General features: G+C 39.2%; 6 protein-coding genes and 2 non-coding genes across 9 annotated transcripts; 3 read left to right on the top strand and 5 right to left on the bottom strand.

Annotated features, from left to right (window-relative positions):
- Positions 1 to 2034: 2034 nt before the first annotated feature.
- On the top strand, positions 2035 to 9464 carry mospd1 (motile sperm domain containing 1). Of its 2 annotated transcripts, none has more exons than XM_059345984.1 (6): positions 2035 to 2155; positions 4365 to 4664; positions 4761 to 4836; positions 5070 to 5302; positions 8760 to 8921; positions 9030 to 9464. In XM_059345984.1, the coding sequence occupies exons 2-6, from the start codon at positions 4511 to 4513 to the stop codon at positions 9059 to 9061; spliced, it is 657 nt and encodes a 218-aa protein (XP_059201967.1). In that variant the 5' UTR covers positions 2035 to 2155; positions 4365 to 4510; the 3' UTR covers positions 9062 to 9464. The 2 variants fall into 2 exon arrangements, with proteins under 2 accessions (XP_059201967.1, XP_059201968.1); XM_059345985.1 differs by having other exon boundaries at positions 2051 to 2559.
- A 1508-nt stretch (positions 9465 to 10972) lies between these two features.
- pabir2 (PABIR family member 2) lies at positions 10973 to 18266 on the bottom strand. The gene is made up of 10 exons (XM_059345983.1): positions 17226 to 18266; positions 16997 to 17075; positions 16847 to 16900; positions 16434 to 16477; positions 15502 to 15556; positions 15054 to 15155; positions 14050 to 14135; positions 13601 to 13665; positions 13345 to 13441; positions 10973 to 12013 (listed from the first exon to the last, which is right to left on the bottom strand). Exons 1-10 carry the CDS (start codon positions 17453 to 17455, stop codon positions 11875 to 11877), a joined length of 951 nt encoding a protein of 316 aa, XP_059201966.1. The 5' UTR covers positions 17456 to 18266; the 3' UTR covers positions 10973 to 11874.
- Positions 15251 to 15406, bottom strand: LOC131982409 (small nucleolar RNA U109). Its single transcript, XR_009395394.1, has one exon. It is a non-coding gene; the product is annotated as a small nucleolar RNA U109 (small nucleolar RNA).
- Positions 16667 to 16806, bottom strand: LOC131982410 (small nucleolar RNA U109). The gene has a single exon (XR_009395396.1). It is a non-coding gene; the product is annotated as a small nucleolar RNA U109 (small nucleolar RNA).
- Positions 18267 to 19602: 1336 nt separating the features above from the next.
- Positions 19603 to 30573, bottom strand: hprt1 (hypoxanthine phosphoribosyltransferase 1). The gene is made up of 9 exons (XM_059346621.1): positions 30380 to 30573; positions 27483 to 27589; positions 26381 to 26564; positions 24047 to 24112; positions 22126 to 22143; positions 21954 to 22036; positions 21755 to 21801; positions 20951 to 21027; positions 19603 to 20812 (listed from the first exon to the last, which is right to left on the bottom strand). Exons 1-9 carry the CDS (start codon positions 30404 to 30406, stop codon positions 20765 to 20767), a joined length of 657 nt encoding a protein of 218 aa, XP_059202604.1. The 5' UTR covers positions 30407 to 30573; the 3' UTR covers positions 19603 to 20764.
- A 3450-nt stretch (positions 30574 to 34023) lies between these two features.
- phf6 (PHD finger protein 6) lies at positions 34024 to 48184 on the bottom strand. The gene is given in 13 exon segments (XM_059347016.1): positions 34024 to 34686; positions 34812 to 34932; positions 36870 to 37003; positions 37094 to 37198; positions 38164 to 38305; positions 38411 to 38457; positions 38459 to 38520; positions 38523 to 38570; positions 40191 to 40237; positions 40339 to 40472; positions 43440 to 43541; positions 45058 to 45215; positions 48042 to 48184. Coding segments are annotated over 11 exon segments (1074 nt in total). The 5' UTR covers positions 45190 to 45215; positions 48042 to 48184; the 3' UTR covers positions 34024 to 34686.
- Positions 48185 to 51928: 3744 nt separating this feature from the next.
- On the top strand, positions 51929 to 61779 carry cab39l1 (calcium binding protein 39, like 1). The gene is made up of 9 exons (XM_059346245.1): positions 51929 to 52233; positions 53523 to 53671; positions 53758 to 53922; positions 54101 to 54219; positions 54978 to 55146; positions 55234 to 55293; positions 55381 to 55446; positions 55581 to 55724; positions 57500 to 61779. The coding sequence occupies exons 2-9, from the start codon at positions 53555 to 53557 to the stop codon at positions 57689 to 57691; spliced, it is 1032 nt and encodes a 343-aa protein (XP_059202228.1). The 5' UTR covers positions 51929 to 52233; positions 53523 to 53554; the 3' UTR covers positions 57692 to 61779.
- Positions 61780 to 71113: 9334 nt separating this feature from the next.
- Positions 71114 to 248538, top strand: gpc3 (glypican 3). The gene is made up of 8 exons (XM_059346024.1): positions 71114 to 71484; positions 87686 to 87847; positions 174197 to 174882; positions 191731 to 191873; positions 192404 to 192529; positions 203033 to 203144; positions 222780 to 222966; positions 244467 to 248538. Exons 1-8 carry the CDS (start codon positions 71328 to 71330, stop codon positions 244640 to 244642), a joined length of 1749 nt encoding a protein of 582 aa, XP_059202007.1. The 5' UTR covers positions 71114 to 71327; the 3' UTR covers positions 244643 to 248538.
- The last annotated feature ends 4096 nt before the right edge of the window (positions 248539 to 252634 follow it).

Genomic DNA, 252634 nt, shown 5'->3' with positions numbered 1-252634 from the left:
TATAATAAACGCTCTAAAACCATAAAAGGCAGTTTCCTGTTCTGCATGTGCTCTCATGATACTAATAAATCCGACATCACTTGAGGGCAGCATCGCTGTTACAAGGGTATTGTTGATCTGTCCTTTTAGCACTTAATCAAAAGCCGTATCATTAAATTACAAATGATCGCAAACTTGTGTTTATTATAAGCACACACTTTGTATCAAAAGAGATCAGAAGAAAATACTTCATAGATGTAAAGGTCAATGCAAAGTCATAGTAGCCAACCCCAGACATAATGTCTTCATGCAGATGATGGCCTTATCTGTCACGGACAGGTCTGTCTGCTTACAGTATACTGCTAGTCTTTTTCATTTGCTGACAATGCAAATCCGGTTGGATGGAGAATACATTCAGTTTTTTTCGGAGTGACAGATAAAGTCTAACATGCAGAGGCGCCATCAAACCAACTCTGCCTGTATATGTAAGGTATGTTTTGTCTGTGCAAGGTGAAATCCAGATAAACAACAATAACTTTTATAATCGTCATGGTGAAACACTTTAAAAAATGAATGCGTTTCAATCTATACTTTAATCCAAAAAGTAGCTGTATTTGTGCACAATGTTGAGCTACTTTATATGATCATCAGTCAATTTAGTGCGTGTAATACGCCAAAGTATTCTGCAAATATCTGACTTTACATCGTTTAGGACATTTACACGCTAATATGCTTCCCACTAGGACCTTTTTTTTTTCAAAACTTTATTGAGAAGTTCCAAATACAGTCAGAACATTCATCTTGGGTCGAACAAAACAAAGTCTGGCATCACAAATCGAGAAAATAAATAAATATGAGACAAAGTGAATGAAGTGCATAAGTCAATACAGGTGTAAATTAAACAGACTAAGAAAATAATTAAAAGGAAGGAGGAAAAAAAGAAAAAGGCATGATATATTACATTTCTCCAAATATTTCTTGAATTATGTTAACAGTATTTTTACATTTGTTATTATCAATTATTTTAATACATTCAAAGTAATTGCTGAATTAAATTTCAAACACAGGAAAGAAAGGTCGACCTTTGAAAAATTTGGCTCTATGTATGTGGAATTTCGCCATTAGAATATTCAAATTAAGTGTTCTTAATGTATCTAAAATGTATCATAAATGTATCTATTTTTCATTATTATTTTAATTTTTTTTTCTTTTTTTCTCTTTTTTCTTATTTTTCAACACTCAATATTGTTGATATGTTTGGTTGGTAGTATTGCCATTGTTATTTATTTATTTATTGTTATGCTACACTACCATTTTATCTTCTTGTTGCTGTTGCTATTATTGCCCAATTGATGCTTGCCACACCTGCTTGTTTGTTTGTTTTAAACTAAATGGAAAAACCAATAAAAAATTGATCACAAAAAATGAAGTAAGTGTTGAATTTTCCTATCTTTATTGCTATAATATAAAAGTATATCTATGGCTTTCAACTTAATTTGTGGGTTGGAATGTGAGGTGATGTAAACTTCTATTTTATTTTATTTTTAAACCTGGAGTTTAAAAATAACTCATTCAACAAAGGTGCCTGATTGTTTCCACTTCAGCATTACAAAATACACAATTAGCATCAATATTGACAAATTTTGACAGACATTTGTTCACTAGGATCATTTTGAAGTTATTGCAATCTTACTCCCTTTTTTGTTTTTTAATCCACAATAACAATTTACAATATATACATATTTGCCAGGGGGGTACAGAAACACAACAAACACACAAAATCAGACAAACATCAATTCCAAAACAGAGATCCAAAATAAACACAGAGTAAGAAACAGAGACAAATCAAACAAAAAAACAACAACAACAAAAAACATGATGTATGATTCATCCATCAATAAAGTATTCGTCCAAAACAAAGTCAGTTTTCAGAGCCTTCTTGCTTTTAAGTCCTTTAATACAATGTTAGTCCCTGCGTGAAGCACGTTACGTCCTCTTTGTTGACGTCCAGCACGCACTGGTTCGCCCTCCGCCATCCCAGCATGCACTGCGAGGTCTGCAGTATATTATTGACAAAGAAAAAAGGCTGGAGAGCAACAACAACAACAGGGTGGATCAGATGCTCAGACCCTGGCCATAGCAGCAACGATTCACCAACCCGTGTGCTGACAACGAGGTAATGTCTCACCCTCGGTTTAGTCTTGATGTGAAACAAATGTGTGTTTTATTTTCTCTAATGACGCTGCGTGTAGTCAGTAGCTATCAGCTAACATCTGGGCTTTTACTAGCCGCTAACGCTAGCCAACGAAAACACTATTGTACAGCGATGTGTTAGGTTATTGCGCTGTTATTACAGCAAGTAAATGCACTCAAACTGTAGTATGAGGGGAGAGCGCAGCCAAATGTATGTTTGAATTATTCACAGTCTCCCTGTTACTAAATATATAACCATTAAAACCCCATTATGTTGTCACGATTACACTGCATTTTAAAGGTACATCTTAGCTTGGACGCTATCTCAATAACAGTTACAAAGATGCCAAGATAACTTTGCCATGGATTAATATAAGAACCCAGACAGTAAGTGAAAAACTACTTGACTATTTCTTTGTTGCATTAATAATGGATAATTGGTAATTTTCTGTGTACACGGAGTCCAAAATGTGTTGCGACACCGCGAGTCTCGTTTCTCCACCGTAACCATGTAAACACACCCGGACACGTGACCAGCCACATGGAGTTCACTTTGTCCTGTTGTTGTTCAACTTTAACACCTTTATTAACTATCCTAATGCCCTGTTATGCATTTTAACCCATTGAGTATATCTTATTTGGAAAAAAAAACCTAACCTAAAAAATATATATATAAGCCGTTATGTAATATATACAGTGGTGGAAGAAGTATTCATATCTCTTACTTAAGTAAAGTACTAATACATCACTGTGAAATTACTCCACTACAGTAAAAGTCCTGCACTCACAACTTACTGAAGTAAAAGTACAAAAGTATCAGCATCAAAATGTACTTAAAGTATCGAAAGTAAAATACCCACTCAGATTGTTTTATATATATATTCTAAATATATTATTACATTATTTTAGGGCTGCAACTAACGATTATTTTCATTATCAATTGATCTGTCGATTATTTAAACAATTAATCGATTAAGTGTCCACAAACCAAAGAGATATTCAGTTTATTGTCATAAAGGAACAAAGAAACCAGAAGTATTCACATTGAAGAAGCTGAAATCAGAGAATTTGGACTTATTGTCTTTAAAAAAAAAACTGCTCAGACCAATCATTTGATTATCAAAATATTTGACTATTAATTTAATAATCAATTATTGTTCGATTAATCGAATAATTGTTGCAGTTATTACAACATTACACTACACTACATTCTTTGTATTAATGCTTTTGTGTAAGCTATCTCCTACTTTTGTAACGACAGGGCTCATTTAACTACCTAATATACTGTTATAATATTTAATTTAAAAAAATGTCTAATCACTTTAAAGTGATCATGTTTTTTATGTTAAATCTCGACCTGAAAAATAACTAAGCTGGTAGCTAAATGTAGTGGAGTAAAAAGTACAATAGTTATCTAAAATGTATTGGAGTCAAAATTATATTTAAGTACAGTACTTGACTAAATGTACTTAGTTACTTTCCACCACTGAATATATGTTTGCTAAGTTGAATAATTCATATCTAAATGTATGAGATGAGAGAAAGGGTATATACTGGTCAGTACATTTTGACATATTTGAGGTTGTTAAGGAGTAGTCTCTGCATTAAATGGTTTATCATAATTAGCATCATCAATATATCGGTATTAGTTGTTGTTTTTCTAACTGTTGAAAGTTGGAAGTTCATATGAGCTATATTGTAGCTGTCAGATGCAGAATTTTAAGGTGCGAAGTAACTATCAGGGTTCCTACTGGTGCTGGAAACAATTGGATTTTAATGTGGTGTTTTTGTTAAGGTTTGGAAAGAGCTTGAAACTTCTTGAAATTTAGGTTATATGGGATGCCAAGTCTACTTTCAAACAGATGAAATATTTTGAAACATTAAACATTGCTGATTGAATGCTGAATTGTGACTGCTGTCACAAAAATACTCAGTAAACTGCATGTTCTGTATCCTATATACACATTTAATTTACCACAGCTGTAAGGGTCTGTAAAATCTTGAAAATGTTTGACATGTGCTTGAATTTAACTTTGGAAACAAACAAACAGTGTATGCGGCCTGAACTACAAACCTTAACTGTAATAATAATTAAATATTTCCTCCTTGGAATTGTTTTCAAAGCATCGCCAAGATGTAAATAAGTGACATGCCAGTGCCTGTTGTTATTCACCGCGTGTCTCTCTTCACAGTACTAAGTCATGGCCTTGAGGCGATGAGAGCGGGAAGTGCCGTTTTCACCTAAAGGGAGTTTACACAGCTTGATCGGTTGTGGAGAGAGGTGTGGGGGGCCCAGGCAGACCGCGGACGGGGAAGGGAAAGAGCTCAGCTGGAGCCAATGCAGCAGCAGCATCGACAGCCTGAGCTGGTGGAAGGAAGCCTTCCCGTGTTCGTGTTCCCCACTGAGCTCGTCTTCTACGCAGATGAGCAGACGTCTCACAAGCAGGTGCTCACCCTCTACAACCCCTATGAGTTCGCCCTCAAGTTTAAAGGTCAGTTGGCAGAGTAAAACACAATCCATCTGGGTTTCCTTCTATGTTTGTTCCAGATTATTTAAATAATCCATGTGTGTTGTTTGGTTTTAACAGTGCTGTGCACAGCGCCAAACAAGTACACTGTGGTGGATGCCACCGGAGCTGTCAAGCCACAGTGTTGTGTTGACATGTGAGTTTATTTTTGTTTATAGGACTCATTATTTTTTCATGCTGCGGTAGAGCACTCAATGGACTACATATCTTATCTACGAGCTTGTTGCTCCCTGTGGATTCCCTTCTGCGTTTCTCTTGTTTATTGCTTACTTGTAGTTTTGCCTTTACATCTAATGGTTGTTTACACAGCCGACTTTTCCATCCGGTAAAGCAGGGAGTCTAACTATCTACCCTTCCATGTCCTCACAGAGTAATCAGACACAGAGATGTGCGTGCATGCCATTATGGGGTGTACGACAAGTTCCGGCTGCAGGTGTCGGAGCAGAGTCAACGGAAAGCTCTGGGTCGCAAAGAGGTGACGGCCACGCTCCGTCCCTCAGCCTCACAGGAGCCGCCCAGCCCCCGGCCCCAAGATGAGGAACGCAGAATCAAAGAGCAGTTTGCAGACAGCGAGTTCTTTGAACAGACTGCATTTCAGACAGGTAGGACCCAGGACTGTTGTGTGGTCTTACCACTAGATGGAGCCAAATGCTCATAAGTCAAATTGAGGAACTTTATACTAATTACTGGACATAGGACATTACATTGCATATTGTGGTCTAACCCAGTGGTTCTCAACCTTTTTTCAGTAATGTACCCCCTATGAAATATTTTTCCAGCCAAGTACACCCTAACCAGGGCAAAGCATTTTTGGTTGAATAAAAAAAAGACTTAAAAACAGAGCACTGTGCCATCAGTATATGATTTATTAAACTTTGGAACCGATAAACACATACAAAATTCAAACATTTGAAAAAAAAAAACTATTTCAAACATTTTAAATGTTGATAATCCATGACTAAATTTATTACAAATATTTCTCATCACTAAAATGTAGTGATTCAAACTAATGTAGTAAAAACAGTGAGCATATAACCATTTAAAACTATAACTGTAGTAGTAATTATTTTTAAAGGATTTTTGCATGGATGCTACTTTTTAAATGTATATTTTAAAATCTCACGTACCCCCTGGAGTGCCTTCACGTACCCCTATTTGAAAACCACTGGTCTAACATACCTCTCTATCCAACTGTTTATCTAATCTAGTATTTAAAGAAGCTATTGGGCTCACAAACATAGTATGGCATTGACTATAATAACATACAAGCTGTAATCATCTTCACATTCAATGTTGTTGCAAGATAGGTAGACAGCTACCATGTGTATTTTTTTACTGATAACAAGTCAACCTGCTTCCTGTTCAAATGATCCTGCACAGTTAAAAAAAATCCTTATAATACATCTGTTAGCTTCAATGTCATACACTCTATATTTTGTTGTTAACTAAATCTTTCTTTGAGCCCTAGCCTCTTTGCTCTCACTTAAATTCTGCGCCATAAAATGTGTGTAAGGATATAAATATGGTGATTCCTAATATATATTGTGAACATTTTTTGTGAAAATAGCAAGCCAACAGTAGACTGATCTTGCCAACATTGTTTGGCTTTATTTCCAATGCCTGATACATGTATATTATTCCTCTTCCTCCTCAAAAACTGCACATCATTGAGCAACACCTAAAACTGGATAACATCCTCCTGCATAATCAAAAACATACACTCATAGTTTATTTTGAGTCAATTGCACATACACATCCTGCAGCTGAAAATAGTAAGTAAAGCACCAAACATGCGCTAACAAATACACTTTTTACTCCTGTTTGAGGATGTTTTTCTAAAACTACACTACCCAGCTGTTTGAGCAAATTATTTAACCTTTTTTTTAAATGACAGTATACTGTATATTCCTGTCCCATTTTTTTTCTTCATTGCTTTTATTGCAGGTTTTGTTTCCATTAACAAAACAAACCGTGTCTACAAAACTAGACACACAACAAAACAAACACAAAACATTACATCCCTTACATAAGAGATGAACATATGGCATTACACACAAGGTGGTGGATCAGTCTTTCATTACACGAATGTCGTTCAAGTGCACATCAGTCCTTTTAATAGAATGGATGAAAGGCCCAGTCCTGTATGGTCCAAAAATGGGAACCACGCTGTGTAGAACTGATCTACACTGTGATGTATGACGTTGTTAAGATATTTTAAAGGGATCAGATCAAAAATGATTTTGCGCCAAACACAGCCAGAAGGAACCTTGTCAACGACCCACTGCAAAAGGATATTTTTCCTAGCTGCAAACGTTAGAATTAGGGCCGGGACTTTAACGCGTTAACCCTATAAAGCCAAGTGTATCATATTTGATACATAAGTTTTTGAGACCTCTACATCATCAGTGTGATATTTTTTTCCTGAAAAACCTAATGAATACATGAATTGACAATTAAAAAAACTGAGTAACAAATTTCACAAAAATACCAGATGTAACAAAAATGATTTGCTGGTTCCACTGGTGGATCTGTCATTGCTGCGTGAAAACTTCATATCAGCAGATGTATGATGTTGTTATATGGAAAAAAATATTTTGTATGTTTGAGGAAAATGTTAAAAGGAAAGTCAAAGTTTTATTTGGTTAAAAATATTAGGTTTTATGTGATTATGTTAGTTCAAGACAAGCAAATTGTGAGCAACAAATTGCACAAAAAGACCTGACGTATCAAATATGATCCAAATTAAATTCATATATGAAAATTGATATTGAATTTAAAAAAAAGGTTAGCCGGTTCAACAAACACTCCAGTTTTGAAAATTTAGAATTTTCTGGCAATTATTTCACGGTTCAGGCTTTATAGGGTTAATTAAGATTAATTAATTACACAAAAATGAACGCGTTAAAAAATTGACACATTTTAATCGCACTTATTTTTGCACCGCGGAACGTTTCTCACTGGATGAGTTTCAGGCGGACCGATTATACTGGAGTACCAACTAGCGTTCATGAGTTCAGACAACAACAAACCACAGTGAACATGAAGGAAGAAGCTGATGAGACGCTTTGGTTGGCCCCGTGGATGATGGGACATTTAGTTACAAAAAACCAACGGATGGAAGCGTCGATAAGAGCATGGTTGTGTTGCTATGCAACAAGGAATTCACACATCACATCACCGCAGCACATCCAGCCTCAAGTATCACCTCAGTGCAAAACATATAGCAGCTAGCGGCTAGTGTGGTTGCTAGCGTGGATTGTGTTTTACTTAAAAAACCAAAGTATTAAAGTTTACAGAAGGTCTACCTACCTATAGGCTACCTGAATTTCTGAAATGTACTATATTTCTAAATATGCTATTGCTACACTTAATGGCAAAAATTGCACTGGTCTGTTGGACTTGAACAAAAATAAATATATATATACAAAATATAAAATATTTTTGTTGCTTAAGCTTATGTATTCAGTCATTATTAAATGGTATACTAAAAATCCATGTGAAAAAAATTACTTCTCACTGTTCTCAGGTCAAATATTTATATGCGATTAAAATGCGATTAATTTCGATTAATTAATTACAAAGCCTCTAATTAATTAGATACATTTTTTAATCGAGTCCCGCCCTAGTTAGAATATTACACAACCTTTAGTTGACTGCTGTTTTCAAATAGTCACTTGGAAGACCTAGAATCAGGGAAATGGGGTTCATTTCTATATTAATATGAAAAATTCTCTCCATTTCACTTTTAATTTCAGCCCAATATCTTTGAAGTTTATGACAAGACCAGAAACAATGAGTTAAAGTTCCCACTTCTTTTACACTTGAGACACAGAGGGGAGAGAGTGCAGTATCCTGTCCCATTATTGCAGATACCAATGTAGTAACCAATGTGCTTGGGGCTTAGAGACACAGACAGGCTATGAATTCAGAAAGTATTACACACTGATGCATTGATTTTTATCTTTTCATGGGATTTGTTCACATCCTTTAAATCACTTGTTTACCTCTCTCAGTGATGCATCTGATAACAGTTTATTTGCATGTGTTTGGGCCTGACAGAGAGCCGTCCTGTCGCTGGAGGCCCCAGTCTGCTGACGGTGCTGCTAGGGCTGGTGTGTATGGCCGCCCTGATGCTCCCGACCCTGGGGGAGCAAGAATCCACTGTGCCTGTCTACCTCCACTTAAGTGTTAACAAGAAACTTGTAGCTGCTTATGTTCTTGGTAAGTTAAACAAACAACAAATAGAAGCACACAAACTCATGCTCTTGGCTCAGACAGAATAAGGTGGTGAGGTTGTATTTTTATAACATATATTTTTATATATTTGAGGTCTTCTTACGATGGTCATCCTACGCACATGAAGTGCAGCGAGCTGAGGAGAAGGGAAGAGAACGTCCTCACACCAGAGGCACTGCTACATTCAACGAGTACAACTGACAGCAGCGGGATGTGGTACTTATTCAGTTCAGCTCGTTCCCTGAAAAATACATTTTAGTACCTTTGTTTTCAAATCCACATATTTGTGTTCATAAATAAACTGACACAATACAGAGCTGGCAGCGGAGATGTCCAGTGTGTCGGTCAAAGGAGTGGTAGTGTGAGAGGAGAGCCTGTGAAGAAATATGAGGCTATTCAAAGTGTTGTTTGACCTCATATTCTCCTTGTCTGTATTTCTATTGCCATTATGTAACAGAATATGGTTAACTTGAGTGTGAAGGAATCTACATGCAAACATTATACATGTATATAAAGCCATTAAAATTTTGTTATGGTATTATTCACCTGTAACCATCATTATATTGATGTTTGAAAGCATTTTTTAGTGTAGACGCTGAGGACTAAATGCAGTTATTTGCATGTGTGGATATCTGGACGAGTTTTTATTTCATGAGCGGGAGGATACTTTTACATGTTACCAAAGGAAAGGACTTCTTTTGAAGACAGTGGTTTGTTCTCAGTAATATATCAATGCTCTATTAAATAAAGTCTCACTGCAGATGTCTGGTATAAAATTCATAGATTAGGTTATTGTTGATGCTTTACAACAGAAGCTAGGCTCATTTGCAATTAGAGCAGATTACTAAAGTGTTGATTTAAAGGCAGATTTGTCAGCTAAGCGGTTATTCTGTAAACTCTACTCCAGCATAATAGGTTTCAAGATTAGTAATGCTCTTTATGCCAAATTCCTGCCCTACCTACGTTATCCCTCCACACAGCAACTTTTATGTTGCCAGCAGACGTAATTAATAAGGAGGCACTTTTATGCAACAAAGTCAACTGTGTCTGTTTAGGACCAAATACCTTGACAATAAGGTAAGGGAGCGACACCTTCCCACTAAAGCCCTGGGTGCAGTGTTAACATTTCTAATTAGGATGTGTTTTTGTGCTCTGAAGAAAAAAAAATCCTCTTGGAATGTTCAAAACAGCCACACACACTTAATAAAGAAATAATTTATTTAATCCTGATGTCGGCTACGATTGCAATCACAAGACACAAGCATAGGCAAATTGTGAGCCAGCTTGGCAGATTACAGCCTTTCCATTGCAGTCATACAGTATAGTATCATTTGCTAAATTCATGCCCTGAACACTTCATACGATGACCGAGGAAAAAAGTCATATTGATAAAAATATCTGGACAGCAGGGAAAGCGGACTGCTTTTCCCATTTTCTTAAAGGGAAAAAGACATTCAGTAAAAAACTGCAACCACACTTTTCTTTAAATTAAAGGGCACACTTCCATAAAAATGATTTACAATCACTTCCTTTTGTATATACACATTAAAGGCTACGGAGCCATGAAGGGGTGCAGATGTACAGGTTACACAGGGGGTTGTGGACACGGGGGTCAGTCATGACAGTTAAAAGCAAATTTGGGTGCAAAAACCACAGTACAGGCTTTAACCTCTACACACTGCATTCTTATATCTTGTTACACGAGAAAGTCAAGTTTCACTTCTGCCCTGCTTATGCACGGACTGAAACATGACGGGAATGACCATCCTGTGCAAAAAGCCATTTTCATAAACCTTAACCACAGCAGAAACAGCAGTTTGTTTACTCAATGTAATGGTGCCATTTTGTTGGTGCTGCATTTTGCAGCAGTCAGTTTATTTGATGTAAATGACACAGGTTGTTCCTTTTTACTGGTGATAGAAACAGATCCCATCTAGGTGTTATAATAAAGTTCTTCATAAATAAGATCATTTCCCCAGTTGAATGAAAACTGTTTCTATACTCTGCTCATCTACAAAAACATCCTGACAAAAACACAGGATACAGAGGATCGTTTAGTGTTGAGAGCACAACAGTGATGACCATCTTACTGCAGGTACATTAATTGCTCAAACAAGGCAATTAAAGTTGCAGCAAGTCACTGGGTAGTGGGTATAAAAGCAAAGCTGAAAAAAAAAGAAAAGAAATAAAAAACAAAACACCACAGTTCAGAGCTCATATCATAAAAATATGAAGAAAATCTGCTGAAAACATAACTTCTCTTACAGTATAACAGTAAGGAAATCTCCATAGGTCTACCCCAGAAGTAGTTCATGTTCCATTACTCTCGCTGTTGAAGACCTGTGCCCACAGTCGTCTCACAGCCAACCACAAACTTAAAACTATGTATGACATCTGACAAGGTTAATATGTACATAATTACAAACAAAGCAGGAAAACAAATAAGTTAAATATTTTCTTACAAAATCATCTGCAGACTGTGTACATACAAAAAGGCCTGTGGACAGAAGTTTTCCAGCACAAAAACAGGGAAAATATACACACATCCAAATAGTCATTTCTTTATGTCCAGTGCTCAATGTCTCTCTCCAGCGAGGGGAACTGGTGGGACAGAAGCAAAGCCTCTGATGAACACGACGTCACTATGAAGCCAAGCACCATCCAAGATCCTCTACTAGCAGCTGGTGCTCACAGTGTCTTCAGTCATTCCCAGTTTCACTAGGCTTACCTCTTCTTCTGCACTTGAACTCATTCATGGCTTTCGTTTCCTTCATTCAAACATATCTAGACCCTCCGAATTGGAGCCATGAAAACAGCCGCTCGGAAAATTCCACTAAATCTAGCCAATGGTGAGATGGAGGGTCTGAGAAGGAAACTTGTTCCCTGGAGAGAGGCTTTCTGGCGCCAGTCCTTTATAGTGTCTCTTGCTATCCCACGCTCACTTTGGGGACAAATCCTGGAGGGAAGCGAAGGGCGAGTTGCTGGACGAGGAGGGCGACACTCCCTCCATTTTGCCTGGTGAGTCTGTGGAGGAGCCGACGCTGCTGAGGCTGCCATCCAGCAAATCTGGAGAGTGACTGGAAGAAAAAAGGACTAGTTCAGGAAGGCTGCAGGCTGTTGTGAATGTGACTGCGGCAAACATCTGCTGTCTGACGGTCAATACTTTGACTTTGGGGGAGAAAATTCAATAGAATCTAACATTTGATAAGGCCATTACTGTGGAATTTTCTCGCTTTTTTTCAAATTACTTTAAAGCAATAAATATAAACAAAACAGTATACTGCAACAGTCAGAGTCCTGACATCGAAAGTCATTTAAACAAAACTAGCAGAGCTGCAACCATTTGTATTCAGACCATGATACAGTATAGTATTTTGATATTTTGTGTGGCAATATATTGATTCATCGCTGCCAAGTATCGATATTTAGCGTTTGGTAGTGGGCAGATTTTTTTAGGAATATACTGGATATACTGGTATCATATGAAACTAAAGAATCTATAGGAATGCCGGTCAGGATATCGTGTTGGAAAGTTGTCGAAATAATGCTGCAAAGTTAAGCTTTTTTTGGATTTCATTCAAAATAATTGCTTAAAGTTTTTGAAAGTTTGATAAAATGCTGCAGTTTTTGTCATCCATACATGTTTGATATCAGTTGAGTTCAGTTTGACTGAATACTTTGTTGGTCAGTCCGTGGGTTTGACTCTCATTGTGGAAAAATAAAAAGACTGAAGTGAGATGAACAGACGGAGAATTTTCTCTTATTTGACAAAACAATTCTTGATTGAAATAAATGTTGTGGACACAAAATCGCAAAATATTGTATCGCAATACCTACCATAACGCAAAATGCTTAAAATCACAATAAAATTGTATCGTGACTCAAGTATCGGGATAAAATCGTATCGAGGGGCCTCTAGGGATTCACACCTCTACTGTATAGGAATATATGATATGTACGTTTGCACATAATGGGAACTTTGGTTTCACAAGCATAAGTTCTGCCTGGCTTCTTTTAGCTGTATGCTGTCAGCAATGTTTGATACGGTTAGCAAAACAAATGGATTGGCATGCAAGTCAGTTTGACTATGGCAAGTGTAAACTTAATGCAGGAGCAGAACATAATGCATGGTAAAAAAATGCATATATTTTAGTGGAGTTGCTCATCAGAAGGTGGAGCATCTGTTTGTAGCTACAGTTCATCTTTGGTATGGTGAAGAGCAAGCTCCATGTTGAGTCAATGGACCGAAGTCTGTACATGTTTTTTTAACAGATTATCATAAACCAGCCACTGCCCTAAAGTTCTTTGGTTTGCTTCAGTCACCTTGGTAAAATAAGACATTGGATCATTATGTAAACAGTGTGCTTTTGAAGAGCTGTTATGTCACTTCTTGATGGACAAGTCTTACCAGGAGCTGAGCTCTGACAGGTTGGAGACATCAGAGGACAGCATGGTGGTGGTTCCCTGGAAGAGCCTCTTAGGCTGGCTCTCTGTCTCCATCTCACCTGCAGAGGAAAGGTCCCCGACATTTAGAAACCTCAATATGTACTTCATTACAAGTGCAGTCTGTAATAGTTAATTAAGTGGCTCTTTGGGTACGAATCAAAACAATAAAAAGATATATTCTCAAAGCATGTAGGGTGTTAACTTGGTGGGTGCCTCACCTTTGCGTTTCATTGGCCCAAGTATGCTGGCTCTGATGCAGTTGATCGGGCTTTGACTCCGTCGGCTGAGGAGCAGAAAAAACACTTTGTCAAACCAGTGAAGTGAAAATTAAATTCAGGCATTATCAGCAGGTTCTGATCCACCTGTAACAAAGTCTGTCATTTTAACAGATTACATTATTAGAGGTTATTTAGAAACATCTAAAAAAGTTATGGCAATAATATAGTTAAGTGCATATAAATAGTCTTTTCTTTCTAGGAAGACTGGCAAAAGGAAACTCTTAATGCTACCAGGGAAAAAATTAAAGTCAAACAGGGGGCAGATGGTGCTGCTGCAGTCTCAGAACAACTGAGATGTTTATCAAGTAGAATTCAAAACAGGAGTAAAGTAACACAAGTAGATTATCAGGGTATAAACTACAGTTGCTACTCAAAGACGAGTTGCTCACCTGAAGCGTCGTGTTGGGCTGGGGATTGGGCTGGGTGTGAGGCCATTACTGCTCACCAGGATTTGTAGTGAAGGAGAGAAACACTGCTGCTCACAAGAGAAAAACACAAGACACAGACAAGGTTAAGACAGATTAAGGCATTACTCTGATTATTGCTCCTATTGTGCAAGTATATTTAAACAATTCTTTGTGAAATTATGACTGAAAATCTGATTTTCACATTTCTGAAGGCCCTCAAAGAATCATGTCTGTCAAAGGATCATGTCAGGAAATGTGCAACATTTTAATCTGTTCAATTAATTCCAAGTCTCATTTGTATTGTTGGCAAAAAAAAAGGAACGAAAAAAATTATTTTGCTCTAACCAGGGCCTATAAAAAAAAACATTTAATTCTGCACTCCTCAGCACAAATGTGAAGCCCTGAGTGACTTGGCTGAGACCAACAGTCACATGACAAATTCATGGAAACTTCGGCTGAAATACAGGCAGTTTACTTCCAACCTCTCTTCTACTCAACTCTCTGCCCTGCGGGGAGGTTGTAAAGATTTAAATAGTTGAAAATGTAGCATGTGGCTCTCCCACTCCCCCTCCCAATATTGGCAACACGTATGGGCACTTGGGAAAATGTTGTATATATAGATTCCTTTTTCCTGTTGACTTGAGTGTTTTTAATGATTTATGGCATTATAACTGTTGTGCTGTTTTCATGGAGGTGCAGTACTTTTCTATTGCAGTAAAAAAACAAGGTAATGGTGAGTAAAATGTGACTAGTATGTAGAAAAGTATGGCCTGAATTGGTTTGGGTTTTAGAGGGTCAAACAGGATAAACTGTGTTTTCAGTCATCTTGTTACTAATACGTTATTTCCCGCAGACTGCCACACAGACTTCCATATAATCTGATTGGAAGTTGTTAGTAAAATCAGGTTAGTGCAAACCGTGAAAAGCTCCAACTACGACCTATAATCAGGTTATGTGCATGTAAACAGATTGGACGTCAGATGTACCTTTTTCCCTATCCCTCTGGTTGGAGATGGTGCAGGCGACACAGGCACAAAGTCGATGCGCTTTGGAGACGAAGAAGCTGACTTCTCTAAATCATTGTCGCTCTAAGAACACACGATTACCAAACACATTAGCAGACATATCATCTCACATCACATCGACAGTACTATATAGTGAGGTCTTAAAATCATTCATACAAGAGTGTCGGAGTATTATACTACCAACTCAGTCTGACCTTGAAAGACTGGTGGCCCTGATAACTCCAAAATGTTTTCAGTGTTAATCTAGCATGTTTGTACTTGTCCACTCTACAGAGAACGAGAGGCCAACAGTGGCTCGGGGCCAAAACATGCAGTGGGAAAGCAAAACAGAGCTGACTTTCAAGGATTCAGCCAGCAGAACATATCAACAAGGGGGCTGGAGGAGCTGTAACGAAGAGTCATTCTTTACCAGACTGAGGCTTTCTTCCCAGGACTGGCTCATTTGCATGGCGGCTTGAACCTCCCTGTGTGAATAAGAAAAGAAAACAAAGGGAATAAGTTGATCCATATCAGCATTTTACCTACAACAAAGCAATAATTTAAACAAACCTCTTATCCCACAACGACATCATAAATAAAAACAGGGTTTGTCCAGCTTTAAAAGTAAAAGCACTTCAAGTATTCCCAATGTACCGAAACCAAAACATCAGACTCTCAAAGTCTTAATCATCACATCTAGATTGCTGCTATAAATGCCTGATGAAAAGTTCAGAATTCCTTTATACCCACAGCAATAAATGGATATTGCCCCTTTATTTTACCAGCAATTCATATTAACGTTTGTGTGTTTTGTTCATGATTCTTTGCTCACTTTCAGAGGACTTATCTGGCTCTAAATGGAAAGTGAACATACCGCTAATAACTTTCCAATTGGTTCAAACAAGGATCAAATGAAAAAAAATGATCAGATTATCCCAAATAAATATTTACATTAGTACCGTATAGGGGTCAACTCATTGTTTCATTTCAAATATTGAGAGATTTACATGAGTGATTGTGGAGATGAAACACTGGGTAAAGTTGAAAATTAGTGGCTGCATAAAAATTACTTATTTCCAAGAAAATCATGAACCCGTCATTGGTAAACAGAAAATAAAAAGTGGAGCTTTTGCATGACTCTTGGTGGAGAAAATATGTTTTACAAATCTGTCTATTAAAGCAACCAATTGATTTGTTGGCAAAACATGTTTAAAAAGTGTATTTAGTTGAAGACAGCCCTATTGAAAATCAAGCACTCATTAATTGGTATACTCAAATTCAAGCAGTCTTAAAACACAATAGTTAAAATTAAGCATTTTTCCAAACTTCCAAGACTAAGTATGAATCCTGTGCATGACTTACCGCTCGTGAGCAGTTTCTCTGTTCATCACATCGACACCCTCCTCCTGCAAGAGCACACGATAGTTAATAGTTATCAAGTCTGAGTTTGTTTCTGGATTAAATATAATAAGACTTGCACATTATTCAAACTCATGCATTACAATAAATTATTCTGACTCAGGTAAAACCTTAAAAAAATCTAGAACTGAACCATTTAATTTATGGACTACATCAGAAATAGAGTAACTATTTCCCTTTGTGGGAGTCCGATACTACCTATTGATCAACTCTGTAAGATCGATGGCCCTGTGGACTCCTGTGTGTCACTCTAGCATGTTTTTAGGACACCGTCACTCCCTATGGCTTGAGAGGGAGACAGCGGTCTGACATGCCCCTTATAACATTTCCATGTCTGAAACAACACTTTTTCTTACTTGTTTTATCTGATGAAGTCTGGTGCTGGGGACGCGAATAGGTGATGAGGGCACCTGTAAAGAAGGATGTGTGTGGAGAAGAGAACATTCAATGCAGAATCATTCAGACACATTACAACTCGAGGACACATGTTTAATAAAGCATCGTACCATATTGGGCCTGTTGACAACTGTAGTGCTATTTCTCCGGCTGCGCAGGACCTCTCTCTGGAACACTTGGGAGTTATCACTGGAATGACAAATTAACAGACCCACCATGTGTCATGTGTCTTCTACCCATGAGGTCACTATAATGTAGTTACTTCAATGGTTATGGGAAAAGAAAAACACATTCATTGAAACATTATACATTAAATTAGTGTAACTATGTGGTAGAAACCTTAAGCCATTAATCATGGGTGCACTGTTGGATCGTCTCAAGTGTCCATCGCTCTGAACTAAGGAAGATGGGATTTCCAGATCCAGTTCCATCTTTTCTTGTGGCAACACTCCTGGATTGTTCATCTTACTAGCTAACGCTGCCCGCCACCAATTCATCAACTTAAAATGGCTAACCAGCTCAGTGGTGTTACATTGTTGCACTACAAACTTTGATAACTTTACATACATACAAGGATCATAATCAATCAGGCAATTAATCTGACAAACTAAATGTAGTTGACCCAGTGCAATCTGCAAGGCCTTTCTGTGTCTGTGACTCCGGTTTGAAGCAACTTAATGTTGGCTATACATCATAACAACGCTATCTCTATAATCATTCATATCACGGCTGTGTGGTCAGTCAGATCTGGTCTGCACTAACGTTGGCTGTAACGTTATAACCAGTCCCCAGGTTCCTGATGGATGGTTAGCATGCCGTGGCTACATACCGCACAATGCCCGGTACCTGCTGCCTGCCGACCCGCTAGTCTGCTGCTGCAGAGCCGCAGCGGCTGACCACTGAAGCGCTACTTTGCTAAACTAGCGCTGCATGTTAGCGCCTTAAATTAGCTCTAGTTAGCCACACTGGCTAGCTGCCTCCTCTTGACTGCACAACAAATGTTCGCCTCGAGTTTATCGTTAGCGACGTTAATAACGACGCTGCAGTTTGGTGATTCTCATAAGTCTACTTTGTAGCCAGTGTAAGCCAATGAGACGTTAAGCTAATAGCCCAGCTATCTAGCCTGCTAGGCTAACTAGCTACGTTAGCATTATAACCGATAGCCACAATGCCATATCCACAGAGAGGCCGGGTCAATGTTTCTCCAACTAAATGTTCCTGTCCGTCAGTCTGGTAGCTTCCACGGCTCACAAAGGATAACTGAACCCCGCCTGTGGCAGATATTCCTCACTCTACACTTTCGTTTTCCCCTTTCTGCAGGACGCCGCCAAGAATGAACCAGATCCAAGATGATGAGCACACAGACACAAGCTAGTTAGCTGCTAGCCGCCAACTTCACGCCCCTTTTAACGCTAGCGACTCGGCCAATGAGACGGCTCCGTTTGCCGGCATGCTCAGGCGGACAGTGGTGACCTGCATCCTCTGGTTCATGGATGAACTGTTACATTCACTTCACCTACATTAAGTCTGGCCAAATTGGCTCACCTTATCTAAGTAGCTTGAACATAGACTGACAGATTAAGCTGCATCTACAATGACAGTTTTACTTGTATCTTTGCTCACATGAGGCCCATGCAGATAACTCCGTGAGGATGCGGGTAATAATGTTGTGGCAGATTTTGTGTTCCTGAGTTATTTGCAGCAGCCAACTATGAGGGGCCGTATGGGCCATAATTTATTCACATACACAATTTAACCTCTCAAATTCACAATTTTACCTCTCACATACAGTATTTTACCTCACATTCACAATTGTACCTCTCACATACACGATTTTAATTCACCTACACAATTTTATCCCTCACATATATAAAATTTTACCTCTTACATTCACAATTTTACTTCTCATATTCATAATTTTACTTCTCACGTACACAATTTTACCTCTCACATTCATCATTTTTACCTTTCACGTTTATAATTTTGCCTCACATACACAAAAAATACCTCTCAAATACACAATTTTGCCATACACAGAAAATACCTTTCACATTCAGTTTTACCGCTCACGTACACAATTTTATCGCACACATATATATAATTTTACCTCTCAAATACACAATTTTACCTCTCACATTCACAAAAAATGTGTGTATGTGAGAGGTATTCCATGTGCATGTGAGAGGGAAGAATGAATTATGGCCCTTACAGCCCCTCAAAGCCAACCACTCTCCGGTTCATATCATACTTGTGGCAAATGTACATGTTCAGTAGTATGCCAAGCTTTGGCCAGCAAATGTTTATTTCATTAACTATATAAAATTAAAATTGAAAGTTCCATTAATTACGTTTCTTGATTTGCAAAACACCCAGACTCTATCAGCATAAAGTAATCATGTCATATGGGGAAGAATTTAAAATAATGTCACATAATTGGATGCATGAAGAGCCCAATGTGAGGAAAAATATGCTCTGCAATTACCATTTACTGAAAAAGAAAAATGGCTTTCTGCAGGCATTTAACTCAGTCAATTGTAACGTTTTTTCTCCCCAGGAAGCTGTTATTGTTGACACACATTTATATTACCTGCATCACCACTACATTGACCATTATTTTTGCCTTTGATTGCCCAATCTTTTTTTTTTTTTAACTGTTCAAGGTATTTGGTATTATATAATACGGAAAACTTTGAAAGTGAAATCCACCAGTCACAGGAGGGGTGTGAACATTTAATGGCTGGTATTGCAAAATTCAGTTGATCCTGGTTTACAGTGATGGCACGATTGAATAAGAGCATTTTACATAGTAGGAATGCAAATAAAATAAAAAAGGTTGCTAAATTATGTCTGATTCAGTGACATACAGATTACCGGTACATGCTAAAAAACAGAATACCTTTTATCTTCAGGTAAAGTATCAAGTGATCATTTACACATCTATACATTTTCCAGCAAGAAAGCTCCCAGTCTGAACAAAGCATATATGCATCAAATTTCTGTGTAACGTAAAAGACAATGATTTCATCAACAATCATAAAAACGAGGTTTCTATGTGTTCAATTAGGGTCAGCAGCCAATATTTGTGTTACATTTCTACACAATCTGAGGAAAATCTTATTCACACCACAGTAACACACGTGTTTTGTCCCAAAATATACATTTTACAAGAAGTTGTAAAATCCTCTTTAAGGGTGCCCATAAAACAGCTATTAATAGCTCAATGCAAAATAATTACAATAAAAAGAAATATTAAAAATCAATGTCAAAATCTGCTGTGGCACAACCGTTTTGATATTGTACTTAAAGCTAGCAGCAGTGCTCTGAATAAATTACTCCATTGCTTAAAAAAATAAGTAATCAGTATGGGGCAGATAATAATTATAGACTACTAAGTTCAGGGGAAGGCGGGCTCCATGCTGTTTTACCCAGATATGGTTCTATCTAAAAGTGGGGACACACTACACAACATCACAGTCTTTTGAAATGCTTTGGAGAACACACTACATGATGGTTTCAACAGACATTTTGTAGTTTTAGCAGATTTTTGTTCCAACGAGCCATGCCAACTGTCCCAAACTAGTGCAGACTGGTGCAGACTTTGCCCAACTAGGAATCATGGGTAAAATCTGGCAAAAAATCTTGTAGTGTGTCCTCAGCTTTAGGCAATCAATCTTCTGTAAAAGCTCAGTCGTGTGTGTGTGTTTGTGTGTGGTGGCTAGAAACAGGCAATGGAACTGTCAGGATTATCACTCCAGCAGTGTGTCTTCAGGGACCCTGAGCAGGCTGAGTATTATCATCACACAAATATGAAGAAGTAAAATATATAAAAATGGACAGCAAAGTGAAAAGTTAAACCATACAGTAAAAATCGATACTCTTCATGCCTTGTACTTCTCCTTCCCGGTTTCACTAATGACGCAGATATGCTGAAACAGAAAAGGATCAATGAGCGTTGCAGCACATTAATGATTCACATGTTTGTTGTCCTACAAAGTACAAACTGTAAAGTACAAACTGTTACTTTAATCACTCACTGGTTTTCTTTATTCATCTGAAATACTTACATTTAGATCTCTAAAGTACTCGTTGTAGTCTAGTGCGTATCCCACCACAAATTTGTCAGGCACCTCGAATCCTACGACTGAAAGAAACAGATGCATAAATAAGTTACATGTGTGTGTGCTAGGCTAAAACACTAACAACACTGAAACAAAGACATGCAAATGTTAAGTAAATGCACACTTTTCCACCAAATTAGCTCTCATTCTTGAACAGTTTCTATTAAGGTTTCTTGAAACCGTGGTGTCATCTAGTGAACCAGCCCACATTCTCTCAACAGAAGGCGTTGCATAATGCAAACTGGAAGTAAACAGTTGTAGCAATATGGCAGATTACATTGATTACTTGAGGTGGGGGAAAAATTGATACAGATAGTATCTTGATATTTTGCGTGGCAATATTATATTGATTTATGGCCAGCACTGGAAGATCTAAGGAATCTATAGGCACCATGTGAGGATATCGTGTCGGGAAGTTGTCGACTTTTTTCATTCAAAAAAATTGAGAGCAGTGAAGTTTAAAGTTTTTGAAAGTTTGACAAAATGCTGCAGTTGTAGACTTCATCCTCTCCAATATGACGCAGCCACTGATGTCGTCACATTTCAAACTTATGGTTGAGGATTTTTTTTGTTTCCAGCTAGGAAACTTTTTCCTTTTCTTTTCTTACAATTAAAAAGTTGGCGTGCAAACCGAACTTGAACCTGTTCCATGCTTGTGAAAAGGGGGTATTTGTAGCAACTATGTATAACATACAGCACATTATGCTGACCGTAAATGTCAGAAGTATTCTAAAACTGTCTTCAACTTACAGTCTGGTCGATAGCCAACACTTCTTGGTGTTCTCTTCACCAACAAACTGAGGACAAAAAAAGAAAATTGATCATCAATCATAACACTTCACAGCTGCACGTAAGACTGATAAGAAACACTTGAGACGTGTCACCACTATCTGTTGTTGTGAAGTAGAAAAGATAGACATGATCACATGACTCAAAGGGGTCATATTACCTTGCTACTTTAACCATTTTGGGATTGTACTGCTTGAGGAGTTGCAATAATGTCTTCATTGTCTTCCCTGTGTCGATAATGTCCTTGAAATACAGCAAGAGAGAAGCTTGTGTTAGCGACCTTGGAATAGAAAGCGGCTTACTTTATTCTTGAAGAAAACATCGGTACGTACCTCCACGATCAAGACGTTCTGCGTAAAAAGAAAAGAACAATCATATTAGAGAAAAATAAGTTTGATTCTAGCATTCAAGTGAACTCAAAAGGAATGAAAATCTAAATTGTTACATGAGCATTGGGTTTGGTCAACTGTAGCACAATCATAATTATTAATCGCATCATACATTTAAGTTATTCTAATTAAAAAAAATTCCAAAATCATTCATCTAGAGGTGAGGCACCAGAGGCCCCAAGATACGATTTTTTTTCTTTTAAGCATTTTGCAATATGGTGAATATTGCGATACAATATATTGAGATTTAACTGTTTAACTACATTTTGTGTCCACAAAATTAAAATCAATCAAAAATTGTTTGGTCATGTAAGAGAAAATTCTCAGTTCTAAATTGGGAGGCAGCCATGTATGTTAGGAGGAGACTATTGGGAACCCAGAGAACATACTTTCACTCATACGTTTACATGCACAATTTAATCAAGCTATTCATAAAAATCGATATTGGCATCTAATAGGATTTCTGTCCTTGTCCCAGTTTACATGCAACTGAGAAAATCTAATAACTGAAGGGAACGTGTCCTCCTCCTCAACATTGGGTGGTGACATGCGTCATTTCAGCGGGTTAAAACGGCGCCTTTTCTGGTTGACCACAGTTTGACACTTTGTGCCGTCGCTACTGACCGTCGACCGGCTAATGTGACCGGCTAATGTACGAGGAGCTAATGTGACCGGCTAATGTACGAGGAGCTAATGTGACCGGCTAATGTACGAGGAGCTAATGTGACCGGCTAATGTACGAGGAGCTAATGTGACCGGCTTTCTCGGATGTTTTTGTTCCAGGGTCATACTCCAGCGTGGGGGTGGAGCATGCGAAGCATGTGCACATGCGTTGTCTTGTCATACATCACAGCGAAAATCCTATTCCAATCACATTATCTGTGTGTCCTAATCGGAATTGGAGAACTCCAACATCAGTCGGACTGACACATTTACATGCACTTCAGTTATAGTCAGATTAAGGCAATAATTAATTTTCTTCAAGTGTCATGTAAACGTACTAAGTGAGACAGCATGAAATCTCACCGCATCACTACTGGCCAATGGTGTCGCTTCATCACCTGCTGCTGTGCCCCTCCCAGAACTCCTGCTCCTCTCTGTCTCTCTCTCCCCCCTCAACCTCCATCTCCTCTATTCTACTCTGTTGATCTGTCCTGTATAACGACATCCATTGACACCTGTCAGTCCTGGGAGATGGATCCCTCCTCTGTCTCTCCCTGAGGTTTCTTCTTCTTTTTCCCTTTTTAAAAGGGTTTTCCCTGGCTGATGTGAGGTCTAAGGACAGAGGATGTTGTAACATGTAAAGTCTGTAAAGCCCTTTGAGGCAAATCTGTGATTTTGGGCTATATAAATAAAATTGGGCTATTGGGCTATATAAATAAAATTGAATTGACTTGAAACGTGAAAAGATCACGTGACTGCCTTGAAATTCACCATGATCCATCAAAAAAATATCCTAAATTTGCGTTTTTTCAACAACTTCCCAACATGATATCCTGACACACATGGTGCCAATAGATTCCTTACATCATGATACCAGTATCTCCAGTATATTCATAAAATTGAGCTCACTACGGCCTCCGAAACGGCGAAAACAGCTGGCTGTCGGAACGATAAATATCATTATTTGGGGGCCATGAATTGATATGTTGCCGCACAAAATACTATGCTGTATCGATTATTTCCTCCACCTCTACATTCATCAGTTTGTACTCATCAGTTCACTTAAAGTGGCTGTTAGCGTTGAAAACAGTAGCAACGTACAATAAGGTACAATATGAAATGATATGATAGTAAGGGCAGTAAAAATTTCTCATTTCCTAGTTGTTTAAGTCATCATCCCTCTGCCTCCCATACTTCTCACCTTGCCGGTCAGTGTAGACAGATCATCTCCACCGATTACTTTGATTTCACCCGTCGACTGGTCATTCTGTGAAGAGAGGAATCAACTTCAGATTAGATGCTGTTCAGGTTCCCCCAAAAATAAAACTTATGCAACATGAGGGTTGATTAAAAATATCTTAATGTTATGTTTACATTCAGTGTTTTTTCACATTTTTTATGTCACTATGTGGGTTTTAATGCTCAATTTTGAATGTGTTTGAAAAAAACCTGGGTAGAAACAAGAAATTAAAAAATATCTTAGGCTTTGCAGAGGTGGAAGAGTTAGTGTGTCACTGAACATAAAATGCGACAACAGACATCGTGTGTGACTCATCGGTCCCTCACGCACTGAAGACACAAAAATTAGACAAACAAAACATCAGATCTGTTCTCAAAGAGGAGATCGTTCTTCAAATTCTTTTTACAAAATTTGAGATTCTAACTGGCTCTTAATAACGTCAACTGTTTGCACTGTCTCCCTCTGAAATGTTTTAATAACCGACTGTCTGGAAATTCGGTTCAAACATGCGTTACATTTGGAAGGAAACCTGGTTAATTAAACCTAGGACTTGCTAAAATGCATTTCCTTCCTGATAAAACATTTACAAAAAAGTGTATATATTTACAAAAACAGATGTTTCCCAGTTAGAGCTTTAGAGATCTTGTGTTTGTGCTGTATTTACTTGAACGTAGGTTGCAATGGATTGGCTAATTATTGCATTCACTTATTACATTTTTCAAAACTTATTCGTAATCATGGTTGCATAACTGTTCTCATGCATTGCTGCTTCCTGTTATGCCTAACTTTTTATGCATAGTTATGCATAACTATTTTTGTTGCTGTCTTCATTTGGCCTATGAATCTCTGGGCACCTCATGATTCAATTACAATTCAGTGGGCTATGAGGCGATTATAAAACAAATATTAATCCATCTTGTGCATCAAATTTTCAGATTTCAATACATGAGCGAGCTTTGAAAGAGAGGCCACAACAGATTTAGTTAGAATGGTCAGAGGGGCGTCCAGGCTTTATATTACAGGGGCACTGGTATGGAAGAATCATCCTAGCTTTATTCAAGAGCGTAGATTTTCAGTTTGAGAGCATGATTGTATTCCTTTTCAGTAACAGTGCGGCAGCCGGGAATGCGAAGCAGCGTCCAATGGTTTAAAATGCAATAGATATCACTGTACTTAACCATTCAACTATCGTAACATTGCTATGCCACTAAGAGTATTTATAGTATATAAAATATATCCCACCAATACAAAAATTGGAAAAATCTAAACTATGATTACTCTTTTTAGGATTCCTTAAGATTAATTATACATAAATCTGCTGGTGTCTTAAATAGGTGACGACTCAAATAGCTGCTAATATGGGAAATTGGTGTATTTAAAGACAGAATCAGTTTTACAAACAGACCATATACTACCCGCCCCTACGGAGCGCTCAAAAAGGGCAAAGGAATGTACCCAATACACGGCATCCATTATTTGAGTGGTCCACACTCCAGCTGTCCCCCTATTGGCTGGTGAAACACATTATTTTAGGCGCAGGGAGGGACATCTTCAGTCTGAGGAGTTACCTCTACTTGAGAGGACGTACTTGTTCTGAGTGCGTGCACATACGTTTTTGAGAGCAGACTTTAGATCTGAGCGCGCACAGGACATATTTGAATGCGAGCGAGATGTTTGTGTCCAAGAAGAAGAAATGTGAGCACACACGTGATTTTTGAGTTCAAGCAAACATTTTGAAAGAAAGCAGCAGAAATGTGAGCATGAGGAGAATAAATCTGAGCACGAGAGGGAGCTGTGTCACTGAAAAGGAATAAAATCATGCTCTCAAACTGAAAATCTACACTCTTGAATTAAGATAGGATAATTCTTCCATACACTGACCCCCAGCCCCTTAGAACAGCCACTGTTAGGACACGGTGTAAAATACACACTTCATGTTTCACCGTAGTGGAGCTTAGGCATTTTGAACATCTGCTTTTTTGGGGGGCATTTTTCAGCTTTATTACACAGTGGTAAGACTATTCCACTCTTACTTATTACACTAAGTAAAAGTGGAAGGGGGACAGAGGTGAAAACCTGCCGCAAAGGGACCTGGAGCCAGATTTAAACATGGGTCAGCTGCTGTCAGGACTCTGTCAGGAGCCTTTTTGGTATGCGCTCTACCAGCGGGCCACTGGGACGCCCGACTATCTGCTTTAATTCAGAATTCTCTTCGACGTGCAGTATAAGTGAGTGTAGTCGCATGTACGAAGTGATAAACACTCCAAAGCATGGAGAGAAAACTGGATAGATTACACAGTAGCTCTTGAGGCGAATGAAGTCCACTGTCATTGGGATGGAGCGGTCACTGTTCCTGTTCAGGGCCTTGATGTAGTCCAGCAGGTCTGCAAAGAACTTGTAACCCCCTTTGAGCACACAGAGGGCCACGATGTGGTGGCCCCCCATTTCCTTCATGATCTCTCTAGCCAGCCTCTCTGTCCTGGGGTCATGTGGGAGAGACAGAGAGAGAGACAGAGAGAGAGACAGAGAGAGACAGAGAGACAGAGAGAGAGAGAGAGGATAGTCAGCTCAGTTTTCTGCTACAGTCAGCAGTAGTTCACATTTCCTTTCTGTTTGTGTCAGCAGGCATAGCTGTCATTTTTAAAGCACTCCCAAGTATACAGTCATGGAAAAAATTATTAGACCATTCTTGTTTTTAATTTCTTGTTCATTTTAATGCCTGGTACAACTAAAGGTACATTTGTTTGGACAAATATAATGATAACAACATAAATAGCTCATAACAGTTTAATCTAATTTAAAAGCTAATATCTTTCCATGGTTTTCTTCATAATAACCAAAATCATTATCAAGAAAACCATGGAAAATATCTAGATATCAGCTCTTAAATTAATTTTATTTGTCCAAACAAATGTACCTTTAGTTGTCATCAAAATGAACAAGAAATTCAAAAAAACAAGGGTGGTCTAATCATTTTTTCCTTGACTGTAATAACCCATGCAGTTAACAGAAATTTGCCAAAAAGCTGCATTAATTATCAAATGATAACAGAAAAGCAGGAATTAAATACTCCAACTGAAGTTGGGAACATGCACTGGAACAGGTATCCAGTGCATGTTGTTTTGAAAATAAACAGGCCTATTTCAAGCCAAAATATGATGACTCAATAAACATGATTTAATATTTTTTTTGGCCCGGGACATCATTTCATAAACTTGTTTGTTGTTAAGATTGGGTACACTAAACCCATCAATGACCCTTTGTCCCACAACTTACTGAACACCTTGGGATCCCACAGGGCATTCAGACAGCTCACCTTTTAGTTGACCCTGACAATTCATCACATTTTCACTGTCCTACTGGAAGGTGCTAAAAAAAAAAAAAACAGCATCCCAACCTGTCCAGGATGAGTCCATGTGGGATGTAGACCCTCTCCAGGTCGGAGGCGTAGTGCTTTGGTATGCAAAAAAGGTCCAGGTCATACCCCTGCTCCTCGTCACTGATCTGGAATGAAACACGGCACAAAGGGGTTAAAAAAATCTCAGGGGTATTACCTAACACGGTACACGGGGCATTCATCTGATACAGGGTAGTACGAGGGGAGGGGTTGAGGTCAAGAGTGGTCTACTTTCCCACTGACTCCCTCCATATGTTTTACTGCCTCTACAGTGTTTCTGCCACAAAACACAAACTGTGAGAACAATGCTTGGTTCTGTAGAGTTTAGCAAGCAACAGACAGTTGTCAGTGGTGCTAAATGCGAACCATGAATCTCAAACCGCATGCCGCATAGACATAACTGGTATCATGTGACAGATTGGAAGCTGGTTCAGTGCTCAAGGTACCGTGGGAATTATCACATTATTTTAACTGTTGGAGGACTGTTGGGATCCTCCAACAATATGTAATTGCTGTCCTGAACACATCATCTGTAGTTGAACTTACTGAAGCACTTCGCCTTATGCCCACTAAAACGGAAAAACAAGCCCATCTGTTTAGGCTACACCCTTTTTATTCAAAATAATAATGAGTGATACTGAGCAGATGTCCTCATGGTGACGTGATCTGAAGGAGGGTTTTCCACCGTTAGACATGGGGTTGTTGTCTGTTATACAAGTTGTAAAAAAAAAACTCTTGAAAAACAAGTCAATGAACTCTTCAGAGGTCAGCATAGCCTTGAAGTTTGCACAAATAATGTCCATGTTTGGCAACCGTGCATCGTCCAGCTGATTTCATTTAAACAGAGACAGGATCTTCCACTGTCTTATCATGCCATTTCAGCAAAAGGCTTCATTATGGTGTCAGTAAGTTGGTCTGTCAGCCAACACTGGCTTCCAAATGCTGGAAGTATCCTGAAAAATAGGGCGCATTGGTTATTTATTGACTACTCTAGTATAGAGGTCAACATGGCTTGTCTTATCACAAAAACCATATATTTTATGTTCAGACTGATTCAGACATTCACAAAACATTCTGTTTTTATGTTTATGAGATTCATTCAGAAATAACTATTACTAGGAGCTGTTACTTTTCAGATATTTATAAACTAATTCATTTCCAGAAACAAAACAATAACCCTACACAATCTAATAGATACTTTCTAAATGATCACTATACATTTATAAAATATTTTTTGCTCATAATGAATTTTTAAAAACTCCACTGTGTTTCGTCTGGCCTGCTAGATTGAATTTTGCCCCATTGTGGCAGAAATCTTTAAAGCAAAATTGTGTTTTCTGTCCCAACAAATAAATAGTTGCCACATCTATTTTAGGTTTTGGTTTACTGGCCTGCTATGATAAGATATGATGAGATGAGATATGACTGTTTTTATCCCGCAGTGGGGAAATTTAGTTGTCACAGCAGCTCAAGATACAGACACATAGATATAGCAGACAGAATAAAGAATATAGAAAATAAGACATATACATTATGTACAGGTGCATCTCAATAAGTATAAGTATTGAGTCATATAGATGGACATACTTTTCAGAGGTCAACATTTCCATATTAAACATACTTTTTACAATTGGTCTTTTGTAATATTAACATTTTTTGAGACACTGAATTTTAGGTCTTCATTAAATGTAAGCCATAATCATTATACATTAGAAGACATGAAATGTTTAATTCTGTGTGTAATGGATCTATATAATGTGTTATTTCACCTTTTTGAATTGAATTACTGACATAAATAAACTTTTTTATGATATTCTAATTTACTGAGATGCACCTGCACATCGTATACATGCATTTCTGCTATTTGACATTTATTAATAGCCTATCATTTATTTTCAAACCAGTCTCAACCTCCACATGTTCAGGCCCCAAACTGTGCATGTTATGACTCATTCCACACCCTTGCAGTATAGTTAATGCCAGTTGCACAAGACATATACATACATTCTATACATCATATACATACCTTTCTGCTATTTGACATTTATTAATAGCCTATCATTTTGTCCAAATCAATCTCAACCTCCACCCTTTCAGGACCAAAAAAAATATTCATGTTATGAATCATTCCACACCTTTGCCTTTATAAGGCAGATTAGTTAATGTAGTATAGTTTAGGCAGTCTAGTTAAGGTAGTAAAGTTAAGGTAGTATAGTTAGTATAGTTAAGGCAGTATAGCTGATGTAGTATAGTTACGGCAGTATAGTTACGGCAGTATAGTTAAGGCAGTATAGTTAGTATAGGTAAGGCAGTATAGTTAGTATAGATAAGGCAGTATAGTTAGTATAGATAAGGCAGTATAGTTAGGGCAGTATAGGTAAGGCAGTATAGTTAATGCCAGCTGCACAAAAAATAATGCAATGTTTATGACATATAGAAGCGCGCGCTCAAACACGCCCCCGTGCTGGCAGCTTGTGCGTTACTGGTTGTCTGTGCAGTTGTGTATAGTGTAATAATATTAACGAATGAAGCATATTATATTCAGTCAGACACATAAAACCCACCCACTATGTTTCAATATATGAATCACTGTCTGGGACACATTATGCGTCTATCCAAAAGTCGCAACGTCACGGCAAACGTGGAGAGCGCGTGTCCATGACGGTCGGTCTCCATAGCCGCAGGCCACGCGACAGATATAACACACTGCCGTTATGTGGCGGACATCAACATGTCACCAAGGTGAGCATACAGATAGACAGGCAGGTAAGGCTAGTCAACACCTGGCGGCCTGCAGTGTGTGTAACACTAAACGCAGCGTGTTGTTCTGCTCAGTGGGCATGAAGAGGTGAAATACGACCACCTTTTATTTCACCCTGGTTGTTGTGGGAACTTACCACAACACAGGAGCTGGATGTCGCCATGTCCGTGTCGGTCCCCGCCAGTCAGTTATACGCAGTCTACCGTGGTCTTCAGGAGGAGGCAAAATGTGCCAGAGTCTGAGTCTTTTCTGTCCGTGCAATGTTCACCCTTGTGACAGAGCACACATGGAGGTTGCTAGCTGCGCTGCTACAACAGGCTGGGGTCTCTTTCCGGGCTGCGGCTCTGCTGCTCTCTGTTTGATGACGCAAGAGCGGTGGGCACGTCCCTTGTTAGCCCCGCCCCCCAGGAGTTTTTGGGAAAGAAGAAAGCGACCAACTTCATAATAATAATAATAATAATAATAATAATAATACATTTTATTTGTAATGCACTTTCATTCAAGGAAATCTCAAAGTGCTACAGGTTAAAAGCATAACAGTATGATTAAAAAAGGATTTAAAAAAAAGGATAAAACAGCTAAAAACAGAAGAAAAAGTATACATATATACATACATATATACACAAGCTAAAAACCATCTGGACGGGAGGAACCAAAGGTTTTGCTAAAAAAGAAAGTTTTTAGTCCTTTTTTAACCCTTTGATGCACAGCATATAAACACCTTCTAATGCACAACATGGGTCAAAAATCACCCGCATTTATTTCCCATGTTATTTCATGCTTTCATGTTTTTTTATTACAACAGATAATTATATCCATTTTTCCTTTTATACTTTATGAAGAAAAATAGTTTTTTGTATTATTACATCAAGTTTACACACATGGGTCAAAAATGACCTTGTGCATTAGAAGCGTAGTGATACAAAAAGTGATACACTAAATGAACAATTTGAGTATATGTGTAACTATGTTTGTCTTATTTTTAAGGTTTAACTTTAAAAGAGTTGTTAGACCCACCAGATTACATTGGAAAATCACATATTTTAACATTTGAGACTTATTAGAGCCACCAAATAATAATTTCCATTGAAAAAACACCAATTTAACAAAATAGGATAGTTAATATTTGTGTCTTCTTTGTCGGGTTTTAAATTGGTGATTGGTGAATTGAACATATAAACACCTTCTAATGCACAACATGGGTCAAAAATGACCTTGTGCATTAGAAGCGTAGTGATAAAAAAAGGGTTTTTATTCAAAAAGTAAGAAATGAAAACAAAATATTAGTATGTATGATGATCAAAAACAAGTTATTTGAGGAAAACCCTGCAATACTGAATGATGAAATTAATTTATTGCAAAGATATAGAATATAAAAACTTAGTCGGGTTACTTTAGACCCATGTTGTGCATCAAAGGGTTAAAAGTGTCCATGGACTGTGTTGCCCTCAGGGTGTTAGGAAGGGTTCCACAGCCGTGGGGCAGCAGCACAGAAAGCCCTGTCTGTCTCCCATGGTGCTGAGTCTGGTTCTGGGTGTGTGGAGGCGGTTTGAGTGGGTAGAGTGGAGGGAGCGTGTTGTGTTTTGTGGGGTGAGTAGTTCTTTGAGATATGAGGGGGCATTTCCGTAGATGCATTGATGAGTTAGAAGGGAAACCTTGTATTCAATCCTGGTGGAAACAGGGAGCCAATGAAGTGAGTGGAGAATGGGGGTGATATGTTCGTATTTCCGCACTCTCATCAGGATCCTAGCTGCAGAGTTTTGGATGTACTGGAGCCTCTGCAGACTCTTGCTAGGGATCATGATGAGAAGTGCATTACAGTAATCCAGTCTGGGGGAGATGAAGGCGTGGACCAGCTTTTCAGCATCTGGGAGGGAGAGAATGGGGACTTCATCCACTCAAACTCAACATTACAGATTATAAGAAACAATATCTCATTATGATCATTACCTCCAGGCTGTGTAGGGTGTGGATATAAAACCAGTAGCAGCCACAGGCCTGACGAAAGGGAAGTCTGCATGACTCATCATGACCACCTTGACTGCTGAGTTAAACCACTCTTTACCTTTTTAGGGCAAGATGAGCTTCTTCCCCTTCTATTCAAGCACATTGTCAAACATCATAACTATAAGATCTAAACACCTGACCAATAGGATTAGGTGCATACATTAAAGAGGTTATCAAGACTAATTTAAGGGCTAGGGCTCTTATAAATCATATTCCGTTGCAGTTTTTCTTTGTCATGATTTTAGGGCTTTCAAATAATAAATAAATAAATGTTAATATGAACCACACACCAAATCTAGGCTTGGATTTGTGTATATACAATTATCTGTTATAAACCAGAGAGTAATCTTAGCTATTGTCTAGGAAGAGTCCATAAACAATGGGCCTCATGCAAGAACAGTTTCATAATCTTAACTTTTTATTGCATTTTCAAAATCAGATGTCTATCTGAGATCTAACTTCTGAAGTCCTGGCTACACCTCTGCCTATGTGACAAACTCTGACCGCAATAGCATCACAACTGTGCAACAAGATGCAGTCACAGAACTTTACAGATGTGTATCTGAGATCAAAGTGAAGGCTGAGTTTGAAGACGGGCACAGTCTGAGCAAGGCTGTCTGGAGCAGGGGCTTAGATCCTTACGCCTCCGGCCTGGTTTGGTGTTGTGGCTGGGCTGATCTCATTTCTCAAGCTGGTCTCTAGTTGAGTGTGTACTTAGCTGTTCCTCAATGAAAGGCCGGCAGGGAAAAGAGGAACTACTAACAGCTACTGATATACCTTTGTTTCCTCTTAACAGGCAGTGGAACTCTGAAGTAGCAATTTGTCCGATTCATTTGACAAATTTCATCGTTTCCTATTCAGCACCTTTCCCTTATACAAAACCGTACATTGTATTTTTATCATTAGTGTGTAGTGTCCAGGGTGTAACACTCCTCTCATCTTATGTCAGTTGCGGTTGGATCCAGTTTATAAGAGTGGTAAATCTGCAAGTTTACCACTTTTGTAATACCCTCAAAATAATAAATGTTAGTTCATGTAGTCATGATTTCATTTCTGGCCTTAAGTACACATACAGTCATGGAAAAAAAATATTAGACAACCCTTGTTTTCTTCAATTTCTTGTTCATTTTAATGCCTGGTACAACTACAGGTATGTTTGTTTGGAAAAATATAATGATAACAACAAAATTAGCTCAAAGAGTTTAATTTAAGAGCTGATATCTAGACATTTTCCATGGTTTTCTTGAAATTTTTCCAAACAAACATACCTTTAGTTGTACCAGGCATTAAAATTAACAAGAAATTGAAGAAAACAAGGATGGTCTAATATTTTTTTCTGTGACTGTACATGAACAACAAGGCTTTACGATAACCACAATTGACATCTTTACGGACAGCATATACCACATCAAGGCTATGTCTTAATAATTTAAATTCCCAAGTAGGAAGAGCAGAAGGAATGCTCCAGATAGGAGCGTGTTGTTGTGAATGAAGAGGTCTGACTTCAGGACACTCCAACTCGTGTGACATTCCTCACTCAAAATCTCACACCCTACAACCAGACAGGACTACTGCTGTGTGTTCTGAGCACTCTGTGGACACACACTTTCAAATGAAAAGACTCAATTCACTCAGCAAATGTGTAAAATAAAATATTTTCTATTTCCAATCATTCATGGGTACATTTGTAGAGATACAAGTAACAGTACACCAAACAAAGTCAAGCCAACTCCTCTAAAGAGCTCTACTTTGCCCTTTAGTAGCTAAATAAAAAAATGCCACCTTGAACAGTGGGAAAATCCAAGTGCATGCTGGCAAAACTTGTATTCGCGACTGTGTGAAATCCAGATATTCAAAAATTACTGATGATAATACAGTAGCAAAATATTACATATCAAGAAAGAAAGGCTAACATGAAAAGAGTATTCTTAAGACATGACTACAGAAACAAGGTAACAACTTGATAGATAGACTAGTAACAAACAGACCCTTAAAAGTGAGTCTTTTAGAAGCCAAGGAAGAGCAAGAATGCATCCATTTCTCCAAGTGTGTGTGGGGACATGGGCAGTGAGTGACAATCACAAGATCAGTCCATCAGCTCTCATTTTAACGGAAATTATACATGTATTTGAGCCCACCACTGGCTCTTGGGAAACATAGGCTTTTTTATGATCCTGCAGCAGTCCAGTGCTCTGTGGAGTACCAGCAGTCTGTGAAAAGCTCCTCCAGTCGTCTCAAAACAGGGTTTCACATGAAGAGGATGTCTGGTGCACATTGGGACACCATGTCCATTTACTGGATGAAACCACCTGAAGGACTCGTGGGAGCTTGAAGACCACATCTTTGTGAGTAGGCGAAGATTTAGTATAAAAAAATATGTCTCCCTCGTCTTTGAGTTCTCCTGTTTTCACCCCACGTCACGTCCATCAGGCCAACCTGCAAGAATGGTTTTCACAAAAATTACAGGATAGTTTAAAATTTCAGTTCCTTGGATTGATGTCTGACAATAAACAGGGACATTTTCTATGTTTTAACAGTAGTTAATAACAAAAGTAACACACCTAATTGCCATTGACTTGTGTTCCTCCGTGGTTGTTTTCTGCCCTCTGTCTACTGCGATTCTCTCGTTCCTCATCTTCTTCATCCCGCTCTTCATTGCCACTGTGGTTCTTACAGTATAGTCTTTAAAAACACACACACACACACACACACACACACACACACACACACACACACACACACACACACACACACACACACACACACACACACACACACACACACACACACACACACACACACACACACACACACACAGCGGAGTGCTTGTAAGTAACATACAGTCATAGCCAAGACATTTTTTGTTTATTCCAAACCAGTTTAAACCCTTTAAAAGTCTGATGTGCTTCAGTCAAGGTATGAATAAAGAATCAAGCTGCATTTACACTGCATGGTACGACACAATTCTACTCAGCCTGACTTGCTTTTTTGGTTTTCCATTTCGCGGAAGTTGTGGATAGTACTATGTACTTTTTTTGGTATCACCTCGGTCAAGGTTGCAAACAAGCTCAGCTGATACTAGAAGGTCAGAGGTCAGAGATAGGGCTGGGGTACATTCATTCAGTACTGGAGCTGATCCCAGCTGACATTAGGCGAGAGGCGGGGTACCTGGACAGGTCGCCAGACTATCACAGTCTCCACACAGAAGAGCCACAGGCCGGAGCCAAGAGTGCTAAGCACTACACCACCGTGAAGCCCCGCTGGGGAACATGAAGGTATATTGTCAAAACTATATAAAAATGCGTTCTGTATATATTTTCCAATATTATTTCTATGATGACAAATCAGTGGCTAAACTGCAATACAACAATATTTAGGATGATGCTTTATGTTCTGATCCTTCTATGTGGGATCAAAGCTGGAGGGAAACATAAAGATGCTGTTTTTCTAACACTAAGTATGGAGTAGATAGACTATTTATTTACTGCATTACCAGAAAACATCCTATAATATGATACATATATATATCATTATCGAGATATAAAATGTCATATTGGGCTAGAAGATTTTGGCTCTGACCTTTTGCAAGAGAATTTGTTTCTAGCGCAACACAGGACCTTCTGCACAAAAACGCCTTTTTTTAATAGCCAAGCTACTGACGATAATCATTCATTATCCTTAACCGCTTATTTGCACTCGGGTCGTGGAGGGCTGGAGCCGATCCCAGCTGACATTGGGTGAGAGGCGGGTACACCTGGACAGGTCTCCAGACTATCACAGGGCTGACACATAGAGACAGACAACCATTCACTCCTACAGGCAATTTAGAGTCACCAGTTAAACCTAAGTGAATGTTTTTGGACTGTGGGAGGAAGCTGGAGTATCCGGTGAGAACCCACATTGACACGGGGAGAACATGCAAACTCCACACAGGAGAGCTGCAGACCAGAGTAGAACTGGCGACCCTGTTGCTGTGAGGCAAGAGTGCTAATTACTACACCAATACGTAAACCGCAATTTAAAAAAATTCCCTCAACCAAGATTTCGGCAAAATGGCATCATACACACTAAATACAAAACAATGTACAACTGATAAAGATGTTATTTTGTTTGGTTGCCGATGAAATGAGTGAATGTTGCTCTGACGATGGTGGCACAGCAGTTTTACACAGCATGCTATGTATAATAGAGAAAGAGAAAAGCACCTGGTACCAAAAGTGAGTTGAGTCGAGTCGACTGAACCATGCAGAGGAAATGAGGTATTAAGAGTTAAAGGAACCTGATGCAGGCGACCCAAAACACATTCTTGCTGCAAGCAGCAGGAATGTGAACCAGATACATACATACCAGAATATAAGACAACAAAATAGAATCGATTAAACAGAAATTGTTCTGATAAAAGCAGACTCTAAATTGCAAATCCAGGCTAGCATCACCTTGTCTGGTTTTCTTAAGGTGTACGAGTTAAACATCCATCTTATTTTTACATGTGTAAATCAAAGAACTTATCAAAATCAAAAAGTAATTTGCAAACAACCTTCACAATGAAAGCAGTCAAGTAATAACTGGGACATGCTGATCATCTGTAAAACTTATGTCAATAATACAACTGAGCTCACTTGTAAATGCCACGCGCCATGTTTTCAATGTACTTTGCTTTGTCCTCCAGGCCGCAGTGATAGTGGTACGTCTTCACACACGCCTTGATTTCACACCCGATGGTTGCACCCAACTGAGTGCAGAGTGTGCATTTCTGGAGAGAAAAAAAACACATCTTTTGTCAAAAACTATTGCAGTTCATAAAGTCTTTCAAAACGTTTAGAAGTTAGGCAGATGTTCCCACCATTCGTTTCCCCCGCTTGATTTCCTGGATGACTGTTTTCACATCAAAGTTTCCAAATTCAGCCCGTGACGTGGTGGTCAGCTGCACCGTCCCCGATGAAAAGAGCTGGAAAATAGAAAAATAAAAGGAAATGTAAAAGTCTGTTACAAGGTTATTATAGTTAACAAAAACTATAGAAATAACGAAAACTAGAATGTAAAATACATTTTCGTTGACTGAAATCAACTAAAAAAATTCAAACTAAAACTAACTAGAATTATTGTGAAAATGTCCTTCATTTTCGTTTTCTTTGTCAACTTTTTTCAAGCCTATTCGGTTGATATGAAATCTATTTATTGAGCTCCGACCAACAGCTGCTGGTTAGTGAACATTAGAGGTGTGAATCAGCAGAGGCCCCACGATACCATTTTATCCCGATACTTGAGTCACAATATGATATTACTGCGTTTTTACTTTATTATCATTTTGTGATATGGTGATAAGTGACGTTTTAAAATCTCCACTTATTGTTCTTTTTCGCTCATTTTTTTCCGGCTGTCCTATTCACTTCAATGCAAAATTTTGGGCAGTTTTTCGCGACTTACGACACGAAAAATTTGTATTCCGTAGAGATAAGTAATAGCATACCGATCCCGATCAAACCACACGTTTTGATATATAATTTGTAGTAGCGGGATGAAAAATGTGTCAGGAAGAGGAAGAAGAAAAAATCCACAGTATACCAATAGTGCTACTATACCAGTGCTAGCTATTGCTGTAGGGGCCAGTGCTCAGTGCGATTGCCCCGTGGCCCTAATAAAGGCTGAATTTATTGTGACCTTTTTGAATCTCACACACCATAAATACCCCATTACAAAAAACTAAAATTAAACATTTTCAAAAAAAGGAAAACTAATAAAAACTAGCAAACTCCCTCTAAAAACTTATTAAAACTAACTGAATTTCAAAACTAAAAATCACAACGAAATGAACACTAAAACTAATTAAAAATCCAAACTATTATAACCTTGGTCTGTCAATGCAGACATACAGCTACCTACGTGTTGCACACACTTATCCCCATCACTTACCATGCATTTGTAGTGTGCCGCCACTTTTTTGGAGTTATCAGTATGAAGCATGCCCCTCGTTTCGTTCTCTTCCTCACCAGCATGACAGAAGCCGCAGCGCTGGCCGCCGTCTCCCGGGCTGGCCCGAAGAGGAGACCTGTCCCTCTAGAACACATGGAGAAAAACTCAAAAACAGCAGCGGCATACAGAGCACAGTCCATTCAAGAACATTAATAGATTTTATTCGTGAGCAGTCATGTTTCCTTACAGGGAGGAACTCTCCTCGTCTGCAGCCTGTGAGGAGGTGGAGCGGGTGCTCTTCTGATTGGCCGCGAGATCCGACCTTGGCCCTCCCCTTCTCAAACCTTCCTCTGCCCGACTTTGTGGAGGCGAGGAGTCTGAATCACTGGCCACAGCAGCCTCTTCGTCTAATGACAAATAATCATGATTAGGATCAATTAGTAGTAGTAGTTAGTAAAAAAATAAAAAATGACACAAATGAAATGAAAATGTTGTTTTGGAAAGGCTTAATGCCAGTAAATAAGGATTAAAGTAAAACATCATATTGGATAAAAACATGTTGCAGATTTGGAAATGATTATATCTATCTTTTTTTCAAAAACACGCTCCAGATTCATCAGAAATATACAATCACATGATCCAGAAACAGTCCTACACAGCCCCCACTGGAATCTAATTCTACAAATAGTAAAATACTAAGTGTAGCCTAATCTTCATTAGCACCAGTGCAGAAATACAGTGTTTAAGCAGAATACATAGATATGCACAACAACAAAAAAATGCAGCTCAAATTCTGATTTAGAACATTAATGTTAACATTAAGAATGAATCTTACTCAGTACAACCCTAACTAGATACAAGAATCAGAGCAGACGAAATGTGCAATCTGTAATATTTAAATTACTGTCAGGAAGACAAACACAAAAAATATATATTAATAATAAATGCCAAATAGCAGAAATGTATGTATATGATGTTTATAGAATGTATGTACACGTCTTATTTTTTATATTCTGTCTTCTATATCTATGTGTCTGTATCTTGAGCTGCTGTGACGACAACATTTCCCCACTGCAGGATAAAGTCATGTCTTATCTTATGTCAAATACAAACCAGATGATTGTTGTAATTGCAGGTTTGTGATAATAGAATTTCATTTAGATCATTTATGAGGTCTAAATGTTGTTTGTAGGGCTGCATGATTCTGATGTTATTTAAGATGAGACTGATAATTTCACATTTTTTGTATTTCAAGAAGTTCATAATCTGTAGTTTATGCCCCTTAGAGTAAGAAAGGCTGAGTGGTAGTGAGCACAGATGATCACTATTGTTAACACAAGGAACACTAAGAACATTTCAGACAAATTCTCATCCATTTTTTACTACTTAAACACTAAAAAAAAAAACCTGTTGTCTTTTATGAAGAGGAATTCAAATTAAATACTTTTACATAATCCGTCAAATCAGATACAATGTATTTGATGCTCAATATACTAAAAATAAAGGCTTGTATACACTGCACCTTGTAAGATTTGTTGTGTTAAAACTTGCAGACCTTTTTTTGTCCTCCCTAATACTTGTGTAACATGTTTCGCAAATTGCAATCATCTTGAGTTCCACGGAAACTGTGGAAACCGTCCACGCCAGCAACAACAAGTTTGACTCATTTGTCAGCCTGCTGCACTTGTTTTCTTCTTCTGTTTACTGGAGGATTGTAAACCATAAAGGCATAATACAAAGCATTATGGCTAATAATAAAACGGTTCTATTTACCAGCTTTACATCCATAATCAGAATAATATACAACAATTAGTGATGCACAAATTCTTTTTTAATCAGTCCTGATAACCAATAGTTACCTCCTTAACCCATTCCCATTACATGCTGATGATCATTTATCAGCCTGATATATATATATCATGCATCCCTAGTTGTTTGTGTTTGTTTTGCAAGTGAAAAGGAAAACAGCTGGATATCCAATCATCCATGCAGCCTAGTAATATAGCAGATGTTAGAGCATACGTTACCTTGAATGCCATCCTGAGAGGCGTCCCGGTGTTTGCGACAGTAAACACTAAGAGCAAAACAAATACATTTAGAATTAATTTAACCTGAATGAAAAATATATTTGTTTGTTTATTGTAGATTTGTGAGTCCAAAGTCAAAGGGACTTACAGGTAAATCCCCTGTGCGGGGTTCTCTTTGATCTGAGCTTTGTCCTTCAAAGCGCAGTAGTAGTGATACGTCCTCCGGCACGTCTTCACATCACAGCCGATGGTGGCGCCCGGCCGGTGACATGAAGAACACATCTGATGGGGAAGGAAACACACCTACTGTGTAAATCACAACCAACAACATGCACCTCGAACAGACTTTGAAATTAATTTAAAACAGCTGACAATGATTCATTCATTCATTCTCCTTAACCGATTATCTGCACTCGGGTGGTGGGGGCTGGACAGGTCTTTAGACTATCACAGGGTTGACACATATATCTCTTTTCAAACAGAGCCAGTTCCAGGTCGGTTCCCGGCCTGTGCCCAATTGAAAATGGTTCTTTGGTTTTCCACCGACAAAGAACCAGCTCCCAGCCGAGGAAACTGCTTCAACAGAGGCACCAACTCTTTGTTGGTCTTGAACCGCGAACCGCTAAGTCAGGGGCTGGGGGCGGGGCTATCTGATCAACAAAACCAACTGGGTGCTGTTGAGAGAGACCAACTAAAATGTGTATCATTCATTTATTTGATTTTGTTTAACTGCAATGTGATTGATACGGGCAAGCTAGCGTGCTAATGTTAGCGGGCAACAAAGTCCAACATTAACGTCTTACGTTCAGTGTAAATAAGAATGTATTCAGCATGCAGTTCAAATTAATAAACAATATGTATCCTGCTGCTGAAACCCTAAGGAAAAGGTTTAATTTTGAAGTAAGTCCGTGTGTTTTCTGTACGATAGAACACGAAACAATTGAACACTTGTTTTTCTCTTGCTCAGTCACAATGCTGTTTTCGAAAGATGTTTATCGATGGTTAAACATTGGGATTAACAATTCTATGTTTAACACATTTCAAGTGATGATTTATATGGATGGTCTGCCAAAAAAGATATCCAAAATGGCGTACATGAGTCTTATTATGGGAAAATATCATATACACAAGAATAAATGGAAAAACAGCAAACCCACCATAAATTGTTTTTTAAATGAAATTAAAAATGATATAACATCCCTGAAGACATTAACGGAAGATAACCAGTCCATAACTGATTTGTATGAAACAATATCTAGGTCTCTTGTCTTTTAGGATGCAATCCTTTTTTTTCATTTATTACGCACACTTTGTTGAAAGTCAACCCCTGTATTTATTTTTATTAATGTGTTCTAAGCTTGTACTGTGTTTTTAAAAATGCAAGCAATGTTTTGTCGAATGAGTTTTTGAAAATTGATGTTTCAAATTGAAATGTACGAAAATATTTTATGTGAAATAAAGTTGAAAAAAAAAAATGTATTCAGCATCCACAGTGATCAAGATGAGCAGCACAGAAGTGTTGTAGAGACATGTAGTCTGCTGTTGTTATTATACAGACATATACAGACGTTAGCAGTGACGCAATGATGTGGCTCTAGAGCCTGTGGAAAAGCAAACCGGTTCGGGGCTGGTTCGCAGGTTGAACCAACTGTGAACCAGCACTGGCTCCGAACTGACCCTGGAACTACTTTGCTCGAAAAGGGGTAATAGAGACAGGCAACCACTCCCGATCTCATTCACTCCTACGGGCAATCTGCCAGGGACGCTGTGGGCGTTGGAGGCGTGTCCCCACCTCCATGTCTCCAGCGCCTGCGAGGCTGGTTGGGGTCGGCAAAAGGGCCTTTCTGTGTGGAGATTGCATGTTCTCCCCGTGTCCCCTGAGGTTCCCCTCACAGGGACCTCTCACAAAAACATGCAATGATCCTGGTCGCTATAGTGCCTCCCTCTGGTTGGTCGGGGAGCCTGATGGGAGGAAGAGGAACCGGTGGGAATAACGTGATCCTCCCACGCACTACATCCTACCGGGGAATCTCCACGTCAGGTGACAAGAAGCGGTCTGCTAACTGCTCATGTCTCGGAGAAGGAAGCATGAGCCCAGTTCAGGGCTCTCCCCAGGCTGACAGAGACGAGATAGCGCCCAGGATCATGATATAGGCAATTGGGAGGAAATTAAAAATGGTTACAAAAATCGTGGGATTAAAAATAAAAAAATAGTCACCAATTAAACTTAACTAAGTGCATGTTTTTGAACTGTGAAAGGAAGCCAGAGTAGCCGGAGAGAGGTAGTGTGAGGCCAGAGTGCTAACCGCTACACTATTTAGGTGTCAAGTTAAGTCAAATTTATTTCTATAGCACATTTACAGACGGCTGAGCCGCACCAAAGTGCTTCACATAACAGTGCATAAAGTGCAATAAAATTTAGAAACAGGTGGTACTATTTTATGATGTGGGTCCCGTGATCTTTACATTTCCCTCCAAAGATCACGGGGCCCCAATAGACACAACTATCAAGACAAAAACATGATATATTAATAAGCTGTAAAATGAAATTAAAACTGTTTTAAATGTATGCAAAGATGCAACATCGATATCATTATTTAGCTTCTGTTTACATAAAAAACTGTTTAGACTTTACAAAACGTGTTCATGTAGGTCAAAGTAGATGACATAAATATATACAGTACTGTGCAAAAAAAGTCTTAGGCAGATGTGAAAAAATGCTGTAAAATAAAAATGCTTTCAAAAAATAGACATGTTAGCTTATTTTTATCAATTATCAAAATACAAAGTGAGTGAACAGGAGAAAAATCTAAATCAAATCAATATGGAGTGTGACCACCCTTTGCCTTCAAACCAGAATCAATTCATCTAGGATTTTTTTCCCACACCTGCCTAAGACTTATGCACAGTACTGTATACGGTATTTAAAGTATAGTAAACATAATGCTTATATAAGTGTATAAATAAACACTGTTCCTGTAAATATTATCATTGGCAGAGTAGATTCATATAATAGCATTAAATGAGCTTGTAGCAGAACCACTATTTAAGAGGTCAATAACATATAATGTAAGTTAATTTACAGCAACATACATTATGTGCAAGATGAAATTAGATATGCGTAAGATTCCTCTGAAATATTCAGGTGTAGGATATATGTTTGGATGTGTACTGTTAACATCAAACTGTGACAGGAACACAGAGCTCAGGCTCATTAATGATTCACTGAGAGAGACAGTGTGTACTTACCAATTTATTTCCCCTCTTGATCTCCTTTTTCACATCCTCAATGGAAAATCCTCCAATGTTTTCACTGTCTGAGTGAGATGTGACCAGGGCAGAGGAGAAAAGCTGCAGGGACATTTATTGAAAAGTAAATTAGTCTTTGCTGTCTTTTGATATGATAATACAGTAGTGTTCAAAATAATAGCAGTCCAATTAGGGCTGGGCGATATATCGATATAAAAGATATATCAATATATTTTTAAATGGAATGAGACCATATAGCATATATCGATATGGCTCAAATATTTTTCTTTCTTTATGTATAAATGCTGCCCTTACTAGGGTTTGTCATATTTAGTTATTTTGTGATGTTCGTTATTCTTTTCTCATGTAAATATATTGATTTCAGAAAAAGATTGGCCTATTTTACTTCATAGGCTATTATTATTTAAGATATTTTTTTATTTAAATGTGCACTTTACGGAGCTTTGATTTAAAAAAAAAAAAAAAGGTAATCCTGTTGTTATACAGTATTTATGTTCACTTAAATAAATGGTTTCAATAAAACTACTTGTGTCATATTTGACTTTGACTGAACATTTGCTCTCACTTTGCGATAAAAATATCAGGATATATATCGTATATCGATATTCAGCCTAAATATATCGGGATATGACTTTTGGTCCATATCGGCCAGCCCTAAGTCCAATGTGACTAACCAGATTAATCCAGGTTTTTAGTATATTTTTTATTGCTACATGGCAAGCAAGGTACCAGTAGGTACAGTAGACTCCCAGAAAACCAACAAGACCCAGCATTCATGATATGCACGCTCTTAAGGCTGTGCAATTGGGCAATTAGTTGAAAGGAGTGTGTTAAAAAAAATAGTCACATTGGACTGCTATTATTTTGAACACTACTGTATGTACAATGTCTACTGGCACCAGAGTTGCCAGTATTCTACTGGCACCAGAGTTGATTTCAGTGATAAACTGACCATACAATTCTGTATTTTTTATTTCATCTTATTTTAAATGGTAAGTCAGAGGCTGTAGAGCACTGAATTCTCAGTCTGGAGATCAGCATCACCCTGGGGACAGAAGAAAACCAGATCCTTTCAAGCTTTTGAAGACAATATTTCAAAATTAAATTTATATGTGCAATATTCTCTGTGCAATGGTCCATATCCAAGTGCTGACTATCTACATTGTATATAATGTTCCTAAAGTGTATTTTAATTGTTAATACTTGTTATATTTCTACTTGTTTATATTGTAAATTGTTGATACTTTATTATATTTTTTACTTGTTTATTTGCTTATATTTCTCATTTATACTGCTGTTTAACAATTTATTGTTATTTTGCTATCCACTTTGCTGCTGTAACTCTTGAAATGTCCCCGTTGTGAGACTAATAAAGAAAATCTTAATCCTAATTATTTGTGGGAGATGCGTCACTTTTATCTGTTAAAATGTTTTTGCTATCATTGTTTTTTCTCTCTCTTTGCTTAAACAAATGAAATTTTTAAACAAAAAAATCCAGTGTTTTGGGTGAATTGTTCACTGTTCTGTATATGTGCCAAGGGCTGCATGTAATCATGACTTCAGGCTCCGAGGGTTGGGAACAGTGTGCTCTCCTCACCATGCACTTATGGTGGGCTGCCACCTTCTGGCTGTCAGACAGCAGCAGCTGCCCGCACTCCTTTTCCCGGTTGGTTCTGCAGAAGGCACATTTCAGCAGCCGTGCCGCTGCTCCTTTCCTCTGTCCGGACATGACTAAAGGCTTTTTTGTTCGGGTCTCTAATGAAAAACAAAACAAGAAAAACCACCACAGAGATGTTAACGTGAGAACATTATTGCATAATACAGGCTTTTGGTCCTTTTAAAAGCAGTTTACAATCAAACAATTGCCCACTTCTCTCAAACATCCAGTAACAATGCCTCACCATGCCCTCTATTATACAAGTATTATAGCTTTCATACACACTGATACATTCATCATACATCTTGTTCATAATCACAACTCATATCTCATTTAAACTTTATCTGATGTGTCAAAATATTATTTTAAATTAAATATTGTGCTGCAAAGATGGTCTGGGCTACACATCATATTCTACAGACTTAAAACATGTCTGTTTGTATAAATCCAAGCAAAAAATCATGTAATGGGTTTTTCAACAGAAATAAAATAATAATAATAATAATAATATTGCAAATCATATCACAACTGTAATATCAGTCACTATTATATTTTTTTCAAAATCATTCAGCCATAATGAAGACAATATGTTGGTGAGGCTCACAGTCATCGATGGTGTATCGAAAAACTAATGAAAACGATGGCACAACATATTTATAGTAGGACTATGATAACAGAGTTTGGAGTTATTAATGCATTCAAAGCTAGAGATAAACATTTGTAAGAAGGGTAGCCAAATATCCCGTACAGATTGAGTTATTGAAGAACAGGCTGGATGAAAAAATGAATTGGAATGGAGCCAGTAGAAACTCTTTCCCAGAAACAGCTAGAAGCAAAACTTTGACTCAACTACCTCTCCAAGAAACTCCAACATAGAGCAACAAAAATCACCAAAGAAAATCCCAGTGTGCTACAAACTGTTAAGAGCTGCTCAGCAGATCACACATGGGGCCCACACTTTTTGATTTTTGCAGAACTACAGCTCAACACTTCTCAATTTAGAAATTCTAGTTCATTTTGGTTGACAGTGCAAGTAGAGTTGCTGACGGCCTGTAGTATGAATAATAAATCTACAGAACAAGTATTAAACTAAAACTGAGATCCTGATAATGTGTTAGGAGAGAAATCAATTATGTTGTTAATGTTTTGTCCTTATAGGTGGCAGTTGCAGACAACATCTAAAATCAAACCACAGTCAGAATGAACAGGAAATAGAAACAGGTAAGTCAGACAAAATCTTATCTATCGCAGTTCACTTCACTAGAGGGGTTTCTTTTAATTACAGGCAAACCCCCACATGAGTCATTTTTCTGCAAATGATGCAACATCTTTTCCATTTTGCATACACAGTCTGCTCCCGAACCACGTGTGCCCCAAGTTGCATCCATCCCATTATCTACAGAAATATGAATCAATTTAAAAAATGATTTTTTTAGACTGTATTGCTTGTTTTAATAAGCAGTGAAGACTTACACACTACCAGGAGCAGGACTAATTTGAATGTTAGTATCATGATTGCATCATGTTCACCTGCATTTTTTTAATCAAACCTATTACATTATATTAGGGCTGCATCTAATGATTATTTTCATTATCGTTTAATCTGTCGATTATTTAAACGATTAATTGTTTGGTCAATAAAATGTTGAAAAATATCAATCAGTGTTTCCCAAACCACAAGATGACGTCCTCAAATCTCTTGTTTTGTCCACAAACCAAAGAGATATTCAGTTTATTGTCATAAAGGAACAAAGAAACAAGAAATATTCACATTGAAGAAGCTGAAATCAGAGAATTTGGACTTATTGTCTTTAAAAAACTGTTCAAACCAATTATTCGATTATCAAAATAGTTAACGATTAATTTAATAATTGATTATTGTTCAATTAATCGAATAATTGTTGCAGCTCTACATTATATATTCATCAGAGATGTTTGTTTTAATAAGCAGTGAAGACCTACAAACTACCAGGAGCAGGGCTTATTTGAATGTTAGTATCATGATTGTATCATATTCACCTGCATTTTGAAAAAAATCAAACCTATTGCATTATATATTCATCAGAAATATTTGTTTGATGCAAGATTGGTTGCAAACCCATCACTGAAAGAGCTGAAACCTCTAAATATGAGCCATTATTGGCAGAGATGGCCTGTTTGATGGTGCCCACAATGGCGCCACGGATGTATTAAATATGATGAGTAAAAATATTATCTTATTCCTTAATAGTCTACAAACGAAAATGGGTGTTTTTAAAAAAACCAAAATCACAATAGCAGTGTGCTGCGACGCCTTGATAGAGCAATCACAGCCATGATAGCAGGGCCAGGATCTCACTGCGGCGGATACAGCGGCGGAGCAGCGTGTAAACACACAATAATACGGCCCATGTAAATAACAACATATATCTTTATTTCACCTCTACTCCTCACTGAAAGCCTCTCCTACCACAATCTCTAACTACATGGCGATGTTGTGGCTCATTTGTGACAAGAACAAGAGGAACATAAAAGTGCCTCGGATTTCTCCTCCAAAGTTTTGAATTAAAGGGGGTGTGTGTCTCTTTCTCCAACAAACTAAACTGAAAACTAATCTCACTATGAACATCTCGACGCCCCGAAATCTCTCCGCAGGCCTTTTCAAGCAGGGAAATAAAGGTCGGTGGGAGGAAAATATGACTCTTCCGACATTGTGTTTCTGCCGAAACCCGAAAAACTGCGATTATTTCCCTTTAAATGTGGGAAATTATCATGACAGGCGCGGGTCTTCGCAACCCGTTTCGAAGTAAAGAGCGCCATACGTGATGTGTCCCTGTGAAAAGAAGCAGCTCGGCTTGGACGCCAGCAATACGGCCTGAAACCACAATAGGCCATGAAACACAGGCGGCCATCAGCCAGCCGCTCACACACAGCTCACTGCTTACCTGCTGGGATAATTTTATCGCGCTGAGACGCTAGAAAAAGATGTGAAAGTGTTCCGAGCAGTGGCTGGGTTTCTTTCCGTCCTTCAGAAGTGATCGTGAGCTTTTTACACTAGCATCAAGCTGCTACCATCGGCCAGGCAGCGGGACTTCCGGCTGATGCCTTTCACAGTAAAAGTCCCATCGGCGAACGCATGTTGTCATGTTTCAAACGTGAAAAGATGCAGGAGGTCCAGTGGTGGAGACTAACCAGTGGTGGAAAAAGTATTCAGATCCCTTACTTAAGTAAAACTACTAATACCACACTGTGAAATTACTCCACTACAAGTAAAAGTCCTCCATTCAAAACGTACTGAAGTAAAACTACAAAAGTATCAGCATTAAAATGTACTTAAAGTATCAAAAGTAAAGGTACTCATTATGCAGAATGGACCAACTCAGATTTTTTTTAGATATTCCATATATATATATATATATATATATATATATATATATATATATATATATATATATATATATATTACTGGATTATTACTGATGCACTTATGTGAGCATCGTTTTAAAAAGATAGGGCTCATTTTAATTAGAGCTGCAACAATTATTGGATTAATCGAACAATAATCGATTATTAAATTAATCGTCAACTATTTTGATATTCAAATAATTGGTTTGAGCAGTTTTTTTAAAGACAATAAGTCTTAATTCTCTGATTTCAGCTTCTTTAATGTGACCAAACAACTAATCGATTAATCGTTTAAATAATCGACAGATTAATCGATTATGAAAATAATCGTTAGTTGCAGCCCTAGGACCCACTCCTACACTTTTATATATTGTAAACATATTACTGGATTATTATTGATGCATTTATGTATGCAGCGTTTTAATTTATAAAAGGTAGGGTTCATTTTAATTACTTAATATACTGTCATGAGGTTTAATTTAAAAAATAAATGTCTAATCACTTTAAATGTATCATGTTTTTCCATGTTAAATCTCAACCAGAACAATAACTAAAGCAGTCGGCTAAAAAAGGTAAAAGTATTCAGATCCCTTACGTCAGTAAAAGTACTAATACCACACTGTGAAATTACTCCACTACAAGTAGAAGTCCTCCATTCAAAACTCGTTATGCAGGATTGATCCACTTATATATTCTAAATATATTATTATTATTATTATTATTATTATTATTATTATCATTATTATTATTATCATTATCATTATCATCATCATCATCATCATCATCATTGATGCAATTGTGTAAGCAGTGTTTTTATTTTGAAAAGATAGGGCTCATTTTAACCACTTAATAAACTGTTTTGTGGTTTAATTTTTTTTTTTTTAAAGTCGAATCACTTGCTCTCAATCAGAAAAGTAACTAAAGCTGTCAGCTAAATGTAGTGGAGTAGAAGTACAAAGTCACATAAAATGGAAATACTCAAGTAAAGTACACATACCTAAAGTACTTGAGTAAATGTACTTAAGGCCGATATTACCTCAGGGTTGTCCTGTATTACATTACTGGAAAATTTGTACAGCTCCTTCTCTCATTGAAATACCATCATATTTGTACATAATGTTTCTACTGTTAATATGTTTTGTATATTTACTCTTCTTTTTTTCTATTGATGTTGCTTTTTTGACTGACAGTACTTGCCTTAATCTCTATGTATATTTTTAGTACTTTCGTTGTTCTTCTGTACCAATACACCACAGCAAATTCCTTGTTTGGGAAAACCTTCTTGTAGTGGCTATTTGTAAGATAATTCTTTCACTTTTAAAACTTGAACAAAAGGCCACTGATGCACCAGTCCACCAGGATGTACTCAGGAAAAAAGTAGTCCATTGTCCAGGCAGGATTCATGTTTTGGTTCCTTTCCAGTTCAAAGCATTTCACAGCACATTTCAAGCTGCCTATCTTTGCTCTGGTAAAAAACAAACAAAAACAAAAAACAATTTCCAATACCTGTTTGGTCTGGTGCTTAGTGCCCCTAGTGTACACAAAAATAAATACAAAATGAACAATAATAATATAATAATCAAACTACTGAAATAGCTTCTGCACTACTTGATAATAGAAGTGATTCTGACTCTGATGCTTCATACAGATTTTATGTCAGATTTGAATTAAATTAGAGTCGTTACAGCCAAGTATATTTGTCCCAAAAACTGAGAAGTAGTTCTAAGTCTTAAAGATATGACCTTAGTAGTAGGCCTATTAATATATTTGTATTTGCCAATGTGTGAACAGATTGTAGCAACTTAGAAACAAGGTCCTCTTCAACTGTGGAAAAGATATTGAAAAATTGGAAGATATTGTGTAGAGTAATTAGCAGAAGACTGATCCTTGTGGATCACCCTGAAGCCACGACCAACAACAATTTGAACTCGACCTGACAGATGACTGCTCTCAGAGAAGAACATTATTATCCTCCAGAAATGCTCATAGTTGTGACTTGACTAGTGTGTCTTTTTTAGATAGACAGTCAAAGGGTGGGATAGCACCATCGACCACTACATGTGACAGTTTCAATGAGCAGCATTTATGAGCTGCGTTGCCATCAGAAACCATTGTTGTAAATAATAACACAGAGTGCAAAACTTCTGATGCTTTCAACATCTGGATTTGTTTACTATATGTTTGAAAATGTGGAAGGGTGATTTCAGCCCACAGTGTCTGTCATCAGCTGTTGTTTGGAGCATTATGGTAGTAATGATCTTTAATTAATAAAACAAAGTGGATACATTTAATTAAATATATATATAAATAAAATGAAATTGGTGTGTGTGTGTGTGTGTGTGTGTGTGTGTGTGTGTGTGAGAGAGAGACAAATCAATGACACATATACAATTAACAACAATATAACAATACAAAATCCAATGTATCAGATGTAATATTATGTAAAATAGACAAACATGGAGTAGAGGAGTGAATCTCTCTCTCTCTCTCTCTCTCTCTCTCTATCTATCTATCTATCTATCTATCTATCTATCTATCTATCTATCTACACTGCAAAAAAGGTGTGTCTAAAAACAAGATAAAAACACTACATCTGAGGGAAATGATCTTGCTGCATGGACAGATAATTTCACTTGACAAGATTTCTTAAATTAAGATTATTAAATCTAGAAACACTTGAACACGTAAAATAAGAAATTAACTCTTAAAACAAAATAAATTAGCTAACACTTCTGAATCTAAAGTTTTTTTTATCTTGGTAAGAAACAAATAATTGTCAGGTCACTCTGCTCGGGCCAGTTCATTGCTGCTTGCAGCTTTAATTTATCTTGTTTTAAGAGTTAATTTCTTATTTTAAGCGTACAACATATTTATAGATTTAACAGTCTAAATTTAAGAAATCTTGTCTAGTGAAATTATCTGTGCATGCAGCATCCATCTATCTATCTATCTATCTATCTATCTATCTATCTATCTATCTATCTATCTATCTATCTATCTATCTATCTAATACCTAATTGGTGAAATAAAAAAACATAATAGGTAAAAAAAAATTCTCATGTATTTTATAAATACTGACTTTTTTCAGTTCTTCTATTGTTTATAGAAGTGTACTTGCAGACAGATAAGATGAGAGACATTTCTCCACTGAATTCTTCACTTATCTTTTCTCTGGAAGGAGGTGCGCCTGTTTATCTCTACAGGGCCGCCCGGTGGAGGATGCTTCCCGTGTAATCTTTCATATCTCCGCCCACACCAAATTTGCCACCCTCAAACCACGTGCACCCGCAAAGGAGAGGGCGTGTCCACGTGTCCGCCCGGGTCACCGTGATTGGCCGATGTCAGTGGCAGTCATTTTGTAAAGCAAAACATGCCCGCCCAGTGTCCCCGGGAGGAGGAGAGGACGAGAGTTTGAGCAGAAGAGAACAGGGAAATGAAGTTGTCAGACAGGCCAGCGCAGCAACTCTCTCTCTACTACTAGACAGCTAGCAAGTTAGGTGACAGGCGGTCACGAGTAGAGGGATTTATATCAAATATAACAGCTATGAAGGTCGTCCGTGTGAGCAACTTGTAGCTACAACTAGTCGGCGTTAGACAGCTGTGGCCACTGATCTCAGATAACATTTAAAAGTAGCGATCCGCTGGAAAAAAGACAGTGGGGACAACTTGCTAGCCTGCTAGCTAACCTTTAGCCACCGAGCCTGCTTCGGCTTCATCACCAGACTTCACTCGGTGAGTCTTGACAGCCTGGACTGAATATTTCAGCTGGTGTTAGATGTGTTTTTCCACCATGCTCTCTCTCCTCCTACTGACGCCACTCCGCTTGTTTCTTGCTACAGCTAACTAGGTCACAAGCTAGCTCAACTTTGCTGTAAACGGTGACATTGTTGCCGTCTTGTTGCCTGTTATATCATCGTTTCGACTGTAAAAGTTCGTGTTTTACTCGACTGGGCCAACTTGGAGCAACTTAACCAAGAGAAACGCATCATAGAAGTGTTACTTTAGAGCTGATCATTCCGCTTTATGTTTGAAAACTAGTGTGAAGTTAGCAGTGAAGCTAGCTGAGGGTGCTGTCATGGTCTTTAACTCTATGGAGTCTTGGGCTATTTTGTCCATTTGCATTCTGCCAGTATACACCACTTTAACAATGTTTAAAATGCCATGTTGGTATATTTTTTCCCCAGCACAACCTCACCTATATGACTTAATAATAATTTATTTTTTATTCTGACTTACTGGATCAACATTTTGAACCAAAAAGAAACACAGAAAAACCAACATAAATGTGATCTTGTGATTGTGTGTGATCCTGTCATCCAACTCTGGTTTTTATTCTAGTGTGACTTTATTTTATTTGTGTCTTTTGTGTTTAGCGTAACAATTTGGGTCTTTTGTGTATTTTTTTTGTCATTTTGTGTCTTTGTAAGTCATTTTGTGTCTTTTTTTTAGTCATTTTGTGTCTTTTTTTTAGTCATTTGATGTCTTTTTTTTAGTCCAACATAAAATGTGATTTTGAATCTTTTTTTTTACTTTCAAAACACTATCATGCTCACTAAAGAATTTGGAATGTTGCAAATGTGAACAAAGGTTGCAGATATAACATATAAGAGGGTTACATACAGTTCTATAATTTTATACAAAATATATTTGACCTTGTCTCCTGTTTTACTTGGTATATCATCATCAAACTGAAACTGGCCTCATGGAGTTTACAGCCAGAACTTTAGAGGTAAATTTACAGTAGGGCTCCACGCTGCTTTGTTTTCTAGTCTGGATGTCAAGAAGAAGTCATGCTTTGGTGCTTTTGGTGACTCCAGAGGGTTAAAACACTGTAACGTAACTTTAGTGGTTTTACTTTTGAGTCTCAATTTTCCGTCAGACAGTATAAATAACTTAGCGTAGTATGGTTTCTGTCTTCAGGTGAGGGCTTTTCAGCCATTTCCTGATGCAATGGCTTACAGGAAGTTGAGTTTCTTTAATCGCATATCACAGATATTTCAAACGGTGTTTTATTTCCTCAGAGATTTGGGGCTTGGATTGCTATTCTTCAGTCATGCCTTTTCCTTTTGGGAAGTCTCAGAAGAGTCCAGCTGATATAGTGAGGAGTTTGAAGGAGAATGTGGCAACCATGGAAAAGATGGATGCTGGAGACAGCAAAAAGTGTGAAAAGGTTGGCAGTTCTCATATTTTAGATGTGCCTCTAAATCCCAACACCAACCACCAGTCTTTCGTCACTAACTATTTTCTGTAATTAAGGTTGCAGAGGAGGTGTCCAAAAACCTGGCTTCACTGAAGGAGGTACTAAGTGGAACAGGTGACAAGGAGCCTCAAACCGAAGCAGTGGCTCAGCTTGCACAAGAGCTGTACAACACCAACCTGCTCATTTCTCTCATTGCAAACTTGCAGAAGATTGATTTTGAGGTGGGGGAAATGCACTTATTTCTGCAATGACTGTATGAGTGTATAAAGTATCGATCCCTTTGTGCCAAACTGTCAGCAACACTCCCACTGCGTGTCTGATTTGAACATTGATGCCCAAAGCAAAACGTGTCTTTGTAGATCAGTCATTCAACTCTCTGAGTGCTTTTTTGTTTTACAGGGGAAAAAGGATGTGGTTCATTTGTTCAGCAATATTGTGAGACGTCAGATTGGCACCCGTACACCCACAGTAGAATACATCTCTACGCAACAGCAGATCCTCTTCATGCTTCTGAAAGGGTACGTTCATTTTTTCAGGCGATTTTATACACGAGTGCTTTGTTACATACATTAAAGGCAAATCCAACTTCAGATACTCTTGAACTCTACCCAGATCCGTTTGTTTTAGGTACTTTTTAAACTTTTTTGTTTGGCTTAATGACTTTAGCTCAACATGCCTTGTGATTTTCTACATTACCCAGTATGTGTTTCAACAACTCCCCGACCAACGAGCATGAACTTGTTGCTTTCACCTGTGGGTAACACATGTCGATGAACAGATAGTAGACGGCTGTTTTTACAGCTTTAAACAACTGAGTCATGCTGTCTCCTTAAAGAGCGACGTGTCTTGTGGCTGCATTGCATTATGGTCAATAGAGGCTGCTGTCAGTGCTGTGTTTGCTAACTGCCGTGTTTTTGAACTGTGTTTATAAATGTCATGTCTCTAAAGAGGGCCATCCTGACATTTAGTGTTGATGTGTAGGAGGAATCTAATGCTAATAAGTTCCCTTTTTGCTGCATTGTGAATTGTCTACATTTGATCAGCTATTTTCAGACACACCTTTACATAGAAAATAGGGCCTAAAAGTCATTTTCATCATACAAATACAAACTTAATGCCTCATTAACAGTGTTGAAGATGTGTGGGATGGATTTTTCTTAAAGTAATTGAGTTTTTGTTTGTGTTACATCTACAGTGTTTGTTTTATATTCAACTATGTTGAATTCTGATGAGGCGAATCACTTGACCTGGTCCTGACATGTATTAACCTGTGCAGATATGAGTGCGCAGAAGTGGCTCTGAACTGTGGAATGATGCTGAGAGAGTGTCTGCGTCACGAGCCTCTGGCACGGACCGTGCTCTTCTCTGAAGACTTCTACTGCTTCTTCCGTTACGTTGAGCTCTCGACCTTTGACATCGCCTCAGATGCTTTCGCCTCATTCAAGGTACGCTGCCATATTTCTCTCTCTGTTCCCAACATGTTCATACCAACGCTTCTTATGTAACATCTTGGTCTCATTGTTCTCTTTCAGGATCTCCTCACAAGACACAAGATTATGTGTGCAGATTTCCTTGAGAACAATTACGACAGGGTGAGCTTTCTAGTGTGGATTTTTTAATCATTGATAGATAATAAGCCCATGCTGCTGTGTCTAATGAACTTCTAAAATGTCCATCAGGTTTTTACAGAATACGAGAAGCTCCTGCACTCTGAGAACTACGTCACCAAGCGGCAGTCTTTGAAGGTAGAAGCTCCACTGCTCTTTCAGAAAAAAAAATCCCTGAGCCTCAGATTTAAGTGAAGCTGACATGCTCTTACTTCGGTTGATTGTGCACTGCCTTTAACAAGCTCTTGATTTAATTGCACACTATGTTTCAGCTCCTCGGGGAACTTCTCCTGGATAGGCACAACTTCACTGTCATGACAAAATACATCAGCCGGGCAGAGAACTTGAAGCTGATGATGAATTTGCTAAGAGACAACAGCCGAAACATCCAGTTTGAAGCTTTCCATGTGTTCAAGGTGTGTGCATGAAATATGAATCATCAGTGCAAAACTTTTGAAAACTGTTCAAAAAACTGTTTTCTAATAATCTAGTTTTACTGTGAAATGATGCATATCTTTTTGGAAGAAGATACTGCTGACTTTAGTCCATAAAAATGTGTTTTAGAGCGTCTAAACTTATGTTGTAGAGTATTTTTTGGAGTTATGTACGTCCATTGTCCCAGATGTTTCCATCAATGTTCAAACCCATTGAAATTTGTATTTTTAAATATTTTATCAGTCATCAGAGGAACAAGCTGAGCAAATTTAGCTGCGGCTAGTTCCACAAGCCCTTCGGGACATTTTTCTCTAACAAACCGTGTTGGAGAAATGCTGATTTTGAACAGGAAACTGCTATATTCATTGTTTTATTTACAAGATCTGTTTGTTTGGAGAAGAGGAGACCTGCGTATAATTCAGATCCTGGTAAAAAAAAAACCTAAACGATGAACACGGAAGGAATCCACACTGAGAAGCTGATTGCAATGATTCTAGGCAGCTTAACGACATCACCAAACCTTGTCATTTGTCATAGTTTTGACTGAGAGAACCCTGATGGCAGAAAATTGTGAATATGCGTAGGCCTGTCACCATAATTACTTAATCGACAGTGTTTGATGTATAAAATAGACACGATAGGACTCAATATATTGTCGTTTACAAGCGTGTTAGTTTTTGTAATGCAGACCGAAAAAAAACAATTCCAGCTTTTCATGTTATTTATATTATAAAATAATTTAATTCAAAATATTTATATCAATGCATTCTTTTTGGTTAAAAGAGCCTGAGAGTCTTATTTTATTTGTTTTGATTGTAGTTTATTTATTTTTCTAGGATATTTTAATATTTATTTTCCTCAATTCAATTCCAATGTTTAATATTCTTGAGATTTAAAAATGAATTGCTGTTGAGAAGGATGTACTTGGATTATTATGCTCTAATATTTTATCAGTGGCATAAAATGGTCAGAAAATGACATCACTGATACTATCGTTTATCGTGGTAGTTTCTGGGAAAATATATCGTCCTAACGAGTGTGTTATCGTAACAGTCCTTATTATGTGTTTAACCCTCCTGTTATGTTCGTTTTTTCAGGAACAGCAACAATGTTCGTGGGTCAGTTTGACCTGGGGCATGTTGAATTATCCAAAAGTGTCAAACTAAAAAATCCCACCAAACATTGTTTATATTTCATTAATAACTCCATTACTAAACATTTCAACCAATATTTAGTGCAATGGTGTTCTTCACCTCTCACAGGTCATGGTTCAATGAGGATAAATTATTCTTTTTTTCATAAAAAAGAAAATGTTAAAACTTTTTTTTTTTATCTACATGGGAAAGACCTACATATAAAACCCAATAGTTTTACATGACATTGAGTTATTGAAAATTGTATTTTCCTTTTCTCAATTTTTTTTTTTTGATGTAGTGAGTTGGTAAATTAACATGAGTCAACTCTTCTGTTGAGGGTCAGATTGAGCATTGAACAGTATCTATGTAATATAAGCTTGCAAATATGTGAAATTAACCATTTTCATTTTATATGCTGATTACACTTATTGAGCCAAGCAGAAGAAGTTTAATCCTGAAAAAAAATACTTTAAACTATTTTTTTTTTTTTTTTTAGATTTTTAGACTTTGAAATGGGTCGATTTGACCCGCAACATAACAGGAGGGTAAAGTTAAGTTTGGATCTCATTTGATGAAACTTTTCTAATCATCACTTCACATGATCTCTCTCTATATTTTAGGTATTTGTTGCAAACCCCAACAAGACTCAGCCCGTGCTGGACATCCTGCTGAAGAACCAGACCAAACTCGTGGAGTTCCTGAGCCACTTCCAGACTGACCGATCAGAGGACGAGCAGTTCTGCGACGAGAAGAACTATCTGATTAAGCAGATCCGGGACCTGAAGAGGCCCACAGCACCTGAGGAGGCTTAAGGCGGCAGGGATGACCGCTCCATCAGGTGGTAGATGAGTGGCTGGTGGCTGGAGCTGCAGAGGGCTGAGAGAGAGTCATGCTTCATTAAAATTTAATATTAACTACAAAATATAGGAAAAAAGTAAAGAATACTTCCTTCTTTTTCTGTTTTTTTTTTTTTTTTTTAGTGTGGATGTGGAGGTGATTTCCATCCAGCAACCTGAGTGGGCCAAGAACTGTTATTTAAACCATAGTGCTTCTTCTTTAGCGATAATGAAATGCTTTTAGTCCGTTCTTGTAATGTTGGACCTTAAACTGTTACCCTTCCACATACATTGTTGCTGGCAGAGACCTTAGAATGACTAAAAACAACAACACCCCGTTCACAGCCAACGTGTGAAGTCTTTCTCAGAAAACGTGTCTATATTTTAGAGGTTGAGAAGCTGAGGAGAAGTAAATATATTATTTTTCTAATGTATCTTTATGGTAAACAGTTTAAAAAACACAATAACCCTTCTCTCCGAACATTGTTTAGTCTAACTAATTGCATAGGTTTGGTTTATTGCCTTATTGTGAGCTGTTGTGTTGTATAGGGACTTAAATATTTAGAAATACGGCTTTGGCGGAGTGACACGCGGATCATATTGGCTAGGTCATCACATAGTATTTTTTGGTGATTAATTATTAGGGCCTTTGGTTGATTTGTGTGTGGTTCCAGAGGTCAGAAATGATCCTGCAGTGCTGTTCTTGCCAATGCATTAGCTGGCACAGGAAGAGGAAATCAAAACCATAGAGGAATCAATTAATTGTGCTGTGATTTTTTTTTTTTTTTAGGCTGCGCTCAGCGAGGCTTACATGACTGAAATAGAAACAAGGCAGATCAGATAATGCTGCAGGGTAGCAGCCATCCATTCAACGCTAACACGGACAGCCAGGATATACCAATTGATCTCACTTGGAGCACTCCATCTCACCCTCACACACTGAGCACAGATAGAATGATTCATTTCAAACCATGAACAATTAATTCACAGGGTTCTAAACTACTTGATGTATGCCATGTTCGGCATTTCTCCTTTACAGCTTGAGCACTGCATAACACGAGAAATAATATTGCAGTTTACAAGGAGGTGTTACCCACGATGCATCATCAGTATGTTACACTGTAAACGTGCTATTCATATGAGAGCGGGATGTGTTATTTAAAGTTGGTGAACATACATCAGGTATTTGCTTTATTCTGAATAAGTTCACTCATTTAGTTTTCATTTGACACATTGAAAGTCTGCCACACGGGTTGAGAATTTAACAGATTGTAGGTGATTGACATTCTATTTGATTCAAATACTAAGTACAGTCATGGGAAAAAATGATTAGACCACCCTTGTTTTCTTCAATGTCTTGTTCATTTTAATGCCTGGTATAACTAAAGGTACATTTTTAACACCAAAAAGAGCTCATAAGAGTTTAATTTAAGAGCTGATATCTAGACATTTTCCATGGTTTTCTTGATAATTACTTTGGTTATTATCAAGAAAACGGTGGAAAATAGATGTATATCAACTCTTGAATTAAACTCTTACGGGTTATTTTTCTTGTTATCATTACATTTGCCCAAACAAAACTACCTTTAGTTGTACCAGGCATTGAAATGAACAAAAACCTGAAGAAAACAATGGTCTAATCATTTTTTCCATGACTCTATTTAACTCAAATACTTAGCAAAAACAAAGTAGATTGCCTTGATCTCATGTACACAATAAGTCTCACCCATATGCTCAGTTATTTTAAACAGGCTTTTTTTGAAGTGGGGTTGTCAGAGGTACTTATCCGTACTCTGAGCGATGTGCTGCTGTAGACGGGTCAGCAGCAAAACTTAATGTAGCCACCTAAAAACATCAATAACACTTTAAGTGTACGCTATATTTAGAATATTTTCTCCATGTTACGTTGCCAGCAGACAGCCCTGTTTAAGTTTATTTGGGGGGAAGTAAAGCTGTTCTATGGTACCGTCTAAGTCACCAGACTCCATTGACAAAAAACAGTTATTTTACATTGCAGGAGGGGTCTATTGCTGCCTCTCTTGTTAGTTTATTATTATTACTCTATATTTTAAAAGGTTAGTTTGGATTCAACAAAATCATATTATAACACAAACACATTCATCGATCGAGGCAGAAGGAAACCAGCAAATTTTGCATTCTGTGAGGTAAAATTAACCCTCAACAAGGCGGTCTAGAAAATATTTTAAATATAGTGATTTTTTATAGTGGCCTGAGTACACTGCTGCTGCCAATGCTCCTACTGCTGCCATTAAAAGGATGAGTACCTCATCCAGCCCCAGTTAATTAAATCGGAAGACCAAAGAATTAGAAGAAAAAGAGTGTGGCAGATGCTAAAAGGTCCTGTTTTGTCGTTTTTTCCATTTTAATAGAATACACTGTAACCTGCCTGTGATGCATCAGAAAGCACATCCTATCATTTGTCAACACATTGTCGGAAAAAAAATAACCACGTGCACTTTTTAAAACACGAATGAGTTTGTTTTTGATGACGAGCACTGAATTTTTTGCGTTCCTCACGTGCATCACTGATTAGTTCTACTTCTTAAAAAGACTTCTGTTGAAATAATTGCCTTACTTCTGCCATTGTAACTGAAATGGCACATTAGGGATTTCAAGAAATATGTTGTCTGTGCGCACAGTCTTCTAGTATATACCTCATGGGATTTGAGTTTGCAAATGCTGTGTTCTCTTTCCTTTCCTTTCCTGGACATGATATTTTATTTGACAGTTTAAAATACACCACAGTGGTTTGTATGCATGCCTAAACTTGATATATATGTTCAAACTTGAACAGGGACTGCGACCTGGTTTTCACAATGGAAAACCAGATTTTTAAACTTAAATATTTCATTGGGTGGTGCCACACAAACGTTAATTCATAATGAATTGCAGTGTTGTACCTTGTAATGAACGTTGCCTTATTTAAAGACATTTAATGGATCGTAATGATGATGTAAAATTCCAGACATTTTTAAACCAAAGTCGAAATGAAAAGGGTTAAAATGTACATTTCAAGTCCCAAATGCATTGTAGTTAATTTCTCAGATCCACATCTAGTGTAGTGTAGCTTTCTCACCCACTGCTTTACGCTCTACTGTGATCCTGTGAGTGTAAATATATATTTTAATAGAGATCAGTAGACTACACTTCATCAGTTGTGGTTCATTTGCTTCTTTTTTTCCTATTTGGTACACTGCACCAGATAGTCACAAGGTCAGCCTCAGACCTTTTTACGGATCCATAAAATAATTTGGGAACTCTGCTGTGAATGTGGTACATTACGCACAAATAGACTGAAGTCCTGCACACTGTGCACCGTCATGTCACCAGTTTATGAAAGAAAGTTTGTCCTCAAAGTGCGTTTTCTTGAAAACATCCATACATTCTCATTTGTGATATTTAATGTGAAACCGATTTCAATGCTTCAGACTAAACCTCCTTACAACGGTCATTATTACTATATACTTGAGCAAAAACAAAGTTACAGCTTGCTGAAAAACCTGCATAACAGAGTGTGATAATATCCAATATTATCAAATATTTATGTCGACGAATAACATCTTATTTTTTTAGATTGGGTGTCTAAATGCACGTGCAAACTTTCTTGAAAATTGAGTCCAGCCATGACGTGCACTTTGAGGAGGACATGCTGTACACAGACTCTCCATCAGGGGGAGCTGTTGGCAACAATTGGCCCAATTGTATTAGTTGTACAAACAAAGCATTTCATGTTTCTATAACCCTACCTCTTAATTATGAGTATATAAATCACTGGCAATATTATGTAGATGTCAACACAAATTCCTTAAAATCAATATTATACATTTCATGATTTAGAGTTCTCTGTTTAAATATTTGTTGTGCTTTACTTCTTTTTTTTTTTTCCTTTTTTTTTTTTTTACTCTGTTGCCTTTTTTCCCCTTTTCTCTTTCCACACTCTGGATATTTTCTTTATTTACCATGGGAGCGAATTATGTGTACATAACTTTATAAAGGATAAAAGTGTGAAAGCATTCATGAAAATAAAACTTTATGGCAATTTATTTCTGTGTTGCGTCAGCAGTTTAATGGACACAGGTACTGCTTGTTGTCAGGACGACCCATACAGGCGTTTCACCTAACTCATTACTGTGTGATGTCATCAACCAAGTGAAAACGCCTGTGTTAAGAAATACTCTTCCTCAGTGGTGGAAAGTAACTAAGTACATTTACTCATGTACTGTACTTAAGTACTTTGAGGCAAAATTACTTTTTTTAGTACTTTTTACTCCACTACGTTTTGATTTAACATGACAATTTGATCAATTTAAAGTGATGAGATTTTTTTTTATTAAACCTCATAACAGGATATTAAATAGTTCTAATCTAACATTATATTTTTAATATATAAAACAATCTGAGTGGGTCCATTCTGCATTATGAGCTTTTGATACTTTAAGTACATTTTGACGTGATACTTTAGTACTTTTACTTCAGTAAGTTTTGAATGCAGGACTTTTACTTGTAGTGGAGTCATTTTGCAGTGTGTTGTAAGTACTTGTACGCTAGCTATATACCTGAAGACTTTGAAAAGATTTGGAAAAGACTCCTGGAGAACTATCGTGTTGCACCTGCTCACATCTAAAGACAAGTGTTTAGAGTGTTTAGTCCCAGCCTAGTCTCACACTGAGATTTTAGACTGTGAATCACTATTTACAAGACTACAACTTGATTCTTTTAGCAGTTTTTTCCTACCATGCTCTTAGTAAATACTTAAAAATGGAGGAGAAGCAGCTTTTGGCTCCAGCTGCGTTGTGTTGGGGGGGGGGAGAAGAAGAGGAGAAGACGCCACAAAATACCCCTCACAAAGCTGAAAAAGGGTTTCTGTTTTTCTGACATGAAAAGTTGACTGTTTTAGAGTAAAAATAGATATAAGGAAGTATAAAGTAAAGGAACATTTATAAATGAATTCATGATATACCTATTTAATTATAATTTATTTAATTGATTAACTATCAGCTCTATCAACTTTCATTTAGTTAATCATACATTAATTATAGATTATTTATTACTTATTTATGTGGGCTATATATTTTTATTTCTACATTTTAACTGGGTCTCCTTACTGTTCTCTTTACTAAGAAACATCTAAATATCTAAATAAACATCACTATATTTTTTATTTAGGACTTACATCATTATTATGATGTTCCTAACCCTTTCCTGTGGAAGTGGTTTTACTGGCCGGTCTGGAACCAGGGACCTTTCCCCCGCTCATCTATTGGTTGGTGATTGTGTTACGTCACTGAGACTTGAGATAATATCAAACACGTTTGGTATGACCCAAACCCAAGACTAGGAAAAGACTGATATGCAACAGAGCAGATTACTACCTTAAACTTAACCATGGAGATGACGGGAGCGCTGTGACTCCACTAAAACTCCTAGATTTACCAAAGACTTACAGTTTGTAGTCTGGGGCTGTGAAAATCATTTGGTATAATCTCAGCATAAGGCATCTGAATACTTCTTCCACCGCTGCTCTTCAGTAGCATGGAGTTTATTTCTAGAGGAGTTGGTGTGAAGTGATGCAACAAGATTATAATAGCTTAGTTTCTGTGAAAACCATTTCCCTTCACCCAGTTATTCAGAGACAGACCTGCTGTACCTGCTGCACCTTCAGCAGATTAAAAGTGTCTCAGCTGCAAACAAAAGACTACAAACTCTTCCTCTGTGGCCTCCTGTTGTCCATCTGTCTGTCCACTTCTTCTTGTGAAAGCGTTATCTCAGGAACGCCCAGAGGGTTTTTCTTCAGATATGGCACAAGTGTCCATTTGGACTCAAAGATGAACTGATAAGGTTTTGGAGGTCAGAGGTCAAAGTCCCTGTGCTCTTACAAAGCATGCTTTGTGGCCATAATGTAATAATCCCACTGCTAATGAATATATTATTCAGTGGGATTCAATGAAGAAGTGATGACATTTAATCATTTAATCCAAAAACTTCGTATTGGTCAGGTAATAAATTGTTGACACTATTCATAGGTATCCATCTTGTTTAGATATTCTGTGCTGCTGGTTTGAAGATGTGTGAGAAGCATCCATCCATGTTCTGCAAAAAGATACATTTAATACCTTTTTATTAAATTCTTTCAAAGTCTTCTTCACTTCATATACAGTGGCAAGAAAAATTGTGGCAACCCCTTTAGAATTTACCTTAAATTTTCTGGATTAATTTATGTGTTGAACGTTTCACAGATGTGTTCATTAAAGACATGGAATATTATAATTATTTTATGGTATTAGGTTAAGCACATCGTCTTTGTCTATATTTGGGACTTAGATGCAGATTAGATCACATTTTATGACAAATTAAATTTGACAATTAATGAAGATAAATCTGTAAAAATGTCTTCTTGTCACTGTGTTGTATGAGCCTGGAAGGACATGGATGTAAAGTGCAACTTCACTGTTTGTTGTAGGCAGTGGTGGAAAAAGTATTCAGATCTCTTACTTCAGTAAAAGTACTAATACCACACTGTGAAATTACTCCACTACAAATAAAAGTCCTGTATTCAAAACGTATTGAAGTAAAAGTACAAAAGTATCAGCATCAAAATGTAATTAAAGTATCTAAAGTAAAAGTACTCGTTATGTAGAATGGACACACTCAGACTGTTTTATATATTCTAAATATCTTACTGGATTGTTATTATTATTGATGCATTTATGTAAGCAGCATTTTAATTTTCTCAAGGTAAAATTAATTTTATCTTCTTAACATACTGTCATGGGGTTTAATTTCAACAAATGTCTAATCACTTTAAATTGATCATGTTTTTTTTTTGTTAAATCTCATAAATGGGAATACTCAAGTAAAGTACAACTTCAACACTTGTACTTGTAAAGTACAGTACTTGAGTAAATGTTCTTAATTATCATCCACTGCGTTTAGCCATATAACCACTAGACAGTAATACCAGTGTGTGATTTAAATGAATATTGTTCTACAATTCTACAATGTCATTTAGCAGACACTTTTATCCAAAGCGACGTGGAAATGAGAGTTAATACAACACAAGCAAGGATGAAGTCAAGAAACATAGAAAGATTAAGTGTTAGTTAGAGTCCATTAGGACACAAGTGCTTTTAGGTGACAAGAGCGGTCAGTGCGATACTTGTCATAGTCATCAGTGTAGATCAAGAGTGAATTGTTGAGCATGGAGGGCCATTCTTAACCTTTGGAAACAGTATATAAACAAAATGGTCTAATCTTAAAGGAAGCAGTGAGCAAAATAAAACAGCTACTTTATCAGGAGGCAGGTAAAACATGCTTTTGCCATTGAGCAGCTCTTATTATACACTTACCCCCAAAACACCTCAGCGCCCCCTTCAGGTGAAGATAAGCTGCTGATGAAAAACATAGTTACATGTAACCCTGCTCTGCTCTGCTCTGTGGTTTCTCTGCAAGATGCATTAGAAACATCAACAGTCAGACTTTTACTCATTGTAAAAGGATTCTAACCAAATGTTACATGATCTGTTTTTTTAACAATGGATTGAAGGATATTTGTTTCACTGATGTGCATAAAAATGTAGCTCCACCTCCTGAGCCGCTGCTTACATCTTGTCAAACTTATTTACCCAGTGATGCAAATGAATATGGCTAAAAATACCCCTCCTCCCAGTAGTAAGCCCAGTTCAAAACACTGGGACACATTCCAGCCTACCAGGAGGTATCCAACATGAGGCCTGCTCAGTGGGCTGCTGCTCTATTGTCTGTCTGTGTGGAGGTCAATTCTAATTCCTGAAAACTTACACAGACCAAAAAAAGCCATCATTCCTCCACCAGATCAAGCTTTTTGTAATGTAATACTTAAATCCATAATGCAAAATGACCTCCCATCCATGAGCTAACCATATTTTTCTGCAAATGAGCTCAAAATGTTGGTGACCATAATTAACCTCCCTCACTTATCGCTGGCAGGCTTCAGAAGATCAAACAAGGAATAAAGTTAAATCTGGGCAGCTGCAATTTATTTCATTCCCCTTTAAAGTGCACCACTCAGTCCATAGAAGCAGAGAACATGCAGCATGGGAAAGTAGGTTAAAGTTCAACCAGGGAAGAAGGCAAGTAAGGCAACGCTGCAGCCCGTTCCCACAGTGGGGGAAGTGCCACCATGCTTCACAGAGCCCCTGCATCTTTTCAACGTCAGGATCCCAGTAAAGTTCAGTGTTGCACAAACAATATGACTGATATTAGTGTGCACATGAGGCGGGATGGTGCAGGGACGTGATGGCTGCAGACAGCACAACACTATGTGGGGGCAGGGTTTACAGGGGTTACAGGTCACAAGCCTCCTGGGTTCCTTTGACCAGCAAAGCGCTCAATAGATGAGCGAGATGGGTTAATAAAACTACCCGCCGAGGAGGTCTTTTCCTGCAAAATTGTGAGTTGCAGGGAAAAAAACTTTTCTTTCCAAGGGACGCCACATCAGAAGAAAAGTCTCCATTTGATGCGTCAGAGTGAAGAAGAACCGCGTTTGTGAGAGGATTTAAGGACGACATCCGCAAAGATTGCGTCGCCTGCGCTCCTCTCCCCACCCCCACAAAGAGAAAAACAACAAAAAAGATGCTCTCAGAATTTCATGCATGGCAGAACTTTTTGTTTGTGCAGAGAGGGTGGCAAAGAGGGCTGCAGAGGGTACAACATCTGCGGGCTAAGGTATATTGGAGATTTGTGCAGGATGGGCAGCTATAGTGGATCCATTCAATAGAATAAACCTCCACGCAGAGCAAAGGTAGGGTGTGTGCAGCTTTTCATCTTTATTTCAGCCAGGATTAACGCACGTGCTCGTCAAAGCGTTTAAAAAGTGTTTGTTTTTGTTGCAAAAACTTTTAATTTGAAATATCTGGTTATTTCTCCTGTTAGACTGCTGGTTCGGTGCAGGAAACATTTCATGCACTAACTAACTTAATTTAGCAAATATAACGATGTTTTAAATATTATTTTATATCATTTAAATTCTCTCTTGTTTGTAGTTTTTCATAACTCAAGTTCCTCACTAACTTTTGTTTACTAAAAGTTGCTGTGCTCAGGTCTTTGTTGTGTGTGTGCGTGCGTGCTGCCACACCGGGCTCATCTCGTCCAGGATCTATTTTATTAATCCGCAGTTATAAATCCGTCCTCCCGCTGCTCGCCAGCTGCTCTTTATATGACTTACGTAAGTGAATAAACGCGGATGTGATTGAGAGGATTTTTTTTAATTGACGGCAGTTGACGCTCATCATCACATCACAAGACGCTGTTGGCGCCACTTTGTTAAAGCTGCACACAGGCACTCTGCGGACACCTTCATAAGCCTCATTATAGCTCACTTATATAGTCTCCATCTTAATATAATAACTCATAGGGGAGGAAAAAACTGTTCTGCAGACTATATTCTCACTTTCTAACTTCTGCTCTTATTTCTCACCACGTGTGTGCTTTGCATGAAATACCAGCAAATAAGTGTTTTAATCCAAAAACCTATTATTTCTTAAAAAAAAAAAACATGAAATATGAAGGTGAAAGTATAGCTTGTTCAAATGGAATAATATTCTACAACAATGTTTCAAGATCGTATCAAATTGAAATCTGTAGTATAAAGTAACGAAGTAGTTTTACTCAAGTACTGTAGCCAAATTCCAGGTACTTATCTATTTTCTGCTACTCTATAATAATAATAATAATAATAATAATAAATTATACATCTTCTCTTCTGCGTTTTAGAGACAATTATATTACTTTTTACTGAACTACATTTATATCATAACTTAGATACTTTGCAGATTCTGACTGATAATATTACATTTAATCAACTCATCAATGGTGATGTTTAGAATAAGATTAAGAGAAAACTTTACAGCTGATTTTTATTCTTAATTTTTTAATTATTTAATCATGATATTACTTGTTGGTATTCTTATATTTGATGGTATATGATGTGTTTTTTGACTTGGTAATGTATATTATTGCCTAATGTTATGTTGTGTATGAGAAAATCCAAATAAATAACAAAAATAAAATAAGAATGTTGGTCACATGGAAAATGACACTTTTTTACGTAAAAAATGGAAAAACAAAACAAAACACAAAGTATTTTTTCATAAAAAAAAAAAAATGTCATGTAAAACTATTGTATTTTATATGTAGGCCTTTCCAATGTACATTAAAAAAGTTTTAATGTGCATTTTTTTATGAAAAACGAGTGAATTATCCTCATTGATCCATGATCTGTGAGAGGTAAAGAACACCGCTGCACTAAATATTGGTTGAGGTGGTTTGTAATGGAGCTATTAATGAAATATAAACACATTTTCTTGAAATTATCTAGTTTCTGACACTGTTGGATCATTAAACATGCCCCGGGTCAAATTGACCCACTAACATTTTTGCTGAGAAACTAACATAACAGGATGGTTAAAGTGCATATTAATGCCGAAACTTTTTTACTTGAATAAAACTTTGAGCACATTACTTATACCATACTAAAGTATTTCTACACTGTGGTATTGCTGCTTTGCTGTCGTTTATCTGACATCTGTAGTTATAAATAAGATGTGTGTGTCTTTTAAAAGCCATATTAGAAGGTTTTTGTTGTTAGAAATCCAAACATTTTGTGGTTGTTCTTTTAAGGATTTTTCCAGATTTGTCATACTTGCAGATACGTAAGCAGAAGTCTAGTTTGGTTTACCTTCTAATGAATCCCTGCTTAGATTTTTAATGAGTTACCCACTCTGCAGCTTAGATAGCGTCAGCAGAAATATTTCTCTACATTTGTCACTAACACTGGAGTTTGTTGTGTTTCAGACGGTCCAGACTGGAGGTGTGCTGCCTGCAGGAGCCTCTTATGGTCCTCCAGCTAAGGTGCATCTAGTGTAGTTAGTGAAGTAGTTCAGTATCTACTGCCCTAGTTGCTCCTTCTGGCTGGAGGACTTGTTCTTTTTCTGGATCTCAAATATGTATCACTTCATTCGCCATGAAAACATCATCATCTCTGGAATGTAATGCCTCATGAACTACTTTTAGAGCTCTGATATGTTGAGTTTTGCTTTGACTTGTTCCTGTCAGCTAGAGAAAACATGCTTTGGCCTCTTAGTCTTTTTTTTTAAACTCATATAAACCTTCCCTGATAATGCACTCACAGCAGATTCATCTTTAAAAATCTGAGCCACATTTAATCTTTAGTTGGTGATCTATAAGAGTGATTATAGAGTGAGTATAGTGGGAAACCATAAACTGTTAAAATAACAAAATGATCAAATAGTTAGTTCACATTATTATCGTGTTATCATTTGTCAACAGTAAAATAACTATTAATTGACGTTTAATTAACTATGAATTTATCATTTGCTGATGATGGTTGTTATAAAGTTTTAAAAACAATCTATTACCTAGTTTTGTTTCCTAACCTGCGGGTCCTGACTTAGACAGACTTTATTATCATTCAGTTATAAATAAAAATATGCACATTAAACAGAATTCTGTTGCATTGGCTCACAGTGATTGTACTCTGGAATGTCAGATAAATAAAGTATAAAGTATAAATATAAAACTGTAAAAATACAACAGACCCCAAGTAAGATAAAGTTTACAGAATTAATTTATACCCACAGCAATCAATATACTAATCATCATTAGTTCATGACTTATGCATTGTGTGGATAAAAACACCAGATTATGCTAAAAAATGTATATATATTTTTAAACAATAACCTGCAAAACAGCAGGCATTTACCAAATTTTCAAGACTTTATGAACACATACAATACAGAGAACTGTATTAAAAGTTCAGTTGGATAACTATAACTATATATATATATATATATATATATATATATATATATATATAAATATATAATCTGCTCGAGGTTAATCCCTTTTGCAGTTCTTGTTTGGGTTAATTGTACAGCTTGTATAGCTTGTATCTGTTATTCTGTGCTGTTATTGTTATATATTGAATATAAAATGAAACATCCATAAAATATGTCACTCAGGGGTCGTAAGGTTACCCAACGATAGAAAAGGGCTCCCTGAAGGGAAAAGGTTTAAAGTACAGCAGAAATCTGACATTTCTTTAGTGACTCATGGCTTTCTGACTCTTGTGCTGAACATGTTGTTGACTTTGCAGTTCCAAAGTGCTCACAGTGCAGGTAGTACACACAGATCTACTGCAGTTTGTGCACTTCAGGTATTGCCGGTCACCTTCCCTCATGCGCTACATCAGCCTGTTTACACTTGAAGGAGGAACTCATGTGGGTTTACAGCGAGTTTTGTTGGTTTGCTCTCAGCTCCTGCCAGTCTCTGCTGTGCAAATCCATGCAAAGCTCTCTGTTTCTCAGACACGCAGCCAAAGGAAGAGATACGGGTTTTTGTTTTTTTGTTGTTCCAAGCTTTGATGAACACTTGAAAGACTAAAAAATCATATTCACCGCAGGCACAAGAGAGCAGCTGTTCTTTTTTTTCTCACCCTTTGTTGCAGTAGTGTTCGACTCTACAGGAATCTTAACATTAAGGGTCTTTGACACTGCTGCTTGTCTCGCTGTTTTCAGGTGGATGACTTCTCAATTTCAGTACTAAACAGAATGAAAGAAATTGCACAGTATCCATCTGCAATCAGCCAGATGCTAGGAACAGCCACATGTGTATTAGATTGAATTTATTTATGCAAAAACATAAAGGTAGTTGGTATAGATTAGCCTTTTCTCTGCCTTAATGAACTTTATTCAAACGGCAGAGTTCAATGTTGCATGCAGACTGAACACTAGGTGGCACCATTTCAACTTTATTGGCTCTTTGGAGCTGTATGGAACTGTCCACTCCGGATAAGAAGGTAAAGGAACTAGTGTAAAATAAAATGCCATAAAGTGATGTTATTTAGTTAGATTTATGTATGTAATGAAGATAATAGTCCACTTTTGTTTGTTCTGTGCACATTTTCTGGGTCTCACTCTCTCTGTACATTTTCTCCATGTGGTTGAATAATAAAAGCTCATTTTCAGATCATATCCGAAGCATATGTGTCATTGTCATTGTAATATATGTGCATTTGCTGGCCACATTACGCGCCTCAGCCACTGTGCCCCAATTGCATCCCATAACATACACTGCCATTTATCTAGCACGTAATGCAGCACATTACTCCCCTCCTTCTATCTCCACTCCTGCAGCCACGCACAGCCAATGTATCAGCTCACATCACTACTGTTACGGAGGAGAAGGGAGATCTCTAGACTCGCAGGTTCACGCTGTGGCGCGCGCTTTTTCTTTTTTTGGAGGGGGTTGGGAGCGCGCACATGTATCCGGGGCTCGTCCATCTGTGCAGGGAGCTGAGAGTCAGAGCCGCAAGTGAAGAGGGACTCAGAAGTTATCAGCATCGGAGTAGCTTCACCAAGAGGCTCAACTGAGGGAAGGAAACAAGCGGGAGGATGGTGATCCGAGCTGAGCCGGAAGCTGCAGCTTCACCTCACCAGCCTGAACACGGGATGCTCCTGTAACTTTTAATGTGCTGAAGTTGATCTCCCTGCCGTTTGTCGCTCTATTCTGTCCGGTTTGGTTATTAAGCGCTGCCATGCCTGTTCCATCAGCGCACAGCGCGCTCTTCCTGTGCGCCTTCCTCCAGCTGTTCTCCCTGCCCGGCGGACAGGTGCCAACCTGTCAGGAGGTGCGCACCGTGTTCCAGTCTCTGCATCCGGGCTCCAAGTGGGTCCCCGAAAGCCCGGTGTCAGGTAACAACCAGCAAACTTGTGCATGCAGATGTGTTGGTTTTACGCACAGTATGTGTGCATTATTCGCACTTTTATGGATTGAAGTAGATTTCTGCAATTTCAGCTCTGATTGCCAAACACTCAAATTTAACCCCACTGTTCAGTTTCAGAGTGCATTACCATTACAACAGTCCTCTAACGGCATCCATCCAAGGCTGCTGACTTCTCTAGTATCAGCCCACACACTCTCCATCCCTCTGGCGCAACATTTACCAACCTGCTCAGAGAAAGAAAGAAAAAATCCATTGGCCTGTTAAGTATCTTGTTAAAATGCAGGTTGAGTTATATAAGCTACCAGTTAACTGTTAAATAACAAGCTTGCGGAATCGATTTGCTCCAGTATTGATCCAAACATGCAGCCAAGTAACCCAACTTTGATTTGGACCAGTGCTTTTGAAAATTGGAAGCATCTGTGTGCAGGTGTTGCAGGTTTGAATGTTATAATAATAATCAGTAATTTGGATGTAATGACCAAGTGGGTGAAGGCAAATATATATATATATATATATATATATATTGTTGTATTGTTTATATACAATATAACAATCTGGTGAGTTCATAAAATGACATAATTTTACTGTAATTCAGCTCTTAAAACCAAGAAAAGACACTTATGTCATATAATGATATCCCAAATCTAAGATAATCTCTCAAATCATAGTAAAATATCAATATATATTGCCCAGCCCTAGTTTAAGTGTTTTTGTTCAATAGATGATGGACTGCACCCAAACAAAAAGATCAGCACTCTTCCTTTATGAGGATTCATTAATAGTCATGTTCAGGCTGCTCTCTTGGCAGCTTTCCTCACCACATTGTCACAGAATATAGATTAGCGGTGTGATATGAATTGTGACCATCCTGGAAACAAATCTGTAAAAGATGCAGCAATTATCCAAAGGAATAATTATTGTTCCCTGGAGCTCAAATGTCAGCGGCTCTGCCTCAGAGGAGGACGGAGCGTGTTTGCAGAAAAGTGAACTGGACTTTTTTGCGACGTGCTTTCAAATCCCTCGTCCCATTTTTTGCAGAACACGGCGTGTTTATGCTCGGCTGGAGCCTGTTGCATGCATTCAGATTCAATATGTTAATGGAGATCCCTCTCGTGTGGCTGAATCACAGCCAGCTGCAAATGTTAATTGGGTGTTATGGTGTCATGTCAGCATGGAGAAGTGCTTCGGGTTAACAGTTTTCTCTCTGTTCCCAGCATGCACTCACCTCACTCCCACCTGATTCAAAGAGGTTTACCAATAATGCTAAATGTTGCGTTAACATGGAAGAGAGTGATGAATCACAATATGATTCGAATCAAGGAGCAGGAGAAACGGGCGACACACTTTTAAGCATTTTTTCCTCCTGCTGTATTAATCTCCTATCTGTGTTCCTCAGCTCCACCACTGTATCTCTCTGTGCATCCATCTTTAATCATGCACCCTCCACCTGGGCTATCAGGCTTATTATCAGCCAGAATCACTGTAGAAGGCCAACAGAAATATTTAGCCCCCCTTTCCAAATCAGTGGCAGAGCAGCCCAGCTGTGCAGATCCAGTGGAAGTCAGTCTGAGGTGAACACCCTGCACACCAGGCAGCTGAAAAGCATTTACTGACTCTGGAAATCAATCCACCAGTCAGCCAAAGGACAATTCATCCTGGCCAGTTAAGAGGTACTTTGGTTTACACGTTCCCATGACGCCCACGGCTTCTCTGTTGCAGATTAATTGCTGGTTTTATTAAGTGAGCTGGTAGTACAGTGCTTTATCAAGTGACTGATACTAAAGCACCAAATTCATACAGTAAATACTACATTTCAAGATTAATGTGGACGACGGATTCTAAAAATCTTTTGGCCCTATTATAATGTTCTGTTTCAGGTTATAAAAAGCGAACATGATTTATAAATGATGAAATAATTCCAGCCCATAGGCAGCCCAGGCATATTATGCAGGAACTGTGACTTACTGTTTGTAAACACAACGTTCAAACTTAGCCCCTCCTCCTCGGCTCAACGAAAGTGAAAGCAAGGAACAAGCTTTGTCTGCTTGGCGTTCTGCCTCGCTGTATTTGCTTTTTTTTCTTCATTGCAGCATCACTGTTTTTATAGCTTTGTGCCCACAAGGTGACGCCCAGAAATATTCAGAACGAAACAAAAAGTTTGATGAAATGAGACCAATACAGGCAAAGGACAGGATCTCTGTAGATACATACATTGCCACACATTGCTTTTAGTCTTTACATAGTTTTTAAAAAATATTTTTTTATTGTCTTATAGTAGTATTATAAAGTACTGTATACATACATACCGGTACATATAGTCAGTGTGCACAAAAACAAGTAACATGTAAGATAGCATAAAATATATTATGAAAAAAAAGGTTAAGTTAAATCCGAAAGCCATAACTTGTTTATATACAATACAAACTGGATCTGGGCTACACGGTGGTGTAGCGGTTAGCACTCTTGCCTCACAGGAAGAGGGTCGCTGGTTCTGTGTGGAGTTTGCATGGTCTCCTCGTGTCAGTGTGGGTTCTCTCCGGGTCCTCCAGCTTCCTCCCACAGTCCAAAAACATGCACTTAGGTTTAATTGGTGACTCTAAATTGCCAGTAGGAGTGAATGAGAGCATGATAGTCTGGAGACCTCTCCAGCCCCCCATGACCCGTGTTATGATAAGCGGTTAAGGATAATGAATGAATAAAGTGGAGCTTCTGACATCATGACAACTTGACCTTTATCATTCTGTTTGTTGTCTATGACACTTACTATGTCAGATGTCCTGCCCAGGGAACATTCTATTGTTTTATTTTTTAAGGAAATTTATGCATAACTTCTTTTTTGGCTTAGAGCCCCAAATATTTAAATCCGGTTAAATACAATGATATTTATATATTTCCTGTATCTGTGATTGGTGTTAAGCTCTTAACTCTCAAATCCCTAATAAATCCATTTGTTTTTCTGTTTTTGGAGTTGTAACAGTTTTTCTCACAGGGAGTTCAACAACTCTGGTTCCTAATTGAAAGTAAACATGAGTTTTTGTCAAACAATCATGCACAGTTTGTGTTATTTAACCTTTATTTATCAAGGAAGTCCCATGAGGTATAAATCTATTTTCTGACAGAGACCTGGCCGAGACAGCACACCAGATACAGTTTGAATAATAATAAAAAAAACAACAGACAGGAAATAAAACATCATCATCATCATCATCATCATCATCATAAACTGGCATAATGTACCTAAAAATTCTCATATTATATCCCCATTCTGTTCAATAAATTGTTCAATTATTATTTGCTATTTATTATTTGTTGTTTTTTGTTGTTGTCACTGTGAGGTGACCTTGAGTGCTAAGAAAGGCGCCTATAAATAAAATGTATTATTACTATTATTATTATTATTATTATTATTATTATTATTATTATAGAACACACAAGGAAGAGGCTAAATCCAGCCCAAATTATGTTGTCTCATTTGCGTGGACTTTCAGCATGGCTTTAAATCACATATTTAACATGAAATATTTCTTAATTGTGTGTTATAGAAATGCATTATGATCGTCTTATCATTTTCATAATTATTTGTCGTCGCTGAATTAGTTTGTGACAGAGAAAGAGAGTGGTTCAATACATTTCTACAAACTGGGTTTTGATAGCGTCAGAAGAAAAGAAAACAAGTATTTAAAGGAAAAAATAGTCGATTTTGCAGCTATTGTTGATGTAATTACAAACACAGCAGTGCAACAATGAGATAGTAAAGCCAAGGTCAACAGAACACATGGGTTATTATACGACACCCAGTTATAGTAAAAAAAAATGTAAATTGGGTTTAACCTTTGTCCCAGAGAGGCAGTATGATTCATGTAGAATGACAGAACTGTACCAGTGTAACAGACTAACATCAGAGAAAACTGCCTCTCTTTGAAATTCTCAACATGTGCAAACGGTTTGCACTTGGAATGACATAATGCAGATATTCAACAGACCTCCTAAACCCTCACAGAGAGTCAGAAGGAGCTCAGGATGGAGCTACTGTAGTAAAATATAATGGGATGTGGATCCAGCACTCACAGCGAAAACAAGATACTGCAAGTGAGAAACAAACAAACAACTCTACAGTGTTTAGACTTAATTTTCAGCTTCATACTTGTGCTTTACTAGAACATGTTTACATGTTTTCAAAAACACATTATGAGACCCTATTGGACTATAGCACCATGTCTTTTTTTAGGGCAAAAAAACATTTAAAATGAACATTTATTATGAGCTGAGAGAGAACGCGAGCGAGTCTGTGAGTAACGTCTGGAACATACTGTTGAATTAACATCTCTATAAAAGTGTCAACAAACACATGATGATCATCCTAAATGTGGAATATTTGGCAGATCTGTTGGATTGGATTGCATTCAATTGTATAAGTGTACATAAAAACATGGCTGGAGAGTGTGTCATAAAGGCTCCTTACTGACGATTCCAAACCCCAAAAAATGGTATTCAGGACAGCCTGACTATATATAGCAGGGATGGGCAACTGGAGGCTCGGGGGCCGCATACTTCCCACACCCTCATTTGAAATGGCCCTCAGTACAACTACATGCATTAAAATCTTAAAAGTGCAGTGTAAAAATGCACAAAATTACTTCTTGCAATTAATGTTGGTCTGCTGTTCTTGCACTGGAAAAAATAAATCACAGTAAGTGGTTATTTTTTATTTGTTCAAACCTTTTGTATTCCTATTTATGCTGTTATGCATGAAATCTGTTAAGGTACTGCACTGTAAACATATTTAAAATTGCAGTTTCATCATATCTGGTGAAATGCACGGAAAATTGTGGCCCCCTCCAGCATTTAAGTTGCCCATCCCTGATATATAGTGTAGTTCTGACATCTCAACCTGACAGAAGTCCTGATGACTTCTTTAAAAGGACCATTTATGAATATGGGCTGTGTGCATTTCTCCTTGGTTTGAGCTATTTGATACTTTTATGGTGTTCCCACGTTCCATTGATCCGACACCCCAATTTTTCCCCCTTCCTAACCAAGTGTCCTAAACTAACCATCCATTAATGACAGGTTATCACACCATCAAAAATTCTTTGTTTAGAAGCATGTTGGCAGTAACTGGACTCTAGTGTGTATTTTCAGAGCATTGGGCCATCTGACCCGTTATCAGACATGTTGTATTTGTATTTATCAGTAGTGATGTCCAGAAAAAGCTTAATGAATCTTTAGTTGGATGGAAGGATCCAGTTTAGACCGATGATATTGAATTATTACTCTCTGTGGTCCCAAACTCCCAAAGTTTACTCTGTTTCAATCGAACTCTGTCGGTTAAATCCTTGTTACGGTTCGTTTGGTTGCTTGTGAACGCTCCAATCAGACTCTGGTGCGGACCAAAACAACCGGTCCCAGACCACTAGCAGAGAGGGTCTCAGTCAACAGACCCTAGTGCAGTTCAATTCACTGTGAATTAATCTTAATCCAACCAGAATCTGACAGAATTAAAGGAAATGAACCAAAACCCAGTGGATTGTGGGCAACCTGTGTGATGAGTTGGACACAGATAATATAACCATGATGAAACTTCTCAGCACTCGTCCTCTTCTTCAACCATCACCATGTAGGATCACGCATGCTGCATTCATGTCACACTGCAACAAAGGGGCGTCTAAAAATAAGATAAAAACACTAAATCTCAGGGAAATGATCTTGCTGCATGGACAGATAATTTCACTTGACAAGATTTCTTAAATTAAGATTATTAAATCTAGAAATAAGCATGTTGAACACTTAAAATAAGAAATTAACTCTGAAAACAAGATCAATTCTTGTCTAACTTCTAAATCTAAAGTTTTTTTTATCTTGGTAAGAAACAAATAATTTGCAGTGCACTCTGCTCGGGCCAGTTCATCGCTGCTGGCAGCTTTAATTGATCTTGTTTTCAGAGTTAATTTCTGATTTTATTTCTAGATTAAATTTAGTGTTTTTATCTTGTTTTTAGACACAATTTTTTGCAGTGCAGATGGGAATACAGTAACAAGTTGAAGGGTAACAACACAGATTTCATGTGTTCTATCTTGTTTCTGCGCCATAATGGATTGTTTTTTGTACAAACTTTGTTAAAAGCAGAAGTTTTACATTCTTAGACATTTTTGTTGTTATGAAGCTTTAGATGATTGATGCTGCTCTGTGTCTGTATGGTAGATGTGAAGAAAATCTCAACATTCAGTTTCAATCTGTAGGCTACCACTGAGCTAAAGCTAATTTTTCATTGCAGAATTATCCACATATTGCTCAAAATAACTTAATATTTACCTTGGTGGTAGAAGCAGATCGTGGTAGGAGCATCAAGGCTCATCTTCTATGATTATACAGCTGCCTGATCGCAGCACGTCAGAAATAATGGATCATCACATTGTTGACGACCAGGAGCCTCAACAGGAGCTCCTTCTGACTGTTTCTCTCCACATTAGTTTGGTTGGAACACCAGAGCAGATTACTGCCAGTAGAATAAAACATACTCAGTTTGTGCTCGGTTCCATGTTGGTTTGTTTACATTTTTCACTGCCAACTTTTTGAACCAATAATAAGTTGTAATGCCAGTAGATTTCCAGTCCTCCACCTTCCTACACGCCCCTCTTCAAATCTTTTTAGTTTATTTGGTCCACTTACATTTCTACACTGTGAAAGCAAACCAGACTAAATACAAAACGAACCAAATGTATCAATTTCACTCTGATTTGGACGAACCCAACTGAGGGGTTGTGAAATCGCCCTAAATCTCACCTTTTACAATATGGGACCTTAATAAAAAAGCAAAAATTACACACTCAGCAGTGAGGGTGCTGCGTGGCTCAGGCTGTGTTAGAGGAAGTCTGATGAAGAGTGATGTTTTGTATTAAACAGATATTTTCCATGGGTAAAATAATTCACATGAAAACAAGCAAAAATGAGAGGGAAAAAAAAATCATAATTTGTACATTGTGTGTATTTCTTCTGTTAATCCTCTTATGACCCTTCAGATTTCTCTCTCCACTGTGTGTGGGGGTCCCAGACCTTATGTTGGAGACGGTTGGAATAATGTCATATTGATTTATTGTTTTTCAATAAGCGTGCAGAAACAGCTGCATTACCAAACATTACATCATCAACAATGATCACACTCAGTACGTTAATATATTCGCTTTGTATGCAGTAAATCCAAACACACACATACAAGCAGCGGCTGCAAAATGTTTCATTATCCTCCAAAAACATGTAGTCGTTTTCTATTCTCAAGGTTTTTTAATGTGCATCCTGTTTAAAAAATGAGTCACACATTAAACTTTCCAGGCATGATTCCAGTACTTCATACTGTCCCTTATATCCAGAGATGACATTGAAACGTCTTTCGTCATTCTAGACAATATTTTAGCAATGCATGAAAATTTAAAAAGTAATAACCTGAATGAGACAGAGTTATGGCGACAGGCTCCTTCTTTCGGTAGGATTTCCATAAATCCCAGCTCCTCCACTTCTGTCTTAATGAGCTTTTGTTTTACATTTTACAAAAGCATGAAATATGCAGTTGCTTCTCATATATTTAGTGAATTTTTGTGCCTATTTTTTTTGGTCATCCATAATACATCCTTGTCATTAATTCATACAAAAGAAGTTGAAGGTTTTCAGTCACGATTACATCTGCTGTAACTGTTTGGAACTTTGTGGTTTGCTAAAAATTTGGCAAGTAAACGCGAGAGTGAGGGCTTGCTGTGCAGCCTAATGTAACACTGGCTTCATCGAGGCAAACAGGCAATGAAAGATTTATGAAGTTAAATGTTGAAGATGGCTGTGATTTGACTGAGGGAAGTATCACTTTCTATGTGTGCGTGGTGGGGAGCTGTGAAGTAGCCTGTATTGATATGGTGTATGGTGTGGGGGAGGTGGCTGATTCAGAGAGATGTCCTGCAGGAAAGCAGAGCTGAATTCTAATAATGCTGCATGTGGAGCCAGAGGGGGGCAAAACACCAAAATACAAAAGCTTTAAGTTTTTTCTTTCTGCCAGCATGATTCAAAAGTGAGTGTGGAGAATTACAGTGGAGAGAAAACAAACTGTGCTGTAAGAGCACCACTCATGTCTTTGTTGTGGCTGCTGCTGTGGGTGGTTGTAGTGTCTGAAGGTGAAATGGAGGCTGGGTGTCAGTTCACTCCACCGCCTAGTCATGTATGTGCTCGAGCACTTACCCCAGGACATGAGTGTGAAAGCAGCTCCATCAGTGTCAGCGGAGGACGTGGTGGATCTCTGACAGCAGCGGCTGACCTGATTCATGAGCGGAGCATCAGATTCTCACTAAATGGAAGAATAGTACTAGTTTGCTGGAGGCTCAGCTGACAGCTGCCACTTATTTCAACACGACAAGCATCTGCAAAGTTCTGCAGTGATTGGGCCCTGGTGTGGCAGCCGGCACATGCCAGGCTTGGGATGAACTTCTTTTATGTTTTATGTTTGGTGGCGTTATTGCTCTCACCTTTAAGACTAGACCAAGGTAGTATAGCCTCCTCCCCACAGCTCCACAGAGTTTAGATTTCCTCTTCAATACATGTCTGTCAGTATTCAGATGTGAAACATTTGCTACTTTCATTGCATTCATCCCAGGTATCCACATAGAAACACATTTCAGCTCTGCTAAAAGAACCTCTGTTGCTTCAGCAGAATGTGTCTGGTCTTTTTTTATTGGCTTAGATGCATTTTTAAAAAAAAGCTTCATTTTGTGCCAATTGCGCTGCCTCGGAAGTAGATGTTACAACTGAACATCTTACATTTTTTGGAAAATGTTTTCACCCGGCAGGAACTGAGCCGTATTGGATTTAATGCGGGCTACACAGTGGTGTAGTGATTAGCACTCTTGTACATGTAGAAGGTCACCAGTTCAACTCCGGCCTGCAGCTCTTCTGTGTGGAGTTTGCATGTTCTCCCCGTGTCAGCGTGGGTTCTCACCGGCTACTCCGTCTTCCTCCCACAGTCCAAAAACATGCACTTAGGTTTAATTGGAGACTCTAAAATTGTCCGTAGGAGTGTATGAGAATGTGATTGTCTGTCTCTATGTGTCAGCCCTGTGAGAGTCTGGAGACCTGTCCAGGGTGTACCCGCCTCTCACCCAATGTCAGCTGGGACCAGCGCCAGCCCCCCGCGACCTGAGTGCAGATAAGCGGTTAAGGATAATGAATTAATGGATGGATTTAATGCCAAAATTTGACGACTTTGGATTGCAAACTAATCATGAAAATTCAACAGATCCATCTCAAATTTGGTCAGCAGAATCTCAGGACATTCACGATACCAAATTGCAAACTCTTGTATTTTAGTCAAGCTGTGTAACCATGGCGAAGGGTGATTTATATGTTTCACCATGACACAGAAAGCTATTGTTACTTGACATTGACATTGTTCAACCGGCTCCAGATGCCACATACTGGTTCGGAGTCCAGGCCTGAAGACATCTACACACTCAAATGTATTATCACAAACAGGTGAAAACTTTTTCTGTCATTTGTAAGATGTCCGATGAAACATTGCATGTGACAAATGCTGTTTTCAACACGTTGTGACTGCAATATATTGTAAAAGACTTTGAGTTATTTTATGTTTCTGTATTTCAAGCATTATTTGGCTGCTAGAACTGGCCAACCAGAGCCCTACCTCCTGTTCTGAGGAAAGCACACTGTTATATGGTGAAAGATGAAGAGTTGATGAGAGCCAAAGGTGTATCTGTGTGATATCTTGAAGATTATTTGCCATCCAGTTATTTTTTTCCCATTGTGTGCCTCCATGGACCAATAAGTAAGATTGTGTTATGCATATTTTTTGGTTATGATTAGATTTAAACAACAGAGCTACTTGCTTAAGTTTTGGAAAAACAGCAATGCTTGGGCTAAAAAAAAAGTCCTGAGTATATTTGGGCCATCCATGTCCTGTGAGATTTATGTTAAATCTCGACCTGTAAAGTAACTAAAGCTGTCAACTAAAGGTAGTGGAAGAAGTATAAAGTTACATAAAATTGGAATACTCAAGTAAAGTACAAATACCTCAAAATTAGTAAAAAGTAAAGTACTTGAGTAAATGTACTTAGTTACATTCCACCACTGGTTTTTACAAACGAAGGATACCTAAAAAATCTAGAACATCACTTTTTGTAGAAAATCACACAAACTGTTCATATTAGAACAGAGCAACATGCCCATATAACATGAAGTCAGCCTGATGTGACAAAATCCCGTGTGTTCCCCTACGCCACATAGTGGACACAGGAAACGGTACAAAACATAAATTACAGCAGCACACACTCCACACAGGAACAAACATCTACATCATGGCCACAATGTCCGATGGTCCCGGGTAGCGGTTCTAGACCAGTTTTACTGTGGGGACCAAGAGGGGCCAGTGTTCTCAATCAGAGGGCGGCAATAAAAAACAGCAAAGGTGCTATTTAAGTATTCAATACCTTTATTTTAGCTTATTTAAAAATCTAATTTCAGTATATTTGGACGATACAAATACATTGATTGAAACAATGAGACTTTTATTTCAAGACCAGTCAAGACCACAACTGTGCATTTGGATTTACTTGTTAATATCTTTACTTTGATTTTGCGTAAATCGTTTTGCTTTGAGTACAACCAATAACATGACTTGTATATTAAAGGTCAAAAAGGTCAGGTGAGTGACAGGAGAAGAGGCCGAGAGAAGATGTCAGCCAACTCATCTGTAATAGAATTTGGTTACCTGAACCACAAAGATTTTTTGTGCACAACTACGAAAAAAAAAAAAACACAGCGCAACTTCTGCAAATTCTGCAAAGCAACAGTAACAGAGACGGCTGGGACTGGTCTTGGTCTGGACCCGGTCTGGCCCTGCCTCCGTCTTGGTCTTGTCTTGGTCTCGACCCCTCAAAGTCTTGGTCTTGTCTCTGTCTCGATACACTGTGGTCTTGGTATGGACTTAGTCTCGGTTTAGGTGGTCACTGCATTCTAGGTTCCTTTTGTGTACAGATATGAGATATTGTTTGAACAAAAAATAGGTAAGAATTGTTCCGTCGTTCATCGTTATAAATTTATCATTTTATTATTAATTTGACACAGGGCCACAGCAGGGGCCAAGGGCTTCTTCACCGGGACAGTGGCCCCTGTAGGCCCCTGTGTAGAACCGCCACTGCGGGCACAGTCGCCTCTACCTGCATCTCGCCATCATCCCCGACCCGAGGGCCCTTTCAAAGCTGCTATGAAGTTTAAAATCTTTTTTCTTCTCCGCTAAGATGAAACAATTCTGGTTTGCTATTGTTTGATATTGCTGAGCAGGATATCAGAAAAGGCCCCGGAGATGTGGACTTCTCAGTAATTATCTGCAGGGTCAGGTTAAAAAACGGAACAACAAAGAACAAACGCTGCCAGTGTTTAAATGACACCGGACACGACTAATAGATGAATCAGCTTGACCTGAAGCGAGAGGTCTTATCGTCTAATTAAAGCACCCAGTTGTGTTTTGTTTATTCAGTCTTTCCTTTTTGAAACACCCCTCTTTAATGAAGGGCACTTGTGTTTGCTCCCTCATTGTTTTGTGTACAAAAAAGAGATCTGGCTCTTTCAGATTCATGCTTCCAGCTTTCAAATTATTGCTTCATCAAACGACTGAAAGTTGAGCAGTCAGCAAAGCACTAAAAATACTTAAATCAGTTGTAATCCCCCAGTAGCTAATGATATTATTATTCCTTAGGTTGGTTATAATGGCGCTATCTTCATTTCATTTATTGTCTCTGCAAAGTGACACTGGCTTATTTTGCCCTGGAGACGAAGCCAAGTTGTCCCACATGCTTCCACTCAACACTGCTAGCTGATGTATAATTTATGCTCATAATGAACAGCTTTTAACATATTCTATATCTTAATACAACTTGTTTTTCCCCCATGGTCTTCATCATTAAACTTGCATAGTGATAGCTTTCTAATTGGTGCTGGGAATCTAAGAGACACAGTGTATTGTGGCTGTCCCCGTTCCCTTGGCTTGGAGTCCCCGAGCTTGTTAAAGATGTGAAGGGAGGGACTCCGCTCTTTGTGTGTGTGTGTGTACACTGGGCTGTTTGAGCCCCTGCTGGAGTTTACACCCTTGGCATTTCAACAGAAACTTCACTTCATGAGAGAAGCAGCCAAGGATGGTCAGATAGAACGCTGCGACAAAGCGAAGGACAATCAATGTGTTTTTAAAAAGCCATTCCAAGACCTTGACACTTGTGAAAACAGCAGCTGCTCTGCATGTTGAATTGTCCCGCCGTTTCAGAGTATTGATTGAAAGTAGGTAATAATTTAGAGGCGTCACCTTGAACTGAGATGTATGTTGGGAGGAAATTTACATCTAAATTGCTCCTAGCCTTGCACCTTGTCCCTCTTCATTTGGTTTGAGAGAAGTGGCCATCAGCACACAAAAATCGACTAATTAACCAATAACAGACTGATAGAAAGGGTTGCTCCGGTCGCCCGGTGGCTATTAAGCTCAAGGTAGGTGAAGTGAAACAAGCTCAGAACAAAACTGTGCAAGGATGACAAGGAATATAAAAAAGAGCGGGGAGGAGGAAGAGAGCTGAGCCTAAAGCAAAGAGGAGACGCGGAAGCTTATTCCCAAGTGATCTGTCACTCAGAGAGAAGGCTTTATTTAGACGCCCGTGATTTTATTATTTGTGAAACTCTGCGGGGAATCATTTTCCTGTCGAATCCTTCACTTAAACCTCACCGCGGTGGAACTTCTGTAATGAAACGCATTTATCATCTGCAAAACGACAAACGTGCAGATGAAACTGTCTGTTTCGCAGGAGATAATTGCTAAATCCCCGTCTCTATCCAGCTCACCTCACCTATGGTGTTATTGACAGCTTAATAATTTTGCCCCTGCAGCCTGAAATTAGCTTGATCTTATCTGTCAGGGATCCTTTGTCCGTATTGATTTAAGATATTAGGCCTGTCAGTATGCATACAAAAGGTGCTGTGTGACAGTTTTATTGCCTGGCTCACTCATTAGACTCTACACCTTAAACCCTGATGGCCGCCAGGAGTGAGCGGGGAGTTAGCCAAAAGCTGTTCCCTGTTCAACTCCCCAGTACTTATTAATTATCAAGTCTGTCACTCTGTTGCATCTCCTGCTAGTTTAACTTCCCGCCATGCCTGCTGTTTTCATTGTTACAGCGTTAGCTTTGTTTCTGAGAATCTTTTGTTTGAAGATCTCAAAGAGAACAAATCCTCAAACCAATAGAGAGATTCACTTTTCATATTAAGATAAACCCTCCGTCTCGACAAAAGCCTTTCCTCTGTCTTTTGACATGCTTGTTATCGAGACTTTTGTGATAAATATATACATTCCAATCCGAGCCCTCCTCCAAATTAATCTCCCCGCTTCCGTCTCTTTATCCTCCGCATCCCGACCAGCAGCAGCTGAAGCTGGCAGACTCCCCTGACATTTGTTTACCACGCCATCAATCAGGCCCTTGTCACTGACGCCTCTCAGGCAGCAGATCCTGCAGACAACTCGTAGACGCAGCTTGGCACATTACGACTGCAGCCTCCACTGAAGCTTTCAACAGCCACATGGGACACAGAGAGAGAGAGAGAGAGAGAGAGGGAAGCACCAAGGAGAGGGAGCTCCTCTTTGTATTTAAACATCAGATAGTTGTGCCCTATTTATGTCGGTGTGATGTCTGCGTGTGCATCCTTTTAGAGGAATGGTCTGGGAATAAGCTGGAAATTTAAAGCTTGATATAGAAAGCGTGTATTCCACTGGACCTTTTTTTTTTCAAGAGAGGTTTTTTGACACACAAATGTGATAACATACATTTCAGTAGTTCCCTCTTCTGTAAACTCATCTTTAAAAACCACATTAGTTTGAACTACTAGTAGCTAGCAACCTGATCATGCAGAAATATGTGAAATTAGTTAAAAGAGACCACCAAAAATGACCACTTGTCCTTTGTACAGCAGCTCAAAACGACCCAATTTGAAGATAGTGTCGCCCTCTCTTGTTCGTAGAAATTGCGAAGGATGCCCACAAAAAAGTGCCCTTATGCAAAAAAGAAAAGCAAAATGCAAAGGCAGAATCAAAGATATGCAGTATTAAATACAAGAAAGTCCACTAAGGGTGGGGCAACAAACAGGACATTGACCCAGGAGACCTGTGTTGGTGTCCTATGTGAAACCAAACATCAACGATATTATTTGAAGTCAGCCCGGGCATAGCCCAGGTGTAGTCTACTGCAACAGGTTCTCCAGCATAAACGGCAGAAGAGGAAGTGTCAGTACCACAAATTACGGCAAGTAGGTACGTATAGGCTCACGGTACAACTTTGGGTTCTAAAAATAGCACACGCGTATGGTCAGCACCTGTAAAAAAGTCTACAGTTTCTGTGGATTTAAGTTGTAAAACCACTGACCTAGGTTTAGGGCAAAAAACTTCTGGTAAAGTTAGGGCTGGGCGATATGGACCAAAAATCATATTACGATATATTTAGGCTGAATATCGATATACGATAAATATCCAGATATTTTTATTGCAAAGTAAGAGCAAATGTTCAGTCAAAGTGAAAGCCAAAGTATTAGTTTAATTGAAACCTTTTATTTAAGTGAACATAGATACTGTATAACAACAGGAGTACATTTAGAAAAAAAAAAATCAAAGCTCCATAAAGTGCACATTTAAATAAAAAAAATATCTTGAGTAAAAATAGCCTATAAATAAAATAAACAAATAAAATAGGCCAATCGTTTTTCTGAAATAAATATTTATGAGAAAAGAATAACAAACATTACAAGAACTAAATATGACAAACCCTAGTAAGGGCAGCCTTTATATATATATATAAAGAAAGAAAATTTAACTATATTGATATATGTGATATGGTCTAATTCCATATCACATTAAAAAACATATTGATATGTAAAAATGTAAAATGTAAAATAATAAAATAAAAAAATGTAAGTTACATTTAAAAACATGTTTCACGTAACTTACGTAAACAACGTAACTTAAGTTAAAAATGGTCACATCAGCAAGATTGCAGCGGATGCATTACAGCAGACTGTGAAATAGGGAGACATAGCTCGTTTCACTGCCTGTACACACGATCTATATTGATGTTTTCGACGGGAGAACAGGCTGTGTGTGTAGCTGTGTCACATCTGCAGCAGCATTTTCATTTTAGGATTTCATTTTAGGATTTCATGTGAATCATGTTAAAAACAGAAACATGTTTTGGTAATAAAACTATGGTTGAATGAATGGTTCTTTGTAAAGCATGTCCTCCGGTGCTTTGTCGCACAAAACTGCAGTTCAATAACCCTCCCTGCTGCAGCAGCTGAGGCACCTGCCCTATCCTTGATCAGACTGATTCTGACCGCCTAATCTTTATCTCGCTCCTCACTTGTGCTTTTTTAAAATTAAATGAATTTCTTCAGGGCGTTTGTTCTTTGATCAGGTTGTGTACGGGCTACATCGGAGCAATTAAACATCCTTGTCACCTTGGTTTTGCCTTCATTGGCTCACATCTGCACCTTTCAAAAGAGCTCCACAAATCCAATTATTTCTCATCTGTGTAAACAGCCTGTAATGTCAGTGGCCACCAGGTGCAAAAATGTTGTTTCGTCACCTTCTATCTGACTTGTGGCTGTTTTTTAATATCATATGTACAGTGAAAGCATGCCAAAAACCTGGGTTTGTTTCTCTGCACGCTGAACTGCTCCTGGCTCTCATGTTTGTGCCTCAAAAATACTTTTTTTGATCCTCCGTGTGAAAAGTGTAGCCTGGAGTGGTAGGAAACTTTCTGTTGACCAAATTGATCTCTGAGGAGAACAACACAGCCATGGTGTATTGCTTGAATGTGCATCAAAATGACTCTTTTTTTCCAGCAGCAATTTATTTTTGACTTCAGCCCCACTAAACAACACAGCCCCTACATAATGATCACACGCTCATTAAGGCTGCAGAATCTGCTGTAGATAGTGTTTCCTGTGTTTAGCATGCAGAGGATGCAGCTGAATCTTTTTTTTTTTGAGTAAAGGAATAGGCTTCTGGTTTTTTTTTAATTAAACAAAAGTGGCTTTGCAGCTCTTTCCTTCTACTCATCCAGACTCCTGTCCTGTCTCTGCTGATTTCCTGCCAGGTGCGGATCTGCAGGTTTGCCAAACCAAAGGCCCGACCTGCTGTTCCAAGAAAATGGAGGAGCGGTATCAGGTAGCTGCACGCAGCAATATGGAGTCTGGTCTGCAGGTTGTCAGCGCTCAACTCAAACGTCTTATCATCCAGAACGCCGCCATATTCCAAGGTAAGCAGTGAGCACAGTTTGTCTCAAACAGGAGAGATGTTATTGAACCAGCACAGAGAAAAAACATCATCATAATTGCAATTTTACTCTGATAATTGACGTCCTCACATCAACACAGTCAGTATCCACTTTCTTGGCTACAAATCCCTGTTCACGTCAGCAGCTCACTCCTCCAGACGGTGAGTCACATATAAATAAAGCAGAAGCATAATACACGCAGACAGGGATGAGACGTTCAGCTGCTGTTCAACTAAATGTTAGAATGGCAGAGATGTGTGGTTAAAGTGACTTTAGATGTAGTGTGGTTGTCGGTGCCAGACATGTTGTTCCAGAAAGTGACAGCCCCCTGAGATTTTGGCGCACTGCAGTCAGTGATGACTGTTATTCACCGAGTGGAAAACGCCAGTCAGCAGTGGTCCTGGGAAGCACTCAAAGATGAGGAAGGTCAGAGGAGAGGGACTGGTGTGACTGGTTCTAACAAACAGATGTATGTTTTAAAACAGCTCAGTGGAATGGTGATGGGAAAAAAGTACAAACTTCAAACCTGGAGACGCTGAGGTTCAAGTGCTGTCAAGTGAAGCACGAGGATGATGTACAGGAGGCAGGTGACTGCTGAAAGGGAATGACTGAGCACTGAAATGACACCTGGTCTAACAATGCTGGTGGCAGATATATTGTAAAAGTCAGCAGTCACTGTGTGACACCATTAAATCAGCATTTCCTTGCTGAATTGTTGCTTTCAAGAACTGAGACTGCTCTGAGCTACCTCCAGACTGCTTTTTTCTTATTCTTGGTTAAACCAAAGTTTCTCAAAGCTCCTTTCAAAGTTTAGAAGAGAAAAAACCTTCAGTCAAGCATCAACAGAGCCCTTAAATGAGGTCAATAATTTAATTAAGGGAATGGTTCTTGGGAACCATGCTTATTACCTTTCCTTTTAGAGTTAGATCAGGAGATTTTTTTTTACCACTTTCTATTCTGTGAGGTAAATGTGAAGGCACAGCCAACAGCTGGCTAGCTTAGCTCAATAGAACTCACCTCTAAAGCCGCCTTTAGACTCTTTAGAGGTGCTGGTAGGCGATTTTGTAAACTTTTGACAGAGCTTTTTGGCTAGCCCTGGCAGGTGCTCCTTTTGCACTATTAGACTATTGTCTACTAAGTGAATACACAACAGTAAAGTGAATGGATTCCTAAAAGTTTGAGACACACTACCTTGTTCAAGTACATAAGTTAAAAAGCCAATGTAATCTTGGCTCCACTCACTGCTGCTCTCCTCCGAGCAAAATGGTCTCCCTGCTGTGGGAAGTGGAGAGCTGGCCTACCAACCTGCTGTTAAACTTTTTCACAGAGTAGCAAGGAAACATTGTTGAATTAGCAGGCTAGGTAGCTAACTGGTCAGCCACTAAATTAGTCAAATTCTTGCCTCACAACAAGAGGGACGCCAGTTCTACTCCTGTCTGCAGCTCTTCTGTGTGGAGTTTGCATGTTCTCCAGGGAGTGTGTCTATGTTCCCCTCTTTGTATGAGACTGGAGACCATAGGACCCTTTTTCCCCGCTTTTCCCAAAAAGGGTCCTATGTTCTCCGGTCTGTTACTTTTTCCACCATTACTGCCAAATTCCATGGCAAATAGGCCTAACCCTAACCCTAACCCTATTTAAAAAGCCAAAAAATGAACTACAAAGTAACCAGAAAGTAGCTGCTTTGCAAATTTAAGTTTTGGGCTGCTTGAGCTAAGGTGGGCCATGCGACGATAGGCCTACTGTCCATGCTGAGAGGCTACCATAAAGATTGATAGATTGTGGGGAACATTTTTTTTTCAGAAAAAGGGTTCATAGGACCCTTTTTGGGAAAAAACGGAGAACATAGGACCTGGGGAACATAGGGATGACCCCGTTCTCCCCAAGTCAGCGTGGGTTCTCTCCAGGTACTCCGGCTTCCTCCCACAGTCCAAAAACATGCACTTACAATTGGTGAATCTAAATTGCCCGTAGGAGTGAATGAGAGCGTGATTGTCAGTCTCTATGTGTCAGCCCTGTGATATTCTGGAGACCTGTCCAGGGTGTACCCGCCTCTCGCCCAATGTCAGCTGGGATCAGCTCCAGCCCTCTGTGACCCAAGTTCGGATAAGTGGCAGTTTTCTTTGGCTCATTTTCTGTAAACACTATAGCAGGAAAGCATTAAGCTAGCTGGCTAACTAGCCAGATGCTAAATTGAGTATGCCTGCTAGCCAATCGCAGCACCGTCAACACTGTGTCATACAGAAGTTAGGTTTCATCTAAAGAGGGCTTGAAAAACGACAGACGCTGTATGAATGGTAGCTGATGGTAGTTAATGTTAGCTGTTACTGACATTTCTGTGCCAGTTTATTGACTTTTCTACGCTTCTTTTGTCTTTATTTTAGCATTTACCATTATATAATTATCATAATTTCTACCGTAATTTCTACAGCAAACTTTATATCGGCTTACTTTAAACAACAACTTCAATTTGAAGTGACAGTAGACTTTAAGAGCTGGTTTCGAGAAAACTCCCAGACCACACAACAAAAGGGTACACAACTTTTTGTCCACAATGCAGCCCTATTAGCAACAGATGTTTTGAAATATCTCTTTCACATTTAATGTTGAGCTTTTGTTATCACGCTGCACAGGCCCTGCTCAATCCAGCACAGCAGCTCTGTTTACTGTCTCGGGGTTTCCACTTGAAGTGGGATGTGCAGACTCACAGGACCAACTTTTTTGAGAGCGCACACTCATGGGTTGTGAAATGCAGCACCATCCTGACATGCCAATTAAAACTTGAGGTTTAATGGGGACCGTGGGGTTTGCTTGACTTGGTTGTTACACACTAACTATGTTAGAGACTGCTGCTGTGGTTTGGCTGCTCTTTCCTAGAAGGGGTTCAATGCTAATTGCTTTAGCATAGGGCTTCAGAGAACTCCCCAAACAGCCCCCGGACTGAAATCCTTTTAACATCCTGGTCTTATCTGTTTCCCTTTACTTCATTTTCATCCTCTTTCTTTTCTCCTCTTTCATTCTCTCTCTCTCTCTCTGACCCTGTCATCCTCTCTCCATCTCTGTCTCGCTCAATCTACTTGACTTTTCTTTCTCCTTCTTTCTGCCTCCGTCTGTCTCTTCTTCTTGCGTTCGTGCTACTATTGGGAATTGAGTGCATGCCTTGTTTGCAATCTCCTTTGCTGCTCTCTGTCTCTTTTCTTCAGCACTCACTTCTGCCCGAGATCAAAGGGCTTCCCCTCTCCACTCCTCTATCTCCCATCTCCGAGTGCTCTCTCTATCCCTGCATCCCCCTCTCCTTCCAGCTCCACCTGCCCTGCTCCGCTTTCCCAAGCCTCAGACTACACCAGAGGTTTTCAACCCTTTTGAAGTCAACTTCTCCAAACAATTGAAAAAGTAATGGCTCTGTCGATCTTTGTCTTTTAAGCAGTAAGATGACAGGCTGCTTTAACATAAGGCTTCTTCAGGATCAATACCAGGAAATAGGTAAGGCATTAGGAATTTCTAATGCCTTATGGCTCTTGTGCAGAATGTCTCATAAGCCATTTGCCAGTCTAATGAGCCTGAGCTCATCTCTTTATAGTAAACCAGGGAAATACTACGTAATGGATAAACTGCAGCATCCACTCTGATATGTGACAGACTCTTGGATTTCATTTTGATTCACATTAGCGAGATCATAACATCATCTTCCCCCGTGTTCGGTGATTGCCTCGCACTCAATGGCCTGATGTTGTCAATTTAGTTCAAAATGAGAATCTGTAAACCTGTGCAGGATGCTCATCTTTAAATCTAATCTTTTAAAATGAGAAGCTGATCTTGTGCATGTGGAGAATTTAATTTAGAAAATAAATTATGGAGTCCAATATGTCTAAGGAGTGTTTTAGTATGTGATGTTGCACGTCATTGAGCCTGGAGATGACTCGATGCGTGGAAAATATTCCAGAGTTTACAGCAGTAAGGGCAGTACTTAAAAGGGCACTACGCTAATTTTACACATCAAGATCAGTTTACTTGTCACAGGGAGTACTCCCAGTGTCCGAAAGTTACTTAAGAAAAGTTATCACCCAATCATTGCTTAGTATACAAAGCAAACGTTATATGTAAGTAATTACCCGCATAATATAATGTGGTTTAACAAACTGCCAGCCTACACTTTAGAGGTAAATAATGAAAAATGTTCACCTCAGAGATCATCATTTACTGCAAGCTTACAACCTCAAATTGCAAACATGTCTCCTGGAAATCACATTTTTGTTGTTTTTGCTGCCTGGTTTATGTTCACTTACAACATTTTTTCCAAAAAACAAAGTGCTACATTTAATACCACCTGCAATTTATGAAGAGGTGGTTGAAATGGATGGTGGGTGTACAAAGCCCCCAGAGACCAAGACCAGCATCTTTCCCTTACCATAGCCAGCTGCTGTGAATGCCTCAACATAACCATTATACATACAGTTTAATAATGCTGTAGATGCTCTGAGGGGATATTGGATCTGCAAGATCAGATACTGTAGGAAAACAAATGAAATACTGACTATGATTCTTTTTTTCAAAATATGTTCAATATCAGTATTTTACAAATTAGCTTCTACTTTCTTTACAGTTTTCCCACTCAAGACACTAACACCGGTAGTTGAGACAAAAGGACCGCAACATGTAACTCGTGTACCGACACACTGAACCAATTCTGCTAAAATACAAGCACAATTCAGTTTTAGAATCAGAACCAGGAAGATCTTTATTGTCATTATGTTCAAGTACAATACAATTGTGGATGACTTCTCTCCATGTATATGTATATGTATATATATATATATATATATATATATATATATATATATATATATATATATACAAGCAGGAAAAGGCAAACAACAGTAATAGGACCTTAAAAATAGATTCTAGAAATTTAAAACAACACTTTTTTAAATAACCACACTTTTTTCATGGTAGTACACAAAATTCTCTGCCATTTGGCAGGATCTTCATGAATAAAGTGTCACATCATAGACTGTGTGAGGTTCACACACTGCCATCCAATTTGCTCATCTTAAATTTTCTCCAATCCACTCTGACTCTTCATGGGCAAACTGAAGTCCCCCTAACCCTCAGTAATTGTGTGTGATAAAACATCTTTATATAATTAATCAATTAATTAATCATCATCAGCACATCACCTTCCACCTCTCTGCCAATCATGGGGCTACCTGGTCAGTGTGCCTGCGTATGATTGTTGCGGCAGTGGAGGGGGCGGGTCCTGCCGGAGAGACGCAAAAGCCGTGTATCCACGAGGGGAGAAAGTGTCCACCGGGAGTCTCAGGCAACACCCTCTCAAATGTCCGCTCACTCTGCGTGTCTCCATCACAAGTTAGCCCCCAGAGGGATTTAGAGACTCCAGAGGTGAAGTATCGTTTTCACATACATGGTGATCACATACGCGACGGATTAGCCAAGGCAGAAGCAACTGTGGCCGCCGTCGCTAACTGCACAACCTCAGGAGCTGATCATAAAGAAAGCAACATGGCTAATTATGCACAGTGTCTCCGCTGATCATAAACATAGTGATTATGAATTAACCGGCATTCCTAACCGCTAACAGAGTGTCCGGTGCTTGTTGTAAACAAACAGAAAGCTACGGAAAACCTCCTGCAGCAGCAGCAGCACATACACACTGTACTGCTACAGAGCTAACTGTTTAAGCTGTATTAGCAATTTGCAGACTGGACGCTAAGGGGTTAACATCCCCTCTGGCTTTGCAGCTGTGAGAGACTGCTACAGGAGGACTTGGCTGCTTTGACTCCTTCTTACTCTTCTTAACGAGTGGCTCGTTAAGAAGAGCCTCCGACGGGCGGTAGTGGAAACAGCCCTAGTGGGATTTAGCATGCTAGCTTCTTTCAAAAAGCCTTTCCCGCCTTCTAACTTTGTTTTACCTGGCCGATTGTTGGGCACAGAAACCTTAAACCGTCCATTCAAACTAGCTTGGTTTAATAAATGGACATGTATTACAGTCATCAATGAGGGATTTTATCTCCTTAACTCCTGAGCATCAACGTTTGGACTAACTTAATCCAAGTGGAGCAGGGTCCAGATCAAGGTAAAGCCTTTCACATTCATGCTTATTTTGAGAAAAAAACAATGTACCTTAGTTGTGTGCTGTGAAAAAAATTGCACAATTGGGAATGTTCATGTGCACTGTGCGTGATGCAGGAATTATCTTGCCACAGCAGGAAAAGCACAGGTGTAAATTATAATTAATATAATTATTGAATTTAAATTAGCTTATGTTACTTGACTTGTCTTGAATAAGACAAGCCATTGTTAGTATTAATTGTAACATCTGTGCTTCACTGTGACAAGTCAAAATGTGTACTGTGGCTTATTTGCATGGTGGCCTGGTGTGGTTGTCACAGTAGTAGTATCCATTGTTCTGAACAGCAGCTTAATAGAGTTTCTACAGTGAGGAGAGATGCTCTGCTACTATATTCAACTCCAACAGTGCTCTGGATTTGCTCACTACAGTATTTTGTAAATCCACAGATACTTCCTGTGGTCACTATGATTTGGACTGTGATTGTTTGTTTTTGCTTGTTGTCCTAAACTTTTTGTATGCATACTGTTTGTTCATTCAGTTATTCAGCCTAGCTTGGGATCATTGGTTTGTTTGGGATTTTCAGCAGTAGTTGTTATTGTTTGTTGCATCAAAATTCAGCCCCTGCTGTAAACAATCTGTACGAGGACACTGTGCCCAATGCTTCTTCAATGCTGTGATCTCTCTTATCTCTGACAGAATTTTGTGATTACCCACAGTGCTGTAAATAGAAAGTACAGTTAGTTTCATATATGCATAAGATTGGGAACATAACATTTACAGCACATTGTCATTTTACATAATCTGCTTTATGTCTGATGGGATGTATGCAACATGTTGAGGGAAATATTTTTTGCTAATATTAGGCCTACAGTTTATTTTTGTGTCGTAAATTTATCTTCACATTAACATCCAGTACATTTTATTTTACGTAAGAGTAACACTGAACTCGCAAAAGGCTAAAGTCTCCTAGTAAGATTTCATAATCCATTCACAATAATGTTTTACAGTCAGCACATCAGTGTTCAATTGTATTTTATAAGGTCCATTCATATGATTGTGGTTGGCATTCGAACACAACGTGCTATTTTGGAGACAGCATTGTTTTTTAGGCAGGGAGTTTCATTTAGTAGGAGATTCGTGGAGTTTTGGCTTTTGTTTGTGCATGCTTTTTTAAACGTTTTTATTTTATTTGTTTGTGTGTGGATTCCTGAGAATAAGTGAGGTATTACACAAACCTTTTTAAAATGTATTTAGTGTAGCAAATTAGAAGTATAAAAGAGTAATTTTCTAGGAGATGGGGCTGCAAATTGGCTGTTTTGTCCAATTTCCCATGGGGTTTTCAATTTACAATGTTATGAAAAACAAAACAAAAAAAAACTTTTTTGTTTACCAAAGAAATCTTAATAATTTCATACTGTTTGACTAATTAGTTATTCTATTAATTGTTTGGGCACTAGAGTACTTAAACAGACTGTTTTCAATGAGTACACTAATTAGAAAGATGCAAATAAGTGAGGTAGGAAGTGACTGTGTGTATGAGTGTGTGTGTGTGTGTGTGTGTGTGTGTTTGTGTGTGTGTGTAAACTCACCCAGCTGTACTCCACGGCTGCAACAAGTCCAAAACAATGTCTTTACAGTTTACACTCAGCTGAGTTAAGCACAGATTTGTGTTTGTGGTGTGATTATACTGCACATCTCCTATCATCCCCTCTCCCTCAGCCATCTCCTCTGTACTGTAGAGCGCTCCGACCAAGCAGAAACTCATCCAAAACGTCTTTTGGCATTTTGGGTGATTGGCAGCTCTGATTGTTGTTATTTCCCCGGCGATGTGTCCTTCAGAGCGGCGCTGCTGCTGCTCAGCCCGAGCCTGCAGATTAGAAATTAGATTATCCGCCTTTGTTAATGAGACAAGCTTTTTATTTAACTTTTTAAACATGATTTGTCGAGGTTATTATTATGTAAGAGCTGAAAGCCAGCGTGGCTGAGTGGCAGTGCAGTGAGGATCTGTCTTTTTTGTTGTGCAGTGTGTGTGTGTGTGTGTGTGTGTGCAAAATGACACGAGAAAATGAGCCTCTCGTGACTGCAGCGCTGGAGGAGAGAACAAGACCACACTGCCGTCTGCTTGGTTTCATCACAGCTCCTCTGCAGCCCGAGGAGCAGTCTTCACTCAGGGGGAGGTCGCACTCAAGTCCAAAGAGCAAGCCCAATTAATAAACATGAGAGGACAGAGTTGGCCCGATTGCTTATATAGTCAAATATGTGGGGAGGAAAGTTGAGCAGCGAGAGCGTGTGTGCACATATCAGAGTCTGTGTGATATCTGCAGAAAAAAAGTGGGACAGCCAGCCTGGCGCTCCTGGAATGACTCAATGAGTCCATAGAAGGCTGGCTCAGTGGGGTGTTCGAAAACAGGTCTGACTTGGACTACTTTCAGGCAGCATGAGGGCGATCTGTATGTGGCTTCACTCGTTGCTGCGAGGCGGGGGAGCTTTCTCCACTTTACTCTAAACTCACAGGGGCCACGCTCTGTAAATGAGCGGGAGTTCGGAGGGAGCTTGAAAGGATGCTCATATCTTTTTATCACATATAAAGACAACGGGGCGACCTGCGGTGCGCGCCGCTCAACATAACGTGCTGAATATCTGCAAGGAAACACACACACACACACACACACACACACACACACACACACACACCAAAATTGAAAAAGTTCACTAAACAGAAGTGTGAATAAATCCTCTTTTGTGTCCTTGAGTTCCTCATACCTCATTCCTAGCGGGGCCAACAAATTAGCATCTCATTAGCACTCTCAAAAAAATTCTATCGACTTCCCCGCTTCTTCTGGACGGGTTTTAATTACTCTAAGTGTATAAGGAATTAGAATGGCAGACCCCCTGTGGCCCCGGTGGAGGTGGTTGTTGACCTTGAAAGCAGCTTGCCCTCATTTGTCTCCGATAGTGCTGAATGGACATTCGCCGTGGCAGTAACCCAAACGAGATGTGGCAGGAGGTGCATGATGCAGGACCTGGCAGGGCCGAGCCGCCTCTCCATCCAGCAGCCAATAATCAAAATCAGATCTCGCTGCCCTCTGCATCCATTCCCTGTCTCCTGCTCGTTAGCCATCCGCTCGATCCAAAGTGCTGCAGGCGTCTGGCCTGAGCTGGCCTTTCCTCTGCTCTTCCCATCATCTGCTTTCCAATAATCATCCCCCTGCCTCACGCTCTCTCCGAGGAGTCATTTTGTCTTGTGGAGAACTTTCCCGGAGTAATCCAATAAGAGTGAGGACTGGTGGGATGTATGCCTGCTGCGAGATGTCTGAACTTGTTTACTCGCTGCCCCGGGCTAATCTAATAACTTAATGATGGGGAGAGGCAGTTTCGCTATGTCCAATGGGTTCCTTCGAGCATCGTTTACCAGACACGATGGGGTTTACCCGCCATTACCACGTCTTCTTCTATCAACTCGTAATTTGATTTTGACTTAATTGCTGTGTTTTATCATTATGCATCACTTCTTGGCTTGCTCGTAATGAGGTTTTCGGGACTTTTTGAGCACTCTGCTGGGCTGGCAAACTGTTGTGCAGATTGATACTTAATAAAGCGGTGTAATACTGAGAAGTGTCTGTTTGAGCTCTGACGTTTCTTCCTGCTGCTCTGGAGCCACAAAGGAAAACATGTCTCTTTTGCAGTGAGCAGCCTGAGAGAATATTTGAGTGTTTGTCAGCCTGAGGAAGAAACATCAGCTGCAGCTAAAGACACATACTGTAAGCAGCAACACATCCAGGTACAGCAAACGCACCAGTGATGCTGCCTTTAGTATTTCCTCTCATTATCCAGGCTGCTGCTTGTGGAAACAGTCAAAAACGAAACAGTGAATCACCAAAGGCAAGTAAAAATTAGATGTTTTGGTGTAGTTTGCCTCTGAATTAAGTTGACATTGTGTGCATGTGAATCTTATGTGATTTTGTGTCACATTTTCCAACATGTGAGACAGGTGTCTCTGCTGTGTTGCTGCAGATAGAAATCTTTGTTGGTCGTTGTTGTTTTTTACAGCAAACTAGAAAAAGACAGATAATGTGTGAAATAAATTGCATTGTGTACAGTGTTTCAGTGTAATGCACATACTTGAAAAATATGTGTTGCTAAGTAATTATGCAGAATATACTGTATGTTTGCAGCCTCTTAAAAGCTCCAGTTCTACATGATAATAGACCAAGAGAGCTAATAAATTCAGTGTTGCTGAATGTAGTGTATGCCAGAAGTAATTTATGTTTTTATCTGCATTAGTGTCACAATTCTCAGATGGTGGATTTCTCTTGTTTAGAGTGATTGTATAATTCATAATATTCTCTTGAAGTGCAGGAGGCGGGGTGTTCATGTCTTAAATGATAAAGGAGAAAAACATCCAGGAAGGTGTGTAGTGGAAGGCTGTCAGGCAGGACGAGGTTGTGAGCATCGTAGCTACAGCTTCTTGGTGACTCTATGTGAACGGGCTCCCTGTCCACCTGGCTTACCAATCTTTAGTTCAACAGTAACATGTAGTTCACTGGAAACTAGGGATGAGAATAATTAATAGATGATTGAATAATGGTTGTTCATAATTTGGTCACTCACATGGAATTTTTAATCGATCTGTGCATTTTTTTATTTTAATTTTTATCTCTGACTGTGTATCAGTATGACTGAACTGAAACATGGCCGAGTGCTGAGTTTAATTTGACCCAAAACTTATTTAAACACAAAACACATTTAAATATGAAGATTACTGTGAAAACTAACCTCATGTCTCTTGGGGGCTAAAACATAAAACATTGAACTCCCTGATGTTTTCTTTACAGTTTAATCTCAGTTGAGTTAACCGTTATTTTCGACAGGAAGTCTATTTTCATCTTTTCAAAATAAAAGCGTCCGTTATCAAAACAGGCTCTTGTCTTTTGCCCATGTGTGCATGTTTTATACATACTGGAGTATGTCTAAAACCTCAGCGATTAATCGATTCATTGATCATTACAATAAAGATGCTTGAGTTGGCAGGTTTCTTCTAAACGCCCATCCCTACTGGAAACCCTATATGGTCTATAACAGGGGTCTGCAACCTTTATTAACAAAAGAGCCATTGTTGGGCTAAAAAAGATAAAAACAATGTCGGATTGGAGTCTGCAAACCTTATTTTGAGCCTACCAGTGAAGAAAAAAATAGCCTACGTCTGAATTACCCCACCAGCATTACTAATAGGTCATAATGAGCATTTATTCATATGGTTTGTCAGAATGTAGCGAGGAGTGCAAATGAGAGGCTGGACATCAAAGAAATAGATTTTGAAACAGAAGCTGACCTAGCAAGAGAAACTCAAAACTAGGAAGTTGGAAAAATTTAGAGGTTAAGGTGCTGGGCCATAGCCTTTCATAAGCTATGATTCACATTTTAGTTAATTAGTTTAGTAAAAAATGTTTTAATGCCGTCTATAAGGTACACATTTTTACAATTGAAGAATACAAATTTCTTTGGGCCTACACCAATGATAAATTAAAATTAAAATGTAAAGAAATAACCATGTATTTATTTATTTTTTGTCAAAGCAACAGGGAGCCACTACAGATGGCCTTAGGAGCCACATGTGGCTCTGGAGCTGCAGGTTGCCTACCCCTGGTCTATAATGAACCCCGCAATGTTGTTTCCTGTAAACCTTTATGGTTGAAATGTCATCTGTAGGCTTATTAGATGAGATTTGACTTGGTTGCTAAGAGTTACATCTTGCAACAAGAGTAATTACCATAATGAGGTAATTAATGCTGAAAACTGGAAATGGCTATAATTTGCTTCTGGTTAAGTGAGAAAGGTGACCTAAGAGTCTAAGTCCATGTCTGTGATGCCCAGATTTTTTCTATTACCATAATGCAGTAATGCAACCTTTCCAAATCAGCATAATACGTATAAATTATGTAAAAATCTGGAGATGGCTGTCAGCAGAGAAAGGTGATGTTAGACACTTAATCAATGTTTCCAGTACATGTCTATGTTTGTTTGGCCTGTTGGATACATTGAACCATGGTTGCAAAGAGCTAGGCAACCCCTGTGATTAGCATAATTAGCTCATTATCAAGTACAAGAAGAAAATCAAAAGTCATTACAGACTTTCATCCACAAGGCCAAACACATTCGTTTGTATCTAAAATCTCCTTTCAGGGTTGAAAGCCTTTTGCCAGCACTTTGTGTCAAGTTGTTCTAGTCAAGAATCGAGTCAAAAAGTGGAAAAGATCTTAGAACACTATGAAACGAGTATATTTAGTCAGTTTCAATTCTTGATTATGTCTCTTTAGTTGGTGCTGCAATTTTTGAGTGGATACCATCTGTTGGACGCATTTGATGCTAATTGTAACCTTTTTTTTAATTTTTTTTACGTACTTTAATTTGGTTTTCAAAACTTTTGACATCATTGAGAGAATCTCATTTTTTGCTGATTTTATGGCGAGCAGTTCTGTTATGTATACTGCTGAAAGGAAAGGAAAACCATCCATCCTCTGAATGCTCTACTCTCTAGTTTGTGGTTGTAACGTTTCATGAGGCTGTGAAATGACAATAAAATGTCCTCTATGGGGACTATCATTATCACACATGAATAAAATTGGGCTAATTGATTCCACAAGAGTCTCAGCTTTCCAGTCACACCTAATTTATGCAATTCAAGACTGTTTAGAGACCCCAGTATGCAGATATATTTAGATACAATTGGATGAAAATAACACAATTTTACTATATGAGAAGAATTGCATGTTTTCTGTACCACACTGCATGATAATAGTAGAGTATTAGTAGAGTAGACATGTCTGTGAAGGGTCCTTGCTAAAATTAATATTTGTAGAGTTATTTAGCCCTCTTGCTGACAAGATATCATGACTTCTAGTGGTTGGATTTCTAGTTCCATATAGCTTTACATCTGAGCCTCTAACAGCCCTATTAGAATTGGGACACTAAGTGGTTAAGCAGGTGTCAAGAATATCAAAATCAAATCAAAATTACTTTATTTATCCCAGAGGGTAAATTCAGTTAGTCTGGGAGAATCTCTGTTAGAATGAGACAGCCTGATGGCTGTAGGAGAGAAGGATCTTTTGAATCTCTCCGTCCTGCAACAGAGAGAGAGGAGCCGTCCACTGCTGTTTTTTTGCTCCATAAAGGTTTTGTGTAGCGGATGATCTGGGTATTTCAGGATGGCTTGGAACATGTTGACAGGTCATCTCTCCACCACCTCCTCCAGTGTGTCCAATAGAGGTGGGAACAGAGACCCCACGATATGATTTTATCACGATACTTGAGTCACGATACGATATTATTGCGATTTTAAGCATTTTGCGATATTGCGATACAATACATTGCGATTTTACTGTTTAAAATTATTTATTTAACTGCATTTTGTGTCCACAAAATTAAATTCAATCAAAAATTGTTTTGTCAAATAAGACAGTCTTTTTATTTCTCCACAATGAGAGTCAAACCACAGACTGACCAACAAAGTATTCAGTCAAACTGAACTGAACTGATATCAAACATGCAGTGCAACGTTTGCTCCGGTGTGACTTTCATGTTCTGCTCGAGTCTAAAGAACGTGAGACAGACGATTCCAGTCATCTGTCACACAATGAGCCGTTATAGTCACATATGAATCTACTGCCCGCGACGTCCACGCAACACAAGTTATCGCAAGTATATCTGCTGTTCCCAAACTTTCCTCAACTTCAAGCTTTACTGCTGTGTATAGCTTTGATACGGCTGTGTCCGTGAAATAACGTTGCGACGGAGTCACATACCTGGTTCCAGTGTCTTTAGCATGTAGCTAAATCCATCGTTTCCACAACGTTGTATGGCCTCAAGTCTTTGCACATGAAGCAAGCAATGGATTGTGTTATTTTCTTTGCGTGTTCTGAATTGAGAGGCAGTTTTGTCGGCTGGTTTCTCGGTCGCGCTGATGTAGCGTTAGCTTTGGCGTCATCAGTTAATGCGATCTCAGGATGGTGCCGAGTTAGATGAGCCCGCAAGTCCGTTGTATTCCCAGAGTATTTTATTTTCATGCGGCACTCCTTGCAAACTCCATATGTCATTTCTATCTCATTCGTCCCTTCCGTGTTGAAAAAAATCCCAAATAAATCCACACGCGTGACGTTAACGCGGACGGGGCTCTCCTTATTTATTATCTCCGGTGCTGCCATCTTTGTCGTACCAACTTCTTCTGTCACGCTGACCATCACCTCTACTGACCTCACCAGAATAATACTCAACAGCACCATCTAGTGGATCAAAAAAGCAATTGATTTAATTTTAAGTACCAAAGAATTCACTTCATATTTTCCATTAATTATGACAAAAAAGTATCGATATTTGGCGGCCATGAATTGATATTATATCGCGATACTATGGTGTATCGATTTTTTCCCCCTACCTCTAGTGCCCAACCTGGCTCCAACCACAGAACCAGCTCTTTTGACCAGTCTGTCCAACCGCCTTGCAGCTCTGTGTGCGATGCTGCCTCCCCAGCAGACTGCAGCATAAAACAACTAACTACCACCACAGACTGATAAAACATCTGCAGCATTGCACTACAGATGTCCTGAGATCTGAGCTTCATTAGAAAAAGAGGTGGCTCTGCCCCTTTTTGTAGAGAGCGTCTTTGTTTAGGGACTAGTCCAACTTATTATCCAGGTACTGTATTTCCTCAAATAGTAGCCGGGGCTTCTATTAATAAAAAATCAGTTTGGGTCCTGGCTAATAATAGGGGCAGGCTATTATTTGAAGGAGGCTTTTATTAAAAAAAGAAAATCAGAGCAGCTCTGACTGGCACTTTTTAGAGTGTTTTACACAGCGCATTGTAGCCAGTTACCCGGATGTCAGCCATATTGGAAGTACTTGGATGTAAACAAACAATGAACAGCACGCTGAATGTTCATTTGAAGCAGGATTTAAAATGTCTAAACTACTAAAAAGCCCAGAAGAACTTACCTAAACGGCTCGACTTTACAGAGAATGACTAGGACAGCAGGAGAAACAACCATATTTACCTACAGTACTAACTCGTGTGGCGAAATCTGTTACCCGTCAAATGATGTTTCCTGAATGGTGTTCTCCGTAGCATCACCTCCGCGGTTGGAGTTAGGATTTAAGTTTAAGGTTAGGCCTTGTAGAGAGAACTGTTTGGGGTTAAGGTAAACTTGGGCTCATGTTAACAACTTAAAGGACGACTGGTTGGGGTCAGGGGTCAGGTTGGTGCAGGTTAAGGTAAGGGGGACACATATCGACGGGGGAACAGACTTTGACATAACACCGGTAAGACACCCGGCTTATAAAAGAGGCCGGCTTTTATTTACTAAAAATAGTTTTTACACCCGGTTACTAAATGAGGCCGGTCATTAATAGGGGCCCGGCTTTAGAGGAAATACGGTATACACCTAGATACTCATAACTTGGCACCACCTCCATGTTGCTATTCAAATGTTAAATCATATACAATTACCAGCCACTTTACTTACTACGCATGCACAACATCACATCTCTAGGGTTTACATAGAATAGTCCAAAAGAGAAAATATCCAGAGAGCCTTGATGCTTGTTGATGTGAGAGGAGAATGGTCAGACTGGTTCAACAGGAACTCAAATAACCTTGTTACAACCAAGATCTGCAGAGTATCTCTGAAACACAACACGTCCAACCTTGAAGCAGATAAAGATCACGGCGCCACTTTATTAGGTACACCTTGCTAGCTATTAAAGTGGCCGGTGAGTTTTTTTTACCCTCGAGTCCAAAAACCACCTGCACATTACTTCTTCATGACGTGAAGACATAAAAATGAAGCAACATCGAGTCTTGCCATCAGCTTCCCTCTAAAGTTCTGGCTTTATACTAGATGCCAGATTTTTTTTGATGATATTTGGCCAAGTAAAACGGAGATAATATCAAATATATTTAGTGTAAAAATATAGAACTAGATTTTATCCTCATTTTACCTGTTATGTTATATATGCAACCTGTGTTCATATTTGCAATATTTAAAATTCTGTGTTTTTTAAACATAAATTCTCAAGATCAGATTTCATGTTTCCTTATTTCTTTTTTGGGTTCAAAGTTTTGATTGGGTAAGTCAAAGTTCAGGATCAGGACACATAGGTGAGGTTGCGCTGAAAAAACTGATACCAACATGGCATGGTGAAGATTATTTAACATATTTTTTAACAGACATAATAGCCCAAGATTTCAGAGGGTTAATCCATTTTTTGTTAGAAAACAAGTTAAATATGTCCGTCTAAGAGATATCCATAGACTCATTTGAATATGAAGAGATACCATACTTTGTGGTCCCTTACCCAAAGTTTGGATTTAACTGTCACCAGAAATATGACAGGAACTTGGGTGCGGAGCTAACTCAGCTGGGGAAAGTAGAGGAGGCGAGTAATAATCCCTGTGGGTGTCTTTCTTTAGCCCACGGACCAGTTAGAGAGGCAGCTGAAAGAAGTGAACATGAAATCACCTCTTCCTGTGAATCATTTCACTTCTTCTTCACCCAGATAAACCTTTTGTTTTCATTTTTACATGCTTTCATTATTCATTGTTTGGCTTTTCAAACTGTCTGTCTTATCTCTGCGGGCTTTATGTAGGTTGCCAGGCGCTCGTGTCTCCACAGGAGGCCTCGGCACCGTATCCCCAGCAGGGCTGGCATCCTGCTTAAAGTGCTCCCGTTGTCTCGCGCGCTTCACGGCACACCTTTTTAATCGAGCCCCGTCTTTTGATTTGACCACACTCAAAACCCAAAATTGCGACGTCTGTCTCTCTGCTGATAATGTGTCAGCCAGTCAGCACCCCATGGGGTGGATATTTGCATATGATTTCAGCTGTGGCTCTGGAAATCTTCAATAGCAGAATTATCACCCCAGAAAGAAAACAGCCAACTCTTTCACACTTGCACTTTGGGCTGTTCCTCTTACGCATTTCCATCATTATTCTTAAACAAAGGCAGATTTTTCCACTGAGATTACCAGTCGCTGCATTGTGTGTATATTCAGTCTAAAAAGACCTGTGGAGAGGAGGATTGGTTCGCCTTGCTTTTGAGCTTTTTTAGAAATGAAGGGAAAAAGATAAAAAATGAAACTAACGGTAAAAATGTGTGAATGCATTTTTTTGTCGGTGCTTGTTCTGTTTCGTGTCCTTGATGGATTTTTTTTATGAATAACAATGTCTCAGTCGAAACAGAAAAGCTTTCATGGATGTGAATTTAAGTTTTTATGAGTAGATGCATTTCCAAATATACTCACCCCCATATTTTTCTTAAGCTTTAAGGCAGGAACTTGTACGTTACTCTTCTCAGACCAAACACAACACTTAGCTCTGACAGATCTGCCTCATTAGATTCAGTTATTCACGTTCAGCCTTTATAGAAAGACCCGAGTTTTGATTCGGCTTTGGTGTCACCTCGGCGGAGCGTTCTCTGCAGGGAGAACACACGATTTCTGTTCTTCTCCACGATTCCTTTGCCACCTACCCTGTCGTGTTCTTTACGCTGATGTGTCAAAAAATTGTCACGAGTGGTTTCTAGGGACGAGCGTGGCTCTTCGTGTTTGAGCCACATTTTAATGATGTGCCCTGTTGCACGCCTCTCGAGCTGAATTTCATCATAGAGGAAAAACAAACAGTGTGGAGTGAGGATCAAAGTGTCATTTGAAATGCTATCATCAAACAGAGCTGAAGGGACTGACAGCTCCTCCCAGCCCCAGCTGAGAGAAGGAGCCTTTGTTTCTTTCAGTGTCTGATGACTAGTGCAGCAGGGATGGAGGAGAGGAGAGGAGAGGAGAGGAGAGGAGAGGAGAGGAGAGGAGAGGAGAGAGGAGAGGAGGTTTGAGGAAAGAAAAAAGGGGATGAAAGGAGAGATAAGGAAAGAAAATAAGAGCTAAGGAAAGACTAGGAGAGAGGATAGAAAGGAAAGGAAAGGAAAAAAGACTAGAGTAGGAAAGGAGAGGAGAGAAAAGTGATGTCTAGGAAAGGAAAAAAAAGGAGAAGAGGAAAGGAAAAGAGTAAGGAGCCTTTTTTTTCTTTCAGTGTCCGATGACTAGTGCAGCAGGGATGGAGGAGAGTAGAGGAGAGAAGAGAGGAAAGGAAAGGAGAGGAAAGAGGGGGAGAGGAATAAAGGAAATAGGGAAAGAGCAGAGGAGGAGAGGGGAGAGAGTATAGGAGCTTTGAGGAAAGAAAAAAGGAAATTAAAGGAGAGATAAGGAGAGGAAATAAGAGCAAAGGAAAGACTAGAACAGGAGAGAGGATGGAAAGGTAAGGAAAGGAATGGAAAGGAAAGAATAAAAGACTAGAGTCGGAAAGGAAAGATTATGGAGGAGAGGGGAAAGGAAAGAAGAACAAGAAATAAAGATAGGACAGGAGGGAGGAGGAAAATGACAGGAAAAGATATACAAAGAAAAGCAGAAGAGTTTGGAGTAAAGGAGAGGAGAAAGAGGAAAGGAGAGAAGAGGAAAGGCCAGTGTGAAGAGTGAACGCGTGGTATTGACATGAACAGAGCTCATACTGAGCTAATGAGCTCCTTTAAATGAATCACCCAGCGTCTCCATACATCATGGGAGACTTTTTTTCCCACTTAATGGATGATACAAATCTGCTTTTCAGAAATGGCCACAGTTCTATTTAATCAAAGCTGTTTCTGCGAGCTAAATCAATGCAAATGCAGGACCACATTTAAACAGCCACATCTATTAACAAGACGTGTTGGAGAAAGGACACGTTTGTCTTCATACTAACTCAAATGGAGGCTATTCTTGGATGTCACTTTGTTTATATTTATCCTCACTGCAGGGCAGGCGTATTCAGAATAAATCTAAAGCCTTTAAAGCCAGTGTGTGTGTTGTGGCTGCAAAAAGTTCCCCCTTTTACTCAAAGCTATCACTCCCTCAATCTGAAGTTATTTGAGTTCAGCTCTGTGGGGGCAACCCCAGCAAGACCTGAAGGTGTTTGCTTGTCAATCTTTCTCTTTGTGCACAACATTTGGCAGCTTGTGGCATGGGACACCTGCTCCAGAATTAATCTTCAAGGTCTCCTTGTTTATGAAAAGCATCCTCCGCTTTGGAAAAAGTGCACTCTGCAGTCGGTTCATTCGCAGGTCTAAGTCGTTTGAACCTAATTCAGGTTGCAGTTTCATAATACGAGCGTCGAGTTTCTCTGAATAGGAAGATTATAAAACTGTCGCAGCGTCGAGGAGCGACCCATTTATTTCTGCTCATCCTCAGTGTTTTCATAGCTCTTCCTTCACCTCACGACCCCACTAAGTTGCCCTCTTCCACCTACTCCAACCATGCACTTATAGTTCAAAGGGATGCATTTTTCATTTTTCGCCTATAAAATATTGAAACACTTATGCAACATGTGCTCAGCCAAGCAGACAGAACAACCATGTCAGGGCAGGGTGAAGCAGGGCAGAGGGGGGCTGATCTTACATTTTGGGATCTCATGGCTTATTTACAACAACATAAATATGTAACAATTAACCAAATTTAACTTCCTCTAACACAGGGCCACTGTCATTTGTTCAAACCCCCAAGAGACCTGTGTTTACCCTTCCACAAGCGACCTCTTCCTGTCATGACTCATTATTGTCGTCTCTAAGTAGCAAAGGTGAAAACAGTGCGAGCTGAAGAGCCAACACTGCTCACCTTAGTATGTTTCCCTAACTTATACCAAGCAGTCTGAGTTGCCTGAACTGACCTTAAAAAGGAAAGTGAGGCTAGAAACTCCCGATTCAAATTACTTTCAGAGCCTACAGCCATGCTGGTGGCTCACTGAGGCTGCGTTTTGTGCTAAATGCTAATGTCATCATGCTAACACACGGATGTCCAGCAGGTATATTCCCAAGTTAAGTGTGTTATCATACTTCCAATTGCCAATTGCCTCCAATTTCTTGGTTTTAGTATTTTTGAAGGTACTAGTGTGCATTCAAAATGTGTCTGTTCAGAACGGGTTGACTTCTTGGCCTGCTGTTTTTTTGAGGATCTGCTTATACAGTTTTTCCCAATTGCTAAAACACATTTTTCGTCTCTTCCTGTCCTTTTCTCAGAATTCTAAACACAAAACCCTTTTCTCACACTACATTCACAAAACCACTGATTCTTTTAGAAAAACCATTCCATGGCCTCAAAATAGTTTCACCTGTTCTCAAAACAAAACAATGATGTCAGATTTTGAACTAATTGGTCAAAATAGAAGCACTGCTGAGCAGTCATTACACACTACACCAAAAAAAATGAAAACACAGTGTTCAAGGCATGTAGCTCATGGAGAAATCTTTATTGGTCACGTACATTTTGCATCTAAAAAGTAGAAAAAATAAAATAAAATAAAAAAAGATCAGTGGACTCAAAGATCAACTCAGTGGATTGAGCATTTACTCTGCATTGAAACATAGGTACTGTGGAAAAAATCCTCCTGAAATTGACAAATTTAAGTGTACAGCCTACAATGTACTGTAAAAGGTAAAACGAAGAAAAAAAACCTCTGGGTCAGGCCACCTCATCCACATCACATGCAATATTTGCCCTTGCCAGGCAACAGGGGAAAACAACCCTAGTGTGCCGTATCCAGCCCTGACACATCTCCTCACTACAGTTTTTCTCAATTGCTAAAACACTTTTTTTGAATCCTCCTGTTTTTTGCTCAGAATTCTAAACACAAAACTCTTTTTTATCACACTACATTCACAAAACCTCTGATTCTTTTAGCAAAACCATACCATCACCTCAAAATAGTTTTACCTGTTCTCAAAACCAAACAACGTTGTTAGATCTTGAACTAATTGGTCAAAATAGAAAAATTGCTGAGCAGTCATTACACACTACACCAAAAAAATTGAAAACACAGTGTTCAAGGCATGTAGCTCAGAAATCTTTATTGGTCACATGTGACAGCACATGCATTTTGCATCTCAAAAGTAAAAAAATAAAAAGATTGCACAACTCAGTGGATTCAGCATTTACTCTGCATAGGTACTGTGAAAAAAATCATCCTGATATTGACAAATACAAATGAAAGTGTACAGGCAAAAATGTACTGTAAAAGGTACCCCCCCCCCCCCCACATACACACACAAAAACAGGTCTTTGGCCTGCCTCCCTCATGGTCATGCCATGCACCAGTACATGGTCAATGACGGTAGCCCGAATTTCGTCAGAAATTGCCACTCTTTGTCTCTCCTACCTCTTACACGCACTTTTCCTCTGTGTCTTTGATCCATTGTTGTCATGAGCTTGCAGGACCAACCTGCTTATATTGGTTGTCATGTTGTCTCGACATGAAGAGAAACAAGTGTGATCAATTTTGAATCGTTGTGTGATGACCCATGTGTTTCATTTGTGTTCATGTTTTGTCACTTGTTGTTACCATTATGTATCACAAGTGCATCACAGTGACACCTGTGTCTTATTGCAGGAGAATTGTGTTTAGAGTTTTGCAAAAGGAATGACAGATCTGCAAATAGTGTTTTACTAGATGAAGATAGTTTATGGTTTTGTCAAAAGGATGTTCGATTCGGGAAATGAGTTTAGACAACTGAGCAATTGATTCACACAACAGGAATTATTGTTTTAGCAATTGAGAAAAACTGTAAAAAAAACCCCCAACAACTTCACGCTCAACTCTGCACCCCTTTGAGTCCTGATCATGACTGTATGTAAAGATGGAATACATGACAGCTCCCCACAAGTGAGGCCAAAACATCTTGATCGCCCCCTGGAGGAAGGTTGCAGTATAAGTCCTGCCCCTCCATGTTAGTGGGTCAAAAACTAAGGTCAAATACAAATAATTTCTTTAATTTTGGGTGTTTTTTTTTCTCAAACTGATTTAATTAGTTATTTGATGTTAAAAAATGGGGCTGTAACGTCATGACTGGCAGCTGTAATTGACTCGTGATTGGTCCGGCGGGGGTTTCGTTCATTTACCAGCTCTCTCATTAGCTTTATGGGCTTTTTTAGTAACTTCATAACAATGGCAGTAAAAGTAGTTAATTCTGCCTTGTTAGCTTCACTTTTTAGCACTCAGTGAGAGGTCTCTTTGTCTTTTTCTGCTCCTGAGTGGCAGGCAGGGAGAGTGGTGGGAAGATGGGAGGTTTTTGTCACACTGATGTAATTAGTTATTTGATGTTAAAAAATGGGGCTGTAACATCATGACTGGCAGCTGTAAAAGACTCGTGGTTGGTCTGCGGCGGTTTGGGCGTGAACTCTATACCGCAGGTATTCTTTGTTAGTGCTGCACAGACCCTGGCTCTGTGTGACGTCAACAGTACTAGATGGCAGCAGTGGGAGGAGGTGGAGACACTCTATAGTCCTGATCAATACACCTGCCTTGACATAGTTGTGTCCCCTCGTTGTGCTTGAGCACTATATATTATATATTCACATCATTTGTAAACAGCTAGCTCTTTGATACGACAAGGCCGATGCTGGAAATGTTTGAGCTACAATGTAACATCTCCACTCTTTCTTTCTTTTTCAGCTCTTTAATGGAGCTCAGGAGCTCACACACTGTACTTCCTTGAGTTAATTAGTCATACTGCTAGTTTGGCTTAAAATTCAGCCATGAAGCATGACCTTGTTCAGCATTGTGTGGTTCCCTCCATTTGTTTATTTAAAAAAACCCACTAAATGTGCTGTTTTTTTCAATAGTTTCTATCTGCTTTTAACAGATAGTATTTCCCATTATCTTCTGACCATCAAGGTGTTAAATGTCAGCTGCTCAAGCTAATGAAGCGAGTCCCAGGTCAAGTACAGTCATGGAAAAAATGATTAGACCATTGTTTTCTGTAATTTCTTGTTCATTTTAATGCCTGGTACCACCAAAGGTACATTTGTTTGGACATGTATAATGATAACAACAAAAATAGCTCATAAGAGTTTAATTTAAGAGCTGATATCTAGACATTTTCCATGGTTTTCTCGATAATAACCAAACTAATTATTTTTTTCCATGGCTGTATAATTCTTTAGTGCATTACATCACTGCAATGCAATGTGAAACCAAAACTAACAAGATCAAATATAGACAAAATCACAATGTCGAAATAGGTTTTACTTTGAGATGTGAAAGGGTTTTAGAACAGTTGAGAAACCTTCATTCAGGGCCACTGAATAAAATACTGAACTGAAAGGGCAAAGCACTGCCAAGGCCATGCCCCTTGCACTTTCAACAAAAGTGAAAAAATATTTTTTATCCAAACCATGATTCAGATTGGCTCCAAAAGGTAATGGATTCGTCATTGGGCCATGCTAAACCCTTCCGCTAAGTTTGATGCAAATCCGGGTTTTTCTGTAATCCTGCTGACAAAATGACAAACTGCACAGATACATCACCTCTGTGGTGGAGGTAATTAGAGATTTTTGGGGAAATGAACAGCAGCTAGCATGGATCTGACGTCAGAACTCCCTGAAGTGGTGGCAGATTAGAAACAGTCATAGTGACTCATTTTGGATGATACTGACAAATGACCTATTTTTTAATGTAAGTAAAGGGACTTGGAAGAGGACCTATAGAGGTAATATTTAAAATTGGTTACATTTTTCCTATTTTTGCCCAAAATGTATGTTCAAAAACATTTCACAAGAAGAGATAAAGAGACATGAAACACATATATATTTAACATATATTTGGCATAAACCAATACCAAGGGATTAGGTTTTTTTTTTTTTATAGGAACACAGGATTCTTTTACATTTTATATCACTGTGTCTTTGAGGTTTGGGGCTAATGTCATTCAACGTTCTATCCATCATCACATACTTTGATCTCACATGGTAGAAACAGATAAAACAAACCACTGTAAGTGTTCAGGCAGCAGCTGAAGGTGTAGTCTACATTGAAGCGATTGACCCGGGGTTCATAGATGAAGCAGGACACCATGTTAGCCCAGCAGGAGTGTGTGAAGAGGGCACCGTGGCCCAAGGGCGAGCCGGGACCAAAACAGCTTAACGAAGGAAAGAAAAAGAGACGGTGAAGGGCGCAGCTGCACGCTTCTCTGCCCGCGTGGCGTGACTGATGTGAGGAGAAATGTTTGGGTGGTGAGGAGTCTGCTCCGAGTCCCGGCGGAGCCTCATCAGTGGTGCACCTCTTCATCCCCCCCCACCACTACATCCCTACATCTCCAACCAGCCTGGCTGGACGAGAGGCTAAGTGGTGTGAAGCCGGGAGCTCTCCGACAAGCTCCATTACTCCTCCTCAGCAAATTCCCCCGGTCCGCCTGTCAGTGGAGAGGTGATGGGGTGGGTGTCGGGGAGTGGTGAGTCGATCAAAGGAGGTAGAATAGAGTCGAGTCGCGTTCATTCACCGGCTCTCTCATTAGCTTTATGGGCTTTTTTACTAACTTCATAACAATGGCAGTAAAAGTAGTTAATTCTGCCTTGTTAGCTTCACTTTTTAGCACTCAGCGAGAGGTCTCTTTGTCTTTTTCTGCTCCTGAGTGGCAGGCAGGGAGAGTGGTGGGAAGATGGGAGGTAAAAACACAGAGGAAGAACTGTCATGGCTAACTCGGACCTTGTTAGTATCGATCCTCTCGGATTGAGCAACCTTTCATTTATAATTCATCTCTGTCTGATGGGCACAGATGGGGGCTGGAGAGGGCGGGGATGAACGGCGTTTTAGTATGTTTTCATAAGCAGTGTGAAATGTTGTCTTGTGACGGCACAGGTAATAATGAGCCACAGGGGGGTTGTGTGTCAGCCAATAGGGAGGGCCTCTGTGTGGCTGGGTGTCCCTGGCCTGATCCCGCTCTGTCAGGTGTGATGGGTGCTGCGGGCGGCCCTGGTGGCCTCTGCTGCGTTACAGGAGGCCCGGTGCGTCTGCTCCCTTCCGCAGCGCCGCGGCCCACTTCAGGGAATGTCATCTTGAACAAGGAGAGTGGAGGGGATCGCTCCCTATTAATATTTGAGGAGCTCTCGTTGCTGCAGCTGTTTACTTAACAGAACACGCTCCGGGGCTCCCCTGAAGAGCGCGCCACAGAGGAGCTGACAGCGTCACCCTGTCACTCACTCCTCCTGCCCTCCACCCCCCCACCCCCCCTCCACCTCCTGCCTCTCATGGGTGCTGTACTGCTACCTGTCCCTTTCCCCCGAGCTCCGTCTTTCCCTCCTCATCCATCACAATCCCATCGTGTTGCTTCCTACCTGTCAACCTCTGTAGCGACTGTCATTATTTTTCATTTGTGCAGCCGTGTTATACGAGGTAAGTGCACACGCTCGCTCGCTGAATGATTTCGTTGTTTTGCAACTTCTGCGCCTCCCTTTCAATTTGTAAACATAGCTGTGCCTGTGATCCGCTCTCCGTCAGGATCTCTCCGGTGCCTCGCAGTACGACTTCTTCCTCAACTCTCATCAGTCCAAGTGGATTAATGGCTGTTATGACCAAACTCTGTCCTCCTTCTCCTCCAACCACTCTAAAGACGCTGACAAGCATTCATCCGTGCAGGCCGCGCTGCTCCCAGCCTGATGTGTGTATCACTGCTCAGAAGTCAGACTGAGGTCAGGAGTTCATGCAGCTTTAATAACTGAGAGCTTTTTATTGTGATTTCTCTCTGTCTCACAGGTCACACTGTTCACAGGAATCAGCCAACATTTCAAATTGCGAGTTAGATGAGAATGTTGAAAATATGAAACTACAGCAGCATATTTGCTTAGCACAAAGAAAAAATAACTTTAACAAGACTTCGACTTTGACAGATTTTATTGTCATTCAGTTATACACAAAATATGCACATGAACAAATTCTGTTGTATTACTCACAGTGATTGTTCTCTGAAATGTCATGAATAGAGTATAAAAATAGAATATAATACTGTAAGAAATAGAATATTTATATTGCACAGTAGCAGCAGAAAGTGTTTTTGTACATATACAATAGACATAAAAAATATAAAAACAGATTCAGAGTGCAGTAAAAAACAAGTTCCCAGTGCAGTGTAGTGCAAAAAGTAGGAGGTGGGGGAACAAGATGCATCTTGCAGCATCTCACTCAATGTGAAAAGCTCACTAAAGCTGGAGAACCTGAAGATTATTAAAAAACAGGGCAGAATGATTAAAACGTGTGCTGGATGCTAACGTGCCAAGCTGCTTGTTGATCAGAAGTGCAGGTCTGTGTGGAGATGATTATTCACACGGCGTCCCATTGGTTTTACCGTTTGTTGGTAATCATTTCCACAACTTAAAAGACTCACCTGGACCGTCAACATCAGTAACAATAGCAAGTTTGGATGCCAAAGTGTCATTTGAGAGAGCATAGGGCATTACTTTGTTTTCTCATTTTATTGTAGAAGGGCCTAAGCCCGAAAGTTTAGAATTTGAAAAATCCAATGTTTAATAGAATTATTCCGCATGCGTAATTGCAATTTTGAGTGGCGTTGGAGGCCTGAAAACTTAACACAATTAAGCGTCAGAACTGGAGAAAAATGCAAAGTTGTGCAGTGATTGAGCTCGGGCATGGCCAGTGGGCTCTATAGCTAGCGACCCCGAACACATGTTGAGATTAGAAAGAAGTTCAACAGAATTGCCATTGTTCACCATTACACAGGAAGCTGTTGTAACTTGACTTCACATTGTTCAGTCTACCCCAAATCTTACATACTGGATAAGTGTCCAAGCCTGAAAATCAATCAAATCAATCAAAATCAAATAAAAATGACTTTATTTATCCCTGAGGGGAAATTCAGTCAGTCTGGTAACTCTGTTAGAGTGAGACAGCCTGATGTCTGTAGGAGAGAAGGGTCTCTTGAATCTCTCCGTCCTGCAACAGAGAGAGGAGCCGTCCACTGCTGTTTTTTTTGGTCCATAAAGGTTTTGTGTAGCGGATGATCCGGGTATTTCAAGATGGCCTGGAACATGTTGACAGGTCATCTCTCCACCACCTCCTCCAGTGTGTCCAACCTGGCTCCAACCACAGAACCAGCTCTTTAGACCAGTCTGTCCAACCGCCTTCATCTCTGTGTCTGATGCTGCCTGAAGGCATTAACACAGCCATATTAAGTCAGTAATGACAGGTGTTTTTGCAGGACCACCCTGGGTACACTGAGTTTAACTGAGGATGATATTTTCACTACGGGTGGTCCTGCGAATACACGAAATGTTACATATTCTGCAACCAGCAGCTTGCACTGTTTGAATGCAATTTGCACTGGAAAGGCCAACAAAGGAAGAAAAATGACTTATAATGTCTGAATGGAGGTGAGTGTATGACTATGCAGCCTACAAAGAGAACTATAGGTGAGTGATCTTCAGAGAAACTGTTCTTTTAAGCAAGGCCTCACCGCTGATACACTGAATGAACTGAATAAACTGAACAGAATAAGACCAGATATAAAAATGGCCTCTCTATACTCTTAGCTCAAGCGTTTGTTTCGTCTCTGTCTCCCTTTTTCTTATTCCTTTGCTTCACTTTCCTTCCATCCGGAGGCTTTCTGTTCCCCTCAGTTGAGCAGGATTTGTCACAGGTGTTAGCAGGAAACTCTCGTTCCCATCATACCGCACAGTATTTCTCCTGTCCTGCTTTGAACCCCGCTTCATTCGAGCTTTTCCAGATATCGGAATCAGATGATACAGGCAAAAATACTGCATAATCGTAATGGTCGGGACCCTATCAGGCTGAGAGGTAAGGCCTGTTTATGTGTGTGTGTTTGTGTGTGAAACGCCCCATTAATTGAAAGAACAAGAGCTGCAGTTTCCCTGAGCCGGTGCAGGTTCTCTCTCATGTCGAGCCTTTGTCTCGCGCTGCTTAATTTGCACACCTTATAGCACGCTGTTGTGTTTTTGTTTGATGCCAGGTTGTGTTTCCTCTAAGTGGGATTATTTGTTGAGCAAAACTGCTCAGTGAAATGCACCAGGGAAAGTTTAGAGGCTGGTCACGTGTCTGCCTGTGTGCAGATTCTGTAGGTCGTACACAGGTCTGTTTGGTTCCTCTTCTTCTCTTCTACTTGTAGGCTCATGCATGTATGCATGGTACATTTTGATACATAGAGCATTCTTGTGGAGTGTTGTAGTTGAAGGTTTTTGTTGGCTTTATATTGAATTAGTTGGCTTTATATTGAATGAGTGCTTAAAAGGAAAATAGTTTTCTTACCTAGCACAAGGCATGAAATGTGGGCTTTTATAATGTTTTTAAAGTACTTGTAAAGGTGCATGGAAATTCAGTTCTCACGTGCGATGAAGGACATCGTACATTCTTAACGTTTCCCAGGGCTATTAATCCATTATGTTAAAGGTAGAAGAAGGACATCGCATCTCTCTCATGAAAGAAGTCTTTTAATGTCGTGTTTTGGCGGTATCTTTTTCCTCTATATATTTCCCTTTTCTCTATTGATTTAAAATAGTTTTCTTTATAACGCTGTACACTTTGAATGTGACAAAATATCACCTTCAGTTAGACGCTGTGTACCCATGGGTTAAAAGGTAAAACATGTGAACTAATGACAAATGGCACAGCAGTTATTCATGCATTTTTTAAAAGGGCAGAGAGGGTTTTTTGAGAGCAGTTAGTAAAGAGGACACACACACACACAGTGGGAACTGTCCAAACCCGGATAAAATCCCTGGAGAGGTGTTGGGTTTAACCACGACATTTCAGAGCAAACTGTAGACAAGACCCATGGGTGCGGTGGTGACTGGATCTCCTTACAACACTCCAGTACGAGTGCAGACGCCCTCATGAGGTTAAGAGGGTAAAAATTAGAGGAGTGTCTGTGCGGGCTAATGACCGACTCAGGGGAGAACGTGCTCTGGGGCAGCTGCAGCGAGGACACAGAAACAGGCTGCTGATGAGGTAGCTGCTGGATAAAGAAAACACGTTTTTAGTCTAATACAAACTTTAAAGCTGCACTAATCAGTATCATAATCATAATCAGATAACTGCATGCAATATGAAAGGTTTCCATCTCTGCAGTTCCCCTCGGCTGTATGGTGCTGATGTCTCTTTAGCTTATTGTTTAAGTTTAAGGCACACATTTCACTCATTAACTCTGCCAAGCAGGTCATGTTTCCCCTGGGTTTGTTTGACAACTTGGTGGAAACTTGTAGCAGAGATAGAGGGCGAACCCATTACATTTTGAGTGGATCTGTACCACGGGGCAATACAATGTTAGGACTAAGATTAGACCCTATAACAGAAATGTCAGATCTGCTCTGGTGTATGGCTCAGAATGCTGGCGAGTGGTAAAAGGAGACATGGACAAGATCAGTGCCTTCCACAGTGGGTGCCCGAGGAAAATCTGCAGCATCTTGTGGCCCAACAAAGTGTCAAACAAAGAGCTGTACAACAAAACTGGCTGCAACAGAGTGATCCATGAAATAAAACGTCTGCAGCTCAGATGGTTAGACCACACACTCAGAACGGCCAGGACCGGATACCAAAAGTAGCATTAAGAAGGACACCATTTGGAAAACAAAAGCCTTGATGGCCAAACAACACCTGCCGCAGAGCAGTTAAAAATAACTTTGAAACGTTCAGGTTCAGATGTGGTCGTAAGGAATTTGATTGTTCACGTGGAATTTTTAATCAATCTGTGTATTTTTTTAATTTTAATTGTATCTCTGACTGCGTATGAGTATCTCTAGACTGAAACACGGACGAGCGTTCGGTTCTGTGGCCGTACGTCAATAATCCAATGATCTGAGAATTAAGATGGAAAAAGCTACAGTTTGCAAACTGAAAGTTGCAATAACAATTATAAAACACACAGAAATACAAGTACAAGTACAAGTAAATACGAGTATTAATTGGAGCAAATCTAGCTTACTGTATCAAACCTTTGTATCAAGTTTAATTAGATCCAAAACTTATTTAAAGACAAAACACATTTAAATATGAAGATTACTGTGAAAACTAACCTCATGCCTCTTCAGGGGCTAAAACATAAAACATTGAACTCCTTGACGTTATCTTTACAGTATCATCTCACTTGATTAAGTTTTACAATCGACAGGAAGTCTCTTTTCGTCCTTTCAAAATAAAAGTGTCTGTTATGTATATCTTTTATTTTGCCCATAAAGACATGTTTTATACATACTGGAGTATGTATTAAAACATAGTGATTAATGGATTAATTGATCATTAACGTTATAGATGCTCGAGTTGGCAGGTTTCTTCCAAACGCCCATCCCCACTCAGAAGATCACAACAGACAAAGATGATGGTGATTGTCGAAGCCTTATTTCCCACCTGGAAGGAAGAGGACTAAAGGTATCACAGATAGGCAAATTATTGTTCAAATTGTTGTTTCGGGATATGTTTTGATATTTTTTGGAACATTGAGTTATTTACTGTTGCTGCACGCCTCTTGTCCAAATGGACCAATTTGCTCGACAATAGTAAAATACAGCTTATTTGTAGTCTTCTATGTTGCCAGATTCAGGTCATTCAGAGGTATAAATGCTCAGCCCTCAACATCCAAAGTCTGTTGGGATGGTTTTTATAATGCTTCATATCAGATCAGTGACCTCAGTGGCGGTAATGCACCTTAACGCTGGTTGCCACCTGCCACAAAGTGGAAAAAAGTTAAAGCGACTTCAGTGCACTTGTCAGTCATTTGGACAGCACAGATGGCAGAGAGTGATAGGTGGATTGCAAGGTAGGGAGAAAAATAGGTCACATACAGACCGGTTCAATAAGAGAACCTAAATCGCTCTGATTCTACTTAAACAATGTTTTACCTTTACTAAATTAAACCAGAACTTTAAAATGGAGATAGCCTGTAGTCTTTGGTAGATAACTAGTCTTATTTTGTTTTAAATATTACTTTTTATTTTAACAGTTTGTTAAATGATGCCAATCAGAGTTTGCATGCACATATACATACATGTATCCAGCCTGACCAGATATACATTAAGCATAGAGAGACTGTATCCCAAATCGGGCACATCTGCAATGCCGCACTTTCCGGTCATTTCACGGTCATCTCGAATAAGATCGCCACCATCAGTGAAGGTCTAATTGATTTATAAGTATTTAACAATCGACGTGTGAAATTTAATTTATGTACATGGAGATTTACATGTCTAATTACAATAAGAAAGTAAATCGGAGAGAAAGCAGTAAGAACATCTGGGCTACACTCTTAATCTTAAAAGAACATCTGTATGTTTACTGTACTGTATTTTATTGTGAAGGACAGAAGTACAGTCCGGGTGTGTTGATAACGATGGTTGATAATGGTGTTATTTATTTGCCTTACCCAGAAACATTCAATTTCACCCGAAAAACTCATCAGCCCCCATTGTTTTATTGTTTTACAGCGAGTGTCCGATTTGGGATACAGTTAGCACACGGCTAATTCACTGGTGTTAGCGTCCTTTAGCCGACTCTGGTAAACCTGGGCCTAACGTACACGGTTAAAACAATATGTTTGAAATATAAGAAATTAAACTTTAGTTTCACACCATTTAATTAACTGGAAGCATAACATGATCAATTATATTAGTATTTAATGTTAAATTTTGATAGAATCTTAGCTGAACGGTGTCCGATTTGGTATACAGTTACGCTATATAATATTTCTCCTCAATTGTTTATGTGTACCCATGGCAACCCTGACCAGCGTGTGACTCCAGTTCTATCGGTGTGTGTGTCACATTTATCGTGGGGAGCATATACCTAAAGCATAATCTTGTGTCTTGTGTCTAGTTTTGTGGCGGAGCGACAAAGAGTCGAGAGCAGAGTGAAATCCACGCTGAACGGTGAATCAAAAACAGATTTCTAATCTAATGTGGGACTGCCATTAACCTTTCACACTGACTATAAATCCAGCTTCAAACCCCAAAGACTTTAAAATCACTGGGGTTAGTCGGACTGATCTAGGCTTCAAAAGAAGCTGAACAAAGGGTCAGGTCTGTCAGGTCAGGGAGATCAGACTTCTTTTAGACTGATGCAATGAGAACAAAAGAAAGGTCTGTTATTGGTTATTGAGAAACATTCTGCTCTAATAACATAGCGTGGATAACAGACTTCCATGGGCAGTCCATTAATGAGTAATGAGGCCGAGATGACACATAGCATGTTTTCTGTCCAACTCACAAACTGTAAAACAAGACAACACAGTCAGTTGTTAATGTGCTGTCTAGATCAGATGATGTCACATGTAGGCTCATTGGAATTAGTGGTGTGTCTTTAGTAAATGAACAAAATTACAAGATTCGTTTAATTTACTGTCAGAGTCAGTGATCCAAGTCCGTCAAACGACTCCAACTTCCCAACACTAATTGGAATATTGTGTGTCTCCACCACTGCTTGATAACTGATTGACCTTTGCAAAGGTGCGTCATATTTTGTACAGGTGGGGGGAAAGTTGCATAGTATGGCGATATTTTGAGTGGCAATATTATATCCATTCATGGCCACCAACTATTGATATTTAGCAGTCTAACGGGCCGTATTTTCGCTGTTTTTTTCTTCTGGAAGCCATAGTGGGCTCACTTTTAGGAATATACTGGAGATACTGGTATCATATGAAACAAGATCTAAGGAATCTATAGGCACCATGATAGGTGCGTCAGGATATCATGTCGGGAAGTTGTCAAAGTAAGGTTTTTTTCTCGTATTTGACAAAACAATTCTTGATTGAATTTAGTTTTGTGGACACAAAATGCAGTTAAACAGTTAAATCGCAAAATGCTTGAAATCACAATAATATATCGTGACTCAAATATCGGGATAAAATTGCATCATGGGGCCTCTTCTGATTCACACCTTTAATATTTTTCTTGCAAGCCAGTCAGAACAGACTGGGATTTTTTGGGATGGGGGCTTAAAGAGACAGGTGCTAAAAAGGAGCATAAGAAGGGTGAATACAGATATATTCAGAAAGACAGTATAAAAAATAATGTTATTGAATATTAAATCAATTAAAAATGTAGTAGAAACCCGAAATAAAAGTATGAACCTGAAAATTAGCATAATATATCTCCTTTAAAACAAACAAAAAAGTCATTTGCCACATGTCATTTGGTTGACTCTGTTTTTGACAAAAATAGAGTCAACCAATCCAAATGAACAATTTACAAAGTTAAGGTTTAATTACAGCACTTTCAAGCACTATCCTCTTCCTTTGTTGTATCGTATATCGCGTCTGAATATTTCGTACACGGTGGCAGACAGAACTGCTCAGTAAAAGCAAGGTTTGTAGGTGAGCCTTGTTAAGTTGACTTGAGAAGAGCTTTCAAGTTAAAAAAGACGTATTCTGTGCAATTTTGTTGCTATAATTTAGATCAAACGAGTCATTTAAGTCAATAATAAATAATGGTTTAATTTCAACACATAAAACGTTAATCACCCTGAGAACCTTGCGTTCTTGGCCGCTGAAAACAAAGATTTCTCTGTGGCTGATTGCAGGTTTTGGCCATGGCCAGCTCGTCTTTGTATTTCTTTGGTTCATCCTGGCGGAAAGCACCAGTGTTCTTTGAAAAATAATAGGCAGCCTTGGGAATGTACTGAAATGAAAGGACAAGACAAGGCATGTCAGGAAATTACTTTTCTCTCTAAATTATTTTTTTTTTTGAGGGAAAAAAGAATTCACTTCTCTGAAGCGATGTCTCCTATTGACCGTTTCCCTTTGGGTCTTTTCTTTTTTGTCGAGTCTCTTTGTGTCCGACATGAAGTAAAAAAATTTAAAAAACCACATGAATTGAGTGAAATTTGAATGAAATAAGTTTCCTTGTAAAAAGAAAGGCACAATCAATAGCTGTTGCTGTCATTTGCGTGGCAGGAGAGACTTTGACTGTCAATGTCATTTGAAAGTCTGCACAGTTTGAATGACAGTGGGGACGCAGCTGCTTTGAGGCTCTCAGTGCGACATTGACGAGAAGAACATAGAGAAATTAAACGTACAGCACAGAGCTGCAGTCTGACTGAAGACGGCTGTCACTGCGCCAGCGTGACTCTGCACTTACACTGCTGAGCCACCCGCAGCAACTTCAGCCCTAGTTTCATTTCGGGATTGTCGGTTTTTGTCGAAGCATAATGGGAAATGGCTGCTTGTTTGTATGCATGCGTGTGTGTGAGGAGGCGCTGCTGCACAGCCCGGAGTGTGTCCTGCTCGTGTGGTTGGGGGTCTAATTATCAGGCCTCAGATGGAGCCATAGGCCAACAGGTGTCTGCTCTGGATCAAAGCCAGTGAAAATAATTACACAACCTAACTCTCCTCTCTCCTAGATAAGACTAACTGCCTGCTGCCTCGCACTTGGACATGCTCTCACCGCAGACCACATATCCTCGGCCCTTTTTACTTGAAGGCAAAAAAAAAAAAAGCACAATCAGTTACATTTGTGCTCTGACGGCGGGGCGGACAGACGGACACACGCACACCCTCGTGCTTTTGTGCTCGCACATATGTCTGTGCACACAGAGCTGAGGGGTGAGACAGATGCACAGCAATGCCACTCAGTTGAATATTTTATCTGTTCATCATTAACACACAGCCAGGAAGCCAAGAGCAGACTTTAAAAGGACAGACGCGCGCTCCACCAGTGCTCTGGCATTTTCATGGCCTCGTTTCAAAGAGCCTCTTTGAAGTCTCCTAACGAACTACATTCGAGCCACATTTATCTAAAACTACTGTACGACGATAAAACCGATCAGTTCATCAAAGACGGAGCTTGATTTGATTCTATTCAACTCCACCGGACTCGTCCCACTGTGACGCAACTAACCTTGACTCACACCGATTAGATTTTTTTTTTTTTGACAGAACAGATATACGTGTGCAAATACTTCCAACTGGGGGAGAAAAAACCCAGGTAGAAGTCATAATGTGGATGTTTTTTAAAGCTTAAGCCGTCACACTGAGCGCATTGCTTTCAAAATAAAAGGAAGAGTTAATTTGCAAAAACTGATAAGAGCCGTCCTGAGGTAGGTATTTTTTTTTTTTGTTTTTTTAAGCCAAAGTGGAACGATTAAAATTCAGAGCTTAGCTTCAGTCTGCAATGTTAAAAACCACAGAGCAAGCCAGAAATCTTGGTGTAGTCAGGACTCAGACCTGAATTTCAACAGCCACATTAAGACAATTACAGAGTCAGCATATTATCACCTATAGGATATATCAAGGGATAAAGGACTTATGTCTCAGCAGGATTTGAAAATAAAATTTCTGCATTAATCTTCAATAAACATGACTACTGTAATAGTGTCTTTACAGATCCCTCTAAAACAGCCACATGTGGCTCCTCAGGCCATCTGCAGTGACTCCCTGTGGCTGTGACCAAAACATTTATACAAATGAAATTTGTTTACATTTAAATTTTTATTAAACATTGGTGTAGACCTAAAGCAATTTGCATTCTTCGATTGTAAAAATATGCAGCTTATATATGGCATTAAAACAATTTTTTTTTAACTTTTTGATCAACTTACAGGTGCATCTCAATAAATTAGAATATCATAGAAAAAAGTTTCTTTATGTCAGTAATTAATTTCAAAAAGTGGAAATAAAACATTATATAGATTATAAAACATTTCATGTCTTGGTTTATTTAATTTCTTCTAATTATAATGATTATGGCTTACATTTAATGAAGACCTAAAATTCAGTGTCTCAAAAAATATTTAATATTACAATAGACCATTAAAAAAAGTATGTTTAATATGTAAATGTTGTCCTCTGAAAAGTATGTCCATCTCTATGACTTTTACATGATATTCTAATGTATTGAGATGAATCTGTAAATGTGCATCGTAGATTACAAAAGTCTACAGCATGGCACCTTAACCTCTAAATTTTGCCAACTTCAAGTCTAGTTTTAAGTTCCCTAGCTTGGCTTGCTTTCGATTCCAAATCTCCTGAGATATTTCTTCAGTGTCAAGCCTCTCATTTGCACTCAGGTTCTCACTGCTTTCTGACAAAATCACATTGATGAATGCTCATTATGACCTATGAGTAAAGCTGGTAGGCTGCTAGGTAGAAAGTGTAGACTTCGTAGGCTGTTTTATGGTCATTGTAAGGCTTAAAATAAGGTTTGTGGCTCCATTACAACATTTTTTCCCTTTTTTCGGCCAACAGTGGCTCTATTGCCCATAAAGATTGCCGACCCATGCTCTAAAAGATGGACTGGGCATCTTCAGCTAATCCTATTTCTTAGCCAATTTATTACTCCAGTAAACATTTCTTATCACTTTATGGTCTCAATCATTAGTTTCAAGTCTCCCTTCAATACAGCATGATGTTCGTTTTGTAAATTAAGGTCCCATTTGGATTATTTTTTATAAAGTCTATAATCAAAATACATTCCTGATATTCTGCCGCATCATGAACCATCCAGACCTCTCAGGTCGTCTGGAACAGATCTGCTTTCTGTCCCCAGAGTCGAAACAAAACATGGAGAAGCAGCGTTCAGTTTTATGCTCCATATATCTGAACAAACTCACTGTTGTACTCACTGGGACTCTCAGTTCTTTTAAATCAAGGCTTTCTGTTCTTTGATTAAATCAAATAATTTATATGATTATAAATCATATATATGTTTATAAACAGATCATTTCTGACACCTCACTGTTACTCTTATCCTTGTCCTCTTTTACCTGTTTTATTCTATTTCTTGTTCTTATTTCAGTTATTTGGATGTGCTTTTATGAGTTGCTTTTGCACTTTTTCTCAATGCAATGTTGTTGTTTTTTTAAAGCACTTTAAATTGCCTTATTGCTGAATTGTGCAATATAAATACACTTGACTTGCCTGGCCTTGTTCTTTTTCCTTGAGTGCACAATAAAAATCAGAATCATGATTCAGAAAACATTTACAAATATGAGATATCTTATTGAATCAACCCAACAGCAGTTTGATTGATATTGCCTGATCTGCAAAAAAGATGTTCCTGTATCCATTAAATATCATATGTGACAGAAAAGACAGCAGGCTAATAAATCTGGGCTACATTGCCTGTTTATTCGAAATAGATCCACTTTGTCTGCAGCTACACCTGAAAACTGCATCACTCTTTATGCTCCACAGAGTAATATTGTTCTGGAACTGACAAGATCAGGAAATGGCAAAAACAGGCATCATAAATTCAATTGTGACACGGTTTTATCAATTAGCTATGAAACACATATTTATTCACATGGAAATGTCACAGGTTATCACTTCAGCTCTGCACAACAGTGTTATTTTATATGCATGGCCCACAGTATTAGTTACACACAGGGATACAGGGCCTCTGGCAAGATGCACACTGCATGTGATGAATATGCAAATGATGAATGTGTGCCTTTACATTGTGATGCAGGGATTCTGACTTTGACTGCTGTCCTTGCAGAAATACAATCTTCAAACTTTGTCTGAAGCTCTCCTCTGTTCCACTATAAATATACATTTACTCCTGGTTTGTTGTTTTCCACCCTGACATGATCAAGGACCGATTATTCCATGTTGTGAGCTTTCCACATGTCGTCACTGTCATTAGCTGTACACATGAACCTGAATGGTGCTATGAAAATTTGCAGACAAAGAAAGAGAAAACTGACTGAAAACTGACCTTGAACGTTTTTTTTTGTATATTAAGTCGTTTTTGTGTGCCATTATCCCAGGAAATGTACCTTAAAGACACATAGTAACAGTATGAAATAGGGCTGGGCGTTATGGACCAAAGTCATATCCCGGTATATTTAGGCTGAATATCGATATACGATATGTATCCCAGCAAATGTTCAGTCAAAGTCAAATATGACATGTCACAAGTAGTTTTATTGAAACCGTTTTTTTAAGTGAACATAAATAGTGTATAACAACAGGAGTACCAAAGCTCCATAAAGTGCACATTTAAATAAATAAAAATATCTTAAATAAAAATAGCCTTTGAAATAAAATAGGCCAATCATTTTCTGAAATAAATATATTTATATTAGAAATAAATAATGAATATTACAAAAGAACTAAATATGACAAACCCTAGTAAGAGCAGCATTTATATATAAAGAAAGAAAGAAAATTCAAACTATATCGATATATGCGATATGGTCTAATTCCATATCACATTTAAAAAATTTTTTTTTTAATATCGATATATCGCCCAGCCCTAGTATGAAAGGCTTGCTTATGCATTCTGGGTTTTCTGGATATCTTTTGTTCCATGATGCAGTCTTTATTCTGTCACTCATAGCTTAAAAAGATAGGCAATCTATCTAAATATAACTGTTTGTAAGATATCTTACAAAATCTATCTAAAAAAGTTTTTTGTGTGTTGTCCTGACAATGTCCAGTAACTTGAGTGATCACTGTGCCTTAAAGGTTAAAATAAAATAAAATGTCACGTAACTCGCATTAGTTAGGTAAGTAACAGAACACAAACAGCAGGCTCCTGGGTAAACGTCCTGTGTTTGCTTGACCTGTCAATCCACCCGTCCATTGTGCATTACTTTTTTTGTGTGAGTATGAACTAGGGATAGGAATTGATAATCGTTGATCGATTAATGTTCGTTAAGTATATGGTCGATCACGTGGAATTTTTAATCCATCTGTGTATTTTTTAATTTTATCTCTGACTGTATATCAGTATCACTGAACTGAAACACGGCTGAGCGTCAGTTCTGCAGCCGTACATCAATAAACCAATGAGCTGAGAATTAAGTTGGATAAAGCTACAGTTTGCAAACTGAAAGTTGCAATAACAATTATAAAACACACAGAAATACAAGATTATTAATTTGAGCAAAACTAGCTTACTGTATCAAACCTTGCTAGCATGAATTACTGAGTTTAATTTGATCCAAAACTTATTTAAACACAAAACACATTTAAATATGCAACATTACAGTATCACCTCACTTGAGTTAGTTTTACAATTGACAGGAAGTCTATTTTCGTCCTTTCCAAATTAAAACAAACATTATCAAAACAGGCTTTTGCACAGTACTGAATATATCTTTTATTTTGCCCATGTATGCATGCTTTTATACATACTGGAATATGTATAAAAACATAGCAATTAATTGATCGTTAACGTTATAGACGTTCAAGTTGGCAGGTTTCTTCGAGACGCCCATCTCTAGTATAAACCAAAATGTCCTCCAAACCATACCACCATTAGTGGTTCTTTGTTCCTTCCCCTTCCTCTATATGACCCACAGCAGTGTTTTCTATGTTGGTCAATGTTGTGAAATGGTTACAGTTTGGTAAGTTAGGTTTAGGCAACAAAACTACATTGTTAGGCTTTGGAATAGACAGTTTGGCATAAAATAACGTGATTTTGTATGTGAACTTCAGGTCTGCTTTGGCTTCCGTCATAACTACTACTCCCACTGGAGGTCTTAACATACATTAAAATGGGTCGTAATAAGCTGCCGCGCAAATGACACACAGGGTCGTTTTTTTGGGAGAGGGACAGTCTCGTTAATGACAACTGCCTCAGTTGGGACCAAAGTTTGGCTTTGTTACCAGAGATCTAAGTGCAAATGAAGCCGTCTGCACTTGTCCTGCTGCTGAGTCCCTGACCAGGTGCTTGGTTTGGGTACCATGGCCATTTATAAAACCTGGTACTGGGTGGGATTGATGTGTCTGTTCTGATTGGTTGAACAAATGCCTGCAGGGTTGTGAGGGCAGATGGCTTGTCAGAGGGATCCGCTTGATCTATGCATACATACATACATACATAACTTCTTCTTCCATGTTCTGTCAAACCTCTGTCTCTGAAACCACCATGTGCTGTGGGACTTTAGTGTCTCAGATCTGATGTGGCTTTTATGTATTATAAGTATTTATATTTTTTGGATGAAATACAAGACTGAAGTTGTTTGAGCAGAGATCGACATTAGTTTGTGTTTATTAATGAAGCATGTTGTAGCTGCTGTGGTGGATGCTGTTGTCCCAGCTTCCCTGAGTTACCACTGACCTGAGAAAGACAGATTTTACATTTTGTGCTCCACATACCTGGAACAAATTGGAGCATATGCTGAAGCATGATGCTGATGCAGAGTGCAGTGGAACAATTCAGAAATGTGATGAAAACTTGATTAACTCTGAACGTGAAGGTTTTAATTCATTTGTGATGGATGTTCGAATCAAGATCAGAATATTTTAGTTTGTGTCGTTATCTCTCCTTAGGGTTTAGAATGTATTCATCAGTGCGAATTTGTACTGTATGTATCAGGTAAACATGTGGAAGCATGAGGTGTGTGTGTGTGTGTGTGTGTGTGTGTGTGTGTGTGTGTTCTTGTACTTCCTACATAGTGCGGACCTGAACACTTTTTTAACCAACAGAGTGAGGACATTTTTGCAAAGTGAGGACATTTCGGCCGGTCCTCACTTCTTTAAAGGCTTTTTTGAGATTTCAGACATTGTTTTAAGGGTTAAAGGTTACATGATAATGATAACTAACTGAAACTGTATTGTGTGGTTACAAAACTAACTAAAATTATAGTGAAAATGTCCTTCGTTTTCGTCTTTGTCAACTTTTTTGATACATAATGAAGATGGATAAGGCAAAGGAAATAAAGGCAAAATTTACTGTGACCTCTTTTAATCTCCCACCCGACAAATACCCCATTGCCAAAAACTAAAACTAACAGAAACTAAACTAAAACTAAAGAATTTCAATAAATAAATACTAAACTAAAACTAGCAAACTCACTCTAAAAACTAATGAAAAACTAACTGAATTTGACACAAGAATTCACAATTAAAATTAAAACACAAATGAAAAATCCCAAACTATTATAACCTTAGTCGGGAATTCACTATTCCAATGAGGGCCCTGTAGAACCTGATAATGTAATAAATTCCCGATAATGTAATAACCCTGATAATGTAACAAAAATCTGCACTTGAATCCATTGAAAATGTAATAAAACCTCATAATGTAATAACTTCCTGATAATGTAATAAAGTGCTTTTCCCAATAATGTAATACACTTTTTACCAATAATGTAATAAAGTATAACACCAAGCACCTTTAGATTTTAAGAAGCTGTTGAATGCATTTGTGTGTCATGGATACCTCGTTTGTGAAAAACGGATGAACGGGTCAAAAGTTAATAAACATTCAACTTTGACCTGTTGGTGGCGCTAGAGCTCTTGAGCTAGAGTTGCCTACACAGTATCACCACTTGAACTCAAGTAATGGGTGGTCTGCTGTTAAAGTATTACAATATTGAGGAATTATTACATTATCAGGACTTGCAAATTGAAGGCTAACCTGATAATGTAATAACCTCCCATTAATGTTATACTTTATTTACATTATTAGTAAAAAGTGTATTACATTATTGGGAAATGCACTTTATTACATTATCGGGAAGTTATTACATTATCAGGTTTTATTACATTTTCAATGGACTCAAGTGCAGATTTTTATTACATTATCGGGAATTTATTACATTATCAGGTTCTACACAAAAATAGAAGTACAAGAATGTGTGTGTGTGTGTGTGTGTGTGTGTGTTGGAGGACCTCACTTCAGTCAGTCCTGGTTTAAAGTGGAACAGTGCAGCTCTGATTTCACAGAGTAGCGAGGCCGTGTCATGGCGGGATCAGGCATCACTGGAGGCTTGAACGCGACTGCCTGATCCGCCCGCGAGCCAGAATTCCTCCCCGGGGTCTGACTGCCAGGCTCAGTGCAGACTATGTGACAGACAAACTGCCGTCTGTGGCAGCCCACAGCGGACCAGAGCAATAGGAAGAACAGGGCTCAGGAGGAGAGTGTGTGTGTATCTCTGTGTGTGCATATAGTCCAGGTTCTGCCTGAGCTACTTAATACAGGCAGAAATGTGACGGGACCCCCCAGAGAGACCTGAACTCTCGGCCCTCATGGCTCAGGCCCAGAGGCTGTCGGGGGCCACTCTTAAGTCCCTCTGCTCTGTGATCATATGATCAGAGCTGGAAGGACTTCTATAAGGTTCTTCTCAGGTGGAAATGTGCTGTGACTTTAATGAAATTTTACTTAAGCGGATTTTAAAAATAGTGGTTCAAACTGCATTTTTTAAAAAGCATTTCACATGTTCAGACTGAGTGAATATGTTTTATTTTACTTTGTTTTATTTTACCTTGTTGGTTTATTCAGAGAGGAGTCAGTAACAGGATCACAGTCAACCATGTCATACCTTTAACTAGAAATATCACACACATTCCTATTTATGATTCTCATGGAAAGCCAGGACCATGTGAACTGCTTGCGATGTCAGCCAGTCCGGTACCTAGAATAATGAAAATATAACTGCTTGAGTGAAAATAAAATCAATCTCATTTAAATAAAGACAGGGATACAACACATTACGGGTTCACAGGATAGATTTACTCAAATTCCACTCCTGAATATGATCGTAGTAAAAGAAATACATGGAAATAAATACATGCTTGAGTATTAGCAGCAAAATGTGAACATGCTAATGTCGTAGGTCTGCAGGTCAGCCAGCTGCATCTCCTGCACCCACGGGAGCGACCTCTTCACTGTTGATAACCTTCTTTCTTTTCTAAAATTTTAATGCTTCCTCTGAATTCTGACTTTTATTTTTATCTGAGCCTCGTATCCAGAAACTTTTCTTTTTCGCCATATCCATATCCTATCTTTCCGTTCCTTCATGCCTATCAAGATATTGGGTGATACAGCCCATGGTGGAAGAAGTATTCAGGTCCCTTGCTTAAGTAAAAGTACTAATACCACACTGTGAAATGACTCCACTACAGTAAAAGTCCTGCATTCAAAACTTACTGAAGAAAAAGTACAAAAGTATCAGCATCAAAATGTACTTAAAGTATCAAAAGTAAAAGTACTCATTGTGCAGAATGGACCCACTCAGATTGTTTTATATGTTCGAAATATATCATAACATTATTATTATTGATACATTTATGTAAGCAGTGTTTTACTGCTGTCAATGTAGAGCTCATCTTAAATATTTATTATACTTTAATGTGGTTAAATTTACAAATGTGTAATCATTTTAGATTGATTTTTTATGTTAAAACTTGACCTGAAACGTAGTGGAGTAGAAGTGTAAAGTTACAAATGTGGAAATACTCAAGTAAAAAGTAAATAAGTAAAAGTACCTGAAAAATGTACTTAAGTAAATGGATGGTTGACATGAACTCAAATTCAAAGTGAAAAAAAGAATAATTCAAAAATATATGTCAAATGACATACAATTATATTCCCTTATATGTGAATAATTCAAAACTGAATGTGTCCATTTCTAATTCTTCATATATTTAGCATATTATTAACTTTTGGTGTGGTAGTCCTAAAATGTGTCCACTGGTGCAACAAAATAAAGAATGTCATTATTTAATTCAGAGAATGTTGGACAGATAAGATAGATAAGCCCAAGGCATATTAGTTATGAATATTTTTTTATCAATTTACATTATTTTCAATGATCAATCAATGTAAATTGATAAAAATATTCAGATCAATACTTAAACTGCGACCAGTTCCAACACTGCACGGAAATAGTAATATTATGAAAATATTTGAGACAGAACTGATCTTGTGTGCAGTCCACCTGCTCCAGAGATGTCTTCTGTCCTTCCTGATTCTGGAAGGACCCCTCTCAGTAATGGGGTGGTCACATTAATGCCTGTTTTATATCTACATAATGGCGTTGCTCCAGGAGGACACCAGTTTTGCGGACAAAATGTAATGTGTCATAATGACTCTACATAGGGACCTTAACACTTATATTCTCTAGATTCATTAAGTAAACACTCGTATGACATGCATTGAAGTATTTTAATGTATTTAGATTAATTTTTCATTAAATTACAGTTGTTTTAAGATAAGTAATGCTACCTAGGACAGTTGCACCGGTGGACAAATGTCATGTTCAAAACAGAATATTTGCATAGTTGAAGAACGATACTCATTGTTTGCAGATGGATTAGATGTAGAAGAATGAACTGCACATTAAAACATTAATTTTAATGAAATATTATCAAATTTTAGTAATTTGTCACTGGGAACACAAAAATTGAGCGTCACGTCAACCACCCAAATATACTTAGTTACATTTCACCACAGGATACAGGTACACTCATATGCTGTGTAACCAATCAGAGCCAGAAAAAGCAGCTACATGTGACTGTTAGGAAGCTGGGACCAGGTGATGGATGGGTCAAACAAACCCTGGAGTTTATTACCTTAAGTTAAGTTTCCTTAACTTAAGGCAATAAAATAAAAAATGGCATCGGAACATCTCTAGTATCAGCAGCAGCTCACCAGAGAATGGCAGGTGTTGCACCAAGCCTTGCCTGGTCAGTCAAATGGAATTGATCGGTGAACACAAGCACGTATTGGCCGACGCCGATACAATTAAAAAACGCAAATATCGGCCCGATATAGCAGCCGATATATCGGCCGGCCGATATTTGCGTCTACCTCAAATTTATATCGTTAATCCACTGAAAAATTGTTAATCCACTGAAAAAACGCCCTGATAAGGTGTTGTAAAAGACGGTTTGAACAGTAAATAATTGTACGTATATGCTGGAAGTGAAGTAGTTACAAGGGTCACTTGTCTACCGCATGTTACGTAAAAAATGTAAGTTACGTTCAAAACGTTAAGTAATAACAAATCTTTTTTTTTCACACGTGACGCAAACCCCGCCCGCCGGACGCCTTGCAGCGGTCGGTGAAATTCATCAATATCGCTCTTTTTTTGTTGCTGCCTGTACACATGACCTATATTGAGGTTTGTGATGGGAGGACAGGCTGTTCTGCACACAAACGGCCCCTGTGGCTGGTATATTATATTTCTTGGAAGTTGAATCAAGGTAAAATATTTTTAACCAAAAGTTCCACATGTCTTTGTTTAACAAGTTGAGCTTTTGGAAATAGTAAAGCCCCTGTAGTGATGCGTCCAGACTTTAGTTTGACTCGTCTGTCTGGCCTGCAGGTTTCACTGTGATCAGACCCAGAGGGGGAGCAGAAACTCTCTGATCTTGTACAGCCACGGGCCAGGTCCTGCTTTATCTCAAACATGCCTTTTAAAATATAACCAATTCTTAAATAAGAATATTTAAATAGAAAGACCAGTGTTGGAAGGACTTCACAGAAGATTAGAGCTACAGAACAATTCTCCCCAATGTGATGGTCACAGCTCAGCAGGACACAAACACATTTAGTAATCCTGTTTTAATTTGACAAAAACACAATAAAGTGTCTAATCTTAAGAAATTCCCTTATTATGAGTAAAATTACATAATAATGTTATGCCCACATGACTTATTTTAATTGATGTTTGTTGATTCACTGTATGCTCATGAGAGTGACAACATGACTCCTCATCATCCTCACAGCATCACATCCTGTCCGTCAAAACATCACATTGCCATTGTGGCAAAAAAACATTTTTTTCAATAGTACTGAGCAATATATGTGGATATACTGTGAAGTCATGGAAAAAAAATATTAGACCACCCTAGTTTTCTTCAATTCATTGTCCATTTTAATGACAACAAAAATTGCATGTTTAAGAAAACCATTTTCAATGAGAAGCAAAAAACTCCAGTTCTCCATAAGATAAAGCATATGGTGCACCCATAAAACATGAGTTATTTGTAGTTTTTTGGTGTATTACTGGGGATTTCCACCGGGCGCGTTACAGCAGCAGCACGTCTCCACCGCGGTTTTGCTGCGTCTTCTGCCCGGCTTCAATTCACACCGGGCGCGTTACAGCAGCAGCACGTCAGCTAAGCGAGCCGGTCGTATACACTCGAGATAACGAGATCACGCGATAATCCTGTCCATACGGGAGACCGCAAGATCCCGTGATAAACTCTAAACTCTATTTATACAGTCTATGGATAAACTGTGTGTATGAAGTAAACAACAACAACAAAAACCAACTTACTTTGCTTCTCTGAGGTGAAAGATATGTTGATCTGACCATCTATCCTTATAAAAACAATATGTTATGTCATAAATGATTGTATGATGTTCCACTTCAACAATCAGTCTCTTGTCGTCCGTGTCGCCGATCCTCTGAGACCCTTTGATTGATTGATTGCTGACCTGGTGCCCCGGTCATAACATAATGTTGATGTGAAGTAGTTTTAGGCTGCATGAACTGCGTATTGTGTTTTATTTTGAAAGGGGCGGAAGTGTTTTACGCTGATTCTGAGTCGGACTTCCTGTCTGGTGCGATCTGCTCTGTTGAGATTCACGCGATTTGGCAGCGTCTCGCGGAGAAATAGAAGTCCTACCTAATGCTCGCATAGAGACGCTGACGTGACGCTGCTGTAACGTTACGCAGCGCGCCCGGTGGAAATGCTCTCATTGATTAGAGTGTTACCTATTTGCAACAGCGTACGCAACGCTGATGTGACGCTGCAGTAACGCGCCCGGTTTTTTTTCATTTTCTTGTTCATTTTAATGCCTGGTACAACTAAAGATACATTTGTTTGGACAAATATAATGATAACAACAAAAATAGCTCATACAAGTTTAATTTAAGAGCTGATATCTAGCCATTTTCCATGGTTTTCTTGATGATGATTTAGGTTGTTATCAAGAAAACCATGGAAAATGGCTAGATATCAGCTCTTAACCCTCTAGAGTCCATGAAACCACCTGAACATTACTTCTTCATGACGTGAAGACATAGAAAAGAAGCAACATGGAGTTTCTCCATCAGCTTCCCTCTAAAGTTCTGGCTTGAAACTCCATGCCAGATTTTTTTGGGATTATATTCGGACAAGTAAAACTGGAGATAATGTCAAATATATTTACTATAAAAATATAGAACTAGATATTATCCTCATCTACCTGTTTATGTAATATTTGCAACCTGTATTCATATTTGCAACATTTAAATTCTGTGTTGTGAAATGTAATTTTCAAGATCAGATGAGGTAACGCTGAAAAAACTGATACCAACATGGCATGGTGAAGATTTTTTGGTAACGCTTTATATTAAGGTCCTTGTAATAACCATTAATTAACAAGTAATAAAGCCCTTGTAAGTCCTTACAAGATGCTTATTAACATTATTGTGTGTTTATAAGCTTATATAAGTGTTAATAATGGCATTACAAACACCCATGACCCACCATTATGTCTTTGCCATGCCTTTATTAATCTTATTTTGTTTGCTTATTGATATTAAAATATACTTTATTGCTCATCTATTATAAGTTAACTATAAGTTGTACCGGATCTAGCGAGAACAATGCTTTATTACTTGTTAATTAATGGTTATTAAGGACCTTATTATAAAGCGTTACCTATTTTTTAAAGGACGTGATAGTCGAAGATTTCAGAGGGTTAAATTAAAATCTAATGAGCAATTTTTGTTGTCCAAACAAATGTACCTTTAGTTGTACCAGGCTAATATTTTTTTCCATGACTGTGTATATGCCAGTGTAAATTCCTATTAATCTCCTGGTTAAGGCGGTGTAGACGTTCCAGCTGCAGCAGCCTGCCCATGTGTAAATGATGGATGTGGTGAGCGTGTGTTAAGCTCAGCACATTTCTTGGCTCTCTGCGTGCGCCGTTGGTGGTGCCGGTTGCTTTGATGATTCCTTGAAAAGTCAATCGACCGGTGTGTGAGATGAAGCTGTGTATCAGAGTGAGGAGCAGCGAGTGCACACAGAGCTTCCCCCTGCACATCCACCGACGCTGGGATTGTTTCTTTAATGTAGAGTTAATGTGACGATGGGTTCCGACTCGTACTTAAGCTCTTTAACGCTCAGCGCGGCCTCTCATGCCTTCATTAACTGTGTAAGACTGCAGCTGACGTCTGTGATAGTGGCTCGGTCAAAGTTGGCGACATTTCTGTTGACTGTTTGTTGTTCAACAAGTTAAAGTCGCTGCGATGTGGCTGAAGTTTATAGGGAGCAGATTTCTGGTTTGACACCCAGAAACAGATGGGAGCACTCGTAATGACCAGCTGGACTAACACTTTACATATTCATCGCCTCCAGTTTGGATCCCTCAGGCTGTTGTACTGCAACCAAAGTTTTCTTTTTCCCAACTGTAACGAAATAGGTTTAACCCTTTGGAGTCTTTGGTCACCTAAAAAGTGTTTACCGTGCCATGATGGTATCATCTTTTACAGCACAATCTCACCTACAGTCATGGAAAAATGTGTTTTTCTTGATAATAACCAAAATTCTTATCAATGAAACCATGGAAAATGTCTAGATATCAGCTCTTAAATTAAACTCTTTTGAGATATTTTGTTGTTATCATTATGTTTGTCCTAACAAATGCACCTTTAGTTGTACCAGACTATTTCTTGTTCATTAAAATGAACAAGAAATTGAAGAAAACAAGGGTGGTCTTACAATTTTTTTCCTTGACTGTATATGCCTTGATGATTATTTTTTCAATTTGACTAACTGGATCATCATTTTGAAGCCAGAAGAAACAAAGAAAACTTTCAGAACAAATTAAACATGACCAAAAGTTAGCATTAGATAATGCCTCATTTGCGTATCTAAACATAACATTTCAGTTACAAAATAATAATAAGGCAAGGCAAATTTATTTGTATAGCATATTCAACAACAGGGCAATTCAAAGTACTTTACACAAAACATTAAAAGCATTAGAAAGAGACATTTATGAAATTACATTAAAATATAACATTTTAGGAATGAAAATGAGCAGGAAAGAAATTTAGAAAAAAAAAAGTAAAACTACATTCTATAAAAATTTAAAATTGATAGAAAAAGAAAGAAGAAATAGAAGAAGTGTCAAACAGAAAATTGTAATAATTGTCTTAATGTAAATGATCAACTGGGGAAGATTCATGGTGATATCTTGTTTTTTTTCTATATGTATGGATTTAACAGCACATATCTTGAGTATGTCCAAGCTATTTTCTCAAAATGTTTTTTTTTTAATACAAAATCTCCACTTCAGCAGCATTTCCATACCAGATTCATTTATTCTGAAGGTTTTAACTGCAGGGTATGTACATATATCATTCATAGCCTAGTTTATAAAACATTTTATTTTCAAAAACATGGCAACATGTATTTTTTATGCCTGTTGAAGGTATTTTCTGATTTTCAGAGTGATAAAAAGAGATATCTAAATTCCCTCTGTAAAAACATTTGACCTTGATATGTCTACAAAATGAAACTTGTCTTCAACCAATAGGTTGTACAGCAGCAGCTCCAAAACTCACAGATGAACATGTTTTATCCTGCTTGTTTGATTAAAAACAAAATGAAAGCCAACTGTTCCCTCTGTCTCCAGCCTTTCTAATGTGAGAAAGGTATAAATCTTCTCATTTAGCTCTGAGCCAAAAAAAGCAAATAAGTGCATTTCACAAAACTGTTCTTTTAACCATATCTGTAACAGTAGAGAGACACTAGAGGTGTGAATCCTCACTATACAATTGTATCCCGATACTTGAGTCACAATACGATATTATTGCGATTTTAAGCATTTTGTGATATGGTGAGTATTGCGGTACAATATATTGCGATTTAACTGTTTAACGTAATTTTGTGTCCACAAAATTAAATTCAATCAAGAATTGTTTTGTCAAATAAGAGAAAATTCTCAGTCTGTTCATCTCACTTCAGTCTTTTTATTTCTCCACAATGAGAGTCAAACCCACGGACTGACCAACAAAGTATTCAGTCAAACTGAACTGAACTGATATCAAACATGTATGGACGACAACAACTGCAGCATTTTATCAAACTTTCAAAAACTTTAAACTTCACTGCTCTAAAATTTTTTGAATGAAATATTTAAAAAAAAAGCCAAACTTTGCAGCGTTCAACGAATTCCAGACACGATATCCTGACACACATGGTGCCTATAGATCCCTTAGATCTTCTAGTTTCATATGATACCAGTATCTCTAGTATATTCCGAAAAGTGAGCCCACTACTGCCCACTGGCCGCCATAACGATAAATATCGATACTCATATTGCCACGCAAAATTGCTGTATCGATTTTTTCTCCATCTCTATCACCTAACAACTGTCTGAATTAAATGTTGCAGCTGTAACTTTTAGTTCACAGGATGAAAACTATGTCAAACCTGAAAATGTTCACATATATAGTAACTTCAGCTGCTTTATCTAGATAAACATACTGTTTGTACAATGTGTGTTCTTGTCTCATCCACACACTGGCTAAATGAAGACACTTCAGATGTTGACTGGTTTGCTATAAATGAAGCCTGATACATGTACAGCCAGAAGGACACATCATATTCAGACACTGAAATAAAGAACAAGTTCTTCAGAAGTCCTTCCTCTCCCAGATAAATAAGAAAGAATGTTTTATTAAAGCACACAAGCACTGGAGCAGAAGTACCGAATGTGATGTTGTGATTTATCTCCAGTATATTCCTAAAAGTGAGCCTGCCATGGCCTCTGAAAAAACTGACGGCCTTCCAGCAAAATATTGATACTTGGTGGCCATGAATTGATATAATATGGCCACGCAAAATATGGCGACACTATATCTTAGTAGTAGTCGATACTTTCTATGGGCTGAAATATGTGCTACCAGAAACTGAATTTGAATTATTTACATTTGAATTTGAATTGCTTAACTTGAATAATTGCATTGAAAAACTGAATCCGAATTGTAATTTGAAATTTAATTTATTAGTTAGGAACTGAACATTCAGTTCTCAAAATTAAATTTCAATATTCTGCGACGAACATCCGGGTAGTTGAGGCAGAGCAATCAAGAGCAGATACACCGAACGCTTCGGCCAATCAGCACCTCCGTTTCTTTTGTAATATTTTGTTGCCACTCGGTTGCTATATCGCCTCTTCAGCCAATCAGCACCTCAGTTTTCTTTTGTAATATTTTGTTGCCATTCGGTTGCTATAGCGCCTCTTCGGCCAATCAGCACCTCCGTTTTCTGCGATTGGTTGCTCTGCCTCAACTACCCGGATGTTCTTCACAGAAAATTGAATTTGAATTGTGAGAATCGAATGTTCAGTTCCAAACTAATAAATTCAATTTCAAATTACAATTCAGATTCAGTTTTTCAATGCAATGATTCAAATTATACAATACAAATTCAAATTATGTAATTACATTTTTTTTTTAATGCAGTTATTCAAGTTAAGCAATTCAAATACAAATATAAATAATTCAAATTCAGGGGGGCGCTAGAGGCGCATGACAGACAAATAATTCAAAATCAGTTTCTGGTGGCACATATTTCACCTCTAAGAGACATATCAAAATGATTAGGTATTTATGTTTTCTTGTTGACCCATTTTAAACAACACACAAACCTTTCCATCACCATCCAGCCTGCCAGTCATGACTGCTGACACACACTGCAATAGCTGTCATAAGTGACACACTGATGCTGATCGTTTCCCTGTGTGTGTGTGTGTGTGTGTGTGTGTGTGTGTGTGTGTGTGTATTTCTCTCTGTAGCAGTGAATAACACATGTAGAAGTGATATTTTTGCAGTTTAAATTGTTTATAGCCTGCAGGGGTGGAAGAAATTGACATAAACCATCCATAATCACGATTTGTTTTATTTGCCTTACTGCTGTGCTTATTTAATGTAAGTGACACTGTTGCATGTGCACTTACAGCACAGCACCCAGGCTTCTTTCTCTCTTCCTTGCTGCTGTGGTGAGATTTGTTTATGTAGAACATCTTGATGAGGGGTGTTAAATGTACAATATGTCATCCAATCATGAAGCCTAAGACAAATCTCAGATGACTAATTCCTGTTTGGCTGTTTGTGTTCAGCCTGTTCGTCTATTTGTTCTGATGATTGAAAACAACCGTCGTGTTTCTTTTGCACCGTCACATTTCATTTTCATTAATTCCCCCGTTTGCGTTCTGCTTTCTTTTGTCTGCCTCACTTTCATTTCTCCAATTCATTTCATTTCTGTCTGAGTCTGTCACTCGTTATCTTCTCCTCTCACATCACTTCAGACTCATATTTCACAGAAGGCAATAAAACAGAATGCACAAATATTTCTCTCATAATCTCACACTCTTACAATCATTCCTTGTGAACTAGAACAGCTCATTTCCAGAACTATAAAGTAGAGAAAAAAGCACTCTAATGCTGCTGATTTTGTAGATAAAAAATACAAAACAAAAAAGCCTCATATCTGTGTTTCTCTAACTGAAACATCACATTCTGTAGTTCTGCTCCAGTACTTGTGTGCTTTAATAAAACATTCTTTCTTATTTATCTGGGAGAGGAAGGACTTCTGAAGAATGTGTTCTTTATTTTTAGTGTCTCAATACAATGTGTCCTTCTGGCTGTTGATGTATCAGGCTTCATTTATTGCAAACCAGTCAACATCTGAAGTGTCTTCATTTAGCCAGTGTGTGGATGAGACAAGAAAACACATGGTCCAAACAGGATCTTTATCTCGATAAAGCAGCTGGAGTTACTATATACATTTTCAGGTTTGACATAGTTTTCCTCATGTTTACTTAAAGTAACAGCTGCATCATTTAATTCAGACAGTTGTTAGTGTCCCCTGTGAAAACAAAAAAATATTGTTTATACAATGTTATACACAAAACCTGTTTTCTTAAAAAAATTGCCAAAATTCACTGTTTATCGTGGAAAGAAACTGTAAAAAAAAAAAAAAAAATCATTATCGTCTGAATTTTAACTTTCCGACAGTCCTTAAACTGGTCATGGGTTATGAAAATTTGTTCGAAAAAGTAACCAAAACGGAACTTAAAATGTGTGATACTGATAGTCATATTCTACATTTGTCATTTAAAAGGTTACCAAAAATAAACTGTTAACTAGATCCTGTTAAATTCTGCGCTCCTCAGCCACACTGTGAAGCCACGGTTGATTCGGTTTTGAATCAATTGAATTTGAGCAGTCACATGACAAATATTCACTGAAAATCATTTTACACAGAGCCAAGAGGAGAGGATATCGTGTCGGGAAGTTGTCGGAATAACGTTACAAAGTTCGGCTTTTTTATGTTTCATTCAAAAAAATTAGAGCAGTGAAGGTTAAAGTTTTTGCAAGTTTGATAAAATGCTGCAGTTGTTGTCGTCCATGTTTGATATCAGTTGAGTTCAGTTTGACTGAATACTTTGTTGGTCAGTCTGTGGCTTTGACTCTCATTGTGGAGAAATAAAAAGACTGAAGTGAGATGAATAGACTGAGAATTTTCAATATATTGTATCGCCATACTCACCATATCACAAAATGCTTAGAATCACATTAATATCGTATAGTGACTCAAGTATCGTGATAAAATCGTATTGTGGGGCCTCTGATGATTCACACCTCTACTACAGAGGTGTAAATAATAATAAGTCTCTGGTTTGATTCCAGGTTGAAGCTGGTACTCCTGGTATATCATGTCTCTTTCCACTTTCACTACCAAATTATGGTATACAATGCCATAAAAATTATCTTTAATAAAAGAAGAAGAGTGCTCTGTTGCATCTGTAGCCACACCCAACAGTGATGTCACAGCGTCCTGAAGTAAGCCTGTGTATCACTTCAGCATGGTGAGGAGTTAGAGGGAAAACAAGATTTTCAGGGGATATTAAGTTCCTCAGTAAAGTCAGGTATTGACTCAGAAGCTCAAATATTTTTGCTGTATTAAATTTGTCAAACAATCCCCAGCCCCAGTCTTGATGAAGATGAATCCAGATTTAGTGTTGTCTTGTGTTTTTTCAGCCACATAGATTTGTTCTTCACAAATGAAGCCTGTATTATTTAAGATCCTACAAACTGAAAGACATTTAAATCAGGTTGGATTTTTCCTTTAATTTGTTCTGTCTCTTTTTTCCTCTTAATCAATTCTTTGTCAGAGCTGCTTCTCATCTCCAGGCTCTGTGTAATTCACCCCTTTTAACTCCGGCGCTCACCTCCCACTTGCTTCCTTTCACACCTTTGCCTCTGATTTCTTGTCCTCTGCCCCGTCGAGCCCTGCCACTCCTCCACCTTTCACCGCCACGCACTGCCACATATACATCCCTCTCTCTTCTCTTTTCATCTCTCTCTTCCTCCTCTCCGCCTTTTAGTGTCAAAGACATTAAAGAGCTTTCCTGGAACGATAAATGTTTTATTAGGCCTCACTCTCTTTTTATTTTTGAAGGGTAAATACAAAGAGGGAAGTGAGGGAAAAGTTCATATCTGTGTCTCCCTCTTGACTTCATTTCCATATCTGTCAGTCTGTGCTGCGCTCCGCTGTGACCTCTCATCTCCACTCATCCCTCCTCCTCTTTCATCCACTCTCTCCATTTCACTCCCTCATCTCCCCATACTGGAAACCAGCAGCTAAGCACTCGCCCAATAAAAGTCTGATAATATCCAGTGGGGGAAAAAAATGTCCTGTAATGGAGAAACCCGCAGAGAAAACCCTGTTTCTGTCTTTTCACACTTATAATACTCTTCAGTGCATCAACAATTGTCCTCAAAAGGTGCACAAGCATCTTTGATCAAATCTTCAAGTGGCTCGAACACATTTACGAGCCAGTGGGGGTTGCTGTTTGGACTTAAAAAGGACCTAGCTCTGCTGCTGAATGTTACATTTAGCCTGTAGGCTCGTAGATGATTGTATTTCCTGTGCTGTAATAGCTGTCTGTCCTGTGGGACTGCATGTGTGCTCCCTGTCTCTGGCACCCCTCGGCTGTGCTGCTGATTGCTCCTCCTTTCTGAGAAAAAAAAATGGGTCACGTTATGTGGGCTGCAGCTCGACACCTACTTCTACCTGTATTCAGGACAGCCGGCTGGTATCGCTTGATGAAACACGCCGCTGACGTAGACCAGCAACACCATCCGTGGAAACACAAACAAGGTTTTTAGCTATGCTAACCGTGTGGCTCTGGGGTCTGATGTTCTACACATACTGATGTTCCCCTCAGCAGGAATTGTTAGTTGAACCCTTAACTCCAGCACCATCTAGCACCATCAGGAAGAAAATGCTGACAATCACTTCACATCTGCTTCAGCTGCTTCTAGTGCTAATTAGCAAATATCTGGAGAGCATATCTGTGTTCCTACTTGTCCCAGTCTAATATTCTATTAACAGACATTAACCCTCATATTGTTTTTCCGGTTCAATTTGACCCCCTTTCTAGCAACAGAAACCTAGTTCTTTTGCTGGTGCTGGTTCGCAAGTTAAACCAACTGCGAACCATCCCAGGACCTGTTTGCTCGAGAGCCATGTTATTACAATTCAAATTCAAAATTACTTTATTTATCCCCGTCCTGCAACGGAGAGATATAAAAGATCAGAGGAGCCGCCCACTGCTGATTTTTTGGTCCATAAAGGTTTTGTGTAGCAGATGATCTGGGTATTTCAGGATGGCCTGGAACATCTTGACAGTGCCTGTCTCCACCACCTCCTCCAGTGTGTCCAACCTGGCTCCAACCACAGAACCAGCTCTTTAGACCAGTCTGTCCAACCGCCTTCATCTCTGTGTCTGATGCTGCCTCCCCAGCAGACTGCAGCATAAAACAATACACTACCACCACAGACTGATAAAACATCTGCAGCATCTTACTACAGGTGTCCAGAGATCTGAGCTTCCTTATCAGGTATACACCTAGATACTTAGAACTTGGCACCACCTCCATGTCCACCCCACAGGTATTCACTGGCTGAAGAGTTCTTGTGACTCCAGTCACTGAAGGCTTTCATCAGTTCCCTATATTCAGATTCCTGTCCATTCCTGATACACGCCACTGTATACATCTCCGCTAACTGCAACTATAATAACAACAATCGCAGACTACATCATCTCTTTACAAATGTTGCTCCTGGCTTTTCAAGCCTACACTGACATCCAAACACGACATGTACAACACATTTGTTCTGCAAGTCCTGAATGCTATGGACAGAGACGTTTTTATTAACACTGAATGTAAGATGTTAATGTTAACCCTAGCCCTCTAATGCTAGCCCTTAACCTCTTAGTACCTACCTACCCTGTAGTTGCCAAGAGAACAGTTAGGCTTGAAAAAAATCTTTCTTTAAACCTATGTACTTTTGTAAAAAACAACAACCCAACAACAAGATTTTCCTTTCAAATCATACATACATTTACTTTGTAGTTCTTGTCATGATTTCTAATGGGTAAACCTGTTATGAGAAGGGAATAGTAATTTGTTACTATTGTCACTTTAATCTGACCTTTGACCTCTTTCCTAACATTAACTTGTTTAGAAATGGAAATTAAACCTTTTTTTCTAACCCTAAATTGTCTTGTAATAAAAAAAAATAATAATTTGAAAACTGTTCTCTTCACCAGAAAGCAACTATATCTAGACAAAGACCTATGACAATACAATTTTAACACTCATGATTCACAATTTCAGTCCCCTACTCTAACTCTAATATATGTAATAATGAGGAAAAACAAAGCTGGGACAGAGGGAGCCCTGAAAACAGAAGAAGACCCTGGGGAACATAGGACATAGAATGACTTAGATGGATTGGATTGTAAACATTATGCTTGCTAAACAGAGCTTTAGTATTGTTATTGTGAGCATGATTTAATCAGTACAGCCTCACACAGCCCCTATCATGGCTTTAGACTCTTTCCCACTTGACGAAAAACCCACAAACATACGCTAACATCCGGCTTTTGTCTTTAGTGGGAAAAGTTACACTGTGCATCCATCCCCTGGATAAATGGCTCTGCATTAGTGGTGGTATTCATCAGCCCCAGCTCTGATCGGCAGTGATGGTAACATGACACCTGGGTGGACACTCTTAGTTTCGCCACTTTCCGGCACGATGTTCCCATCGGTCTCCGTCCAGGCAGAGCTCCAAATTACTCAGCACAGAGCAACAGATATAAAAATGAAATAACTCATTTTCACTGGCCTCATACTGCTTTTCTCAAATAAGTCACCCTGTTTTTCAGCGTTTGTGACATCAGCTGTGACATTCAGAACAAAGAACAGAAAGGCACTGCAATGGGGAAAGAAGTGCTAATTTTAGTGGAAAAACTGTCTTATCAGTCTAATACTTCTTATTTCCCACTTTCTCAACTTTAATAAAAAGTGAGGAGCCTTTCACCCACTGCTCTGCTGGCTGCTGTGGAACAGAAACAGATGAAAGCTTGACACAAAGCATCCGAGCACGATTTCCACTCTCCACGAGGCCTGCTCTGTCAGTGACCCCTCCCCCTCTCGGTGCACTCACACATCCTCCACATGTTTTTCATGTTTGCTGCAAAAAATCCAATATTTCTCAGCTATGTTCCATTCAGTCCGGGAAGGTTGACGTATTTCCTTTCCAGCTTCATTTGTGCCATAATTGCTGCGGCCTCGTCCATTAATACATGCAGACAAAAAACCCGGGAGACCACACTCAGGGCAGCTCTACAGCATCGAACCCATTTTCTCCATTTCCCCTCAGTTATCCTATTAGGCTATAGGGACATGTGATTGGTATGCCGACTAGGCCAGGACTAATGATGCATGGCGCTGTAGCCCCTGGTTAGACGTCACGGACCAGAAGAAACCAGCCGGGCGCTTGTGTACTCCGCTCCACGCTGCACTAATCGGTCATCCCCCGAAACATTAAGCACGTCAAAGCGGGTAATGGATTGGCCCAATTAACATAGAGCTTTGATGGAGAACACACCTGTTCATACAGCCAGCGCCTACACATCTTTCATTTACCTCGTCGTTGTCGGGGAGACTCTCTTATCAAGGTTAATGTAATTTAATTTGGAAGCCGAGTCCTCCCCGCCGTCCGCAGACAATTATAGTTTACTGATAATTCTGAGTAACGGCACCAATAATGGATTTACTCAAACAAAGGAGCTGAAATAATGACTTACATCCCCCCTCACACTTTTAAAAACGCTCTTCGCAGCCTCATTCTCCATCTTCACTGAATTCATTGTGTGTGTGTGTGTGTGTGTGTGTGTGTGTATGTGTGTGTGTGTGTGTGTGTGTTTTAGTGTGTTTGACCCTGGAGTTCAAGGACAGTCTTCTATGTGTTGCCTCTGGCTGCTCCTGTCTGTACCCAAGTGGTGTTTATTTAAGGAGCTCATCTACCCACACACTCTCTCTCTCTCTCTCTCTCACACACACGCACACACACTCAGGTGCACACATTGGCCTAACCTTGTGCCCTCTGAAACACATCACCTCCAGTTCTACGCAGATAAAAAGGAAAAAAAACCCTCTGTCTGGAGTTTCTATCCTCTGTTTCCAATAATGCACTCCAACACACACACACACACACACACACACACACACAGTGTCCTGAAGCTCACAGTATGTCCTGCAACCCTGCCTCCCATCCTACTGGATTAATTACTCTCCTCCCTGCCTGTGATCCCCGAGAGCGTCTGAGCCGCGTTAGCCGGCCTCTGCTTCTCGCTGGTGGGCACGGAGATGGCAGCGCTCACCCATTCATCACCGTGACTTTGGGAAGGGAGACACGAGGGATGGGGGGATGCGTGGGCGAGTCAGAGCGAGCGAGGGAGAAGCTGGAATTGAAGGTGAGAGAAAGGTGGCGGGAGAAGGGGAGCGGAAAAAGCCAGGTCCCCTCTGACCGAGGCCCTGATTAAAAATTAAAAGTGTTGCCGTTTCGCTGCTTCCACAGGGTCCAGGTTTGTAATGTATGGATTGCTGAGGTGAGTCTCAGCGGACGAGGGGGGGGAGGAGGAGAAGTGGGGAGGAGGGTGTGGTGGCTGAAGAGGAGCACCGGGGCTGCCGGATTAGGAAGAGGAGAGGGAAAGTAGGGGATGAGACACATCTTTACCTTGAGATAAATAGACTAACGTAGCGCAGCTCTGGGACTCTACCCATTGTTTCCCCCTAAAAAAACGTTGCCACGTTCATTTTTTATTCTGCAGGAGACGTCTTTTTCACAGTAGATGGATGAAGGCTGGGGTGGGAGGGAGGAGAGGGGGAGGGCAGCATTGAAGGTGAGAGCAGCTCTAATTAATGGAGACAAAGTAAAGACAGATAGAGGAGAGAAAGACAAACCGTGCAGCGTGTGTGTTGGCCTTCGGTCAAAGCGGGAACTTTGTGTGCCCTGTTTGTGTCTCATTCGTGTTCTGGTGACTGAGACATGCACCGTGGCATCAACCTTAACAAGTGTGTGAGAGCGAGGAGGGGCAAACAAGGGGGTCCTGTTCAGCTGGTGGGATGAGAGAGATGTGAGAAAGGAGGCAGCGAAGAAGAAAAAGAGGATCGGGGGGGAGAGGAGGAGGTGAGGAGAGGGGCTGAGGTGTGTCTCAGCCATTCAGGCAGCGTAGGCGTTTGTCTTTCATCTCCTCTCTCACACAAACAACAAAGACGCTCCGAGAGGGTCTCCCCCTCCCTCCATCATGTACAATACCCTTTCTTAACGCTCACCTATTTATAGTAGTGCAGGTTGAGAAGTGCCATACACTTTGCAGCATAATTTAATTAGTTTACCAATAAACTCAGCGAAGCAAACACAACTCAGGAACCCAACTGTATGAGCAAACAGCAGACTCAACTGTATGGTAGTGATCTGACAGCAGAAGGAGAACAAGAAGAGGAAGAAGTTGTATCCTCGCAGGCTAGGAATTTTTGTTTTTCCAGCTGTGGAAAAGAAGGAGATCATTACTGCAGATTGTGGGGTTCTTCTTTTGTACGACCCTCCTATTTTGTAAAGACAGACAAACAGGGAAGAAATCAAGTGCTGCTTGGTGCAAAGTCACGCAGTTATGGAAGGAAGTGGTGGATGCTTATTTACATAATGCTTCATGTCAACAGTGCAGCAGTGATGATGTAACCCTTCATCAAGACTCTCAGACTCCTGAAGGCAGAAGTTCTGCTGTGGCAAAAACAGCTTTGTTTTAGTTTATTTTTGAGCACTTACATTATTGAAAACATTATATTTATTTCTATTTTATTACTGTTTTACCACACCGATCTGGATGTTTTACTCACTAAGTCATTTTTGGTAACTACGCTTACTGTAGAGGTACTTTCTTACTTAAGTTTATGTAACTGTACAGTTGGCTTTGTTGGGGGTTGTTTGAAGGCAGTGCAGAGGTGGGAGCGAACTAGTTTTTGACAGTCGAATTTTCATTGATTATTGAAACGATTAGTCGACTAATCAGATAATTATTTGCATTAAAGGCTGATATTTAGCTATCAAACTTTTACATTTAGTTGGAGGTTCTTTTAAGCATGTGCTAACTAACAATAAAGGCAATATGTATGACTTTTTCATTCAAAATATGTATTTTATTAAACTGCTGCTGATTCAGCTACAATACAAAAGGTAAAAATGTAATAATAGTATATAGGAATGGGTTTGGAGAAATAATCTGCTTTTCGGCGAGTTGAGAGCAGAGCTTTTAACCCTCTGATGGCCAGTCCCAGTACAACTCTGTCTATAGATAGCTGACGTTAGTTAGCTGAGAAGCTAATTATCTGACTGGACGAGTCTGCATCATCCACAAGTCCGACTGATACAAACACAATAACATAATGCAATCTTAAATTGATTAAAATCTGGTTGATCTTTTTAATGCATTTTAAGCTGTGTGCTGCTGCACATTAACAACTGTTGCCTATAACATACAGCAAAACAGCCAGCGGGCATCAGATTTTCTCTGTGGCATTATCTCATCAACAATTAATGACACAATAAGGCTTGATCTCTTGAACAGATCAATGTTTGTTTAAGGTCACGCCTCCTCCCGCCGACAAATGTCTCCCCCTCCATTTCAGAGATCTCAGTTCCTTTTTTCTCGCTGTGCCTGCGTCACAAAGTGCCAAAGTGATGTGTGAAATGTATGTTTGGGGGCCAGGTTGGTCAAGCTTTGGCAGCAGCATATGTGGCTCTTTGATGCTTCCTCCTGTCACGACCAATATTAACTAGAGAAACTTTGGCAGGACACAGCTGCTGATCTTTGATGTTTTGTGAACTGTACTGGTGTAATCTTTCTGATCTCTGCCAGCAAACAAACTTTTACCTGCCTTGGAGCATTCAAACAAGTTTTATCAACAACTGTCAATAATCAGAACGGTCTACAGAGGTTAATATATTCTGTTTTAAATGTACAGTGTGAGCACTGGCTTTGCTGCCAGTACTGACGTCTGGAGTACTTGCCCTGAGCATTAAATATTGCTTTGTGAGTGTGTATATATGTTTACATCAGACTTACTTGAATACAGACCCTCAAGGGTGCCTTGTGGATCAGTATCATGGGCTGAGGTCCGTGACAAAGCATGGTATGATCACCAAGAGCATCAAATGCCCCATAAGACCAAAAACTGCAGTTGTTTTTTTTTTGTCTTATGTACCAAATAAGTGTGGTGTCCTGCAATAGACACCATGCCTGCTAAATATTTTGCATATGGTAGACTCATGAACAGAGAAGTTAACCAGTTCAAGTCTTTAACTGTTACTCTAGGCTTCTTTTTTAACCCACTGGCCATTCTGCATTGTGCCTTTGGAGTAAACTTGGCTGGGCGCTCACTTCTTGGAAGAGTAGCTGCAGGACTAAATTATCTCCATTTGTGGTCAGTTTGTCTAACTGTGGACTGGTGAATACCTAAAGTATTTAAAATTACTTTGTAACCCCTTGCAGTCTGATGCAAATCCACAATTCTTGATTGTAGGTCTTCAGAGATCTCTTTTTTGCAAGGCATGGTTCACATTATCAGATGCTTCTTGTGGACAGGAAACTAGTAAAAAAGTTTGTTTTTTATAGGTCAAAGTAGCTCCACATCTCACTTAAATCTCTCATCATTGATTGGACTTAAGTTTTGCTAACTCCTGACTCCAATAAGCTCTTGGTGGAGTCATTAGCTGAATGGTTCACTTACTTTTTCCACCAGCACTATGGATGTTTTATGGATGTACTCAATCAAGACATGAACTATTATAATTGTTTGTGTGGTATTAGCTTAAGTAGTTAGTTAGTTAGGTTATTTATTGTCCCCAAAGGGATAATTGTTTTCACCCAGTCAGGTTTTTCAGGACAGCATACATTTAAAAAAGGCAGAGCACAGTGTAGCAACACTGTGTAACACACAAGTACCAAACACCCTCTCTTCCGCCATATACAACATATAACAGTTAACCCTCTTCCCACATATATCACAGAAAAACATATAAAAACATAGACAGCAGCAATCATGACATCCATCCATGACCCCTCACCTGACAGATAACAACCCTCTCACCACAGAAAAATATCTAAGAATAAACATGACATGGACACTACACAGTGATGCTAGTGGAATCTACGTTGTGTTTGTCTGAACTCGGGACTTAGATAGCAGATCAGATCATATTTTATTATAAATGTATGCAGAAAACTGTCATTTCAAAGGGTTCACATACTTTTTCCTGCCACTGTATATAACTAAGTGGCTTTTCTCAAGGAAGCAAATATATCCTCTCAAATATTTTGGTTGAGTTCAACTTTTGTAAATGTTGTCTTGCATATTCCAATAGCAACTAACATGACTGGAGAGCCCAAAGTGAAGCTAGTGTAGCTTGTGTTGCATCATCCACTTTGTATGGACTGCTCTCTTATTGTCCCGTTAGCAGCCAAACTCACAAACTTGCTAATTGACAGTTAGCCAGAAAGCTAGCAAGCCCTGGGACATGTTTTCCCACTTCAAGAACTCCTAATTGAAGGAAACAATGTCCAAAGCTCAGAACAAAATGTCAAGGGGGCGTATATGGCACAGCAAACAGAAAACACAAAGAAGCTCAGAGAGCAACTGTGACATGACGACAACGAGCACAGCCTGCTAGTGTTTTAGTCATTAGCTTATCAGTATAGAAAAAACATGATAAGTAATAACTATTCCTTTCAAGAAAAAAGAAGCAGTAGTATGTGTAGTATTAGAAGCAGCAGTGCAGTATTTCCTTAAATGCAACTCTTTATCTACCTTTGTTTTTTATCATATCTTCTGTGAGCTCCATGGTTGATATATCCAATTATGTTTCAGACTGCAGCTCCAGTTTGTTGCTGCTGTTGTTGTCTGCAGTTTTCTGGTCCTTATCCTCTCTGCTGCCCTTAGTCGAACATTTCCCCCTGATGCCTTTCCACACAAATTCTTTCATCACCTTGCTGAATTTAAAAGGCAGATTATGCCACGCAGCATAATGACAATTTTCAGGAGATGCAATGTTGCGGTAAATTACAGCCGCGAAACACATTTGAATGTCCTGTTAAAAGGCTTTAACCAGATTTTGATGTTTGTTGCTCGAAATGGAGGTTTGTGCTGCACAGTCAGACTAAGCCGAATGCATTTTTCAGATGTCAAAATACAGCATGGGGATCTGTGCTCTGTTGTTTTCCTGATTGAATTTGGTGCCAATCATGCTTGTGTGTTTTAAAACCCCAGATATGCTTTTACTCCCTTCATCTATGTTAATTTGCTGGATGGTTATAATTTGTCAACCAGTGTGCCGTCGTGCTTAAGGAAATATTTTCTTCCAGATTAAAAGGGCTTTATGGGCAGGAAGGGATTTCTTTCTGTTTGAGATCAAAAGTCTTCCTCTTCCCCTTTGGTTGGGAGATTAATTGTTTGGGTCTTTTATTTCATAAACTGACATAATCCCAAAATCTCAGGACATCTGGTGTGTTTGTAGGAGGAGACTCTAGTGGCGTTGTTAAACTCATTTACTGGGGATGGTGCCATATCAATATTTTACTGCGGTGTAATAAAAATAAATGCTCCAACAACATACCACCACCAACTGAAGCCAATTTTGTGGCGATAATGACAAAGAGTATGTGCTTTGGGTTTGGGGTCCTTCATCCAGCTGCTGGTCACTGATGTTGAATCAGATCACACGTTAATGAATCCCACCAGTCACAGTTGCAACCACAATTCCATAATAAGTTTGTAAAGCTCTAAAACGGTTGTTTATGTTTTTATGACTCTTTTGAGTCTATATTATAAATGGGCCAATAGCACCATAAAGTGCCTTTGAGATTTTCAAATTGAAAAGCAGAGATTTTCCTTTTAAATTGATATTTGTTGTTTTAAGTAGATCATAGGCTTTTGGTTTAAGCTCTTGCACTTTTTTTTATAAATTCATTGCAAGCAAACAATGTACGAGCATACTGCAAAAAATGTCCACAGTCATGGATTCAATGTAATTGAATGTACACTTTCAGAAAGATATTTAGTCCCTTTATTAACTACATAGTTTCGTTATTTGGAAAAGCCTTTTGATAATAATGACATTTCTGCAAACTATTAGTTGCCTGTCATGTTCCATGTCCACCCTGTCATAGAAGGCTTGGTGACAGCATGGACATTTCTGCTCAAAGTTAACATTAAATTAATTAACATGAGGTGGACCTTAAGTTTGCATAGTGAGTCATTGTTAAATCTTTCTAAAAGTTTTATTCAAATTACTGTATCTGGTTCCTTCAACAAAAGGTCAATGGGATTTTTCCATTGGATTATTGCAGAAAATAAACTCTTTAGCATGAGTTTATGATATTTACAGGTTTTGTACATCAAGAAAATCTTCATGAATGAACACCACTTTAAAGATTTTTGTACTATAGATGTCACCAGGAGTAAAAAGCTTATGTTGGGCTATTAACAAACTACACCAAGTTCACATGAGTACTACATCTCCCTGACAACCACCTTTTTTAAGGTGGCTGTAAAATTTTCAGCATTCATAAGGGTGTGTATTCTGGCGTATTTGGTAGAACAAAATGTGCCTAACACATAAGCTTGTGTTAGCCTCAGAGCTTAATTAAATCAATTAACAAAAAGCATGCTTGAAAAAGTCCACCGACCTCAATATGAGGGTACAGGAAGTGCTAAAATGCTAATTCATTTTTGGGTGTTGGGACCAGGCGGCAACATCCAGAAGTGGCTTAAGCCTGCAATCTTTCCATATTCCATCAGGGATCGCAAACTGCGGTTACAAAAGAACTCCGGTCCTATCTATCTCTATGAGACGACTTCTCACTTGATTTATTACCACAGAAAAAAATCTTATGGAAAGATAATGGTCTCAATCACTAATTACAAGTCTCCTTCAAGTATGAAATAATAATGATAATATAATAATAATAATGGTCCCATTTAGAAGAACATAGATGATAAAGCAGGGTATAATTTGAAAATAAGATGCCGATGGACGTAAAGCCCATAATGACAGGATGGACAGCAGTTTCAGGAACACATGCGAACGTGTTTAATATTATTATGAAAATGGAATATAAATTACTTGTTCGTGTTTTTTCTTTATCAAGAACTTGTTGAGGACAATATCATTTTCATGTAATGTAACCACATTATGCTTAATGAAGGTAGAAGAGCATCGTGTGGGACAAAAATCACCCAGTGGAAAAAAAAGGGAAATACATTACAAGAGACTTTTCATTGTACTGCTATATGTGTGTGATAAAACATCAGTATTTCATTATTTGCAATCTGATGAGGACACTAAAGTTACTTGAAAGTGACTTAGATCAAAACAGTATTACTGACCCCATAACACTGATGTTAAATTCAAAGATTTACAAAAATTGAAGTTGCATGGATTGATGATCAGGAGCAAAAAGACTACAAAGAAAACAACCTTGGCCTGGTATACCTTAGACTTTACATGCATATGCTTCATCCCAGTGGGGTCATGTATCTGGCCAACAACATATCTGCATTTAAACTGCAGCATCAGTTCACATAATTAGCATCAGTACAGTTGCTTTGTAGAAAAATATTGTGTAGTATGTGTAGTGTATGGCAGCCTGGCATTGACTGTAAATCAGATAAACAGTGAGTCCAAGGTCTGTTAGACATTCTTCACTACAGTGTAAGAAACTCACACAGTAAACCAAACACACCAAGGCTTTCTGAGGTCAGGGGCTAGTGTTCTCTCAGATAAAAATAAAAGTCGGTATGAGAATTAGAAGTGATAGGAAGTTGTGTTATTTATCCAGCTCTCGTACTGCAGCAGCTAAACAAAAAGCTTGACTTCTTGCTTCTGAGCTGCCTGTGTGGGATGTTCCAACACTTGTTGCATGTTCAGATTTTGTTCCTCTTCAGATAACCTGCTCTGCTTCACTTTCTGTTATCACCGACACATTTACATTTACATTTAGACATTTAGCAGACGCTTTTATCCAAAGCGACTTACAGGAAGAATAAAAGCAAACAATCAAGGTATAGTGCAATAAGAGCTATTAGTGCATCAATAAGTGCTAGTGACAATTCTTTGAGGAGTAGAATTATCGTGTGGTGCTAGGAGAGAAGATGCTCTCTGAAGAGAGTCTGGATTGCCTTGGACCAACGCGGGGCAGAGCCAGGCGCCGTTCATTGGAAGATCGCAACGGTCGTGAGGTAGCATATGTCTGAATCAGGGCGTTCAGGTAGGTAGGAGCAGTACCGGAGACAACTAGAAATGTGGTGATTGTAACATTGTAACATTTCCAACAGACAAAGCTGAAGTGTCTCATCATTTTGTTGTTTGTTCCTGAGTAATCACCAAATTATCACTTCTGAACCTCACCTAAACTCGATATCTATCCGAGTGTTGTTTTGAATTAATTGTTATCACATTCAGTTTCATATGATACCAAGTCTCAACTAAGCTGCTATGTTCTCTCAATGTGTAATTTTTCGGGACAGTTTGTCACAGTGGCTTCGTAGATTTCGTGCTGAACTTCAGTGTTGCATCAGCGGTTGTGAATGTAGAAAAAGTCTTGACACGAAGGGTTAATAGATTCAAGATTACAGCAGGTAAAAAGTGCAAAGAATATAAGACTGTATGATCCTGAGAGGAGGCTGATCTGCTGATCTGCTGCCAGCTACAACATGAGAGGTTCACACTGTTTGTGCAGGAATACTGTCAGAAAATATGTTGCAGGAATGATGAATATTGTTAACTCTATCTGGATTGTATGTTCACTTTATGATTCTCCATGAAGAGGAGTAAGTGACGAATAACTTTATGAATTTTAAATGAGCCCCGCTAAATGCTGTCTCTGCTCATTCTTCTTCTTTGTTTCTTCCTGGCATGCTTTGTGGTCGTCAGTGCGATCAGGGATTCTTCCAGCTTACACTTAAAACAGCAGTACACTGATTCATTCTCTGTCATCTTCTGAAGTCTGGCTCCGTGAGCTGTCTTCTCTCTTTGCACTCGCTCTTCGAACTTGTTGCCGTTTCCCAACATTTCTTTTGTTTCTGAGACAGCTGCTTCCTTTCCCCTTCACAGAATCCAAAACTCTGCGCCTTTACTCTGATAACTTTCCCAGTTTTACTGAGGGTTTCTAAGTCAAACTGTCAAACACCGTTGTTAAATAAGCATATGGAATCCTCTTTTTAGTTGCCTCTGGCGGTTGCGGTTACATCCTGCTGATTTTTTCACCTCAGCCGCCTGACCTCAGGGCTGTGCATTTCAGTCCTGATTAGGGCTTGGCGATATGGACCAAAAGTCTTATCCTGATATATTTAAACTAAATATCTATATAAGATATATATCCCGATATTTTTCATCACAAAGTGAGAGAAAATGTTCAGTCAAAGCCAAATATGACATGTCACAAGTAGTATTATTGAAACAGTTTATTAAAGTGAACATTAATACTGTATAACAGGAGTTCCTTTTTAAAAAAATCAAAGCTCCATAAAGTGCACATTTAAATAAAAAATATCTTGAATAAAAATAGGCCAATCTTTTTCTGAAATAAATATATTTATATGACACATAATGAACAATTCAAAAGGACTAAATATGACAAACCCTTGTAAGGGCAGCATTTATATATAAAAAAAATATTTTTTAAACTATATCGATATATGCAATATGGTCTAATTCCATATCACATTTAAAAATATATAGATATATTTTTTATATCGCTATATCGCCCAGCCCTAGGCCTGATACCTCCCTCCTGGGTGACGGCTGTAGGGGAGACCAGGGATGGTGGGTACTCTTTTTGTTTGAGCACCAGTAATTTGTTGTTTTTGCTAAATCTCTCAAACATTGATACACAGTACCCATATTTTTCTGTTTGTTGTCTACACAATGTGTGATTATGTGGGTTAGGGGTGTGCCATATCTTATCGTTCATGATAATACGTATATTTTTTATAATGATAAAAAAAATGCTTATTGCGATAATGGCAACATTCCAACTTCTTGACGTGTGTTGTCAAATCATTGCATTCAAAACTTACTTAAGTTAAGTACAGAAGTAAGAACCCAGTTGGATTGTTATATATATTCTTTATATATTGTCGGATAATTATTTTTGATGCATTTCCGTAAGCAGAATTTTCCTGTCCTCAAGTATTTTCCTGCCCCCCCCCCCCCCACACTCTGTCTCTATCAATAAAGCCCAAAAATGGCCCAAAAATATCTTTTAAAAAAATGTAGTGAAGTAGAAGTATAAAGTTAACACAAGTTAAAGTTGACATACCTCAAAATTGACTCAGTCACCATGACATCACACATTGGTTTGTGGATTGCCTGTTTGACATGCTGTCAACATTATCGTTTTTTGAAAGGCAAGGCAAGGCAAGGCAAGTTTATTTGTATAGCACAATTCAACACAAGGTAATTCAAAGGCTTTACATACACATTCAAACAGCAAGACACAATTGAAAACAGTAAAAACAGTCAATTAAAACAGGGAAATAGAAATAAAAATATCAATAAGATAAAATAAGATACAGCAGGATAAAAAAAAGATAAAATAATAAAAAGCACAAGTCAAACATTGCGTAGTTAAAAAGTAAGGGCAGTAGAGTAGAGCAGATAAGTGTTAAAGTTAAGAGTACGCTGTAGTAAACAATAGTGTTTTTAGTCCTGATTTAAAGGAGCTGACCATTTCGGCAGACCTCAGATCTACAGGTAGTTTGTTCCACAGGTGAGGAGCAGAATAACTGAAACCAGGAGAGACATTTTGACTGGCGAGGCGTGAGGATGGGTGTATCTAAAAATAACCTTTAAATGTACTTACCGGAAAAATTGAACAGCCTACTCATTGGAGTTTTACTTTTAGTACAACAACAACACTGAACAAGACATTTTCAAAAGAACAAAATGTTCAAATACTTTCAGAACACTGTGAAACTGTCAAAGTTCTGAGAAGAAAACACAGCAAATAAGTTCACAGCTGTTAAGATGTCCACAGTGCCGTGGATATGCTTTGTTTTGCTTCTCTCCTTATAGCGACCTGTCAATCAAAGGTAGCCACGCCCCAAATCATACCCTGCTTTATCATCTATTTTCTTCTAAATGGGACCATCATTTACACAGTTAACATCAATGATGTTATCACTATGGTCAACGATTGAGACCATAATGTTGCCACGAGATTTTTTTTCTGAGGTAATAAATCAAGTGAGAAGTTGTCTTAGTTTTTTTATTTTATATATATATATATATATATATATATATATATATATATATATATATTAATACTTAACAGCTAGATCTATAACTGGAACACACACACACACACACACACACACACACACACACACGCAGAGGTACCATTATTGTCCCTGTCTGTCCTTGTCACTGTATTGTTGCACAATAAAAAACATAATTAAAAAAGTGAGAAGTAGTCTCATTTTGTATTGAGATAGATAGGACCGGAGCTCTTTTGCAACCGCCGTTGGCGACCCCTGTTGGATTTTTTGAAAGAATGCAGGCATAACTGCTCAGACAGGGAGGCTGCACCCTGTTTTAGAGTCATTAAGCTGGCTAATGAGTTTATACTTTAGATGTCTTACAACACTTGACATTTATATACTCGTTGCTGCTGACTGAGTAACACTTCTCCCCCACTAAACGAGAGAAGACATATCTCAAAGCCCGTTACACACCGTTTGGTAGAAACATGTCGTTCAACCTGCAGACCGCACACCGTTTTGAGATTGAACATGATGTTCCAACACTCCCTCGTCTCCCCTATACAGATAACCTTATTACAGCCTGTTGCTAAACCACAGGGTCCAATATTTTCTCCCCTTCTTGTATTTTACAGCGTGTTGAGGTTACTTTCAGCCAGCCACAAAAAGCTCAGCTCCAGCTTTTCTTCCCCCCACTACTTCTTTTTAACTGCTGCCGGTAAAAAGCTCCACATTTTCATGTTCCACATCAAAGTCTGTTGGCATGTTATTTCTCCCCGAGGCTGTCCTTCCTTTTCTCAAAGTTAAGACTGAAGTTGAAATATCCCTGCTGAAAAGGTTTATTAATTTAGAAAGCTCTTTTTCCTAAACTATGGTCCTTCACACACGCTGATTCAGTGTTTCGAGCTACATTGAAACCACATTGTCACTAGGAAGAGATATAAACAGTGTAGCCCTTACACTGCACTCTGCAGTCTGTAATGAAACTGTCATTGATGTCCTTCAACCCTCAGGGGTTCAGGCAGTCAATTATAAACACAATCACACACACACACGCACACAAACACACACACACAAACACACGCACACCATTTGATCTCATGACAAGAATAAGTCATCTTCCAGTAATCTTGCAGTAGCAGTACACCACAGTACATCTCACATACTGTGTATCATTATAAAGAAAAGAGCCGATATAACACAATTAATAATTAAAACAGCAAGGCACTGGCCTTTCTAATCTTTTATTAAATACAGCTTGTATTAATTAAGGAGGAAGGTAGGATTTGTTCTCTCACAAGCACCAAGGGGGGACTTATGAGTGTAATGCAACTTTGAATCTTAACCTCTAATATTCTGAGGTCACACAGATTACAACAACACGGTGAAGCGGCAAGGTGTCGAGCTGCGAGTCAGACGCAGGGGACAAAATGTGACATGATAGCTTCAACACTGTTTTTCAATGCACCAAAAGTTCTCTGTCTTGCGACGGCTCCACATTCACAAGTCCGCTCATCCGTCCTGCGCCCTCACTGTCTCACTCCATCTCTTTCCCTCCATCTCTCACACTCCTTGTTCCTCTCTCTAACTCACACTGTGCACCCATCTGTTTCAAGAACTTCAAAAACACTCCCCTCGCCGCTTTTCTTTTCTAAGTTCACTCCAGTTCAGTCCCATTGCTCTTTTATGTCTTAAAAGCCCGACTTCAAAAAGGGGGAAAGAATCTCATCTTTCTTTACTATTTAAGCACTTTATGAAACGGCAATGCAAATATTTCTTCTGTAACATTTGTCTGTGTTTGAAAGCGAGCTGTGCAGAATTAAGCTGATGCATGGGCGTGATGCGGCGCGAGCTTGAAAGATAGACGGAGGGTGAATGAGTGGGAGTGTATTCATCTTAAACCACAGGATCTACTTAGAGATGCATATTGGATTAATAGAACTTGGATGCTTGATTTGGAGTGGAGTACTCAAGCTGCGTTTGTCGTGACCTCTCTCATCTCCCCTCAAACTGTCTCCACTCTGAATGAGCTGCTGGCTTTTTACCCATCACAACCCTGGAGAGCAGCAAGAGCCGTGGGTGTGTGTGTGTGTGTATGTGTGTGCGGGGCGCTCTGTGTTTGTGTGTCCTGTCTCTCTGTCTCGGTCTGTGTGCTGGAAATGAATCCATTATTGGAATAGCCTTTCACTTCTGAGCGCTAGAGACTCCTCAGAGTCCGATGTATCTACTGTATGTGTATTTTGTCTGCGAGGCGAGCGTTTGATTGGGGTGTCAGGTCTCTCTCACCCGTGGCTGAGTTTTGGCGAGAGGTGTGCGATGTGTCTCGCAGCTCTGGCACTGCTTGACTCCAGCTGCCTTTGAATGCAGCTTCAAAGCTTGCCTCGCTGAATGTTTCTCTCCACACGTTCTGGCACTATTCACAACCCCCCCCTCCCTCCTCCACCTCCGCCTCCTCCCCTCCAGCTCTCTGCTGTGTTTTTCCAGTACACTTTTGCCCTTGTGTCCTTCCCTACCTCACTGTGTCCTCTACTCTGCTGTACACCGTGTCCTCTGACAGCGCCTGTTTGACGGCCTCAGATAGAGCACAACTCAACTTTGACCTCGGAAAGGACCGCAGCTGCACAGATCAATGGAGTCAATGGTGAACGACAGATATATGGAAGCAGAGGAAGCAACGGGCCATATTGTGTGTCAGGAAGGAGCAGCAGTATTGGTCTGTGTGCATGTCCACACACTGCTCCCTGTCTTTTTGCTAAGATATAAAACAACAGGAGTAATTTTGGATGTGGCTTATTGTTCCTTAACATGTGCATATATGTGCATATATATATATATATATATATATATATATATATATATATATATACATAGTACATAGTAACTTTTTGTTTATTTCCCCAGTCAGTCTCCACAATTTTGCACTTTCCGGTGTTTCACAGGCATTTGAAATAAGATCGTCACCAACAGTGTAGGAAGAATTGATTTCTACATATGTAACAGTTTATGTGTGAAATTTCATTTATGTAACGTTGCATCTCAATACATTAGAATATGATGGAAAAGTCTATTTCCAGTAGTTCAAGTCAAACAGCCCCAACCAAGTATTGAGTCATATAGATGACATACTTTTCAACATTTCCATATTAAACATATTTTTTAAAATTGTTCTTCAATTCAATTGTTCAATTTATATATATATATATATATATATATATATATATATATATATATATATATATATATATATATATATAATTAGAAGAAATTAAATTAATTAATTAAATAGGGCATATCTCTCTGACCGTTAGTCAGACTGACCTCAGGTTTCGTATGTGTCTTGCTCACGGCACGAAGGTGTGCATCCTCGATTTTGAAAATTTTTGAATTCATTTTTCTAAATATCATTATTTACGTAGGACGTGTTGCAGCATTGCATTGTTTCTGATCGGACGCATTTTAGGGGAGCTCCGCCCCATTGTGTGATAGGCCTACACCTGGTCAGTAACACAATTCACTCTGGATTTCCACCCTGACTCATCTCATCTCTAAGTCTATTTAGCCCAGCTATCTTTCAGAGTTTTAAAGTGTGCTACAAGGTTAAATTTTTCCAATAATATTTGAATAGTTTTCAGCGAATATCAATATTCAATGTGTATGTGCTGGATGGTGTGGTACCTTATGAAAAGTAAGTGTTTTATGGAGTTGCAGACGTCCCAATATACAAATACATACTTCCTACAGACACTGCACTAGTTACTTTTAATGAACATAAAACATTACTTGATTTAGCAATTCCACAAATGAGCAAACAGTGCTGGCATGAGCACACCAGCAGAGAGACGGTCAGTGTCGGGACATAATGACCTCAGTGTCCTCCTGCATGAATATGAGCAGCTGGTGGGCAAACAGCTAATGAAACTGATGGTTGTCAAGCATCTTATGTTTGTGGCAATGTTGACATGTTCCCAGATTGAATTTGTTAAAAAAATTTAAAGTTAAGAAAACGATGCATTAGTTTTCATTAAAATATAAACCGAATTAACGAAAGTGTTTGTATTTTTATACTCATTGTGTGAGTTTTAGAAAATCGCCTCTTCAGTTAATTTGTTTGTGGGCAGCAGACTACAGGTAATAAGACCAGTGGCTGCTTCTTCATTGTTTCTTATTCTGTCCAGCTGTGGAGAAACATTTTCCAGAAGCTCACGGGGAGGCAGATAAATGAATGGAAAGAAAAGTGTGCCGGTGTGTGTTGCTGTAGTCCTTACACCTGACTCACACCTTGGCCTCCCGCTATGGTTTGCCAAATGTTCGCCCACACTGTCACCACCTGGCTACTGCTGTGCTCTGTGTGATTGCATTGTGTACGTCTGTGTGCACGCGTGTGTTTGTGTGTGAGGCGGAGTGCTCTCTAACAGATGGAGTAACCTAATACATGTCTCATTTCTGCCCCGCTGTCCATTGGCCCTCATGGTCTGCTGCTGATGCTATCTGGGCCTTACCAGCATCCTGTCTGCTTTGTTCCTGGAATCAGACCACCCCTCCCCTCCCCTTCCTGCCCTGCCCTGCCTTGACACCGCCCGCCGCCGTCCCGTAAGCACACGGCACCCGGATTCAGACACACACTGGTCCCGCAAGAGCAGCTCGTCAGGTGGAGCTGCTCTCAGGTTACCTGGGACAGGTCGCTCCGCGGGAGCTGAGTGAAGTGTGTCTGGAAAAACAGCATATTGTTTACAGTCAATGAACAGATGCTGCTTTTGTTGTAAACAGGCTCATAAAATCATAACTGAATGCAAAGCATGCTGGGAGGTTTGCTGCGTGTGTCAGCCTGTGCACATGTCTGTATCTGTTCCATTGGGGTTTTTTTACACCGGAGACGCTGGGGACATGTCCACAGCACCAAAGTTATAATAGTTTTTCATTTAATTTCAGTTCATTAGTTTTAGTTTTAATTTCGTTGTCAATTTTTGTTTTCTAATTCAGTTAGTTTTAATTCATTTTTAGAGTGAGTTTGCTAGTTTTGATTAGTTTTATTTTTTGGAGAATACTTAGTTTTAGTTTAGTTTTTATTAGTTTTAGTGTTAGTTTTAGTTTTTTTGTAATGGGGTATTTGTTGGGTGCCAGATTCAATAAGGTCACAATAAATGATCCTTTATTTCCTTTGTGTTATTCATCTCAGCCCCAATAAGTTTATTAAGTCATAAAACCAGATAGATGAAATAGATTTCATATAAGCCAAAAAACATTTTCACTATAATTTTAGTTAGTTTTAGTTAGCTTTGTAACCACAAAATACAGTCTGTTAGTTTTTTAAAACTCTTGTTTTTATTTTTATTTCAGTTAACGAAAATGTTTTTTCAATTCTAGTTTTCGTAATTTCGCTAGTTTTCGTTAACTACAATAATCTTGCAAAGCACCTATTGGAATGGCTAATTTTGTCCTTAATACTTTCATATCTCAACTTAAAAATGAGAAGGTTTTAAGAAAGATTTTTTCCTAAGACATCTTAAAGATTATATTATACAAACAATACAAAACACATAGAACAAGGCAGACATTTTTAACAGTTACAAAAAATATGCAGTACCAGGGGTTTATATTGGTTTAGCCAAGATTGATAAAGAATGTAAAAAAAATCAGTAAAAAAAAATAAATAATAGTATGTATATGCATTTATAATCATATACTCAAACAGATTCAGTAAATATGTTAAATTTGGAGCACAGAATTACATTACATGTTAAATTAGTCTTTACAGCTTTTTGGTTGAGGGAGTTAGACAGCGTTTTAAAGTAAATTTCTAATTCTATTGAGAAAGGTTTATTTGCACGATAAAAAACAAATGTGATGCATACGGATGACTCTTGTGTGATAGGCATTTCTGTCTGTTTTATGCTGAATATTTTTGTAATGTCCACTCTGAAGTTGAAGAGTATAGCTGGAATAGACACTTTCCACTATTTTCTGACATGATATAGACCAAACAATTCATCAAGAAAATAATCAGCAGATTCATTGATAATGAAAATAAATGTTGGTTGCAGCCTTCTTCTGTAGCCAAGTGATAGTCACTTGATGGCCATGGGGGGCCAAATCTGGCCCTTGATAGGACGCCAGGTGGCCCGCCAACCATTTTCTTATTCAAATTGTAAACAAATAGATTCAGAATGTGATTTTTTTTGTACTCTGAATGTGAATAGTGTGCCAGACTGAATAAAAAGCATCAAAATAGACCTTCTTTATATGGAAAAAAAACCATCCCCTGGGCCCTCCCAACAGAGATCTGAGCCCAGCCCAGAATGTTCCCAAATCCTAGAAATGCCCCTGTATACACCTGATTATCCAGCCCTTTGAATGTTTTTCCATTTTATTTTATCTGATAAAATATAGTTAATAAGGCAGCACCATTAATAGTTGAGATTGTTATATGCAGTAGTGCAGTAGCAAAACACAGGAGGCCTAATATTTTTTAAATATTTTATCTTTCTTACAGGTAGAGTTATTAATATTATTATTTTAATATTGCAGAAACCTGTTTATTTGATATTGATTTATATTACTCCATCTTCTGTGCTTCTTATAATCTTATACTTTCTATGTCTGTCTACTGCGGTTTGTATGCTACTGTAACAAAACAACTTCTCTTCTGGGATTAATTAGGTTCTGTCTGTCTGTCCGTCCATTGTTTAAGGCAGACTTTATGTCAAAATACAGTTCTGCATTATTGCAAGTCATACTGTAGTATTGTGGTGCTGCAGTGATGTCCTGGCCTACAAAAATGATTTGACAGACTTAAAAATAAATCTTTGTTCAGTAGAAATCCTTGCAAAAATCAAACCATGATTATTTTGTGATATACAGTACTGTGCAAAAGTCTAGTTCAGGTGTGGAAAAAATGCCTAGAAGAATTGATGCTGGTTTGAAGGCAAAGAGTGGTCACATCAAATATTGATTTGATTTAGATCTTTTTTTCTGTTCACTTACTTTGCATTTTGTAAAATGATAAAAAAAAAATGAACTGTTAACATTTCTATTTGTTAAGGCATTCGTATCTTACAGCATTTTTTCACACATGCCTAAGACTTTTGCAAAGTACTTTATTTCAGTGAGAATGAGAATAATGATGCAGAAATGATACTTCCCTCCATTGTCGTGATCACACTGCAATTGCAATAACAGTCAAAATAATTGAAATTAGGTATTTTTTACTCTCACATATTGATCTACCCATTACATTACCTAAAACTGCATCTGTTGAAGCCAACAGTTTTTTCTCATCTAAGCCCTCTGTCCCAGCCACTTCAACTCAAAGTGATGACTTTGCTCAATATGCTCATTTAAAACTACTTACGCTGAAAATACAGAAATCTCCAAAATGACCAAAACCCATGGATTCTTCTATGTTGTTCCAAACTTCTTGATATATTGAAGTTATATTCTGTAGGGTTCTTTGACCATTTTTATCCATTTTTGATATGAACAAAATTGAATTATTCAGCATCAAATGTGTGTTACAAATGGTATCATCCCAAAAATTGCTGCAACAACTTATGGGACATAGTTGAACATGGAAATGGACTTCAGATACCAACATATCAGTGTAATGTTCCCTTATACACCCTAATAGGTTTAATGATTGATTAATTTATCTTTTTATTAGATATTTTTTGACCAGAACGACTTAACACACTGTCGAGAGCTGCTGAGCTGTAGCTCGAATTAACCTTCAGATCCTCAGCTCTCAGGTGATGTTCACCACTTCTATGTAGCATTCATTATTGTCCTACTATCTCCCCCTAAACATCCACTGACAACAACCCCCAATTCTCAATAAAAAGGACTTCATATGGCAAGTGGATATAATATCTTTTGATGTTGCCTTATCTTAACCAGATGGTGACATATTAATGTTCTGACTTCTTGTACTGACCCCTTATACACCCTAATAGGTTTCAATAAATAAATAATTAATTGATTAAGTCATTTTTATCAGAATATTTTGACCAGAACACATTGTTTAAAGTTCTCCGTCGCTATGACAGATTTCCGTCATTTTGAGTTCACAGAGGCATTTATGAGATCAATAGCCGTGTTTCCTTTAGGGGGAAGAGTGGCCGCTGGGAAAGTCTCAGGCCACGCCCTCTCAAATTTCCGCTCACTCTGCGTGTCTCCATTACAAAAAGGCCCCAGAGGGATTTGTGAGACTCTGGAGGTGACGTATTATTTGCGATCGTAGCTTAATGCTTAGCGACAATTTTGACCGTGAACACCCTGTTAAACACGGGAGACGTAACTGTCTCTGCCGTCGTTTACTGTCCACCGCTGATCATAAATACAGCAGCATGGCTAATTATGCACAGAGTCTCCACTGATCATAAACATAGTGATTGTACACATTTAGTGATGCTGGTTAATTCACAGAGTGTCCGGTGCTTGTTGTAAACAAACAGAGATCGCTAAGTGAACACCTCCTGCAGCAGCAGCACATACACACTGTACTGCTACAGAGCTAACTCTTAGCCTATTAGCAGTTTGCAGACTGGAGGCTAAGGGGTTAACATCCCCTCCGGCTCTGTGACTGCAGCTGGGAGAGACTGCTGCAGGAGGACTGTGCCGCTTCAACTTGTTCCTACTTTTCTTAAGAGCCGCCGGCCCCCGCAGGTCCTCTCAGCAGTTACAATATATAAAAGGTTTACTTGAAATAGCAAATAAAATTTCATTCAGAAGAACTTGACACACAGTACTGAGCTGCATCTCAAATTATTCTTCAGGTTCACAGCTTTCTATGTGCCATTTCTATGTGGCATTTATTGTTGACCTGCTATCTCCCCCTAAACATCCACTGCCCACAACCACCAATTCTGAAAAAAAAGGACCTTGAACACTAACTGGTTAAAAGTCACAACTGATCATACACATAAGACATTTTGACCACTGTTGGCCAATAAATCAAAATGTCACAATCAATAAGCTTTAAAAAAGGTTGTTTTGCTTTATTTAATCAAACTGGCACTTTGGAGATACAAGGTTTCCATGCTGGCATGTGTCTTGGTGATGGGCCCTCCAGCCCTTCTGCCAGTCCTCTCTCTGCGTCCTGGACAGGTAGTGTTTTGTCACCGGGACCAGGTGGCAGCAGCTTCTCCATCCATCTCTGTGGCGGCTAGAGGTGACACTCCATCAGCCAAATGGATTAGTCTCATTGGCCGGGTAATTTATTGATGTTTTCCTCTCCTGGGGATAATAGGTGTATGGGCCGCTGATTGATGAGGCCACGAGGCGCATGTCTGCCTCCGCAGCGTGTCAAGCGCAGTCGGCGGCCAGTCAGTCAGTGTGGCGTGTTATGAGCTGCAGAGTTGACTTATGTAACACCCAGACTGATGGCCTCGCCAACATCAAATATGCTCATTTGACAGGCCGTTCATAGATTATGTGAAAAGCCTGTTTTATGTCAGAGCTGGAGTCACTTTGAGCTTTTAGGTGTCAGAAAATAAGTGACCCTACTTTGACACAGATTTATTAGATTTCTTTTACACGTTACCTGGAATCTGCAGGACTTGATCGCACTTTAATTGGGGGCTTTGATTAATGACGTGATATGGAGAGAAAGTAGATGTCTAACAATCAAGCAAGGAATGTGTGTGTGGGAGTAAGTGTGTGTGTCTTTTGCATATCTCAAGAGCTGTTTTAGCTTTTAGTTTTGGAACTTTTGAGCCATCAGTCTCCAAAACAAAATTACTTTCTTTTTCTTGGATTCTGTAGGTCCACACTAATATCTCTGTATATGCCATGACTATTTAAGATTTTTTTCCACTAACCGGAAGGTTGGTGGTTCGATCCCCAACCATGGCAGCTGTCAAAGTATCCTTGAGCAAGATACTGAACCCCAAATTGCTCCCGATGCTGCGTTCATCAGTGTGTGAATGAATTCCCAATGGGGGCAGGTGGCACCAGTGTGCTCTGGTAGCCTCGGCCATAAGTGCTATATAAGTGCACCCCATTTACCATTTTTACCATTTAAGATATGAGATTAGATGTCCCTTTATTGATCCCCCATGGGGGAAATTCAGGTGTTGCAGCAGCACCAGTAAAACCAGAATAATAGAATTGAATAATAAAAAGGAAATAGAATAAAGTTAAAAAAATAAATTAATAGTATAAAATAAAATACAAACAACTAAGATCAAACAAAAAACTAGTAACTAGTAGTGCAAATGTATTAAAGTGGCAGCAAATTGAGAACATATGTAATAATAATACATTTAATTAAAGCACCTTTCTAACACTCAAGGACAGTGAACAATAGTTTGAACAAGACAAAACAGGGAATGAAAACAAGACACAAAATAAAACAAAACAAAGAAAATGCAGTGCAGTTACAGAAAACAATAAAACAAAGAAAAAAAGAAGTGTGGTACAATCTTATGTGTGCAATGAAATGTGCAATATTTGTATTTATATGAATTTCCACCTCTTTGAATTGTGTCAAATCAAGTTTATTTTGCTATTCTTTTCAATAAACTCAGAGCAACTGTCTGAAATTAGGTTCAGAGCTTCTTTGGACCAAGCTGGACAAAGTTACTTTTTGGGTTTTAAATTCTGTACAGTTTTGCTAAAGCTTGCCCATAAAGTTTGCTGAAAGTTGAGGACAGGGCAATTACTGCTATTGGAGCCACATTTTGTGGACATGTGTAGATAGGATGGCTGAGTGACCCTGACAAATTTAGTGCCATTTGGCCAATAGGTGGAGTGTGAAGTTGATAGGATATTAGGTTCTCTAGAACACTGTGAGCAGCACTTCTGGGGGCCGAGCAAAAACCTTTAAATATTTTACAGTTTCCTCTGCTCTGAACGTGCACACTTTGTCAATCGCCACATGGTCCCAACAGGCCTGCCCCCTGACATCGATGGGGAGACAGAAATTGGGAACGCATTTCCATCGACCACGCCCGAAACAGGCACTGCACTAGTTACGATAAAACGTTTATTATGTTACACTGGAAATTGATGGTATCAATGTCAACGTGACAGACTGCCTGTTGACTATTGAGGTTAATTTAGTGGATATCCATATTTTAATGCACAAGGAAGCTGAGAGGCCCATGTAAACACTATCTGGCTGGTGAAATAAGTGGACAGAGGTAAAAGAGGAGAGATATTTCCCTCTGCCCTGTGCTGGGATGTGTCTGTAAAAAGCCTTTAGTCTCAAAGGAGAGCGTTTTTCCAGCAGCCAGCATTCTGTCTCCATCTGTGACACTGACAAAATAAATGCTACTGCTAATTTTAAGCGTGACCCAATACTGTTTCTGCGGGCTCCCGCTCTGGTAATGTGTGCTCTTGACCTCCTACAGTTGTATCCAGAATGTCACAGGCCCCTGACATACAGCCCCTCTGCCCTCCATTAGAGGATACCTGATCCCGCACATGCTTTCACTGATGAAAGCCAGCGAGCGGCACTCGCAGGAAATGGGCTCGCAATGGTTCTTACCATGACCTGAGCTACTTAGAGCCATTGAATTGCATTTATGAAGAGCCCTCTAGTCTTTCTCTTTACCATTACAAAGTGGCTCTCATGTTTGTGGTGTAAGAGATACTACAGGTAGCAGCTGAATCACAGGGTTTGATATAAGAGGCTTTCGTAGAAACTGAGAAAAGGAGAAGTAAACAGCCTTGAGGTGGACGTACAGTCATGGAAAAATTATTAGACCAGCCTTTTTCTTCAGTTTCTTGTTCCTTTTAATGCCTGGTACAACTAAAGGTACATTTGTTTGGACAAATATAATGATAACAACAAAAATGGAGAACTGAAATTTACAAGCTGATATCTAGCCAATTTCCATGTTTGTTTTTTTTTACAATAACCAAAATCATTATCAAGAAAACCATGGAAAATGTCTAGATATCAGCTCTTAAATTAAACTCTTATGAGCTATTTCTGTTGTTATCATTATATTTGTCCTTTAGTTGTACTAGGGCTGGGCGATATATCGATATGAAAAATATATCAATATATATTTAAATGTGATATGGAATTATACCAAATCACATATATCGATATAATGTAAAAAAAATCTTTCTTTATATATAAATTCTGCCCGTCGAGTTAAGTTCTTTTGTAATGTTCGTTATTCTTTTCTCATATAAATATATTTATTTCAGAAAAAGATTGGCCTACTTAATTTCTTAGGCTATTTTTATTTAAGATATTTTTTTATTTAAATGTGCACTTTATGGAGCTTTAAAAAAAGGTTCTCCTGTTGTTATACAGTATTTATGTTCACTTAAATAAACAGTTTCAATAAAACTACTTGTGACATGTATTTGGCTTTGACTTTGACTGAACATTTGCTCTCACATTGCGATAAAAATATCAGGATATATATCGTATATCAATATTCAGCCTAAATATATCGGGATATGACTTTTGGACCATATCGCCCAGCCCTAAGTTGTACCAGGCATTAAATGAACAAGAAAGCAAAGAGAAAACAAGGGTGGTCTAATATTTTTTCCATGACTGTATATTCTCTCACCGCCTTCCATTTTCGATCTGTGACCAAAAATAAAAGGGGATTACCAGGAAAAGAAGGCTTGTATTTCCATGTGCATCTGCATGTGTGTTTTGCTGTGTGTGTGTGTGTGTGTGTGTGTGTGTGTGTGTGTGTGGGCGTGGGCGTGTCTCACCTCCTCCCAGTCTGTCTCCTTGTCTCGACTGGCAATCTGCACATCTGTCTGCTCATTGATCACAGGGGGAAGCTCTTCGCAGGCGCAGCAGGGCAGCCGTAGCCTGAAAATCCAAACAGATGTGTGCTGCTCCGGAGCATCCTGTCACACTCACCCAAACATCCTCAAATGTTTCTTGTATAACTTTAATTCACCCGACAACTGTTCCGCTGAACACGCATCCTGTTCTCCACCCGGTTTCAAATTCTCACACAAGTTCAAATGTACAACCGCAGCCTGCCGCCTTTTACTGCTGAAGGAGTTTGAGGATAAATGCCGTACTTAAAGTCAGACAATGCAGGATAACAGTGAATTGGATCTCTCTTAAGTTCTTCAAGACTCTCTTGACCTGGTTGAGTGAAATATATCCTCATTTAATACCAACTTATAGTCAGACAGTTAAAATACTCTCAGACTTTCAGCCTTGAGACAAAGCATATTTTTTATATAAAGTTGCCCTTTAAGGCGGGAAAGCACAAAGCAACATTTTGCTTTTAGTTTTAAAGTTTTATAACCGATGTATATAGTGTTGCAATGAAGGCTGTATACTAGGGATGGAATTACTCAACTCACTATTTTGATACGGTTTCCGATACAGGGTAACAATATGATGACATGATATGAACAGAATGAACTTGCAGAGAAATTATGACTGGAAAAGATTTCTTAATTATTTCTCAAACAAAAAAATTCTGAGGTAGGATGTAACTGCAAAATACAAACTATACATACAAATATAAATATATAAAACCTCTTATCTTTAACAAATTAAAGAGAATCCCATTTTATTTATCTGAGGTAAACTGTGCAAAATAATGCATATATCCTCTGAGCTGAAATATTTTTTTATGGTAAAAAACCCCAAATGCATTTACATCTTTTAAAACAAATCCCAGATCAAAATAACTAAATGAATAATACAAATATAATACAAATAGATAAAATCTCTTCAAATAAGGTGAATTTTAGCTACATGTTAGCAAGGTAATGTTAGCTAATATCCACTGCTGTCCTCTTAAAAGTTCATTTTTTTTGGTTTGTCAGATTTAAAAGCTTAGTTCTGGTTCTTTAATTGCTGGTAGTACATTTAACCAAACTGCAGCTTTAGGGGGGGCGGGGCTGAAATGTGCTCTGTCACTATAACTGACAGTGACGTATGGACCATATCTGGGCGATATGGACCATCGATACCACCATGGAATATCGATATACCATATATATCCCGATATTTTTATCCCAAAGTGAGAGCAAATGTTCAGTCAAAGTCAAAGCCAAATATGACATGTCACAAGTAGTTTTATTGTGTAACAACAGGATTACTTTTTTTTTTTTTTTAAATCAAAGCTCCATAAAGTCCACATTTAAATAAAAATAATCGATAAAATAAAATAGGCCAATCGTTTTCTGAAATAAATATATTAATATGAGAAAAGAATAACAAAGATTTCAAAAGGACTAAATATGACCAACCCTAGTAAGGGCAGTATGTATATATAAAGAAAAAAAAATTGAACCATATCAATATATGCGATATGGTCTAATTCCATATCACATTAAAAAAATACATCGATGTATCTTTTATATCGATATATCACTCAGCCCTAGTCTTAAATGTCGTAAATGAAGAAATATAGACACTGGCATTTTGTGTGCAGTATGTACAGTGCTTTTGGATAGAGAATTTATCATATTTGGACAAGAAGATGCATCCATAAATCAGAATAAACGGCTCACTCCTTAGACTTTATTTTACTTATACAACCAAACGATGAATTTCATAGACTTCTATACAGTCCGTTTTGGTTTTTTTTGCAGCTAGTGGAGTCGCCCCCTGCTGGACATTAGAGAGAATGCAGGTTTAAGAAACTTCTGCATTTGCTTCACTTTTCAGACCTGGAGGTTGCTGCTCGATTTTCACTGATTTCAAAGATCAGAAAATTCACTTCTTTCTATTATTTTCTCTCTACTTTTTAAATTGTTTCTATAAGTTAATGAATTGGGTCATGTAAAAAATCACTCAAACAGCAAACACACACTGGAGATAAAGTAAGGTCTCAATACCGGCCTTTATTTTTGGTCACAGGTAAAATGATGCAGATCTGGTCTCAAAATAACATCATTCTCACAGGAAGTCAGTTAGAGTTAGCCAGGAACCAAGGTTATAATAGTTTTGGATTTTTCATTAGTTTTAGTTTTAATTTTGTTGTCAATTTTTGTTTTCAAATTCAGTTTTAATTAGTTTTTAGAGTGAGTTTATTAGAGTAGAGAAGAGTGATTACTTTTTGGAAAATGCTTAGTTTTTATTAGTTTTAGTGTTAGTTTTAGTTTTTTTGTAATGGGGTATTTGTTGGGTGCCAGATTCAGAAAAGTCACAATAAATGTTTCCTTTATTTCCTTTCTTTGATCCATCTCAGCCCCAATAAGTCATGAAACCAGATAGATGAAATAGATTTCACATCAACCAAAAAGGTTTACGTATGAAAAAGTTGACAAAGACGAAAACAAAGGACATTTTTACTATAATTTTAGTTGGTTTTAGTTAGTTTTTTAACCACAAAATACAGTTAGTTATCGTTTTTATTTTTATTTCAGTTAACGAAAATGTTTTTTCAATTAGTTTTCGTTATTTCGTTTGTTTTCGTTAACTATAATAGCCTTGCCAGGAACACTATAGAAGTTTACATTTTATTCGTCTTGGGTTAAGCCTGCCCCCTTACAGAAAATGGACAGATCAACACCGATTCTGTTGGCCAGTTACTGATAACAACAGCTTTTCACCATGTTTATTCTACACAATGTGTGAGAGTGTGTGTTGTCCTCATAGGCGTGTAGCTAAGAGTCACCATGTCTAAACATGACAGCTGAGAACCAAAACTGTACCCTCGAACATCTATGAGAAAAAGATTACAAAATCACCAGCAAGGTGGAAAGTCACACATACTCTACACAACATTACAATTATCCATATATAACAATCATAAATCTTGAAAATAACAACAAATTTCACTCAGTTTGAAACAACTCATATGGAGTTCTTCACCTCATTTCACACCACCCAGAAATATTTTTCGTCTGCTCAGATTGTTCTTTCAAGGCGTACATAGAAAGGCACTCAGCAGCAGTTAGGCAGCGAGAGGGTGTGATGTTCATTTCCTTTGTTCAGATATTGTCATATTCTCATATAGGCCTCCTCATGTGCCTGAAATTGCACATAGAAAAACACATTATATGTTCCACACAAAGACCGAGGTGTCCCATCGTTCCTCTGCTGTCCGAGGAGCCGGAGCTCAGTGTAGGCGGACAAGCTTCATTTGACCTCAGAGAAGCATGGAGAGAAAGAAATTAAACTATCCAAGCAAGAAAGATGAAATGGTTAGCTTTTGTAGCACAAAAAGCAATAACTTCCTCTTACATCCCTTAAACCAGTGCTCCCCCTGCACCCCGCCCTCACCAAGCAGTTGTGGCTATCACTCTCCACAAAGTGATGTAGTGGACTAGCTGCGCTATAAATGGGATTTCAGCATCCCTAGCTATTCTCCTGTCCAAAGCATCATTTCACTGACTCTCAGCTCCCCTGCTAAGTTCAGTAATGGAGCTTTAAATCCCCTCTGTTGTTGGGTCCTCACTCATTTTGCTACCGGGTCGATGATAGAGCTCTCGCTTCTTGTGCCACCTTGTTGATAAGACTTCACTTTGTGCCTTGAAACGTCAATGATTATTTCCCCTCCTCACATCGGCCACGCGCTCCTCCCTCCTGCCGGCTCTGTGTGCTTTTCTCCCTGCAGACATCCTCACACCTCTCCCTGTTGACTAATATATTGAGATTAATACTCTCCTCTAAAGGGACTTTAAAAAAAAAAGATTCTGTGAGCTCTCTATTCTGCTCTTTAGTTGTATTAAAAGGTCAAAACCCAGATCTTGCTTTTCATCTGTTGCAGAAGCTTTGTTCTCTTTATATTCAAAGTCACCGTCTATTATTGCGGTACTGTGTGTGTGTGTTTGTGCTGTGTATGTGTGAACAGTCCCATTAGAGACAACAACAGATTGAGAAAACTGGGGAAAGGGAAAAAGAGGCTCTGCGTGGGAAGTTTTCTCTGACTGTGATCGTTAAGGATGTGGTAGATGTTTGGGGGGAGATGCATCTATTTGAGCGTTTCATGTTTTTGAGCTAAATTGCTGCCTATTTTTTGACAGCTTGGCGTAGTTGTTGTTGTGATTACTGAGGCATATCATCACCTGCTGAATGCAACAGCTCTCAAAAAGGTGTTCTGGCTTTCACCCCGTCTGACTTTTTCCATGTCGTTCTCTCTTTCAGAGGCCTTTGACTTGGTGCTGCGTCACGGCCGTAACTCCACCCTGGCCATGCTCAAGGCAGAGTTCCCGAGTCTTGGAAGTGGATCCATGAGCTCCGTGGGGCAGCTCTTCCTGGACATGTCGCTCTACATCCTGGGCTCAGACTCCACGGTGGACCACATGGTGGCGCTGCTCTACGGCCGCCTCTTCCCCCTGGCTTATCGCCGCCTGATGGGCGGCAGCGTGTCCTCTGCCACTGAGGAGTGTGTAAGAGGAGCCTGGAAGGAGTCAGGAGCGTTTGGCCCTTATCCCAAACTCATGATGACCCGTCTGTCTCGCTCCCTCCTGGCCACACGTGTCTTCCTGCAGGCGCTGAACCTGGGCATCGAGGTTGTCAACACCACAGACCACCTGCGGCCCGGCCGGGACTGCAGCCGGGCCCTGCTGAGGCTCTGGTACTGCCCGCACTGCCAGGGCATGCTGGGGCCGCCGGCCTGCAGAGGCTTCTGTCAGGCGGTGATGCAGGGCTGCCTGGGGGGGGCGGCCGAGGTGCAGCCCCACTGGAGGACCTACGTAGAGGGGCTGGGGAAGCTGGCCGGCGCCATGAGGGGCGAGCAGGACATGGAGGCTGTTGTTCTTAGTCTGCCTTCAATGATCAAACTGGCTATCAAGCACGCTGTGAACGCCCGCACCCGCCTCGCTGCACAGGTGAGAAATTGAGGCAACAGATTGCACACAATATTATTAATTAAATCTAACTATGTTACAAGTTGAGTTAATAACAACTGTGAAGGAAATTTGGTCCTTCCTGTCATGGTGGTACAAGAAGTAGGCGGCGACCTACTTGATATTCAAGACACAAGGCATTGTGGGAACTCACTAGGGCCTTAACTCTGATAACACCATGGTTGAGGGGAACATGTAGATCAGGGGGCTCTGTCCTGATGTGATGTATAGGGCAGGAATATAGGGCCGCATTGAGTCTTGCTGAAAAGCCAGTGCTGAAAAGTGCAACAGTCATAAGTCGAGTCGACTTTGTTGTACTGTAAAATAGCCATTCGGAATTGTGCGGTGTATGGAATACGAATGTGCTTATAAAACTTGCTGAACAGAGTATTGAGTGCTTTGTGTTTGGCCAGCTCACCCATTAACTTAGTGCAGTTGTCAAAATGGCCACGACACAACTTGACAGGAAGTGCCTGTCAATTAAAAACTGACAACTGACAATTCTATTGTGATTGATTCGTTCAAAATTCTATTGATTTAGAATTACATACACATAAAGATTATAATTAATGTGATCAAAATAAGTAGATTCCATCTCAAACATTTTTATATTAAAGTTACTTAAACAACTGCCTCAAAATCAAGGACGCATTTATATTTAATACATTTTATCAAATATATTAATGAAATGAAATGGCTACAGAATAATTTATTACAGTGTACACACATACAAAAAAAGAAAAAGAAAAAAATAAGAGAAATACAAGGGGCTGAACTGGTGTGGGTGTCTTTCTAGAGATGATATTACCAGACTCCAAAACACTGCACTACAAATGAGTTTTATAGGTTCCCACGCTTATGGTCCCTAAACAGTGTTATAGTACAGTACGTGGCATTTCATTGTATAAAATGACCTGTTGTGACCTCTTGGATAATTACAGTCTTGTGAAACTTTACAACCACAAACTACAATCATGGAAAAAATATCAGACCCTTGTTTTCTTCAATTTCTTTTTCATTTTAATGCCTGGTACAACTAAAGGCACATTTGTTTGGACAAATATAATGATAACACCAAAAATGGCTCATAAGAGTTTAATTTAAGAGCTGATATCTAGACATTTTGCATGGTTTTCTTGATAATAACCAAAATCATTATCAATCATGGCCAGATATCAGCTCTTAAATTAAACTCTTATGAGCTTTTTTTGTTGTTATTATTATATTTGTCCAAACAAATGTACCTTCAGTTGTACCAGGAATTAAAATGAACAAGAAATTGAAGAAGGGTGGTGGTCTAATAACTTTTTCCATCACTGTAGAGTCCTAGAGCATTTAGAGGGTCGATGAATCTTCAGGTGTATTTACAATAAAATGGTTTCTCAGCAGTTTACAGAACAGGAGTGCTCGCCATCTAATTGCCAAAAAATGCAAATCTTGCAGAAATCTCCAAAATGTCAAACGTCTTTGATATCAAAAATTACATCATGGATTTTTCTATGTTGTTCCTCAAGGCTTTGGTGTCTTAATGCAGTATTTGTTTTTTTTGTTTTTCTTTACCCTTTCTATCAATTATCAAGTGGATAAATAGATAATAACAAATTTAACACTTAGTCTGTGTAACAAAAGGTATCAAACCCAAGATTGCTGCAACACCTTATGAGACATAATTGAGCAAGAAAATGGACTTCATATACTCATATCATACTTTTCTAAACCCCTTATACACTAATCATGTTAATTAATTGTTTCAATGTTTAATTAAGTCATTGATATTTCAGATTCAACAGCTTGACACACTCTCAAATTAATCTTCAGATTCCCAGCTTTCACCACTTCTATGTGGCATCTGCATTTGACCTGCTATCTCCCCCTAAAAATCCACTGCCCCGCAACCCCAATCCTCTCTAAAAGGAGGCAGAATGTTGAGAGATTGAATTTGAAATTTGTACATGTAGAAATAGTCATAGTGAGGCACTGTGTTAGGAAACAGAAAGATGCAATATTACACTACCAGACTTTTAACCGTAGTGTCTGCCAGATCTTTTGCAGTTTCTGTTTGTGCAATATTTTGTTGGACTGAAGGCTAATATGACCGTACGCTCATGTTGTGCCAACACAGTGCTGCCATTGAAATGAATAAAGAAGCTGTATTTTCTGATGTAGCAGTGTCAGGACATGAAGAACATTCATTTAAGGTCAGAAGACTTTTGTTATGTGAGGGAGGATAAGTTCAACAAAGAAGTAAGAAAGAATATCACCTTGTAATAAAACATCTCAAACAACTAGACTCAGATACAACCAGAGCAAACGCAAGCAAGGACTGTGCTGAACAAAGAAGAAGAAGAAGAGTGGGAAATAATAGCAAGGACAAGTGGGGAGACAGTCAGACAGATGCTCCCAGCATGTCTCGCTGAAACGCGTCTCTCACTCCTCAGCAGCGGTGACCCGTTATGTGTGGCTTCAACTCAGATAAAACCGTCAAGTTTGTTCCTAGCCCACATGTGAAGTCAGGGAGAAGTGCTCATGAAATATGAAGAGATTTTTCTGCCAGAGTTACAGAGCTGGATGTGCTTTGCTCCTGTATATCTGCTGAACTTTTCACTCTCACACCCCGAATCCCCCGCGGTGACCAGGTTTCCACTCAGAACCCATCATTTATTAACACACAGGTTGACCTCACTTACTCTACAGCGCGAGGGCGTGGCTGCTTCCATGAATCGCTGACTTCGGGGAAATTGCTCACTGTGTGTGTGCGTATGTGTGCGTGTGTGTGTGAGAGAGAGATCCTTATCCAAAATTAAATAAGGCCAGTGTGGATTTATTTAAGACTGCAGCTCCAGTCAACACAGATGACTTTACACTGTGTTTATGGCTCTGACTCTGGTTCCAGTATATGGGATTAAAGCTGCTGTGGTCGTGTATTGTTCAGCACTGTGACAAGGTCGTATGCCTGTGTGTGTGTGTGTGTGTGTGTGTGTGTGTGTGTGTGTCAGTGTTTGAATGTAATCTTGCAGAGACACTCCTCTCTCAGAGGTGTCATTGAAGGGACAGAGGCATCGTTTCTCTAAAAGCTAATTTTGTCTCACCGTCAACCAGAATAAAACAACACCTGATTACTCCACCTCAAACAACCACTTTAGGATTTGTGTGAAGGAGTTTAGGGATCAAAGGAACAGTGTGGTTTATTTTTTTACATATATTTTAGCCAATCTACTGTAAATTCAATACACTGATATTGTATATAGTTCCTGAATACTATATATACTATATATTTATATATATATATATTTGGTTATAATAATAGAGCTTAGTTGAAAAGAGTAGTTTTTAAAAAATCAAAATTTCAGCAGGACTGTATTACTCAAGTCTTGGTCTGGTCCCGAGTTCTGTCTTGACAACACTTTTGGAAGTCTTGTCTTCGTCTCGAGCTTGGCTGATGGTCAAGTTCTTCCTGGCTGTTGATTTGATCAGTTGTGCACTAAATTTGAATTTGAACCTTGCCTGATTGGCTGATTTCCATCCACACGATGCATCAGATTAGTTTGATGTCAGAAGATATATCCATCCTATTTATAGATGGATTATTTCTGTCCATTTAACACTTTTATCACTATATTCGAGTTGGAAAGAAACTAGGGATGGGTGTTTGGAAGAAACCTGCCAATTCGAGCATCTATAACGTTAACGATCAATTAATCACTATGTCTTTATACATACTCCAGTATGTATAAAAACATGCATACATAAATTTAAAATGTATTCAAAATAAAAGATCAAATGAATCCTCTTGTATTTCTGTGTGTTTTATAACACACTTATTGACGTACGGCCACAGAACTGAATGCTCGGCTGTGTTTCAGTTCAGTGATACTGATAAGCAGTCAGAGATAAAATTAACACAGATCGATTAAAAATTCCACGTGATCGACCAAATTCTTAACGACCATAAATTGGTAATCGATTAGTTATTCCCATCCCTAAAAGACACTATTGCCCATTATAGTGTTGTTGTATTAACTTGTTTTGCTCTAGACTTTGTCTTAACTTGGTCTCTAGTCCTTTTGGACTTGGACTTGACTTTGACTCGAAGTTGCTGTCGACTACCTCTCTTTGTTTTAGATCTATCGACTATCTATCGACCTTGTGTTAAAGCAATGTGCAAGTAATGGATATGTATTGTTGGATCGTCCAACATAATTGAAAATGCGTCACTACACATGTATTTATTATCTGTGTTCTCTGTGTGTGCATAGATTATCTCATATGTATTTTAACCCCTGCATGTCCTTCAGCAGAGAGGCTGTTCCTACATAAGCTCCCACAAACAAATAGTCATCAAATTCAGAATGAGTGTTAATATTTAGAAAATACAAAAGTTTCACAGTTTGAGCATCAGATATCTTTACACAGCGTCCCAACTTTTGTGAATCAGTGTCGTAGCATTTTCATGTGATTATAGCATCTTTTAAATAATTCAGATGGATGATGCCGCGTCAGTGGTCTGATTGGGTCAATGTGCATCATGACCTTTCTCCTTCATATTGACAAAAAGTGTCATATAATTGACTCCTCACCAAGAAACAGATAGGGAGGAGCAGGGAATAGAAGCATGCATGCAGTATGTAGATGAGTGAGAGAAAACAAACGTGTACAGACACTGATGGAAGGAGAGAGGACTTGCTCTGTTGCATTTTCTACAAGTAAATAACTTTAATTTGACATCAAGAAATAATGTGCTTACTATTTTTACATTTTTTTTTGTAAAACAGTAAATTTGAATTTGGTAATAACTCTACAATTCAATGTAACTCTAATTTTATAGTTTAGCTTTCGTCAATTACATGAATCTACACTGCAGACTTGAGGCTCCGCAAACAGATCCATTGTGTGGGCGATTGATGGGGGACTGCCAACATGCATTGCTGTCACATGGTCTTTTTTGTTCCCACCACAGGGGGGCACCAATGTCAGAAATGTCCAAATCTTACTCAGAGTGACTTTAAAATGTTTTTCTAATTATACTAATAAAAAAGGTATAATAAACAATAAACATTTTTTTTCAACAAATTCAATGTAACAATCTTTAGTTAGAACTTTTAGAGCATCCTAGAAAGCCTTAAAGGGACAGTTGCTGTTTTCTTACCTGTAGTTGTTTTTATTGGTCTAGAGATATCAGCCTTTCTCTCCACTATAATCAAACTAGATCGCACTTCACTTGTGGTGCTCAAAGCACCGAAAAGAAATTTAGAAACTCAACAGCAATGTCCCTAAAATCAGTTCTATTGTTGCACACCGAACACAACTTACAAAAAATGTTAAAGTCCCATAAAATAAAAAAAAAGTGAGATTTTCATGTCTTTTTGAGTAGAAAGCACTGTGAAAGTATCAAAACTAAGAAATTTACACTCCCCCTAATCAGAAATTGTGACATTAAACGAGCTGTAAGGACTCCTGTAAGGTTGTGACGTCACAGTTTATATATATATATATATATATATATATATATATATATATATATATATATATATATATATATATATATATATATATACTGCACCTTACCCCCACACACAGTTCCCTGGGTGCGGCGCAGTAATGCAGCTACCCGCTGCTCCTTGCATGGTGTGTTCACTGGTGTGTTCATAAAGGATGGGTTAAATGCATAGGCTGAATTTCCCCGTTGTGGGACTAATAAGGGAATCTTATATAGGTGGAACAAGGGTGAGGGTGCAAAGATACTGTGAGTGCAGACGCTAAAGACCTATAATCAGAACGGACAGTATGACAAAAATAACATGTTTGTTGAAGCATGGAGAAACCCAAAATTATGAACTTAAAATCAACATAATAAGTGAACAAATTGATTGTCTTCTGGTCTGAAGTCACTGCTTATTTTCAGTACTCTTTAAAATTAATTCTAAATTGGTAATGGAACTAAAATGATACGTTTTGGGAAACGTATCATTTACAGTGGTAATGTAAAGTATGATTTGTGGGTGTAGAAATGGTGTCTGGTTCTATAATTCATGCCGCGTCTTTGAGATCTGCGCGTGTGAAAACCTGACTAATCTTTCAGCGATACTTCAATATTTTGCATGGCAAAATAATGGATCCATGCAACACTTTGTCTTGTTTAAGTGGTTCCATGTGATTGTAGGCACTGTATCTCTCACTTAACCTCCCCTCCGGTGAGAGTGCAGACCCCTGTTCCTGTTCCTGTTACTGAGGGTGACAAACGGATCGACTCTATCGGAGTAAAAGAGCCCTGGAGGTGTGAGAGACACATCTCCTCTCTCCTGTGTCGGCTTGAAACATGTAGCTCTGCTGGGGAGAGATGACCACTCATCGTCTGCCAGCCCCGCTCCCCGGCATGTTAACATTCATTTCCTCCATCCGGTGCAGCTCCAGCGTGAATCAACCAATGTTCAGAGAGACGGAGAGGGCAGCCAAGAGCCCCGCAGCTTCAATCTATTCCCCTGTCAACTTCCCAGCCCTCTCCTGGAGTTTGATGTCATCCACCTCCGTCTCTGCATCTCATCCTCAACATCCTTCTCTCTCTTTCATACCCCCCCTCCCCCCTCCCCACCTCACATTTATTTCTTTTCCTCTCGTTCTTACGCGCTGCTTTGAGAGAAGATGCATGATTTATGAAGCTCTATTTTTACCGGTTACTGAGGAGAAAGAAGAGCGACAAAGAGAGGGAGAGAAAAAGAGAGGTAAGGATGGAGGAGAGTGTGAAGAGGGAGCCCAAGGGGAAGGAGAACAGGAGAGCGTGGAGGAGACATCCATCACCCCCGCGACCCCTCGGCTGAAAAGGAAGACGGGAAGTAGGTTGAGACGGAAATATGATGGATCTGACCAGGAGCAGAGGAGATATACTGCCGAGTACATGAGCTGTGTGTTGGTTCACATTTGACACAGTTGGGTGCTTATTATAAGTCTAATATCTGTGTGTGCCTGTATCATTTTTGTCAATAACACACTTTTCATGAGCTTTTTTTCCCTTGTTGTTTTCCCCCTTTGTGCACAAAAATAGCTCAAGCAGATCAAACTGTTGCTTCAAGAGCACTAATTAAATGTCTGCACGCATTTCTATTGCTGATTCATCCACTCAAACGTGTAGGCGACCGTAGAAACAGCATTCAAACATGCAATAAATCATGTTAATAATCTCGTCAAAGTTATTATTTATCGAGTCACATGTTTCATTTGAATAATAGAAGCCCTTAAAGACCCAATCTGCAGTTTGCTAGAGCGTGTCATTTACATAAATTTGCATGTATATTGAAAGTTTGACAGAATAAGCATTGTGTTGGTTGCACCGATCATATCTGAATTGACAGGGTTTTAATTGCTGCTGCTGTGTCAATTAACCTTTACATTTATATTTATTATTATTATCATTTTAATATAGATGTTCCGTTTTCTAGCCAAATATACCAGCAGCGGGCTAGCTTAGCTTAGCATAAAGACTGACAACAGAGGGAAACTGTTAGCGTGTCTCTGTCCAGTGGTAGCAGCATTTCTGATCTGTGTAGCTCACTCGTTTTATAACTTCTCTCTTTCTTTAATCCAGACAAGTTGCCAATTTTCTGTTTCATGGGACAGACTATTTCTTGGCTAGCTAAGATAACCGGCTAATGGTTCTCTTAACTATCCAAATATGAGAAATTTTATTGATCTTCTTATTTATTATTAATTATTCTTATCAATTCCTATTACGTTTATTTGACCACCTGTCATAAAAACATAAATATTTTAGAAATCTTTCAAAAGCTTGTTTAAAACTTAAATGTTATTAATATTTACTCACTGGGCTTCTCTGAGAAGTCAGAAATGAATCATACAACCACTAAAACTCATCTTTCTGTTGTTGCTCTGTTGCATTTTCTACAAGTAAATAACTTTAATTTGACATCAAGAAATAATGTGCTTACTATTTTTACATTTTTTTTTGTAAAACAGTAAATTTGAAATTCATGGATATCATATCGGTTAAAGAGCTTCTATATACTGCTGTATTAACCATTACAGAAACATAAAAAAATGCGGAGATTTGTAAAAGAAAGGTCGACGATCTTGAAACCCCCCCCCCCAGAAATTAACCAAACACTGTTAACCAAACTAGATGGTCCGTCAAATGCTTTGAAGACTGGTGTAAAGATAAAAACGTAGGTTTAGACCAGGTGGTAATCTCCGTGTCTGAGCATGGAGGCAAACCAGGAAGTGCCTTAAGCTGCATTCTACCGAAAATTACAGCAGGGGGCGCTAAGTTTGGCTGCAAAAAAAATCTGCTCATTCATTTTAGTGCAAAATTTGAAAACTTCTCACTTGATTTATTACCTCAGAAAATTTCAGGACAACTATGGTCTCAATCACAAGTAAAAATCTTCAAGACAACTTGATGTTAATAGTTCTAATAATGGCCCGTTTAAAAGAAAATAGAAGATAAAAAATGGTATGATTTGGGGCGTGGCTACCTTTGATTGACAGTTCACTAACCAGGCGAGCCATCATCAGGAGAGAAGCAGAACAATGTGTATCCACGGCAACAAGTCAATAAAGTTATATATAACGTTATATACAGTTGAAACCAGAAGTTTACATACACTATATAAAAATACATATATGCTTTTTTTCCTACTGTCTGACATGAAATCAGACAATCACTTTTCCTGTTTTAGGTCCGTTAGGATTACCAAAATTATTTCTATTTACTAAATGCCAGAATAATGAGAGAAGGATTTTTTAAGACAATTTTTTATTACTTTCTTCAAAGTCAGAAGTTTACATACACTAACATTATTATGCCTTGAAACAATTTGGGAAAGCCCAGATGATTCTGTCGTGTCTTTGGAAGCTTCTGATAGGTTTATTGACAACATTAGAGTTAATTCGAGACACACCTGTGGATGTATTTTAAGGCACACCTGAAACACACTGCTTCTTTGTGTAACATCATGGGAAAGTCAAAAGAAATCAACCAAAATATCAGGAAGAGAATTGTGGACTTGCACAAGTCTGGTTCATCCTTGCGTGCAATTTCCAGATGCCTGAAGGTGCCACATTCATCTGTTCAAATAATTATATCCAAGTATAAACACCATGGGAATGTCCAGCCATCATACCGCTCAGGAAGGAGACGGGTTCTGTGTCCCAGAGATGAACGTGCTTTGGTCCAAAATGTGCATATCAACCCAAGAACAAAAGCAAAAGACCTTGTGAAGATGCTGGCTGAAGCTGGTAAGAGTGTGTCATTATCCAGAGTGAAACGAGTACTGTACCCACATGGGCTGAAAGGCCACTCTGCCAGGAAGAAGCCATTACTCCAAAAGAAACATAAAAACGACAGATTACAGTTTGAAAATGCACACAGGGACAAAGACCTTCATTTTTGGTCTGACAAAACTGTAATCTGTCGTTTTTATGTTTTTTTTGGAGTAATGGCTTCTTCCTGGCAAAGTGGCCTTTCAGCCCATGTGGGTACAGTACTCGTTTCACTCTGGATAATGACACACTCTTACCAGCTTCAGCCAACATCTTCACAAGGTCTTTTGCTTTTGTTCTTGGGTTGATATGCACATTTTGGACCAAAGCACGTTCATCTCTGGGACACAGAACCCGTCTCCTTCCTGAGCGGTATGATGGCTGGACATTCCCATGGTGTTTATACTTGGGTATAATTATTTGAACAGATGAATGTGGCACCTTCAGGCATCTGGGAATTGCACCCAAGGATGAACCAGACTTGTGCAAGTCCACAATTCTCTTCCTGATAGTTTGGTTGATTTCTTTTGACTTTCCCATGATGTTACACAAAGAAGCAGTGTGTTTCAGGTGTGCCATAAAATACATCCACAGGTGTGTCTCAAATTAACTCAAATGTTGTCAATAAACCTATCAGAAGCTTCCAAAGACATGACAGCATCATCTGGGCTTTCCCAAATTGTTTCAAGGCATAATAATGTTAATGTATGTAAACTTCTGACTTTGAAGAAAGTAATAAAAAATTGTCTAAAAAAATCCTTCTCTCATTATTCTGGCATTTAGCAAATAGAAATAATTTTGGTAATCCTTACGGACCTAAAACAGGAAAAGTGATTGTCTGATTTCATGTCAGACAGTGAGAAAAAAAGCATATGTGTCTTTTTATATAGTGTATGTAAACTTCTGGTTTCAACTGTAGATAGAAAAGAGGACGTTTACCAATTTGGTCTCCTAACTTTGACCCTTTCACTGTATTTTCACTTAATGATAGTTTATTTGAACGTTTTGTTCAGTAAAAATGTCTTGTTCAGCGTTTGGTTGGACTAACAGACACTCCAAGGAGTCACTGTTCAGTTTTCTGAGGTCAGTAACATTCATTTGTTTTGTTTTTTGCTAGCCAAAACTAACATCCCAGTTAATGCTCCAGTTAATGCTAACATGAATTAGCAGCGACTTCTCTCAGTCAGGTTGAGGTGTAGAGAGGCTGTAGTCAGTGATCAGATCCCTCTCGCTCCTCCACAGTCCAGATATGGTCTGCTCCCTGTATCGGAAACGAGATGGCGACACAAGATGGTGACGAGTGTAACGCTGAACTCGATGCTTCCAACGGGCCACACACCAATGAGTGACGTCACGGTGACTACGTCCATTATTTATATACAGTCTATGGTTTAGATCTTAAGACTGTGACAAAAGAGCAGGTCAGTGATATTTTGCAAGATTTCAGAATGTCAGAAACGTTTCATGTCGGGCAGAACAACGCCTCTTGGCCGTGGCATGATCCTAAACCTGTCGGCTATTGCTTAATTAGGGCCTCGGGGCAATCGCACCGAGCACTGGTCCGCACTGGTTATACTGTGGATTTCTTCTTATTCCTCTTGCGGACGCAATTTCGTCCCGCTACTAGTCCTACAACTTAAAGAGTTGCAGGACAAATTATATATCAAAACGTGCGGTTTGATCGGGATCAGTGTGCTATTACTTTTCTCTACAGAATACGAATTTTTCGCGACGTAAGTCGTGAAAAACTGCTCAAAATTTTGCATTGAAATGAATGGGACGGCCGACAAAAAATGAGCGAAAAAGAACAATCATTGGAGATTTTTAAACGTCTACTTCTCCGGCATAATTTCACCTAGAGACTCCATTTAAACTTTAAACAGTAGACACAAGTCTTGTGTATCGGTGTATTAATCCACGTTTCGATAGGTCATATAGTTTTTTATCAATCCCTGTTCAATGACCATGATCATTTTTGGAGAAATTCTGAGATTATAATGGGTGTGTATTGCACGGAATGTTTGTGTCAGAGTGTGTGATGTCATCGCTCAGAGTGTAGAGGGAGAGGTAAAACTGTCAAAAAATAAATTTTAAAACTGCGCTCCAGGCCGCAAATTCCACTCTACAGAAATAATTTATATATAGAAACGTAGGAAAATTTGTCTTCTCACTCACAATCCTCTGGTAAAGCTGTCAGAGTTATAGTTTGGGCGTAAGACGCAGAGATGCACCACCATCACCCACCAACAGCCTCATTGGCTCCCATATTAAAAACGCAGGGAGATTTCGGAAAAAGGGAAAAAAAACTTTTTTTTTAGATCGCTCTAACAAAGCTATTTTTTCATTTTTCTTTAAAAAAATCATATGTAGACGTTCAGGAAGAACTCAGGACGCTCAAAGTGAAGTCAGATCAATGATAGGTATTATGCTTTTGCCAAAAATGCTTTCTGTTCGAGGACAGAAATTTCAGTCTGTCCACCTCTGCTGTCCCTATGCCGGAACAGCTGCAGTTAATTCTGTTGATTGCTTTGATCTGATTGCCTTTGATCTTTGATGCGATTACAGTTACAGATACACACACACACACACATGCACGTAAGCACGCACACTCCTCACACATGCATACACATGTTTCAAACACACGCACACACACACACACACACACACACACACACACAGTAACTTTATGTGATTTTAATTACACAAACACACACACATTTACATTTACATTTAGCAGACGCTTTTATCCAAAGCGACTTACAGGAAGAGTAAAAACAAACACACACACACACACACACACACACTTTGAGGTTAAAGGGCATAGTTTTAAATCTCTGAAGAATCTCATCATAGTGTACACACACCGGCAGTAGCCCCCATGGCCCTTTCAAAATTTCCCCAGAGGAAATTTTGTAGTTATTATATGTGTTGATGCAATAAACATGAAGGAAAAAGAGAGAACCGAGTTTTATCCGCCATGCTTTTCCTGATATCTCTTCCAGAGGGGAGTTTACTAAGCTATAATAGTAATTTAGTAACAATATTGGTTATTACTAATGCTGTTAATTTAGGACAGCTGTGGCATAAACCGGTGATCTAATAAATTTGTTAGGCACTGTAACTCTAGACAGGACTATGATTAAGCTTATTTGCCAAAATGTATTTCATCTTTACGATTATTGATAATATGGTTCCAAATCTCAATTCCACATTTTGCATTAGAGTGATTTATCAGATCTTTATCGTCTCCCAATGCGTACAATTTGTCCCTCATTGTACCTTCTGAAGGAAGGAATCTATCACCTGTTCAGTTTACACCTGTTTTCCCTCCCACTTTGGAGAAAACATCATGTTCCTACTTCAGTCCCACAGATCCTTCAGCATCACAACAGCATCTATAAAATCAAAAAGACATCAAGCTTTAATAGCTTTTCACAGCTCTGAATGCTTCAGGAATCACACAACTCTGAGTGAAAAGTGTGAAATCCATTTTACTTACAAGCATCTCTCTAACCTTCATACAAAAACCACCAATGTCTCGTTTTGAATCTATTTCACTGAATTAAGTTCAGTATTTACTCATGTACGTTTCAGTAGCTTACTGATGCAGGAGGGCTGCAACTTTTGTGCTGAAATGTTCACAAAATTATAATTTTCAAAATATTGGGGGATTTTGTTGATCTCATTAATGTGAGGTTGAGGCTCCTGACGCTGTGGATTTACTGACTAGGCGTATTGAGTGGAACTGATTAGTGAGATTTGAAGATTAGACTGTTACATTTGTTGGGTTGTAGCTATCTCTGTGTATTTAAATCAGTACATTTACTCAAGTACTGTACTTAAGTGCAATTTTGAGGTTCTTTTACTTTACTTGAGTATTTCCACGTATGTAACTTTATACTTCTACTTCACTACATTTATGAGGCTAATATTGCACTTTTTACTCACTACATTTAGCTGACAGCTTTAGTTACTTTTCAGATTCAACATGAAAAAATACCAATACATTTAAAATGATTACAAGTTTAGAAACTAAACCACATAACAGTATATTAAGTAGTTAAAATGAGCCCTATCTTGAGAAAATTCAAACACTGCTTACATAAATGCATCAATACAAATAATCTGATAATATATTTGCAATGTATATTTAACAATCTGAGTGGATCCATTCTGCATTACAAGTACTTTTACTTTTGATACTTTTAGTACATTTTGATGCTGATACTTTTGTACTTTTACTTAAGTAAGTTTGAATGCAGGACTTTTACTTGTAGTCATTTCAATCTCTTCCAAACACATCACAGTGAAATTAAAACCACAATTAAAGGGATTGTGTTTGAAAACAAAATTATTCCAACTTTATGAGCGACCATGTATTTTTGGATATGCAATGGACTAAGTGGATGGAAAGACTGCAGCTTTAGCTCAACAAATTAAAATGTAAAAGATCTAAAACATATTCTCGAATATTTGTGAATATCGGATATAAATACCAAAATTAAACCAAATAAAGTAGGCTAAAGGAAATGACAAAATAATTACAAATAAAAGCTAAAAGTAATGTTTGAATGAGTAAAAAAATTTGGCTAAAAGTTAATAAAGGGTTGAAATTGTTGGCTATAAATCATGATGTATGGTTGAATAAGTTAGCTAAAGTTATGGATAAACAGTTGAAATATTGTTAGTTATCTAAAAGTAATAGATAAATGTTTGAGATAGTTAGCTAAATGTTATGGAATAATCGTTGAAATAACATGAGCTGGCTTTAAGTCATGATGAATATTTGAAATAGCGTTTCAAAAGTAATGGATAAACAGTTTAAATAGTTATCTAAGAGTATTGTCTAATGGTGAAATAGTTAGTTAAAAGTAATGGACAACTGAAGTGAGATAGCTCAAAGGAACGATTGAAACTTTAATATGAACGAAAACTTGACTGAAGTTACCGAAATGTTAAATTGTAACAACATCCACAGCGATGCTGTTAAATCAGATGAACTGGACGGTTCCTGCTGTGTGTTGGGGGGTTTGAGGACAGGAAAGGTTGGGAACGGCAGCTCCAGCAGACTTAATCACAACTCCAGCACTTTACACCACATCAAACTGAGAGATTGTTGCACCCTATGCCTCATTTCCAGCCCAGACAGTGCAGTATCTATTTGAAGTTATAACCATGATTGCTGTCTGGTATAACTTTACTTTTGACATATAGTGAGAGTTTTCCCCTCATTTCCACATCACTGGGAGGATTTAAACGGGCCTCAGCTGAAATGGGATGCCTATAATGTGTGTATTTCACCAGAAGTCGGGTCTTATATTGGTGACAACAATGCGGGGAGGAGGAGGAGGAGGAGGAGGAGGAGGAGGAGGAGGAGGAGGAGGAGGAGGAGGAGGTTGGCTGAGTGCTGACTCAGTCTCTCCCCTGAGCCTGGACTCCCCTGGAACACAAACATTACTCACCAAATATTCTCCAATATGTTGTTACAGCTGTGCATGGCAGCCTGCCACCTTTATAACACTGACGGTATCACCTTTCCTCCTCAAAGTGTTTCATTATTAATAAGTCAAGATCAAGACAAATGCATAATGTATATATAATGTATATATATATATATGTATATATATGTACATTGTAGTGTCTGCAGCCAAGTGCATTGCAATTGATTTGTTTGGAGTTTATCTTTACACCGTGTTTGCACTAGCGCAGCACCACATGGAACTCGAGATGCAGGTGTGCAAGTGCATGTGGACTCTGTGTGTGTGTGTGTGTGGGTGTGTGTGTGTGTGTTGTATTACTGGTCGTCAGCACCTCTCTCTCTCTCTCTCTCTCTCTCTCTCTCTCTCTCTCTCTCTCTCTCTCTCTCTCTCTCAGTGAGGCGGGCTGCTCAGTGCAGATAAAAGTGTGCAGATACTACATATCCGAGCTCTCACGCTGAGGCAGGCTTTATCTGCAGACTCTCCTGTTGGTTGTGTTAGTCCAGCCTTGGGTGATATTAATACCCCACTAATGAGCCCCTTCCTTGAAGAATCCGGAAACAATCGACGGGTAGGGGGTGGTGGGGGTGGGTTGTCAGAGGGGGCCCACGCGCTGAATCAGTCTCTCCCTTGTGCCACAACTCCCCTACGGCTTCCCGGGAACGCACAAACAAAAAGAGGAACGCAGTTCCAATCACATTAATCATGGCCTGTGGGAGCAGCGGCACTCGCTGCAGGCGCAGTAGAACGAGAGAATTACACGAGAGGAAGAGAATGAGGTGGCAGAGACAATGGGCTGAAGCGTGTGTGTGTGTGTGTGTGTGTGTGTGTGTGTGTGTGTGTGTGTGTGTGTGTGTGTGCATGAGATGTCTTACCAAGTTCACGGTAGGGGAGTATTAGTGGAGATGGCTAGTCAGGGATGCTGGGCATTAGTGAATGCCTGGTGCAGGAGAACTCAACCATCTGTGACTGTCAGGACTGTGTGTGTGTGTGTGTGTGTGTGTGTGTGTGTGTGTGTGTGTGTGTGTGCGTGTGTGTGCGTGTGTGTGCGTGTGTGTGTGGATTAAGGAGTCTGTGCTGTGGCTATAACTGTATCCTTGTATGACAAAGCTGCATTGATTAACCCTGATGATTCTGTCTTACAGCTGATCAGCATTTCTGTGTGTCAGCATGCAAACAATGAACGAATGGGTGTGTGTGTGTGTTTGCCATTAGTATATTATGTAGGAGAGCATGTTTATCATGTTAATGGGCTTCGGAGCATTATGTTCAGATGAATAATTGCATGGAATGATTCATTTGTGTTTATGCTGGTAAATCTGTGTGTGTGTCTGTGTGTGTGTGTGTGTGTGTGTGTGTGTGTGTGTGTGATTTTGGCCTCGGTGGCCACCGGATAAAGATGTCCAGTGCTGCTCTATCAGGTCACATCAGTATTCAGCAGCAGTGTTGCCAGCCTATTCACTTAAAGGCGAGCTGGGCACAATTAGCTGTTAACATTACATGGCAGAATTAAGCCTCGGCCAGTATCCCCGGGGGAAATTAAACCACCGGCAAATCATTAAACCACAAGCTAAACATTAACAGCCATTTGCATTTTTATTGCACCTGAAAAGAATGTGCCAGGTCCATTATCTCTGAGAGACAGAGAGGGACTTCTTATTTATTATTGTTATATTGTCCCGTGTGGAAACACAATGGCATTTATATGGGGAGAGAAGAGGCAAACGAGAGGCCTTATTTTCACGCTTGCGTTTTTTGGAGTGTTATGATTACAAATTCGAACAAGGCGGAAACGGCTGGCAGAGGATACAATGACTTGTTTGTTATGCAAATCCCCCTGCTTTCATCCCGCCCAAAAATAAACAAACCCAAACAGATGACAATTTGCACAGGGGCTCAGCTGAGTAAGGCCAGCAGTTTGGCTGTTGACAGGTTCTTACTGTCTGCGGTGTCATTGCTATTAAGAGTTAGAATAAACAGGCTTAGGGCCAGGAACTGGGTGCAATGAAACATAAGTGGGGTGAAGAGGTTTGGGGAGCTGAATTCACTCACTCAATCCCAGTTTCTCATTTTCTCTTTGCAGGTGAGCGGGATGTGTGGAGTCACTCCTCAGCGGGCCTCTCGCTCGGTAGGATCCCCTCCTCCCCAGCCCCCCGCTGCCTCTGCAGCCCGCAACATGCAGCCCTCATCCCCGGACTCTGATGAGACTTTGGCAGGCCTCCGCAGGTGAGCAAAGCCGTAATCCACACTGAAACCCTTCCAGCTGATGAAGCAGCGCTCACTCTCAGAACCACTACAGGGACAATATATGTCTGTCGGACAAATATTGTCCCTGACACCGTGGACAGGTTTCCTTCTGTTTCCTTGTGGAACTCCTCTAGTGTTTCCCAACACCGCTGATGCAGTAACAGGCTTAAATGAACAGTGTAATAATGCCCAGCGGGTTGCTGGCCTCGGCAGCAGAATGACCAGATTAATGTCAATTAGGAAAAGAGACACTGCTTATTCTTGCCTCTTTTACTCTCTCCCTCAAGGGGGATCTCATCGACTTACTTTCACCGTTATCAAGCTGAATTCCCTCTCTTATTTGATCTCTGCCTCTTTGTGTTTCTCTTCCTTGTGTCTCTACTCCTCTCACTGTAAGACAGTTTATCCTTCTGCTATTCTCCCTGCTGACATGTGTGCGTCATATTCAGATTAACTGAAGTCTTATTCTCTCTCTGTTTTGAACATTTTCTTTCTTTTCCTTTCCTCAGGGAGTTCATATCCAACCTGAAGGGCTTCAGCTCCTTCTACAGTGGTCTCGGGGAGGCGTTGTGCAGCCGTGAGCCTGCTCCAGCGAACCACTCCCTCTGCTGGAATGGGCAGGAGATGACAGACAGGTAAATCAGTGTCTCATTTGCCTGTGTGCACAGCTATAAAACACACCGTGAGCCCTATAGACAGACCCACTCCCTGGCACACCCTGCAGCCTGCAGGACGGCCCCGCTCAGGTTTATTGCCTTTCTAGATGATCAGTTATACAAATAGTCTGCTCGGATTCTTGAATTCCCAGCGCTCCGGCAGCACATCTAGGAGAGTGTAGGTGAGTTGAAGGGTAAGTTTGCCCAGAGCTGATGAGCCTCACACGCGGGCCCCCTCTCCCACCGAGTGTGTGTAAATCTTGACTTTGGCTCTATGGGATGTTATTAATGTCAGGCGTGCTGTCACCTTCTTCTAGCTTAGTTAATTGCTGTTTCGATCGTTCTCCCCTCCTTCATCCAACATCTCCTGTGCACCCTGCAGAACCTCATTTGCTTGGCGCAGTATTTCACTTCACCCCTGTCCTTTTGGCGCCACACATCATAACTTCCTCCTTTCCGACCGCGCCGTCAGCCGGCCCCAATTTCAATTTGGCTTAGATAGTTATAGATATCATCCCTTTCTCTTTTTTTTTTTGCTTTGTAAATTATGTGTGGAATTTAATCAATGCCGAGGCACACAATTCAGACGAGAAGTGCTCCAGGTTAATGTTTTGCCTCTTGTTCCGAGGGAGGGCTGAGGATAAATTCTGAGCCTTTTCCTCAAACTGCTGAAAAAATAGTTTGTCACAAAGAGTCTCAATCTGAGAGGAGACATCTAGTTGGCATGGGGGCAGAGCTGACCTGAGGGGATGATTACAAGCTGGACCAAACAGTGAGATAGGAAGGTGCAGGGAGGCAGCAAAGGAGAAGAAATGATGGAGAGATTACAGTGACTCCAGGCAAGCAATTCTCTGTGTCATCTGCGAGGGCATATGCCTGCAAATTCACTCAGGGTACATTTTCACTCTGAGATTTGTTCTGGATCATCTTCCATTATCCTCCCAGATAGGACGGTCTCCAGAGCCAAACGTGGCATTCATCCTTGTATTGTCTCACGCTGATAAATTTAGATCGGGTGGGTGGGGGGTGGGTAAGCGCTGGAGGGGTCGGGTACTGAATGTCTCCGATACTTGAGGAGTGATCTTTGGAGCTAAATGTGGCGCTTTTTATCAGCCGTGTTTACCATCCCACCTGCAGCCAAGATCAGAGGAGCGACACTTTGCACCACATCAAAGAGCGTTACACTGAATTTCCATTCCCCTTTTACATCTAATGACAGTGTAAACTGGTGTGTGTGTGTGTGTGTGTGTGTGTGTGTGTGTGTGTGTGAGAAATTGGTGATAAAAGATTAGATGATGTCAACTGTGAACATTTAATTCAGGGACTGTGTGAAAATTAATTGGGGGGAGAGCAGGTCAGAAAACTGGAATCGCAGCAGGAGAGCACAGGACTTTTATGTTCTTATTTATATTTATATAATCCTAAATTTATATTGTGTTTCATCATTCTTCTGTAAAGCAACATTATTTATTTAAAAGGTTACAAGAAAAACAAAACTTTCACTTGTACTGTGGTTCATATAAAGCACAGTTCTGTCAGGTTTAAATAATGTATCAAAGGGATAATTTGGATTATTTGAAGTAGTATGGTTGGTTGTATGAGGTAGTTATCCATCAGTGTATTACAGACAGCAGATGGGGGTCGGCATGCCCCCAGTATGGAGAAGCAGGCTGAAGTACTGAAGCATGTTAGAGATTTTTTGTGTTGATTAAAATTATATTCTTAGAATTTGCTTATTTATTGAGGTAATATAAAACTTTTCTTTCTGACTCCTGAAATGATATGAAAGGAACATTCTGGGTAATTATTTTTTTGTTGGCCATGATCGACCAGGTGATGATGGGATGATTACCAGCTGTGATAGAGGGAAAGGCTACAATGAGTGGCGTTTCTGTTACTTTTGTAATTTATAAGAATAAATTAGTTAACTGTGTAATAATGATTTGACTCCAGACGTCTTTGACAAAAACAGTATTTTTCCCTCTCAGAACATGGGAGTTGCTTGTCTGCTGCTGCCTCGATTGTTCAATTATCAATAACTTGTTTCTGTTGTTGTGTGACTTTGATTAATCCAAACTAACCCTTTAAAACACTAAAATCTGATGTTGTGTCTGGGTAAGATGCCACCTAATCGAATACATATATGTTTAAAATAGTACCGGTTGCCATTAAAAAAGCCATTATGAAAAAATGGTTGCAACAAGAGCCACCGATGTTTGATTGGTTTAATGTGATGCATGAGATCTTTGTAATGGAAAAATTGACGGTCACCTTGAGACTCAAGAGTGATATACAGGAGCATCTCAATACATTAGAATATGATGGAAAAGTCCATTTCCAGTAGTTCAAGTCAAACAGCCCCAACCAAGTATTGAGTCATATAGATGGACATACTTTTCAGAGGCCAACATTTACATATTAAACATTCTTTTTAAAAATGGTCTGTTGTAATGTTAAATTTTTTTGAGACACTTAATTTTAGGTCTTCATTAAATGTAAGCCACAATCATTATTATTAGAAGAAATTATATAAATTAAGACATTAAATGTTTCATTCTGTGTGTAAAGGATCTATATAATGTGTTATTTCCACTTTTTGAATTGAATTACTGACATAAAAAAACTTTTCTATGATATTATAATTTATTGAGATGCACCTGTATTTGAAAAATGCTGGGAAGGATTGGTTGAGTTTATTAACCCATATAGAACCAACTTTAGGTTAAAAGTATCAGGTCCGATTGTAACTCCCCTTGTTCCCTGCCACACATAGATTATGTTTGAGTATTGTATATACATTTGCTTGTACATTGTTTTGTTTGTAGGGCTGGGACTTTAACGCGTTAATTAAGATTAATTAATTACACAAAAATGAACGCATTTAAAAAATTGACGCATTTTAATCACACTTATTTTTGCACCGCGGAACGTTTCTCACTGGATGAGTTTCAGGCGGACCGATTATACTGGAGCACCAACTAGCATTCATGAGTTCAGACAACAAACCACAGTGAACATGAAGGAAGAAGCTAATGAGAGTGCTTTGGTTGGCCCCATGGATGATGGGACATTTTGTTACAAAAAAACAACGGATGGAAACGTCGATAAGAGCATGGTTGTGTTGCTATGCAACAAGGAATTCACATATCACCACAGCACATCGAGCCTCAAGTATCACCTCAATGCAAAACATATAGCAGCTAGCGGCTAGTGTGGTAGCTAGAGTGGATTGTGTTTTACTTAAAAAACCAAAGTATTAAAGTTTACAGAAGGTCTACCTACCTATAGGCTACCTGAATTTCTGAAATGTACTATATTTCTAAATATGCTATTGCTACACTTAATGGCAAAAAATGCACTGGTCTGTTGGACTTGAACAAAAATAAACACTATTTTTGTTGTGTAAGCTTATGTATTCAGTCATTATTCAATGGTATACTAAAACTCCATGTGAAAAAAGTTACTTGTCACTGTTCTCAGGTCAAATATTTATATGCCATTAAAATGCGATTCATTTTTTGATTAATTAATTACAAAGCCTCTAATTAATTAGATTAATTTTTTTAATCGAGTCCCGGCCCTATTTATTTGTTTTATTTTGTTTATTTATTTATTTTGTTTTGTGGTATAAACTATGAAATGTGTAAGACTCAAGCTGATTTAGGATTTAAAAGAAACACCAAAATCACAGTATAACACACACAAATAAACAAACGATGGAGGCGATGGTGGACCAGTAGCTCCTGTGTTCTGTGAGGTGGAATTATTGTTGTTGTCAGTGGAGTCTGGTGGCTTTAATAAGAACATAGATAACAGCTTCAGTTCCCACAGTGTTACTTAAACACAGCTATCTGACAGCAAGATAAAACTGTGAAAAGGATTCTACAACGTAAATATAGCACACACTTAAATTGGTATTGATTTTTTTTTAGGTGGCTAAAACAAGTTTTGCTGCTGCGCCTGTCCACAGCAGCTTAGCAGCTCTCCTGCCTGCTCCTCCACACTGGGAGTGTGCTAAGAACTATTCCTTAATATCATTAAAGATTAGATTAAGAGATAAAGCACCTTGATTAACATCTCTGTAAATGTGCCAGTGTTGCTGTCCTCCTCTAGCCCACAGCTTTACTTTGACCTATTTTTATCCCCACCTTGCCGTTCACCTATCACTCTCTGCAATCTGTGCTGCCCGACTGACTGACAAGTGCACTGATGTCACTTCTTGTTCTTTTGTCCATTTTATGGTAGGTGGCAGCAGCGTTAGGGTGCATTACCCTCACCTGGGCTGAGGTTGCTGATGTGCAAGGTAGCTTTAGAGGAAACCCACTGTAAAGGGTCTCAGGTTCATAGATTGGAAGCCCAAGAATAAACACAACCGGTGAAAAAAGTCTGGTCTCAATGCAGTAGGCCTTTATTTATGTCACAGGTAAAGTTATGCAGCGCTGGACTCAGACTGACATCACTCTGGCAGGATCACAGTCAGAATTTCTGTAATAATTCACATTTAATCCTCTACAGAAGTTTGTGTTTACACACAACCGAGTTCTATTGGCCAGTTACCAATGACATGGACAGACCAACAGCTGTCCAGACTCATTAGATGATTGTGACAGATATTGTGTGTGTGTATTGTCTTACAGGTGTGTATCTATGAGTCACAAAGCCTAAACAAGATGACATACTGTGAGAACACACTGCGCAGTCTCAGGCCTGTGAGAAAGAGAAAAGCTACAGTGCAGCAAAACACATTGGTTACTGCCTTGTTATAATAATTCAAATATAACATGTATGTTGTTTTTAATATTCAGAAGCTCTAACATCACCTAATTAATGACTATGTTCTGTACACAGTTATGAGGAAAACATATTTTAGTCACTGTTTAAATTATAAAAGAGTAAGAATATATATACATTGTTGAAGAAGTGTTGAGTTATGTGTCTCATGATGATGTGGAAGAGCATAGACCTATATATGCCAGGGCTCAGCCCCAGATACCTACAAAGTACTGTTGAGGCTGGTGGGAATGTCATTAGTTTTTAAGTATTTGTTTGAAAAGGTTTTTGTTCTAGTGGACAAAATAACATCTTCACATTGCAGTGGTGCTAGGGGAAAGGTCCCCAAAGTCCGAGAAACGATGGATATCTTCCAAATTTCATGGTAATCCATCTGATATTTGAGATATTTTAGGCTGGACCAAAATGGTGCACAGACTGATATTGCTACCCTTACAGCCTGTAAAGGTCTCAGGTTCGTTGATTGGAAGCCCAAGAATAAACACAACCAGAGAAAACTGGTCTCAATGCAGAAGGCCTTTATTTAGGTCACAGGTAAAGTTATACAGCACTGGACTCAGACTGACATCACTCTTGCAATGAATGAATGAATGTATGAATGAATGAGCCCCGATCTCCGTAATAATTAACAATTTCATCTTCTACAGAAGTTTGACTTACATGCAAACCGACGTCACCAATGACATGGACAGGCCAACAGCTGTCCAAGTCTTGTTCGAAGATTGTGATACACAGTGTGTGTGTGTGTGTGTGTGTGTGTGTGTGTGTTCTTGTACTTCCTACATAGTGAGGACCGGAACATGTTTTTAACCAACAGAGTGAGGACATTTTGGCTGGTGCTCACTTTTTAAAGGTTTTAAAGTTGATTTAAGGCTTTGTTTTAGGGTTAAGGTTACAAAAAAATGATAATTAACTGAAACTGTATTTTGTGGTTACAAAACTAACTAAAACTACTTAAAATTATAGTGAAAATGTCCTTCGTTTTCGTCTTTGTCAACTCTTTTCATACAAAATGAAGATGGATAAGGCAAAGGAAATAAAGGCAAAATTTACTGTGACCTCTTTTAATCTCCCACCCAACAAATACCCCATTACAAAAAAACTAAAACTAACACTAAAACTAATAAAAACTAAACTAAAACTAAAGCATTTCAAAAAATAAATACTAAACTAAAACTAGCAAACTCACTCTAAAAAGTAATTAAAACTAACTGAATTTGAAAACAAAAATTCACAACAAATTTAAAACTAAAACTAATGAAAAATCCAAAACTGTATTAACCTTGGCAGGAAATTCACTATTCCAATGAGGGTCCTCACAAAGACAGAAGTACAAGTATAAGGAGATACACACCTTACCCACCACCCTTCTCTGGCGGTTTAGAGTATACCCACCTATTAGCCAAAAATCTATTGGAATATATAGGTTATTATACCCACGTCCTCCTCAGCAACCTACCCATCTACCTTATAGTACACTCAGCTCATCAACAACCACTCTGTTACTGCTTGTCTAAATTGGTGGCACACATTAACAATCCCATTAAGATTTCATTTTACCACACTTACTTTATTTTCACATGTTGTGGGCAGGGTTTTGTATTTTTTGAGTACTTTTCTACTCAACATGATGGTTGAAAGAAAACATTAACACCCCTGGAGTGGTTTTGCTTGTTTTTTACAAAGTAAAAGATAAGATTTGCCCTGATCAACACCCCAATCATTTTCATACGATCCCTTACAGCTATTTCTTACGATATCATCTAAATTTGATTCTCGTTTTGCTGGAGATGACACTGAGCCTGAGGATGTACAGTGTAACAACCACACTGTTTATACTCCACATCCTCTGACCTCTGACCACGTCTTTGGGACCTGAGGTGTGATCGGCGGGTGTGAAAAGCGTCAGACTCCATTATTACATATCCCTTCAACACCTGGAGTCTCCTGCTGTTGTTTATTGTGAAGTGAGAGGCTTCTCATTCAGACTGAACCTAATAGCATGGTAATTGGTGTTAGATTAGATTAGGTTATCACTGGAGTTAACTGATCCCATCAGCTCAGCTAGCAGCCAACAATAATACAAAAACCATCAGATAACACACCGAGAGCTGACAACTGAGACTATCAGTGGTGAAAAAGAGTTTAACGGTGATACACGCTAAATTATGTCTCAGTGAAATTATCTGAGTGGCATCTATCATGTGAAACACTAACCTGCCTCGGCTCCGTATCTGCGCTCGGCATCTCCCTCCTCTAATCCTCCTTCCTCGACCCATATTTCCTCTTTTTCTCTTTTTAATGGATCGCACATCTCTCTCCATTATTAATGTGATAATTAGCAGTGGAGAGGGGGTGAGATCATGGCTAATAAGAAGAATAAATAACTGGGGAAATGTAATTTGAGTTTAATGAAAAGTCTGGCTTAGGGGAGAGTGAAAGACTGATGAATGGAGATGACAGGTGAAAGGTGTGTGTGTGCGCTGTGTGTGTGTGGGTGTGTAGGGCGGTGTCACAAAGATGAGAACAGAGTATGACCTCATGCTTTACACACATGCACACGATCTGGTTCGCACACGTTTTTCTTTTTCAAGGCCCTTTCGCTCTTACAAGTCTTTTCTCGGAAAATAATTTGTCCACTTCGGCCCATTTGTCCTCCACATTTGCTGCAATATAGGAGATGGCATTTACTCTGAGTTATGACCTCTGCCCTCATCACCACTCATATCTAAAGGGTGCCTGGGGGAAGATGCTCAAAATGTGTTATTGACTCTCGCTCATCTACAGTGGAGGAAGAAGTAATACTATTAATACCACACTGTACATACTGGTTCACGTTGTACTAGACAGAGCTCCGATCGACTGACAAATAATGTGATTTATTTTGTGATCCTTGCATATGTTTAGAATTCCACTATCCTGAACCCCTTTATCAACCTGCACTGCCACTTAACAATCAATTTAACATGCTGCAGGTGATCAGAACAATCAAAATAAAGAATAAATGTGTCCAGAGTTGATATCAAAAGACACAGATTCATATTTTTTTAAGGCTTAAGACAAAAACAGGAAGATACTGGTGGATCTTGCTGAGTCCATATCTGTCGTCTCTTTTCTGGGGTAGGAATAAATCTGTTTTATGGTTTTAAGGTAGTTTAATCTACAGCAAAGCATCAAATTCAATGAATTTGTCCTGCGAGAACCACGTATCTCTATAAACTCAGAAAAGCAGCCCTGTTTCTCGCTCTGTGAAGATGCATTTTCCAGCTGATCCAAGAGGGTTTTAAAGAGGGTTTTTTTTAGCTTAAGAAGTGGAAGAACTGTCTCAACACATAAAACAACACTTCATCCTTTAGTGGATTGTGAACGTCCAAAAATCAACACATCTTGAGATGCGAGGAAGGGGAAGAAAAACTGTAATCTGAAAAGTAACTTAAGCTGTCAGACTAATGTAGTGCAGTAAGAAGAACAATATTTACCTCTAAAATGGTAACTCTCAAAAGTACTTTGAATTTGTACTTAAGTACACTGTAAAAAAAAAAGTATAATTTACAGTAAAATACTACAGTACATCATCGTAACAAGTACAGCGAGTGGATTGTCTTGTTTAAATTCAAATGTAAATATATTGTATATATTTTATTAAATATATAATGTAAAAACTGAAGTTTTGACTGAAAAGTCCCTTTATTTTAGGGTTATTGTGTCCTTGTGACATTATGGTATTTCTCCTTTAACCCTTTGATGCACAACATGGGTCTAAAGTGACCCGACAGTTTTTATGTTCTATATCTTTGCAATAAATTATTTTCATCATTCAGTATTCCAGGTTTTCCTCAGTTAGTTTTTTTTTGATCATCATACATCCTAATTTTATGTTTTTCTTTAGTCATTTTTGAATAAAATCCCTTTTTGTGTCACTATTCTTCTAATGCACAACATGGGTCAAAAATGACCGATATCCATTTTTAACTAAGTAGCTTGCTAAGCTAACTACTTAGCTAACTTATTGGCTAAATAGCTTACTAAGCTAAATACTTAGCTAGCTTCTTGGTTACCGAATTTTCCTTCAGGGATGAACAAAGTAATCTATCTAAATATCTATCTATCTATCTATCCATCTATCCATCTATCCATCCATCCATCCATCCAAGTAGCTTACTAAGCTAAATACTTAGCTAACTTCTTGGTTACTGAATTTTCCTTCAGGGATGAACAAAGTAATCTATCTATCTATCTATCTATCTAGCTAGCTAGCTATCTAGCTAGCTAGCTATCTACCTAGCTTACTAAGCTAACTACTTGGCTAAGTATTTAGCTTAGTAGCTTGCTAAGCTAACTACTTGGCTAAGTATTTAGCTTAGTAGCTTGCTAAGCTAACTACTTAGCTAACTTCTTGGCTGAGTAGTTAGCTTAGCAAGTTACTTAGCAAAGTAGTTACCTGTGTAATAATACAAAAACTTTTTTCTTCATAAAGTATGAGAGGCAAAATGGAAATAATTATCTTTTGTTATCAAAAACAAGATATTTTGAGAATACTTGGAATATTCAATCATAAAATAAGTTGACATCAAAAGAGAGCACAGAAACACACAGCAGCATTAAATAACATGGGAAATGAATGCGGGTCATTTTTCACCCATGTTGTGCATTAGAAGGGGTGTTAATATGTTGTGCATCAAAAGGTTAATTCTACATGAAAATGTGTGTATTCTACTGTTTAAAAGTTTTGTACTATTCTTTGATTTACGGTAATTGAAAGCGTCTACTACGGTGATATTCAATTTTTAAATTTACGCCCTATTTCTGATGCAATTTGACAGTGTTTTGCTGTAATTTCTACAAACATTTTTTACAGTGTAAACTACATGAGTAAATAAACTTAGTTCCACTCCACCACTGCTGCCTGTCTCCTCAGAGCTGTGATGGTGTGGTGGGAAGGGGTTAATTCCTGGCACTGCCAAGAGCGAAGAAACACCTGCAGGAAAGTTTGAGACTCCTCAGCTCCTCCTCTTGATAACATACACAGGTGTCAACAGAGCCAAGTTTCCTCAGTTACACACAGAGACATGTAGACACCTGCCCGTAGGCCGCTGCTACCTAAATATACCCCCACAGAGCAAACGTACATCTCTGCTAATGTGCTCCCATTAACACCAGATATGATTAAAAGCTACTAATTGGCTCGTTTAATGTGCATGAAATTAATGATCAGTCAGACTATGTATAACGGTTAAGCTCCTTTGAGGATGGTTTTACCTCATGGCACCGTTTATAAAAACCTTTTGTATCAACATTTAACAGCCGCCTGTTTAAAGGCTTGTGCAGAAACATTTAAATACTTTCTTTCTAAAAAGCAGGCAGTCTCTTTTATTAAAAATATAAAAGGGTATCTTAAACCGTTAAATACGTTATCCCCTGTTTAACTTTATAGATGAAATGTCTTTCAGCGAGGGAGAAGTTAGTCCTTTTGGATAGGCTTGGGTTACAAATGAACTTTCCAGCTCTGCAGATCAGCAGCTTAACTTAAAAAACAGAAGAGCTGTCATTCATCTTGTCAACACTAGATGGTGATAAGTGCCTTGTTTGGAAGGAGGGTCACTTCATTATGGCTGCTGCACTTTGAGGTTTCTAAAATCAGTGAAACAATCAGAAACATAAAACATGATGTTTTTCTTCCTGTCCTGTCAGGTTTCCTGGGCCGGGCCTGAAGCGCCTGCACCCCGGCTCCGAGTCCCGAAGCAACAAGCCCCCCGAGCCGGTCATCAGCCAGATCATAGACAAACTCAAACACATCAACCAGGTCAGATGTGTGCATGTGTGTGTGTGTGTGTTTGTCTGGTCATTTTTCTCCTGTGAGTTGTTGTGCAGTTTCTCCATGCTGCCCTCTTCTCTCTGTGGACTTCAACCTCTCTTCTACCTCTTGATTCACATTTTGGGAAATTGATTTCTAAGCTGCTGCAGGTCAGCACAGGACATGTGAAGATGTGAAAGGAAGATATTGTGCTTTAACACACCTTTCTCACTGATATTTGAGAGAAAATTCAGAGACAATGTGTGTTAAAGGTGACATTAACACCTCAGCACCTCTTTTTAATCACAATAAATACCTATTGAGAGGAAAAGTCTAAATAAATGTTTTTAATGTTATGTGTCTCATCTGCACTGTTAAAAAAACAACCAAACAACCTTTTATTCAACACAAATCCACAAAATTGAAACCAGACGAGGACACATTTTCTGAGGGTGATGGGGGCTGTTGTGACGGACAGTAAGCTCCAGCTGTCGTCAAGGCCGAAGCCCCCTTTTTTAGTTTGCTGCCATTTCCATGGAAACCACCTTCTGGAGAGGGCTGGCTGAATGCAGAGATGCTCGGATGTGGGCTCAAAGTCAGCCTCTGTCTGTATCAGCCCACAGATCTGTCTGTATTTCCTGGTTCCTCGTGGTTGCACTTGTAGCTGTCAACACTTGGCTGCTGACCACCTACAACCCCCCCAACACACACACACACACACACACACACACACACACACCATCTTCCAGTTGTAAAGCGTGATTGCGTGTGTGGGTTTTTGTCTGCTCGTATGTGTTTGAGCTCCTGAGTGCTGCAGGCCTGTCACAGTGGATTACAATCCCTCTCTCCTGTTTAAACAACCTGGGAGATCCAAGCAGCAACTGTGGACCTTCCTCCAGCCCCCCTCTGACAACCAGAGACCCTCAAGAAAAATACAGAGGGTTGTGGTTTGAGACGGTGTAATTTTCTCAATTACTTTTGCTGTATTACCTCATGCGTGCTTGTAAGCGAGAGGAGCGATACTTGAACACGGGTGTTAGGTGTTTACTTACCCCCTACCCTCTTTAAAATCCCAACGACATGATTCATCCTACATCTCACTCTAAATGTTTTCTGCAGGTTTAAAATATGACTCCAGTTTATAAAAATGTGGATTTTTGTTTTTTTTAGTCACAATCTTTAATACGCTGTATGCAAACTGTTAACAGGATGAAGAATTATTGTGAGATAATGGAAAACAGTCACAACGTCATCGTTCAAACTCTGGATCAAACTAATATAAGTCCAACAGAAGAAGTTACAAACAAGTCGTTTATTTCAACTCTCCGGCTGCACCGATGCTGTGACTGATACTGATTTTATGATTACTGATTTTACTGTTACTGTTACTGATTTTATGATTTTATGTGTATACATGTTTTTTTTATTTTGTGCGGGCAGTGCATTTTATTTTATTTCATTCTATTTTTTATTTATTTTAATTTTATTATTAATTATTCATTTGTTTATTTTTTATCGTTCTACTTGTCTACTTATCTTTTTTATTGTGCTTTTATTGTGTTATCTATTTATTGTGTCTATCTTTTTGTGCACACTTTGAAAACCTTGTGTTTGCTAAAAACGTGTCTTATAAATACAGTGAATTGGATAGATAGTGTATATCAGGCTGATACTGAATAAAAAATAGCTGGAGTGGGTATCTGTGTAGTACGGAAGAGGATTGAGCCAGGTAGGAGGAAAAAAAGTATAATACAATAATAATAATGTGAAATAATCCATTTCCATTATGAAGTTTGAGAGAAAAAGTCGAAATGTTGAGAATAAAGTCAACTTTTTGTGTTCTGTTAAGTTGTAAAGATATTCACAGATTGGTTGTTTCCATGTCAATAAGTCATCAGAAGAACATTGTTATCTATCTGGACAGTTACTGCAGCTACAACCTGATTTTCATCAATGTCATAAAATGAGAAATAACCACAATATTTAAGGGTGTAGTAGAACTAAAATACAATACCCGACACATAAATGAGCTGTTCTTGGTAGTACAGTATATAAAGTTGTTAAAATGAGCCCTGTCTTTACAAAATTAAAATGCAAATAATCTAATTATGTGTTTAGAATATATAAAACAAGTACTTTTGATACTTTAAGTACATTTTGATGCTGATACTTTTGTACTTTTACTTCAGTAAGTTTTGAATGCAGGACTTTTACTTGTAGTGGAGTAATTTCACAGTGTGGTTTTAGTACTTTTACTGAAGTAAGAGATCTGAATACTTTTTCCACCACTGTTAAAATCCATCCCTTTGCCCCTTCCGGCTGTGTTTAAGCAATGTTTCAACATTCCCATGCCTCAGCAGTGAGCTTGTTCCGTGTCATGTTTTTAATACCAATAGGAATGGTGGCCAAAACTACAAAAAAATGTACTTGCATGTGTTTATGTGTAATAAACTGGAATCATCCTTTAATCTTAAAAACACAGGCCATGTACACATACACACTCTAATGTAATAAGCCTTTCAAAACTTCCTGCCCTGACAGGGACAAACATTTGTGCCCGTATGATTACAAGCAGAGCTGCTGCACTGCAGACTGTTTACCATGTGGATCAGGTTCCTGATAGGCTTTTGATGAGATTTTGCAAGAAAATGCAGTTTGGTGAAATGACTGAGCTCATTGTGTTACAGAGATTCCTCCAATCCCTCAAAAACACAGTCAGAATCCCTCTTCCTGTGTCTGTGTGTGTTCAGATTCTCTCAGTTACCTTATACTTGTTCCTCATTGGCTCCCGTGTTGTACTGATGACGTGGTATACATGCAGACATTTATTGGGGTTTTTATTCTGTTTACATAAACGTTTGATATTTATGCAGATTGACTATTCACATGGGAGCTTTTAATCCCATATCTGATGACCGTAAAGCAGAGTCAAGCACATTTCTGCTTCAACTCCAACTTCCCTTTAGATCTCAACATCAATGGGCTGGATTAACATCTGACAAAAGGCTGAATGCGCTTGATTGCATATTTCATGTGCAGTAAAACTGTTTATGACTCATAGCCATCAGATTACACAAATATTTTTTATTACAAATCATCACTATACTACACAAAATAACAGGAACGCCTCACAAGATGATGCAATATAATACAATAGTCCTGCAATAAAAACTCCCCTTGTGAAGTTAACAATATTAAAGTTTTCTTGTGCCCGAGTGAGCTCACTCAACTTTATGGTCACTTTTAAGGTTTCCAATTTATGGTGTTTATGTATCAATTTCTATTATATTGTAAGCTGATCCTGTTTCTCTCTCCGACCATTTGTATATCCATTTTTTAAATTGGCAAACATGTTAGAAACAAATTGTTCCCTGCTTGTCTGCATCCAGACCTTTGACCCACTTGTCCAAGATGACTTATTCATCTGGCATCATCGACATGACAGCGGCTTCTTTGGTCGAAAAACAATTGATCCAACGAGGCTGGACTAATGATGAGCAGATCACAGCTACAGGCAGCAGGCTGATGTCGCTGCCTGTTGTCATGTTGTACAACAGAACCAGTGGTGGAATGTAACTAAGTACATTTACTCAATTACTGTACTTAAGTACAATTTTTTATATATATAATTATCTTTTTATTAGGAAATTTCAAAACAATTAACAGGTACAAATGGATTTATAGTTGTTAGCATCAAATTGTACAGAGCCAAGGGTTTTTGTATCAATAGCTTCTTGTTCCAAATGTTTATTGTCCATTCCCTTTTAATAATATGAATATGTAAAGAAAAAGAAAAAACAAAAACATACAATTTAACTATTTACATCCAGAGGGGTAACGATTAAGTAAAATTTTTGAGCTATTTGTACTTTACTTGAATATTTCCATTTTATGTAACTTTATACTTCTACTTCTACATTTTGAGGCAAATAATGTACTTTTACTCCAGTTACTTTACAGGTCGAGATTTAACATAAAACATGATCAATTTAAATTGATTAGACTTTTCTATTTATTTTAGCACGTAGCAGTATTTTTTAATGAGCAAAACCTTGAGAAAATGTTATACACTGCTTATATAAACGCATCAATAATAATATATTTAGAACATATAAAACAATCTGAGTGGGGACAATCTACATACTTTTACATTTGATAATTTAAGTACATTTTGATGCTGATACTTGTACTTTTACTTCAGTAAGTTTTGAATGCAGGACTTTTACTTGTAGTGGAGTCATTTCACAGTGTGGTATTAGTACTTTTACTGAAGTAAGAGATCTGAATACTTTTTTCCACCACTGATCAGAACCAAGGACTAGTAATAACAACAATGGCAATGTCATCGGTAGTCTAAATCACAGGATGTAAACTGTATCAGGCTGCCATTGGTGGCTCTCTCTCGCTCAGCAGTCTCTCTCCTCTTCTGCTATTTCTGCTATCCACCCTTGCTGCATGCTGGTGTTGGCACTGCCTAAGACGACTGTGACTGATTTAAAGAAATACAAACAAGCTGAAGCGTTTCCTGCTATAGCAGAATGATAATGGCTACAGCCTGACCTGCTATGTGGAGGCTATATGAGACTACTAACAAGGCTGTCATATCTTCTCAATATCATGTGACATACTAGTTTGTTTTTATATCTGTCCGCTCCACTTTTAAAACCCCTGCAAAACCAGTATGTTGGCATGTCCATGCATCAGTAGCCGCGTTTCCACCAACAGATTTCGATGCACATTTTGAACACTCACTTGAGGTATTTTTTGTCTTTTTTGGAAAAATAGTTAACACGCTAAACAAGAGGTGGAAATGCTTTTTGCATTCTGAGGTAATGAACATTTAACTCACATGACTGATCAGCTGACAGGAAAGAAAAATTATAAGTCGTCCAATTGAATCTAATTATTTTCCTTTATTTATCTTTTATATATTTTTTGGTATCTGTTTGTATGTTTTGCTATGTTGTTTGTATGTTGTGTGTGGATTCTTAATTGTACTGTACAAGTGTTGCGTCATGTCTTGTGATACATGTTTGTCAGCGTCTGTGATTGTATATGTGTTGTGACTGTACGTGTGACAATTTGATTTAATGTTTGGACTCCAGGAAGAATAGCTATGCTAATGCGATGGTGCTAATGGAGATCCAATAAATAAATAAACAAATTAATAAATACCTGAAGACATATTTTCTCTCATGGGTGGCCAAAGTTGTCTAATTAGCAACCAATCGCTCTTGCATAATCTCTTCTTCTTCTACTGTTTACTAATGGATTGACCTACAGTAATGCATTACACTGCCATCTTCTGACCAAAGAACATTTATGCAGCTTTGTTTATTTGATCTAACCAGTTGATGGAAACGTCCCTAATTCACATTTGCTTTGCGACATTTACAAATTTCACTTGGAAATTTGATTTGACTTTAATGGAAACTCATGTCAACATAAATCGCAAATGTATGCATGAATCCAATGTAATTATTACATTGGATTCATGCATACATTTGCGATCAGTTAGGTAAAAGCCAATTCCCCTACACTGCTAACGTACGGGGACTAAGAGTAGATGAGTCTCCAGCCATTCTCGTGGATCAGTCATGCTATGCTTAAGCAAAGCAGTGAGTTCAGCATGCTAACATAATCACAATGGCAATTTCAAAATGCTTACGTAAATTATTTAATTTACCATGTTCACCATCTTAGTTTAGTGTGTTAGCATGCTAATATAAGCTCAGCTGAGGATCATGGACATGAAGCAAAGAACATTGGACCATTTTAAATCTTGACCAGATGGTGGCGCTACAAGTTAATAGGAATTAATAGTGAGGGGACAACGGAAGACTGTACAATATTTCTTAGTTATTGGGATACATCATCTGGAAACCATGAATTTCTTCTGAACATTTTGCATCATTCCCTCTAGTAGAAGTTGAGATATTTCACTGGATGAGTGAAAATTTAGACCTTATGTCACTTGTTAAAAAGTCAGTGGATGAGGTCAGCAAGTCCTCAGGGAACCATGAATCTCTGTACCATCCATCCAGCACTTGTTGGGGTTTTATAAGTGGTCAACTGACTGGCATTGCCATCCATTAATCCATTAGACTAACGTGACAGAAAACATATCTGCCAGTAGAGAAGGCAGATGTCAGAGGCAAACCCTTAAAGTTGCTTTATAATGCTGCTAAATGTTTATTGACTATAGACAGTATTTCATGGTCTTTGCTGCTCTGAGCCGGCATGCTGTAAACAACCTCTGAAGCCAGTGGAGAAAGTGATGTTGTTTAGTTAAAAGCAGTTTTACAAGGTCTCCGCCTCCCCGTCAATTGAAAGACCACCAGCTCTGGACGTTGCAGGGCTAAAAGCGAACAGACTAATTAAACATCTGATATGAGAGCAGGCCACAACTCACAGATAATCACTTTCATCTGCCCTGTTTATATGCTGAGTGTATGAGGACAGGCCAACAATGAGATAGTATGTGTAATGTTCCTGGAAGTGGACCAGGAGAGTGCCATGCTTAAATTAAAAACTGCAGTATTTCAGTCGCATGATGCCGTCTGTGTGTCTGAGCATGGTGTACAGTATGTTCACAGCTGCAGACTGAAGAATGTGTACGTTATTGTCCTTTATATGCATTCAGCTCCACATTCAAGACATGGGTCACCCACATACTGGTCTTTACAAGTCCTAGCAGAGTCTTTTATCCTGCACACGTTTTCCATTTGAATGAACATTATTCTCCTTTTGGCTCAAACAGTGAGCACAATCAATGGTTCTTCTAGCTTGTACTGACCCACTTTTCTAACCGCGAATCAGTCCCAGCACACAGTATGCGAGACTATGTCATAAAATATAGGGGCTACTCTCTCCAACAGTGAAGGGGAACATGGGACCCCTCCAAAGAATCCACTTCCTTCCAACTTTAATCCCCCTGATGTTTCATTCCTCCACTCCTAAGTGCTCCGTGACGATGGCCCTGTGAAACGCAACTATGCAGCGGAAATGTGTCATTTCTCACGTTGTCAGTGTTGATCAGAGAATCAGCAGATACAGAGACAGTCTGGCAGGGAGACCCTTGCCTTTGTGCCGCTGCGAGGCTAAACTAAACACCACAAGGAGAAAAAAAATCTCAGAAGCGGTCGCCTCAGCTTATAAAACAACGTTTTCTCACGCCTAAAGCAGCTGATGTCATGACTGAGCCATGGCCAAGTTTAAAGTGAACTGTGCGCTGTAAATGGATGAAGAGAAATGGCTTTCTCCTTCAGTTATTGCTTCTTGACTTGGAATCTTTAAACAGCGCGGGACTGTGAGGAGCCATGGACATTTCTGTGCATGCTTACACTGTGTAACAAATTCCTGTGTGAGGTCCTGTCTGAGTGTGGTGGCCTGTTTATGCTGGGTGTTAAAGCTGATAAAGAGTGTACATTAGGCTTGGGGCGGTACCTATTTCTTCATACTGTCATACCTTCCTGATATTTCACCAGGGAATTTGTGTAAACACAAGTTTGCAAGTTAAAAATTACAAAACATGGCCGAAACAGCTTTGTCTATGATGACTGACTCACCTTAATAATCCAGACAGAGGGTTTTTACTTTCTTAATAGTCCTGTTTTTCTCATGCATGTATTTTATGTCACATTCAGGGCCGCACAAAATGTTTCTGAGGGCCACCATTGGCCTGTTGGCCGCACTTTGAGCAACTGTGTCTTAAAGGAATACTTGGCTCCCAAAATATGTATATTGTATATAACCCACCCCTTGTTAGCTTGAAGTGAATTCGAAAACAGAGAACATTTATTAAGAATTGATATGAATGGTGGCTGCGATTAACATCAGCAAAACTACAACAAAACATGCATTTACAAACACACACACACACACACACACACACACACACACACACACTTATGCAGTATCATCCAAGTCTCATTTATCCAGTTGCATGTTCAGTACTTCCACACACTCAAACACATGCATTTTCACTAAAAACGTACTATTTAAAACACTTGCACTGCTGTTTCTTGCGTGTATGAACAAAGCATTCTCAGACACACTACTCAACCAGACAGTCTATGTGAATGTGTTGTAAATCATAAGGTTTTAGTAAAAATGCATGTTTGGTTGCAGTTGGTTGGAGTTGTGTGAGAGTTTGTAAACGCATGTCTTGATCGAGTTTTGTCGTTGTTTAACGCCACCTCATTAATTAAAAATTATCTAAAAATGTTCTCTGTTGTTGTTCTCTGTTCACCATGGAGGCACACAGAAGAAAAACTAAGACTTCAAGCTAACACAGAGTCAGTGATTGAGTCATTTTAAGGGTGAAGTACTCCTTTAATAAGAACTTGTGACACTGCATTAATACTCCCATTCGTAAAAACTGGCCAAGTCCGTTTCCTGCAGACACACATGTGGAGGCAGCGCTCTTAAATTAGAACATATTATTTTGCTGATGTGTTCTTGTTCTGAGGACATGAGTTTGTTTTTCTGAACATCTGTTTAACTTCCCAGAGTATCGGGTTTCTCCTCTGAACAACTAATCTCACAGGAGATGGTTGAGCTAGTGGCAAAATAGAGCAATTATGTGATTGGTCTTTGATTACAGAGCGTTTCCCACTCATTTGTCAGATGAGTTTGCCATTTGGAGGGTCAGACCTCCTGGGATCATTCTGACAGCCTCTTCTTGGCTATGTGACACTCTTTGGAGCGATGCATTTAGAACTCCAAGGATATGAAAGACATCTTTGTGAAGATTTTATGTATCCCTTTCGGCAAAACACAATTATTTCATCCTGCACTGTTAAAATTGCTCTGTCATTTAAAGAATAACCAACATCTTTGTATCGCGTGCCAAAGCTTTTATATTTCCAGCCTATTCAAATGTTTTAGCCTCGACTTCCATCATTCTCTATCTCTCCCTGCTTCTTGCCTTTCTTTCCAGCTGTGCTGAGTTGTGTGTGACAGACTCCAGCTCTGTCGCCCTTCCCTCCTCCCCCCTCCCCCCTCTCCTTAAACCCCTAGCCCCCCCTCCTCCTCCTCCCCTCCTCTCCACCCAGCTTCCCAGTCTAATTGAAGCCAGAACCTGGGAAAATCCTGCAGGTAGGACAGGAATCCAGGGTGGAAAATAAACCAGATCCCGAGCGCCACAAATTCCATCACGCAGTCTCACTTCCTCCGAGCCACCAGAGCCTGGGCAGCGTGTACTCGACACCTCGTGCATGCTCGTACAGAATACATTCTTTAATATATAACTCACACACACTTAAGCTGGGACAGTTTTTACTGTGTGCACACTTGCAGCAGTTAATCTTGTACACACATAGTTAGGAATATGACTACAGCAGATACATTTCCAGCAGTGACACATGCAAGTGGCTTTGAAATAAAGCAACACCTCGACTACGCTTCGACATGTATGAATAAACACAGTGCTGTGTGTATCATAATTACAGTAGAGATAAAATGGAAGCCGCTTCATGACAAGCGGTGGCCTTTTTCCCTACAGGGCGTGCTGACTGGCAGACTAATAGACACCATGGGTGTCAGACTAGGCCTGCTGTTTTGTAAACTTACACTTGCTAACCTGGCCATTATGCTCGCTCCAGTCAAAGAGTCTGACTTCTGTTTGATGTTATTTACTGAGGGTTTTTGAAGCGTTATTTAATATACCCCCTCAGGGCCTTCGTCCTCTCGCCTTCCTCGTTTTTATGTGTGTGAAGTACGACTGCCCTGGAAGCAGGAGGAGGAAGGAGAGCTGTTATGCCGCTATATTTGTGTGCAGGGATAAGCCATGAGGGTTCTTTAAATGAAGTGTGACACCTGGTGTAAACCTCTGAGGAGCTGCGGGGCGTTTGCAGAGGCAGACTCCGTATCCCTGTCAGAGAACCACACACGCATGTTAGCCTTTTTCGCTTTCCGGAGACTTCTGACTTCATGGTAAGTTTAGGATTTGAGGAGTTATGAGGAGTTGCGGCTCCTTAACTTTAGGAATCCAACTATCAGATACTAGCCCCCCCCCCACCTCTGCCTCCACACTCACACACCCCTCTTCCACCCGGGCTTTCTCCCCTGCTGGCTGGGAGGTCAGACGGAGCATGTGAGGGCCCTTTTCCTCCCAATTAGTCTGCCTGCTAATGAGGCCCAACCATCCCTTCTACCACTGCCACCCATTCCTCCTTACCTCCATACCTCCACCTCCCTGTCCCCTCCTCCTCCGCCCCCCCACCATCAGCCCTGAGGCCCGAGCCGGGGTCGCCACTCTCTACCCACTCCGCCCCTTTGCTTCCCACACCACTACCACCCCACTGGGTGTAATTATCACGCAGCCGGCTTATAAAAACCCTGCTGCACAAGCCAGGCACCCGGCTCGCTAACCAGGAACCACAGCACACACTGTTTTTACCTGTAAGTGTGTGTGTGTTTCATCCTGTCTGTGTAACATTTCCTTGCTGATCCTGATCTTTTTGTCGAGCTGTCAGGCAGCAGATACATGAACAGCTGAGTCTTCCTGCTGATCTGATCCACACATCCTGGGCTTGTTGTCACAGGGCACAGTCACGTGTTACAACCCCCCACCCCCGAAAAAGGTCAAGGGTCACACTTCCTGTTTCCTGTCTCTGCTAGGTCATGAGAGGGTCTCCCTGTGAGGGTCAGAGACCTCTTCTGTTCTTCCTCTGCCTTTTGTTTGGGGCGGCGGTGCTCTGGGGGCACCGCGGAGTAGAGGCTCCTCTCTGGACCTGTCAAAGTGTTAGCACTCCCTAACTTTATCATCCCCTCACATGCTCCCAGCCTTTTCATCTTGCTAGACACCCATACCTTGTCAGTATGGGGTAGTTCCTCTGACCCCACTTTGCTATTTTCCAGCACTCTAAAGCCATTTTCTCTGTGTTTCTGCAAGCTATAAGGGAGCACCACAGGCCTCTCCACCCTCTATTATAAGCTGACCAGACTGAGTGACCGCCAGCTCCCACTAGGTGTGATCATGGGACACACAGGGACAGTCTGCTGATGGCCAAATGGAGGGTTTCTTAGCAACACATGACTCTGGGAACCACAGCGATAACGTGTAAAGCAGACGAGCAGCAGACAAAAAGAGATTGTCTGAGGGGCGTAATCTGATTTAGCAACCAGCGGCCTGTGCAGGAATGGGACTTTTTAAACTATTAAACCCCATGCAGACAATCAGGCACATTCACAGACATAAGTCAAGATTTTCATTTGGTTAGCCTCTAAAAAAGATTGAAAATTGTTGTCATACCAGATATATTTAATACTAGAGGGACTTAACCCTGTGTGTTCATGCCCTGCCTTGATCTGCACGGAGAATGTCTGACCAAACACAGAGGTTTATTCTTCCAGAAGATGAACTGGGAACAATTTATTTAATCTGCTATCTTGAATATATGTACAGGATTTATTAGCTTTCGAAGATTATCTACCAGAGGAACAAAGTCTCTGCCAACAGAGTCTAAACATCCATTCAGGTTTCAGTCCAAACTGGAGAAATCTGGAAATAGCCTTATGGGCTTAGTCAGAAAGGTGGAGTGGACACACGCCCAGTTTAACACTCCACTGGAGAGGTACTTTTTTTTTTTCGTCTGTGTTTTTTGTTCCAAATGGAATTAACATCAGGAAATTAATCTTGTCTGCATTAACTGTCTGAGGCTGGGCTCCCGTTGCGTGACATACTTGACCGCGGACAGATAGAAAAAGAGAAGACGGGAAGGAAAGAAACAGAAGAATAAGAGAGCTTACGTCCCCCCCTCCTCTTTATATTTCAGATTCAATAAAAGTGGAGTAATGAGAGCGGGTGGGACTGCAGGGCAGGCTGTGTCGTCTGCCTGTCAGCGTGCTGAGGAGCTTTCCATGACTCACTCTGTGGAAAGTGCCTCCTGTCATTCCTGCGTCCGTCTGTCTTTCTCCCATGGTGTCCCTCGTTCATTCCTGCTTCTCTCCTGGCTCTCTCCTCCAAACAGAACGTCTGCAAACTTGATACAAGAGCAGCAGCTCGGTATGCATGTGGGGATTCAGTGTACGGAAAGTCCATTTCCTTCATCTATCACGAAAAATAGTCTGTGTTGTCTAGCACAGTGACCCAGGCATCGGCTCCTACACTGATGTTAAAATATACAATCTGCTCTACAGTATGTTTTTGCCTTCATAGGAGCTCCCAGATAAACAGGAGACAATTAGAGAAACGGTGTAAAATACAGCAGTTTATTATTTTTAAACAGTGATCTGACTGTCTGAAGTATGTCAGTTACATGATGAGAAAGAAAGACTGATTACTGCTTTCACTTGAGAGATCCTTGGCCTTAAAGATTAAAGGATAAATTCAGTTTATTACAGTTAAAATCTATTTTCTTCCTTTTGGCCAAATGTTCTATTGAGGAAGATGAGATTGGGCGCACTAAAGGCTGAAATATACTTTCTTGTACGCAGTGGTGGAATGTAACTAAGTACATTTACTTAAGTAAAATATTGTTCTTTTTACTCCACTACATTTAGCTGACAGCTTTGGTTACTTTTCAGTCCGGGATTTAGCAGAACAAACATGATCAATTTAAATTGACTCGACATTTTTATTAAATGAAACCACGTAACAGTATATTTAGTAGTTAAAATGCGCCCTGGCTTGGGAAAATGAACTGCTGCTTACATAATTGCATCAATACCAATTATCTAATAATATATTTGAAATATATAAAACAATGGTGGAGTGGATCCATTCTGCATAATGAGTACTTTTACTTTTGATACTTTAAATACATTTTGATGCTGATACTTTTGTAAGTTTTGAATGCAGGACTTTTACTTGTAGTGGAGTAATTTCACAGTGTAGAATTAGTACTTTTACTTAAGCAATAGATCTGAATACTTTTTCCACCACTGCTTGTAGGCTTTGAACCTAAATATTCACATACTTGCCTATGCACAACATGTGTTACTAGAGGTTTCCTCTAGAGGGAGCACCACATAAATCAGACCGTGTAAGACCTTGAATGAAACACCAAAGTAGAGCTTCCAAATGTTTATGGTGTAATGGGGAGGTTGATCTAATGTTAACATGTTATCATGGCGGCGTAAGAGGCAATTGATAAAATTGCTTAGCCAGCTCAGGAGTCTGATAACTGGTGGACAAGACACGACATAATCTGCACCGTCCACTTTGTTTTTTTCATTATTTTCAGCCATGCATGGACATACAACCCTGCACTGCTCCTAGAGGTTATATGCACAATTTCTGAGGATGTGCACAACCAATGCTTGAAAATTATGTTATAGACACATCAGTTTTCAGAGAGATTTCCTTGTGACCTTTGGCCTGCTGTACTTTCTATAGCCTGAATACAACCTGTCAGACTGTCTAAACACTTGTTTCTTGCCCTGTAGTGTTTTGTTTTTTAAATTTTGATGGTGAAAACTAACCATTAAACTAACCAGTGGGGTTTAAGGCTACATTATGAACTCACACCTGGTTTCCAACAACTTTTAAAGATAACAGTCTGGCTCTTTAGCTGCTAAATCCCAATATTCAATGGGGAATATCAACATTTTCCTCAGAAATATTCTAAAATTACGAAGAAATAGTTTCTTGGCCTTCTGTCATTTCTGAAAACATCAAAAAACACATCACAGCTTTCAGAAAATTTCCACTTCCAAGGTTGTGAATATTACAAGAAGGAGGCGTCCATATGGAGTCTTCTTGTAAACCCGACCCGGTTAAAAGGCAGCATGTGTCACTAAATAAGACCCATCTCACATTACACATGGTGATCTGATGAATTGTTTATATAAAAATATTGATCAAAGCCGCTTTTAGCAGCTTTTAACCCAAAAACTAGGTCAGCAGTTGTCATCAGTATGTTATACTGAAACAGCATGTAAAGATTGTGTGCATTTTTTAGCCTGTAACTCAGAGCAATTATGGAAGCCATCAACATTAGACGTTGGAACGGTGGCTTTTGTAATGAGGATATGGTAAGCAGGACGCTGTTTGGGATCCTAAGCCTTAAGTTCTGTAGATTAGATTTGTAGACAAGATGTGTTGAGGCATTGATAGAAACATTCAGAGCAGCAGATTCCGTCTGGGCCGAGTCATGAGCAGCGTGTCCAGACATGTCCTGTGTGCTGGAGAGGACGACATAACACAGAGGCCTGATCCCAATCACACACACTGACAACAAGACCCTTTTTTCCTCCTATATGCTTTCTGTCCTCATTACTCATCCTCTCCTAGTTTCACTCCCAACATCACTCATTCACCTCACCTGCTGTGACGTTCATACTGAGATATTTGTTTCCCGGTCTTCAGAATTCGTCACTCTTCTCGTGATTTAGGGGGTCAAATGTGAGCGAGGAATCCTCCTGCCGGCTCGTGTAGAAGACCACAGCTGATGATCAGTGAGCGCAGGTTGATTTCTATCAGTGCAGGTCAACCAGTGGCTGGGCTCAGGGGGCTCAGTTGCAGCTGTCGTGTCGAACAGTGACCCTGTGTGGAGTTCATGTCATGTGTGGGAGGCAGTGACAGACTTGTGGTTTCTGTGTCTCTGTCTGGGCTGGCCTGCATTGAGCAATCTGCCACATGTTTGGGCTTTGTGTGCAGCTTTTGAGCCCGTGTTTCCTTGGTGTGACTTGCGCTTTTGTGTTAAAGGGAGGTGAACCCTGTGGCCTGCGGGATGCCTATAGCAGTCCTGATTACATGTTCTGTGTGTCCAGCTGCCTGTCGAACGCCAGCTCCCGATGCAACTCTCGAAAATCAGAGCAGAGAGAAGAGAAGAGAAGAGCGAGAGCGCCAGATTTCCTTCCCTAATCAAAAACATACTGAGCATTTCTCCAAAAAAATGTCTCTTTTATTTGTTTCCTCCCTGCTTCCTTTTGCTTGGGGTTTTTTTTTTTAATTGCAGATGATTCCAGCCCAGAGCGACTTGAGGTTTCTCCCTCTTGTGGTAAATCTGGAGGCTCTTGCCGGATCACGCTGTGGCTCAGCCATGCCAAAAGCGCAGCATCACTTTCGACACAAACATACATCCCACCCCTCCCCGCTACCGCAGCCGTGGCAGAGGCAGCCAGCCAGTGTGCAGAAGCCACAGAGGCTCAGAGAGAGGTACTACCCTGCTGCCCCCCCTGGGGAGAAGGGCATGGCTCGCTGTTATGGCTCATTTAGGCTACGGCTATCATTATGAAGCCAAATTCTTATTTTAATTCCCCCCAAAACATTTTTTTTAATATTCTTTTCATCTTTCCCTATATGCATGTTCTTGATCCTGCTTCCCTCACATGGGTCTGGAACTGGATTTTTAATTTAAAAATGTAAAACACTCAGATCTTGTGTTTTTGGCAGTTTTGGTTTGTGGCTTCAGACTGAAATATTTCAGTATTCCAATGCAGAAGGGCTTCAGAAGAAATTTTCAGTAGTTTTAAATCTTCCTCAACACAGCATGATGTTAGTCAATCATGGTTCTATAGAGTCATTACAAAGGTGTAGCAGTGTGTATCCAATGCACTGTGACATTTAAATAGCATTTAACTTATTTTTGGGCGTTGTCTGTCTCATCTTAGAACTGTGACACCTTGACAGTGTGTTTTCAGTTTATGAAAGTTAATTGTAACATTTCAGTTCTCTAAAAATATCTCTTAGACACTATGTAGAGCAGGGGTCTCAAACTCAAATTACCTTGGGGCCGCTGGAGGCAGTATCAAAATGACCAAAAAAAGACACAAAATTACTAAAAAAGACACAAAATTACCAAAAAAGACACAAAATTACTAAAAAAAAGACACAAAATGACCCAAAAATACACAAAATTACAAAAAAATTACACAAAATAACCAAAAAACACTGAAAAAAGACTAAATTACTTTTTTAAAAAAAGACACAAAATTACCAAAAAAGACACAAAATTATTTTTTTAAATGACACAAAATTACCAAAAAAAGACACAAACTTATTAAAAGCAAGACAAAATCATTAAAAAAGACACAAAATTATTAAAAGAAAGACAAATTATTAAAAAAAAAGACACAAAATTACTTTAAAAAAGACACAAAATGGAACCTGGTCTCACAGGAATCCGTGAAATAGCCACGGATTCGCTTAACTCAGAATCCGTGGAATAGCCATGGAATCACTCAAATTTCCGTGAAACTGACACGGATTTCGCTACAATGCAAGTTAATGACATATCCCGTGGCTGTTCCATGGATATTTTTTCCTATTGGTTTGTTCCAAGTCACGTGACTTTCAAGGTTCTTTCAAGGACAGTTCTCTCATTTTAAGTGAAAAAATTAATATTTTGACATAGTTTCTGCATAAAAATGGATTTTGATTACATTTCTAGCGAGAAATATATGTTTTATTTTCTAAATCTTCACTCAGTGAATGTACATAATCACTTTGTATGTTGGAATAGCCACGGGATATGACTGTCATTAACTTGCATTGCAGCAAAATCCGGAGATGGAGATGGCCAAAATGCCAATCTTAAGGTTTCAAAACCGTAGTCCAGAAAGCAATGGGTGATTTTACTGTAACTGAGCCCACTTCTTCTTCTTTTACAGTCTGTGTCTTATGACCGAATACTTCTGTAGTGTATTTCATTAGTTTGATTATTATTAGTTTAGTATAAGTTTATTTTGTATTTATTTTTGTGTACACTAGGGGCACTAAGCACCAGACCAAACAGGTATTGGGCATTGATAAAGGTAGCAGGTGTTAGTGACAGGTAATGCACCAGAAGGGACACAGTTTTTTACCAGAGCAAAGAGAGGCAGAATGAAATGTTTGTTTGCTTTGAACTTGGAATGAAGCAAAACATGAATCCTGTTAGCGACTTTTCACACTCTAGCGACTATTTTTCAAAAAAGTGGCTAGCGACAAATCTAGCGACTTCTCTGGTGTTATTGGAGACTTTTTTAGACTCGTTCTTACTCTTCTTAACTGCGTGGGCTGCTGGCAGGAGTCTCTCCCAGCTGCAATCACAGAACCTGAGGGGATGCTAACCCCTTTAGCGTCCAGTATGTAAATCGTGCATGTGCGAAGTCGCCGCTGGCTGGTTTACAGTCAGTGTCTCTTTTGGGTCACTTTAGCCGGTCCCAAGGCCGGATTAAGGAGGAGTGTTGGAATTGTGACAGAAGACAGTGCACTTGCAGTTCTAAACATATTTAGGGTGTTTTTTTTTTCTTTCCCACAACATTATTCCTCTCCTACAGCATCCATTACAAGTACAAGCACATGGTAAATCATGCAAATTAGGTGATGACGTCATTTAGCGACTTTTTTGGACAGCTAATAGCTACTTTCCTTACTGAGGAGTTGGCAACACTGGCCTTTAGTGCAGCCTCACAGAGCTGCTAGCGCTGCTGTAGAGTCGTGTTTCTCCTAACATCAGTATACAGTGAATCAGAGACAGCATGTCTGTTTACGTGTTGAGGGGAGTTGCTGTGTTTGCTGGCAGGTGGTGAGTTACACATGGCAGTGTTCACACAGACCGAGCTCTAAACAGGGACACGACAGTTGCTGTCAATGTTTTTCCCCTCACTCCTCATACCTTTTTTTAGGTTTTGTTCTAAAATACCCCGAACCACATCGTTCTTTCCCTGCTTTACAAGTGTTTGTTTGCTGTTTAATTGGTTTGCAAGGCGCCCCTCCCCTCACAAAGTCCAACTGAGTTGCCAGGATACAGACCAGGAGAAGGAATTTCAGGACCTCAGTAAATCTATGAAGGACTCCAGCAAATGTGGGCAAACACGGTTCTGTCTCTAACAAAACAGTCCAGTACATTAAAGCTCCATTACTCATGAGGACAGTTTGTTTCTGGGACATATTTCACCGTGACACCTGAGGGCTCTGCTCGGTCGACAGGTGGCCTTTTGCTAAACGGCCTCAAACAGAAGTCAGAATGTTCCTGGATGGCTCGTCCTGTCTGTGACCTACTGTTTGTCCATCCCTCGGCCTAAGTGACCAGGCTTTTAGAAATGTTGTGGTCATCGTGCGTGTATGGCCTCAATGTTGAGAAATGAATGGAGGTTTGTTGGGCTGGGAACAAGGTGATGTGTGTTCCTTCTCTCAACTTTAGTTTATGTCACTTGTAAAAACCCAGATTGACTGGTTTGTATATGCAGGCGAAGGGAACAGGGTTGTTTATCTTCAGACTGACGTAATTCTGTGATTAGCACTGGGTTTTTATACCTCCGCTCTCCGTCTCTCACACACACACACACACACACACACAAACACACAGTGGGATCTCAGGCAGACGTCGCAGCTGACTTGAGACAAGGCCCATATGAACTCAATTTTCTCCCATAGCCCAGCCAAAACAACCAAAAACAACAACAAAAAATGCATGCTGACGTATGCAGATAGGAAGGAAATCAATAAAAAACAAAGGAGGAGGCAGAGCGGTGAGATGAAAGCAGGCTCGGAGGGCAGGAGGCTGGAATTTAGCACATCTGTTACCTTGGCAGGGCTCTCAATCATGTGTTATGTTGTGGAGGCTAAAAGATGGTCAGAGTGCGGCCATGTAGGTTGTTTCCAGGCTGGCTCACATGTTTTTCACCCGTGGATACAACACAGGATTGTTTTTTTGCACCACAGAACAGAAAGTACTGGGGAAAGCTTTCTTTTAAGATGACATTTCTGCTCAGTTTTAGTCATAGAATGTATAAAGTTTGCTCGTTCCCCTCCTTTTACACTTGGTCAGGAGGAATTCAGAGAGTTTTAATGAAATTACTTTACAGCTCTTGGACATTTCTGTATTATTTATGAGTTGATTAGTTTACCACAGTTCTCAATAAACACTTCTGGTATGTTATGCACAAACACATTATGAGTTGCTGTAATTCACGTGGGAAAATATGTGAGTTGAACAACAACTTCTTTTTTCAGCCCCGAGGCGAAACCTGAATAAGATTCGGGTGCAAATAATATCATATTTTCTTTGTTTTAGAGCTTGTGTTGCATGTTGTAGCCATCTTTATAATATTAGCATTGTTTAATCTGTTGGTTTTCTTATTATTTGTCTGCAACTTCTTATGCTGCCGTCTTGTCTCCCATGAGAAAGAGGTTTCCAATCAGAATTGATTCAACAAAATAAGTCAGACTATTACATTAACATTAACATAAATTTTCATCTGACTCTCATTTTAGATCTCGAGGACTTGATGTCCACTTGGACAGAGTGTGTTATGTGGTGTTATTGTATCCCTGTTGCCCTGAGACAACCACTCAAGACAATGATGTTTGCCAGTAACAACACAATCGCACCAGTCTGCTTACCCTACTGTTTCTTTTTCTACCAGTAAATTACATGGAGCGACAGCCACAGTCCTTTGAATGAATCACGTTTGGACAGAAATAACAAAACTGGCACAGATAACAAAACTGCCTGGCAATATATTTAGAGTTTGGTAAATACCAACGCTTTTAGATCTCACCGAGTTTTTGTCAGGAATTCCCCTCATACTGCTCTAATCACACAGTACACACTCAGATCAAGAGACACCCCTTATTTATTTTAACAGCTTTGTTAAACCATTAATGCACAGGCACATTCCGGCCGCAGAATGATTCATGGAGAGGGAGAGGGCGGGGTGTGTTTTTAACATCATTACCTTTTAACCTCTTCCTGTTTGTTTCCACAGTTGCTGCGGCTGGTAACCGTGTCTGAGAAGCGCTGGAGAGCCCGGTCGCGCGCAAGCGGAGTGGACGGCTGGAGCGACGAGGGGGAAGAAGGATTCCAGAGCGGTGACTGTGACGATGAAGATGAGTGCACCGGGGTGTCAGGGCTGGGGCCGCCACCGAGGCGCAAACGGTTACGCATCTTCGCAGGTTAGACAAATACGGAACATGAACCATTATAACTTAAAGTGGACGTATGATGTTCATTTTAAGGTTCAAACTTGTATTTTGGATTTTACTTAAACATGTTTCATGCTTTAATGTTCATAAAACACATAATTTTCCTCATACTTCTGTCTGAATATACCTGTATTCACCCTCTGTCTGAAACGCTCTGTTTTAGAGCCTGTCACTTTAAGAGCCCCTCCTGAAAAAGCACAGTCTGCTGTGATTGGTCGGTCTATGCGCCTCTGCACCATCATTGCAGCTGGGAAAGGACTGCAAGGCACTGTAGCTGCACTTTCTACCTATATACAGTATATATATACATACAGTATGTATATATACTGTATGTGTGTGTGTGTATACATATATATATATATATATATATATATATATATATATAGTCATAGAAAAAAATATTAGATCACCCCTGTTTTCATAATAAGATAATGATAATGATTTTGGTTATTATCAAGAAAACCATGGAAAATGTCTAGATAATAGCTCTTAAATTAAACTCGTATGAGCTATTTTTGTTGTTATCATTATATTTGTCCAAACAAATGTACCTTTAGTTGTACCAGGCATTAAAATTAGCAAGAAATTGAAGAAAAAGGTGGTCTAATTATTTTTCCATGACTAGATAATTGTGTGACATCCCAACCTTACAGAAGTCTTGACAGCTCATTTAAAGGGACAGTTTATTTAAATGGACTGTGTGCATTTCTATGAGAAGTGTTTTGATGCTTTCACTGTTTTTTTATATCACTGAGACCTGCTTTATAAACATAAACATAAAGACATCTGCATCTAGCCTACGCTGTTATAGTTTATTCATTCATTACCATTAACCGCTTATCCGCAATCGGGTCGCGGGGAACACCCTGGACAGGACGCCAGACTATCGCAGGGCTAACACATAGAGACAGACAATCACACTCTCATTCACACCTATGGGCAATTTAGAGTCACCAATTAAAGGAAGCCGGAGTACCCGGTGAGAACATGCAAACTCCACACAGAAGAGCCACAGGTGGGAGGCGAACCAGCAACCCTCTAGCTGTGAGGCGAGAGCGCTAACCACTACACCACCGTGTAGCCCTGTTATAGTTCATGTTGTTTATTTTTCGGTTCGAAAAGAAGAATTAATTTAAAATTTTAAAAAGACATGAAAATTTCACTTTTTACCACATTGCACCTTTATATTGCACTCAAGTGATAATGCTCTGAAAAGATGATGGACTCAAGCTATTAAGTTATTAGGCCTGCTCACTAAATTAGAGCAATTAACTTTAGAGCTGGTAAGTGCATGAATAGGTTTGGTTTTGTCTGCAGTGAGTCAGAGCGAGCACAGCCAGTGGGCACAGCAGAGAGGTGTTTACATGACTACTGTACATGTTGACACCACTGTGACACTATGCAGCAGAAGACGTGAGACTTCCTCAGGTAGCCGCCTCACCTCGACCCCTTGACCTCCCAGCCGTCAGTCCCTCGGAAGCGTCAGACGTGCTCTCCGAAAGCCAAACAAAGAACAAATGAAGCTACAAACTGCTGGAAGAAAAGAAACCAAACAGAAAAAGAGGGAGAAAACAGCCAGGGAGCAGGAACAAGGGGGTTCGATACACCGACACAAAGCCAGCGCAGCTGAGCAAACACGGCAGAGGGAGTAGTCCTCCTGTCGGGGATGTTGTGGCAGAGATTTGGGTTCGCCGGGCAGGGAGCGAGAGCAGGAACCCGAGGTTAACACAGGAATCCTGCAGGGCCATCACTTCCAGCAGGCTGGGCCGTGAGAGTCTGATGCCCTCTCTTACACGCTCCTGTTAGCCCGACTGTACAGTTCTGCTCGGATACACAGAGTCATTATGCTGTCTCTGCTGGCTCTCAAGCTGCTGCTGGTTGACACAGTGGGAAATTAAAGCACCCCTTAAAGTCTGACCTCCATCTTTAGAGTGTGTGTGCAGCCACATGTGTGCCTGTTTGTGCATGAGCCAGTAATGTTTGCAGACCTTGGAGAGTCCCTGCTCATTGGCAGATACACAGATAGCTGCTGATAGCCTGTGATGACCCAGCAAAATGCTGACCTAGCACGGCCAATTTTGGTCAAACAGGGGACTGGGGGTTCAAAGGTCAACCTGCAGAGCATGAGGCCTAATGGGCTGCCTGTCTGTGCTCTGCTGCTCTGATGGACGAGGAAGATCTGGTTTCACAAAGCCGGGAGTGGAGCTGCGTTGTAGCACACACACACACAGATACACACAAGAGCCGGGGTAAGGTGACAGAAGCCACAACAACAAGGTGCAGACAGGAGCGAGGCCGGGCTGAGACCCCCCCACAGCCCGGCTGTCAACCTGCTGACCACACAGAGGATGTTCCCAAACGTGCGTAGTGATTGATCTGTCCTCGCTCATTCTGCATGCAGATTCCATAACCTTCTGATCACCCACAACACACACATGCAGACACACACTTCCCCTCGCGGCCAATCAAACCTCACGCCACACATTCCTCAGAGCATTCCAGGCCAGGGGAGCTATTCCAGGACAGGGACCCCCCCTCCGACACCACCCTCACCCCTCCAAAGCCAGACTAAGAGCCAGTCACTGGACTGGTTACAGCTCACACACCAGACGGATCACTCACTGACCTTTGGGGTGTCTGCTCATTCAGGTGCTCAATTCATTTGACGAGACACAATTTTCCGTCTCTTCAGTGGAGCAGAAGTTACATGCTCCATCTACAGTACGTAGTAATTTTTTTGTTAAATCGGTTTCCATCGCACTTTCTTTTAGTCATACACAAATTTCCGGCCAATCATAAAGATTTTTGCGGTATTTTAAGTTTTTATTTTTTTTATTTTTCTTTCCACTCAGGTTTTTTAAAATAGCCATAAAAACGGGTGCCTGGAAACACACCAGCATTATAACTTTAAGCATTTGTTTTAACTTGACCGCTGGATGTGTTATCACCAGTTGTGGAAAAAGTATCTCTCTTCAGTAAAAGTACTAATACCACACTGTGAAATTACTCCACTACAAGTAAAAGTCCTGCATTCAAAACTTACTGAAGTAAAAGTACAAAAGTATCAGCATCAAAATGTACTTAAAGTATCAAAAGTAAAAGTACTCGTTATGCAGAATAAATCCACTCAGATTGTTTTATATATTCTAAATATATTTTTAGATTATAATAATTATTGGTGAATTTATGTAAGCAGTATAAGCTCATTTTAACTACTTAATTTAAAGTAAATATTTTATCAGTTTAAATTTATCATGTTTTTTATGTTAAACATTGACTCGAAAAGTAACTAAAGCTGTCAGCTAAATGTAGTGGAGTAAGATCAATATTTGCTTCTAAATGTAGTGAAGTAGAAGTATAAGTATTAGATAAAATGGAAATACTCAAGTAAAGTACCTCAAAATTGCACTTAAGTACAGTACTTGAGTAAATGTACTTAGTTACATTCCACCACCGGCTATAGCATGCATTTCAGCATTGTGAATTAAACTATTTATTAAACTTCAAAACTATATATAAATGCATAAACAGCAGCGTATGTATCCATCTGTGTCTATTTTTTTTTTTTTAAATCCTGTTATCTGTGATACTGTATGACTGTCTCATGATGAGGGCTCACCTGTTTCTATGCTTTCATGCACACCTGCTCTCTGACTGTACGGCCTCTGTGAGAAACAAAGAGCCTCCATAAAATCTGCTCAAAGCTTCTCTTCATTCCCTCATATTCACTTCACTGCCTACTGTCACTGCGAATGTGTACTGCAGTGTTTTCAGACCACTGAGTCATTTACTGTATAAAGTCCTAAACCTATCCGACAGTGAAAAACCTGCAAGTGAGTTTAATTCAGCTCCACAAAGTGTGTAAGATGAATGGCAACGAATGGTTCCACTGGTCTCAATGTAATGTTTCTTGACTCAAGTTAAAACAAAATGATTCACATTGTGTAAACGTGGGAATAATCCACAGAAATGTTTCTTTTTATAACAGGAGCTGACCACTCAATTCTAAACCACTTATGAAGACGGCTATTTAAGAGTCTAACGCTAACTGCTAGACTAAATAACTTGTTAAAATGGGTTTTTCATGCAGTTTGGAAACATCCAGTAGTCTGAAAGCCAACAGTTGGTGGGCTGTGCCACGGCTCAGCAGCCCAGAGCTCTGCCTTGTGTGTTTTCTTGCTGAGCTGGACTTGAACGGGGCCTTTTCGCTGCGTGCTGTACCTCGCCGTGCCTCAGCAGGAGCCACGTGAATAGGCCTCTTGTTATGTTCCTGCACTCAGACGTTCGGTCACCGTAAGCACCCCGAAGGAAAGCTGTACTTTTGAGAAGCTCTTGAGCATTTTTATCAGCGCCAGGGGTTAGCAAAATACAAAGTGGAAATATTCCTGTAATGTGAAACATGCGGCTTACGATGGGAGGCTGGGCCGGGCTCACCTTTCAGGTCTGCTACAAATTTTGTGGCGAGAACAAAGGCGCGTGTAAAAGAAAGAAGAAGGTGATGAAAGAATGCGGGGAAAGTACAGAAAGAGACAAAAACACCTTTGATAGCTCTAAAGGTTGATACACTGGGAAACCTAAACATTCTTTACTCTGTATGTGGGTCCAATGGACGGGCGTGCGCGCTGCCAATACGAGGAGCTGGTATGTTAATTAACTGCAGCTGTGACCCCTGACCCTCGGCACCTGATAGGTGAGTCACACGGCGCCGCTCGTCCTCAGTAGTGTTTGCCACATGTCTTCATCAAAAAGCCATAATCCAGACACTGTTGACATTAGCTCTGGCAGCTCTGGGTGCATCCACCATGTTTCCTCCTCCTCTAAGCTCCATATACTTTCATAAGGCTGATTATCTGAGCTACCGCACTCATGAATGTGCTTCCAGTTATTGAGTCGTCCACATGTGGTGAGCAGGTAGACGGCCGCGTCCCGCAGGTTGGCGTGAGACAGAAGGAAACAGGCTCAGACGATGCAGATGTGCGAGTGCAGGTGTTTGGGCGGAAGAGGAATCTGGGCGCCCACATGGTCTCAGTCCTCTACGGTTTTCAACAGCAAGCAGAGCCGGATAACACCGAGGCAAAAAAACATGCAGCCTTAACCAAAGTATGTCCGTCCAAGGCCGACCTCCATCAGGAATAAATCATCATCTATTAAAACCTTTATTTAACCGGGAAAATCGTCTCTTTTTCCTGGCCAATACAGGCAGCAGCAGCACAGGGTAAATAAACAAAATATCCAAAATATTTAAGATAAGATAAGATGAGATATAACTTTATTTATCCTGCAGTGGGGAAATTTAGTCATCACAGCAGCTCAAGATACAGACGCATAGATATAGAAAACAGAATATAGAATATAAAAAATAAGATATATATAGTCGTGAAAAAAATTATTAGACCACCCCTTTTCTTCAGTTTCTTGTTCATTTTAATGCCTGGTACAACTAACAATAATAATAATAATAATAATAATAACTAAAGGTATATTTGTTTGGACAAATATAATGATAACAACAAAAAAATATCATAAAAGTTTAATTTAAGAGCTGATATCTAGACATTTTCCATGGTTTTCTTGATAATGAGTGTGGTTATTATCAAGAAAACCATGGAAAATGGCTAGATGTCAACTGAATGAACAAGAAATTGAAGAAAACAATATTTTCCATGACTGTGCATACATTCTATACTATTGCATTTTACAGATATTGCAATTTGGAGAAAATATATTTTTGCATGTTAAATAGGTTGAATAACTTGTTGCATGTAGTGGTATGAACATCAATGAATAAATATATTAAAATATTTGCAGAGATATACACAGTACAGTATAAGCGGTATAATATAATAATAATATAATATAATATAGAAAAAATACAGAAAGCCTAATGTGGTCGGATTTGACATAAATCATCAACAATAAAGGACAAAAAGGAGAAATATTTTTTACTTAAAACATTTACAGCCAGATATGCTTGCCTCTAGATCATTAAGAAGTTCTGTAAAAACATCCAAGGAAACCAGCTGCTGAAGATTCAGATCATTTTGCAACTAATTCCAAGAAGAGAGAGCAGCGGACTTAAACGCCCTTTTTCCCAGTTCAGTCCAAATATGTAGCAAGACTAAACAATCAAATGAAATTACAATATGGACGAGTGCAGGCAGAGGCAAAATATGTCTGAATTAAAAGTATAGTATTCTTCAAAAAGTATTCAGGTCCCTTACTTAAGTAACAGTACTAATACCACACTGTGAAATGACTCCACTACAAGTAAAAGTCCTGCATTCAAAACTTACTGAAGTAAAAGTACAAAAGTATCAGCATGAAAATGTACTTAAAGTATCAAAAGTAAAAGTACTCGTTATGCAGAATGGACCCACTCAGATTATTTTATGTATTATAATATATTATTGGATTATAATTATTGATGCTTTTATGTAAGCAGTGTTTGAATTTTAACTACTTAATATACTGTTATGAGGTTTAATTTAAGTAATGTCTAATCCCTTTAAATATATTGTGTTTTTATGTTAAATCTCAACCTGAAAAGTAACTAAAGCTGTCAGCTAATTGTAGTGGAGTAAGAAGTGCAATATTAATCGCAAAATGTAGTGGAGTAGAATTATAAAGTTACATAAAATGCAAATACTCAAGTAAAGTACAAGTACCTCAAAATTGTTCTTAAGTACAGTACTTGAGTAAATGTACTTAGTTACATTCCACCACTGCTTATCACTAATGTTTCCAACAATTTTCAAACCCAGACAAATCTGTCATCTTAATCAAGAACATGCTCCATGTCCATTGCCTGTTAATGGCGTCCTATCCCTGATATATTTGCCAGGAACCATCATAAATTGACTCTTTATTCATGTAAGCCACATTTTTGCAATACCCTATTTTGATCTTGGTCATATTTTACTCTATTACTTAACTATAAGCTTAACTAGGTTAAGGAATTTATTCATCAGACGTCAGAAAAACTATTTTGTAATGTGAAACTGCTTTATTCAGTGTTTTACTGGTCCATTTGTTGTTGAGGGGCGGACAGATATTTCGGTTTCTGGTAAAAACCTCCTGAACTTTGGATCTGAAGTTATCAGAGACACGTCAGCAGCAGCGTGCCAAACAGTGTAAGCAGTGTTTTGGTTTTTTTACCAGCTCCAGGTAAAAAAACAACAATAAAGAGAAACTAAATGGGAGAAACTGACTGCAATGATGGTTTTACTCCGTCTTTTGTTATTGTTATGCAGCAGAAAATGACATATTGCACATTTAAGTATTGTGATGCTGAAAGGTGTCCCGGCCTACAAATTGTATACTGCAGTCTTTGTTTGGTACACACCATCATTATTTCATTTTTTCAATCAAAATGAGAATAACATCATTCCCTCCAGTATTGTGAATCATATTGCAATGGAAATATCAGTCAAAATAATACGTTATTTATTCCAAATTACTCAGCCCTGATATGCAGAAGGCTGTTGTCCATTTTTCATCTAAAATGCTGACAGATCCACTATGTGGCTACACTGCTGTGTGTGAGCACAGCCTCACAGAGACACCAGTGTAGTGGTAGACTCTTAGTAGTTTTCTTGTTATGCCAATATAAATGCCAAATAAAACGGCCAACCAGAAGCATAAATCATCAATCAGACTCATTTAAGTGCCTACAATAGTGCTTTGGTTGTGATAACATATCTAATTTGACCTAATATGTTGCTGTGGCCAGTGATCTGTAATGAAATAGCACAATTATTCATTTTTCCAGAGAAATAAGAGATGAAGGAACAGATGTTGTTGCTCAGTTTAAGGCGATCTGCCGCATCACTACAAATCAAAATTCCAAAGAAGAGAGATTTGGAGAAAAAGAAAAGGCTGAGTCTTCTCATCCTTGGCTGACAAAAAGATCACTCTCTAGCCAACTGAAGTCTGTTTATCTTTTAGATGATTAATGATGAACTTAAAGTGTTGACTGTTTTCCAAAATGGATATAAAATATTCCTGGAGAAGTCTTTAAAGTTGATGAAAAAATGTCAAAGCCACAGGGGTGGAGGAGGTGTTGAAGTGTTGACGGGTGGTGCCGGTGGAGAGGCTGATAATGTGGAACACACTGGAAGTGTTCTGGCCGAGTCTTCTCTGCCTCCTCGAGCTTATAAACAACCTCTGTAAATTCAGCCAATCCTCCTCCTTCCACACCTCCTCCACGCCCCTCACAAAAATAATGAAGCTTGCCACCATCTGTGTAAACAGGCCGAACTAGTAAGAGCTGCAGTTCTGCCTGGAGCCCGCCACAAGGCCCCGTGTGTCCCCAGTTACTGGGCCCAGTGTGGTGGCAGTGGAGGGGAAGATGGGAGAGAGAAAAGTGAGGAAAGGGAACACGGGGATGAAGTTACCCTCTTATGGGCCCTTGTTGGTCTTCCGCCATGGAGCTTTCTCAAATCAATCCAGGGATAAAACCCTTCAGATTAGCCAGAAGGCAGGAAGAAGAGCCCTGGTTTTAATTTCTGTGGATACAAGCGCACAGAGCCGGCTGGGTTCTCATCATCTACACGATGGGGGCCCACCAGCGTTTGATTCATTTTCTAGGCCTATGCATTTTTTCTGTGTTTGTGTGTGCCTCTCGGAAAAGCGTTTGTTTGCTCAAGAGCTTTATTTACATTCACAGGCACATTTTGGACACACTAAATTGATTCCAGGCCCGTTCCTGGGTCATGTCCATCAGCTCAGCCACAGTCCACAAACACTCTGCACACAGCGGGACCATTCTGGAGGCCCGCTGCTCCGCTGCTCGCCGCCGCAGTGACACACAGCAGCCATTTTGTGGGAATGTCTTTAAAAGCCCTGGTTGAGGGTTTTGGGTGGTTTGCATTTTAACATGTTAACCCTCTACTTTCACCTGCGTCTCCTAAATCCCCCCTCTATCCGTCGTTCTTTCTCCCCCCACCGTGGGCGGGTCTCGCTCTGTTTTTCCAGCTCATTCTTGAAAGTAACTCAACGATGCAGTGAACATTGCAGGAGTCCTGCTGTCGATGGACTGCGAGCTGCTGGAGGAAACCACAGGCTAACCACTAAAAAGGCCTGTGATAGATAGCGAGACTGCTCGACAGGAGCTCTCTCTGCATGTGTGTGTGTGTGTGTACAGTCACAACGGCCAAATTGTCACTCTTGGCTGTATTTCTCGGCCGTGACAAGAATGCGGAGAGAGTTCTGCATGTTTGTTGGCAGCGACATTCGCACAACAAACACACGTCTCAATCTGCCAGCCACGTTTTCCTTCAGCGGGCCGAATGCTGGACTCAGGAGGAGAATGTAAACAGATCTGTGTGGGATGTCAGCTTCCCTCATTATTACAAGATAAAGATAGTATCCCAAGAATGCGAGCTCCCTGACCAGGACGTCCCCCAGGCCGAGCTGCAGCGCTGACCCAGCGGTCATCAGCTCGGCTCCGTGCACGACCACTCCTTCCTCTCTCCCTCTGATAAGAACCACCATTGTTCCATCTCTCCAGATACACCCGTAACCGGCGCTCCCCGCCAACCTCTGACCCTCCGCCAGCGCCGCCCTCAGAGCCGCTGGAGGTTACAGGCCTTCTCTGTACGCTGCAGAGCTCCACACCCTGAGCCAGCCCCCTTCCCTCAGCGCAGAATCACCTCTTTGTATGTTTGATTTGTTATGGTTTTTAAACCTCACACTCGCTCGCTCACTTTTCCACCCTCGGAGTGCGCTATGAGGAATTCTCGGCCAAAATTTATGCCTCGGTTCTGAGCTTTTTATTTCTCTTCAAGCTCCTTTTCTTTCTCCTTTCTACGATCATGTTAGCTGTTACTGGAAGGGGAGACTATAAATACTTTGGAGTAAATCTAATTTGGACAGCGCAGTGAGAGGCCAGTGGGTGCAGCACGCTGGTCATCCCCTCACTGACACCACCTCCCTTCACTGAACATGTTAATTAATAGGTGTTGACTTGAGTTTGTCCCACAAAGCCACAATTTAGAAAGTGTGTGAGAGGGTTGGTTTCCCCCTTTTGACAGCTGGGTGTATTCCTTCGTTATCAGAGCGAACCCACACATTCAATTTGGCATTTCTTAGATTTCAACTGACCACACCATTAGTTTTTCTTTCCTGTCCTCGGCCAGTGAGCCTCATTCACCAATATCTCCCTAAGCTTTTTCTTAAATCGGTAAAAAAAACAAAAAAACAGTTTATGTCCGATTCATGAAGGTGTTCCTAAGCTGCTGAATTGTTCGTATCTGTGTTCGTATAATGAAGGATTCCATTGTCGTGGTAACTTGAATACTAATAAGCATAGGTAAACACTCAACCAATCCCTATAAAAGGGCACGAGACTGCAGACACAAAGACATAAAATAAGAAAGAAATTGAGAGAATTAAGTCGGAATGCCCAAACAAATGTCTAAAGAGGGTGAAGCATCGGACTACAAACGTTCTGAAGTGGAGATACTTCCACAGGAAGTGGTCACCAAACAAGCTGTCATATTTAGTTGTGTCAATAGTGGATATAAAGTAACACACACTAATATCAGTGTATAGCTCCTCACAACAAGAGGGTCGCGGGTTCAACTCCAGCCTGCAGCTCTTCTGTGTGAAGTTTGCATGTCAGCCTGGGTTCTCTCTTCTGGCTTCCTCCCACAGTCCAAAGAGATGCACTTAGGTTTACTTGGTGACTCTAAATTGCCCATAGGAGTGAATGAGAGTGTGATTGTCTGTCTCTATGTGTCAGCCCTGTGATAGTCTGGAGACCTGTACAGGGTGTACCCGCCTCTCACCCAATGTCAGCTCCAGCCCCACATAACCCGAGTGGGAATAAGCTGTTAAAGATAATGAATGAATGAATGAATATCAGGCCTATTCTGTCTATCTGTGCCTGTACTATCCAATAAAGGCAAAATAATATCGTAATAGACATTATATATAAACAGTACTGTGCAACAGTGGACAGCTCCAGACACACATTCGACAACCCACAGGTAGCCGAAAAATTCATCAAAAGCATCTCCACTACACCTGATGAGGGAACGGAATAAAAACTGCATAATACAGCAGAAGAAAAGGAGACGATCAAACAAGTAATTATTAGACTGAATATAGGAGCAATATTGAGGTTTGATGTCTCTGCAAACATGTGAGATACAGTCAGGTTAGATGATATAAAGCACGTTTTGTTTTTGTTTTCACAATAGTTTTTACTTTCCTTTTCCCACTTATCCTATCCTGAAAAGGAAGATTGTAAGACCCATAAACAATATTGGTTGCTATTATTTATCTCTGTAATAAGTTACCATTAATTTTAGATTTAACGCCAATTTATCATACCAGGCTTTTTGTCAGGATCAAAGGCAGGCAGGTGTGAAAATATGCTGTAAAAAAGAATGATTTTAAAAAATAGAAATGTTAATAGTTTAGTAAGTAAGTGAACAGAAGAAAAATCTAAATCACATCAATATTTGGTGTGACCACCTTTTTCCAGCATCAATTCTTCTAGGATGTTTTCACACCTGTCTAAGACTTTTGCACAGACAAAACAACGGGTCTATTCAGTGGCCACCTCACACTGCTCTTTCACTGGCCAACCTAGCATGCGAGCAGCCGTGGTGGGCAGAAGCCAGATCCAGAGTTTCTCAGTGAGCGATGAAGAGTCGATGTGCTTCCAGCCCCTTCTCAAAGTTTTTTCTTCACTGTTTATATGGAAAAAATCATGCAAAATAAATAATTAATCATAGCAGAGTTTAAAATGTATCTGGAGCACTCAGATGTGCATAAGTGTGCTCTTTAGTCTCTGTTCTTACCTCAGAACAAATCCCAAATATGAAATCATTGGTGAATGTCAGGATCTTTTTGTAAAACTGCATAATTAGGTTTTGGAAGAAATTTCTTCTTCAGAACAGTTGGTGAATGAGACTCATTGTTCTCATTCTGCTAAACGTTAATGACTTCCGATTTCACCTTCCCTCTAATGCCTTTAGAACTCCATTATGTCCGTTTGTGTCCTCTGTGCTTCTTGGCATCCCGACTCCCTGCCTTACTCTCTTGCCCTCTGTGTGGGAGGGTCCCTCAGCCTAGAATAACAGTGAGTGTTGTGGAGGTTGGGAGGCCAGAGCAGCTCAGAGAGCGATGCTGTTGCAAAGGCCCGGGGCAGGGCCTCCTCTGGGCGTCCCGTTTGTCTTGGCCCGACATTCCCAGCCTCTCCGAGCGCCCCTGTGGTCGGCCTGTGGGTGTGGAGGCAGACGGTCACATTCCCGCCAGCCCTTGGACAGAAGCATCCCGCACCGCTCCCTCTGTTCCTCCTCAGCTCTTAATCAGCAGCCATGTCCTCGGACACACGGCCCCGACCGACTTACAGAATGTGACTGACGAGCCAATAATCGCGGGTCAGCTCCGTATCTGTCCCCTCTACAAGATAAGACCCATCAATCAATCCAACAGCTCCTATCATGTTTTCACAGAGCCATTGTCCTGTGTGCAGCTGTGAGGGCGGCTCCTGATTGCACTCCAGCCCCGCCACTATTTCTAAATTTGCTGAGTGTAATATATAAGCGAATAGTTTGCTCTGCTGAGATGAGACGAGCGATAAAATATTTGCTTTACCTCGGAAATCATAATATCTCTAAAGCTGTCGAATCTTTAAAACCTAGATCAAATTTGACCAGCTTATGTGCACACATCGTCTGCCAATGTAGCGGCAATCTAAACCATCTCTCCCGTTTCATAAGAAGCACCTGTGTTTGGAGACTTAACATTCCACATACTTATCTGACCAAAAAAAGGTCTTTGTGCCTAGCACACATGTACTGAATAAACTGTCCTGGACCATGAAGGTACACACTGGCCACAGGGGTTATAACAATGTGTCAACCAGGTACTGAGGTGCACCTACTTCAGCTGCATTTAAGGAACGTGTTTACTGGAAATGGGAGACAGCACAAATGAAGCGTCTCCTGTGCTTTTCTGTATCATATAATCATCACCTGTAGTTGTGGCGTGCTGGAAAATGTGGCTTTCCACTCGCTGTTGCAATTTTTCTACATAGTTTGCTTGTTGTGACAACTGCAAACTGTAAACGACAAGCCTCAGGCGCTGAAAACTGCTGAAAACAAAACTCCAGACTCTCTCCCCCTCTCTCTTCCCCTCTTCCGTCTGCACAAACACACATATATATATGTGTACACATGCACACACACACTCCTGCAGCCACTGTTTGACCTGTTAGAGGGATCCAAACAAACATCCGCTCCCCCTGCAAACCACAGTCTGGATTTATCCGTCTGTTCTCCTGAGGAATGGTCGCTAAAGAAAACATAAAGTTAAAGAATGCGTCCCCCTGCCGCTGACTCGCATGTGACTGACCTACCTGCTCATTCTTAGTCCGGAGCCTTAGTGTAACCAATCAATGGGTGGACTGTTGACCTCTCCCCTGGGTCGTAACTCGAGCTCCTCAGGCCACAATAAAGCTAGCAAGGGTACGCTAGCAAGGTGGCGTCCTTTGAGGAGTGATAGTCTCAAAATGGGCGAGCAGGAGGAGGGCTCGGGCTCCGCTGAAAGCCACAAGGGCCCACATTGGTCACATTAATCACAGTTGGGATTGTGGCTCTATTTTTAGCCAGGAGTTATCCATCTATGTGCCTAATCGTCCCTGCCTGTCCGCTGTCCTGGCTCCTCTCTAAAAGGCCCTGAAAGGAAAAGAGAAAAAGAAACTTCTGTCTGTGTTTTCTCTCTCTTCTACTCTCACTCTGTCTATACTTTGTTACACAGGCACAGGTGTTCATCACTAATGATACGAGGATATTATTAGTCCCAGGCCTGTGTAGGGAATCTAAGTTTGCATAGTGTTCAGTCCCTGTTGGGTTGTTTTTAAAGCCTGCAGAACAAGGCCCCTCTGTGGTGCTGCTCATGTCCAAGTGTTTAAACTAGCAAGAGAGAGCCTTTTCCCTCTCGGTTTGAGGGATTTTTTTCACATCCTGAGACTCTCTCTTTTTTTTTTTCACTCACATTATTGCCGCTGTAAAGCACACCAACACAATGCTCTCCCACTTAGTCTCCCGCTTTTTCACAAACACACACAGGGACGGGCGCACACACCCCACTCAATCATCCGCACACAAACACACAAATGCAGACGCGCATGCCCCCCCTGCCTTCCCCTCCGCCCTCCCTCTTATCCACAGTGTATATAAAAGCTGTATCGAATTGCACCTTGAGCTTAATTGGCTCGGCAGTACAGTGCGCCGCTGTCGACAGTGACAAATCGCTCTTTCAGAGCCCCGAAGAATGTCTGCCCACTGCCATGTCAGAGGACACAGGAGGAGAAAAAAGTTAATTGTCCCCCTGGCCGCTGTTCAAATGATGTCGTAACTGCAAAGAAATTCATAAGAGATGCCGTTTTATTTATTTGCCTCCTTCCTCTGTTTGAGATGGCAGAGCAGGGGCCTGTGGGCACCAGGGACTCAGGAGGAAGGGCCCCGCTCTGTGTTTCTACTCTGGGCTGCAGCTCCCTCTGATCACACACTGCTTCAAATCAGCCACTTCCTCCCGCTGGATCACTCCCACCAGGGAGAGTTGTACACACATCAGATGAGACAGATAATTTAATTTGGAGCTGTTATTTAAGGAGCCCAGATGTGACAGTGTGCATGTGAGAGAAAGTGAGTGTACCACTGAGACTGTGTGAGGAAAAAGGTATGTTAGAAATGCAGCAGTTTGTGTGTTTGCATGTGGTTTGACAGGGGGACAGCTCATCTCATAGCTGGCGTTCCTACCCACAGAGCTGCTTTATTACTGATATCCTCCTGGCCTTCTCCTAACTCAGCCGTCTTATTTCAGTCTCCCTCACAGCTTTCTGCCAGACAAAGCAGCAGCGAATATGTCACGCACACACACACACACACACACACACACACACACACACACACACACACTCAGAGAGGAAGAGCTCTGCTCAGCGTCAGTAGGAGAACAGCTGTTGATGCAGAGCAGTAAGTATGAGCAGAGCAGCAGGTGACTGTGAAGTCACTGCAGTGTACAGAACAGATGGAGGAGGAGAAGGGAAGAAACAGGGAAATATTGAGGATTAAAGCAGGATTCAAAGAGTTGTTCACTTTTTAAAATTTGTATTTATGTAACTGAAGCTTTCTATGGCCCTCTACCGTAAGTCTACTAGAGGTGGGGGGGAAAATTGATACACACTGCAAGAAAGGTGTGTCTAAAAACAAGGTAAAAACACAAAATCTGAGGGAAATGATCTTGCTGCATGGACAGATAATTTCACTTGACAAGAATTCTTCAATTGAGATTGTTAAATCTAGAAATAAGCATGTTGAACACTTAAAAAAAGAAATTAACTCTTAAAACAAGATAAATTATCTAACACTTCTAAATCTAAAGTTTTTTATCTTGGAAAGAAACAAATAATTTGCAGTGCAGTACAGCATAGTATCGTGATATTTTGCATGGAAATATTATATCCATTCATGGACGCCGAGTATCGATATTTAGCGTTCTGACAGCCGGCGGGCCAGCAATATTTTCACTTTTAGGAATATACTACAACTGAGATACTGGTATAAGATGAAACTAGAATATCTAAGGAATCTGTAGGCACCATGTGTCAGGATATCGTGTCCGGAAGACTTTTTTAAAGTTTCATTCAAAAAAAATTGAGAGCAGTGAAGCTTAAAGTTTTTGAAAGTTTGATAAATGCTGCAGTTGTTATCATCCATACATGTTTGATATCAGTTGAGTTCAGTTTAACTGAATACTTTGGTGGTCAGTCTGTGGGTTTGACTCTCATTGTGGAGAAATAAAAAGACTGAAGTGAGATGAATAGACTGAGAATTTTCTCTGATTTGACAAATCAATTTGTGATTGAATTTCATTTTATGGACACAAAATACAGTTAAACAGTTATATCGCAATATATTGTATTTTATTTATTTATTTATTTAGTTCCTTTCATGAAGGTGGGCAACAAAATGTGTACAGAGACACACTCTACACCTTCATGATTGGAAAGGAGCAGCAAGAAGAAAACATTTCTTATATTTGTCTGCCCCCTACTTGAACAATAAAAATAAAAGAAGATGGTCTGACATCACATACAATTGATTTTCAGTAGCCTACACCAACAAAACTTTGATTATAACATGACACTTAAAACAACAAAAACAAACAAGACAAAAAATAACAAAAACCCATACAAGTACATGGTTACATCTCAAAAACAAAAGACCAAAAAAACAACTGATCATAAACAATCAGTTTAAGTTTCCAGTACATATTGACATTTTTTTCTGCATTTGTACATTTTTTTAAAATCTATTAATATCTGTACAACCTTTTAAATCCTGTAGTTGGGAATTCCATATTTTTACACCGACAACCAAAACACACATTTGTTTCAAAGTAGTCTGAGCAACTTGGTGCTTAAAATCAAATCTTCTTCTATGATTTTCATCTTCTAAAGTAAACACAAATAGCTTTTGCAGGTTTTCTGGTAAAACTGTTTCTGGCTTTGAACATAATTAGCAGTGTCCGGAGTTCTATTATCTCCTTAAGTTTCAATAACCCTGATTTAATAAATAAACTATTGGTATGTTCCCTAAAGTTGACACAATACTCACCATATCGCAAAATGCTTAAAATTGCAATAATATTGTAATAATATCGTATCGTGGGGCCTCTGCTGATTCCCACCTCTAAAATCTACTGAGGTAAATAGCCAGCCTACTGTGACATGAATAGCCTCATTGCAGCAGATTAGTTAAGTACCTGGCTTGAGGGCGTCTCTGCAGTAGTCGTGGAAGGGAGAGGTGGAAGTTAGGGACGGTAGTCTGGATGCAGTGGATGATATCACCTGATATAGAGCAGGAGCCCACAGCAGTCTAATTTTCTCTACAATATCCCCTAAAGTCATTTAACTATTTTCTCACAGTCCCAGAGAACCTCGCCGCAGTCATGTAATACTGTATGATTAACGACACCGTGAAAACAAGAGTGTTATCCACAAAAATAACTAATAGCAGCATGTGGGAGAGATTGAATTCAGTGTCTCCTGACAGTGTTGGCCCAGCCAACTGCTCTGCATACAGAAAGTTTTTGTTCCATGTATGAGGAAATTTAAGACATTTGTACGGATTATATTTCATTTGAGTACATGCTACAATGTTTCAACCCACCTCCAGTGACCTTTAATGTCCCCGACAACCTCTGTAGTCTCATTTAGCGTTAGAATAAAAATGTCCAACTATTCCTTTAAAGTGCAGCAGAGATTCGACCCTCATCAGGGCAAAAAAACGTTAGCATGTCACGTTTGGAAATCACTTTGTCTATTATTGGTCACATGATCCTGGTCTTATTTGTCCGTACACAGGACGATAAACCCCTATCTTGTGCCTACAACATAAGTTTTCTCATATGAATTGGGTTTAGGTGTTGCCCTTTCTCACATGTAGCACACAACAGGAGATTGTCCATGTCAGACACATTCTCACCTACTGGAATACTCCTTTTGGTTTAAGAGAGAGAGGTGGTGCCCAGGTAGAGGGTGCAGGAGGCAGGACTCAAGAGTTATGCTTCGGAACATTTACAACAGTCTGTAAGTCTCTTCTTGTTCCATGAATTTGTCTGACAATTAAGTAGGGCTGGGCGATATGGACCAAAAGTCATATCCCGATATATTTAGGCTGAATATTGATATATGATATATATCCCAATATTTTATTGAAAAGTGAGAGCAAATGTTCAGTCAAAGTCAAATATGATGTGTCACAAGTAGTTTTATTGAAACTGTTTATTTAAGTGAACATAAATACTGTATAACAACAGGAGTACCTTTTAAAAAAAAATAAAGCTCGATAAAGTGCACATTTTAAAAAAAAGATCTTATATATATATATATATATATATATATATATATATAAATAGCCTATGAAATAAAGTAGGCCAGTCTTTTTCAAATAAAGAAAGAATAACGAACATTACAAAAGAACTTAAATACAAACCCTAGTAAGAGCAGCATTTGTATATGAAGAAAGAAAAAAAAATAGAACTATATCGTTATATGCGATATGGTCTAATTCCATATCACATTTAAAAACATATCGATATATCTTTTATATCGATTGGTGCAAGTTCCTGAATCTCATCTGCTCTCTGACAAGACATTTTCATTGGCATTTTCATGTAAACATTATTAGCATTTTTACACTTTCCCTTGTCTCAAAGTCAGTTGGATAAGTGAAATAGGACGCCATAGGAATGAGTTCTTAAACCAGCAAGTAAGTTAGCATTTTAGCTCCCTGGGGTCTACCCTCTCAAACTCAATGAGGATTTTGAATATGTTGGTGGTTATATGTCTGAAATAAGGTCTGTGGCAAACACAAGAGATGTTCGTGTTTTATTGTACGACATAAAATAAGTTAGTAAATACCCCCACTTGTGAATTTTTAAGTTTTACGTGTCCTTAAAAAGGTGGTTGCTAACAAGTGGCTAAATGAGACTACAGTGGTTTTCAGGGACATTAAACATCATCTCGCAGGACATGAACAGGAACTCTCTCTCTAGTCCGCCTCACAGCCTCTAGTCGTGCAAACTCTTGTAGATTGTAGATTCGGTTAATAAACACTTTATTAGGCTACAGATTCGCTAGCTTGTCAAACAGCTGGTTAGCCTGTCTGAGACTGTCTGAAGCAACACGATAGTGATATTCAAGTCATTTGACTGTGGAGTAGTTCACTATAGCATAATGTTAGCTTTTTACTTCTTTCAGCATCATAAAAGTTGAAGATCATCTTGCTAAACGAAACTTGTTAGCATCAGAAACGTGTTTGTGACAGAGCTTATTTTATGCTATGATACAGAATTCAATGCAAAAATCCCATAGGAGAATTCTTAATAGACCTCACGGCGAGGCTACATCATTAGGGCCTCGGGGCAATCGCACCGAGCACTACTGTTATACTGTGGATTTCTTGTTCTTCCTCTTCCGGACGCAATTTCGTCCCGCTACTAGTCCTACAACTTGAAGAGTTGCAGGACAAATTATATATCAAAACGTGCGGTTTGATCGGGATCGGTGTGCTATTACTTTTCTCTACAGAATATGAATGAAAACTGCCCAAAATTTTGCATTGAAATGAATGGGACGGCCGACAAAAATGAGGGAAAAAGAACAATAATTGGAGATTTTTAAACGTCTACTCCACCGGCATAATTTCACCTAGAGACTCGAAATCTACGTTTCGATAGGTCATATAGTTTTTTTATCAATCCCTGTTCAATGACCATGATCATTTTTGGAGAAATTCTGAGATTATAATGGGTGTGTATTGCACGGAATGTTCGTGTCACAGTGTGTGACATCATCGCCAGAGTGTAGAGGGAGAGAAGAAATTGTCAAAAAATTAATTTGAAAACTGCGCTCCAGGCTGCAAATTTCACTCTACAGAGATAATTTATACATAGAAACGTAGGAAAATTTGTCTTCTCCCTCACAATCCTCTGGTAAAGCTGTCAGAGTTATAGTTTGGGCGTACGACACACAGATGCACCACCAACATGCACCAACAGCCTCATTGGCTCCCATATTAAAAACGCAGGAAGATTTCGTGTGAGATTTAACTGTTTTTTTAGATCGCTCTAACAAAGCTATTTTTTCATTTTTCTTAAAAAAAAACATATGTAGACGTTCAGGAAGAAGTCAGGACGCTCAAAGTGAAGTCGGATCAATGATAGGTGTTATGGTTTTGCCAAAAATGCTTTCTGTTCGAGGCCAGAAATTCCAGTCCACCTCTGGACCTCTGTTCACCTCTGGCTGCTGTCACTGTCAGGTGCCAGTTAATTCTGTTGATTGCTTTGATCTGATTGCCTTTGATCTTTGATGTGATTACAGTTACAAATACACACACACACACACACACACACACACACACACACACACAGGTAACTTTATGCGATTTTCGCTACACACACACACACACACACACACAGGTAACTTTATGCGATTTTCGCTACACACATACACACACACACACACCACACACACCACACACACACACACAGGTAACTTTATGCGATTTTCGCTACACACACACACACACGCACACACAGGTAACTTTATGCGATTTTCGCTACACACACACACACACACAGGTAACTTTATGCGATTTTCGCTACACACACACACACACACACACTAACACACACACACACACACATACATACATACACACACACACACACACACACACACACACACACACACACAGACATTTTGAGGTTAAAGGGCATAGTTTGAAATCTGGAAATCTTTCCTCAGAGGAAATTTTCTAGTTTAGTTTGCTCTCTATAAGATCAGTGGTTAACACAAGCCTAAGAGATACGACATACATGTCTTAAAAAGGGTGGTTGCTAACAAATAGCTAAATTAGACAAAAGAAGTTATTGAGGACAACAAACGTCATCGTGACAATCACATAAGTCGGAAGCTTGATGATAGTGAGGGGAGATCATTACTTCATTTGTAGCCTAATGTTAGCGTTTCTGGTGTTAGCATTTGTGCTTCAAAAATCATAAAGGCAGTGTTCATTTGTGACGATTGTCGTACCTAAAGTGTGTACTTTATATAAAAGTTTTTTTGCCACAGAGCTTATTTTCTGCAGTAATCCAGTGGAAAAATCCAACTGGCTTTTTGTCGAGGGAACCAGCGTGATGTTAACTTCTGGATTGGCTTACAGAAATATGTCATCCCTGCAGCACGGTATTCTCCGGAGAATGACCGGCTCTATTCACACACGCGCTCCGTTGCACATTATGCAGACCTGTCCTCTGGAGCTGGCAGAGTAAAGTCCATCTAAAGTCCAGTCCAAGTGATTTGGACACGTGCAGGTCCTCCAGGAGATTTCTACATAAGTTCAGGGTTGCTGTGTATGAGCTGATCCATCAAATCAATTCAAGCTGCAACATTCTGTCACCAACGTGTTAAAACCTAAGGACTTCTATCTATTTTAGGATTGTTTCCTTTTTTATAACAATTAAGTTTTATAACTAAGAGACAACATTTATCATTTGAAGTATTTCAGACTCACACAGCCTCTGGGGTTTTTATTTTTAATATTTTGTTTTCACCATCTCACTACTTAAACCCACATTTCAACACTCTCTCTGAGTAAAATATGTGTCTGTGTGATGCAGCATGTGTCTACAACAATAACATGCGACATCTGGTTCTATGTGTAGCTTGTGTTTCTCGTTCTCCCAATGTAACCTTGTTGTTACAGCTGTGTAAGACATCATGCGAGAGACGGACAACCATACCACATATGTTTTTCAGCTTTTGTGACAGTGTTTGTTCTAATTGTCTCCATGCTTTTTCCTGTCTCTCTCATATTTCTCATTCCGCGCCCTCCTCTCGCTATCTCCCATCCATCTCCCGTGTCTCCGTCTGCCTCCCTTCTCAGACCTCGCTGATAACCTGGCAATGGACGACTTCACCTTCCAGGAGCAGCTGCTGACCCCTCGCCTGGCCACGGCCGGGGTCGGGGGCGGCTCCTCACCTGCGGCTCCGCTGTGGAGGAGCTACCTGGTCCTGACGCTCCCTGCGACGCTCGCTCTGCTCCTGCTCTGTCACCACTGACCACCGCGACCTCCCGCCACCTCTCACCCCCTAGGATTCAATACAAACTCTGTGGAACAGGACAAGTTTTTTTTAAGTTCTGGTTCCTGAAAGTTCAGTGACTCGTAGAAGAAAGCATGAACAATAAATGCTACATTTCTCTTTGTCTTGTTTAATTCAAAATCACTGAATGTTCTCAACAAACATATTAAAGCACACCAGATGAACCCATGGCATCGTGTAAATAACAAACTCGTCCTCTGGTCCACTCCCACTATTGTTATGACAACTTTTGTGCCCTCTTGCCCCTCCTCCCCGCTCTCATACTGACTTCTGTATAATAACTCGTCATGACACAGCTTTGACATGGACCTGCAAGTGAGGATCTACGTGGAGAACAGACCTTTTTTTTAAAAATGTCTGCAACAAGTTATTGCCCTGCAGAAACAACTTGGAAGAAGAAGAAAACTTTTGCTGCTCTCTTCCATGGTAGTGAATGATCTCCTGCCAGGACTGGGCTTCAGCTGCAGACAGAGTGAACTCCTTATCCTCAGAGGCTGGGGTTAAACCCTTTTTTGAACATGCACTGTACCTTAACGTGCTCTGTAACTGCTTAAAGGGACAGTTCATCCCAAAAACCAAACATACATATTTTTTCTCTTTGTTCTATTCATCAGTCTAGATTGTTTTGGTGTGAGTTGCCATAGAGATGCCAGTCTTCTCTCTAATATAATTGAACTAGATTTTTTCTAATGGTTTTATAATACACTGTGTACAAATGAACTACTCTTTCAGGCCCTTAAGGCCAAAAATGTCTACCTGCAAAAAAAATGCTATAAAAACTTTACAGATTAATATTTTTTTCTACTTTTTTCTGCATAAACCTCTTAAACAACTTCCACCCTGCTCAAAATTACCAAACATTCAACATTCATACCAACATTCAAAGATTTTGAGGATTTTAATCATTTAAATGCCGGTTTGATTACATGATGTCACTGTTTTTCAAAGAAAAAAACAGACAAAAATTTTAAAAAGTTATTTTCCACATTATAAATATTGTTTGGCTGGGGCATTGGTTTTTATCACAGCCTTGGATGTGTCAAAGATTAAGAACAAACTTGATTTTGATGCATTTTTGGTAGTTTTGAGCAGGGCGGAAGTTGTTTAAGAGGTTTATGCAAAAAAAAAAAATTGTAATTTGTAATGTTTTTATTGCATTTTTTTGAAAGTGGACATTTTCAGCCTTAAGGGCCTGAAAGGGTAGTAAATTAAAGTGGGCACAGAGGGTTAAAGCCAATCGGAAACCTCCGGTGCAGAAGTGCAGAACTGCAAATAAGTTACGTTAATGAAGTTTAATCGAAGGGCATCCAAATAAACAACTTTTGGCTGAAGTTAAATTAAATCTTAAACCCTCCTGTTTTGTTCGTTTCTCAGGAACAGCAATTATGTTTGTGGGTCAATTTGACCCGGGGCATGTTTAATTATCCAAAAATGTCAGAAACCAAAAAATCCCAATATTCTTTGTTTATATTTCATAATTAACTCCATTACTAACAATTTCAATCGATATTTAGTGCAGTGGTGTTCTTTACTTCTCACACTTTATTCACTCGTTTTAAAAAAGAAATCCAGGTTAAACTTATTTTTTCTGTACATTGGAAAGACCTACATATAAAATACATTAGTCATTGATATGTGAAATGAACCATTTTAATGTTATATGTTGATTACACTTATTAAGCCAAGCAGAAGAAGTTTCATCCCCCCAAAAAAACACTTTTTACTTTTTTTTTTTTTTTTTAGATTTTTAAACTTTGAAATGGGTCGATTTGACCCGCAACATAACAGGAGGGTTAATTCTGGTTAAGTGGTTTGCCTGAAATTGACACATACAAAGTAACGGTAAACATTATGCTGATTCACAGTAACATTGGCAACCTTACTGTCTCGACAAAATCTGGTATTTAAAAATACCTTAATTATATATTCAAAACACGTTGAACCTGGTTTCGTAAAGTTTTAGGGTAATTTACCTTGAGTAATGTAGGCTTCGTCCGCGCTATTCAGAAACCCCATGAGACTTCATCCATTTTTTATACAGTCTATGCTTAAAGCGCCAAAAAATACATTGAAAAAAACTCAAAAGCAAGCCTGTTTTCAAAAATTGGGACCAGGGCTCTGTTGTAAGAAGCATGATTTGTGGTTAGTGAGGTGACTCCAGGGCTTATTCTGGGTTTTCTGTCCTACAACAGTGTTAGCAATGGACATGGTTCTTATTAACGCTGCACACGTAACCTGCTCTGTAAGCTGGAGGAAAGAGATCAACAAATGATAGAAAGAACTGGGGTAAGGGAAAAAGCATTTTTGTTTTTGGGGTGAACTGTCCCTCTAAATCTCCCTCTTTCTCTCTCTTCCTTTGTGTCCTAGTAATAGCTAAATTATTTCAGACTGATTCCCTAAATTCACTTGTTCCAACTCCCACCGTCGGTGTTTGCTTTATTTTGTAACGCTGATGATTTTGTAACAGTAACAGCCCTGTAATTTAAAAAAAAGACTTAAGGGCTATCATAAGAGCCTAGATCTCCAAATCAGCCTGATAACTGTACAGATGTGTGTTTCTCTGTGTTTGTGCCATGTTTACAAAAATGTTCATTTGAAATACTGGCATATTTCACAAGAATATGTAGTTTGTGGATTGAACTGTTGTCTGGACTGTGACGCATCGCGGCAGATTTCTAGCTTCTTCTTCTTCTTCTTCAGCACTGTGGGTAAAACGAGGAGTAATGTGAAATATAAATATGTGTATATGACTTTTGTAATGTTGTTTGCATTGAGCTCATACATTCTCAAACTCTGGCCTTTGTATTTAATTCTTTGTTCTTATGTTTTGTTTCAATCAGAAGTCAGATTTCTGTATCCTTTGTTTGGTTTGGTTTGTGTGGTGTAAAGTGGATTCCTGCTCCCTTGTTTAGACTGGAGGAGGTATGATGGATGTTTGCAAAGACACTGATTAACAGTTTAAATTGTGCACTGTCCACACACCACGGCTGACATTGGGTGAGAGAGACCATTGCACAAAGCACAGGTGTAACTGATCAACAGTCACAATGGCTCTGCTCCATGCGGTGTACCAGGGGCCTGAAGCTGGAGCACCTAAACAGCACGGAGCCTAGAAGGTGGAGTCAGTGATTCTAATCCAATACACTTTGTGTCAAAAATTCTCTGAATTCTCAGAAAAATGGTCCGACCGGTTGTGTGTAAAGCTGCAACAATTATTTGATTAATCGAACAATAATCGATTATTTAATTAATCGTCAACTATTTTGATCATCGAATAATTGGTTTGAACAGTTTTTAAAGACAATAAGTCTCTGAAATTCTCTGATTTTAAGCTTCTTCAATGTGAATATTTCTGGTTTCTTTGTTCCTTTATGACAGTAAACTGAATATCTCTTTGGTTTGTGGACAAAACAAGAGATTTGAGGACGTCATCTTGTGGTTTGGGAAACACTGATTGATATTTTTATACATTTCAACATTTTAACACCCTATTTACCCAGCCCTATTTATGTGTGTGCATGGCCCCTTTTCAACCAACCCAAACCTAGTTCTAATGCTGGTGCTGGTTCACAGTTGGTTCAACTTGTGACAGGAATAAAGTGCTTATTTAACAAACAAAAAAATGTTTTCATTATTTTGAGGGCCATTGAAACTGTTAATGATAATAATCTCTCCAGAATCCCTGACTCCAGCTTTAATGAACGTTATTAGTTACCCTGTGTCACACAGCCAGCCCATCAGAGCTGTGATCAGAGGCTCAGAAAAATGAATGCACAGTAATATGTTGATTTCTTTCAGTTAACTGTTGATGAGGAAAGTACAATGTATAATAAACTAAACCTGTTTGAACTGTTTTCGGTTGTCGGTTTCCTGTTGCTGTGTCTACACATGTAAAACATGTTTTGTAACAGTGGATTATGGGAGATAGGGTGTCCTGGCCATATCTTAAGCCAATAATGTATTTATCAGAAATGTTTTCTTACCATGTAACCACACAGTGATCTTGTAAATGTGTACTAATCTGCAGACTTGCTTTTCTTCATTCACAAATCATGATTGCAAACATTTATGGCAGATAAAAGGAAAAAAACAGCCAAGAACATCACATTTAAAGCGCAACTCCACATTAAAACCCCTGAAAATGTTTTCATAGAGATGAATGAGGTAATGTTAGCATCAATTATCAAAGATATTAAAACTAGACTAGATAAGCAACTGGAAACTGGTTGGTGTTCTCAGGACTTTCTAACCCTCCTGTTTTTTTTAAAAAATTTTAAAAGTACTTTTTTTCTGAATTAAACTTCTTCTGCTTGGCGTAATAAGTATAATGAACATATAAAATGAAAATGGTTAATTTCACATATTTGCATGTTTATATTACATAGATACTGTTATATGGTCAATCTGAACAGAAGAGGTGTTCATTTATTAACTCACTCCATAAAAGAAAAAGAACAATTGTAAAATACAATTTTCAATAACTCAATGTCATGTAAAAGGATTTTATTTTATATGTAGGTCTTTCTAATGTAGATAAAAAAAGTTTTTACATGCATTTTCTTATGAAAAACGAGTGAATTATCCTCATTGAACCATGATCTGTGAGAGGTAAAGAACATCATTGCACTAAATATTGGTTGAGATGGCTAGAAATGGAGTTCTTAATGAAATATAAGCAATGTTTATTGGGAATTTTTTTTGGTTTCTGACACTTTTGGATAATTCAACATGCCCCGGGTCAAACTGACCCACGAACATTATTGCTGTTGCTGAGAAACGAACATAACAGGAGGGTTAAAGGAAATATTTACTTCAAGCCTCTCTTACCACAATGTAAGTCCCTCAAATAACTGCACAATAAGTCCTATTTGGAGACTTCACACCTGGCTACACCCATCATTACAGGAGGGTGTGGTCAGGTGTGTTCTGTTGTACTTGTAACCCCACCCAGCCTACATGTAGCAGTCTACAACTGGACTGAAACTGCTAAATAGCAGCACAGGAAGGACTGTCAGCCTGAAGGAGCAAAGCATTCTGGGGTCCTTTTCCACTGTTTGTTTTTCTCTCTTGTGCAACAGGTCAAACAGAAAACGATGTGAGGTCGCGTCAAGGTTTTCCATTGCAGCAACACAGAGATCAATATCAGAACAAATTCAGTCGTCTAACACACTGGCCGTAAATGTCAGGTTTTAGTGTCAGTCCCTCAGAATCAAAGACCAGGATTCTTTGCACAGCTTTCAACAATCAGGGAGTGATCCATTGTACAAACAACAGATGCCAGTTTGTACACCAACAGCAGCCACAGTACACCAGAGGAACAATGGCTTCAGCTCGTTCTCGAGTGGAAAAACTCTTTGATACATTATATAATGCTATATGACAGTCAGGTCACAGTCACATTTATGAGAACTTTTCAGATCCTGTTTCACTCCCCTGTTTCTGGTCTGCTTGTTGTCAGTTTTCTCAGTTTATCTTGTTTTTCTCTCTGGGAGGTTTCAGTTCAATAACAATGTGGCAAAATTCCCCATCATTTTAGACAGATTTATATTTCTTGCAACTACAGTTCCAGTGTATTTCAGCCATATGCATGCTAGCAAAACCTCATGGAAGGTGCCATTGCTAACAAAATACACCATGTTTCAAAAGTTTGGGGTCACTTAGAAATGTCCTTGCATATTAGGGCCAAGTATGAAAAAAAAAAAATATGGACCCGGGGGAGGGGGGTAATATTTCGAGAAAAGAGTAGCAAATTTATGAGATTAAAAGTGGCAGATCTACGAGAAAAAAGTAGCAGATTATGAGGTTTAATTAAAAAAATGCCCCATCACTTTAAGTTGATCATGTTTTCATGTTAAATATTAACCTGAAAAACTAACTAAAGCTGGCAGCTAAATGTAGTGGAGTAGAAGTATAAAGCTACATCAAATAGAAATACTTAGAAAGTACAAGTACCTCAAAATTGTACTTAAGTGTAGTACTAGAGTAAATGTACTTAGTTACATTCTACCACTGCTTTAAACTGACATGTTTATTTATCAGTGAGTAAAACGTGAAGTAAAATGATAGCAACTAGTACAACAGCTGTTGGTGAGAAGTATACAATACTCGATCCTGATTGGTTGAGGCAAAACAAACAAGATAGCACCCCTCCCATCAACAAAAGGGTTGACATGAACATAATGTCAGACTGAATAATTAGGTGAAGTGTATTTACATTTTAGTTCCTACCTTCCGGCCTGAAAAGTGAAGCCAATGAAGAAGAGCCTTAAACCTGCATTCTTTCTGATGGCCAGCAGGGGGCGACTCTACTGGTTACAAACAAATTACCCTACTTTTCACTTGATTTATTATCTCAATAAAAAAAATTCTTAATGAGTTTATGGACTCATGGTCACTAGCATAATTTTCAAAATAATGGTTCCACCTAGAGCAGCGGTACCCAAACTTTTTTAGCCGTGCACCCCCTTCTACGTCCCAACCGGGTTAATGCACCCCCAAATCCCCCACACCTTCAAAAAAACAAAAAAAATGCAATAAGCTTTTTTATTGCCATATTAAAGGTGGCATGTTTAATCATGCTCAAGTGAGAACACACATATAATAAAATAATCACCATCACAACAACGCGCTCTCGCATTTGAATTAATCTTAAACACAGTTTCGATATAATGAAACAAAGTTATGCCCAAGCTTCCACTTTTAAGAGCAAAGAGGATGATGACAGATGATCAGAGGCAGAAAGCAGATAAGTCGGGGAAAATGTTTTGAGCCGCGTTGAACAAAAAATTGCAGCAAGTTTAAATGATGTTATCATAACACAGGTTAGAAAAATGGAGGAACATAACTTCTGCGCTTCGTTTTAAGATGAAGTGCATTTTGAATAGCCTGCATTAATTAATTAATTAATTAATTAATATTACAGTTTTTGATTTTATATTTTACAAAGGAAATGTTTATTTACACATCTTTATTGTGTGTGTGTGTGTGTGTGTGGGGAAAAAAATTTAATTGTGTAATTATCAGACCGCCATTAAATTTTTCATCTCGCGCACCCCCTAATGGTAGCCCGTGCACCCCTGGGGGTCCACGCACCACACTTTGGGAACCCCTGATCTAGAGGGTACTGTTATATTTGAATAATTATGAGAAGGCAATGTGTTTTGCTCCACTGTAGCTTTCTTGTTTCCCACAGACAGACCTGGGACAGTGCAGTTTGGTTTGTCTTTATCATGTTTAGCTCATAGATACGCGCCTGTAAGAACAATACACACACACATTGTGTATCACAATCATCTAACAAGACTTAAACAGCTGTTGGCCTGTCCATGTCATTGGTAACTGGCCAATAGAATTTGATTGCGTGTAAGTCCAACTTCTGTAGAAGATTAAATGGGAAATATTACAGAAATGATTCTGACTGGGATCCTGCGAGAGTGATGTCAGTCTGAGACCGACCTGCATAACTTTACCTGTGACCTAAATAAAGGCCTGCTGCATTGAGACCAGTCTTTTTTCTCTGGTTGTGTTTAATCTTGGGCTTCCAATCTACGAACCTGAGACCTTTACAGTATCATCTGCATAGCAGATGCTACGGTACCTGGCCCTGCTGGGCTGGTAACCTGTGGGAGCTCCACCCTCTCAGCCAAAATGACTCAAAGCTTCCATTGGTAGTCCACAAACCATTGGGTGACGTCATGCTGGCTACGTCTACTTCTTTTATACAGTGTTACGTCAGAAAATGAACAGGAAACACCAGTATTATTATAGTGGTTTTAGCTTTTACAGAAAGATCTGAGAAAAAGCTTCTTCAAAGGCTAGCTTTGACTCAATTATTCAACAAGTTCTCTGGGGGTTTTCAAAGTCATTCTGGGTAATGTAGTTCAGGGGAGTTCGTTAACTGAAGTTACATTGTGTAAGTTAGGATTTTAATAAAAGTGGGTAAAGCAAAGA

Source organism: Centropristis striata, chromosome 12, assembly GCF_030273125.1.
Source record: "Centropristis striata isolate RG_2023a ecotype Rhode Island chromosome 12, C.striata_1.0, whole genome shotgun sequence".
NCBI classification, from domain to species: Eukaryota; Metazoa; Chordata; class Actinopteri; order Perciformes; family Serranidae; genus Centropristis; species Centropristis striata.
The sequence above is the reverse complement of the archived record's forward strand: the minus strand, read 5'-3'. Positions and strand labels throughout refer to the sequence as shown.

Excerpts from the sequence above, each read along its gene's own strand:
- hprt1 (XM_059346621.1), bottom strand. The coding sequence starts at position 30,406 with ATGGCGACATCCAGCTCCTGTGTTGTG. Across the intron at positions 26,565-27,482 it reads CATGGACTCATCCTGGACAG|GACAGAGAGGCTGGCTAGAG; the intron begins GTTGGGATGCTG and ends ACATGACCCCAG. Across the intron at positions 24,113-26,380 it reads TTCGCCTCAAGAGCTACTGT|AATGACCAGTCGACGGGTGA; the intron begins GTAATCTATCCA and ends CTCTCTTCACAG.
- pabir2 (XM_059345983.1), bottom strand. The coding sequence starts at position 17,455 with ATGTATGTAAAGTTATCAAAGTTTGTAGTGCAACAATGTAACACCACT. Across the intron at positions 15,156-15,501 it reads GGGAAGAAAGCCTCAGTCTG|AGCGACAATGATTTAGAGAA; the intron begins GTAAAGAATGAC and ends GTGTGTTCTTAG. Across the intron at positions 13,442-13,600 it reads TGGGCCAATGAAACGCAAAG|GTGAGATGGAGACAGAGAGC; the intron begins GTGAGGCACCCA and ends TTTCCTCTGCAG.
- mospd1 (XM_059345984.1), top strand. The coding sequence starts at position 4,511 with ATGCAGCAGCAGCATCGACAGCCTGAGCTGGTGGAAGGAAGCCTTCCC. Across the intron at positions 5,303-8,759 it reads ACAGACTGCATTTCAGACAG|AGAGCCGTCCTGTCGCTGGA; the intron begins GTAGGACCCAGG and ends TGGGCCTGACAG. Across the intron at positions 8,922-9,029 it reads TGTAGCTGCTTATGTTCTTG|GTCTTCTTACGATGGTCATC; the intron begins GTAAGTTAAACA and ends TATATATTTGAG.
- gpc3 (XM_059346024.1), top strand. The coding sequence starts at position 71,328 with ATGCCTGTTCCATCAGCGCACAGCGCGCTCTTCCTGTGCGCCTTCCTC. Across the intron at positions 174,883-191,730 it reads GCACCCGCCTCGCTGCACAG|GTGAGCGGGATGTGTGGAGT; the intron begins GTGAGAAATTGA and ends TTCTCTTTGCAG. Across the intron at positions 203,145-222,779 it reads AACTCAAACACATCAACCAG|TTGCTGCGGCTGGTAACCGT; the intron begins GTCAGATGTGTG and ends TTGTTTCCACAG.
- cab39l1 (XM_059346245.1), top strand. The coding sequence starts at position 53,555 with ATGCCTTTTCCTTTTGGGAAGTCTCAGAAGAGTCCAGCTGATATAGTG. Across the intron at positions 55,294-55,380 it reads TTGAGAACAATTACGACAGG|GTTTTTACAGAATACGAGAA; the intron begins GTGAGCTTTCTA and ends AATGTCCATCAG. Across the intron at positions 55,725-57,499 it reads AAGCTTTCCATGTGTTCAAG|GTATTTGTTGCAAACCCCAA; the intron begins GTGTGTGCATGA and ends TCTATATTTTAG.